This window comes from Lagopus muta, chromosome 3 (assembly GCF_023343835.1).
Source record: "Lagopus muta isolate bLagMut1 chromosome 3, bLagMut1 primary, whole genome shotgun sequence".
Taxonomy (NCBI): Eukaryota; Metazoa; Chordata; class Aves; order Galliformes; family Phasianidae; genus Lagopus; species Lagopus muta.
Genome location: NC_064435.1, coordinates 8,190,156 through 8,419,429, shown reverse-complemented (window position 1 = coordinate 8,419,429; position 229,274 = coordinate 8,190,156). Strand labels below are relative to the sequence as shown.

Here is a 229,274-nt window from a genome sequence, read left to right as displayed (position 1 = left end):
CAAAACCACAAAGTTTGTTTGTAACAAGGTTAATAGAACCAGAAAGCATATGGCGTGTCAGTCTTTACAGGCTGGTTTTTTTCTCCTTTGAATGTTGCCTTAAAGTTGTCTCTTTAATGAAACTCTTCTTAATATGTATTTAGCTTTCAAAGACTGGAGTGTGATAGCAACTTTAAAGGCTGTGTGGCTGTTTGTCTGTGTTGTTCATGTGGTAAGATGAAGTGTCTTACCTTGCTTTTTAGAAATAATTCCTATTGAAGGGAAGAGTTGCCTGCCTGTAACATCTTGAAGATGATTATTTTGCGAATGAAATGAAGCAGTTGACTTTTAAACTTAATGGGGTTGGTTCACTATTAAAGATTGAACTTTTTTCTGAACGTAGGGAGTGTGTGCTTCAATTCCTTTGATTGGTTTCCTTGTAAGTCAAGTAAAATGAAGATGATGGATTTTGAAAGAGTTATTTTCGTAATCTTTTGGTTTGCTTTTTCTACTGTTTCTTTGTAGAGGTGTCAAAAAGAAAACGCAAAAAAAACGACTCCTCTTTTCCCGTTGCAAAGAGAAGAAGGTCTTTTCAATTCAATAAAGAACAGAGGCACACGAGTGCTGAAAAAGCAATGGACATTATGACAGAGTCAGCTGTTGTAGTGCTGGTGGATTACTTTGAGCTCAAAGTACGTCTAAGTTCAACTTTGTTTAAATTGTGAAATAGGACATATTTTTGCTTTATGTACAGTTATCAATTGAGGCAGTTGTTAACCAGTGCCAATTTACACAGTTAACGGCAGGGATATATAGCACAAATCAACCTACCATGGGCTGTGATTGATGTGTTTCCACACCCACAGCAGCTGTAGGTTTCTGTAGGTTGCTGTTTTTACTTCTGGTAAGCATTGTCTTAGGAGGCAGTTTCTCCACCTCAGTGTTAAAATTCAACCAGCCCTTTTACCTTAAAGCAGCCCACTGACAACCTGCTAGTACTGTTACTTATTAATGTTACTGCTAAACTTCCAAAAACAAAAGAGCCAAGGATCTTTTGCTATTCTAAACTTGTATTTTTCCCATTTTTTTTTCCTCAGCAACTGCTGGATATGGTCACTGATCTAACAAAGGAGGCTGATATATTCTATTTTGAAAAATTATACGCTAAAATTTGTCAGTGTATTTATCAACATCAAGACGATTATGACAAAACCAAATTACTGAAGGTAATTTTTGTCTTATAGCATGTTCTATCACTGGTATGCAGTGTATGTGCATTCTGGAGATCGTGCTGCTTTAGCATTACTCTTCACTGTTTTGTTGTCTGTGCAAAGACAAAAACCAAAGTAAGACTTTGTCATTTCAGTCTGGGAGGCACTTCTCCATATTGCAAAACCATTGTTAGATTTGGCATAATTGGTGGTTTCAGCAGGAAAAAGCTTGAACTTGAAGACAACGAGTCACCCACACGGCCCTTTCCAAGCAGTTAGCATTAATCTGTCAGTAGTTTTTCTTGAGAACTGACTTAAGGGTGGGGGGCTGTGAAGGGGTGCTTTTCTCAGTGTTCTGCTTCCTCTTTCACCCCTGCAGGCAGGAAGACACGGTGATATTTGGTAGACGTTCCACCCTTAAGAGCAATTAAAGTATGAAACATTAACAGGAGAGATTCTAGTGAGACTAGAGAAAAGTCTCAATTTCTAACCAGTGTGCTTGAGCATCTGTAATTGGACGTAAAGGGAGATTTCTGCCTGTGCCAGTTGTACACTAACGGGTCCAGCTCTCTGATCTCTTCCTGTAAGAGAGGATTTTGGAGTTGTCAGAACTCAACAGAAATCTTCCTGAGGCACCGTGGTCCAAGTCAGGCATTCCCAGTATTGCATCAATTTGGATGTGATGGTTGTTCAGTCTTTAGACTTAGGATCCTTGAACCCATTTGTCTTTGAGTTGCTTGTGCCTGAGAACAGATAAAATTCTTGATGCCTCTCAGTCTGCCTTGGAAAGAGGAAGCCTCTTTGTTTAGGCACCAACCATCTCTATCTCTTCTTCCACATCTGATGAAGAGTTATAACAGATGCTCTGTTCTGACTGGGAGAGTCAACAGTGTTTGGATTAAGGGAAGCCACCCTTGGAAAAGCTGCACCCTTCTCGCAGCTGGGATAACAATATGTTTTAGCTTGAGAAGGGATTTATTTAAGGGATTTATTTTATTTCAAGGCTGGAGAGCCTTTGTTACTTAACTTGTAATACTTCAAGCAAGCCATTTTCTTTTAATGTATTTTCTACCTTTTCCTTGTTGATGTATTTCAGCCTGGAGAAGAGAAAGCTGTAGGATGACCTCATTGCAGCCTTTCTGTACCTAAAGGGAGCCTACAAATGGGGGTGGAGAGGGGTCAACTCTTGGAAAGGGTAGTGTATGGGAACTGCTGAGTCACGGCCTGAACCTCTGATTAATCACCTGAGGTGAGCCATGAGTCAGCCAGAGGAGCACAGCTGAAGGCAATTCACCTGTGCTGCCGGAAGGGGTGGAGCCGGGCTCCACCCCTCCTGGACCTATTTAAGAGCTGGCTACCAGAGGGGAAGGATCTCTTCTGGAGATCCTCCTCTTTTGGTATCTTCTAGTGAGCTCAACCCAAGGGTAAGCTCTTCTACTTATTCTCTTTTGTGATCCTTGTTTGCTTTGCCTTACTCTTTTGATTATATTGCAATTATAACATCTTGATATCTATTGATTATACACAATTGTATTGTGATTATAACATCTTGGTTATACACTTGGCGAGCCAGGCAGGCTGAATATACTGAAATTAACATCATGTCTTTCCTGTGGAATTTCTATAAATGGGTCAAGGGGGAGAACAATACTCCTCTAGAGAAAATGATTCCAGGGCAGATCCCAGGATTTGAGGGATCACCCTATTATGAGTTAGCTGCCATCATTGAAAAATGGGGTCCCTTACGCGTTATGGGCAATCTCTCCCCATATCGCATGGCGGACTATTTTCAAGGACTTGGCAAGGATATTCTCATTACCAAAGAAAGACAATTGGCTGCCTCCATGGTGGCATGGCCACTATTAACCGCTTTAAATCACGCGGACTTAAGAAATAATACTTTAGAAACCGAAAATCAGCTTTTGAAAGACCGCTTTGAAAAGCTGGAGCACGAACTTGGCGTTTTAACGGGGAAGAAGCCAATTCTACATCTTCCTGTAAGCCAAATTCGTAATATTTCAATAAATGATGACCAGGTCTTGAATCAACAGATTTCGTTGATCAGGACAACAAGAAATCCAAATCAGACCTTGAATGTCCAATTCAAACTGATCCATTGGAAGTCCGTCCTGTGGTAACCCAGAAAACAAAAAAAGTACAGGACAGACCGGCAGGGGTGCCGCCTGATCAATGGCCCCCTGCCCAGACTCATTTACATGTTACAGCTCGGCCATACATGGCAACAGAATTAATGGACTTAGTACAACGATTTCGGCAGAAGCCTAGAGAAAGTGTGCCGGCTTGGTTATTGAGATTGTGGGATTCTGGGGCAGAAAGTGTCGTGGTGAATGGCCCAGAAATATCTAAGTTGGCCACCATGACTGTCCATCCTGCTCTCAGGCAAAGGTTATATGTAGGCAATCAATATCGTGATGAAAACCATTCCATACTAGAATGGTTAATGGCGGCCTGCCGTATGGTATGGCCGAATAAATCAGACATACCGTTACATACAGGTATGTGGTCCTCCATGGAGGACCTTCAAAACTATATCCGTGAACTGGGTGTAAGAGAGGCCATCTATGAAGATACATTTGATGGCCCTGATATGGTTAAATTTTCAGCAGGGATGAGAGATTTAATTCTACAGCAAGCTCCCTCCCATCTGTACGGCACCCTAGTTTCGATATTAAATCCCCTTGTAGCATCAGAAGCCGTAGTCCAGCAGGCTGCCCAGTTAGTTGCCGATTTGGGAGAAACAGAACGCCTGCGGACTAGGCGCAATATTCGGTTTTTGGAGGAAGCAGAGGTCCTGCCGGTAAATAAAACCAAAACGCCGGCTACTCGAGCTCCTCCATCGGGACCCATAACGGTATCCCGAAAACAAATGTTTAATGATTTAATTCGGGCTGGGGTCCAATTTGCTAAGATCGACCGCCAGCCCAACCACGTCCTTCTCCAGCTCTGGAGACAACTAAAGGACAATCAAAAATTCCAGAGCTACCCTAAGAAATCAAGGGTAAGAGCTATAGAGAGGGTTCCAACAACAACATGGAACCTAGAAGATTTTATTATTCCAAACAGGAAAAAGAAGCCACCTCAGGTGTCTCGGGCCACAATGCCTGAGCCGTCAGAAGCAAAAGAACTGGCCCTAGCACAATTCATGCAGTGACAAGGGATGTTAGTCCCCGTAGGGCCTCCAGACGGGACCGGAGGCCCTATGTAGAATTAACGATTTATTGGTCCCGAAAAAATATTCAGAGAGTTATGGCATTAGTGGATACTGGAGCAGAGACATCAATTATCTATGGAGATCCAGGAAAATTTCATGGCGACAGAGTGATGATTGGTGGTTTTGGGGGACAGACTATTCCTGTCACCCAAACATGGTTAAAATTGGGGGTTGGGCGTCTCCCACCCCGGGAGTACAAGGTGTCTATTGCCCCAGTCCAAGAATACATCCTGGGCATAGACATTCTATGGGGTCTGGCTCTCCAAACAACTGTGGGAGAGTTCAGACTTCGACAAAGATGTATCAGTATCCGGGCGGTGCAGGCAATGTTAAGAGGCCATGCGAAACATGAGCCTGTTTGCCTGCCGAAACCGCGCCGGATTACTAATGTTAGACAGTATAGACTCCCGGGTGGGCAAGATGAAATATCGAGAACGGTGCAGGAATTAGAAAAAGTGGGCATTATAAGACCTGCACACAGCCCGTATAACTCCCCCATATGGCCGGTGCGAAAGTCGGATGGCACATGGAGGATGACAGTAGATTACAGAGAATTAAATAAGGTCACGCCGCCTATTCATGCGGCCGTACCCAATATTGCCTCCCTAATGGACACATTGAGTAGGGAGATAAAAACCTATCATTGTGTCCTAGATCTAGCAAATGCATTCTTCAGTATCCCAATTGCTGAGGAATCGCAAGATCAGTTTGCGTTTACGTGGGGAGGCAGGCAGTGGACCTTTCAGGTCCTGCCACAGGGGTACGTGCATTCACCAACGTATTGTCACAATCTAGTGGCGCATGACCTGGCTGACTGGAGAAAACCTGATGATGTTAACCTATATCATTATATTGATGATCTCCTGTTGACATCCGACTCACTGGAGGCAGTAGGACAGGCAGCAGATTCATTAACTGCCTATTTGCAACAAAGGGGATGGGCTATAAATCCCCAAAAGGTGCAAGGTCCAGGCCTGTCCGTAAAATTCCTGGGGGTGGTTTGGTCAGGAAAGACCAAAGTGCTACCCAGTGCTGTTATAGATAAGGTTCAGGCATTCCCAGTCCCTACAACATCAAAGCAGCTGCAAGAGTTTCTAGGTATATTGGGTTATTGGTGTTCCTTTATACCTCACCTAGCGCAGCTGCTAAGGCCACTATACAGACTCACAAAAAAGGGGCAGCTATGGGACTGGGGGAAAACCGAACAGGATGCTTTCCAACAAGCAAAACTGGCAGTTAAACAAGCTCAGGCATTGGGTATATTCGATCCTACCCTCCCAGCCGAGTTGGACGTTCATGTTACTCAAGACGGCTTCGGTTGGGGCCTGTGGCAACGCCAGAGTTCTGTTCGGACCCCCATTGGTTTCTGGTCTCAGGTTTGGCACGGAGCAGAAGAAAGATACAGTATGATTGAAAAACAGTTATTGGCTGCCTATTCGGCATTACAGGCAGTAGAGCCAATAACTCAAACAGCTGCAGTTATAGTCAAGACCACTCTGCCAATTCAGGGGTGGGTGAAAGATCTGACCCACCTTCCTAAGACAGGGGTGGCCCAAGCACAAACAGTGGCACGATGGGTCGCCTATCTCAGCCAAAGGAGCAGTCTGTCTTCATCCCCCTTGAAAGAAGAACTCCAGAAGATCCTAGGCCCAGTTACGTATCACAGTGATGCACCAAAAGAAATACTGGTCGCTCCACCAGAGAAGAGTCCCGTTCAGGAGGGAAAATATCCTATCCCTGAAGATGCCTGGTACACAGATGGGTCCAGCAAGGGCAACCCGAGCAAGTGGAGAGCAATAGCATACCATCCTTCCACCGAGACAATCTGGTTCGATGAGGGGGATGGTCAGAGCAGCCAATGGGCAGAACTGCGAGCCGTGTGGATGGTTATAACCAAGGAACCCGGTGATGGTATCCTGAACATCTGCACAGATAGTTGGGCTGTGTACCGGGGGCTCACTCTTTGGATTGCACAGTGGGCCACCCAGGAATGGACTATCCACGCCCGACCGATCTGGGGCAAAGACATGTGGTTAGATATATGGAATACGGTCAAACACAGGACTGTACGTGTCTACCATGTTTCTGGTCATCAGCCCCTACAGTCACCGGGAAACGATGAAGCCGACACATTGGCCCGAGTTCGATGGATTGAGAATTCACCATCTGAGAACATCGCCCGCTGGTTACATCAGAAGCTACGGCATGCTGGACAAAAGACAATGTGGGCAGCTGCTAAAGCATGGGGACTGCCCATACAACTATCTGATATCGTCCAGGCATGCCAGGATTGCGACGCCTGCTCCAAGATGAGACCGAGATCGTTGCCCGAAACAACAGCCCATCTTGCTAGGGGACACAATCCTCTCCAGCGATGGCAGGTCGATTACATCGGGCCCATTCCTCGTTCTGAAGGGGCAAGATATGCCCTGACCTGTGTCGACACTGCAAGTGGGCTACTGCAGGCCTATCCAGTACCGAAAGCAAACCAGGCATATACCATCAAGGCACTCACTAAACTGATGTCTGCCTACGGGACACCTCAAGTCATCGAGAGCGACCAAGGGACTCATTTTACTGGTGCAACGATACAGCGCTGGGCAGAAGAAAATAACATCGAATGGCGATTCCACCTGCCATATAATCCAACGGGGGCAGGCCTCATCGAACGTTATAATGGTATTCTTAAGGCTGCCCTGAAGACAGACTCCCAGTCCTTGCAGGGGTGGACAAAAAGACTGTATGAAACCCTGCGGGACCTGAATGAAAGACCTCGAGATGGCAGACCCAGTGCCCTGAGAATGTTGCAGACGACATGGGCCACCCCGCTTAGGATTCAAATTACGGGCACTGATCATCAGGTAAGACCCCAGATTGGTAATGAAAATAATCTTCTGCTCCCTGCCCCTGAAAACTTAGAGCCAGGTACCCATAAAATAAAATGGCCCTGGAAGGTGCAGGTAGGACCCAAGTGGTGTGGCCTACTTGCACCTTGGGGGAGACTATTGGAGGTGGGAGGCTCAGTAGTCCCTCCAGTAATAGGTACATGGCCTACTGATATTGTGGTCAACACTCCGATCTTTATTGCTAAAGGGACCCCCATCATGTCCCTATGGCAGATCAGGAAACCTCCTTTGGTGCCTGATATCGTTATGCAGCCGCAGATATCCGGCCAAAAGGTGTGGTACAGGCGGCCAGGACGTGCCCCAGTACAAGCGGAAGTGTTGACCCAAGACAGAAATACGGCCTGTATCTTGCCCTGGAGAGCAGACCTTCCCCTCCTGGTACCTGTAAAACATCTGTATTACTCCCCGTGAGTCTGTGAGCCTTCAGGACCACCGGAAGGAACAAAATGCCATCAAGCGTTCCAGTGTTGCTGTCAGATCACGTACAACACCCGGTGATGGTCTGCATGGGACTGATGGAACATAGAATGGACTTGCACCTCAGGACCTCATGCCTCCAGGCACATCATCGAGCACTGGCCCATAGAAGAGTATGGACATCCACTAATCATCACTTGTCTTGAACTGTACCAACATACGTCGCGATAAAATTGTATAAGCATCGCGATATACCGGATCTCTGTATTAGGGAAAGCTTACCCTTTTGTTAACCTGACCATTGGTTCACGCCGTGAAGGGGTGGAGTGTATGGGAACTGCTGAGTCACGGCCTGAACCTCTGATTAATCACCTGAGGTGAGCCATGAGTCAGCCAGAGGAGCACAGGTGAAGGCAATTCACCTGTGCTGCCGGAAGGGGTGGAGCCAGGCTTATTTAAGAGCTGGCTACCAGAGGGGAAGGATCTCTTCTGGAGATCCTCCTCTTTTGGTATCTTCTAGTGAGCTCAACCCAAGGGTAAGCTCTTCTACTTATTCTCTTTTGTGATCCTTGTTTGCTTTGCCTTACTCTTTGATTATATTGCAATTATAACATCTTGATATCTATTGATTATACACAATTGTATTGTGATTATAACATCTTGGTTATACAGGTAGATAATAGCAGGTCAAGGGGAAATGGTTTCAAGTTGAGGGGGGGAAAGATTGAGGTAGGATGTCAGGGGTAAGTCCTTTACCAAAAGAGTGGTGAGGTGCTGGAACAGGCTGCCCAGAGAAGCTGTGGATGCCCCGTCCCTGGAGGTGTTCAAGGCCAGATTGGATGGGGCCCTGGGCGGCCTGGTCTAGTATTGAATGGGGAGGTTGGTGGCCCTGCCTGTGCAAGGGGGGTGGGGATTCATGATCCCTGAGGTCCCTTCTAACCCTGGCCATTCTGTGATTCTATGGTATAGATCCATAGAGTCTCTACGTGGTAATCTCCAGTTTGGATGCATGAGGATGTATCTGAAGCTAAAGGGGATAATAAGGCATTGTGAGAGAGGCAGCACACTGTTTATTAGCTGTGACTAACAATTGGGTGTCATGTTTATCAGTTTTATTTCTGCTTACTGATATTTTTGTTGTTTTTTTTCTTATTAGGTTTTGAAGAAAGAATTTAAAGCCTTAGCACGAATGTGATCTGTGACATCCTTGATTGCTGTTCTGCAAAGTTGTTTTCGTTGGATGTTCTTCTGTTATTGTTGCATGTAATTCAGTACTTTATGTAGATAAAAACAAGTTTATCTTAACGTAAATTTTTAATGTTCAGAAACTCTTTTTAAGTGTTTTTATTTTGTATTCTTTCCCTGTATGTGTTGATATTTTGTGATGAATAGCGAACTCAGACAGAAGGAGTACGGTCTTCTGAGATCAGTGCGTTCAGCTGTCCTCTGCAATGCACAGCACCTTAACCTCGTGTTGTGTGGTTTGTGAAGTACTGCAGTCAGTGCCTTTGTCACAATGTAGATGTGAATGTCTTCCAGATGCTCCCAGTGCCTCTTCTTAAAAGAAAAGGATGGATAAATGGATAAGCCTATATCATCCTTTCTCAGATACATATTTTTTTCTGCAGAAATCTCTGGTGATGTCTATTGTACAGCACGGTATGTGAGGGTTTTAAAACAAGTCTGATTCTGACAGATGTTACTGTAAGCGGTTCCCACAAGCCACTTTCTGCTTTTTCTCTTTTGGGAATCAATCACATGTAGGGTCTGAGCCAAAGCTGCAAATAGTGATGGAGGAAATGGAAAGGCTGCTCCGAAAGTCATGCCTCCTATGTTATAACATTGGCCAACACGGTCAGAGGTGGTACAGCAGTTGAACCTGCCCACCACTGCTGTGTTACGTTTTGTCGTGTGGCAGATGGCAGCAGAGGGGCAATCCGATAAAATGGTGTCTGATACGGAAGTCTGTATGAAGTAAAGGTGTGGAATTGAATTCCCGCATGTGGAAGAAATGGCACTGACATGCATGGATGCTTGCTGAATGCTTATGGACACCAAAATGGGATGTGAGCACAGGGAGGTGGTGGCTGGTGAAACGCTGAGAAACAGCAGGTGAGCTCCAGTAGTGCACATCTCTGTGAGCGCAGCGTGCAGCCGTTCACTGCTGGCAAAAATACAATAGCTGATGGTGTGGCTGTTGAAAAATAGCATTTCTTAGCTGAGAATTTGCTCTGTCCTCCGGTGTTACTGTGCTCTTTGCGTTTGTTGTCGGTTCCAAGGAAAGCAGCAGGCGGCATGACTTTCGGAGCAGCCTACATACTATGTAATGACGGTGCGTTGCAAAGCGTTGCAAAGTATCTCGGTGGCAGCTAACAGCGACGTGTCCGAGACGGCTGGAGAAAGATGCCCAAGTTCCACCTCTAGCCAGAGCACGGGGCTGTGAGGGTCGTCTCTTCCCCCGCCCGCGGCACGGCGGCTCGGGACCGCGCCGCGCTGCCGTCGCTCAGGGCCGGGCACGTGCGGAAAGCCGCGGGTGGAAGAAGCTGACGGTCGGACGCTAACTTAGCGGGCACCGCCGCGGGCCCGGACCGGCCTCCGCCGGGTGTCCGCCGCCGACGGGCGGGGCGGCGGTGAGCGGCTCCGCCTCCGCTCCCTGCGAGGGAGGCAGAGGCACGGCCGCCGCTGCCCGTCCTCCCCGCGCGGCCGCCCCGGGGCAGCGAGGCGCCGGGAGGATGCGAGTGCGCGCCGCGGGCGGCGGCGAGGCGAGGGCCCGGGCGGCGTTGGGAGTTCCCGGCTCGGCCGCCGCCCCCCCCGCCCTAAAAGTAGTGCAGTAGTTTGTGAGACGCAAGATGGCGGCGCGGCCGTAAGCGGAGGAGGGGGGTGGGCGGCGCGGGCTTGCACTGAAGAAGGACCAGATCCACCCGAGAGTGCTGAGGGAACTGGCGGAGGTGATAGCCGAGCCGCTTTCCATCATCTGTCAGCGCTCCTTGTTGACTGGTGACCACATTTGACCACATTCAAATGGTTTTTAAACACGTTCAGGGATGGAGACTCAGCACCTCCCTAGGGAGCCTATTCCAGCGCTTTACAACCCTTTCAGTAAAGATATCCAACCTAAACCTCCCCTGGTGCAACTCGAGGCCATTTCCCCTCATCCTGTCACCTGCCACCAGTGAGAAGAGACCAACCCCACTCACTGCAATCACCTTCGGATATTTGAGAAGAGCCATAAGGTCTCCACTCCACCTCCTCTTCCCCAGGCTAAATGCCCCCAGTTTCTTTAACTAGCTTCTCATAGGCCATATTCTCCAAGTCCTTCACAAGCCTAGTTGGCTTTCTTTAGACCTGTTTCACCAAGCTCAGGGTCCTTTCTGTATTGAGGTGCCCAGAGCTGAACACAACACTAAGTCATGTGGAGTGTATCAAAACTTACTGAACCGGGGAATAAAAATTGTATTTTTTCCATCAGCTCCATCGTATCAACGCTTCTGGCACTCATGGATGGGTTAGACAGCAGAGGGGAGGTGGTTGTCATTGGTGCGACCAACCGACTGGATGCCATCTATCCAGCGTTACGAAGACCTGGACGCTTTGACCGAGAATTCTTCTTTGGCCTCCCAAATAAAGAGGTCAGAAAGTAAATACAACCTTAATGCTAATGTGACAAAGTCCGATTTCATAGCAAAAAGTTGTGCAGATTGGATGAAAGACTGATATCTGGAGACACCTACCCGCACAGAGGTGTGCTGCCTTCCTGGGGCACGGGTCAGGGACATTTCAAAGAAAATTCCTGGGTTGATTCGGCCTTCAGATTATTACCCACTTTTAATAATTCAGGCTGGCGGCGAGGAAGTTGATAAGGAAAGCCTGAGGTCTATCAAGAAAGACTTCAGGGGAATGGGGCGAATACTTGAAGGTGCTGGGGTGCAGGTGGTCTTTTCTTCTATGCCCGTGGTGTCAGGGAAAGGTACAGAGAGGATCCAAAATACCCAACTCTTCAATAGATGGCTTAAGAGCTGGTGCAGACGCAAGAATTTCGGCTTTTTTGACCATGGGGCAATTTACACTGCACCTGGCATGATGGCTGCTGATGCATGCAGCCTGTCCCTGAGGGGTAAGAGAATCTTAGCTGAAGAATTAGCGGGACTCATTGACAGGTCTTTAAACTAGGAATGAAGGGGGAAGGGGACAAAATAAGGGCTATTGGGGTTGAACGGGTCATTCGAGGGCTTGTACCAAACTCCATGGGCAATGACGGCAGAGTGCATAGGGAAGGAGTAGGGCAGGGTGATGCTGGGGATGCTGCTGTTCTAGGGGATCCTAGATCCCTTATAAAGGTGGCGAGACGGATAGCCCGGCTGAAGTGACTTTATACCAATGCACACAGCTTGAGTAACAAGCAGGAGGAACTGGAAACTGTGATACATTCGGAAAGTTATGACCTTGTTGCTATCACAGAAACATGGTGGGATGACTCCCACAATTGGGATACTGCCATCAATGGCTATAGACTCTTTAGGAGAGATAGGTGAGGTAGGAGGGTTGGGGGAGTTGCTCTCTATGTCAGAGATTGGATAAACTGTGAGGAGCTCCCTACGAGAAGCAGTCAGGAACAGGTTGAAAGCCTGTGGGTTAGGATTAGAGATGGGACTAATATAGGTCAGCTGGTGTTAGGGGTATACCACAGACCACCTGATCAAGGGGAGGCTGTTGACGAGGCTTTCTTGCTCCAGATGCATGAGATGTCTGGCTCACGGGCTCTTGTCCTGGTGGGGGACTTCAACCATCCGGACATCTGCTGGGAAAACCACATGGCGAGCTGCAAGAGCTCCAGAAGGCTCTTGGAATCCATTGATGATAGCTTTCTGGTTCAGGTATTGGACAGACCGACCAGAGGTGAAGCGTTGCTGGACCTGCTGCTCACCAACGCCGAGGAGATCATCAAAGGCGTCAAGGTTGGAGGCTGCCTGGGCTCCAGCGACCACGCCCTGGTTGAGTTTGTGATCTCAAGCGATGTGGGCCTGGCAAAGAGCAGGACCAGGACATTGAACTTCAGAAGAGCAGACTTCAAGCTACTCAATGGATTGCTGGCCAAGATCCCCTGGCGCGCTGCCCTCAAAGACAAGGATGTTGAGGAGAGCTGGCTGCTCTTCAAGGATGCCCTCCTAGAAGCACAAGAGGTCTCCATTCCTCTGAATAAGAAAGTGGGCAGGCGAGGTAGGAAACCGGCATGGCTCAGCAAGGACCTGCTGAGAGAACTGAGGGCGAAGAAAGGGGTGTACAAGCTCTGGAAACAAGGCTGTGTCACCTGGGAAGAGTACAGGGATGCCGTCCGGACTTGCAGACGTGGGATCAGGGAAGCCAAGGCGCAGGCAGAACTGAACTTGGCAAGGGACGTGAAAAACAATAAGAAAACCTTCTACAGGTACATTGCCCAGAAGAGACAGGCCAAAATGGGCGTACCTACTTTGGTAAATTTAAAAGGAGAACTGGCTTCAACAGATGAAGAGAAAGCTGAGGTGCTGAATGAGTTCTTCACCTCGGTCTTCACTGATGGCCAGGATTCTAGTCTTTTTCACGTCCCTGAGCCCTGCATCCCCAAACCTCTATGTGGGGACCAAGGAGGTAAATCCCTCCCCACTGTAAGGGCAGAGCAAGTCCGAGAGTGCCTCCTTAGACTGAATGAATACAAGTCTATGGGGCCGGATGGCGTGCATCCCAGGGTTCTGAAGGAGCTGGCCGAGGTGGTTGCCGAGCCGCTCTCCATCATATTTGAGAAGTCATGGCTGTCAGGTGAGGTCCCGGACGACTGGAGGAAGGGTCATGTCACTCCCATATACAAGAAGGGGAGCAGGGAGGACCCGGGGAATTACAGGCCGGTGAGTCTCACCTCCGTGCCTGGGAAGATCATGGAACAGATCCTCCTGGACAATATGCTCGGTCACATAAAGAATGAGCATGTGATCCGAGACAGCCAGCACGGCTTCACCAAAGGAAGGTCATGCCTCACTAATCTTGTGGCCTTCTATGATGGAGTGACGGCATTAGTGGAGGAAGGGAAGGCGACCGATGTCATTTACCTGGACCTGAGCAAGGCCTTTGACATGGTCCCCCACCACATCCTCATCTCCAAATTGGAGGGAAGTGGATTTGATGGGTGGACGACCCGATGGATAAGCAATTGGTTGAAAGGCCGCAGACAGAGGGTGGTGGTCAATGGCTCTATGTCCAGGTGGAGGCCGGTAACAAGTGGTGTCCCCCAAGGGTCTGTCTTGGGACCGGTGCTCTTTAACATCTTTATTAATGACATCGATGAGGGAATTGAGTGCACCCTCAGCAAGTTTGCTGACGACACCAAGCTGAGTGGTGCGGTTGATACGATGGAAGCAAGGGATGCCATTCAGAGGGACCTCGACAGGCTGGAGGGCTGGGCTCGGGTGAACCTGATGAGGTTCAACACGGCAAAGTGCAAGGTTTTGCATTTGGGCCGGAAGAACCCCAGGCACCTGTACAGGCTGGGAGGAGTGGTCCTTGAGAGCAGCTCGGCAGAGAAGGACCTGGGGGTCCTGATGGACGAGAGACTGAACATGAGCCAGCAGTGCGCTCTGGCAGCTCGGAAGGTAAATGGGATCCTGGGCTCCATCAGGAGAGGGGTGGTCAGCAGGGACAGGGAGGTGATTGTCCCTCTCTACTCGGCTCTTGTGAGGCCCCACCTGGAGTACTGTGTCCAGGTGTGGAGCCTTCAGTACAAGAAAGACATTGAGATTTTGGAAAGGGTCCAGAGGAGGGCAACTAAGATGATCAGGGGGCTGGAGCACCTCCCCTATGAGGACAGGCTGAGGGAGTTGGGCTTGTTCAACCTGGAGAAGAGAAGGCTGCGGGGTGACCTCATTGCAGCCTATCAGTACCTGAAGGGAACCTACACCCAGGAGGGGAGTAAACTCTTCAAAAGGGCTGACAACAGCAGGACTAGGGGAAATGGTTTTAAGTTGAAGGAGGGAAGATTTAGGTTGGATGTTAGGGGGAAGTTCTTTACTAGGAGAGTGGTTAGGCCCTGGAACGGGCTGCCCAGGGAGGTTGTGGATGCCCCGTCCTTGGACGTGTTTAAGGCCAGGTTGGACGGGGTCCTGGGCAACCTGATCTGAATATGTATGTTTGGTGGCCCTGCTAGGCAGGGGGGTTGGAACTACATGATCCTTGAGGTCCCTTCCAACCCGGGTGATTCTGTGATTCTGTGATTTTCTGTGAACTGTTACAATACTTATTGCACATCATTAAAACTCAGTTTTTCAAAGTAAATAGAAAGTTTCTATGAATACAAATCAGTAACACAAAAAGCCAAATCTGCATCAATAATTTCAGATTATGCCTTCTATCTTTTGCCATGAAAACAACAGAAGGAGGCTCTCCTTTCTCTCAGTATAAAATTTCTAAATTACATTATTCATCACATTAGTGCTACTTACCAAAGTTAGTTGTTTTGAAAGATGTAACAAGACTGAAGAAAGATGACAGAGCAGCATCTTGGGATACAAGAACTGTGAAGTTTAAATGCAAAATCCTGTAATTGATTGAAGGCTACATTCTGTCCCCATATGCCCACATATTGATCTTATCAGGATCAATAAGAGCCATGGATTTTTATATAAGGAAAGATTTTTGTCCACAGACATCACTCAGCAAAAGATGTATTGAATGTAAAGACATAGAGATTTTGGAAAGGGTCCAGAGGAGGGCGACTAAGATGATCAAGGGGCTGGAGCACCTCCCCTATGAGGACAGGCTGAGGGAGTTGGGCTTGTTCAGCCTGGAGAAGAGAAGGCTGCGGGGTGACCTCATTGCAGCCTATCAATACCTGAAGGGAACCTACACCCAGGAGGGGAGTAAACTCTTCAAAAGGGCTGACAACAGCAGGACTAGGGGAAATGGTTTTAAGTTGAAGGAGGGAAGATTTAGGTTAGATGTTAGGGGGAAGTTCTTTACTAGGAGAGTGGTTAGGCCCTGGAACGGGCTGCCCAGGGAGGTTGTGGATGCCCCGTCCTTGGACGTGTTTAAGGCCAGGTTGGACGGGGTCCTGGGCAACCTGATCTGAATATGTATGTTGGTGGCCCTGCTAGGCAGGGGGGTTGGAACTACATGATCCTTGGGGTCCCTTCCAACCCGGGTGATTCTGTGATTCTGTGATTCTGTGTGTGTAAAGAAGGTCTGTACTTACAGGCTAAAATTATCAACAACAAAATGGCAGAAAATCCTCCCAGAAAATACCTGTGAACATAACAATAAAGTTTAGAGAAAAGCAGGGGATGCATAAACAGATGACTGGGTGAAGGAGGACGCTTTTGCAGATAACCAACTGACCTCTTCTAGGTGAACAGCAGTGTGAAACCTTAAGTTACTTGAGCTATTGAGGAAAACCACCTAGAAATAAGGATATCAACATTGCCAGCCTGAGAGAAACACTCCTATTAGTCACCTGGAAAGATACAGATCTATTCTGATTCTCCTCAGGCTTCCACAACTCTTGTCAAAAACATGCTTGACAAAGTAGGCATCTGCAACATATTTCTTATTTTTGTTCGTACTCATACAGCTGAGATATTTGCCTGCACTGACAATTGTGAAAGTATGATAACATAAGATATATCTCTTTGCAAAATTGACTAATTTGTGTTTTGTTCACCAGGTGAAACACAATGAGCATTAATATAAAAAGCAACAAAGTTAAAAAGGATTACCTTGTACATACTGAAATGATTAAACACACCATCAGTGCAGCAATCTGAGCCAGAAAATTTGGCACTGAATTGGATTCTGAAAGAAAAATAAGGAAAACAATTCTCATGAATTTTCAAGAATACAGTAAATACATGACAGAAGGTGTTAGTAAAGACTACCCTTAGCCCATGAGGCTAGCAGTTTCTCTCTGTTTTCATGAGGATTCACCTAGACTGGCTTAAAGCAGAAACCTAATTTTCATGCTCTGGGTGTCTCCCAGGAGTCTTTTTCCCCCACAGCCATAGAGACTCTGTGCCCTTCACCGCTTGCAGAAAACAAGCACTTCTGAATAATTGCCTTTTTCATGTTTTGTTCTCATGCCCTTTCCTCCATTTTCCTCTTCTCTCTGCATTTTTCTTTTTATGTTTATTGCTGAAAATAGGAGAGAAAAAGGAAGTAGGGAGAAATGAACGAGTAAATACCAATCTTAAGATTTCATTATTTTTAAGTAGTCATTTAATTTATTTTTTAATGTACATTTGCATTTTTATGATGTACATCAGCATTTTTAATGTGAATATTTCTGCTTCACTCTAAAAATGAAGTTTATCAGGATAAGAATCTAACATACCTGCTTTGTTCAGTGTATCTTTATTTCCATTTATTATAAATGGAGAGCAGGATGGTGAGGCACACAGTGATTTCCCAGGCTCAATAAACTCCTCATCTTTGGTAAGAGAGGCTCCAATAGATGCTGGAATTTGCCCTTGTGGCACTAAGATGTTATATTCACAAGAAAGGTCTGAGTTGTCTATAAAAAGTGGATATATAAATGAGACTTCACAAAGGATGAGCTTTGAGAATTTGTGGTAATAGATTTTATGAAACAAACAAACAAAACCAAACCAAAACAGCAACAATTGTAGGAAGGTTTTCAAATTGTTAGGGGCAGGAACGGCAAATTCAATGTATGCAGGAGAGAGTAAGCAGAGCAAAGACAGAACTACATAGAGCATAACACAATGATATTAAAATAACCAGGTGAAAGCAGCCTTAGCCAGATATTAATGACTGCAGGGCAAATGTCACTGGTGATGTCTTTGTGTTCAAACTCAGTCTATAAATGCCCTTTTGCCACAAAAGTCCTTATGGAATCACAGTCTCTGAATTTTAATGCCAGGAGCTCAGTTCACCATAATTTGATTGCTCATGTATCCTTTACCTGCACATTTTGGCAGACAATCCAAATAAAAAGTAGAGGAGATATAACTTCCTGCTAAATACAGATTGTAATGTGGCTAGATTACTTTGTACATGGTCAGAGCTTACCAGTGTCAGTCTGACTGGGCTGTAGTTCACTGCATTTGTCAAGCCAAGGATCGTCTACATGGGAGGAATCCATAGTGTTGAGAATGGTGCTGCTGAGCCACTGGCTGGAAGCACTGAAACTGAACAAGCTGGCAAGAGAGCCTCGCATTTTCTTCCTGCGACGGAATATCCTAGAAAGAAAAGGCTCATTGCCGAGGGATAGACTTACTTCTTCTTAAGAAGCAGGAGCAGAGCTCAAAAGCTTGTAGAACTGAAATGGAAGAACCAGATTCTCGGTACTGTTCCCAGCTCTGCTGTGGACCTGGCTATACCACCACGGTTCACTGCTGCACACTGCAGTAATGTCAGGGGATGTAATAACAGCACAGTAATGCATCAGGATATTGTCATGCTTCATATTGTGGTACCAAATGATACCTCATTTGACAGACTTTAATACTGCTCTGAGTATTGGGTCTTACGCTCCCCACAATTTTCACCCTACCATATACTAAAGTGATATAGCCTGGATCCACTGTTCTTATACTTTTTTGAACAATATCTTATATCCCATCCTAAACCAATGCTTTTTCTGAATCAAGGAGAAAGTTTTCCCCAACAAAGAATGGCAGGTCCAGACTTTTCTTTTAACACTTATATTTTTATTCCTTATCTTGATAACATCCCATTGGCAAAATGAGTTGTAGCTCTCATTTTCAACTCTAGTTATAGCAACTGTGTACTGTACAGTTTTGGGTTAGTATGACTGCAAATCAAGAGATTTTAATTAAAAATTAAATCAGTTTAGATATTCTTACGAAGAGACAACTCCCTGAACACAGGAAGAATGTGCAACTGTTGGGATGGGACCAGAAGAAAGATGATTAGAAGATGGAGCACCTCTTCTATAAAGAAAGGTTGAGGGAGACGAGCATGTTTAGCTTGGAGAAGAGAAGGCTCTCGGGAGACCTCATTGCAACCTTCCAGTATTTGAAGGGAACTTACAAGCAGGAGGGAGACCTATTTTTCACATGATCTGATAGTGATAGGACAAGGGGAAATGGCTTTAAACTAAAAGAGGGGACATCTAGCTAGATGGTAGGAAGAAATTATTTACTCAGAGAGTGGTGAGGCACTGGAACAGGTTGCCCAAAAAAAGTTCTGTATGCCCCATTGCTGGAGGCGTTTCAGTGCCAGGTTGAATGGGGCCTTGGGCAGCCTGGTCTGGTGGGTGGCAACCCTGCCCATGGCAGGAGGTTAAAAACAAGTTATCTATAAGTTCTCTTCCAACCTATGCCATTATATGTTTTTATGATATACACAAATAAAGAAAAAATAAGAAATTATCTTAAGCCAAATAAGAAATTATCTTAAGCCAAGCAAAATGCAGGCAGCCATGAAAGTATCTTCCGATAAGTCCAGAGATATTGAGCCTATCACCAGCATGGAGTAAAATCTGCATGTAGTTTGCTTACCGAACTGAGTTCTCTTTATAGGTAACGCTTGTCTGGGATGGTGACAGTGTTATGTTGCCATCTTCATCAGACAGAAAGCTGTCTTCTGTCAGAATGTAATAACCATTGGAAAGCAGCCGAGGGCTGCGGCGACATGTGAAGAGGGAGCCTCTCGAAGGGCTTGTGGAGCAGCACCTGTGGGCAGTGCCATCATCGAGAAACGTGCAAGCATAACTGAGGAGGAGAGAAGGAAAAACCTCTGATTCAGAGAATGTCTAGACAGTACAAGACCATGATTTCATGATAATAAATGTACATATGTCATTGACTCAGTTAACGGGAGCTGGCAGTGACATGGATTTAAAATATGCAGATAATGCCTAGGAGGTATTCAGCCAACCACAGTGTGTCTGCATCACACTTTCCAGAGCATCAGACTACAGGAGGGTTTCACAACAGGTGCAGCATTTTCATGAATGCACTATGGCAGCTTGGCTTGAGAAGTGCATGGTGCATTTCTGCGGCAGTGCCTTTCACCAAGGAGATCTGCCACACCTACCCCAGCATGGTGTCCTCACAAGTATTCCAGTATTTTGCTCTGGAGCTACTGTTACAATCAAGTAATCACTTCTGATGTCTTCTTTCTTCTCAACAGCTTTGAGTTCAGTGATATTCACAAAAAAACTAGGAAGACTGTGGATTGATACAGTGTTTGAAATTGGGTTTCAGTAGCAGGTTTCAGAATCCCATACAACATCTCATGAAAGGGTACCATGATTTCAGTAAGGGGGAGGGAACGTGGAAGAGAGATATTCCAAAACCTCATAATTGCAAAGCTAGTGCTTTTAACTCTCCATGGAAGTACTTCATAAACTAGTTTCATCTCTAGAAATTCTATAAAACCTCAACTGAAATAAAAGTAATATTAAACAAGTATAATTTTCATCAATACCTCTGATAAATATGTTCTGAGAGGCTGTGCTTGTGTTCTCCATCAAGCACTGTTGAACCTACAGAGGCCAAATAAGAAAGAGTCATTATCATATTCACTGACAACTTCCCCAGTTGACAGGTCTTCATTGACAGGCACCTTGTGGAAATCAAAAGACCATGAATAAGCTAAACAAAAACATAGGAAGAGAAAAATAAAAGGATGGAGGAAAGGCACACTGACTCTGGCAGGACTGTTTAGCATCACCTCAATCAGGACAGCACAGAATCAGAGCTGGCTATAGTCAAATATCCGTGCAGGTTATTACCTTGGGGTATATAATTATTGGTACAAAAGCAATAGCTACAGTAATTTTAATGGTGTTTGCCCAGAAGTCTGGTTCATGCTGAAAATAGTGCACATACTTGTTATAGCTACAGAGAGGAATGGAAGGACCACCATTATCATTAAGGTATTTCATTTTGTCATTTTTTCAGACAAAATTTGCTGACATGCCACAATAGGCATAGGGATAGAGACAGTGACAAAAATTGACACTAACTTTGTGGCAGGAAACTAAGGAAATAAATAGGATTTGTCTGGATTACCACGGCTCAAGTTTGCAAAATGCTGCCAGATGTTCAGCAGCTGTCAGAGTCAATCTTACAAAATATGAGCAATGGCTAAGCAGAGGGATATATCTATATATATTTATAACAGATTCATACCTGTTGCTACATAAAATTATAGACGATACAATCTTTCCTTATCTCTCTGGTATCTTTAGAGCATCATGCTATTAGTAAATGCCTGTCATTCCCCTGTGAGAGAAGATAGATGAATGACAGGATTTTTTTTTAATGTTGAAGTACGAGCTGAGGCAAAGAAAATGCATAAAGGTCAGCATTCCCCCTTTGGTAGTCCCAGTATGCTATTCCCATGCATACTGTTTCTCTAACATTCTAAAAGTACATATTTCACTTTCCAGTGGGAAAAAAAACCAACACGCTCTATGTTTTTCTCTAGGCAAAAACAATCTGGAGTGGAGGTACAAGATGTCAAGCAGCATCAGCCAGAATGTCACACAACAAACTGCCCAAAAGATAGGCATTGCATGTTTCCCTGACTGACATGTTGTAGACCTATGTTTCATACACAATTAGCTCCTGAAAGATTTTTTCTTACTGTAGGCAAAATCATGCATACAATCATGACTTTCAATTATGCAAAGTATTACACTCAAAAAAAGAGGTTTATCTGAACACTAAGTGAGAATGCAGGAAAAACTCAACAGGTGGTTAGGTTAGCAGATCTAACCCCAAGTTTTGTCAGCCACCCACAATCCTTCCACACCAAAGTGTTTTTATCAAAAGCCCAGACAAATGTGCACAAATTTACTTCCTCGTGGTGTTGCTGTAACATGTGACATTCCATACATCTTGAAAAGGACTGGTTCATACACTCGGGAACAATAGGCAGTGTGGATTGCCTGTGAAAGAGTTTAAAAACAAGAGGGAGTTATGATTGATTTTGCAACTCTTTAAAATCAGGAAGTGTCAAGTATTAACATGAATATATAACACAGTATTAGTTACAATACACCACTGAATGTTACAGGTTAGACAGAAGTGATTGGCTCTAGGGCAGATTTGTTTGAAAAGGAGTGGGAAGGAATACCTCTGCATCAATCAAATCTATTTCAGTTCTTTAACAATCTGGGAGTTAAACTTCTTTCTAGCTATTGAAACTTGTGTCGTCACTGTATTGCACTTTACTCCTCTGGTTATGTTATTGCAAAGCAGCAACCACTAACAAAGACCAACTCTTCAGAATAGTGGCTTACATATGGACAGTGCTGTCATTAAAAAGTATTGAACAAAGTGCCAGAACAAACTACAGTCCATCTGCTGCTAGTACAAGTGCCTCATGAAGTCGTGAGGTACGTCAGGTCTGTCTCCACAGGGCTCTTGTTTATCTGAAGTAATACTTCAGGTAAAACAGAGTATGTACATATGTTAAAATGGGAAGTGAGATCTCCACATATATATTATTGGAGAGATGATGAATTTCTCTCTTTCTAAGAAGTTTCTGAGCTGTTGTAATTTGCTTTTAAGCTATTTTAAGTAACTGTAAGGCCAGGCTTCTATAAACAGGCATGTAACAGGCAGTCCAACGGATTGCTCCTCCAAACTCTCTAACGACAATTCTTGGCGTATGCATTAATGAAGAGGGTTCTTGGCAGTCTTAATTCAGTGCTGGAGAAGACTTATAAACATCATGTTGCAGACAATGCTGCACAGTGTTCCTGTTGCATTTAAGATTCAGCTCCATTTGCCAGCTATTAATAGTGTGAGTAGCAATAGTAACAATAATAAGGAAGCCAAAACAAGACTTCTGAACCACCACTGTACATTTAATCGGATGTATATGTAAACCACAAAATGAGCATCAATACAGAATTCTAACTATGGCATGAGAGAAGTCCAACCACTCTCAGAAATCTCAATAAAATTGAATTTAAGATGAACATGGCACTGTTTTACAACAAGAATTCAATTCAAAGTTTAACGCAGCCTCTCCTTCATATCAGACCACCTGGAAACCTGTGTCATAACAAAAAGTCATTGTGCAAACCGGAACTTTCCCTCCCCAAATTAAGTTAATCCTTAACACAATGACAACCTCAATTGATAGCTAACAGTAACTTGTGCATGTAAAAATCGTAAATATTTACATTAGTAATAAAATACAGGTCTAACTATTACAATAGTTGAACCTCAGGCAACCAGATTTATTCTATAGTATCTACCAAATAAAAGTGTCTACAAAAATATTTTTATTTATTCACACATATCAGTCATTATTGAAGAGTTTTCATATCTTTTCTCCTTTCAGGTAATAACTATAACAACATCCAGAAAAAATGCAAACCTTCCTGAAGAGCAGAATATCAATAATTCAAAGGTTAATCATTTCTCAACTAAGAGATAAATATATGTAAAATCTTCCAAACCTGGAAAATCCATTTCACAATGAAAAAATGTATGCCAAAAAGTTTCTCATCGACACCAGAGCCTTTGAGACGTGTGTGTAGGGTGTTCTTTCTGCAGCTTCCTGGCGCAGAACTGCACTGAGTTTTTGGAAGGGCAGGGCTGTGAAGTCCCTTGTTTCCTTTTGAAAACAGCCCATGCAATCAGAAGCACAGAGGCAGAATGAGGTCATGCTTCCTGTCAAGAAGCCTCACATCAGAAGCATTCAGTTGAAAGAGTAAACTGAAGATTAAGATTAGCCCAGGGAACGAACGTTCCTGCAGACTGTTGCGATAAAGTAGCACACTGACTATAAATAACGGATAAACATTTGTTTCAAATACAATGCTGAGAAGAAAGACCTTTTTCTTATAAAGAAAAGTGGTCAGAATTTTGTTTCAGCTTCACTTTTCTACCTTACTCAGAAAACTTTGAAGTGCTATAACCAAGTCACCCTGTGTATTCAGCGAAACCGCCAGTGAGCTGGTCTGGGAGCCTGACAGGCTTCCATTTAGGAATGCAAGACAGCTACCACAAAATCCACACACAGCAGCAAGATATCTTGCAAAAGATATTAAAGATAACAAGATATTATTCAAAAGAAGTCTTTGTCAAGAGTACACAGTTGTTTATGTTCCATGGTCAAAACATTATTGCTAATATATATCATGCAGAGTTAAGATCAATTCATTTGAACAGAGAAAATTTCTGAGTCCTGTCAATCAAAATGATTGAGCAGTTCTACAGAACTACTACATATACAAAAATAATTTAAACTAACTAATTGACATCTAAGAATCATACAGCTGTGGGAGCAAAACTTTCTCCAGAAAAACAGGTACAATATGCTACATCTCTCTTGTAGTCTGCTTGCATCACTGACAAAAATAAAACATGAGCCTTTAGTTTGATGACAGTTTTCTCCTTGGAGAAGGAAAAACAATTCCACTGATAACAAAGGAACGGAAAATTCTCACCTCACAGAAAAGCAGACAAAATAGGAACTAGACAATATTACAAAAAAATTTCTGCATGATAGCCAATCTAAAATGAGTATTTTAAGGTCTTTTTGTTCAGAACTGTAACCATAGGGCATATTCCTTCTTTGTATAACTTCTTTTAATTTAGTAGGATAATGCCAGTGAGAAAATGTAGTGCAACACTATTTCCATGCATGTTTTCTACAGCCTTCCCTGTTGTTCCTCAAACTTCCTAGCCCAACCCAGGCTCCACCTCAGCCTTATGAGTTTAAATTATAAGAAACTAATACACTAGCAGTCTTGCTGTGCAGTAAGTAGTTTTAGGTCAGTTGCATAAATTGCAAGTTCAACCGACGGAAGGAAATGAGAAATTACAGCAGTGAGCCCCACATGTATTTCTGCTCTTCTCCTAGGCTTTCTATACCAGCCGGTCCAGCTTGATCTTCACCAGTCGTCACTTACTGTGTGACTCTGCGGTCCCATCCCAATGGCTGCTGCTTTGTTTTTCTCTCTTCTGTCTATCGTCTCTCCAGTTGCTGCTTCACAAACGCACAGGACCTCTGACTCATGGTCTGACTCCAGTTGCTGTACTCACACCCTGCATACCTTCTGTACTCACCACTTGAGAGGTCAGACCTTGAGAACTGTGTTCCATTTTGGGCCCTTCTCTACAGGAAAGATATCGAGGCCCTGGAGCATGCCAGAGAAGGGCAACAAAGCTGTGAAGGGTCTGGAGCACAAGTCTTATGAGGAGCAGCTGAGGGAACTGGGATTGTTTAGATTAATTATAAAAGGTCACAAACTGGGACTTCAGGAATATCTGCAGGTGGTCAAAACAGACAGAGCTGTTGGCCAAAAATCTTTAGCTGCATCTTCTATCAAGAATTGCAGTAGAAACACTGATGCACTGACTGCTGGTATGAACTGGGATTGAATGGGAATGGAGTTTGGGGTGGCAGGGGAGGCACTATATGAATGACATGTGCTGACAGCATGTTGACCAGCTGATCATCAAGCTCCCAGAGCACATCTACATCCATCACCTCAGGACATGCAAACAGAAATGGAAGGGACAGTGAGTAAGCCAAGAAGGACACTATGAGGAGATGGACCACTGTCAGCTCTGCAGAGTACAAAGGGCACATACAAACCCAAGGACAATGTGGTCAACCTTGAAAGAAACCACCAGACATGGTGAAGACTCAGTTGCCTATATTCCATGTCAGCTCAGGTAAAGCTGGGCAGCCCACACGCACAGCGGTACTCGAAAGTTGAGCAGGTGACCTACATACACATCTTTAGTGTACTAGCCAGGTGCTCTATCTAGACAGATCTGAAATTTTGCTAGGGTGATGCCTTGATTCTTTACAAATCCCCTAATTCAAATCAGTGCTTCTCTGGAAGTGATGTACTGCTTATCAGCGTACCTGAGACCATGGCTGATGTCTGTGATGGTTTTGATGTGATCTTCACGAAACAATAGTGGAAGGTCTAGTACTGCTGTGCAGTGAAGGTTTCTAGATATTATATAATGCTAAAAGATAATATATACTGAAAAGGTATAGTTGAGAAAGTTAATGGTGCCTGAGTCATGGAAAACTACAGATAGTATTGATGCCATGGTCATTTCCATAGCAAATTATACTGTTGAGTGTGTAAATGAAGACAGATATCAATTGGAAGTAATACTCTAATGATGTTCTTTAAAATGTCTGCCTTGCATGCTGTTTTATGCAGCATCCTTAGGAGCCATCTCTCATTTTGTATGTAAATAACTACTGCAGACTGACAGTGACTGAATCTCTTTCTGTCTATATGCCAGTATTTAAACAAAATCCAAAATTGTGAAGTTTGTACAGAAAGTCTGCAGGCTTTTCTGGAACTTTTTCTGGAACAGTTTTTCCAGCTGTTCCTATGTCATACTTCTCACATTTCCAGCTGAACTGAAGGTGCTTTCCTGGACTAACTCAACTGCTAGGGAGAGGAAAAGGCACATGCAGCCTTCATATACCATAGACGATCATGATATACTGGAGGCAGAGTGGGTTTACAGAATGGAAGCTATCCAGCACTGTATAATGATCAAGGATTTGAGTGTGACCTAGCAAGAAATTGAGAACTTAGACCAAAACTTGTAGAAAACTGTCAATGGGATGTCAGCACAGACCTAAAGGACAAATATCAATAAACAAGAAACATCCCATAAACAAATGTTTTGCAAGACCACAAGCAGAGTTGGACACTCAGAGCTAGTCTGTGTTGACAATCATCCTACAGCCCTACAGACACACCAGGACTACAAAGGAGATAGGAAAATGTATCACTGATGATGCAAAATGATTGGCATTTCCTGCTGGCAGGTGTGACATCTGTTTTCATTCTCAGTGCTGGATGGCAAGAGGTTGAACAGATTTGAGTTTTGGAGTTACACTCTCCTTCACTTGAAGTTGCAAATTCTCTCAGCACATTTGTACTGGTAACTTCATGGCAAAACTTTCTTGCTAGACTGCAAGTTTTGTAGTGATTTATCCATTAGACTCACCCTTTCTCTTACAGAATTATCCCTCAATATCTCCATGTTTGAGATAAACATTCAGAGCACCCAAACAGCGACTCCAATACAGTTGTCATCTTGGCAAAACTTTCCTTCCATCCCTTTCCCTCATCCACCATGAGATCAGCCCTTAAAAATGGCAGACTATGAAAAACTTACCCATGGGATATGGGATGCTTGTGAGTGAAGTACTCTGCTTAAGCACCACAAGTTAGAAGTTGAATTTCAGTCTCAAAGGGAAATAAACTAGGAAACCAATGAACAATCAGAGCAGGCATAAGCAATTTTTTCCATTCAGTACAGTTCTTAACAAGGCTCTTCAATAAATTCAGTAAAATGTTTATTGACATGTTCAGACCTCTCCAAAACCAAAACACATCCCAAAACATATGGCTGCAATATGTAAGGCAGAAGTAAGCAACACATTGCACAGCACTGCTTCCAAGACACAAACACAATGAAATCTCAGGAGGTCTAACATTCACTGGGAAACAATATTCATAGCACAGTGAATATTGAGTGTGCCCACAAGAAATATCAAATGCCTGCGCTGGAAGTACTTTAGTATATGCAGCATGGCCCAGCAAAGCTGCCTTTGTCCAGAGTTGCTGCATCAGGGGGTAACAACCTGGTAACCTATAACTTTACCTGCCTCTCAGGATCTTTCTTCTTTCTTTGGATTTGGACTCTTTCACTGATGTCAGCATTACCTGTATAAAAGCACACTTTACTACTAACCTGGCTTTAGCAGTCCTCACTCCTTAGCATCCTCATCATACTTCACTTACAATACTGCGACAAGGGAACCTAACTCCTGGTTTATAGCTTCATGTCACCTCCCCAACATGCATTAAAACACAGTGATGTGGCTGCAATACCTGTACAGCAAATGGCCAGCTCACTGGGAGAAGTCATTTCTTGAGTTATGTGCATCCTGCAAAGAACTAGAGAGAAACTGAGTAAAAAACATTAAAGGTGTCTTTAAAATGTGGAAAAGACCAGGGCTGGTGTAACTGATGCCAAGCAGGGTATCAAAATGGACAAAGGAAGTGGCAGGAAAAGCATAGATGATGACAGAGCAGAGCCAGACTACAGCTAAGCTCAGTACACAAACAAATTGACTGGAGCAGAGGTTCTGATGCTTGTTTGCTAGATGGAGACCACACAGTCACTATTTAAATACAAGCCTCAGCGGTCACTTTAAATGCCCTGCTACAATAACAAGTGTAAAAACAAAGATGGAGGTTTAGTCCACGACTGTCACCTTGTGACTATAATATCTGACATTTACAGAAGTTTTTTATAGAGCAATTGGAATACAACTGCTCACAATTAAAATAAATCACAAAATAAGCAAACCGATGGCTGGGTGTCACACCATAACACATTTTTTTCCAATTGTTTGGTCATTTTCCCAAATCTTTTCCAAACCCTTCCAGTTTTTGGACGGCTCTCCTGAGCAGTTGGTTATTTTAATAACAATGTACTGGTGACAAGTACAGAGATTATGTCACCTCCCCACTCCCACTCAGTATTTCTATGTGCATGTGCTTTGCAAAGACTGCAGTAGCCTTTTTAGCATCAACAACATACCGTGAGCTCATGCTCAGCTGATAATGAAATCCTCCTTCCCCTCCAAGTCTGTGAGTCACTGACTAGCAAGATAAAATCTCCTATCTAGTTTGGTTTCCAATTAATGGTCTGTATAATATTCACAATGCTGGCAATGTGCTTTGTAAAAAATTCAGCACCAAATTTTGCGTGGAGCAGAAATAATGAGATCTGCTCTTGTGCATCTGCCTGCCTGTGCTGTGTCTGGAGGGGTGGAGGCACAGAGTTTCTGTCAACTAGGTTGCCCTTCCCTGCCCACCTGAGCACTTTAACAAAACAGGCTGGGGTAATACTGTAAGGCCTCTATCCCTCTGCCAAACCTGGAGTGAGACAGAAGTTTCATAAGTAAAAGGAGAAAGGAAAAGGCAAAGCAGATAGGAACACAGCCATACATACTATGTTTTCCCAAGAGATTAGATTAAATATCTGAGATGTTCTTCTGCTAAAAATTAGAAAAAGCTCTTGGATACTTTTCCTCTCTCTGGCTGAGCAGGATGGACTCCATGAGTGAGCGTATAAATATATATATGTATATAGGGTTGATCCTTCCAGCAGCTGGGCTCTACTCAGTGAAAATGGGACTATGATTGCTGCTGGCTTATTGGAGGGTGCTGCTGGGGGATTTCCCTGCTGCCATTGCCTCTCTGTGCTCCTCTGTGGGTGTGTGGATGAGCTTTTATCAGTTAACTAAATACCCTAGTCCTGGTGCCTCTGAAGCTTGCCACCAGCCTGGCCTCCACCTCCCGCAGTGAGTTGAGGTGATGGTACCACACATCACCCTGAGGCTTTCTTATACCAAAGAAGACAATCTCTGTCATTCAACCCCTGGCTTGACTCAACCACCCACCTGTGTTCAGCCACATCTCCTGTAGCTCTTTTATCTATCCCCCATATTATTCTCCTCAGGCAGAAGCATTTAACAGTATCCTGATGCTGCATGTTCATTGCTGCTGGAGGGGTTTCATCTCCAGCACAACAAACCTCACTGTTCTGTAATATATCTTCTGAGGAAAAGCACATTGAAACTGCACTTCTTACAATAGGAGGAAGTCTCACAGGGATTAAGCAAAGCTCTTCCACGGTTCATAGGCACCTGAGGTTCCAAATCAGTGCAGTTCAAGATTGACACTACCCACCTTCTCTACGTACTGCATGATGTGCAGAGGGAACCTGTCCTATGAAAACCCAGTGGAGCACAGATAATGACAGTGCCAAGAGCTGCACTTCTGTACCAATTACGTCTGAAGGAGCTCAACTTCAAAACCGAGTGGGGCAGACTGAGCCCCACTCAAATATATATATATTTTAATTTGGTTTACTTAATAGCTCTCTGCCATTAAGTCTGCTCAAAAACTGACTGTAACCCAGATTATGCATTCTCCAGAAACACAGCATACAGTGGGAAGCTTGTGTTTCTTCTTTGCGAGGTTGTGGGAACATGACTGCTATGTGAACATCACACCAGTAGGAGTGCGATGATGCTGTTCTTGCCATTGCAACAAAGCTGGAAGCATCTATCCCTGCAAAATCAAGCATTAAACATGGAAGCTGGCTGCCTTGCCTGTGGCAGGGGTTTGGAGCTCCATGATCCTTGAGCTCCCTTCCAACCCCGGCCATTCTGTGATTCTCTGAAAATCCTGAACCCAGAGAAGACCGACTTCAGGCACCAGGATGCACAGGAGGCCATGCAACTGGAAAGCACATTTGCTGGAAAGGACGTGGGCTTCCTGGTGGACTCTTAAGTTGAGCATGAGCCAGCAGCATGCTCTTACTACAAAGCTTAGCAGTATTCTCAGCTGTATTAAGCAATGGGAAGGTGGAATCGCCGATTTGTCTCCGTGAGATGGTTCCCAGAGAAGCAGCACAGAACCCAAGCGCCAGGCCTGAGCTGTTATCTCTCAGTCAACGCAAAGCAAGGCGATAAGCCCCACACCAACCACCGCCAACGGCCTCCACAAAGCTCCGAGCCTGCTTCCACCGCAGCTGTCAATCACGGCCGGGCACGCGCGCGGCAGCTTCTCTTTGTCTCCCTCCCTTCTCCTGTCTCCGCCCGCGTCACCGGCTCCGCAGTCACGTGCCGGGGGCGGCGGCGGCATGGCGGCGCCCTATCGCGCTTCGCGGAGCCGTCGCAGAGCGGTGACGCGGCGGCGGGGCGCGGGGAGGATGGGGCTCTGAGGGCGGCCACCGCGCCGGACACCCCGCGCCGCGCCGAGCGGGAGCAGCGGGTGCCGCGCCGGGGCTGCGGGCCGTCAAGGGCCCCGCCGCCGTCTTGAGAGTCGGAGGAGGCGGTAAGGAGCGCGCGGAGCGCGCGGGCAGCGGGGCGGGTGGCCCCGGTCTCCGGCACCCTCCGGGAGGGCCCGGCCTGGCTCGGGGCTCCCGCGGCCCCTCACGGTCTCCGGGCCTGGCCGGGCCGCTCCCGCAGCCTTTCCTGCAGCCTTTCCCGTGCCGGGATCCGGCGGGCCGCGCCTGTACTGGTTCTCCGGCGGGGCCCCGGCCGGTGGGGGCCCACCCGTGCTCGGCGCCCCTTTGTGCCCGCCGTCCTTGGCAAGCGGCGGCGAGCCCCTCGGCCCGCTCCCTCTCTGAGGCGGCTGCCTGGGGTCGCGCTGCCGGTTCGGGCACTTGAGCCCGGCTGAAAAACTGGGGTTCTGGTGCTGCTTCGCTGGTGGTCTGGGCGAGGAAGGCTTTGGCCGTGCAGCCTGGCACCCTTCAGTGGGCGTGCGGCGGGAGCCTGCGGCCTCCTCAGCTGCTGTGTGCTCGGCGGCGGTGGCCGCTCGCGGTCATAAGGGTAGTAGGGCAGGAAAATCATTTTCTGACAGTGACTGAATTACTGAAAAAAATAAGACAGTCTTCAATGAAGCATACTTAGTGGTAAGAATGAGATTCAACACTGCACGGAAAGGCTGAAGATGCCTCCCCCCACTCCTTTTTTTTTTCCCCGTTTGTTTTTGGTAGTTTCATTTAACTTGCCTTTTAGGCTATGTTTGTCTTTTCATTTGTGTTATTTGTAGTGGTTGGTTTTCCAACTTGTTTTTTATCACTTATTCGGGGTTTACTCTAAGTCTCTCTGATAAGTATGTCCCAAAAACACATCAAGGATCTACAGCATACCATCTCAGACGTAAGCACAAGTTTTGTCTTTCTGAATTAGGCTTCAGGTTGATGACTGTTGTTTGCTTGTTTGTTAGTTTTTCTGAAAGGAAGGCGCAGAGAAATCAAAAACAGGTTTTTTGAATGCCTTGTTCAGATCTTAAGTACACTACCAAAGGCAAAGCATCTAATAGCAATAAAATGAAAATTTGGAGAGAAACTTCGTAATGTTTCCAACTTCTGGTATGTGTTTGCTGTCAGTGGCACCTTTTAGACACCGTTATGTGCTTTAATATGATCTTTCTTTTTTTCCTCCAAAGGTAGTGAAAAAGAATATCAAGATGAGTAAAAAGCCTCCAAATCGTCCTGGAATCACATTTGAGATTGGTGCTCGTTTGGAGGCACTGGACTATTTACAAAAATGGTATGGAAGACCCTGTGTAGTGTTTGCCAGCAAAAAAAATTATTCTGTGTGTATTGTATGGTTTGATGCTCAACTGAAAGTATAGTATATCTACTAATTGTCTGTTTTATGTAAGAACTTCATAACTTTATGGATGCTTTTTTAAAAAGACTTTCAAGGTGTAAGTAAATACTCTCTCTTCAGAAATCAAACAGCACTTTTCTGTGGGATCTGTGATTTTAGTTGCTTGTGAAACCATAGTAATTGAAAAACTTTTCTAGAGTACATCAGTGTGATGTGCAAGATAACCAGATGTGTTAATGTGGCAGACTTCTGTGACTGAAGACTAATTTTGTTTTTAGTTTGAAAGTATGCGAGTAGGTTTTTCTATTCTACTGTTATACCTCCTAGGATTGTAAAACTAGTTTAAGAAAGGAAAACATCCTTAATCAGAGTACATGGAGCAGGTAAGGTATGTTTGCATCAAACAGCTGGAGGAGCAGAGTGCTTAGAACTGTGACTACCACCAGGTGTTCTGTAATAGCTGTTAGTATAAAATGGGAACCTGTTGGGCACAAGGATGCTGCTACACTGCATATATGTTGTGAAAAGAGTTCTTTGAAAGATAAATTCTTAGTCAAAATTTAATTAATGCGAGTAGTTTCATGGCATATGCTGACCATGATGTTTCAGTTTGGAGAAGGTCTGGTTAGTAGCTGGGGCATCTATCCAGAAGCTTTTTCTTAGCTGCCAAGCATGACTGGTTAACTGGTTAGTACTAGGGAAGCGTAAAGGCCTGTACCTACTGCTCTGATGGGTTTTTGGAGAACGGAGCATCCTAATGTTCATGTAAATATTTGATCCTGTTAACTCCAAATTATGTGATGAGAAGACTATTATTTCCATGATTACTCCGTGTCTGTATAAAAAAGCTTAACTTTTTTTTCATTTAAGGCTTTAAATACAGCCAAACAATTTGTCTTAATAAAGACTCTCTGAAGGAAAAATAGGCTTTAAAAAACAGTTCTTATTTGTTGCTGTAGAAAGATTTCCAAATTACTCATTTTTTAACTGAATGCCCAGCAGCAACTGTAGCTGAGTGCTTGGTATTTTCAGGCAGAATAGGGTTTATTCTAAATTTTCTAGGAACTGATTCACCATCTGGACTATTGGATAGAATAGGTCAAGTTTTACGTGTGTGAACAGTGATGCCATATATAGGAATAGGAAGTTAATATTCAAATTTTGCATTTGTGTCGGATACTGGGAACAAGGCTCTTTTTCAAACAAAATAATATTCATGCACATAACCAAAAAGCTTTTTAGGTAAGAGCTACTGTTATGTTCTTAGGATAACAGTCTCTTAGCTGTGTAACTGTTGCATAAGGTGGTGGTGGATGCTTTTTAAATCCTTGCTATATATGTACACTATAGGCATTCCCCTCATATGCCTGCAGAAATAGAACATATCTCAAAAAAAAAAAAAAAAAAAAAAAAAGTTGCTTAGCATATATGGAATCTGTTTTTTTAGTAAAGCTAAAAATGAAGAGCAGTATTACTACAAGAACCAGAGTGAAGAAAAGCATTTGCTCAAAAATAACATTGTTATCATTATAATGTAAAAGGGGGTTTGCTTTTGTTTTTTAAGAAAGTCTCCTGTTATATAGAGATCCAATGCTCACAAAACAATAAATTTTAAATGATAATCTTTTCTTGATTAAAGAAGAGCATAATTATTAAAATTCTGCATGAATTTTGCGTTTGGAGATGTTTCTACAGCATGTAAATTTTCAGCAGTTGCTGAAATTTACCTAATGGAAATTGATACATTGTTTGAATTTCTTAAATTTTGGAGATATTGTGGGTCTTCACTGTTAATTGCTTTTAAAAATAAGTTTTTTGCAGACAGTGTTTGGGTTATGATGTTTGTTGTGTGTGAGAACTGAGCAGTGGAAAGCACAGACAAACTCATCAGTAAAGGCAGGCTGTCAGTGAGACTGTTTATTTTTCATGTTGTTTTGCTTTATTTTGGAGGTGATCCCAGTTGCTTCATTATGAACTGAAAAACATTGAGTTACAGGGGAGATGACCTGAGACAATGAATTTGTTTCACTTGTTAAATTTTAACTTGCAGAGGTGAATTCATTATGAAATGCAGCTCTAAACAAAGTCCACGTGATCATCTGTCAGCAAGTAGTGAAGGAGGTGGGATTGACTGATAATAGAAAATTAGTCAGTAGTCAGGGACCTGGAGCATGAGACCCATGAGGGTGAGGTGAGTAAACTAGGTTTGTTCAGCTTGTAGGATAGAAGACTTCAGGAGACCAACCAGCGATGCCAATGATGAAGATTAGACAAGCTCTAGTGTGTAGTGGGAGGATAGAGACGACAGTAGAATCTGAAAGAAGGGTTTCAGGCTGGGTAGGTACAAGGAGAATGGTTTTCCTCATGAGGACAGGCAGTGGAGCAGGCTGCCCAAAGAGGTTTGTGGCGTCTCCAAGGCTGGAGCTTCTAAGACTGGACTGGATAAAGCTTTAGGCAACCTGCTGTGATTCTGCCAGTGACCCTGCCTTGAGTGAGTGGAAGCTTTCTGAGGTTTCTTATAATTTTATAAACACTGATACCTGATATCTTACAATCTCATAAACAGTGATACATGTGGGCAGCTACTTATACCTCTCACTGACAAAACAAATGAAACAGTGATAGAACTGTGTATTGTAACTATGTGCCCATTTGTAAGAATGGTTCTTAGGCTGATAGCTCCCATGAAGTGGTACACAGTCTGTGTAAAGTTAATATATTTAATAGTAGGTATTTTTTCTTCCGTTTTCTTGTGACTTCAGCTCACTATTGATTGTCCCATAAGTTGCAGGTATTGCCTTCAAGACAGTTATTTTTCTGAGACGTAATGTTTGTTAATTGTGTGTGGAAAAATCTAAGCTGTGAATTATATACCATTGGAAATACAGGCATATGGCTCTTAAAGCTCTGGAATGGAAGAAGTCATTCAAATAAGTTAATTGTCAGAATAATAGCACTTTGAGTTGGCATGTTTTGTTTTACTTATTTTTTTCTAGTGCCATAAAATCATAAATTCTTTTGAGTTGGAAAGGACCATTAAAGGTCATGTGGTCCAACTCCTCTCAGTGAAGAAGGATGTCTTACAGCAGTAGTTCTTAATGAAGTATTGCTTAAAGCCTAGTCCAGTCTGACCTTGAATGTCACTAAGGGTGGGGCGTCCACCGCCTCTCAGGACAACCAGTTCCTTACCACCCTTAGTGTTAACAAGTTTTTCCTTATGTCCAATCAAGCTTGGTGTCATCCACAGACTTGCTGAGGTGAGCTCAACTGCGCTGTCGATGTTGCTGATGAAGATATTAAAGAGCATCAGTCTGAGTACTGACCCCTGAAGGGCACCACTTGTCACTGTTCTTCACCTGGACATCAAGCCATTGACCCCTGGGTACCAATCTTGTAACCAGTTCCTTGTCCTTTGAACAGTCCACCCATCAAATCCATATATTTCCAATTTAAGGAAAGGATGTTTTAGGGGAGGGGTCCATGTAAAAAGGCCTTTCCGAAGTCTGGATAGATGATATCAGTGGCTCTTCCTTGTCCATTGATGCAGTTACACCATCATGAGAAGAGACAAGTTTCATCAGGTGTGATCTGTCCTTGTTGAAACCATGCTGATTATCCCGTTTACTTTCCTCTCTTCCATATGTGTTTCTGTAACTTCCAGTAGGATCTACTACATGATGTTCTCTAGCACTGAGGTGAGGCTGATGGGCTGGTAGTTTTGAGATATCCTTTCTACCCTTCTTAAAAATGGGTGTGACACTGTCTTTCTTCAGTCACCAGGGACTTGACCTGATTGTTGTGACTTTTTAAATATCATAGAGAGTGGGATGCATCTCATCAGGACCAGTAGGCTTATGGGTGTTCAGATTCTTCAGGTGGTCACTAACCTGATCTTTGCTTACAGCAAGAGGAGCAATGCTACCCCAGTTCCCCTGAATGGGGAAGGATGTGTGAAGGAAGAACGTGTGAAGGGAAGGTTCTTCCTTGTAATGCTTTGGGTAAAGTTAGTTTTTAGACCTCGCTTTAGATTTCAGTTGACTGGATTACCTGATAGTTGGTTATTTGAAGGAGCACAAGACTATTGCCAAAACGTAGGGTAGAAGGTAGGGAGGTAGGAATAGGTTTTGCAGACTATTTAAATACAGGAAGACTATTTGCTGATAGGTCGGAATGGAGCACACTTACTGTTTTATCCTCTATGAGGCAGAAGGAAACATTTTTTTAATACATTATTGTGAAAACAGGAAGTATGTGTCTATTTCATGTCTTTCTTAGCTGCAAACTGGGAAATTGCATAGTGTTTTTGCACACATATTTACAGTTTGAAATCTCTATTTTCCCACCTCACATGGTAATTTACTGGCTGTTGTGACTTTTGAAGGGACAAATGTAAGGCAATATGAAAATGAAGAACATTGCAGTTGTGGCTATTTATTGGTTGACTGGAAAAAAAAAAAAATATTTTCTGGAAATGAGAACTGGAAATTTTCACATTATTTTTTCCTATTTGAGTGTTGGAGCAATTTTGTTTCATGATGTAAGTTTTGTAAGCCATACACATTTTGCAGGTTCACTGTAATGTTGCAGAACTCCTAAAAGTTGGTATCTCTGGAACTTGAGAACAGAGAACGTGGAATATTTAAGCTATCAACTATCAGTAGTTCCCCTATTCTCTCAAAAAACAACAACTGGACAAGACTTCTTTTGTGATAATTCAATACAGTTTCATGTATGCTTGCACACTAGTGAAAATAAAAGCAGCCAACAAGTGTTGCAGGTTATTATTCCTTGCCACAGGAAAAACACTTTCCTTATTGAACTGGAGTGTGGCTTTTTTTTTTTCCTGCACAAGTTCCTCAATATTTTAGAGGATAATTTACTGTTCGTTTGCACAGATGGCTTCTGTGCAACATTTCCAATAGCAAATTCTGCAATGTGTGCTCTTGTCTTTTCCACTGTGGGATTGGTGCTGTGAAATGTTGCTGTTTATGCACAATTGTTTATACAGTTGTGGCACATTATGTGGCTAATTTTAAAGGATATTGAGGGCAACATCTTGTTGCTAAATCCATACAATGTTATCTTTGGTTTGCCTAATGATAGTGGCATGAAGCTTGATTGGTAGGGAGATCTCTGAAAACATGCATCCCTGAGGTCTGGACTTCAGTGCAGGTTTTGGCTTTATTGAGCTTGTCATCACTGTCTTAACACACATTGAAGAAGCAGAGATTACTGGAATAAAGACACTGTGATGTTGTTGTTGTAGGTTTTAGCTGTCTGAAAGCAGTATCATGGGCTTTGTTAGCACTACCTGTATTCCTCAAAGGAAAATGAACTTTGAGTTGGATTTACCCTAGTGAGACTTCATGTTTTGCATCCTTAATTTTATTAATTACTTCTAGCTTTGCTCTCTTTTTATTTTTATTCTCCAAATATGTTAGTCTCGAATCTTGACTAGCTGAATTCTACTTAAAACTATCTTCACTTCGTACGCTTGCCTCAAGCTATCTCTTGTATTTCATTTCTTACTCTGTTTTCTTTTTCCAGGATTGTACAATCTTCTCATTTTTCTTTTCTGTTTTACTTCAAAGTACAGTTCTCAAAATGGTGATTGTGCTGCTGATGAGCAGTTAAACCTACTTTAGCAAGAGAAATGCTGTAGGACAGTGTCATAACAACTAAAATATTACTGTGGAAATGCCTAGAAAAATAATTCAATTTTCATAAAGCAGCCATAGTTTTGTATCACCTTCTTTCTCATATTTCGTTAAACAGTTTTTTGATGTCATGAGAGAATACCTTTGCTTTTGTTTTTCATTTCACTACTGCAGCTTCAGTGCTTCTCATTTTTGTGCTTCAGCTCTCATTTTTGATTGCTTCGAAGTCCTTCTTCAGGGTTTTTCCTTCCTTCGATCTGTTAAGTACTTGTATAGTCTTTTGCTTCTGTTTGGAACTCTTTCAGGTAATGTTGCTACCCATATGTTTCCTGTAATAACTATAAATTTACTAAAAAAAAAAAAAAAAAAAAAAAAAAAAAGGAGCAAGGCTTTTTTCAGTGGTGTTCAGCCAAGACAAGAATCAGTGGGCACAAAAGGAAGTTATAGCTGACCATAAGGAAGCACTTCTATGCTGTGCAGGCGTTTGAACTATGCTACAGGTTGCCCAGAGGCTATAAAGTCTGTTTGGAGAACTCCAAAAGCTGCCTGGATGTGGTTCTTGGCACCCTGCTCTGCATATCCCTGCTTGAGCAGGGGATGGACCCACATGTCCCTGCTGCTTTTTGCTGCTTTTTCCTTTGCTACTCTTCCTGCTTATTCTGACACATCCTGACTAGTTACTTGTCAAAGGACTTTGGGAAGCAAAGAAAGTAATGGAATGGAATTAGGGTGGAAGTCTGTAGACTTGAGTAGAAATGATGGTCAGAGACAGGGAAAACGAATTCTTGTCTGCCTTTATGTTCTTAAAACTCTCTTTTTCAGAGTTAAACCAGTATATTTACCAAGGTGAGATTTCTTAAACCAAAATGACATGATTTTATGACCTATGAATTTTGCTTTCTGTCTTGGTAGAACATATTAGTTTCACTCTTCTTTTTTTACTGTTATCAACCTATTTTAGAAGTGAAAGGAGGCTGATCATATTGCTCCTCTGGAAAAGTTCAGTGGAATTCTTATCAATGAAAACATTTTTTAGTAGGGTGGAAAACTCATCTGGAGTGTGGGGTTGAAATGTTGGCTTGTGAAGTTGAATGGAACTAAGTTAGGAACTTATGGAATTGGCTATGAAGATGCTTTACATTTCTGAAATACATGGATGATTGAAATGAAATAAGACAGTTGATTCTTCACATGTTCTGGTGCAAGAATGAGATGTGGCTGAAGTTGATGCAGTAATAACCTAGAAAATCAAAGAGAATTTTTCTGTCCCTGGTTCTGAAAAGTTTAGACATTGGGAAGCTGCTGTATGTGGGGAAGCAACTGAGGAAGTAAGTCTGGAGAAATTATCAGGGTGAAGGAACAAGTTGGGTTTGATGTTTTTTTATTTTAATGCCCTTTGCCTTATAGTTGCCAGAAAATTTAATATATTCAATTGGAACATAGTGTTAAAGATTTTTTTCATCATCCTCAGTATTTTAAGAGAAAATGTACGATAACTGTGTTTTTCATTTTAAATGTTGAATGCATTTCTGACTATTCAGGTGTGCATTAGGACTGAAAATTGATTGCTCAGACTCTGCACTTTTATTATTCCTCAGCAGGGACATTTTGTTTGAGGAACAGGTTATCTCTTAACAAAAGTGGAAGACAGCTGTCTTTTTGTGGTGACCTTTCTTTTAATGCATTTTTTATTACCTTTAGGCCATCCATATTTTCCTCTGTTCTTCTATTATGTTAGCTGTTTGGACGTGAGAAATTGTTTCTAGTTCAGTTGTGTTACCCAGATCATAAACTCTGGAGAAAATATGATATTCTAATTCAGAGATTCAGAATTTGTTTCAGTATTCTTGTTACATGTAGGAAGAACTGATTTCTGCTTCATTCCAATTTTCTCTGCATTTCATATAGTAGAAGGGTATCTAATGAGTTTTGTTTGGGAAAGTGTGTTTGTGACTTGCTGCCCTGCTTCAATTTTGTGCAATACATCACTTTGTTAAAGCAGAGAGATTCAGTAGTTATTGCTGAAGTTAAAGAAATTTGCCATTTTTTCCTTAAAACGTTACCAAATTTTTATGGTTCCTGAAATACAAATTTGTCAGAATCTGTTGCATCTGCCACAGCCAAATGATGCCTAGGACTCAGTGTGGTTGTCCTGATTAGTCCTGCAGATTGCATACTACTGCGTTTGCTGTGAGGAAAACCCATAGATTAAGTGGCAGACATATTTCAGTGCATGCGTGCTTACAAAATGGTGATTGTCAAAAAAAAGGTCTCTGTGAATCAAATTTAATGTCAGTGAAATCCACAAATTAAAAAGTGACTTAGACTAAGAGTGTTCTGTTGACCTCTGGATTTGATTAGTTGCTCAGATTTGTCTGCAATGCATGAAATGGCTTAATGAAGTATTTCATTTACTAAAAGTAATGGATGTCTTTTATGTTCTACTTATTTTATGTTCTACTTATCCTCATATGACAAAAATTGTTACAGGCTTTTGCTTCAAATAAGCACAGGTTTTAAAGCTGTTAGAACACAAACTTCTAATGCCCATTTCAGGCAGCTTTAGTCTGGCAGTTTCAGACTTGCATCCTTTGATAAAGCTGATGGCATCACTGATGTGTATAGATCACTCTTAAACTAATAGTAGGATAACATGTAGCATGTAGCATCTTGATTTTTTTTTTTTTTTTTTTAGACTTGGAGATTTCTCAATACAAAATGTTAGTGTAACTTGTTAGTATAAATTTTCCAGTAGTCATGTAAGTGCTGTTATATGCAAAACAAACCCAGAGCACCAAAACTCTTGAATATCAGTTTGCGTTTATTGTTCAAGGTATCCATCTCGTATTGAGAAGATAGATTATGAGGAGGGGAAGATGCTGGTCCATTTTGAACGTTGGAGTCATCGCTATGATGAGTGGATTTACTGGGACAGCAACAGGTTGCGACCCTTGGAGCGACCAGCATTAAGGAAAGAAGGGCTGAAAGACGATGAAGAATTTGTTGTAAGTGGCATGTCGTGGGTTTTGGTTATCACTGCTTTTGGAAAACTGTCCTACTTGGTTTCCTGCATCAAATCTCCCTAGTATGTAATGTTTAAGTCTTTGTAGGAAAAAGTTTAAGTGCTTAAAATATTAATAACTTTTTTTTTAATAGGATTTTAAGCCTGGTGAAGAAGTCCTAGCTCGTTGGACAGATTGTCGATATTACCCCGCAAAGATTGAAGCAATTAATAAGGAGGGTATGTATTCATGTATGGTTCATCAGTAAGGACTTTGTGCTTATACTAAGCTATTGCTGTAGTCAACTTAGAACAACAACAAAAAAACCCAAGATCCACAAAACAAAAACCCATACAAACAAACACATACATATAAAGTTTTCCTTATTGCCTCAATGTGTTGAAAATGTTTATTCTGTCAAATAGTAAGGGTCTTTTATCTGTCTGAAATTAGAGTACTGAAATTTATCCTCAAGGATAAAACGCTGAATGTTTGCTCAGCAATGGAAGGATATTGCTTGTACAGTTAGAAATATAGTGCTCTTATTGTTGACTGGGCTACCACCACTGGTTTTAAGTTCTCTTAGTTGTTTCAGGAAGTGATCTTTTAAAAATACAAATGATTGAAGAAAAAATAATGAAAGCACAAAAGTAAAAGAGCAGTGTAATTTAGCACCTCTTAAAGGAGCAGTATTTCTACTGAGCTCAAGTAGAATAAAAAAAGAAAACAAATACCTTCCTGTATTTTAAAGCAAATAGGAATTTGATTGTGAACTGTTTCCTTATTGTGTTAGTCTAAATACCTGTATTACTTTCAGTGAATTATGAATGAAAGTGTAGTGACATACAAATGTGGTTCAAACTATCAAAGTGGACAAAGATTGACAAATATAAAAGCAAGGTCTTATTAGGATTTTCTTTTACATAAAAGTTTTTGATTCTGCTTGTAGATAACATCTTTTTACTTCGTTCATATTGCCTACAAAATATTTTGATAAAACTTTCATTATAAGGAGTTTGTTTCTTAACTACCTTGTAGTAATTACATAAATCTTATTCTAGGAACATTCACAGTACAGTTCTATGATGGTGTCATTCGATGTCTTAAGAGAATGCATATCAAATCTATGCCTGAGGATGCAAAAGGGCAGGTAATAATATTAGATATCTTTTATGTTTCATATTGATTATTTTTTTTTTGTCTTGGATTAGTAGAAATGTTATCTAGGACAACTAGTTCTAGATTGCAGTCTTTATTCTAGGACTTGCACTGCCTTGCTTCACTAGTTTTATGGATGATACTTCAGTTTGTGTTGCTCAAGTAGTCCTGCCTTTATTTGAAATGCCTAGCTGCTGTATACTCCATTGCTGGCTTATCTGTTCCAGAGTTTTGTCTAATAGACTTGATAGAAGCAGAAATATCCAGAGACTTTTTCCTTTGTCTTGTGGCCCTTCAGGAAAAACCTATAGCTTGTTGGTAGTTTGTGCTGGTGATTTTCCATTTATTTATTTTTACCCTCTTGTTTGCTGCACTGGTAGATTTTTTGCCACAGTACGTTCTTATTAACAGCATTGTTCAGTGGGGTTTTCTCCCCTCTGTCAGAACTTACGGAGACAGATAAATATTTATCTCTGAACAGTTCTATTTCACTGATGAAATAGAGGTGCTGAGTAGAAGTGGAGGAAGGCTGTGAAGTAGAGGATATGTTTTAATCAGTAGGCATATCTTTACTGGCAAAAGAAAAGCAACACTTAACACTGTTGCATGCTTTCAGTGGAAATGCTATTGTGTTTGTCTTGCATGGTAACTGTAATTAGTGAAGAAATCACTGAAATAATTTGAGACTAGGATGCACAAGAAGTTTAAAAAATTATTCCTATTTGTTCCCAATGTCTCCAGAATATTTTAACTTAATGAACAAAATTCATTATTTCATAATTTCTGTTGTCTGTCTGTATTTTGTTCATGTGATAAAGCAGATGGACTGGCCTGAGAACATTTCTGTGTTTCTGGCCTCTGTGTTGCAGTTGGTTGTATATTTGCATTGATCATCTGCAGAAAGAACATCAAACTGTTGTGCAGGCAACACCCACAGTATTTAAACTACCTTTCCATAAGGATTAAACTTAAGTCATAGTTGCACTACTAGTGTTTTCTCGCTGTGGTGTTACAGTAACTCTGTTGACCCCCTTGAGTAATAATCAGAACAATATTTTCAGTTTAACGTTCAGGTAGGAAGTTGGAATATTTCCTTTTCCTTCATAAAAAGGCAAACTTGGGTAGTGTGGTTGTAACTAAACTAAAATACTCCTGAGACAACGTCATCAAGTCCTTTACTCTGTCTGACACTTCATCCTGGGAGCTCAGAGTTAACTACTTTGAGCCAAGACATATGTGTCAGTTTCATCTCAGTGGCTGAATACAGGTAGGTTCAATTAAGATTTAAATGGGCTAAATTTACACTTGAGATGAATTTAAAGTTTTTAAGGCTGTCTTGCAGAAAAAACACAAAGAAAAAAGCACAAGCAAGCTTTCTACAACGCTGATTGATCCTAGTCTCGGTGTTTTGTTCTGTAAAACTATAGGAAGGTACGAAGCTGTAGCTTTCAAAGGCAAAATTAATGTTTTTATGTTCAGTGCATCTTTATGCTATGGCAAAAATGTTCCTTTTAAAGTACTTCCATAGTTTTTTAAGAAGGTAAATGTAATCTAAGATTTTGTTTCCGAGTCAGTTATTTGAAATGGAGTTCTAACAAGGCCTGGAACTCACATGAATGTTTCTGATTTTTTCCATTGCTTACTCTGAGGTACCATTTACTGGAAATAAGTTTTAAAAAAAAAAAAAAAAAAAAAAAAAGATATTTAAAAAGATCGCAGTAAAATAATGTGATTTGGTAGGTCCAGCACTTATGCTATGGCTTTTTTTGTGTTTTTTTTTTTCCCAAAGAAAAATTTTGCTTCAATAGATGAGTGTATGTTTAAAATACTACTTTGAGATCTTGCATGTGAGCAAATTGGACACATGCAAGATTTTTTTTTTTAATGGTTGTACTGAGACCATACAGAATTTAAATTGGACAGAGAAAAAATAGGGACTAGTTAATTCCTTGCAAAGCAATAAAGGCCTTTTTTTTTTTTTTTTTTTTTTTTTTTTTGTAACCTAGCTCTTAAATAGTTTGATTCGTTATCCAGCTAAAAGAAGTGTGTGACAAAATTTATCTGATCAGAACAGGAGCAGTGATTGTCCTCTCCAGAGGCAAATGCTTATTTGAATACATGTATTTTTTTTTCAGTAACTTTAAGGCTGTTGGCAATAACAGCAGTGGACTACTTCCAAAAGCAAGTAAAATAGCCATATTTGAGTCCAGTATGTTTGTAAGAGATTTCAAACACTGATGCTTGACTACCATTTCTGAGTTTGTGTTCGTACAAGACTTAGCTGTGAGGGTGGAAATACGATTCTAAGAAGAGTGCATAATACTTGTGTAGCTCAATGCAATGGGACGATGAATGAGGTTCCTCTGCAGAGCAACTCAGATTTATTGAAATCAACCAGAAATGCGGGGAAAGTAGTAAAGAAAGAAAATAAAGATGGGGATATTTAGACTACCCTTTTGAGAGCACATGTGAAGTATTCAGATAACTTACTTTTTCTGTTTCATGTTTTTTTGTTTTATCTTTGATGTAATCAGGCGCGCGAGAGGGAGCAGATAGCGCCGGAGCTGAGATTAGTGACGGAAGTCGAACCAAAAGAAGTGAGTTTTGAGGAGGGTTTTGAAGGAGAGGGAGGGGACTTGGCACGCAGGAAGAGGAAGCTGAGGAAAAAGCGTGGATTTACACTTGGCACACAGGAAAAAAGAAGATGGCAGGAGACAATGTGAGCGGAGATGTAGGTGGGACAGACTGTTTAGTATTTGAAAGGTGAGGGTAAGGAGTCCAGTCTTGCCTTGGAATCAGCCAGCCAATAGGTTGATGGTGTTTTATGTATGTGTATGTATGAACGTGTGGGAATTTGGAATTGTGATGTGTCAGGGGAGAGAAAACAGCTGAATCTGTAGGGCTGTGGAGAAGCATAGAGATTCTGGTTGTAGGTAGGTGAAGGAAGAATGATGTGTATGAATTGTTCTTGGCACAAGGGTCGGGTTTTAGGAATAATCCTTTTCTTGTATTCCTGCTTCTGTGGGCTTAAAGGTTATGCAAGGGAGTACTTCAAAATGTATTTTAACTAATTGGTGTGCAAGGCTGTTGGGTAATTTCTACTAACATATTTATTGATTGTACAATTTCCTGTGCTTTGATTTAGTGGATCTAATTGGTGAAACATCATTTTTTTTCTCAGTAGTGATTAAATACTGTTTTGTCTTCTAAATACAGCTTCCCATTACTTCTGCCAATCTCTCAGCTTATTTGAAAGATTAATCTTGAAATGGAAGGCAACGTAGCTTCTTAAAACAGTAAATGAATGAGAAATACTGTTGTGAGTGGTACCCTGTGGGGAAACGGAAAATTGACTGCATGTGAAATTGGTGCAGTTACAAAACCTTAGCCATTAAAGTGACGAAGTCAGAACACTAGGGATAAGAAAACTTATCTTAAAAGGAGTGCTTTCTTTCTTCATTTTTAGTGTATTTATATCTGGATTCTTGATTTATGCATACAGAATGCACCAGTAAAAAGTCCTGCTGTTAAGATTTACTGGCTAGTTTATCTGATATCTGTGATATGTAATGTTCTACTTTTGTGATTGGTAGAGTAGGTACTTTCCAGCAGCCCAGAGGCAGATTTCAGAATTCATCCTGCTATAGATTCCCACCACGATTAATCTCTCTGCTTTGGCTTCTGAAAGTTTAACCTTTGTCTGCTTTGTAGTTATGTGGTCTGCCACTCTTTGTAAGCTCTGTGCTTTAAAGAAAATAACAAAAAAATGAAATAAACAAAAATCCTTTGTGTTGCACTAGAACAGCTACTGTTAAAACTTGTTGTTTAGTACAGTGTCATCCTGGAAGCTTGGAATCTTCTTTGGGAAATTTCTGATTTCAGGGTGCTTCAGCTTGACTGGAAATGAAAAGGCTGTTTAGAAGCTGTTTTAGTGCAGGCTGTGCTTTCTTTGCTTCCCACTTGCTTCATAAGATCAAAGCTCCAGCTGTTTTACTGATCCTCTTCATCCCTTGGCCAGAATGTAGGACTATCCTCAGGTCTCGTAACTCCTCACCAGGACAAATAGCTCATTTATTTTTGGTTTGTTTTTTTTTTTGTCCTGTTGGATTGACAAGTCTCTGAGTGGACTTGCGCTAATGTGCGTGCTCTTTTTGACTGGCCAAAAAAAAAACCTGCTGTATGTGTTTTTGTTGCTCTGGCTGCCATGTCACCACATGGCTGTGGTAGCTGCTTCTTGTGCAAGCATTGCCAAAGCACTTCCAAACTTTTCTGCTGCGAGCTAGACTTGAGTGTTTGCATTGATGGTTGGGATGCAAAACACTATTTGAGTGGCATCAAGCTGCTGATATTTGAGTGCATAGCTTGACACAGCATACATAACGTGCAGAGCAGTGGTTTAAACATACTTAGCTATGGAGAAGGAAAAACATAGCACAGTTAATACTTTTTGTGTTATGCTCTCGTACATCAAAGTAGACAAAAATCTCAATAAAAAATTTTGGGATTTAATTTGTGATGAATGGGGAAAAAAGTTGTGTTTAAACAACTTACGATTTATAAAAGTAAAGGCATTTTAGGTACCACACGTTAACAAGGAAATACTCAGGCTAAAATACAGTTTGTTTACAGTTTAAAAAAAAAAAAAAAGTTTTGCTATTTGTAAAACACTTGGGAAATTTTTTTATGTTAGCTAGTGCAAATCTGAAAATGCTTTTGTAGCCACACAGTGAATTATTACTGCTCAAAATGCATTCAGGTGCATGATTCTTAAGGGTGGAGGGGGAACATTGCTACTGAGTTTTGTATCCCCTGCTATTTATCTACAAAAAATTCTTTACCTTAATAATGGAATATTTGGGGAAAAACAAAACAAAACAGAAAACTTAAGAAGGATAAACACAAATTTTTCAGATCTGATTCCCTGACACTCAGGGGACATAAGGCAGGAATGTAATCACTTTGAACCAATGGAAAGTGCTTTGCTCTGCCTTGCAGTTCTCTCTATGGACTGTAAGATGACTTTACTTCATCTGCATGCTGAAAAGTATATGAATTTGAACTGTAGATTCTGCTGTTCACTCACTGGATGTTTTTGCGTGATCAAATATGACATTATCTAAAACAGTATGTTTCATTACCTTTAAACATGGGTCCTAATGTTCAGCTGTGATATAGAGCACTTCACTGAAATTATTGAATGAGACTTATGGACTGTAAACAGTGCTCTGTGTTACTCTAGAAACTCAGGTACAATTAGAAAAGATTTTTTTGCTTTACCAATTTAATGTGGGAGGAACTCTGTCCAGTCATGCAGCTGGCTGGACTCTGTTTTGACTTGATTTTGGTTTTGAGTAACGGGTACATTTGAGCAACTGCAGAATTGGTGTATTTCATACCCAGAGGGATAAGAGAAAGGTCAGTGTTCTACATTGCTGAAGCTCTGATACACAAAATAGGTAGCAGAGAATGCCTACAGCCAATATTCTATATTAAATGTTTTTTTTTTTTTTTTTGAAGGTGTTTTGCTTTTTACATTTGTGGTGTACTGAAAATATTTCAGATTTATTAAGGCAAGTTGGGAAACTCTTTACCACTCTCGGAATATTAGCCATAAAAGTATATTCATATGTTGATGAATCCTTCAAAATGAAGCTTCATTGGGTTTATAAGTACTTTCTAAGTAGCAGATGCTTTTTAATACTTACTTACCATATTTTCCTTTTTGGAGGATTGGATAGCTTTGGTCAAAGCTGCTGCTGCTGCAGCAGCCAAGAACAAAGCAGGAACTAAACCTAGAACCAGCGCAAACAGCAATAAGGATAAGGAGGAGAGAAAATGGCTGAAAGTTCCTTCAAAAAAGGAAGAAACATCAACCTCTACAATCATGCAGGAGGTCCAAAAAAAGGAAGAGGAGCCTACATCTAGTGACACATTTGGTAAAAACAGATTATTTAAAAGTTGATTTATTTTTGTTGAGTTAGAATTCACATAGTTAATTTTGCAATTGATTACTAGGATTTCCAGAGAAGTATATTTCATTTGCTAACGTTTATCAGCTGGGAAACATCTCCTAGCAGTAGATACTTAGTTGTATAAGAACTTACTACTTATGCTGTAACGAGAATGTAGTGTGAGTTCTTAAATGGCTTCACTGTGTACTCTGGTTCTTGTTCCTGAATCTGCTGTCACTTGTGAGATAATCAACAGTATTGTGTATTAAGGAGAAAAATATTTCCAATCTGAAAGCTATATTCTTATTTTGGAATAGTTGAAACAATTTCTGGGTTGATGCAAATATGTTCTAGTATTTTTTGACAACTGCGTTTCTCATACCTACGCTGGAAGGGGGTAGATTCAGACTAGATATCAGGAAGAAATTATTTATTGTGAGAGTGGTGAGACACTGGAACAGGTTCCCCAGTGTGGCTGTGGATGCCCCCTACCTGGAAGTGTTCAAGGCCAGGTTGTTTGAGCAACCTGATCTAGAGGGAGGTGTTCTTGTCTATAGCAGGGGGGTTGGAACTAGATGACTTTCAAGGTCCCTTCCAGCCCAGATCATTTTATGATAACAACGAATAAAAATTACAAATTCTGAGTCATCTAATAAGTTAATATATAATACTAAATCTTTAGATTGTCTCAATTTCATTTTTAATATCTGTAAAGATTTTTTTAACTCTGATATGCAAATATCAGTTTTGAAATATTACAGTATTTTATTTTGTTATATGTTTATGAAATGTGAGTTTGAGATTTTTCTTTCTGTTTGAAGTAGGATTTCCTATAGTGGATGTTCCAAAGATGGCCTTTGTGCAGGCAGAGAGCACGTTATCACACAAGAGGAAAAGTAATCTAGGCAACTCATTTCAGGCAAAGAGAGCTCGCCTTAACAAGATCACTGGTAAAATTTCTTTGTTGGTTGTTCTGTTGTTCTTATGCTTATGTACATTATTCTAAAGAAGATGCACAAAATTACTTTCATCTGGCAGGTGTTCTTTACAGTCTCTTGTTTGGAGTTTTAAAGGAATATATACTAAAAAATATATGTGTTTAGCTTGATCACGGATTGGAGTCAAATTGTTATTATTATTGATAGTTCTTACTAAAAGTTGAAAAATGTATTTTGTTATAAAATTCAAGAGAAATTAACTTAAACATGGAAAAAAAGTACTAAATTATGTACCTCTTTCTCTAAACCTTCTGATGAGCAAAGTGTGTTTTCAGTATTGATCCTGTTACTACTTAGGATAAAGTAGTATCTTTGTGGGAAAGTAGAACATTCACAAACAAAGTGAAAAAATATTGTGAAGCTCTCTTTAATAGAGAGCCCTTGGGGCAGATAGCAAGATCAAAATGCATTCCACTCCTTGTTCTAGCGAATAGTGTGAAATCTGATAACTGTATTAGGCTACAGTAGTATTTTTTTCTAGTAGTTCAGGCAAATTATTTATATGAAAAGAGTCCTACTTGGAGAAATAAGGCAAAAATATACTGATTTATTAAACTGAGTTATTTTTCAGATTTCTTTTGGTTCATGGGCTTTTCACAGGTCGGTTGCTGAGGACAGTCAGTTTTCTTATGAGTGTGGTTCTGCTTCAGTATAAAGCACTGAATAAGTGTCTCAGTATTATGTATCATGTGAAGAATGTGATCTTTCTTGGAAGGCCTCCTATTTACTGCTGAATTTTGTTAATGGATGCTTGATTGATCAGCCTCATTTCTACTCTCATGACTATACTGTGTGTATACTTGTGTACACTGAGTGAAGTCCCAGTGTAATTTCTGCCCTGAGCAATAAAAGGCTGGGCTATCAGGGCTTTGTAGATCTGTATCGATAATATGAATTGCTTCTTGATAGCCTTTGAAATGTTACTGGCAGGAGATGGCAAAGCACGCTGAAAAACCAGTATCTCTGGAAATGATATTTTTCAGTGTCAGTGGATTTTTCTTTCTGAGGGAACGTTATGAGAAAAATGGAACTGGAATGGATTCCTGCAGACTGAACTAAATAACTAAAATGCATGATGTTGCTGACAGTGACTTTATTACTGTTCTAAAAACCAGCTTCTGTTTGTCTCCAAGAAATCTTGCTCTCTTAGTTGAAGATGTTGCTGTTCAGTGAAAGTGAATTAATTCTTTAATTACAAGATGAAATTGTCATGCTTTGTAGTTACTCTTTGTAACAGTTGTCTAATTAGCACTTCTGCAGCTCACAATTGTTTTTTATATTGCTGCATACAACAGAGCATTTTGAATGTGTAACTGGTGATCAAATGTTCTTTTCCCTACATGCTTCTTTCTTTTGCCTGTATATTGTCATTTGCCTGCCTTTAGTTTCTGATTTGAAGGAGGGTGGAGGGTTATACTTCTGTGTATCCATAAAAATGGCTACAAAAGAATCATAAAACAATGTAGCTGTTAGGAAAACTTTGATTTATGCAGTGGCTTATGACTGCATTGATGAAATAGAGTGAGTGATTTGGTTGTAGACAGCTGTTTGAAGGGAACTCTTCTGAACTGAAATTCTGTAATCAGTGTTTGTTGCAGAAAGTTCTCTTGCCTGCCACTAGGGCTGCATCTGGTGTTCTTTGTTCACCATTTAACAAGACAAAGTTGCTCTCTACACTTTCTCTTCCACTGCTGGGGGAAGTTACATTTCCTAGAAATGAAGAATATGTTCTGCTAAGCACGTATTAGTGTTCTTTTTCTGTTTTTTTTTTTTTTTTTCTTCTGTTGGATTGCTTGCTTCCATGTATCCTGCTACCTAGAAGTTGATACCTAGAAGAGCATCAGCAGTAAATCTGTAGAGCAGAACTCTCCAATTTCACTATGCCAACCTGTACTTCATTTGTTGTATGCACTGTCACTGATCAGAGAAGTTGAATCTGTAGTTTTCTTGCTCTTGAAGTTGGTGGAGTTATCTTTGTAAAGGCATGGTGATTGGTTAGAAAGATGCCTAATGGTGTTGGGAAGAATGAAGTAAGAAAGGTTATTTACTCATAGCACAAGTCTGACAGTTTAAGTTAGTTCCATGGCTTTACTTGCTGGGTACTGAGCATCTGGCTAGAAATAAAAAGTGAACTCAGATGTTAGGGTTTTTGGTTTTTTGTTTTTTGTTTTTTTTTTTTTTTACAAATAATTTTCATTGAAATTCAGATCACTGTTCATTATTTTAAATTCTATTCCACTTTTGAAGATTGTTTCGTGCTTTGTGTTCTAGGTCAACAGTTATCAATTTGATGAACACTTTTAATTCTGTAATTTGGCTTAAATAAGGTTTATTGAAGTTCATGAAATTTAATTTTTTATGAAGACTAATACAGAATTAAAATCACACTTACTGGTATTCGAAGCATATCTTAATCAAATAGAAATCCCAAAAGTGCCTAGTATTCATATGGAACACAGGAAAAAAACAAAAAAAACAAAACACCTCACATGACCAGAGAAACTACTGAGCATTTCGTGTTTCAGTGCCCTAATGTTTCCTGAGAGCCCTGGCTTCACAAATATATAATTTCTTGGCCACTGTATGTTGTCAATTATTTTTGAGCATATCTGTTTGGTTGTATTTTTTTTTTTTTTTCATGGAGTGCAATAGGAATTTTCTCTGGATCTTTCAGCTCAAGTATGAGAACTTAAACTTTCCAATCACAATATTGATGATGATGCTAGGGATTATAATAACAAATTCTATTTAATTGTGGGTTGGGTTTTTTCTTTTTTTTTTTTTTTTTTTTTTTTTTAGGTTTTATCATTTCTACTTTATCATAGAATCACTAAGGTTGGAAAAGACCTACAAGATCATCCAGTCCAAAGTGTCTTAAGTCCAGTCTTATGACATACCTGGGTTCTTCTTATATTTACATAATTGAAGTTACCTCATAAAGAAGAACAGCTGCTACTGCTGTATTCTAAATCACCAATCAGATATATTTCTAAGAATTTTTCTCACATATGTTACCTTCACTTCTACAGTTTTTGTTCTGTGAATGGAGTATCGTAGTCTGACTTATTTGTTTCCATTATGGTCATTTGAGAACTCTGCAGCTGAGAATTCATTTTGAAACTGAATCTCTTCTATTTTATCTTAAAAAGGTTCTTATGCATTTATTAGAGTTAAGAAGATGTAATAAAATTTTGATGAAATTCTTAAGTATTGATAAGGAGAGAGATAGAGGAGAATCATAAATTATTTTTATGATTAAATTTTTATGGTTTTTATAATTTATGCTTTAAGTCACATAGGTTTGGTTTTTAAGTCTGAGCACTTGGGCTTTAAAGGGATGGTGAGGCGTTATTTTACAATTGATTGCTTGCTTCTCAGCTTGTTAATGAAAGTGCCAGAGAATTATCTCTTGAAAAGATCAACGCTGTGGGAGTGTCCCTTTGCTGTTTTCTTCTAATTGAAAGTGTTTAGCTTTGTCTTGAACTGTTTCAAGAGAATTATGTTGTTGATACAAGCAGAATATGATTCTTGACTCATAATTTTGCTGTTTTCCACAAACTGTTACTGTAAGGTTCTAACTAAAATCTCTGCAATCTTTCTCCTAAGGTTTATTGGCATCCAAAGCTGTTGTTGCAGATGGTGCTGAAAAAAAGGAAGGCAACAAAGAAACAGCTCCAGTCCTGGAGCAGGTATGAAATGGTAGAGTTTGATTCTTTTGCAAGGTTCCCACTGAAGTGTGCCATGGAGATATGGTACCTACAACATAAAATGTGCCCCTTCAGATATAATAGGGAACTGAAAACTTACCTTATGTTTACATGTCTGGCAGAGCCAGAAGTATGGAATTCAGTTGTCTCAAAATGCAGCGTTACCTTGAATTCTAGTAATGACATTTTTGTTGCGGAAAAATGAAAGAAAGAAATGAAGTCTCCATGCAGGAAATGCTAGGAGACTAGCACCCCAAGGTCCAGTTTTCAACTGGAACCATGTCTGGCTTAGGAGAAGGCCCTTACACGAACTTAATTTGTGTTTGAAGCAGGGTTTTTGACATCAAGTAGAACTTCTTATATGAGAAGTTGATTTTGTATTGTAGGAATTTGATGTTGTAGGCTTGTATGTGTTTTATGAACTGCTCAATGAGCCATACATTTTGCAAGGGTGTGTATTTTAATAAATACAAAAAAGAAACTTTTAAATAATATTAAGGGTCTGATTTTGAAGCCTGCATAGTTGCAGGATCTGAAAGCTGCCTTTTTATCTTTGGCTTTTTCCATTCTGCTCAGGCATTGCTTGACTCTAAGTTGTGTGTTATCTTGCGTATTAAAAGGGCTGAATGCCTAAACATGGTAAAACAAGCTAAGGATGAATGGTAGTATTGATTCAGGAGATCTTTGCTTCCCAGTCATTTAAATCAGAGCCTTAATGTAGTTTTAATACAACTTTTTTGTATTCATTTTCATTCTTTACAAGGACTATTTGAGTAAAATAGCTTTGCTGCCCGCACTTCCTGAAAGAGCACTTCTGTTCTTTAAGCTCTGGCACATTCTGATTAGTCCCTGGCCAAACCTTTACATGATATTTTGGTTGTACTGGTTCCTTAGAGCTGATACATAATTGCAATGCTATGTTTTGTGGTTTTTTTCCATTGATACTGCTTTGGATGCGAGTTCTGGCAATGGCACATGATTTTCTGTTTTTAATGCTGTCGCTGTAATGGCTGTATAAGCTACTACAGTGCCAATGCATTGATTGATATTTTGCATAAAGGTTTACAGTGTATTGACCTGACATTCCATTTCTCAAATTTTTGCATATTAAAATGCTATGATTTTTTTTTTTTGCTACTGTGTGTGATATTTTCAATGTGCAAAAAACTGTGAAATGGCTTACAGCATGTGGTTTTCGGAAGAAGCATTACAATGTAAATCTTACCATGCAGAAATCCCACCGTATGAGTGGGACTTTGTGGTTTACATAGACTGTGTATGCAACAGTATAAACTACAATGCATATTTACAAAAAAAAAATTTCTTTGACATGGTAACACGACTGTTTTTATTTCACTGATTAGATAAAAGGAAAAAAAGATGTCTCTTTCATTGTTTACATGCAAATGGTCTGAAAAAATTCTTTTTGGGGAAATACTGTTTGAACTCTTTAAAAGAGGCATCGAAAATCCCAAATTCTCATTGTTCCTTCCCTTCTAACTAAAAACAGAAACCTGACAAGCTTTTAAATGATCGAAGGGAGGGAAATTGGAGCTTAAAGCTTTTTTTGCTAAGATCCTGCCCAAATTCAAATTAAAATGGCCAATTTATAAACCTCCCCAAAAGGTTTTTGGATGGCAAAGCTGACACTCCTTAATTAGAGGTGTGTTTTCTGCTACTGCTATAAAACTGAATGGATCAAATATCTTGTAGGTTTTTTTAATACTGTAACACAGATCATGGTAGAAGTATTCAGGCTGATAGCTGGAATCTTACTTTGTTGAAAGTATATTTTATTTATATTTATATATATATTTTTAGTTTACAGTTGTCTTAAGCCCAAAACCTCAGACAATTAGTTGCAGATACAGTAGTTTATTTAACTGTATTAGGGTGACATGTTATATTTCCTTTTGACCAAGACATGCTTAGATGAATAACATTAATTCATTAAGATTTTTAATGTTAATTTGTCCTGTTAAGAGGTTAAGCACCTTATCAAAATATTAATTTAATTTTTTTAATCTTGTTTAAATAACTTTGTAATTTGAAAATAATGGATGCTGTAGTAATGTCTTTCACATCTGTGAAGATGAACAATAAAATTGTTTATTTACAAGTTATGACTCTAATTAATTTCTGGTAATACCTCTCATAACCAGCATAGGTATACTCTTCAGCTCATGCAATTTTTTATTTAAATGAATAAACAGCACTTAATACATGTGTATTATGGTATTATTCAAGATAGAACTGTTATCTTCTGTGTGGGATGCTTTGCACTGGATCTTTACATGGTAATTCCAGCAAGTTATTCATGTAGCATGCAGGGGTGCCCTTTTACATGCATAGAATGTGCACATACATTTATTGCCGCTGGAATTCTCTGTGTTCCAGTGGAAAATAAGATTGTTATTTATTTAAAAAAAAAAAAAAAATCAACCTCCAAGTCCTTAAATATTCAGGAGTCTGACATCTCTTTTTTAGCTTGGATAAAATGATGCAAAAGTTCTAGAAGTATATACTTATGCTTTTACTAGATGATGCCATGCTGATTGTTGTAACTGGAACAAGATGGGACAGATATAAGACATTATGTTCAGATATTGTGATTTGTTAATATTGGGCCAGTTGTAACACATGCACAGTTTTTTTTAGTCAAGCAGAAAGAACTTTCTTCCTGCTAAAAATCTAAGATGCTAAATCTGCTAACATGTGTGAATGCCAAAAAATAATACCTTTGGGTGTGTGTGTTAAAGTTGAAAATTGATGTTATTAGAAAGCTGCATCATATACTGTTTTTTTTTTTCCAAAACTTTTCTAACTCTATCTGCGCATTTCTTTCCTCCCACAGTAAGCAATCTATTTAACCCTCTTGTGCTAGAAGTTGTGATTTCTTCATGTGTTTGCACAAGCATATAACGTGGTGAAATCCAGACTCCCAGCACTTGAAGGGGTTGTGTGAGAGTGTGTTCAGTATTTGGAAACTTTTTATTGTTTTCAGACATTCTGCAAAGGAGCATTATTGACTTTTTCAGGTTCTTTCCTAGAAGTGAAATTTAAGTTAAACAAAGCTTTCTCAAGTAACTTAAAAATTTGCTGCTCCCATCATAGCTGAGTGCCTGTATGCCATGTAACAAGAATTCCCCAAGTTACACTTTGATACAACATTTGATGATCCTGGTGTACTGAAGAAGGAAAAGACAAGCTAAAATGACTTTGGTGGATTTTTAATTGGGAATAAAGGGAAATAGTTTTGTTCTGAGGCTTTTTGCAGCTATTTCAAATAGAAATAAGAGTGTTCTGAATACTGAAAATAATTGATAGTGCTCCTTTAAAAAAATGAATTTAATGTGATGCATTTAAAATATTTTTTTATTTGTACTGAAAGTAATGTTGCTTAAAATGTATTTGAATACTAACATTGCTTTTAAAAATTCAAAATAGAATACACGAACTACAGTGAAGAAACTGAAATAAAAGTATCAATTTTTTATTATTTATTCAGGAGATTTCACCTAAACCACAAATTCAGAAAAAAAATGAAGCTGATATTAGCAGTTCTGCCAACATTCAGAAACCTGCACTGTTATCCTCAACTTTGTCTTCAGGAAAGGCTCGCAGCAAGAAATGCAAACAAGAATCTGGAGATTCTTCTGGGTGTATAAAGCCCCCTAAATCACCACTTTGCCCAGAATTAATACAAGTCGAGGATTTGACGCTGGTCTCTCAGCTTCCTTCTTCTGTGATAAATAAAACTAGTGAGCACAGACATTTTAAAGAACATATTGTAATTACTTATGAGAGATATACAGAAAATAATTTTTTTGGTTATAAATGAATATTGCATTTAAAAATGAATCTGCTTTTAAAACAGTAACAAAAAATAAAGCCCAAATGGGAGAATTAGGGGAAGCTTAGTACTTCTAAAAAGATAAGTCACACAGTAAGACATATGAATTACTCTACCATAAATAATACATTTGTTTGAGTCATGGCTTTTAATGGTTGACTTCCTTGCTAGCTTAAATCTCTACATTAGTATCAGGAGTGATGCAAAATAAGTCAAACCTCTCTTCTGAAGGGGCCTGATTCATTAAAAATAAAAAACATACACTTGGGTTGTGGATCTTTCCTTCTCTGGGAAATTCTGTCTTCAGCAGACTGATGGTACACCTGTTGGCTGTGACATTTTTCACCTTAATGTGGTATTCCCATAAATACCATGTGAAAGAGAAGTTACGTTCAAGATCTGTAGGGGGAAATGCATAAATCAGTCTTTACTGTCCCATAAAGTATATCGTAGGCGTTCAGCCTCTTAGTGCGTGTAACTGATTTGGAAAGTACCAAAATACTGGTCATCAAGATCAGGGAAAGTTTTACCATGCCTTCTTGAATATACTATTTATTTTTGTAGGTACTGGAATATTTCTGTGATTTGTTTTGAAAGTTTGTTAGATTTTTTTTTTCTTTCTTTCTTAGGGTCAGACCTTGTTTAAAAAAGGCTATTTGTTGCTTGAGAACGCTAGATGATTAGGCCAAGAGTTTAAACAAGTATTGGCTACGTTAAGTCAAAAGCTCAGTTTGTTTCACTTTTAGAATAGTTATTTAAGAGTGGAAGAATACACCTACATCGTACGTTGTCCTTAACCTTCACTTGATATTTTCCCTTTCAACATAAGTTTCTGCTAGTCTCTTCTCACTGATATTTTTAAAGGAATGGGAGAGGGAGGTGTGTAAGCCATCTTTATTTAATTGGGAAATGTTGATTTAAATTGCCCTAGTTGCCCCCTAAAAATGTTTGTAGTATGTCTTCCCTCCCACCCCAAGATGGTAAGGAGTTTTCTTTGAGGAATTTTTCATTTTACTTTAAGTTAGGCTTTCTGTAGCAGTGCACTTAAAAATAGCTAATTTACAAGTTTGTTAATTAATAGCTTAGATCTTGCTAAAGTTGTATTTTAATCTTTGGATTCCAAGTAATTACCACACCTGGTAGAAATTCTTACTCTTTATTTGTTAGATCTCTGCTTTTAAACTTGTGAACCTTTTACTCTAAAGGTTCATAAAGAGAAAGAACAGTGATTTATAGCGTATAGGCTTAAATGAATTTTTCCAAGGCAAATGTGTGTGGAACTACAGAAACAGAAAGGATTAGGGGAGTGTTTTCTTTGTTTTTAATGAATCAGGCCTGTATTATCCTATATCAATCACCCCACTTTTGTTTAAGTGAGACATTCTTGAGTCTTTTTGCTATGCCATGCATTGGTAGCAGACATTTAAGTGTAGTTGGGGTATTGATATCAGGTCAGGAGATGAGATCTAAAATGAACCACTGCTTTTTCTTATTTATTTAATATGTATGTTACTACTATCAGTGACTTTTTAGATCTTTAACTATGGTCATTTGTTTTGTTAACTATACAGACCTGTTGCTGAGTTCCATTATAAATGACCTATTCTTATGTTTTCTGTGGGGTGGGGGGAGGGTTGCTTCTGATAAATACACTGTTTGCTCTAAAAAAAATAGTGTTTTATCAGTGGAGAATTAGATGCCCTATTAATGTATAATAAGTAAAAAGCAGAATTATGTCTTGAACGTAACTTTTCCTTTCTGGTAGTCACAGTTTCTAATTACTTTACCAGTCCTGCTGTGATTACCAGCTCTGCAGATAAGAGCTATTTAGAGCACTTCCCGTCTTTAGATCTCTAAAATACTGCGGTAAGATTATCATATCTCTCTCTGCTTCATGAACATTGAAAGATCTCTTTTTAGGTCCATCACAGCCACTGAATTCCCCTAGATCCTACAAACATAGCCAGCGGAGAAGAAGATCACAGCGTTTAGCCACTTGCTCGTTGCCTGATGATTCTGTAGAAAAAGTTTCTTCTCCCTCTCCAGTTACTGATGGAAAAGTGTTCTCCATCAGTGCTCAAAATCAACAGTCATCAAAATTGGAGGGTAATGTATCTTAATCTAATAAAGAACTGCCCAAGGGAAATTGAATCATAAAAATGAGATCTTTTGTGGTTTTCATCTAATGGGACATTTTGATTTACTGTAGCTAAAGCTGAATGCTGTTCCCTTGTTATGTAACACTGCAAGCCAAGATGTTATTTGTTGGGCCTTTGTATCTTTTTTTAATATGACATTCTTTCTTTTATGTAGTACCTGATGTTGCTCATGTGTCACTTGAGAAGCGTGGACCCTGTCTCCCTCTTGATTTAAGCCGTAGTTCGGAAGTCACAGCACCACTGTCCACAGAATCCACTTTCCGTAATGAGTATCCCAGTAAAGACAAGGAAGATATTCAGATGATTACATATCTTTCTTCCAAAGCAGTAACTGATGGAAGAATAGCTACAACAGCGTCAGGTAAAGAGATCCAGCGTACAATCAGTTAGGCTTACAGTTGTAGGATTAAAACATGCATGTAGTCAGTCACATGAAAAGGGGAGATAAGCTTTTTGCTTTCTGCAGGCTTGCAAACCTACATCTCTTCAAGTGGTCCATCCCTCTGGATATTCTTTGCCTTCCGCTAGCTTCAAGCTGTATTAGCACTTTCTCTAACATGCCTTAAGACAGAATTGATCTAATCATACAGAGAGAGTGTGGAATGTAAGATGCAGTATTGCGTTCAAAAATATTTTCTGTTGTTAAAACTTGTTAAAGAAAAAAAATTGTTAAAAAAAAATCATAGCTGTTTACTAACATACTAATACTAAGTCTAGACATACTCATTTATCTTGTAGCTTTAGCTTTAAATTTAGTAGAGTTTTCAGAGGCAGTCAGCGTTCTTTCACCCTTCTGTTTGCAGTACAAATTTTGTCATTTTCCTGCTAGGAAATGTTATTTGAAAATATTGCTGAAATCCTCTGAATTTTATATGGATTTGGTTCACCCTCATCGTGCAAGCGTAGAGCCCAGTACGGGAACTTGGGGCTATATCTATCTCACTTCTTAATAGTTTTCTAGCTTCTGTCATTTAAGTGAATCACTTGGATAGAAACAATTAGATTCAGAGAAGAGGTCGTGTTATGATTTGCAGACCCTAAAAAAAAAAAATTCTTTTTAGTCTAGTGTATGCTAGATGTCCATATGCCCTTTTATTTTTCATAAATAAGGCTCCTATATGTGTATCATACCATTTTTTAAAAATTGACTTTAATAGGAAAATGATTCAATGAAGTAGGAGAAGAACAGTGAAATTATTAATTATACAGTTATTGGGAAGCTTTTTGATAAATGCGTTTTATAACAAGGGGCAGGTACTGTTACCATAAAGTATGTAATTCTGCCATTCTGAAAATAGAACTTAGACCTATTCAGAAGAAAAATGTGATTGAGTTTGCACCGAGCTGCCTGTGTAGTTGCAGTGTTCTAGGTCAGTGAAAGATTTGTTGAGTGTGTGTGTGGTTGCCTTGTGTATCTGCCCGCACACGCTCACGTTGGCTCTGTGTAAGCAGTGATTGATTGCTTTACTGAGTTCCAGCATTGCTACTCCAATGTGGTGCAGAAAAGACTAAGTAGGATTTTTGGATCGATATCGTGTAGGTTAAATGAGATGACTTTAAACATCCCTTGTGTCCCTCTCTTTCTCTCTTCCCCTCTCTCTTTCTCTCTCTCTTCCTCAAAAGAAAAAAAAAAAAACACGTATATATTAATCTCTTAAAATGATTTGTCAAAATGAAGGCTATAGAGATTTATAATAACTTATGTAAGCTTTTAAAAATACTACGTAATTTCTCAAGTCAAACCATGTGACAATCTCAGCTTACTTCTGGTATGCTGTATAGTAATAGAATCATGGATTACTGGAAAAGTTAGTTATGTAAATGTCTTTTTATTTCATGTCTTTGGCCAGTAGAATTGATTTGAGGAGGCGTATAATTGGCCACTCAGAACAGTATCATAATGGAAATCAACAACTTCTAGTTGCTGTCTTTTATTTTCATTTATTAGAACTCGTTTTGGTTAACAGGGATTTAACTTTTTTTTTCTAGCATGTTTGGAGGATCATTTAAAATGTCACTGGTAATAGTGACGGGCGTTTTCTTTGTTGCCTGCTTCTATAATGGGACTGGCTTGACATTGAGTAAACTCTTTCTTCTGCATCCGTAACTATCCTTGCACATCTTGATTCATCCAGTCCTGGCTACAGCTGTGTCTGTGAAGAGAAATAACATTTTATTTGTGATTCAAAAACTTTTGATACGTCCAGAATATTCTGAATTTTTTTTTACTTTTTAAAATCTGAAGTACATTAAATCCATGTCCTTTTATTGGTGTTTCTACTGGCAGATTTTACTGAAGTAGTCTGGACTGACTTGGTGATCTAGACTTCAGTGATAGTGTGGATAGAGTTAGCTAAGTATGTTTAAGTTGAATATGCTTTCTTTTGTAATCAATGAAGCAACTAACCATAGTTTCAGAAATTATGGAGGTAAGTATTTAGGCTGAAATAACCTATTATGATCACTCACCCTTCTGAGGTACTTCTGAGGTTAAGAGATACTTTATATTAGACCTAGAGATGTAGGTTGTGATTTCAGAAGTTTAGAATTCTGATGAGGCCACCTGTTGAGCAAATTGAAAAAATAAATTTACTTCATAAAAAATCCTGCATTTTAATCACTTTTCTATTTAAAAAATACTAAATGGTATCCTTCAAAGACAAGGAATGAGGTGTGCTGAAGTATTGAAGCATAAATGGAAACTGTTAGTATTATCACAGATCATTCACTAAATCACTGCACAAAATGGACCTCTTGTTGTTCTATAAAGGCAACACAAAAGCACTGTGATCAGTTCCTTCTCTGTAGTCTACTTGGAAATTCTGCGTACTTCAGTAGACACTGGTGTGCTTCTGTTTAATTGTTGAATTGAGTACTGCATTGACTGTGGTGTTATGCACTGAGTAAATAACATTTGAGCAAGCAGTCTGGAGTTTAAATTTCAAAGGAAAATATTGCTTGCAAGTAAACTAATATTACTAGTAGTTGAAGTAAAACCATGAATTATGGTGATTGAACCCTGAATTATAGTGATTGTTACACTTAAATGTTTATATTTTTGTTGCTAGGAAAGTTGAAACATCAAAAGCTCTGGAAAAGAATGTCGTGCAACAAAATAAATAATTTGAACATCATATAATTTGATTTGCTGAACTGACAAAAGCAGTGCCACAAAGTGATAAATGTGTTTGTAGCACAGCATTCTGTTGTCTGCCTGTTCTCATGCTAGTGAGGTTTCTGCCACCTGAACCATGCCAGCTCTGGAAAAGCAGTACTAGAGACATGCTGATAGGGAAACTGTAAATAGCCATGATTTGCATTTGTTTTTAATGTGAACTCAGTCTTTTTTTGTGCTAGAAACACAAAATAGATTTTGTGGTAATGGAACAATGACATAATCATCAGTTTGGCAAATCCAATCTTGAAATATCTTTCTCTGCTTTTAATTGCAGACTTCTCACATTCACTGTGTGGGAGGTGGTTGGGTAGATTCCTGAGTAGGAATAAAATGGGAATTTAAAAAAACAACATTAGTATTGTAACATCTCCATAATGGGCATATTTTTAAAATGCATATTTGCCCTTTTGCTTTTGTTACTTGCCCTTCAGACTGTGATTGTCATCTTTGTCTAATTTTGTAGTTATTTGTAAGGTGTAATAATTACACAGTTGAAAACTGGTTTCTAAACCTTAATTTTTCACTTAAGATTTGAGAATTGTGGATTTTTGATCTATAATGTTCTGATTCTGTACTATTACAGTAGGTATAGGTTGAGCTATGTTAGTATAAGTAAAAAACGAGAGTATTAGTTTGTATGAATAGTGACAAGAATATAGCAGTATGTGCAGGCATAACAGTAATTTCTCTTCTTGGGTAGCTATACCAAGGCAGTTTAGAGAGCTCTGTCATTGAGATGGGTGTTTGTGTGCCCATAGCAGTTCTCTGCCTACAGTAAATATTCCCTCAAACAGTTACCTAATTACTACTTGCCTACTTTTATCAGACATTCTTGTCCTGAATTTTGAGATACTCAAATTTGTGTTGTGATTAGCAAACTTGGAATGTGTCTGACTGCTTCAGATCAGGGTTTCTTTTGAACAATGAAAGTGAAATACTGAATTCTTCTAAATGTACAGACTGGAACTGAATTATTCTAGTCACTGTTTAAAGAGAGAATAAGTGAAATTTTCATCAAAATAGCAAACCAAATTAGGTGTGTTTGGGTGATTCTTTTATGTTCTCTTTAGAAACGAGACAAGACAGCATCAAGATATGGAGAAGAGCCACTGTTTTACTGAGGTGCTAAAATATATTCACTGGGTGGCAGGTGGCAAAACAGGTTGTTCTTTAACAGAGCCAAATGTTAACAAGGAAACCAAAGAAAGGAATACTTGATACAGTGTTTCATGTTGATAAGTATCCCAAGCTAATTCTCCTTGAAATAGAGAAAAGCAAAGCCTATATGGTTCACCAGAGTCAATAGGATTAGCTTCTTATGTGTGATGTTTGACTCAAGCTTCTGGAAAGGCTCAGGAATGCACAGCTCATGAATTAGAAGGTCTCATGCAATTGAGCAGTTGCATTTGACTGCTTGCTTGATTGCATAGTATTGTGAAGTCTTGTATTGTAGAGCTGGGGACATTTGGCATTTGAGAATGCTGTGTGGTGTGATAAATGAAGCAGCTCCTGCAGCTTTCTCACACTAGCTTTTTTTACTGCTTTCCAGAGAAGGTTGTGTAGGAGCTGGAGTGAGTTTCATGTAAAATGTGCATTGCATCATAATAGAATTGGGTTGATCTGTCCAAGCCTGGAAAGCAGCCCTATAGAGCCACCAACAAGCTGTTAGTGCCTTTCCTCCAGAGTTACAACTGATGAATTTACTAAGTTATTTTAACATTGCCTATTCCAAATCAGCTTTGTGTTTTTTCCCTATCTTGACTTCTAGCAAATCTCCTTCAGGCTTTTTATTTTTTATTGTGAAGGGAGCTGATGAAGATTAGGCTTTCGTAATTATGGTTGAACAGCTTCCACAATAGCAGTGAACACAGGAACATAGAGCTTATAACAATATCAGTAATTTTCTTTACCAGTACTTCTTTCTGTTTTTATTTGAGAATTACATTGTCCTGTTGGAGTATAAATACCAGCAATAAAATTGTAATTTTAGGTATTAATTATGCTAAGTTATTTCCTCATTTATATCAATTAAAGGTAGAGAAATTTCTAAGTGTAGCAAGCTTTACTGAATAGTGCAAAATAATTGTCGGTAAATGTTCGATCTCTGTGACAAATTATTACAGTAGCTTGCATGTAATTCAAATATGGATCAAATACATAGAATCAATGAAAACGCAGTAAACTGAAATATAAACACATAGCACTGAGAATTATGTATGAGAACTGTTCTCTGTTCACATACTGGAATGAGATAACTTGAATGATGTTAACAGTATCAGCACTTCTGCTGTTGGCATTGATTTCCATTACAGTGGAATGAAAAGGAAACAAAAAGGCTTAAAGTAGAAGCAAAAATAGGCTTTAAGCAGAAACATAATTTAGAAATGAATGCAAATTCCAAAACAGACAAGAAACTTGTGGCATGTATTGTTTTGTATGTAAAACTAAGATCTAGGCATTCATGTGCAGTAATTATATATGAAGTGTGATAATGTTGTTACCACTATGTGATGTTTCAGTGATCTTACTCAGCCAGTGATCTGGCTGCAATTCTTACTGAATGCCTAGTAAATCTGTCTTCTTGTTTTCAGCACCCTCGCCTCATGTACATGCCTTACATCTGGAATTGCCTTTAACCAATAGTCTAAAGTTACCAAAAGGGAGTAGTAAAAAAAAGAGGTCTTCCACATCAGTGAGCTCTGAAGGGACAGAGGTACAGTACTCTGTGCCCATAAAGGAGAAATGTTTTGAGAGTCTGAAGGAGAAAATATTAAAGAACGTGATTGAGAAGGACAAGCATTCAGAAGTTGGTAAACTACAATGCTTTTTGTTTCCAGTGCTTTAGAGAATAAAATTAACTGTAAATTGACATTAAAATCATCATTGTATTGCTTGTATGTATTATGTTATATACCAATAGACATTTTTGCATTCTAATGGTTTTTACAAGAAAGTGGGGTCATTAGTCAGACATTACACTTAAATCTCACATTCTTAAATTTTCAGGAGCAGTGAGAGTGGAAAGAAAAGGAAAACTGGAAGAGAAGAGTTCCACAACATATGGTATGTAGAGCAATGATATTTTTAGGAAAAAGTTAAAAGTCTCTTAACATTTACTTGATGCCTCTAAAGCACAGATATAGGAGTGTAAAATATCTCCAGAGTTCAGCTGTATTTCCTTAGTTCGGGATCTTAAAAACTTTTAACGTATATGGCAAATTGATAGTAAAGGAATAACTGTGTAAGAAAAGTAATGTTCTCAGAAGAAGGATTTGTGTAGTGCCTGTGAGGGGCCGAAGCCAAAGGTGGGTGTTTTTGGTTGTTGGATTGTTGTGGTGGGTTTTTTGGTTGTTTTTTCCAGTTCAATTAGTGATCACAGAATCACAGGATTGTAGGGACTGGAAGGGACCTGTAGAGATCATCGAGTCCAACCTCCCCTGAAAAGCAGGCTTCCTAGACAAGGTTTCACAGGTGGGTTTTGAGTACCACCAGAGAAGGATAATCCACAACCTCCATGGGCAGCCTGTTCCAGAGCTCTGACACTCTCACCGTGAAGAAGCTCTTACGTGCATTTGTATGGAATTTCTTATGCTCCAGTATGTGGCCGTTTCCCCTTGCCCTGTTGCCACACACTGCTAAAAAGTCTGGCCTCATTCCTTTGCCTCCCACAGTGGGTCAGATCCCCTCTGTCATCCTTTCTTAAATGGACCCTAAATAGACTAAATAAACACTAAATAGACCCAGCCTTTCCTCGTAAGAGAGCTTCTCCAGGCCCTTTATCATCTTAGTGGCCCTCCACTATACTCTTTCCAAGATACTACAGTGGTACTGCATTTATTTTGATGTGGTGGCCTATGAGAACAAGAGGAGAAAAAGGATAAGTTTGTGTTAGTAACAAAACATTTGGTAATTTGTGAAGTAAGAGGCCTTTGGTTTTCCCCAGCGTAAATATTGCAGTTAAAGATGGAATGAGAACTCATATATGAATTGGCCTGTTTTTTTCTGTGAGGGAAGAGTTATGCTTCTGAACAGCACAAGAAGATACTAAGATTCAATATGTATTTATATACAAGAAATAATCCTTGAACACTGGCATTAATGATTTCCTTTCTGTAACAATTCAGTTTCCTTAACTTGCTGTTGATTACTTAGAAAATGACCATGGAGTGACTGTGCTGTGAGATATATTCTGTCTGGGAGAACTAATAAATAGAATTTCTCTAAGCTAAAGTGCTTGTTCTTATGCATATATCAACAGTGCTGCTTATAAGTGAACTGTGAAGCAAGAGATGCACCGTAAATTTTAGTCAGAATCATTTTTTATGAAGATATTGCTTGAAAGTGCTGACAGCATGAGCAGTCTTGTGACAAAGAAATTTCCTTTAAAGCCTTTAAACTTTCTGTAAGTGTGAAATGTGTTATTATCACATCTTTGTGTTTGGATTTTGCGCTATTGAAGGCTTTTTTCTAATAAACCACAAGTTAAATAGCCGTTAGAAACTACTTAATTAACATTGCTTACCCCACCAGAATAGTTTGAAATTAAAATGTTGAGCTAAAAAAAAAAAGCAGTTTAGAGTGATGTTGTTTTAAAATGATCAAGTTTTCTTTCAGGTAAAAAGAAAGAAAAGGAAAAGGAGAAAAAAGAGAAAAAAGAAAAAGATCATAAATCAAAACAGAAAAAGAAGAAGAAAAAGAAGAAGAAATCTAAACAGCATGGTAAGATAAATGCAATTTTTGAAAGTGAGCCAAACCATTTGGTGCTTTTCTGACATTAGATATTAAAATTTGTTTCCCAACAACGTAAATACAAAAATTAGAAATTTCAGAGAACAGCTTGTGGCCTTAATGTTATAACTAAACTTGGGTCTGTGACCTTTGTTCCTATTTATAAGCTTGTCTCTACATGGTAGATAGAGGTATTTCATAAACCTTTTCTGTCAAAGTATTATAAACAGGTAATAATGGTTTTACTTCTTGTCTCTTTAGACTTGTCATTTTAAGCTCTTCAAATGTATCTACCTCTTATGTTGTTTGGACATTACAATAATTCTACTGTTCAATCTGTTGCTAAATTTCAGAGGTTTGTTATATGAGATGGGGCCCTTTGGTGCCCTGGGAGAGACTCAAACAAGGTGTGTTCTCCTGCCATTGAGTTCTTGGGAATGAGCCACTGGGGGGCGGAGTTCCTGTGAGGGTCCAGCAGAGCCCTGGAGTTGTTTTTGTACTTCTTTGTGGGTGTGTAGGTGTGCATTTATTGCTTAACTTGTTAGGATAATCTGCAATTACTTCTAGAAAGCGTTGTTGAAATGCTGCAGATAGATCTAAGGAAAAGAGATCTACCAGTAGGATCTCTAAGGATAACAGATGATAAAGGATGAACTCAGGACAAAAAGAAGATACTGTGCGAGTTGTTTCTTACCCATACAGATAAAAGGTTGTATGAAAAAGTATTCCTCTATACGTTCTGAGGCTGATAGATATGGGGGGGAGTATTAAATGTGTTTTTTTTTAATACTTAGCTACTGAACTTCATTGTGTCTCATATTGGAAATTTCTGGAAAAATTGTAACAATGGGTATTTGCTACTTCATGTTCACAGCTTCATCGTTCCTAAAATCTCAATGTCAGTGTTTTTTATTTCTCCTATTAATTTTTTTCGAACGCTTTTTTGAGACTTCTCACAAATTTTACTTACTGTAACATTAACTTAATCTTATTAACTTTGCAGATTATTCAGATTATGAAGATAGTTCCGTTGAATTCTTGGACAGGTGCTCTTCTCCATTGACGCGGTCCTCGGGAAGCTCTCTGACTTTGCGCAGCATGTTCTCAGAGAAGAATACATCATACCAGTATCCAAGAGCTATCTTGTCTGTTGACCTTAGTGGAGAAAGTAAGTTGACTGGCGCAGAGGTTTCAATTTGTAGGTTTAGTTGCTTAGGAAATATAATTTTAAAGAAAATGTTTCGTATAAATTCTCAATGTAGGTATGAGTTGTGACTGACTTCGAGTTAAGTAGATGAAGCAGCCCTGCAAAGAAGGCCTTGGGGGTCCTGGTGGACGAGAAGCTGGACATGAGCCAGAAGTGTGCTTGCAGCCTGGAAGGCCAACTGTGTTCTAGGCTGCATTAAAAAAGGGGTGGCCAGCAAGGAGAGGGAGGTGATTGTCCCCCTCTACTCGGCTCTTGTGAGGCCCCATCTGCAGTACTGCGTCCAGGCCTGGGGCCCACAGTACAGGAAGGACGTGGAGCTCTTGGAATGGGTCCAGAGGAGGGGCTCTAAGGTGATCAGAGGACTGGAGCACCTCTCCTATAAAGAAGGGTTGAGGGAACTGGGCTTGTTTAGCTTGGAGAAGAAAAGGCTCTGGGGAGACCTCATTGTGGCCTTCCAGTACTTGAAGGCAGCATATAAACAGGAGGTAAAACGGCTGTTTATGAGGGTTTTTCACACAGAGGGTGGTGATGCACTGGAACAGGTTGCCCAAGGAGGTTGTGGATGCCCCATCCCTGGAGGCATTCAAGGCCAGGCTGGATGTGGCTCTGGGCAGCCTGGTCTGGTGGTTGGCGACCCTGACTGTGGCAGGGGGGTTTCTACTAGATGATCATTGTGGTCCTTTTCAAACCAGGCCACTCTATGATTCTGTGAAGCATAAGTGTTTAGACTCCTCAAGCTTTCTACATTGAACTTGTGTATGACATTACATTAAAAGCATTTGAGGGGACCATCAAGAAATCTTAATGTACCAGCAGTGCATTTGAGTGTGTTTTTTTTTTTTTTTTTTTTTGACATATGCAAGTTAAGACTTCCAAATGATAGAAAAATTGTTTTGATTTTTTTTAAGTATTGAGTTTCTTTACACACAATCTCATGACTTTTTACTAGACCTTTCAGATATGGAGTTCCTGGATGATTCCTCTACAGAGAGTTTGTTGCTCAGTGGTGATGAATACAATCAGGATTTTGATTCAACTAACTTTGAAGAGTCTCAGGATGAAGATGATGCTCTCAATGAAATTGTTAGATGCATTTGTGAACTGGATGAAGAAAATGGCTTTATGATTCAGGTAAAGGAATTAGGGGGGTGTACTTTCCACATAAATTTTGTGCTTTTGAAGATTCTCTTCTAAGGTGTTGGAGACTGAATTTACATTGAGAGTTGTAAATAGAAGTGATCGGTAATAATAAAATATTTTATGCTTGATGTGATTCTCCAGCATATGCTGAACACTTTCTCTTGGATGGGTTTCTTCTAACCATTTAATATACAGAACAGGTTTGTAAGGAAGAGTGAACTTTTTTCTTATAGTTGGGGAAAAAATGCTTTTCCACACACAAATCATTCTCTCTGTCTGCAGACCATTGTAGTTATACCAGCATTTCTGGTTTAGTCCTTACTTTTGACAGTACCTGCTATAGACACCTCAACTCTACTCCACTCACTAAATTCACTGCAGCTGTATACAAGATGAATGAATCTCTGTGTAAGATCTCTGCCATACAGATGTTAATATCAGCATCTTTGTGTTGCAAAGTTTATGCTTCATTTTTAAAACAGTAATTCTCAAACAAGAGACTACTTGCTCATTTTAGAAACTACTAAAATTGTTAGCCTTAGTATAAAAATGTAACTATCGTTTAAAGAGTGTGTGATGTCTGTGTGGCATCCAGCCATTGACAGGTTGCAACTACTGCTTCGTATGCATTTGTATTGCAATGAAGGGTTGCTTTTTCCATCTAGTAATGAATAATTCAAAGTCTTTGTGTCAAGGAATTTGTAATAGAGTGATTAGATCAGATGCAGTGAAAAGTGAGGAAGAACTTGGTTGTCAGTAGCTTTAAGAAGTTCATGAATTTCTTCTTTTTTTTGCACTTAAATGAAAGGTATGTATTCCACTATCAATGTGGTATTGTTTCTATTGAAAAATACTTTATAATAAGCCTTTAATTGAGTTCTGAAGGAAGCAAGAATGGTTGTCCTGTTAATAGACTTGCAAGTGAGTCTTTGGAAATTAAAGGAAGTTCTGAAAAAGAAGTACACAGACTGTCCCTGGAAATGCATACTAAAATGCAGTGGTATGATGGAGGAATTGAGCAGCAGTTCAGCAGTGGTGATAACAACACAGGAAAAAATGGACCAGTGTAGAAGTTTTTGGAGAGAGGAGAGGAATTTGTAACCATAGTGGTATGACAAGAGGAAAGGTGTTTTGAACATGCTGATGCTCGACATACATGTCACCAGAGGAGTGAGTTTCAACAATGAAACAGCAGATATTTAGAAATCAAGCAAAACACTGACCTAAGAAAAGGAAATAGAAGTGGTAGTTTCCTGCCCACTTCTTATACCCCGTGACAGCCTAATATTGACCACTTGTCTCCTTTCCATACTTTGTGTCATTGAGAGCAACCAGTTCACTGTTTCTAAGCCTTCATGTCTTACCACTTCTGTTTTGCTCTCCTATTCTCTTATTTCTCCTCTTTCATTTTCTCTTCATTTTCTTTTTCTTTTAGATTTTCCATTGGCGCGATATTAAAAACACATCTTTCTAGCGCACTGCAGAGATGCTTTGTAAATATAAATAATTAAACTGAAGAGTTTTCTACTTTTCACTGTTATGCTGTAATGTATTACATTATCTTTCTACTTTACTGTAATGTATTTTTCTGTCTTATGTTGCACTACTAAATGTCTAGGTGCTAACTGTTGAGTGTTGTAATAAAATGCTATTAAATATTGCGTCTTCATTTTTTTTCTCCAGTTTGGAATTTGTGGGTGAGAAAACTAAAGCTACCTTTTAGCTTTATGTCTTTGCCTACCCAAACACAGATGACCCAAATATAACTATTATGCTCAAACATGCTGTTTAAGTTAAACTGTTGTTCATTGAATTTTGATGATACAAGTAATAGTTTCTGATTTTTAAATCTGCTTAGTTTTAGTTTTTGCTTTTGTGTTTGTTTTTTTTTTTTATGTCAGTGTGAAGAATGCTTGTGTTGGCAGCACAGTGTATGCATGGGATTGTTGGAGGACAGCATTCCAGAGCAGTACATCTGTTATATCTGCAGAGATCCACCAGGTATGAGTAAACCACCTTTATCTGCAGTTGTCTGCTTGGGTTTTCTAAGCAGAAGTGTTATACCTCGCTTAAAATGTTAAAGCTTTGTCCGTTTTATGTTTGTTTCACTTCTTTGAGGTTAGGTCTTCTAAGTCTTACTGTATTAGAGATTTACTTTTCTTTCAGTAATGTCTTGTTAAACTTGGCTAAATCTTCCTCATGACTTGAGTTACCATAGCTTTGTTTTTTGAACTGAATTCTTTCAAACCTCTAGGTCTTCTTAATTTCATTGTACTCCGAAAAGACTTTGCAAATGAAACTTTCTTGTTCAAAAGTTTGCCTTGCTTATACTTGAAATTGGATCTATTTGTTTAAATATATTTTTTAGATAAAAGGACTCATTACCACAGTACACATATATATGCTATGGCTGTTGTTTAATATTAGGATTTTGTAATGTTTGTGTTTGCCTGGAATTGTGTAAATAAGTTGAATATGTTATATATATGCAGAAGTCTGGCACTCATGTTAAACATTAGCATGCAAAATGCATCTTTAAGTTTTTAATGTTTCTTCTAACAATTGTTACAAATGTCCTCTAGTGATTTATCCAACAGGGTATCTGAAGCCCATTTGCAGAAGTGTTAAATAACAGTTTTCATTAGCTCTTCTTGAGAAGAACATTTAGAAATCAGAGCTGGATGGATGTGATTTTTTTCCATTTGCCCAAAACTGATTGTCGGTTGATAATATAAAGTCATGTCTCGTAGTTCCTTATGTGGTGTACTCTGAGCAGTCAACCCTTTTCTTATAAATAACAACTAATTTGTCTTGTGTTCTTTCCCTGCGCTGTACTAGGTACTTCGTTATCCCCTGCTATACGGAGACTGTGTCCCTAAATTTTATCTTCTCTCCCTTCCTAACCATTACTTCTTTTCTTTCTATGTCAGGAGAAAAAGGTCATTCACAATGTCAGTATTTTAAAGTGTATTGGGATAATGGGCAGAAAGGAGATAGACAGGGTATTCTCCTGAAAGGTATGAAGGGCTTCCATCAACCCGTTCTTTGTTATGTATATGATGATAGTGTGATATGACATTGAGTGTAAGATAATGCAATCTTAGTCAGTTTGTTTGTCTGGGTTCCTCTCTGTAAACAAAAATAATTAGCATTATATATTGCTCTTGCTTTTTTTTTTTTTTAATAATTAAGTTACCTTAGAAGCATTAGCTAAGTACTCATTAATGCCTGTTGGGTTAAAATTGTAGATGATATTGTAGCATGGGATACATAGAGGCTGCTTATATTGTTATCCTGTCTAGCAGTGTTTGGCTAAACACCTCTCGAAGAAGAGTGTAAGAATTCTGCTGTCACATTTTTGAGTTTTCTCTTTTCATGAAGCCATTTTCTGGCTTCTTGTAAGTAGATATTAAATACATTGTTGAAGGAAAATATTTGTTAGTTTTTCCCAAATAACCTAGATGTTTTGGCCATAAGCATATAAAATCCACTCTCCAACACTTCCATCAGTAATTTAATTACTTTTTAACTTTTGCAGCTTTTGTAAAAAGAAATGTTAAGCGCCAATTATTTAAAAAGATTTTTTTTTGCAGTTAGATTGACGTACACTTGTACTTTAATCACAAAGGTAATTAGATTTTTCATTTCCAAGTGTCGTTTAGAGAGAGTGAGTTTCCAGCTTTGCTTTGAAAGTAAAGTAGCAAGTGTTCCCTTTATATATCCTAGAAAATTGAGTTTTAGATAATCAGTAAAATAATAAGGTCTTGAATCATTCTGTCATGGATATTAGGAGACATTTAGGAGATAAAACAAATAATTTTAGCACTTTAGTTTTAAATGCAGTTCTGTGGCTTTAGATGTGCCTGAATTTGTGAATTGCTTACTCCAGGTCAGAGGTGGAGTGCCAAATATCTTTACGATAAAGACTGGCTAAACAATGGGCACATGTGTGGCTTATCATTTTTGAAAGAAAACTACTCTCATCTTAATGCCAAAAAGATTGTGTCAACACATCACCTACTGGCAGATGTATATGGTGTAACAGAAATATTGCATGGACTGCAGTTGAAGATTGGGATATTAAAGTAAGTATCAGTCCAGATTTATCAGGATTTATTGTCATCTTTTAACATATATTTAAGTAGCAGAAGCTACCATTTCCATGCACGTTATTTTATCACGTTAAAGTTGTTCCTTATAAAATAGTTGAAATAGTTCCAGTGCAACATGTACCTTCATCTTCTTCAGCAGAGTTGGTTTATAGTTTGTAGTATGTTTTTCTTTTTTGCTGTTGCTTGATTTTTTTTTTTTTATTTTTTAATTTTTTTAATTGCTGACTTGGTGCTAATGGGGCAGTGTGGATTTATTCTGAATTGATAAGTGACCTAGCAGCGCTTTCTTATTTTTTATAATGGCACTTATCTTAGCTGTTATCTATCAGAAGTGGATTTATAGTAGTACAGCATTGTAGGAGGAACTTCTGTATAACATTTTTCTCATCTTTGTTGTAGAAATAAACATCACCCAGACCTTCATCTCTGGGCTTATTCAGGAAAGCGAAAAGAACAAGAACAAATAACTCTTGGGGTAGAGAAAAAGATGACTTTTCCACATACTGTTAATCCAACTGAAAGGACATATCACAGTCAAAACCATAAAGAACCACCTAGTTTACCCCAGAAAATGGAAGACACATATATCACGAGTGAGCACAGTTACCAAAAGCCACAGAGTTTTGGTCAAGATTGCAAAGCAGTCGCTGAACCTATGAGCTCAGATGATGAAGATACAAGTAGTTTTGAGGAAGACCAGGAATTTTGTTCAGAGAACAAAAACTGTTTACAGTATTCTTTTAAAGATGACGGCATGAATGAGCAGGTAAGTACCATCTTTCATCTGGGAAGTTTCTTAATTAGGCAAATATATTTAATCTGATAAAGGTCAAGTACATAAGTATTCAGAAATGTTTGTTAGAACTCAACATACTCTATCAGCACCAATCAGTGGAATCAAAGTAAGATTGCTGAAATTCTTTCAGCAAAGTAGACGTATTGGTGAAGTGCAAAATGAAGTATTGCCTGTGCTAAAACTGTTTATATTTGTTCTTTTCCAATGTTACAAAAAGAATAAAAAACAGAACTTAAGTGTTTCTGAGAGCTGAGGAAAACAGAACAAGCTTTCTTTTTTCTCTCAGTTCTATTTTCTACTTGCACTTTTAACTGAGATTTGCATTAGTGTTTATTATCATACCATACTCTCCTTTCAACAGTGATATTACCTAGAAGTCCACAAATAATTATACCAATTTAAAAATTGTGTACAATTTCTTTTGAGTTCTTAATACTGCGTATTTCTTCTAATTAAAATTTTCAGACTTTTAGTCAGGATTACATTTGGTAATGTAATATGTCTTTCTCAGCTTTGCATTACGTGTTTGAATCCATTGCGTTATGGAAAAGAGCTGATACTTTGTAGTTTGGTCTTAGTCAAAAATTCTCTTTAAGGAAAAAAAAAACAACGCAAAACAACAACAAAAAGCAACAACAAAAAAAAAACCTTTCTGTTTTCTACAATATGAACTGTGAGAATAAATCGCTCAGCTCATCCACTTTTCGAAGTACAGTTTCTGGTGTGGAGGAAATGAGTAAGATGCATCTTTTTTCTTCTAATTCTAGTTTTAAATGGGGCATGTAAGCTGTATGATCTGAATGGGAAAATTTTGGCTCATTCTAGTTAGAATTGACTGCTAAATTGCGTGTTTGTGTAGTAAATAGACATGCAGCAGTATCAGATAGGCTTTCTTTCCAACAGTAGGTTATATATTTATAATGACAATTTTCTTAGGATTAAGTGGAAAATGTGAGCAGCGAAAAAATGTTTCTGGTAGAGACTAAGTCATATACCTGAAGAGCTGGGTGCTCTCTCTGCCAAACTGGGAGGAGATCCTTTGGGACAGTATCAGAATACTCCTTTTGGGATGCCTTAGTTCATCTTCCTGTCAGCAGTTAGCCCTGGTAGTACAAAAAGGCTTACTGTCTAGTCTTAGATGTGTTGAAGAGCACTCTTGATTTCTCCATGAGCTACTCAAGAGCATGCTGACACTCAAGTGACGTTTTGTCATGAAGTGGCTTCAGTGTAAAGAGCTCTCTCCACTTCTCCTTGTCAAACTTCTGGTTTGGATTTTACGTTCTCCTTTCTAGCTTCCTGTCTTTTCCAAGTCATGGAATCTTAATGTCACAGAATGGCTTAAATTAGAATCTACAGATCTGTTGCAGATCTTCTTTTCTTTTACAAGTCATGATCAGATTATTTTATTCAGATCCCTTTTTGGACTGTACATTTACTTTTTCCTTCTGAAAGCGTGATCTTGCCCCACCTGACTCTCCTACTTATTTCTTCTTCAGAAGTTGTTGTGTATTCTACTTCCTACCACCTCTTTCAGCACTTCTTGATCGTCTGTGTTGGTCTGGCTTCTTGGTCTCGTAGCTTAGAAGAGGGCCTATTTGGTTTTAAGTTATGTCTTATGAACTGACCAGTTCAGTGAAACAGAGGTCATATAAAGAAAGTATATGGTAGAAAAAAAGAAAAAAACAACTTTGTTACTTAATCTGTAATTGTCTCTGTGTCAAGATTTTTTTCTTGTTGCCGCAGGCATCTGAAAAATACACACAACAGAGGATCTAGATGTTAGGATTGTGTAAATGAAGCCTCATCCAGCAAGGAAAAAACAGCATTCTTCTGTTGTAGGTGTACAGAAAAGTCTGAAAAGTATCAGAAATGGGGCGTTTAATCTATATATAGAATATTTCCAGTGTAATTATGAGAGATATAGTGAAAGCATTCTGAGGTATCTGAGAGATGGAAGATATTATCTAGTTTGAGAGTTTAGAAGCATTTATGACGTTCAAAAATGTTCTTTGGTAAACTTTGTGAATATTGTGAATATTAACAGCTTGTCCTCTAGGACTTGCTTACAAAGCTGCCAGCAGGATGGTCTAAGTTGGACTGATTTTTTTTTTTTAAAGTAAGACTTAGATGAAATAGTTAATTTTGGCTTATGAAGTGACTGAAGATCTGTCACCATTTCCTGATTTTCATACTGTTTATGACTGGGAGAAGACATGCAAAGTCTGTGCTGATGTGACATGGAAAGAACTTTGGCACTTTTTTGTACAAGTGTATTAAAATGATTAAATTCACTACTTGCTGTCACGTGAAAGCCATTCCTTGCCTTGAACTGATTCTTTGTGAGCACGTATCTTGAGTTTTCCTTGAATTAAGTCCCTAAAACAGAACTGTTAATAGTGAAAGAACTTCCATCAGAAATGAAGTCATAATGAGCATGAAATTGAAACTTCAAATCCTTCGAAGTAGCGGAGATTCTGAACACTTTGATTAATGTGTTTTTTTCAATCTGGTGTACTTTCTTTGGTCACAGCCAGTGACTGAAACATCAGATAAGATGAGAAATTTGTTTGCTGTCATCTTAGAAATAATTAGTTTCTTCAAAGCAAGCTAATCTTCCATGTACAGCACATTTGCGTAACATGGCTGCACAGCTCCCCATGTTACCGTCCCTGTACCTGTCCCTGCTCATGTTTAATTCTGGCTAAAGCTTGTGGTGGCAAGTTACAGAGAATCACAGGGTAGGCAGCAAAGACTTCTGTTTGAAACAACAGATGAATGGCCAATTTTGCAAAATAATGACTTCCGACATCTTGGATGTTGTTGTATTTTGTGCAGTTTTCATTTATTCTTTGCCTATACTTGGAGCAATCCTTTGGGTTTTGTATATTTCTGTCGATGTTACACTGATGCAGTTCAGCACTTCATGAATTGAGTCATGATTTTTATAAACATGAAGCACAGAAATAAACAGAGCACAGAAATACAATGTGTCTACTGCATTAAACAAAACTTGACCTGCCCTCACTCCTACCTGCTCTCCCATTTAAAAAAAACATGCTCATTTCTATGGAATTTGCATTTTGCTTGTTTTAGTCTACTGAAGTGTTATGATACATGGTGGCCGAGTATGCTTTTTGTCAAGGAGGCAGAAGTACAGTTCTAAAACAGTGTAGTGTATCATGATATTCAAGGGTCAAAATGAACCCTAGCAATTAAATAGATGCTCTTAAATGGCATTTTTTTCTTTCTGTTGCCCCTATGAAGAAGAATTCTGCTGAAGGAAACACTGTGTTTGTTTGTAATGAAAGAAAAGGCTCAGAGGAACAAGTGGATACACATCTTCAATGGCAGCTAAATCTCCTTACCCATATAGAGAATGTACAGAATGAAGTCACCAGCAGGATGGACCTGATTGAAAAGGAAGTTGATGGTAACTGCATTTACAGATGCTTATTAATGTACCTAAAATAGCTTATATCATAGCCACTTGTTAAAGGCAATATCAGACTGAGGATTTTTTTTTAAGTATTGTATTCAAAACTGGATACTCAAAATTATATTCTGAGCTTGCACTTCTGGTTTCACCCTCTTCCACAAGGTTTTACTGTTTATTAAAGTAACTTAAATTGGTCAGGACGCTTGAGCTCAGGTCTGTAGTATCAGATAGATTTTTAGAAACTTTAGATGATTTGTCTGGTCTTTGTCCAGATGTGGATTATAAAGTTGACAGCCTTTTTCTGCAGCTGGCTTGTTTGTTCTGTTGATTGACAGTATTTAGGAAAAGTTTGTTCATTCTGCTGTCATTTTCAATTTGCTATATTAGCGTGTAAATGGATTCAGGAAAACAAACCAGGCTTCCTGGGAAGACATGCATGAGATTGTACTGCAGAAGTAAACATTGCAGCACATGAATTTACTCACTAGTTGTAGAAAGTTAGGAATGAGGGGAACTTGAGTGCAGTGTTTTCATGAGAGTCCTTCATAATTATTTGACAAATGGTCATTTGATTCTTATTTGTGGTCTTATTACTGCTTCATATGAGGCATTATTTCTAGAAATACAAGGTTTGTCTATTTCCTTCTTTTATCTCTACAAGCATAGAAGTTAATTTAAAAACACTGAAGATTGGAAAACTGTTCCGTAGTCTGATTCTTATAACTAGGAGCTTGATGAAGAGACAGGAGTGAACCTAGAATTTCACTGATTATGACATTCCCAGACTGCTTCTTCTGTTGCAGATCTGTCATAGGTAGAAGGCTCTGGGCTGAAGTTTCTTTTTTGTGTATAGGACAATAAATCATTAGCCAAGGCTGTACTTTGCTCTCAGGTATCTGTAGTAACAATCAAATCAGAAGATATGCTTGAATTGTTGAAAAATCACAGCCTCAATATTTTTTCCCTTCTCATTAAGGATAAAATATTAAAGAAAGGTTTAATTGTTCTGAAAATTGTTTCTCAGAGACTCATTCTGATTAATTTCTTCTTCATTTTCCTTTGTAGTTTTAGAAAGCTGGCTTGATTTCACTGGAGAACTGGAGCCACCAGATCCTTTAGCAAGATTGCCTCAGCTGAAGCGACGTATTAAACAGCTTTTACTTGACATGGGGAAAGTACAGCAAATAGCAACACTTTGCTCTGTATGACAAAAGGAAGAATAAAGAAATAAAAATAGGTTCTCTACGGTGAATTTTCTTACTAGCCACAAGACTGATAGGAAGACAGCAAAAAGCTGAGCATTTATATTGTTCTTCGATTATTACATTAATAGCCTAAAGTTTTAGGGAGTGGAGAGGAAACCTAGAGTAAGCAATCTGTTATACTGAAAATCGACATTTTCACATCCAAACCTCAAAATATGATGTATTACATACTGAGAAATGTTTGTATCTCAGTATGATAAACGAGGAAACTTCTGCATACAGGAAAGCTGAACAAAATCTGCAAAGAATGGTTCTGCTATTTTGAAACATGTAGTGGAAAATTCTAAATCCGTGGAATTCAGCTGACTAAAACTTTTTGAACTGCATTTTTACAAAATTCTTATCAGTAAAAGACACAAAGAGATCTGCATCCTCTCTACAAGAAAAGTTTTTAGATTATTTTCTTTTCTCGTGAATGTTCAGGAAAGTGAGCATATTAGCTTTGATTTTGAAAGAAGCTACTTGTCACGGTCTCCTTTTCAAAGTATTTTTTTAAATAGAAAATTTTATTACAGCACCCTTAGGCTCCTTTAAAACGTAAGTGGCAAACAGTGGTCACATGTGCCAAATAACGTTTCAACCACTGGATTGAGATTTTCATTATGGCTTACATGAAGGTTTTTTCCGTATTCCTACTTGGTGCCAGCAATCCATCCAGAATTATATCTAGTTTATATTTTTTATGTTCTGTGGGGAGTATTCAGGATTCAAAGTACAATTTTTGTCCTGGGTAGTTCTGTTCTGGTGTTACTTCACCATCCTCAGCTGGGATGAGGAAATGACAAGAGCAGTGAAACTCTCTGTGGCTGTCAGTGTACTCAACCACTAGAATAAATATTGCAATATACATTATACAAGATTTATTTTTTTGGAGAAAAAAAAAAAAAAGACAAAAAAAAAAAAAAAAAAACAAGAAAACTTCCAGCTTCAGTAAATGCAACATCATGAAACCAAAGGCAACCTAGCTGCTCTGTTAGCTTCTGCTGGTTTTTGAGCCCAGGACTTTCCCTGTGCTTATAAGTTGCCGCTGTACCCAGTGCTACATACATACTTGTATGTGTATGTGTATACATACACAAATACATTTATACATAGTATATACATTTATATCTACACATCTATTTTTTTCAATAGATTATAAGAACTGGTGGTTAACATAAAACGTTACCTTTTAACAAACAGTTTCTAAAATTGAAAATAATGTATGTACAGGTTTTGAAATTTGTAAAATATGACTGTTAGAAGGAGGCTATTTAACTGATGACAAAGATACTTGAACATTTTATGCCTCACATCTGTTTATCAGTTCTAGTTATCTGTATAAATGCATTTTAGAACCGATAGACAGTGAACTTGAATTTACCTTTTGATAAGAGTACAAGCCACTGTACATTCAAAAATTATTTAAATTTGCAAACACACTGTTCTATATGTAAGGTACTGTATGTAAAACTGTTTATTAAAACTATTCTGCGTACTCTACATTTTCAATTTTTTTTCCTGATCTACATACAACTGTTGTTATAATGTACAGACATCAGAAATTCTTGGAATGCCTTCTGAGGATTCATAAAATTGAAAAACGTGCCAAAGATGGTTTAACTGGGAAAGACACTGCAACCTGTGCACTGAACTTTTATGATAAAAGCATTATTGAGTAGCGTGGCTGCTAAAAAACAAAAACAAAAACCTTCCCTGATATTTCTTGTCTGTCTCTCTTGTTTGAATTTACCACTTTCGATGTGCAAAACAAAGTGTAAGCCCATGTTACTGAGTGGTTGCTATTCAAAACTTGCCACATCAAGCTTGTAAGAGGTATTGAAGAGCTATGATAACATGGAAGGTGACTGTAGAATCACAATTAGCAACTTTGCAATACATCAGGAGGAGTTGTTGACATTTTTATAGCTGTTAATAAAGAAAGTATTCTGATGTGTATCATAGTCGGATTAGTTGAGTGACCTACTTGCTTTTGGTATGTGGGACTTCAATATATTATTCACTTGCTGCATATCCTTGAATGTGTTGCTGTGTGAACTATATAAGAGAAATGGAAATCCAGTTAACTTACTTTGAAGGAAAGTGGAGTGTACTTAACAAACTTTCATACAGCATACACTGTAGTGATGTTATGCAGTGTGTGTGATATAATAAACTATAGACGCTATGGAAGGTGGAGGTGAACTAAGAAATTCCAGGTGAGAGAAATGAGATGACCTTCGTAGTGCAGAGATGGAGAAATGGTATCTGAAAAGGAAGTCGTAAGGTCAGAGCTGAAGTTGCCTGTGCAGCTTTCACTTGTCTTCCATTGGTGTATGCAGCAGCCTAAATTTACATGAATACTCAACTTTATCTCTGAGGATCCTGCCTGATTCAGGATGGACTCCGCTTACTGAAACAAGAAGTCTGATTAACATTTATGTTTGTCTTCATTTCTTGTGTAGTCGGTCATTATTAATAGATACATTCCTTGCAAGCATTCACATCTTGTGAGAAAATATAAGTGCTTATGGGCTATGATACATTGTGTATTGCTTGAGTGCTTCACAAACTCTTCTTACTTCTCTTTCAAATTGCAGTGTTAGTCTGTGACACCTGAACATTAGTTCTGGCCCAGGTTTCTCCATTACTGAAGTCAATGGGATGCTTTTGAAACATCCCATGCTGTTTTAAACACAAGTCAGGTGCCACAAAATGGCTGAATGTTATGCACAGAATGTAACCTACAGTTGATTGCTTTACTCAGTTGCCAGTCAAACCTGATGTGGTCTGGTTCATATACACATGTCTTCTAATTGGCCTTATCAAGAGAATAATTTTTCTCTATGTGTTATTTTCCATCTGTCTTCCTGCTTCCTCACTAATTAATCCAAGTATCTATACATAATCTATTTACAGCATCAGTTACCTGGACATGAATTTCAGTTTCTTGTGATGGTTGATGAAGGAGGCAGACTGCTCTGAGGAGAAAGTAATAGTTTGTGGTGTTGTGCTGATTGTTTGTGATACTTCTGTGCAGATAAGTAAAATACAATTTTTAAGTTTTGGTCCTTTTTAAGTAATCAAAAAAAGAGAAATACCCCATTACCTTTTGTGAGGTACGATAATAAATGGCAAATTTGTGGAGCCTTTAGATGCTGTACTCTTTGTCTGAAATCTGCCCACCTGTTTTCTGTCATGGAGGTTTTGGGAGTGATTCATTTCAAACCCTCCTTCCTGTGACAATATTGAAGGCATCCACATCAGGATTCCTAAGTTGCAGTGATGGATGCCAGTGTTACAGTCACAAATGAAGCACAGACCTGGTGACATACGTAGCCCTAGTACATGTTTTCTGATGATGTTGCAGTTATAAAACGGAGATACTTCAAATCACATGGTGGGAGATGGAAGATAGTTCCTAAAACGTTTTTTCTGGGTAACTGCAGGGAAGCTAATTCCCTGTTTTAGATATTCTGAATTTCAGTGCATATATATTTATTGAGATATTGAGTGATTAACAGCTGCAGAACCTTGTTATTTTTCTTAGGTGGTGAATTGCACTTTTCTAATAGATTCCTTTGCTGGCTTGCAAAGAACTGAAGCTGTTTTTTCCATGGGTGAAGTCTTACAGAGTAGCTACCACCTGCTGATTCACTGAATATCTGTGTTTCTCCTTGCTCTTTAGATCCTTGTTTTTTTTCCTAGTAATATAGAGATGCTGATGTGTGATGGGGTGGGTGTAACTATGCCATCTATTTGCAAATTGATACCCGCTTTTGCCATGTCAGTTTAGAAGACTGGAATCTTGTGTTTTCTCTCTACTGCTTAATAATGTTGCAGTGTCAGCTTTAATTTCACAGTGCTTATTAAGATCAAAGTTTAATCACTCTCAAAATGTCTGTTGCTGTCTTTGTGTTTGATTGGTTGCTACTTTTTTTTCTCTTACACTGTATCTGTATTGTTATAAGTGATCATTTTACAAAGTTTTTATTATGCTGTTATGTCCTTGGTGCTGGGTGTAGGGGCCTGTCTTTAGCCATTAGAATTATACACTATGTGTATATCTGTTACATATGAAAAATATGACAGAGCATGTGACGACTGAAAATACACTGCACAAAGAGCAGATTGAGCAGTTGGCAGCCGTTTTGCACCAACCTGAACAACTCAAAGGAAAAATTAGAAGCCACGTGGAGAAAATATGAACTGGCATGAAAAGTCTTTCAGGAGTGAATCTCCCTTTTCGTACACTGGGCTGTGTGTAAACTGTAGGTGAGCCAGGGACTGAGTAACTACAGTTAGCTCAACTGCTGTTTACTTCAACCAGCAACTTCCTTTGCTGTGCAGCTGGCAAGAGCTGTCTTGTTCAGCTGCAGCTGTGGGCATCGGTGTATTGGTACCAAACGCTCAGAGAGGCAGCAGTACACTACTATAAAATCCTCTATGAGATACACAGAGCACCTTTTCTGTGTTTTTTATAATAGCTGTAATGTTGGACGCGTTCTAAAATGATAAACATCTTTGAGATCATTATGTGCCTGGACTCCCATTCAGTGGACTTCAGTTTTAGTGAGTTAGTAAATGTTTGTATACATTTAAAAACACTAGGGAATTTTTAGTGGTGTGCTTAGCCTATAGTAAATAAACTACACAGGGTCGTGGATATTCTTATTTGTATGGATCTGAAAACCTTAGAGAATCTTCAGTTGTATCTTAGCCCATAGCCAAATTATGTAATCAGTAAATTATTCACAGTTCTGAATGCTCTTTGAAAGGGTGGATAAATAATAGCAAGATGGGGAAATGGTTTTAAGTTGAAGGATGGAAGATTTAGGTGGATGTCAGGGGGAAGTTCTTTACCAAGAGAGTGGTGAGGTGCTGGAACAGGCTGCCCAGAGAGGTTGTGGATGCCCCGTTCCTGGAGGTGTTCAAGGCCAGGTTGGATGGGGCCCTGGGCAGCCTGGTCTAGTATTAAATGGGGAGGTTGGTGGCCCTGCCTGCGGTGTGTGGGTTGGGGCTTTGTGATCCTTGAGGTCTCTTCCAACCCTGGCCATTCTATGATTCTATGATGATGATTCTCTTACCATCAAAGTAATTGCAACATTTTAATGTTCCTGAGTTACTTCAGTGTCCGACAGTTTCAAGGTTTGAGTTTTGCAGTGCATTGTCTTGAAATACCTTGTCTTTTAACAACTTCAGAGAGACAGTGGCACTCTTGTTTCTCTGAATATTATTACAAAAGAATGTGTTGTACTGATTTCTTGTATTGCCTATGACTGTTCAGGACTTTACTGTTGTAAGAAACTAATACACAAACAGTATCGAGGAAGTTCCTGTCCTAGGTGTGTTGTGGACTGGGGCATAAGTGGTAAGCAGGAGGTGAACCAAATCAGGCAGAATCTGAGTGAGATACTAATACACACAAATTGTTGAGTTGTTCACATGGCAAAAAATGTTATAATCTTGAACATTTAAAAAACAAACCACTAGATGTATCATTAGTGAAGGCACCATCTCAAAGCAGTCTCTCAAACAGTACAAAGACAAATTCAGATCTTGGAGTAATATCTAAATTGCTGTTTTCTTGTTCTGAATCAGATCAAGGATCCAGAAGGTCAATGCAAGCCTTTGTAGAAATATATTGACTGTAAAAGCTCTGTGCAAGTTGATCTTTCCCTTATGATATCTTTCATTTCTGGATAACAAGAGTTCCCTCGATCAAAGTATGAAGTTTTATCAGTTTTATCAGTCACTGCTGTAGATCTGTTCTCCATGAGTTTCCTTAATCCACTGCTCTCCATTTGAGAGAGTTCTTTTTTCATCTCCATAACAATCAGGAGACATAAAAAAAAAAAAAGTATGTAGCTTTTTGTATGCAGGACTTGGATCTCTCCTTTAATTTGCTTTCTCCATTGACTGTATTATCAGGGAGAAAAAAAAATGAGAATTTTGTACTATCAGAAATTCAGCACCTTGTTAGTGACTAATGACTAGGGAAGCTTTTTGTTTTCTCATGGTTTAGTTTTCATTTGCCAAATATTGAATCTTAGTGTACAAATCTGTCCATTACTTGGTTGTACTGGATGATCTTGGAGGCCTTTTTCAACCTTGATCGTTCTGTGATTCTAGCGGGGAAATGGAAATACAACATGACAGGAAAAAAAATGAGAAGTCCTTTGCCTGCTTTTCTTACCTACAGTTTAGTGTTTGGGTACTTCCCCATCATACTTTCAATTTAAAGAATGTGTAAAGTGACTCAAATGTCTGGTATCTGATGAAGCTGTGCTTCATTTTTCTTCTCATCTTCTGATTTTGCATCACTTTATGCATTTTTTGCCCCTTTTTGAGGGTGAAGAAATCATGTGAAGATGTTTGAAATAAGATCATTATACTTGGGAAGAAATGTACTTGTGCTTACAAATATAGGAGAAGTTGTTAAAGAGTGGCATGATTTCTATATCATGTTCTTGAAACATAGGAGAAGATGGGCCAATATTTTATGCCAGTTCAACACAGTCCATTATTTGAAAATAAATGAGATACACGATACGAGCATCATCTGACAAAGTTTTCAGTTCTTAAAATCGCTACTTCCAATTTACTGCCTTGTTCAGAAGTCTTCTTTAATCCCATTTCTGAATATAAGATTGGTTTCTTAGGCTTCATTTTGAGTGAAAGTAACTTTTATGTATGTACAGATGTTTGTATATTCATTTATTGGAAGCATTTACCCTTTGGCATTTTAATATATAAATACAGCACTTGCAAAAGCCCTTTTTGGGCTACAATCTTTCTATTAAGAAAGTGTGTACAAAACTGGAACACTGGATAACTGATCTGTTTCTTAAGATTTTGTGATTGCAATAAAATGTTTCATCACATTGAAGTTTTTTCTTTCCCCTAACAATTCTAGTCTAGAGTTGCTTTTTGCTAACATCTACAACAAACGAAACTTCATTTCCAGCACTAAAGCAATGATTTTGAAGACGAACTAATTTTAAAACCACATTAGCAGCAGGGACCTTTTCCATTTGCTCCTTTTTCACACTTCAGTGCTGAGCAAATTTGAGATGTTCTTCCATCTTGTCTCAGGTGCTAAAAATAGAGCTTAATACAGTTGTCCCTGCACTGAAGGGAGTGTTATGCACTGAGGATTTTCTTAATTAGAATTTGACCAACCATAGATCACAGGTGCCTTTTTTTCCTCTGAAGACTGTCGATTGTATACATTGTTGTATAAACTCCCATTTTATTTTTTGAATCCATGGACCACTGAATCCCACTGAACTTGCACGTGATGCACATCTAAAAGTGGTTCTAAGGACACCATTTGCCAGAACACTATCTCCCACTTGAACTTTGAAGAGATTTTTAAGTCTTGGCTGTTCTCCCTAGCACAGCACAGAGGTTGTTTTCTGTTTTTTAAAGAAATAAAAGCAGTCATGAGAATCGATGCTGTGTAGATATTGTCAGTTTCTAGATGCGTAGATATTTGCACACTGCTTTTTTCTATAAATAATAGTTCTTAGAGGTCTCCTGAGTTTCCTGACTGCCTTAGCTCATTACCAACTAATGACCTTTGGTAGTCAACAAAGAAAGAGGAAGAAAGTGAATTTTCTATACAGAGAGCTTTAGAAAACTGGATTAGATGAATGTGCGTTGGTTTGCCATCTGCATAGTATTCTTCATCATCTCCCAGCTTGATCTTTCTGCTGACTACTGACTTCACTCGGGTCCAGAGTGGGTTTCTTGAAAGTCAGGTCCAAATATAGTTCCACTCATTTTAAAACTGCTAGCCATGTTAAAGTAAGCCTGTGCTGCAGACTGAGGTCACATTTACCACATACATCTGATGCTGTAGCTCAGGTACGTTCAGTCTGCGGGATGCATGTGGCCTGGCCCAGGGTGTCATGTGTGGCTCTTCTCCACTGAGCAGCCCAGAGTGGCCCCAGGTCCACCCCCATTGTGCACAACACTCATTGCTCAAAACAACCAAACGTTGGAGTGAGATTCGTACTGTCTCAGCTGAACCCAAGTCCTGGGGAATCAATCATACAGCGGTTTGGGTTGAAAGAGACTTTTAAGGTCATCTACTTCCAGCCCCCTGCTACAGGCAGGGACACCTCCCCAGAGGAAGGAGCAGTGCAGGGCTCGTTCAAGTTATGGCAAATAATTGTATGCATTTTGTTTCATTGGCTAAACACAGTCGTGTGAACAGCAAAAAAAAATCTGCAGCTGTGTTTTCTGTTTTGATCGTCTGGTCCTACCACCAACCCATCACCATTGTGCTCGCTAAAGTGTATCCCTGCGAGTGCCACATCTACACATTCCTTGAACGCAAGGACAGCATCTTGCAGGTACAGTGACTCCCTGTGGTTCTTCACACAATATAGCCCAGGCAAGCCAAAGGTTGGATACCTGTGCTGTAGGACTTAAAGAGGTTTACAGCCCAATCTCAAAGGTACTTAAGTCACCGCTACCACAGGTGCTGTCTTGGTTGGTAAGAAGGTATTGGACTTGTTGCTGGACTATTCCATACCCAGAAATCACAAATAAGAGTGCTGATGTCACTTTTTTTACTGAAATCAGACCAAGTCCAACCTCAGAGGTGTACTTCTGTTAGTATTAAGCTAATTCTTCTGGGCCTGGTTGTCCAGCTAGCTTTTCATAAATGAAAGCAAGTTCTGGTACTTCTTGGTGCAGGTAAATGCTGTCAGTCATTAGTGGTGGATCGGTAAGACATGATACTCTGCAGTCAAGTAAATAATATTTCTGAAGTGTTTTAGGTTCAGCATCCTGGTTGTAATAAGTACTCTCCAAAATTGACTTCTGTTAACCAGCTTAATTGTTACACACGTATATTTCTTGGAGGATGAGGCCTCTGAAGCTAAGCTACTTCCAACCAATTCCAGCAAATACTTGCAGCTCAGCACAGGTGGCAACTGACATGGGGCCATGTCAGCGTACTTAATGTGTGTGCTGATGTGACTAAGTCCAAAGCCAGCCTCTGTGACTGCTGTTTGTTCTCCTTTCCGATGACTGGTCCTTGTAGTGCTCCTTGGAGAGCAGTGACAACTTGCTGACGGAAACCATGAGGGCAGTTCCAGGTGAATGGACCTCTTGTAGTTATCTCAGAAACATCGTATGCGTCACTCACCCAATTCTATGCCCAGTGTACCAGCACACAAGTGAACCTGTCTGAGCTATGGTTGCTATAAAAAGGCAGTTGAAGGCTGCATGCAATGTGCAGGATGCTTCAGTGACACAGAGGGATGGAGCTGTCCTACTGCATGATGGGCTCCATCCCAGCTTGCACCCTTCTGTGCTTTATTAGTATAGCAGCAGCCAACATATTTGGTGAGTATGTCCTTTTACTTTGCTCATGTACAGTAGTGTCTGCTCCAGTGATCTTCGTGCATTATTCCAACCAACTGAATAGTGAACTTGAGTCTTGCACATTGCAAATGTAAATGGTGGTTGTGTGATGTGCAGGCAGGCTGAATTTAGGCTCCAGGTTAAATCCTAAACTGTGAGGATGTCTACACTATCAAGATTGTCTGAATTTGTAAAATCTGAAATTTGGGTGGAAAAACAAAGTTTTCTGGAAAATATGATGGTCTAGAGAAGAAGCATGTACAGAAAAGGGTGGGATGAAAGTCTTCTATTTCTGTGTCTTATCACTGAATTTAGGCTTTATTCTCAATTTAAGATATTGGATAGTCTGAATGTTATCATCAGTTCTCTTTGATCTGTTTAAAGATCTTGAGTTTGATAGTCCTGAAGGCAGCAGTGTAAGTCATCCACTAATGTTTTAATTCAAGTACCTTAACAAGCTGTACAAAGCGCTGCACAAAGGGACCTCCACACACCTCAGACCAACTGTCTCACTCATAGTTGAGATGGAAAGGATGTGAGGATTGTCTACGTGTGGACAGCTGTAGTTGAGTTAACATAAAATCCCTTACAGTCTTGTGGCAATTTCACATGGGCTTAAAGGGACACTGTAGAACTCACAGAAAAAGTGATTGACAGTTCTCAGGTGCACAGAAAGCACCTGTGGCTCAAATCATTTAAATCACTGAAAATTGGAAAGAATTCAGAACTTATGATGTGTTTGCACTACTATAAATTCAGACCAACTTAATCTGTTCTGTAAAAGAGAACCTACAAAATTTCACTGTTCTCTTAAAGCAGCAGACAAATTTGGTTTGCATTAAGAACAGACTGGAACAAGTGGTGGCTTCAGCAGCTAACCACGTGTACTGGTAGAGATTGAGAAGCTCCTAATATGAGCCAGTCTGATGCTAGCTGCTAGATACTGATTCTTTTTAGGTCTTCCTTTGGTTAAGAAGAAATGCCTTTCCTTTTTATTGAATAGTGCCTGTTATTTAACTTTATTTATAACTTTATTGGGTTTCAATAAAGAACAAATACTCAGAAACGCAAATAGTGATGTCCCTCTTGCTGAGGAACGGACTTGGCTGAGGAAAGCGCTGTTTTGTGGAGGTAACTACAACAAACGATGTAAACTGTCATCGCTCAGTCGAGTTAGAGAGCTCTCACAGTTTCTTGCAGCATCAGTATAGTTCTCAGAATAGTTCTCCCTTATTGTGTTCAACATACATCTTATATACCATTCACTTACAAGCCAGGAATTCCTGTCCCTCTAATCAGTTGATTGGTCTAGCTTCTCCCAAAACACAGTGATAAAGGATGAAAGGTTTCTTAAGTGTGATAAGATTAACAATGCATACAAACAGAACCTCCTGTTTACCCTTAGACACAAACAGATACCATTTGCTCTCTGTCCTACACTCCAGACTCCCAAGGTTTCACACTGATAGGATCTATCAAGGAGTCTGATAAACTCTTTGCTGACTTGCTCACAGATACATCTTCCCCCACAGTACTTCCCACTCGGGTACCAGAAAATGGTACCACGTTGGTATAGAACAGAGATGAATCTAATTAAATACAGGCATGGGAAAAGGCCTCATGAGCACCTCCATCACATACTTATCCTGCACCTGGCAGCATTGCTTGTTTGCTTTGTGCCTTTCTCTGCTGTCCCATACAGAAGGCACAGTGTGGAAATAACCAGGGAGGACTCATAAACTTGGGCTTCCACTGTGCTTCAGTGGTGCTAACAGGGTGTTGATAAGAACAGGCTAATCGTGACATCACACTTAACGTTTACCTTCTTGATGTTTTCAGAGTACCAGACAGATTCTCAGCCATTGCGTCCATGCGAACTTCAGAGGGAAAAGGCTTTTACTGGAGGAGAAACCTACATCCCTCAATGCTCAGAAAATGGCCAGTTCAGGTAGCTCATCCTTGCTGTAGTTCTGCTGTTTTACTACATAACTTTTCATTGCTATAGAAATCTTTAGATTCAGTTTTGAAGAGCCACCCTATCAGTGGCTGGAGGGCTAAGAACTCAGAGGCTAAAGAGACTTCATAGAGCCGTGTTGCAGATCCAGCCTCTCCTGAATGACTTCCCTGTTGCTGGAATTAATCTGTAGGCTAATAGGTGAATCCAAGAGTAACCACCTAATCTTGCTGCAGATTACTGTGTAATGCAGCTGATGTCTTCCCATTCATACCAGTGAACACAAAACCTGTGACCAACGTCCCTGCTGGCATATATGTGCTAAGTTGACGTGAGGAGTTATCCACACTTCTTAAAGACGTGTGGTTGGGTTTCTTCTCAAGATAGCAAAAGAACTAATCATAGAATCAGAGGATCCTTAGGGTTGGAAAAGACTCCAAGATCACCCAGTCCAACCATCCACAAATATTGCCCCCTAAACTGTGTCCCTGAGTACCACAACTACATGTTTCTTGAACACCTCCAGGGACAGTGACTCCACCAGCCTGTTCCAATGCTTCACCATTCTTTCAGAGAAGAAAAGCTTTCCAATATCCAACCTGAACCACCTCTGGTGCAACTTAAGGCCATTCCCTCTTGTGCTATTGCTGTTACCTGAGAGAAGATGTTGACCCCCACCTCACCACAACCTCCTTTCAGGGAGTTGTAGAGGGTGATAAGGTCTCTCCTGAGCCTCCACTTCTCCAGACTGAACTATTAGGTAGATCCGGAGGATTTAGCAATACAGTCCTTTCTGATTCTATTATTTGTAGCAAGTACTTGAGCCTGTTAGCCATGGCTTGTGCCCCACACTGACTGAGGACTTCAGAGTTAGCAGAATAAATCTGTTACTCATGTTCTCCTTCAGGGCAGTTCAGTGCAGCAGGAATGGGCTTTCCTGTTGGTGTGTAGATGAGAATGGCATCGAGGTACCTGGCAGCAAACAGAATGGATATCCTTTATCTTGTAAGTCAAAGCTTTTTATTTTTGTTCAAAATGTTGGTTTTTTTTTTTAAAGTGTTTTAAGACTACATTTAAACTGTTGAAGCGAAGAGCATTTAGACTTAGATGGACTCTATTTTGTTGTTTTCACTGAATCCTTCTAGTGGAGGTTCTAGTCTTACTTTAGGGATGGTCATGGAAACTTGATATTCCTGTATCAGGTGGTCTGTATTCATGAAGATCAAAATAACATCAAATATAAACTTTAACTCATCATATTCACTTATGAATGAATTGGAGAGCTTCAACCTATCTGTGGTGGGTTTCTGGATACCAATTTCCATGACATCAACTCCATCAGTGTCTTGATGCCTCCTGGGTGACAAAATCAGAAGTTTTCCCTCTCAGAAAATTCAGTTGTTGTTTAAAAATAAATGATTCTGAATCCAACAAATAACTTCCTCTAACAGTGTCCCTCTCTGGTGCTGCAGGCTTATCCTTCTGCCAGCTGCAAAAACAAAGAGTCTTGGTGAGTGGCTACATCAACAGCAGTAGCATCTCCTACATCCCTCAGTGCCTGGACTCAGGGGCATTTGATGTGGTGCAGTGTGACGTGGAGCTGGGTCAGTGCTGGTGTGTAGACCAAGAAGGAATGGAGATTTATGGCACCAGGCAGAGAGGAAAGCCAACACAATGTAAGTACTATTCAACAGAACAGTGAGTTTAGTATGGATGGAAGGTTTGGTGTGAATGAAAGATGGTAAATAAGTACTTTGGGCACTGTAGCCTACACTTATCCTATGGAAGATTGGATGGAGAAATTTCAATTAAGTCCTTTTCCTTTGGCTATAGAGAGAACAAGAGACACCTATGTTAGTGTGTTCAGCGTAATGAATCTAGGCCACTTCCAATTCCAATGGGATTGTCTGTAGGACATTCAGCACTAATAAACATTACTGTTTTTCCTGTTAGGTCCAGGGGCCTGTGAGATCCGAGACCGCCGCATTCTGCATGGGGTTGGGGAGAAGAGCCCACCACAGTGCTCAGAAGATGGAGAGTTTCTGCCTGTCCAATGCAAGTTTGTCAACACGACAGACATGATGGTTTTCGATCTCATTCATAATTATAACAGGTAAGAGCATAGGCTTCCAAAACAGGGAGGCAGTGCTGCACAGCTCTTAAAGGAAGGATATTATTGCATTTTTTCCCCAGCCCTTTTGCTGTGATTATGTTTGATATTATTTCCCGCTAATGAATAGTCCAAGTAAAAAGCATTTTCCTGTGAATTAAATTTGTTCTTCTGCAGAAGTTTTGTATTCCATCCCTGTAGTGTATTCAGTGTGACTTTGCACAGTAGTGATTACCACTGGGATCTGCATTTGGGAAAGTAGCCATGGAGACCTTTCAGACAAGCAGAAAACAGTAGATGAGACAGATGCAACAGAAAGAGTGAAATTCAGATGTATAGATGAAAGATAATTCCGTACGGAAGGACAGAGAGATAAGTGGCAACACATAAAGAACAAGTTACTCATGACATTGGGAAGACATTTGTCCATTTACACAGTGCTGGAGTTACTCATACAGGTGAGCAAGCAAGCGATAAACAGGGGTGTGACATACAGACCAGCTTCAGTGACTGGAGCAAGCTGGGGGAGATTTCAAAATGCTGGACCAAATGCTTGTCAGTGGGAGCAGGAAGCCTTTGTCCTTTGGAGGAATAGGGAATTAATGATCATAAACAGAAATAAGGGCTGGGAAAAGGGAACTGCAGAGGGAAGAGGTCTTGAGAAGTGCCCTTGTCTGGGCATCGCAATCAGCACGTTTCTCCAGAGGAGGGCAGTGGAGTAAATGTAATGTCTTGTTCTGCCTTGACTCAGTTTGCAGAGAATGAAGCAGTGCCTTAAATTAATATATTTTGAATCTCTTTTACATTTTTCCTTTATTATACTTTTTTAGTATTTGCTCCCATTGGGAGGTTTGTCTGGAAAAGGACTGTGCAGGACTGTGCACTTCTGTGTCCGTATAAATAATCATACCAGAACCATTTCACTTCCAGCTGTCTCTTTTTCTAATTATGGCACAGACTTAATCCTTTACTGTCTAATTGGAGTACCTTATGTTGTTAATATATTTATTTTTCACCATATTCGTGCGTGGAATATAACTATTCTGCTCTATAAGCAGCCAGCAAGAATATAGAGGTGAAGCGACAAGTTCCAAAGCAAAGAACTGTGGCAAATGCAGAGATTAAACCCCTGTTTTAACACGTTCACGTTCCAATAACTGAATAACTTTGGTTCCAGTAATTCATTTTTGAAATCTATGTGTCACTTAATTCCCTTTGTAAATGGCTTCCCCACACTTTTCCAACTATTCCAGAATAAAGGAATGTGTCATATAAAATAATGGAGAATTCTGAAAAGAGTAAGGAAAAAAGATTTTCCTAAGAGGAAGACTTCTGGGAAGAAAGATAAACCCAAATTTTCTACCTTACACCTGTAGTTCCTACTGTTGCTTCTTTTATACGGACTCTGCTCAGGCCCAACTAGGATAGGTATCTGTATAGTACAACCTGTGGCAATTACTTTGGGAAGAGATCAAGAATCCAAAAATCAATAATTTTTACTTTATTGTTATAACTTTCATCAGGTTAAAGACCTTGATCACTGTCTTACCCCAGTTCAGTGGAGGTTCTGCCCTATTATAGTCTTAGAACAGAATCACAGTATATCCTGAGTTGGAGGGGACCCAAAAGTTCAACTGCTGGCTCTGCATAGGACCACCCAAAATTCAAACCCTGTGTCTCAGAGTGTTGTCCAAGTACTTCTTGAACTCTGGCAATTTGATGCCATGGCCACTGCCACAGTGTTTCTCAGGTGCATTGCAGACTGCAGACATTAGAGCAGCCCTGAGGCTGCAGTAGAGTGGCACTGAGATAGAAACTAGTTCTGATCTCTTTAAGATTATGGAAGATTATGGGTTTGCTGTAAAATTCTTGTGCTTGTCAACCTTTCTTTTTCTTGATCACGGTGCCAAAGTGTCCTTCCTTGCTAAAACCTACTCTGACTCCATCATTCTATGAATGCCTTGAGCAGAATATTCCATTTCCTTTTACTGTTTTTTTTCCAAATAAGCCACATGTGGCTGGGACATGAGGCCTTTATCATATTTCAGTGCTAAGATATGTCTCTGTAAAATAAAACAGTTGTTTTGGAATGTAGTGAGAATGTCCCACTGGCCATATTGCCTCAGTCCAGCAAATAGTCTGGTAGGTTGCAGAAACCCCAAAGTGTCTGTTGGTTAAGATCACATTTATTATGTTTCTTCCAACTCTGACCTTATTAAGTTTCCTTCCTAAACCACTACTATACTGGAATCTGGCTGTTGTCACTCCTAGAGTATTCTACTGGGAAATATCATTTCTTTGATCTCCAAAAGTAGGAGTTAGTCTCACTTGTAATGCATTAGAAACCTTTCCTCTTTAATCCATGGAATCATTCTCTCTGAATGAAAAACGTTAGTGATGTTTTTATCAGCTTTTATGCTTAGTTCAGCGCAGAAAGCCTATATGGCATGGAGGTAAAGGGAGCAACCTGTTTGTTTAGGCCCTCAGCCACGCTGTGCGCATTTGTGGAAGGAGCTAATGAACGGCTGTAGTAATAACATTAGGCCAACATGTGCCTATTCAACTCTCTTTGACAGGCTTTTGATGGTGAGAACAGAATTGGAAATGAATACTGGAGGCTGGGTATGTGCATAGGAAGGATAAGGAATCTTCTGAAGGGAGATCTTACTGTAGTGTGCTTGGTTAAAAAGCGCAGGAGACTTGTTAGTCTACTGGAGTGCTGATTTGGATCATGTTGGAGTCTGGGCGACACACGCAGATCAAAGGATTGTCCCATGGTTTTGAGCCAATCAGCAGATGCTTTGTTGCTGTTGTCAGTGGGCCTCCCTGGGCACTTCACAAGAGGCTGCTTTTCCTTCCAGGCTCCCAGCGGCTTTCCAAACCTTCAGCTCCTTCCGGGAGACATTCCCAGAGGTCTCTGGGTACTGCTACTGTGTGGACAGCCTGGGGAGGGAGCTCGCAGACACCGGTGAGTGCCTCCCAACACCTCAGCTTCACCGTGTTAATTCCCAAGTAAAGCACAAATAATAAGTATCAGACTTCAGTTTCGTTTGACATCCGAGTGCATTCTTGCAAACACACAGACCAGTTGATATGACTTTCATAACATTCTTTCACTCAAGGTGAACCCATTCTTTGGAGACTCCAGCCAGCAGCAAACAGAGTCAACCCTGCCCTCCTTAAGGTGCTGGAACAGGATTTTTGCATCCCACCCTCTGTCTATCTTAGAAGGCTGGATTCTATTCAGTGTCCAATGGCCAATGTGGAGGAATATAAAAAAGACATGGAAGTTGAACTATTTTCTTCTTGCTCTGATGATCTTTTCCTGTTTTCTTATAGGCTCGGGTTACCTTTCAGGCATATTAGTAGTTGATGGGAGATTTTACGGAGCAAAGTTTTATTTTCCAATGTAAATAAATGAGGAGGTTGAACGCTCCTAAATCCACTTCCTTAGATATTTCTGTTAAAAAAATTGAAGCAAAAAAATAAAATAAAAATTAAAAAAATTAAAAAATGACAACAAAAACCCTTGGGAAAAATGCAGAACGTGATGGATTAAAATTTACATGGTAGATGAGAACTTCAGTATTTAATTCCCATGAGTATAAGTTCTCCTAAAATCTGCACTAAACTAAGCTAATCTAAACTCAGAAGAGCTACTGCATATCTTTTCATTTGCTTAATTTAGTCAACCAAAATGGTCAGGAATTGTTTTTTGGAATCATCAGTGATATAATTGCATAGTTTCAATGTCTCTACTGCAAAGTGAACCACAACCACAGCCCAGTGCTGGTTACTGGATGTTCCTTGTTGATGGAGATGAGTGATGACTGGGCACTCAGCATCGTCTTGTGTGGTGCATTGCATTAGAGTAATGAAGCCTAAGTTCACATTTGGGCCAGTTTATAGGCCTGGTTTTCTTTTTCCTAATACATTTCCAGTTCTGCTCCTCTAGTGCAAAGCAGATGACCGCTGTCTTAAAATGAGACCTCTATTTCCCAGGCCTGGAGCTGCTACTCGATGAAGTTTATGACACTATTTTCTCTGCACTGGAGCCTGCCCGTACGTTCACAGAGACCAGCATGTATCGGATCCTGCAGCGGCGCTTCCTGGGAGTCCAGCTGGCCACCTCTGGCCGCTTCAGATGTAAGTAGTGCCCAGCTGACTCCCTCAAGACAGAATTTTGGGGTTTATATATGACAGCTGCCACTGTGGAGAGTTGTTCTGATGGCCTCTTGCACTTAAGCATATAGTAAGAATCAAGATCCTTCCATTGAAGCTGACTTTTAATCTCTAGGCTGTAGATCCTTAGCATCAGATTGTTTTTAACCTATGAAGAAAGCTTTTTTGAGGTTTGCGTTAATTGAAAGCCAGTGAACTCTGTAAAGGTCTTTCTTCAAGATTCTGGAGGTAGATCTGATGTTTTATTACACTTAAAAGACTGAGGAAATGCTTCTTAACTTACTATCCTACAGTCAGAAGTAGGAAGGATCTTACACTGGCCACAACGTTCTCCATCCCCATGAGACTATACATGAGGTTGCAGTGCCTGAGCCAGCAAAGCTGAGCTTCTGGATCTGCCCTTGGGGACGATCTTTGCGCTGGGGCGGGCAGGCAAATGAGGAGAGCTTCCCTGCTGGTGGGCAATGAGCTCTGCAGGGCAAGCAGTAAGGTGCCTCCTTCCTTGCACCAGAGCCTTGCAGAACTGCCTTGTCGGGGAGAGTTTGTATCTCCTGGTGTGGTTCTTCATCCTCCAATCCAAACTCCTCTGATGTTGGCATCTGACCCTCACTAAGGAGTCACTGGTCAGATACCAATGGAGGTCTTCCAGCCACGTGGGTCATACAGTTTTTCTATTTCTGCAACAAGCTATCATTCTGGGAAGTCTGGAAAGCATCTTCCCCCTCTCAATGCTCAGTGCTGGGAAGCAGACTGTGCCTGTAGATGGAGGTGGTTCAGTAGGAATGAAGCTGTAACAGCCACCAGATGGAGATGTGACCACACTCGTTAGCCACTGACTGTGGTGCTCTGGTGAATTACCCAGGATTTACACCACTACCTGAAGCCAAACACATTATGTGCTGCCAGGAAAGCTGTCGGACTCCATGGATGAAGGGTTTGTTCTGTTGTGATGCTGTAACTACCTCAGCCTGATAGTTGAGCAAAGTGGAAATGCTCTGGAAAGTGAGAAATGTTTAGGCTTTGGGATTATATCTTTATAGAAAAGAGCAAAGCTTCTGTTGGAAGCTGAGGCTGGTGTTAGAAGACCGTAAGTCATATCAGAAAGTGTGCTTCACTGCCATTCTGCCCAGTTTGGCAGGAACAGAGGCTTCTGTTCCCTGCACAGAGGTATGAAAGAAATTGATGGTCTCAGCACAAATCCCTGCGATTAGATATGGAGCTTGTTGCAGGAGCAGTACCTCATTCTCACTGGAAGCACTGGACATGCTTGTGTCTCTGCCTCCCATGCTGCACATTTGTTTCTGCTGACCACCTTTTCTTTTGCATTAATGGCCAAAACTCTCTGAGTGAGTGATGCTACTCCACCATCTTCCTTTGATAATGGCTGAAAAATGAGTTGAGGTTCATGTAGTTTTCAGAAATTAATATCTACAGAAGAAAGCCATGGAATTGATTCACTTGGGTGAAAGAGGATGGAGAATTTCTGTCTTGAGCTGGTACTTGAAGTTTCAAGAAATTAAACCTTTTTTTTTTTTCTCCAGGCTTGATAAAAATAAGCAAATGATTGAATCAAGCATAGATGGCTCTGAAACCTTAAGCTTTTCCTCCTCTTTTCTTCTAGGCCCCTCAAAATGTGAAGTTGAACGTTATGCAGCCCAGCGCTACCAGCATGCCTACATCCCATCGTGTGACAGTGATGGGGGATACACAGCAATGCAGTGCCAGCAGGGGGGACAGTGCTGGTGCGTGGACACCAAAGGGCAGGAGGTGCAGGGCACGAAGAGACGAGGACAGCCCCCAGCCTGTGGTATGTGCAAGGTTTGGAAAAGGGGAAAATGCTAGCAGGCAGCACTGCCTCACTTATCCATGTATGCTTTCAGTTCAAACTGGTCCCATTCACCTTCATCCTCTAAACTCTTCATCTACTGTGGGAATTTTGTGTATGATTAAAAAAATGAAGGAGCAATTCCCTTCTTAGGTCTTGACAGATTGTGGTGCTCATAAACTGGTATCCAAATACATCAGTGCTGTTAAGAAACAGATTTGAATGAATTATTAAATACCGTATTAGTTTAATTTTCTTTTATGATCTGCCTTCAGCCTTTTAGTTTTTCATACATTGAGATAACCTATCCCTTGACTCTAGGAGATTCTAGGCTCAATATCATAGAATCATTAAGGTCAGAAAGACAGTATAAGATCATCTAGTCCAACCATCAATATCTGTCATAGTGTAAGCAAAGGTGATGTTTTGGGCTACCCTGTTGCTTTGGTGATATGCTACTGAACTTCTGTCTCTCTCATTTGAATTTTTTCTTTCCTATATTTCTTTCATACTTGACCATGAAAATTGTCAAAAATTATTTAGAGAAGGTGTCTGAATTTGTGCTTTGAGAGGTATTTCATTAAGAATCCATCATCAAATCAGTGCTCCAAATGGAAATGACAGCAGAAATGTTGAATGGCCGGAGGGGAGGAGGAAAGCTAAAAAACCTTCGCTCCAAAGTGTGCTACCTCAGTGTTCAGGATTGTGCCAGAGGGCTGGGGCACAATGTCTTTGGGGAAGCTCATTTCTCTGCCTACAAGACGCAGTGGTACCACGCAGATAAAGAAAGCAGGAATCTACCCTGGGTGGAATGATTGCAAGTTACTCAGCATGCTCCAGGCACAGACAGGCTTACAATAAAATGAAAATGTTCTCATGCCTCCAAGGCTGATCACCAAGGATATTGCAAGGAAGCCTCCGAGAGGCCTCACCATATGTTGGGGCTGGTTGTTTTCTCTTCACATGTGCTTTGCTGAGCTTTCCTGATAATTTTTCGGGGGGCATCACTTGGGGCTGCTTGCAGCTTTTATTGGCAGACTCAGGAAATTTAAGCAGGGAATATTTCTGTGGAGGTTTTTTAGGCTAACCCCGAGAAGGTACTTCATGAGAATATAGTTGGAGTCTCTGGCCAGCCAGCTACATGCCATGTGCGTATCTCCTCTGCTCTGTTTTATTTCTTTGTGATTTCTTTGCTGTTATTCCCAGCACTGCTCACATTGGAGGAAGCAGAAATGTAGGTATGGGGAGCACCTCAGGTCACACAGGTAACAGGAAGTTCGGATAGGAACATACTCCTTTTCAGACCCTGCAGTAAATTCACCCCAGCAGTGCTGTTCTGTTTATTCCTCATCATTTTACTTTGATTCAACAGTGAGTAGGAGGGCAGAGCATTTAACAACTGTGTTCCTACATTTGCTTTCAATTAGCATACTTGGGGATTGTGGCTTACACTAACTTATTGGTCCCTAGAGGAGTGTTCTTCATCCCTGTTACCAAGAGCTAGCACTGAACGCAGGAGGGGTCCATCCTACAGAAAATGCCTTTACAAAGGAAGCACTGTGATGGACTCTAAGCCCATGCCAAGAACTACGGCACAGAGCAAAGGTTCTAAAAGGAGGAGTGAGAAAGATGCTGGTCACAGAGCCTCGGATTACTTGCTAACTTATTTGAGCAGCTTTAGGATTTCTAGCTTCTGTCCTCACTGATAGCACTGTTAGTTTTATAATATTGCCTGAAAATGAAATGCATGAGGAATGGGGATGGGGGTGCAGAATAGAGATGGAAATGCAGGTGGAGGTGGAGGCATCCTAAGAAATGTTATATCATACAAAATCTCTTTGTTCACTGTCTTGTCTCCAATGGTGTCTGCAGTCGTTTTTAGGGACAAAGAGTAAGAAGGAGTCACCTTCCAAGTATTTGTCTTGTTCCTCTTTAAACTTTTATCCTTCCTAGAATCCTCTAGTAATATGTTTCATAATCATAGTTATGTGCTCTACTTCTTGCTTGAGTCTTTATAACTACAAAGTCTTTCATTTTTCTTCTTTCTTTTGAGCGTTAAGTGATTTTTTTTTTCAGAGATCCTTCATCAGGGATGTGTGCAGAGTGACTTATTGCCATTACTGTCTGCGTATGAATGTACAGAGACTTGACTGGATAGAGGCACCTGTGACATAGCTCACTTGAGATGTGGGTAGCCAGCAATGCTAGGATCTGTTGGTACCCTCAGATCCCTGATGTTTACTTTTGTTGAAGTTTTATGTTTTATTCTCTCATTTAGAGCCCAATTTTGAATGCCATCTGGTCGTTGGCACTCCATTACTGCCAATTTTAACAATTCATTTTCTAAACTCATGTACTGAATTCTTCACTATGAAACTATAAAGATCCAGGTAGGAAACATCCATACATTTCTCATTAGTGAGCACTCATTAAAACGACTCTTTCCTTCTTTACTGTAATCTATTTCCCTTTCTCTTGTCCACATATTGCATCTGAATCAAGTGTAATTTTTATTAGAAGTAGACCTCCTGTCAAAGTATTAATGTATTTGAAAAGGACTACTTATAGTTTCAGCCATAAAGGTTGGAGTGAGGATTTGCACTGGAAAATAATATAACACAAAAAAAAAAAAAAAAAGACCAAGAACAGTAAATTCAGACACAATGAAAGATGTTTGTCTTGAATGGAAAAGTTCATTTCTACATTACGCTTAGCAACATTTTAAATTTCTTTATCAGTATGACTGATGCTTATTTGGGGATCTAGAGGCAAGTTAAAGTATGCTCAGAAGCATTTACTGGGACTACTTAAAAGGCATCTATAGAGTAGTAAGTTTTGGAGTTTCATGAATTTGTACTTTCTACCTTTTTTTTTTTAGGTGAAGAACAAACGTGCATCTCTGAGAGACAGCGGGCCTTGTCAAGGATCTTTTATGGCCCTGCTGGGTACTTCAGCCAGTCCGATTTATTTTCCACACCAGATGTACAGTCAGAGAAAAGAGCTGGCTTCTCAAGACCCTGCCCTCCCTCCTTCAAAGAGCTGTTTCTGGACTCTGGATTGTCATCTCCAATCGTGCAAAGTCCATATGCCAGCCAGATTCCTGGGCTAGAATCCATCCTTAGTGAAGCCATCTCAGGAATGTTCCCATCAAGGGAACTGGCTCAAGTGGCATTGCGATTTACTGCCAATCCAAAACGCTTCCAAGAAAACCTCTTTGGAGGAAAGTTCTTGAAGAATATGATCCAGTTTAACTTCACTGGGGCACTTGGCACTAGTGGCAAATACAGCATTGGGCAGTTTTTCACGCAGGAAGATGCAACTGAGAGGAATAGTAGCCAAGGCCTTCTGCAGTCAGCTGTGGCCTTTCCATTGGAAATATCAAAGGAGAGCTCCATTTTGAGTCAAGCTCTTGTAGACAGCTTTGGCCGCACAGTAACTCTTCAGGACAATCAGAATATGATTAAATTCCTTTCCTCTGTCCTGGAACTTCCAGAGTTCTTTACTTTCCTTCAACAAGTGATTTCTGTCCCCAGAAGCATTGCTGAAGATTTAGGTGAAGTGGTGAAACTAGCACTGGGATCCAAAGACTGTGGTGAGGAGACAAGGGACCTGTTTGTTCCAACGTGCACCAAGGAGGGGAGGTATGAGGAAGTTCAGTGCTATGCAGGAGAGTGCTGGTGCTTGGACACTTCAGGTAAAGAAGTACCAGGCTCAAGAGTTCAAGGTGAACGTCCAAGGTGTCCCTCTGATTGTGAGAAGCAAAGGAGAAACTTGCAGAACCTGAAACAAAGCCTGTCTGCAGGATCAGATCTTTTTATTCCCTCTTGTACCAAGAATGGCGACTTTCTGCCACTTCAGTGTTACGGGACAAATTGCTTCTGTGTTGATTTGAATGGAAAGACTATTCCAGGAATAAGAGGAAATATTGGAAAACCCATAAAATGTAAGTTCTGGGAATTGGGAATTTTAAAAGTATCTATTTAGAATATCTATTTAAAGATAGTTCTTTACTTTGTTGGAATTTCATGATTTATTTCTTCATATTTGGTTGTTTCTGAAAATGTATAAATGATTGTCCCCTAACACAAAAGAATGTTATCCCTACAGTTGAAGGGGAATTAAGGGAAATAAAGTGTATTTAAACTTGGTATCCTAAGTCTAAGGGAGACAGTCCCTTTTTCTTTCAGTATGTAAGACAGGTATACTCACAGCAGATAGCCTGAGATCTTGTTATGTGCCACTGACATCTGTCTCTACTTAAATATGTAGTATAGTGTGCATAACATCTCCAATACCCATGAGACACAGAGCATCTGTATGCCCCTAGCCAAGTGAAAACCTCTTCTGCTTTCAGGACAAAGTAACTTGTGTAGCACTGCCTCATTCTTGTCCTGAGAGCTGAAGTGATTTAATGCTTTAAACCATGAGCTTCTTTTGGCTTAGGAGTGTATCTTTAACTTGGTAGACCATCATAGGAGACCAAACATAAAAGATATATACAAAAGCTAATTGATTTCTCATAATGACTGTATAGACAGATCAGAAATGAGTGAGTCAGAAATGACTTGTCAGGCACACTTTGGTATTGTGCCTTGCTTACAGACTATCAAGTGCCTCTTTTAATCTTCTATTAATGTAATACAAAGGAAAAAGGAAGCACACAGAATCATGGAATGGCTTAGGTTGGAAGGGACATTAAAGATCATAAAGTTCCAGCCCCGTAGGCCAGGGTTGTTTGTCTTTCATGGTTCTGTGAACTGAAAACAGCACATCAACAAGAGGAACAGCCCAAGAGAAGATCCTGTTTCTTGCATTGGGAGGAATAGTAGAGTAACCAGCGTATGATACAATATAGACACAAAAGGAGCTCTTTTGAATAGCAGTTTGTAGAAGTACTGGCCAATTCATCACCATGTTCTAGGTTGGTAGGAGATTGATTTGTAGCAGTGCATCTGGAGTGCAGCTAAAAATAAACAGTTTTATAATGCTGTGGTGTGCAAGGGGTGAGCTCCTGTGTTCTGCCATGTTTGTAGAACTGCTGGATGGCAAAATGAGATTTGGCTCTGGAGGTGGCAGAAAAATGTTCCAAAAGAAAACTCATTCACACCTGCATTCTGAAGGATGGCATTTTTACATTCAGCTATGACATTCATTGCAGAGTAGAAACACAGGACAATGTGACTGAAAATTCTGGTAAAGTTCAAGAGGAAATAAAGTCAGTATTACCCTACTATTCACATCATTTATCTTGCAATGACTGGCTGAAGAAAGATCGACTACCAGATTTTCTAGTGCATCTGAAAATGCTTACTTGATGTGATCAGATTCAGGAAGCTGTTTAGGGCATGAAACTCCTGTCTCCCTGGTAAGAACTACAAGCATCTAATCAGATTTTGTTTAAATTTCTGAATACACCTTTAAAGGTTCATACGCCTTTAAAAATCTTATTCTGGCCCAACATAGCAGAAATGGTTGCCCTTAATAATGGGCCAAAAATGTTGTTTTGGGGACAAATGAGAAGCATCAGTAATAGTGTTCATGGCATAACAGTGAGAATGTTCAGGTTGCAGGTATTGTATGTCCTCTCTGCATTCATAAGATGTGCTATGCATGTTTTTCATTTCCTCAGGCCCCAGTGCTTGTCAAATCACAGCTGGACAGGAGTTTCTAAAGACTCTGAAGCTCCTGTTGTCAGACCCAAGTTCTCTGACTCAACTCTCCAGCATTTACCTACCCCAGTGTGATACTGATGGTGCCTGGAGGCAAGTGCAGTGCAATGGTCCTCCTGAGCAAGCTTTTGAGTGGTACGAAAGGTGGATTACAGAGAACAATGAAGGCAAAACTCTGCCCATTGCCAATCTGTTGAACATTCTAACTGGATATAAAAATGCATCTTCCAAAGGTTATTCAGGTTTTATTGAAGCTTTGTATGAGACTGGGCACCAGAATGTCTTCCCAGCTTTCACCTCATACTCATCCTTTGCTGATCTTCCACCTGAAGTACTGGAGGGAAATTTGACCTCTGCATCTGAGAACATTTTATTGGATCCATACACATTCTGGCAGCTTCTGAATGAGGAGTTTACCTATTACCCAGGAGCCTATGCTGATTTCAGTGCTCCATTAAGCCACTTTGAGCTTCGTGATTGTTGGTGTGTTAACAGCAATGGGGAAGAACTGCAAGGAACAAGGGCAGAAGCGAACCAGGTACCGACATGTAAGTAACAGAATTGCTGGCATACAAATAGACGTTTTTCTGGTCTTTGATTTTATACCACAAGAGAAAAATTCCTTTCATGCGCAGTGAAGTAGGAGATAATGGGCTAGGGAAAGATTATTGATAGTGCCATTATCACTGACCACCTGAGGAGAGAAAACTCATTTTTGGAAAATAAATGGTCTCTCTTCTTTGGCAATATGGATAAATGAAGTCCTATATCAGGGAGTGTAGTTATATACTGCAAGGTGCTTATCCAGATACCAAAGGATACTGCAAACCTAGAAGCACTCTGTGAAGACTCGTAGGGAAAATTGACTGTTAAACTAACTGATGTAAAGGACTTCCAAGAATGCCTTAACACTATAGAGGAGGAATTTTATTCACTGTTTCCTGTTATTCAGTCAAGAGTAACAGGTATGCCCTAGAAGTCCAACAGGATAAGAGTGAGGCCATCACTGATATTTGGTAAGCCCTCTGTTTAGAGCATCTCCACCAGAGCTGTTGATCCTTCATTGGAGTTATTTCCAGCAGACTAGATTATAAATGGAGTTGTTGAAACCATAAACCATTCATATCACGTAGTAATTTTCCAGCTGGAAGAAAGAGTGGGCAAGGAGTGGTGAAGAAACCAGTTCTGTGGGCAGAAGAGAAATATAATAAAAGAGATTAGCAGAGTTATTTTAGCAGAAAAGCTTCCACTAAACTGTTTCATTGTTTCAGTGTGTTTAACTGCCAACTATCCAAGTCTGTAGATGTCTGGAAAGAACAGCTCAACTTCCCTCTGCTTTCTACAGGTCCTGGTATATGTCAAAGTATTCAGCAAGAAACTGTGAAATTTATAGAGGAGACAGAGCAACTAATTCGAGCCTCAAACACTTCCCACTTCCCTTTTGGAGAGAGCTTCTTGATGGCAAAGGGAATGCAGCTCATGGACAGTGACCTCCTACGTTCTACTCGGCCCTACGAATCAGAGATGATGATCTCTGAGAAGTTGTTATCAGGCAGTGACTATGCTCTCCAGCTGGCTGCACTATCAGGTGGGGGGAGAGGGAGATGAGGACTTTGAATTAAAAGGATTAAGTCTAGGATCTGTGCAAGAGTGCTGTATGGCAAATTCAACTTTGCTGAAAGACGAGAGCAACTCAGCAAATGTTGCCTAATGGTCAATTAACCTAACCCAAGAGCTGATTTCAATTGTCTTGTATGAAGAAAAGTTGAGGGAGTTGGGCTTGCTTAGCTTGGAGAAGAGAAGGCTCCAAGGAGACCTCATTGCAGCCTTCCAGTACTTGAAGGGAACTTACAAGCAGGAGGGGGACCAACTCTTTACACAGTCTGCTAGTGATAAGACAAGAGAGATTGGCTTTAAACTAAAAGTGAGGGATTTAGGTTGTATATTAGGAACACATTTTTTACTGAGAGGGTGATATGGCATTGGAACAGGCTGTCTGGAAAAGCTGTGGATGCCCCATCCATGGAGGTGTTCAGGGCCAGGTTGGTTGGAGCCCAAGGCAACCTGGTCTAGTGGGTGGCAACTGGCCCATGGCGGGATGTTACAAATAAATGGTCTGTAAGGTCCCCTCCAACCTAAGCCATTTAATGATTCTTTGATATGTATGACACCTTGCATAGTTAAGATATGGGTACTCTATCTAGCTTCAGTGTTTGCAAATACGTACTTTTAAAATATCTTTTCTTGTTTTGGCCACCAATGTCTTTCTCTTACTCATATTTTACAGTCTTGCATTTCTACTGGCAGAATCACTTTACATTGAAAGGTTTTGCTGGAGAAGCTACGCAGCTGGGATTTCATCCCTACATCCCACAGTGTGATGGCCTGGGAAACTGGGAGCCAACTCAATGCTATGAGAGCACAGGTGAGCTGCCCCTCACAAAATACTCTAATTTAAAAAGTAGAAAACCTGTATTCTTGTAGCCAAACCAGAAGGAGGTGGATAGGTGAGCTATATGATGGGTGAAAAATTGATTGGAATGAGTGACTCAAGTGACAGTTCATCAGGTTTCAAAAATCAATGTTCAGTTGCTCGCTGCTAGAAGTGTTCCTCAGAGGTAAACTCAAGAATCAGCAATTGTTTAATGCTTCTGCTAATGATTTGTTAATGATCAAGGCAACAAGATGGAGTACACGCTCAGCAAATCTATGCATTACAGGAAATTGCTGGGAACAGATGTTATACTGTACAATTTGCAATAGAAGGTTCTTACCAGAGGTGCTAAGTTTCCATTCTCAGTGCTGCTCAGAAGTATGGTCTATTTTTCTCTGGAAATCAGAATTAACTGTGTCTGCAGCTTAGTGACCACTTCCTGTGGTGATGCAGTGAGTCAAAATCCTCCAGGAATGCAACAAATTTAAACAGGAATACTGCAATACAGTGTCCACAGTAAATCTGTTTTTCTTCCCTGGGCAGGTCATTGCTGGTGTGTGGATGAAAGAGGACGCTATGTTATGGATTCCTTGGTTTCACGCTCAGCGGAACGTCCCAAATGTCAGTTGGCTTTTCTTCTTAAGTGTCTGTGCTTACCTATTCTTAAAAGTTTTAATTTTTATTGAAAATTCTAGCATGCTATGTATGAAGAGAGGCTTGTTTTTAACCAGTGTAAGAGAAAGGAGACCTTTGTGTTTGATTTTGCTCATGTCTTTTATTTCATTATGTATGAATTTGGCTCTCATGATTTGGGAATTGACCCCCTACTGTTGTTACCTGACAGTGATCAGATGTCCCCTGCCTGACACTGCAGCAAAGCCTCATGTAGATAAGCAAAGGAGATGGAGGCGTGCCCCTTTCTCTATGTTGGGTCTGAGAACTTCATTTTACTTTAGCATGCATATGTATGTTCTCCCTCTTGCAGGTCAGACGTCATGCCAGAGATCTCGAGCCAATGCCTTAATCTCCAACTGGAGACAGAGTGGCTCAAAGCTGGATGCCTCTGCAACTGATCTGTTTGTCCCCTACTGCCTTGAGGTAATTTAGTGTGGCTGAGGAAAGGTGTATCAAAATCTTCCTGGTTTTGCTACAACCATGCTAAGTACCCACAGAGATTCAGTAGAAGCTCACTAAGTGTCCCTTTGTGCATTCTTATTAAGCTGAATGAAAAGGGTTCAACAAAACAAAAGGGAGGTTTTCCCTCCATAAATCAGTCCACGATGCTCTTGAAATTTGCCAGCGAGTGATGTAGAGCCCTGAGCTGGGGAAGGAAAGAAATTTCAAACCAAGGTCATACCAGAAGTTAATCCCAGTGAGCTTTCAGTCTACGTACTGCTCCTCTCAGGACCTGATATGAGTATTTTAGTATTTTGTTTTTCTTCTTAACATGCATTAAAGGACAAAAGTAAATATAACCAAATATTTTAACCAGGCTTTTGGGATATGAATGCTAGTGTGTCTGTGTTAGTATACGTTGCTCTGCAATGACATGTAATTGGTATTTCTTAGACAGGAGAATACACCGTGCTACAGAGATCTTCTGCAAATACTTGGTGTGTAGATCCTGAGTCAGGAGAAGTATTTCAGCCTGGCAACAAAGATTCAGATGGCAATCCTGAGTGTGAGTAATGTTTTACCCACAGGCTGTGATGGCACTGGTAATGTCTCATGCTTTGCTGCATGTGTACTTCTGTACTTTCCTTTTTGGAATGATTCCCATGGAAATACAGAGGTCTTATGGTTGGACTCCTCAATGATAAGTTCATGCAAGTACAGTCTTTGAGAGGATAGCTGAAAATAGTTACCATTTACTTTCATAACAGGAAACAAACCAGTGTTCAAAAACTGATTAATAACCTATGTTCTCTTTATATTCATGCCACTGCAGAAAAGTTTGCAGGCTCATGAGTTTTCAGGATGAATTCTGAGCTGTAGGAGCTGAACGACATGCAGTAGGAGAGCAACAGAATCACAGCTTTGAGTCCATTTAACATGGTCCTTGACTGCTCTGTGCAGAGTGATTAAATCTATATTATCTTTATGTTGTCTCCAAATAGAGATAGAGGTTGTTCTTCAAATAAGGGTAGAACTGTTGAGCTCTCATCAGAGATGGGAGATCTTATCCTAGGATTCTGTGATTCTGTGAAAATTCCTCCAAAAGGCTGGAGAAACCCTGCGCAGAGAAATTGAGATGCCCAGTAGGAGTTAATCCCCTGGCTCTGCTCTGTGTTTCTTTCTTCAGTTCCCCAGCTAGTGATTTTCTGATTTCCATCTCCCATAGAAAATTTGGGAGAATAATCTTCAGGCTTCAAGCAAAATTTCTACCAGAACATCCATGTCAAGAGCAGATAATTGCTGAGGATGGGATAGCAAATTAGTGCCTTGGTCTGACCCAGCAAGTCTGCTCAGCTCTTCTTATAGATAACCTACTGATAGAAGTCTGGTTGTAGATGTGCAGCATACCAGATGGGAGATAAGTAACTGTGTTGCCTGAAGAAATAGTAGTTGAATATTTGTTACCTGAATCACTACCCAAATTTACTCCAACACTTGTGGATTAACAAAATTAGTGAATATCAATTTTATTGGGGTGAATGTTTTGGATCTTCTTGGGTTTGGACTGTTCCTCAAGCACACATCACTGTTTTGTTTATTTGTGAGAAATAATAACAATTGCTGTTTATAAAAGCATATGTGTGAGGTTATGTTGTAACATTATTAAATATTCTTATCATATCTTTTACTTTTTTTCCACCAGTTTCGTGGTACAAATTCATACAACATGCACTACAATCTTTAGGAAAAAAGTGTATGTTGTCTAGTGCATCTAAAATTACACATATTTCTAAATAAGTTATTGCTGTATTCTATTTTTCAGATGATCAGTTTGTCTTCTGTTCTGCATCTTGCAACAATCTTTCTCTCTTTAAAGGTCCTAGTTTCTGTAATATGTTGGAGTTGAGAACTAGTTTACGAGAAGCTGGGAAGGGTTACATTCCAAAATGTGAAGAGCCCAGTGGGATATTCTCACCTGTGCAGTGCACCCAGGATGAAGAAAGCTGCTGGTGTGTGTTTGACAATGGAGAAGAGGTACCTGGGACACGAGTAAGCGGAGGAAGACCTGCATGTGAAAGTGAGTTGCTGCTCTGCAAGTTCGACTCTGGAACCTGAGCCAAAACTACATTTTACTAGTATTTTGTTATGTTTAAGCTTCTTTTTTCAGACTGTTAGAGAGATTTTTGCTCAGGTGGTATGATCATCTTTGTGTTATAGTAGACTTCTGAGCTACCTGGACATAGTGTCCCATTTTCCTCAAGTGCTTTGTCAGGAGAAAGAAGAAGGGAACGAATCTTTGACTCCTCCTAATTCATAAAATTGGTTAAATCTAAGAGCTGTTAAGCTAAGCTAAGAAGTCAATCTGAATAGGCTGCTGCAAACTTGAACCAGTTCCAGTCTGAGCTGCCTCTGGGATTAAAAACCATCCAACTGACTAAAATAAAATTTAAAAAATGTATGCTTCTGCCATTCCTACTGCTGGCTAGTAATCAGAATTGTGGAAAGGATGTGCCAAAACACTACATATTTGCAGAGTATTTCTGACATTATTAGAGCTGTGAAGTACTGGATTTCATTCATGGTTTCCAGTGAGATGTCCAAGTGGGAGACATTTGGATAAATTCTATTACCTATTGTCTTCAAACATCTTCCCAACACTGAAATAAGCTAAACAAATTAAGATTTCTATAAGGCCATTATCCAAAGTGCAATGATTAGTTGAAATTAGAGATGAAAAAAGAAAACCTTCAACTTCAGAGCCAGCGCCTGCAGGACACCACAGTTTCCATAGTTCATTCATTGTTTGTTTTTTTTAATGAGAGCTGTTGGTAGGTTTTAGAAAATTAGTCCCCATAACAATAAATTGCTTAGGTATCCTTTAGAGATTCTGCTATATAACGAGAAAAAATGTGCCCACCATGCTGTGTCAGCCCAACTAGCTGTAAAGCATTTTCATAATTGATACAATAATCAATCAGGTAACTTCTCTGCCAATTTGGAAACCAGCTACATCATTTCATTTGGAATCTCTTATACCAGCAGACAGCTTTGAGAATAGGATCATTTGAGAAGACACGAGGAAATCACGGGGCTTTTTCTGCCCCAAGCAGTGTGGTGCTATCTAGAGATGCTTAACTAGGCTCTGAAGAAATGAATTCCAGAGCTAGTGTGCTATAGTTATGTGCATCTTTATAGCTACTCAGAGAAGCAGAGCTTATTGGTCTAATAAATATATTGCTGCCATCTTGCTTTCAGGTTATGGGCTAGGATTTCTGACACTGGACTGCATAATATTTGTTTATTGTTTTGTTTGGACCAGCTGGAGGAACTCAACATGGTGCACAGCACTCAGTAGTGCAAACTGATTTTCTGATAGACTCTGAAGGTGAACATAAAAAGTGGAGGAGCTTGCAGTAGGCCAGAGAAGTCAGAATTAGTTGTAAATGCAAAGTCCTTTATATCTCTTTATCTTCACATAAGATCATTTTCTGGATTTCCTGCTAAGTTCTGAAGGATACGATAAAGAATGTTTAAATGTACCCTGGGATATGGCTCTGATTTTCTGGATTTTGGTTGCACATTTGATATTTCTTGGAATCCTGAAATACTGTAGTTTTCATAGAGGAAACAGTGACTGAATGATTAATGATCTTCCATTTTTGAAAGACTGAGCTGAGAAATAATTGCTTAAAGAATATATTGGAAACCTGGGGAACTGTTTGTTATTTTCTATGTAAAAATACCATTGAAATAAACTTCAGTAATTTTCCTGGATTTTGAAAAATCAATAGAATTTTTCATGCTAGACAACTTAGTAATGGTATAAAATTAAGAACAAATTATTTTCCCCCTCAACCTACTCAGTTTGGAATCCACTAATAACTATTCTGTGAAATGGAAAGAGTATTCTTTCACCATCTTGGAGATCTTCTCAATCAGTGAAAGAAGCTGTTGTGGTGGGAGAATACAATCAATGTCTCCTCCAGCATCAGAACAGACGGCTGTAAACACCAAGTAATAACTTTTGAGTGCCCAGTTCTTACAATGTAGTTTTCATTAGATTAATCATTTCCATCAGCAACAGAATTCAACAACTTCTATTTGACATGCAAGAGAGCTGATGCCAAGTATCCTGGCAGTCCCCACGTACACCTCCCATCCCTATGCCTGCCATCCACAGCTCTGGCTGGAGATAGAGAAGACAGAGCCATTTTTGGAGAAGATACTTTCCTTCTGGAAATGTTTAGAAACACCTGTGAAACCAGCATCAGTATTCAATTTGATTCTGGCTCATTCCTCCTGGACCAAGAAATTGAGGTAGAAACAGAGGAATGACAAAATGGTGAAGGCTTGATAATCATAATATAGGGAGCTACATCTATAGAGAGAGATAAATGAGCAAATTGCTGATCATCTTGGCTGGTTGATGGGGTCTTGGATGGAAACTGTGAACTAAATCAGGAAACCATTCATCCTCTTTATTTTTTGCATGCTGTCTGTTTTTCTAGTTTATACACAAGCTCCCATTGGGACAGACAGTACAAGACTGTAGGAGCATATGGCTGAGGCTGGATTTGACTTGATGGGTAAAAAAAAGTTTTAGAGAAATAAAGGGAACACAGAACTGGCTTTTAATGTTTATTAACTTTGAATAAAGGGTTATTAATAGAATTTGCATGTAACAGTGGATGTAGTTTGCACTGATCATGATAAATGCTACTATCCATTGCAGAATGATATCTTATAGTCCTATTATCTCTAGTGGTTTCATAAAACAAGGACACCAGCTTTCTATCTTTACTTAAAGAGAGATATGAAAGAGGAAGAGTGTAGTGTCTCCATTTACAGAATTGTTAAAAAAAAGATGTTTTAAAGGAATCTTGGAAGGAAAAGGATAAATTTTGTAAGTCAGAAAGACCAATTTAAAACCCTTATATTTCAGAATTACAATGTCCATGGCTGGAAAACAAAGAAGTACTGTAGCACATTGGATCCCAGATTCATCCTGCAAAGTTGTGAACATTAAATTAAATTAATTTCCATAACTCCATCAGCAGGGAAGGCAGAAACTGCTCAGATGTGAGCCATCAGCAGAGCCCGTCTTCCTCCAGCAGTAGGGAGATTGGGACTGATCTGGGTGTTGTTGTTTGGAGAATGACATACAGCAAGCAGATGAATTGTAGGATATGAGACCTTTTCTTAATATTTTCTAACTTAGGTAGCTGTTATTTTTTTTCTTTCCATTTTGTAGATCTGGAACTCAGAAGTGTGTATAAACATTAGTAAAATATATAATATACATATGATGTATAAGAAATAGTTGGGAAGTAGGTTGGGATTTGGCTAGTATTGAACAAACCTGTTCATCTGTACACATTAGTAGAAGTTAAAAATCATCGTAGTTAGCTTGTTATATTAGTCTGTTGTAGTAGGCAAGAAGGTCTGAAAATACTGTATTGATAAAGAGTGAGTTGAAAGGTAGATCTTGCACTGTAATTCGAAAGCCATGTCTCACAGCTAGGGACCTACTGTGTCACCAAGGAACATCCTGGTGTGTTTCAGTTCTTGGTTGTAAAGTTTTTGAACTCCATTCTAAATCAAACTGAGATGTTTTTGGCCCTGTCTATTTCCACTGGATATCTTCCATGAAAGTCGATGGTAAGAAACCTTCTTCTCATTTCCTGCTTAAATTTATTCATGACTGTTTTAAACCTATCTGTTCTCATACACCATGCATGCATCTTTCTGTACCCAGTGTGTTACCCTTTAAAGTCAGTAGGAATCTTTTAGTGAACTGGTTAGCGAACTGAACCAGGCTGACATCCAACCAGTTTTAAGTTGGTACGAGGGGGAAATGCACAACGTGCTGTCCATGTTATGTGAGGACTGTGAGGACATTTTAATAGGAATGTACCACTCTATGTACTAATCTGTCCCCTTCCTCTCCCGTTTAAAGGTCCCCAGTGTGCTGTGCCATTTGGTACCTCTTCTATCCTCAATGGAGCTGTGTTCTGTGCCAATGATTCTGGGCAGATGCTGGGCGTTCAGCAGTGCCGGCTGGTGTGCCGCCAGGGCTATAAGAGCGCTGCTTCCAACACGCTGTTCCAGTGTGATGTGCAGAAACATCTATGGATCTCAGCTGTCCCACTCTACCACGCCTGCCAGAGTACGTCTAATTACCATGGGTTGGGAAGGGCACAGAGCAATGTAAAAATATCTTCAAAAATCCTGTTTCATTCATCATGAAGTTACAGTGTGAGTTGAAATTACAGGATGCAGTTATGTGGGAGTTTCTGAACTAAGGTGCAGTAGATCAATCCTGTCTTCTGCTGTCTTCATCTCTGTACCTTGCTGCCTATGCCTGAAATAGTCCAGCTTTTCTGCAACATCTTACTATAAATAGTTATTCAATCTATATGCAGATTTTCCTTTGCAAGGAAGATGCTGGCACCATGAAATGATTCTGATGGAAACACTTAGTTCTGGAAGAACAGATGAGCACCAGATGTTTGAATTTGGCAGAACTTGAATATTTATTTGCACAATCAAGTCAATGTTACTTCTGCATCTTTTGTAGCAGTCTGCTTTTTTGGATTATGGCTTTCACAGGCTGACACAGTATTTTTCAAATCATTTTTCTTTCAAGAGAAAAGAAACAAACCCTTTAAATCTAGGAATAATAAATTCTCTCTTCGGTGCTCATGTAATTGAGTATTAATATTGGCTTTTCATTTATTTCAAATAAGTGAAATAAATGAATGCTGAACTTTGACAAACTTCAGATCCTGATGCCAAGTTTGCAGCTATTCCTCATTTCCAGAACGGATGAGTCTTGAAACTCCTGTGTTACCAGAGCTCTATTCCAAATGTAAACAATGTTAAGCTTTGAATTTTGGATTGAGATTTTTGTTTGCCCTTAATCATGTTTGTGACGTTTTTATGCTATATAATGAGGTAACTTTTGAGTTTGTCTAATGACAGTTGAATAGCTGTTTATGGGGAGTATCCAATAATCTAATACAAGTTTCTACTTAACGTAGGCTAAGGGATTTTGCTCAGCAATTTTGTGTTTGAAACAGAATGGTTTTAGGGAGAGAGGAAAAAAAATTCTAACGTGTCTGATGGTCACTGAACAAACTTCACAATAATGGACAATTCACCACATCATTTTACACACCACGTTATCCATTTGTTCCAATGGATAATTACCCACACCCTCAAAAATTTTATTTCCTGTCCCTAATGTGTACACTTACAGCTTGTGGTTAAATCAGCTCTTATCTACTGTCCAATAAACTAAACAGACAGAGGGCTTTGTGCCTTTCAGGAAGAAGCAGGTTTCCATGCCCCTTGGTCCTTCCCATTGCTCTCTTTGAACTCTTTCGAGGTTTTTTTTACATTTGTTTAGGGAGCAAGCAACTGGGAATTGTGCTCCATGAAGTGACCCTTGTACACAGTGCAGTGAGGATCTATAGAGGAGCACAACGAGAGAGAGCTCTGCCACTTCTCCATGCTGAAGGGACAAGAGCCAACTCCATTTGGAGGTTATGTGATCATATCACCCCTATACTGAACCTGAGAGAATGAAGTCCTCAAGAACCCTGTGATCAGAATAAGCCCAGTGGAGACAAGAAATTTTCACCTTTCTGATTTTTCCTGACTAAGAACTGTCCAAATAGATTTTCATTTTGAGATGGATGAGGCCATCATTTTCTCAATGGTTTGTGTGATTTGGCTTGCTGCTGAAAGACCAGAAGGCACTTGAAATGTCCATGTCAGAGCTATTATTATGCAATCAAATTTTTTGTCTCTCAAAGCTTGATCTCAAGTTAATTTGACAAGCTAGGCTTCTGAAGGGCCATTTGAATTAGTATTAATCATTATAATGATTTTATCTCAGAAAAGTGAAGGTTTATAGGTCAATAATTTCTTTTTTTTCTGTTTCTTTCTTGGTTGTTGGCATAACATTAGCAGTTCTCTGGAAATTTGTATCTGCCAAGTCTTATAATTTCCCTTATCATTCTGTGGGTTAGCAATCTCTTTATTGTTTAACTATTACACCTGGCCTTCTCTATCATGCACAGCATACATATTTACCAAACACACTCTACTGACAGCTCTATTATTTCCACCATGTTTTTACAGGGAGATGCTATTGATGAAGATCAAAATGAAATTCAATGATGTCATCTTTTTGAAGTAACTTTGAAAATCAGTTTCTACATTGTATAGTGAAGCTAATAAATGCCCTTCTATTTATTTTTAGAACTCCAATTATTTCAGACAGTCCAAGCTCAAACACACTTTCAGCTCCTGCTACCTCCTCAGAAGACCTGTAGTTCTGACTACTCTGGTTTACTCCAGGCATTCCAGATATTTATTTTAGATGAGCTGAAGGCTCGTGGTTTTTGTCACCTCCAGGTAATTTCAGTTCCTTATTCTTTGTTGCTTAAATAATAAAATTTATATATATATATAAAAAAGAGAACTGTATGAAAGAGAGTAGAATTTTGCATCTGTAAAATAGAGGGAAGAGCAGAAAATACTATGAGGTCTGCCAGGGCTGACAGCATATGGAGAACAAGGAAACCAGGATATTTAGACTCACTGTCCCCATGTTGGGCAGATCAGATTAATGGTAGCCATAGAAGTCTTTAGTCCAATATTCATTAAAATGTGTTGTGATGGAAGTGAACCTTTTTAATCTTGTTTTATGCTTGTTTTTACAAGCCCTTTTGAAAATATTGCCTTGAGCATATCACAGTGCAAATGAGCAGAGAAAGACTAAGAACCAGGAGATTCTAAGGCCGACTAACTTTAATTTCATTTAATTTTGAATTCAAGGTAAATGCTTTTGGAAACACTGGCTCAGTTTCTGTCTGTGACGATTCCTCTGTCTATGTTGAATGCCTGAGTGTGGACCGCCTGGGGGTGAATGTCACATGGAGGGCTCTGCTGGAAAACATCCCAGCAGCTTCTCTCCCTGACTTACACAATATTGGTAAGTTTTTCCTCTGATGTTTCTGTTAATCAAACCTTCTTTGCTTCCTAATGGTTTTGTTTTCCTCTGTCTGCTCTTAGGAGGCAATAAAAAGGCAGTGTACACAAATGCTCACTGAAAGAGTCCTTGTAACACTGGAGTTTTTTCTGAGCCTTTGGTGTTATATTTCTCTTTTCAGCCTGTGACTACAGAATGAAAAGAGGATATAATTGAGTACTGCTTTCAGATAGTGCTGCCTCTCCCAGCTCCTTTAACAGGAAAATTAGATTACTTGCTATGAGCTGAACTGATCTAGAGATTAATTTCCATTGGGCAGGTCCTCCATAGTGGAAAACATTGTGTTCTTTATCAGATTGGACTTGGCGAAACAAAATTCACGCATTGCCGAAAAAGAGAACCAATTCCTCCAAAGTATGTGGGTTTTTTTTTTTCCTTTTATTTTTATTGCCTTACATTGGACAGTCAAGAATGATCCTTACCTCAGAAGTCCTAAAGCAAGTATGCAGTCCATTGACTGGTGGATCTTCACTGCGGTTTAAAAGTGAGCTTGAGATGGTGTAAGGGGCTTCTTTCAAAGCAGTCAGCATTTCCTCTTAAAATAAAAGAAGAAAAAGACACATTCCAAGTTCAAATGCCCTCTGTGCCAGCATTTTTCTAGTTTCCTGGCTTTGCAATAATGTTCCCAGAACTAAATATAAAAAACTCTGCCTGCACATGTTCTCTCTAATTCTGAGACATAGAGACGTGACATACAGGCTGATCAGAACCAAGTTCAAAAGCCTTTGGGACTTGAGTGCACTGATCATGTGTGGTTCCTGGCTATACTGAGTGTTTATGTTTGCATTCATTCAGTTGTACGAGATTATAAAGGAAACATAAATATTACGTGGTTTGTAGAAGGTGGATCAAAGTATGGTTTAGTTTGGGTTTATACAGAAGTTTACATCTGAAAGCATTCTGCTTTGAAGACGTTACATTTTTTTACCCTCTCAATGCTATTATTTCCCCATAGTACTAAAACTGCTCTTCAGAGAATTACTGTAGAGTTTCAGAAGAGGCAGCAGTCTGGTCTAGGGAGGTCAGACAACCTGCTGCCCATATACTCTTGGTACAATCAATTTCCATTATATTTTAAAGCGGCTTTGAATCTTTCTGTTTGAACAGTTTTATGCATCATCACAGGTCGTTTATACACATTGAGTGGGTAAATTGACTCTGATTTGAAAATCTATATTATTAAAATAGTTTTGATCTTTTCTTAGCTTCTTTATGGACAAGGGAGAAGTTTTGCTTTCCTTTTTTCCTACTGTGATGAAATTGAGAAAAAAAATGCTAAACAGAGGCATAGAACATGCATGTGTTCTCAGTGAAGAACCTCAGTTCTAAATCATCAGTTGTGAACATTTCATTACATTTTTTCTTACATACATTTTCATGTATTAAATTCTCAGACTGTGCAAATCTCTTTCTGAGATGATGCCATTTGACTTGGCGTCTTAAATTTTAGTTCTAAAATACTGAGGAAATACACAGAAATTTCTCTCTATTCAACAAGCAAAACCAGAAATGATTATAAAAATTAACTTTTGTTGGATGGGAATATAGTAGACTGTTCCCATCAGTGACACTGGAGGAAATCAGTCACAACACTGAGACATTCCACGGCTTACCTGTCTATTTGCCATGTATGAACACGTACATTATAGTTCAATGTCTGTTCATACATTCTGCCCATAAAATACACCATACAGACATAGATCCATGCACCCTCACAGGAACTTCATATTTATTGATAGTGTTATGAATGATTCAACACAGAAGGATTTTTTAAGTGAAGGAAATTCAGCAGACCTATATGGGTTCTTACTGGTTTGACTCTTTGCTTCTTTTCTATGTGTGAATTCCCTCCAGCTGTCATTTCTAGGTTATTTTGAATTCTTCTACAGCTAGTTACAAGAAAATTCAGAAAGATATTTGCTTGAATATTAGACTAATCTGCTTGTTTCTGCTTTCAGTTATGAGATAATTTCTGGCAAAACCTTTGCAAATTGTTATTGGTTGTGTGGCAATCTCCAATTATTTTCTCACAAGCTAAGTATCAATTTGGCTTGAGGTTGATCACAATTGTATGCTATTTTTTTGTTCTATTATGTGTCGGCATAACAGAAGAATAAGTTGCTCAAAGCTGGAAGAAACAGAAAACTGAGAATATGAACAGCATAGCTGGAGGCTTGTACCTACCTGTGAAATTCTCTCTTCACTCTCAGAGTGAGACCTGCCCATAGGCTACAGTGCAATGTAGGGAAAGTCACCATGTGAGAGGGCAGCAGTACCTTCATCTATTTCCCTTAAACACGTCAGACACAACATCTTTGTGCAGTGTGTGAGGTGTAACATTCCTCACTCTCTCTTTACGCAGATAACATCCTCCCTGTGAAAATTCAATGTCCAAGGTCATTGGTGTGCTTACAAACCTGAAGTACACAGTGTGCAGGACTTCCCATTTGCTGGATTACAGGGCTGTACACCACCTGTAGCTATGAGAGGTCTTCATAACCTGTACCAACATTTAGGTCAGGGCCTGCTGAGATGAAAAGAACACGGAAGCTCAAAAAATTCTCTGGGAACACTGTTCCTTGGAGTGCTTCTGGTGCAGCCAACTGGGGAACTCACTCCTTCTCTTATGCTGAAAACTGTCCTGAAGCAAGTAATCAGAAAAAGAAGTTACCTGGAAGACTATGAATATGGGAAGCATGGGTAGATGCTCACTATTTTCCAGCTTTAAACACCAGCTTCAGGAGCTGTGAGGGGAGTGCTTATTGGATCAGTAGTGTGACAGAACCTGATTATTATATAGTTATGAATGTCTTCAAAACCAAATAAATAAAATGCTACAGAAGAACCAAATATAGCCATTGAAACAAGAGAAACAAATCACATTTTGTTTTCTGGTACTTCAACTTTTGTGCTTGCTATTTTTTCTTTTGCCCTGCCATTACCTGAAGGTGGACTAGATAATCTTTAAAAACACCTTCCAACCCAAACCATTCTCTAATTCTATAAGCCTGCAGGAGTTCAAGAGATGTTTGGACAATGCTCTCAGAAATATGGTTTAATTTTTGTGTAATCCTATGTGGAGCCAGAAACTGGACTTGATGATACTTGTGGCTACATTCTAACTGAGGATTCTAACTGATTCTATGATTATTGCATTAGCACCTCTACATATACTAAATTTAGGACTTTAATACTGTAAACAATACACACATTCATTCTTTTCTGCTGTTTGCTAGCATGCTTGTATTTTTTATTTGAATCTGCTGATGCTGTTAGTTAATACAATGTTTATCACTCTTTATTTTGTTATCCATTTCCCCATGAGGGATCTCCTTCATATTATTTTCTTATATTATTTCCTTTAGAAAATGCACTTGTTGGAGAAAAACTCATTGGAGCGTTTATTAAAGAGATTGAGGATGGTCGTTTTCTGCTGTATTTAGACTCCAAGCAGTTCCCAGCAGATTCATTCATTGATTTTCCCCAAGATGAAGAGTTTGATTTGTCTCCAAGAGTGCAGCTGGGATGTAGAAGAGGGTTTCGAAGAATTTCATCTCCTGAGAAAATCGTCCCAAATGCACAAGGATGTGGTATGCCTCAGTTTAGCTTTCCCTTCTTTGATTATGTTAGGGATTGATATAAAGGTACAGTCCATAAGTCATCAGCAAGATTGTGTTTATGGTTAATAGGTCAAAGGCATAAAGAGTCACTTTCAGTGGCAAATCTGAGGAGGGACAGGAATTATTACTTTGGTTGCTCTTTAGTCCTTGCATTGTAGATGGATTTGAGCCACTTATTTAGAAGTAGACTTCCTGGCACTGGCACCGTATGGAAGGTTTCACTAACATTTATTGGGACGTTTTCAGATCTGTCTGGTATTAAAAGGTCTTTCTGTATTACGCATGATCCTTACTAAGAAGCAAAGATAATATAGTTAGTGCTTTGTATGATTATACACTACCCAGAATAGAAACCTAGCTATAGAAATGGCAGAAATCTTGAGTCTGAGAATTCTTGGGCCAAGTCCCAGCCAGCTCACATGGAAGCTTTCTCTGCGTTGGCCAACACCCAGACCTGATTGCAATGCTGCACTTTTTTTCATCTTCTTCTGTTTAGTCTACTTCCCTGGAATGGGCTGTCTTTCTGTCAACATCCTGCTTGGGGCTGCCAAGCCTACCTCTTCACAGGATCCCTGTGTATCACCAAAAACCCTCTGCCTTAACAGCACTGCTCGTATTTCCATTTTCATCAACCATCCTACAGTGCAACCCTCACTGTTCTTGTTGACCCAGTTAGCCTCAGTGATTCTGTGCCTTTCTGATGTCAGTTTAGGATACATTAATTTTGTCTAACTCTTTTGGAAACTGAGTAGGGATAGGTATAAGAGCAACAACAGAAAGTATGGGATAAATTTTCCCAATTGTGGAGTTTTTTTAATGGCTGAACTTCTATGCTATGTAACCTAAGTTAGAGATCCTAAGGACAAATCCAGGCATATGAAAAGAACTGAGCTCTGTGCTTGGTTTGGTGGTTCTCTACAAATTAGGAGTGCTTTCTAATGCTCAGCTGATTACAAGAACAAGAACAAATGTCTTTCAGGGATCTGCTGTCAAGGGATCTGAATAATAATGAAAAAGGGAAATACCTGTGCTCTTGTGTCTGTAAACTTAAAACCAGATGGATTAAGTGCTGGCAGCAAGCTAGGGAAGCTCAGCTTGAGTTTATGCATGTTTGTGAATTCTGCAGCTGCATTCAGGTACACATTGTTGTAGATAATAGGAAGAGAGCATAAAAACTGCTCATGTGTTTTGAACCCAAAGTGCAGTCACTGTGGCTGAAACACTGATGTACCTGAAGTTAAATGATCACTTTGTGCATAAGCCTTGCATGCTGCCTGTTTTCTGTTTGGTTTGGAGTCTCCTGCTTTAGAGCAAAGAGGTTGCAGGGGAGAACTATCATGTAGGAATCTTCTAAGCTCAGGAGCATTTTACTTTAGCTGCCATTTCTGTTACCTTTTAGGAATGATCTCAGAGCAAACAAAAAAATGAAAGACACTGTATTTTTTCACACAGAAAATACTGCTGGAAATCTCTGAAGTTATTGTCACCATCATATTTTTCTTTCTCATATAATTAAAAATGAAAATGTAGCTTGTTATGTCCTTAACTTGGTAACTTGAATGAAAATAAGTTGGATGTAAATATTTTCATTTCTTGAATTCCTGCCAAATTAATCACTCTTGATTTTTATATGTTAAAAAAGAGAAAAAAAAGCAGTGTAATAGTAATAGTGCAATGGTGGATGTGAAGCACTGGAGGTGTTAGCTTGCTAATAGTTAGGATATTGGCAGATTTTTTTATTATTTTAAATGTTATGTGACTTGAATCCTGACAAAAAAATGCTGAGAGGGAAGCCTTCAAGTCTATGAACATATTTGTGCTTGACCTCTGCCTTTTCTCTCTACTCAGGAGAGTGTGATACCTTCTGTGGGTTCAACTGTATAATTAGCATCAAAGATGGTAGTCCATAAGAGAAAGAGTATTGCTATGGAGTTGTATACCATCTTCCCCTACATCACATGTCTGAATTTTACTGGCCTCTTTCTGAAGGTCTCCCTCTGACAGCATCTCTGTGTGAGGTTTGCCAGGCTGTAAAGCCGATATGGGACTCCACACTGTCCTGCTCCCTACAGAAATGGGCACCTTCTGGGCCAGTCTTGTGCAGAGGGTAGACCTGAGTTGGATGGATCGTGCATTTCTGCATGAAAGGAGTACAGCAGACCTATGTAGCAGCTTTCTCTTGAGAATTCACTAGCATAATAATTTATTTGATGTGTAATTAAATTATGTAATTATATAATTTGTGACTAAAGTGAGTTTACTAGAATTGAAAAATAGTAGTACGTATGAAGGGCGGTGTGTGCTGTGCTCCATAATTTAGAGACAAGTTAAGCCAGTTTCAAAGATGAGCTGCTTTGCCTTGTATTAAGCATGGCTTTTTGGACAGGCAAGGCTGAACACCAGGTAGCGGATTTTGTCAGTGTATCTGGTCACTTTCCTACCTTCAGCATTGCACACGTCCTTTTAAGGAAAGGACTTCAAAGCATCGAGGCACGAATCAGCTCTGAGCTACTGCTGTTCTTAGCTTGGACCTGTAAGGGTAAATTGACTGCAGTTTCAGTTCACCTCTGTGGTCTGCAACACTTTGAATTTTGGTTATTTAAACACACCATGCAGAAAAAGATTAATTCTTACAGAGAATCCAGAGTAAGTAACAACTCTCTGTTACTTAACAAGATGTACTGCTGTACCGACTAAAGGTATCATTATTTATTAAGTGAAATCCATCCCAAAAGAACTTGCAGTGAACTGTATCTTTAAGCCAAATTTTTCCTACAGGGATAGAGGCCTTCAGGAAGCGCTGAATTAATTTGCCTTGTGAGTCAGATCATGTGTATTTGTACCAACTAGATGTAGGGAAAGGCACTCAGTAAAGCCAACATCAGAGAAATATGGGAAGGAGATGATTTATCTTCCAGATATTGGCAGAAATTTCTTATTCTAAGATGTCATAGGACATGCTGGACCATTTTATGTTGTAGGGCTGAACATTTTATTTAAATGTTGGAGTTAGGAATTCTGTTTGTTCTCCAATGATGCAGTATTTTATTTTTTGTTTGGTTTAGTTTTATTATGCACATTATGGATAAGTAATCTGGTCATTTATCCTGTTGGGATCTATTTCTCTTCTTCTCCTCTCTCACTGTTTATTTCAGGAGGAAATCTTAAAGCTCATTGTGATTTACCTTTGTTTTACTGTACATTTTTATGCTCACTCCTTTTGTTATTTAGAAAGCTTGTTAAATTCTATCAGAACTGCTTTGACCAGAGCATAACCCAAATCAAAAACAGCACTGGTTTTATAGCCAAGTTAGCAGCTCAAGGCTTCATTAGTAATTGATGGATCCAAGAATCTGGAATCCCACAAATCGCCTCCTGGAGGAAGGAGAGAGCAGTGCAAGCATTGAGTAACAATCTCTTGTAACAATTTTTAAGTATACTCAGTGTGGGGAGAGCTGATCTTAAGCAAAATGAGGCTTCTGTGGAGAGCATTATTCCATTGCTTTGGAGCTGCTTTGCCATTCTCCAATTAGTTGCCCTTTAGCCTGTAAATGGCTACTCAGTATGTTGTTCCCCTGGTATGCAGAGGCCTTAGTCGGCTTAAAAGCAAGGCCAGCTTAAAGACCTCATGTGCTGCATTCAGGGATTTAATTTGGGACCATTTTAATTTTTTATTTTATTAGTTTTGTTTTATTTTCATATTTAGGGAAATTGAGTTTGAGTCCACTGGTAACACTTAGCTCTGAGATAACCTCAAGATTATCCTCTAGTTTCTTATCTTGTTAAAACATGTGTACATTAAAGCTTGCAAGAGTTGAGTTTGATGGTTTGTCCAACTTTCAGAGTTACACACTCAACATGAGCACAGGGAGATTAACCTACAGCTGATGCCACACATGCTTTCAAGAGCTGTGGATTCTAGAAAACATCAGTCTCTGCACCAATGTTTTGCTCTTTTTTTGCTGTTCTTCATGTCTTTTTGTCAATCTAACGTGAGACAAAAAGTTGTTCTACTTTCTTAAAATGTGATTAGACACAGATGTTACATCTGCATCATGACCATAACTACAGTAAGAGGAAGATGCTTGGAAAGCTTGATTTCTTCTTTTATAAAATTCAATTGCTTAATTAGTCACTCCTATCCTTTGCGTTTTGCCTTGGATTTAGGCATGGATTACTCATTTCATTTTATTTTCTTCTATTGCTGTTCATTTGAAATGCTTATGATTCTTTTTGCATGTGTTAGAAAATGTCATTAAAATGTATCAGGCACACTTGTATATTAAGCAATATGCATTAGAAAGTGGAAAACTGTTTCATCCAGGATTTTTTTGTTCTTTAGTGGGTTTCAGATATGTATTATAACTACTTGAGAGGAAGAAAAAGTCAGCCTCTCTGTTGTCTCATCCTGGAATTTCCCATTGGACCACTTAGAGGAAGTGAAGGAAGATATGATCATTTTGACTCTAGCTGTCTTTTTCATCTGTTATAATTTAGGTGCTTCAGCAAGTTAAATTAGCTCCCATGTGCTGGTGGAAATTCATCATATGAGTTGTAGTGGAGATGGCCAATTTTCCATCATGGTTTCTCTCTAATACAAGCTTAAACTGCTGTCAAAATGCAGGGCAAGAACAGAAATGAAGTTTTGCACCTTGCCAAAGTCCCAAAATATACATTTGATAGTGTTTTGAAGGAAAAGTGCATCTGGAAAGCAGCTGTGAAATAACAAGTGAAGGTATTGTCCTGCAAATATATCTGTGAGTCTTCTGCTTTAATGATCATCTGAATGATCTGGAGGGAAAGATGGTATTGCATGACCTCCCAGAAGAAAAAGAGTTTTCTTTGGAATATGCAACAGTTCAGCTGGAAATATTACTTCTGAAAACATAATTTTCAGAACAATCCTATTTTCGGCCTAGTTTGTTTTGTATTGGGGTTGTCATGTGCACAACTAACTAGTGACTTTTAATCCAGCCATTTCTATTTAGCTTGGAAACTTCTTTACTAGGAATTCTGAATGAAATTGTTACCAGATGGTGAATTTCTGTGCAAAGTTTTTGGAATTTTTACTCACTGGAGTCTTCCTCTTTCTGCCTGTAGTTTTTGAGGAAGTGACTCTGTAGCTCCAGTTCCTTTCTTTCACACAGTGCATTATCTTATTACAAATGGGTTTGACAGTATTCAGCTGAAATCAAGCCTGCACTTGGTGTTTCCAAAGAGTGTGTAGTGCAATATTTCAGGTGTGTTTTTAGGATGATCTGAAAATAAGAAGCCATAGTATATATTCCAAGCAATTGCAAGTGTAATGAATATTTAAGGAGTGCTTTTGTTTTGTATTTTTTCCTGTATTTTGTATTATTCCACTTAGAATTACATATATTAAAGGCTTGAAACCTTAGAAAGTCTACCAGCATGATAAATATACAATCATTCATGGGTGTGCAAATGTCTGAAATGGTTGAATTCCATAAGAGTAACAATGTTGTTCTCTTTGCAGTTGTTTGTCCTCCAGGCACTAATTTCCAGAACGGTGAATGCATTCCCTGCCCTCTTGGCTACTATCAACATCAGACAGGGCGTTTATCTTGCATCAAGTGTCCTGTGGGCAAAACTACCAACTCTTATGGGGCATTCAGTGCTGATGACTGTAAGTTGAGCCCATTTTTCCCTTTGTATTTTGACTTCAAATAACTGATGAGTATTATTTTCATCTGTCAGGTTGAAAATAAATCCTTTCTGACTTTTTTTTGAAACATTTTTTTAAATGGATGTAATCCTTTCTGCATATATTAAAAAATGTTTTTCAAGGACAAAATGAACTGTCTGGTGTTTACATCAAATATGTGTGAGAAATGAGTGGTCAGTCTCATCCAGGATGTTGTGGTTCTTTGAGACATGTTCACTGTCCTGCGGAAAGACATCTGGATATTCAGTCAGCAAGAAACATCTGATACGGTCAATTTATTGGCATTTTCTTGAATATTAAAGAATCTTTGCCTAGCTCTTTTAAGACCCAACTTTGATACAAACACTTCCCAAAGTTGATATATTCAGTAAAGTTAGTGTATACGTTTTAAATGACTTATTTTTGGAAGCAGTTCTATAAAGAATACCATTTGTTAAGCTCGTGGATAAAACTAAAAGCAAGTAGTCACACTAAAGACTTGGTATTATGGATGAGTACAGGAACTGCTTTGTTTTGTTCCAGTCTATGTATTCTCTTGGGTGAGATAAAACAGAAGGTTTATAATCACTCTAACATCAATTTATTTTTGCCTAAAGAAGACATCAACCTGATTTGTCACCTTCATTTCTATATCTGTGTTCTCAGTGTAGGTATTGATCTCATGTGCTTTGTTGTTTACACAATAGGGATTGAAAAGTAGTTAGGAAGATGCTGCTAATTTAAATCAAAGTCATTAATCTTTAAGAAAAGAGAGTTAGCACCATATTTTCCACCAACAGTGGATTATTTTTTTTTTTATGTAACAAAAAAATTGTTGTGATAGCTCTTGTGGTGTTCTTTGTAACATTTCATGGGTCCATTGCAATAGGCACTGAACAAGCCTGTGTGAAAATACAGTTCCTTCTCTGTACTGCTCTGCTTTACAGCACTTATTACAAGGGAGGTTGTAGTCATATAGAAAATCCCAGAAATGTTCTAAATGTGATTTACAGAGAAAACAAAGAAGTGAGATAAGCATATCTTAAAGAATAAAACATCACATATTTATATGATGAGATTAATATTCAGAAAAGTTTCTGTTGTACTTAAAGTTTTTTGTCCTGTTGATGCTTCAAAGCCCAGGAAAAACATTTTCAAACCTCTCCTTTTTTCACCCTGCTTACAGGTATTACTTACTGTCAAGGCAATGAGCAGGGTTTGCAGTGCAATGAGGATGGCCAGTATAGGCCTTCCCAACAAGACCCTGACACTAAAAAATCCTTCTGTGTTGATGACTTTGGAGCAGCTCTGGATTGGACTGAAACAGATGATCTCCTTACAGACTATGAGTGCTCAGGTAAGAATGATATTTGGATATGTTTTTATCCAATGTAAGTAAGTGTAACTGCCTTATGAAATGACCCAGTGCTCCACAGCTGGTTTGCCAGCATACTCATTTTCCCATACTTGTGGCCTCTGCCTTCAGTCACATTGCTCCTTGCTTCTGTCTTTTCATGACTGGATTGACAAAGTCATTTCCTGTGAGCGGAGAGAGAAGATTTCTTTCACTCTCCAATGGCTGACAGTGTTTTATGTATGCTGATCTCCTGAGCTGAAGAATAACGAGTGGGCTAAGGGGAACAAAGCAGAATGATGAATTTTGCTGTAAAATTATCACACATCCATGTGATCCTGTAAAACAGACTATGTTTTACAATGACTTCATAGCTGTGGCATAACATCACTGTCTGGGCTTGTGCTTTATGGTATTCGACTTAGTGAACATGTCCTTGCAAACTGGGGAAACTTCCTTCTGCTTGAACACAATTGTGAAATTGCAGTTCTCAAACAATTTTGGAAAACAAAGTTAAACAAACAGTAAAACAAAACAAAATGGGGAAAAAAATTCCAATACTATCGCCCCACAAAAAACAAAACAAAACAAAAAAACAAACAACAACCAGCCATGATATTCCAAACATTTACCTAATTCTCCACCACTTCTGGAGGAGCCTTTGGAACAGTTGAAGTGGAATTCAGAAAAAATGAAATAGAAGAGATGACAGAAAGACAAAGTAGAAAGTAATTTGTTGGAAGTCCAACGGAAAAGATGCAAAATGAGGGCTTCATCAAGCTGGATGTTGTACATGTAAGCATCTGCTAGAGATCTATACTGAAGTCATCCATCAAACAGTCCCCAGACTGCTTGCAATAAGGTTTAACTATGACCCTCAAACCCAAAACTTTTCCCTTTCCCAAAAATTAGTCTTCCAGCATATTTTATACTTATTATATAACTAGCATCAAATTTAATGGAATATTCGCTTCAGAAATTGATGTTATGTTAAGCTCTGAATTGGAGACTTTTTATCTTTTCTCTACTTTTCTTCCATATTACTGAAGTAGAGAAAATGGAGGAATGGAATATCAGAATTAAAAAATTAAACACAAAAGCAAAAGAAGCAAACCAAAAAGAAAAATAATAGAGAAGCATTCAAAGTGCTTCCAACTTCAAATTAGAAATGAGGGCAGCAAACAATTGAAAACAACATAAAAATAAAGAATTCTTTTCATTTTTATGAAAATATGTACATTCTGTTTTCAGCTGGGCATCACTGAAAGTTGTAGATGTAAAAAGAATTCAGTTTACTGTAGAATTAGGCTAATGCTTATGTTGTGTTCTCCTGTATTCCTTGGAAGGAAAAAACCTTCCAGCTCTGTTTATGCCTCTCCTCAGTTGCACTGGAGTGCAAGAACTTTTTTTTTGTTTGGTTTGGGTTTTTTTTTTTTTTTTTTTTGAGTTTTTGGCTAGCCCTTATGTTTTTTCTGAGCAGAAATGATGGTTTTATCAAAAGCACCTGCTCACTCAGCCCTGACAACACTGGACATTTGCTTCTGATTTAGCCTGACTATTTTGCTGCAGGAGTACAAATGATTGTTTTAAGAACTTATCCCTGAATTTTATTTTGTGGTTTATGCAGTTGTTGCAGAGAGAAAGGCTTGGGATCTTCCAGCTGAACCTCTGTGCCTAAGTGCGCAGGGAAGTGAAGGGCTGAACCTCCAGCTCTTCTACTGGCAGATATCTCACGCTGGCTGAGATTGAACCAGGACTCCTGCTTTTTAGCTCTGTAAGATCTAGGTCTGGTGTTCATTGCAATGAGCTGAAGGTCTGAATTGGCTCGATGAGACTGCAGAAGAGGAGGCTGAAGGGAAAGCTTGTTTTACTCTACAACTACAATAAAGACAGCTGTACTGAGGATGTTGGTCTCTTTTCTCAGATGACAAATGTCAGGATGTGAGGAAATGGGCTCATGATGCGCTAGAGAAAGTTTAGACTGGATATCAGGAATAATTTCTTCACAGAGAGGATGGTCAAGCATTGGAATAGGCTTTCCAGGAAAGCGATGGAGTCTGCATCCCTGGAAGTATTAAAGAGACATGTAGATATGGCAGTAAGGGACATGGTTTAGTAGTGGGACTCAGTAGATCAGATTGGTGGTTGGACTTGGTGATCTCTAAGATCTTTGGCAACCTAGATGATTCTGTGGTTAGAATGTATGGAATTTTGAGCAAAAGCCTGACAAGACAGGGGTGAAGTCACCACATTCTTCCGTTCTCCTTAGCATGTTGTGCTCACTGAAAGATATTAGTTTATCAGCTGATGAATGCACTGTATCAAAAAATCTGTATAAGTAATAGAAACCTGAGCAGAGTGGTTGCAATGTCTCTCCGTGTGCCTTCACTGTCTATAAAATTCTTCAAGGCGTAGCCAGGGCCAAACCTGAGCTTAAATGGATACTTGTCTGCATTTGGTGACCTTTCGATTTTGCATCACAGAATCATAGAATTGCTCGGTTGGAAAAGACCTTAAAGATCATCAAGTCCAACTGCAGCCTGACCATAATACCCAAACTCTAACAACCCACTGCTAGGCCCTTTCTCCAGACCCCATGAGCTTTTCCTAATTTGTGAATAGTCTTGCTTGATGGGCTTCCTTACACACATGTGCAATGTGAAGATTGGAGAGAGCAGATTTAAATCAAGTGACAGTCTGTAGTTAACTGTGAGGGTGTCAAAAAGGAGCATGCTGACTGCGCCACCTACAACAAATCCCTGAGCTTTAAGTTAGTGGACAACAATTGTTTTACGCTCCTAAACATGAGAATTAAGCTCCTAGATTTCCTTTGTAGCCAAGTTCTGTTGGAGCTGACTTTTATTTCAGTGATTGTTTTTCAGAAGATTGGTTCCCCTGTTGACTCAGTAGTTCATTCTGTACCATGAGCAAGTAATAGGAGACAATCAGTCTGCTGCTGGCAGGAAGTCCCACCCGAATATGAACTGCCAGACCACCTCTTGCTAACTGCTTTTGAAAGATATTGTTGTGCTGTTTTTGCAGAACAGAAATACACGCCCTTATGAAAGTACCTCCTCAGCTTTCCTGTAGGCCCCCTTTGTTCCTCGTCTCCTTTGTTACCTGTTGAGTCAGAATACGTCATGTAGTGAGTTATTTCCCTGTAAAAGTCCTTAATTTTTTGCTTCTAGCCAAAGTCTCCTTGTCTCTCTGCAGCATGGGAACTGATACTTGTGTCTTTGGTTTTTAGTGCTCAGAAAATTTGAGAGAGTTCCTGCTTCTACATTCGTTTACGGGTCAGACAAAGTTCAAATACTCCAATCTCAGTCATTTGGGAGAGACCTACAAAGTCTAACTTTTCAATGCATTTCAGGTAAGGAAAACTGTCAGAAAATCTGCGCAGACAATAGAAACCATCTTGGAGAACTCTGAATCCTTTTGTATGATGAGCTTATGGATAAGGTCCTAGATGAACTATGTCTCATGCAATTCAGTGCTAGCTTACTGCTAACTTTGGTTCAGAGAAGAGATTGCTCTTTCTTTTAGAAAGAAATCTTATGACCTTATGTTCCATTTTAGGCAAGTCATCTGAGTTTAAGTCCATTTTGCAATATGAATGAGAGCGAAGATTCAAACCAGGAAAAATTAATTAGGCTTTCCAGGTACTTAGACAAAAAGGAAGAATTAGATGTTCAGCCTATGTGAAAATCAGGTTCTTTGTCTCTTCCCAGATTGTGATTGGTGTATTAAAGAGGAATAGAAACCCTTGCTTACATCAGAAGGATACTATAAGGAGTGCAGATCTATTCCTCTGCTGGGTCTTACAGTGTACATATTGTATTGTCTTTGGACACATCACATTTGGTGGTTTATGTCAATTCAAAGTTATCTAAAACTACAGTTGCCTGCTTTAAAGGTACCTCGCCCTGTGTCTCCTAATGCAGACTTGTGAACAGAGGTAGAGGTGTAGCATTCAAAATAAATACACCCTGGCTCTAATAACAAGGATAACCTGTGACAAGGGCTAATATTAAGCATTAGTCAAGCTTTGGAGCAAGCTGCCCAGGGAAGCAATGGAGTTATCATCCCTGGAGGCGTTCATGTATTGTATAGATGTAGCAATTAGGGACATGGTTTAGTGATTAGAAGTATTCTGGAGTACACACAGGGCTTCACAGATTCAGTTAGTATAAGATTTTTTGCACCTAGCCTTGAAACTGGAGATACTTAAAAGCAAGGCATTTCAGTCATGAACTTAGGAAGGTATAGATGCCACAGAGTCACAGAATGGCCCGGGTTGGAAGGGACCTCAAGGATCATGAATCTCCAACCCCCTGCCATTTTGGCAAGCTATGTATTCAATGCATGTAATTTGTATTTTTATTATAAAAGAGAAGGTTGCATTTTCTTTTTTTGGATCAACAAAGTGAAGAAACAGCATATGAGCTTATATTCACTGCCAAATGGCAATGCCAGTCTAAAATATTACTGTATAGGATAGGAATAGCCTTCCCTCTCTACTCCTGTGCAGTTGTATAGTTTAGTTTATATTCTGATGGTGTTCTGGTCTAAACTGTTTTATTTTATGCAAGAAATATTTGGAAACAATTTTGCCTCCTGTTTTAGGAGCAAAGCTGTGGGAGCCTATTAGTGGTGGTAGCATATAGGCAAAAGGATCTTCCGCCACTCATAACTTTGGAAGGGGATGGCTGCTCACTGCCTTACACTAATCAGTAGGCATGATTTCAGAATTTCATGTTTCATTACCTTCAATCATGCTGATTTTGACCACAACCTGTTTGCTGTGGAGTTACTGTCTTGTGCGGATACGCTAAGTGGTTTGTGTGAGTCATCCCTACCTTCCACAGGCAAAATTATCCAGCAGACCTTAAATATTTAGTTAAGTGGTTAGACTTAATTCATCTGTTGGTGAAGGGTGCCCAAATACATTTTATATCATCTAATTACTTAAAAACTTAAATAAACTTAATAACTCAACTTAAGAAAACTTAATGCTATACTAAATGGTTGAAAGCCAAAGTTCATCTGGCATGTGAAACTCTGCAGTCTCATAGAGGTATGAAAAAATAGGTAAATGGCAGAAGACAGAGGAATTGGTAGCAAAAATTGTAGATACGAAATACTACGAAACTTCAGGTTTCCTCTTTGTTTTTCAGACTGTGATAAGGAAGAAGCTTGCAGTTTTGCTGCTGTAACCCCTGCTGATGCCGAAATACTGTGTGATTTATACAGTGCTGCTGAAGTCAACTTCAACTGCACCACCTCTGGATTGGTAAAAACTGCCGTATTTAAAAATCTGTTTACTGTAATACTGTAGGTGAAATATAAGTAGAAGCTATCACAAAAGAAGAGCAGGAAATTATCTGATTCCTTTGACACTGTGTTATAAATTCCTTCAAGCTGGCAGAGAAACTACAACCAGTCATTGCCAAAAGTGGCACTGAATGCCTCAAAGTTTCCATGAAACACCACACAGCACTTCTCAAAACATATTGAACTCCTGCAGTCTGAATATCAAGTGAACTTAAAAAGTGCTTTCATCTGAATAGTCAGAATTAGGAGCATCTGGGTCAGTAACTATGTCACCTGAATGGTCATCATTTCTCAGTCCCTTCCTCCTGTCCAAGCTTTGAGTCCAAAGGCTTTTAGAGGGTGATGACACACTGGAACAAGTTGCCCAAGGAGGTTGGTGGATGCCCCATCTCTGGAGGCATTCGAGGCCAGGCTAGATGTGGCTCTGGCAACTCTGCACATAGCAGGAGGGGTGAAACTAGGTGATCATTATCGTCCCTTTCAACCCAGGCTATTCTATGATTCTATGTCTTTAACAGTTTCCTACTTGTAACTTTCTAAACACAGCACAGTGGCATTGAAGATCCGCTGAGATTTCTGTTTGACAAGATAAAAAGCATCTCCAGTGGGCCACAGCAAGCTGTCGTGGTTATAAACTGTGTGTGATAATTCTTCCCTCTGTTTATGGCTAAGGAAAAGATGTTTTAACAGAGGAAGTTGGTTAGGTTACATTTATTTCATGCATATTTTCTGTCTCAGGTGCAAGGTGCTCTGGGGAATCCTGCTACCACTAGCATTGGTCGTCTCAGCTGCTTGCTTTACATCAGGAATCCAGAGGGAGATGCTGTGATGGTCTATTTGAAGAAAGGTACCAGATGCAACTCAGAGATCTGTTAGATTGCTGTGCCTGAAACTGTGGATACTTCTGAATAGGATCTCAGTGATGTAGGGGAACATATTTGTTCAAGAAGACATAATTCTGTTCAGGGCTTAATGCTGAATGGTCGCCCACATACCTCACTAAATCTTCCTTTCAAAGCTTGTTCCCCACAAATAAGAAATATGGCTGTTGATGTTTGCTTTGATGACTTTTTCCATCAGTTAATACAAAAAACTGAATATCCAAAGTATTATACTTTCCTAAATGGCAATATATTCTGGCTCTCTACTCATCTCTAAATGAACCAAACCATTTGGTAATCTCATCTTGTTTTTGAAACCCAAAGGCCAAGAAATGATTTTTAAATCTTAGCTTTTACCATAAAACTTTAAACCAGCTCCAGCCTGCAGGCATTCTGAAATCATCACTTCTCTGCTTGAGTTCTTCTGAACATTTTTTTTCTGTTCTGTCTGCCCAGCACAAGAATTTAACTCATCTGGACTCAAGACCTTTGAAAGGACCAGTTTTCAGAATGTGCTTTCTGGTGTGTATCGTTCCATGGCTCTCTCAGCAGCTAGCACATCTTTGACAGATGCTCAGCTCTTCTGCAGACAGACTTGCAGCAGGGACTCTTGCTGTGATGGCTTCATCTTCAGTCAGATTGCACTTGATGGAGGTATTGTCTAAACACTGCAAAATGAAATATTTCTTTGGTAAACATACATAAGAGGTTAAAAAAAACAAAACAAAACAAAAAAAAAAACAAACAGCAACAAACCAGCACTCAGTAGAGCTCATTTGTGGATGCTCTACACTTATCTCTGCACCACTGACATTTTCTGGCATAGGCAGATTTTGAGTAAGGCCTGAGATTTGACCTGATGCATTAAAGACCTGAAGTAGAAAATTTTTCCTGTGGAGAAGTGGACATTTTACTGAGAACCCTGTTGGGCACTGTCAGATAATAATAATATTTTATTAGGTGATAACAGTATGAGCTCGAACTGAGGCTACAAATGTTTGAGATTGGTGTGAATGTCTAACGTGAGAAGTCCAAACTGAAAGTATTGTTCTGATTTTCATATTTTTTAGTTGGCAATACAAATAAGTAGCTATCTCAGTAACACAAGTTCAATTGGCAGTTAGAGAAAGTATTGAGATGCTTGGATGTAAATCTCTATGTACGTGAATGGCATTATGGCAGTGATGCAATTCTCACTTCCTGTGAACCTAGGTACCATCTTGTGTAGCTTGATGACATCCCCAGATGTGCTGATCTGCAATGCAAATGGTTGGAGTCCAACACAAACATCAGTCATAAATGAAATATGCAGAGGTCTGAGCTATGACGAAGGAGAGAAAATCTTCTCCTTCACCCTGGGAGGGCAAGTGTTCAGTGCAAGTATGCCAGTGAATTAACTTAATTTACATTACTTCTCTTTAATTTGTCTACAGAATCTGCCTTTTCTTCCAGCCTGCTCTTGTGCCTTCAATGTTGGTTTTTTTTTTTCTCAAGAAAGTCCATACCTGTACAAGCGTAAGAGAATTAAACCTCCCAAATCAAATGTATTGTTAGATGGACTTACCTTTCTTTGAGAACATTAGGGAAAGTCAAGAATGTATTACTTCTACTGTGTTATCCTTTAATACTTCTAGCCTTTAATTAAGGCAGAATCAAGTCAATAATCTTAAAGAAGTGTAAACTGTGGAAAAAAAAAAAAAAAAACAAAAAAAAACAGAAAGGGATTTATTCAGATTAGCACAGAACAGTGACAGAAAATAAAATAAAACCTTGGTACCTGTGACCTAGACTAGAACCAGGGCATCTGTGCCATCCTTCCCAGGGTCTTGTGATGTAAATAAGGGAAAACATACTCTAAAGATGTGTTTTTAATTTAATTTCCATGCATTTCAGTGCTATCTATTTGCTTAATTTTAACAGCTGTTCTAACACACACTTTCTTCTTTACAAGTGTCTAAGCTGTCAGAAGAGGCAGAAAGAAATTTTACCACTTTTCAACAAGTGTTTCTGTGGAGAGGTAAGTTATCTCACAGGGCCTGTTATAAAATTTTATGGTGAAATACAGGCAGTGGCAGCTGTGTTATATGAGTACCACTTGTTTAAACTGGAAGCATCTTTCTCAATTCGTTTGGTAATGTCCAACATGAGACATATACCGTGAAAAATTACACTGTGGAAACACTTGCCTTTGACCTATCAGTGTTCAAGGTACCACAAATAATTTGGACATTTGTAAGTAACTATAAGTAACTAGATGAATTGCTGAATTTTGGATTCAGTTTTTCCATTACTAATTTTTGATTCATGAGCTGGAGAAACTACATAACGAGTTTTCCTAACTGGTACAGATTACTCCAAAATGTTTGCTTAAGTTAGGGAACTGAGGATGAGTTTATATTGTGGAAGAAAAGTAAACTGATAAAATGAATTAATGTGTTCTTTGATTCTTCTTGGGTTCTAGGCTCTGATATGGTCACCCGACCTGAAAGCTCTGAGTGTGATTCTACTGCTTTGAAGACAGAGGACAATATCATGTTATCAGGTACAGTAAAGGCAGACAGAGGAGACAGCAGAGGGAGGTGCTTAATTTAACCAGAGATTTTCATAGCACTTATTTTCATATATGTACTGTGAGGATGTAGGTATTGTCAAGTACAAAAGGTTTCTCTTAAGCAGGAAATATGATGCAGATTTTGAGAAAGATGTTCAAAATGTAGTCCTCCTGGAAGGCACCACTGTCTGCAATTTTTTACCTGAGAAAATGTGGAAAGCTGCTGAGAGAACTTCCTCTTTTATACTTAATGAACTGTAAAGACTCAGGAAATATCATTCATCTGAGAAAACATTTTACATAAACCCAGGGATTGAATTCTTAGTGTGGGCACATGGGCATGTGCTACTGACAATATGGAGTAACAATGAAACAGCAAACACAAATGTTTCTTCCAAGTAGTTCTCCTCTTTTATTCCAGTGTCTGCTAAGTTATACTAACTAATTTGTATATCCCAAATCATTTATAATATGTGTTCCTCCAGACCTTCAAGCATCCAATTACCCTGAGCAACCTGATCTAGTGGTTGGCAACCTTGCCCACAGCATGGGGCTTGGAACTCGAGGATCTTTAAGGTCCCTTCCAATCAAAGCCATTCCATCATTCTATGAATCCATGAATTCTAAAAGTGGAAGAGCAATGAAGCCTCACGACAGCATTTTGCTACCTCTCTGATGAGCTAAAATCTTTTCTGAGTAACCTTATTGGATGTCTGAGCATGCGTTTTATTCCATGTAAAATCTTAACACAAAGTACATTGCTGATTTTGTTTCTGTAATGTGAATGGAAGATGAATTAAAATGTCTGTTTACCTAATGGCACTTCTATGCAATTAGTGGTCTTTTAAAGTCTAGACTTGAAAATAAGGAAGAGCTGCACTTAATATGGTGGATAAACTTCTCTTTGCATTTGCCTGCCAGGGCATGAGATTAGCCCTCAGGGCTCCCCTTTTTCCTTGCTGTGGCTGATAATGTCATTAAAACCGGTAGTTATGCAAAGAATGCAGCTTCTTCCTTCATGCTTTAATCTTAGCTATGGCAAAAATGGTTTCAAGAGAAGCAGAGGTTGAAACTATGTGGTAACAAGACTTACAAATCACCTTCTCAGAAACATTATGGATAAGTTAGGGAAAATGTTTACAGAGCTTTTATTATTCATGATCATGTTTAGAGCATGTTTTAGCATATATTTTCTATTTTCTGATGGAAATCTGATGATTTCTGATTATAGAAAATACTTGTGGGCACTTGTGATTGTGGATTTAGTGGGAATGATGATGATGGATCAGTAGTTGGATGATCTTGGAGGTCTTTTCCAACATTAATGATTCTATAATTCTATCCCAGTGCACTTCCCAGCATGTTATTAGATGCATTTAGATGCTTCAGCATTTCAGCTGCAGTTATGTGTCTTTGGTTTTCTGTTTTCATATTTTTGTCTGGCTGTCTTAGTGCATCCAGTTTTAAATAAAAAGAAACTCACAATGCAGGAGTAGCTGGTTGTGAGAGCTGCTGATGATGTTCAATAAATAGAAAGGTGTTTGTGGAGGAATTTGTAAGACAGCAAAGAAGAGTATTTCTCTGAATATTGTTGTTGGACCCTTATTTAAAGGCACTGATTTTAAAACATCCTTAGCTACCTGTGATTGTTTCAGAGAGATATGAGGAGCATATGAGGGCAGTGTATGCATGTCTAAGTATCACAGGCTATAGACAGAAGGAATTATTTAAATAGGTCTGTGGGAGCCTAAACTAGGAGAAATACGTTAAATAACTGAAAGAGATATTAAGCCTGTTAAGAAAACATTTAACAAATAGGTGTAAATGCTTCCCAAGTGAATATAAGGAAACAGCTGTATTTTGGATCAATAAAACTAGATTGGTCAAGGTATCCCCTAGAGCAGTATCATTCACTGTAAAACAGATCTTTTGCATGGCAGAGTAGAGACATCTTATTTCTAGGAGCTGTGATTCTTTCTTCTGTTTTTTTGTTTGTTTTTTGTTGTTGTTTATCTACTTGGTTGCTTTGGTGTCCAAATACTCTTGCAGTGCTGTGTTGTTCAGTGCAGTTCAGCAAGGAACTGACTTGAGCAAGGCCTTTGACATGGTCCCCCACCACATCCTTATCTCCAAACTGGAGGGATGTGGATTTGATGGATAAGAAGTTGGTTGAAAGGCTGCAGACAGAGGGTGGTCATCAATGGCTCTGTGTCCAGATGGAGGCTGGTAACAAGAGGCATCCCCAAGGGGTCTGTCTTGGGACTGGTGCTCTTTAACATCTTATCAATGACATCAAGGGAATTGAGTGCACCTTCAGCTAGTTTGCTAATGACACCAAGCTGAGTGGTGCGGTTGACATGGTAGAAGGAAGGGATGCTATTCACAGGGACCTTGAGAGACTAGAAAGGTGGGCCCAGGTGAACCTGATGAGGTTCAACATGGAAAAGTGCGGAGTTTTGCACCTTGGCCAGAGGAATCCCAGGCATCCATACAGACTGGAAGGAGCAGTCCTTGAGAGCAGCCCTGTGGAGAAGGACCTGGGGGTCTTGATAGATGAAAAGCTTAACATGAGCCAGCAGTGTGCTCTTGCAGCTTGGAAGGCAAATGGTGTCCTGGGCTCCATCCAAGAAGGGGTGGCCAACAGGGACGGGGAGGTGATTGTCTCCCTCTACTCTGTTCTTGTGAGGCCCCATCTGGAGTACTGCGTCCATGTGTGGAGCCTCCAGTACAAGAAAGATAGGGAGCTGTTGGAGAGGGTCCAGAGGAGGGCCATGAAAATGATCAGGGGACTGGAGCACCTCCCCCATGAAGACAGGCTGAGGGAGCTGGGCTTGTTCAGCCTGGAGAAAAGAAGGCTGCAGGGTGACCTCATTGCAGCCTTTCAATACCTAAAGGGAGCTATAGAGGGGAGGGGAATCAACTCTTTGAAAGGGTTAATAACTGCAGGATGAGGGAGAGGTTATGGATGCCCCGTGCCTGGAGGTGTTCAGGGCCAGATTGAATGGGGTCCTGGGCAGCCTGATCTAGCGTTGAATGGGAAGGTTGGTGGCCCTGCTTGTGGCAGGGGGGTTGGAGATTCATGATCCATGAGGTCCCTTCCAACCCTGGCCACTCTGTGATTCTGTAATTCTGTGAAGGAGGCATCGCCTACACAAACATCACTTAGTTGATAGTTGAACTGTTCTGTTACTGAAAGCAACTTTTGGCAATGCTAACTTTACATGGTTACAGTTGCTTTGATATGAAAGGAAGAATTTTACACGTAAGTTTGAGGGCTTCTCTGAAAAGAATGCTTCCTATTTTACTATGTTGGTCCATGAAGTTAGAAGTGGATGTTGGTGATATGGCAATAGAGGTTGAACCTTCCCACCGATATTCCATTACATTTCATTTCTGTGTGATGGAGGGCAGAAGAGGGGCAGTCTGGCAGAGTGGCATCTGGTATGGAAGTGGATATGAAACAAAGATGTGTTGCTGAATTTCTCCATGAGGAAAAAATGGCATCTATTGACATTCATTGATGCTTGTTGAACATTTATGTAGACCAAACTGTGGATGTGAGCACAGTGAGGTGGTGGGTCATGCATTTCAGCACTGGCCATCAGCTCTACTGGTGCAGATTTTTATGAGCACAGCATGCAGGCTCTTGTTCACTACTGTGAAAAATGCACAGCTAATGATAGTGACTATGTTGAAAAACAGTATTTTGTAGCTGAGAATTTGCTCTATCAAATTGTGATATTGTTCTTTTAATATCTGTTGTAGTTTCCATGGAAAAAAAAAAAAAGAGGCAGTACTATCAGCGCTACCTACCTTAAAATGATTTATTTCAGACCCTAATTAAGTTATTCTTGTGGGCTTGAGCTCTTTGTTTGTTTGTTTGAATCTTAGATTCCACAAAGGATCTTTTCTATTTAATGGATGACAGTCAGATACGAAGCAACCCAAACTCCTCTATTCCTTACCAGCAGTACTGGGTCTTCAGGCAGAAGTACTCAGCGGAAGAAGCTATGCTTTGGTGTCTCACACGTAAGATATCTCGTAGACAGTTATTCTGCAAGATAGTAAGGAGAGAAAAATTAACTGAAATCTTTCTGCAGAAATGCTGGACTTAGAGATTTTTCAGGGCAAAATTTTCATGGAATTCAGCTACACTGAATTTGCTAATGGGAGAGGACATCTATTTCTTCCTTACAAACTTTGTCTACTGTGACAGAAAGGATACTCATCATTCATAAGCAGGGTATCCCTATTATGGATACAGCTTATGCTACTAGGAAATACACTGCCTACAGTGGTAAAATGAGAAGGTAAAACAAGGTATTTCAAGAATAAAGCATGCTTTGGATATGATAAACAGAGAAGAATGTCTAGCTCTGACTAGCAGGTATTCTGAAGTGAGAGCACTATACGTACAGTGCATAAATGTTACTGTAAAAATTCCTTGGAGATGTGCATGTTTAAGCATTTACATTTGTCTTTAGAGAAGTCATTGCCACTGTATTTGTGAATTAAATTTGCATAAGATTTGACTACTCTGTTTTTTTCTGAAAGTGACTTATTACTCTGAAGGAAAATTTCAGAACACATTTCTGCAAGCAAATGACTTGAACGGTTAATTGTAGGAAAGTGATGTCTATTTTTGTGTCCTGTGATAATAATTCAGAAACTGATTGCAAAAGCTTGCTAAAATATTTATAAATATTCCTAAAATATTTAACTTCATTGTCCATTACTTAATGTAAGAGGTGAATAAGTGACAGAGTTTTTCTGATTGCATGCTTTGTGTGCCAAACTTAATGCAAAGTGAAAAATAGAGATTTTTAAGTTACTGTGTTTGTGACACAAACAACCTGAGCCTGTGCTTGTCACACCTGGAGAACATATCTATCCAAAGAGCTGTGGTGTAGCTCCTTTTCTGTGCTGTCCAAGTAAACCTGCTCTTCAGCATAACTAGAAACAGAATCTGTCCCTATTTAACTTGCACTGTGATAGAATAATATCTTTTTTATTTGTTTGCTGATCAATGCCATTAAGTACTCTGAAGAGAGAGGAACAAACCCTAGTGTGGCTAACTTCTAGTGGCTTTGCCTCCTAGGCTGTGCACAGGAAGATGAGTTTTGTCAAATGGCAGATCTCCAAAATACTGCAGACACATACTTTGTGTGTACCCTGTATCCAGAGGCACAGATTTGTGATGGTAACATTGAACAAATGCTGGAAAACTGTCGTACTGAACTACCCTGGCAGCCACAGGCATTGTACCGTAAAATAGGTAAGTGATGGATCTTGAATTTGTAATGCATACATTATTATTGAATTGGAAATTCAAGCCAAAATAATTTCAATTTTCCATTTTGAATCTGAGATAAAAAGCCTGAATGAGTACTGGGATATGATGATTGGATGCCTACCTGTGCGACCTACTGTAGGGAACCTGCTTTGGCAGGGGGGTTGGACTCAATGATCTCTGGAGGTCCCTTCCAACCCCTACAATTCTGTGATTCTGTGATTCTGTGATATGATACAAGGGAAGACTGTGTTGAGGTAACGGAGCTGGAGGTGTTGGTCAATGCTTGGCTGAGTATGATTCAGCAGTGTACCCAAGTAGCCAATAAGGTGAATGGCATCCTGGCTTATATGAGAGATAGTGCTGCCAGCAGGAGCAGGGAGGTGATTGTCCCGCTGTTGAGGCCACACCTCTAGTGCTGTTTCAGTTTTGGGTCCCTCTCTACAAGAAAGACACTGAGGACCTGGAGTATGTTCAGAGAAGGGCAGCAAAGCTGTGAAAGGGACTGGAGCACAAGACTTACAGGCAGTGACAGAGGGAACTGAGATTATTCAGTCTGGAGAGGGGCAGGCTAAGGGGAGACCTTAACATTCTTTACAACTCCCTGAAGAGGAGTTGTAGAAGTGCTGGTACCACATTTCAATGTCTAGTGGAAAGATATTAACCACAAATTCCATTCTCTGCTTTAGTGTTCTCAATTCAAAGAGGCCAAGGGTAGTTCAGATAATCTGTGTACCAATCTTAGGCTTCTTTATAATATAGATGGATTCAGACCATCATAGGGATGTCAATACTTTCATTTTCTATTAAAATTTCCATGATAGTTAAGCAGTACAAAAATTGGAAGAACATGAATGCATTCTTGTTGAATATATGTATAAATAAAACAAATTTAGAGTTACAGACTTAAGGATTTTAACCTCTGCATTTTGAATGCATGAGGAGTTTGAATTCTTGGTTTTCTCCCAGAGCTCACATGAGGAAAGTGAGACAAACAAGCCTGTTCTCACTCCATGGGAATCTGTAGTTTTTCTGCAAAAAATATAGATATCCACAGAACTAAATGATTAATTCATGTCTTGCTGGGGAGCCCCACTACAGCACAGAATTATACATGAGCATACACAAAGGATTCCTCAAACGTATAACTATTATCCAGTTTTCGGACCAAGATGATTGAGTCATGTCAGTACAGATAAAAAACTGAAGCCCTTAGAAGTTTTTCCTTGGCAATGTGCTTTCTTCAACCTTTAAAACCTTGTTGGATTTTTGTTCATCTTTAGACATAACTACCAGTTGTCTACTAATAGTATAAAAAATGCTTTTTAATTGACAAAGGCATAGAAACATAAGCTTTACACTTACAATGTCATTCCTTGACAAATATGTATAAATTAGAAAGAAAAAGTGATCTTTTCCCCAATTTTATTTCCCTTTTCTGTACCAGTCACTCTGAGAAGTACTGTGAAGAGCTTCTACACACGTGTACCATTCCAGAAAGCAACAGGAATCTCAGTGAGGAATGTGACTGACATGAGCAGAAAAGCAGTTTCAAATGGGTAGGACATCACTGAATCTTTGTTTTTACTGAAATTTTAACTATGTTTTGAGTACCAAGGCCATGTTCTATAGCTGAGGGGGATCAGGTGCTACAAAAATAGCATTATTTATTCGAGAGAATGTTTAACAAAGAAAAATGGCATACAAAGGAAATTTATAATTGAGATAAAAATAACAAAGTATCTAATTCATTATGAATTTTATGTCTTGGTAATAACACATAAAAATAATTGATGCAGATATTTTTAGGGCAGATAGCAAAGTATTCAGAAAGTTGAATCAAAATATCAAAATATTCTAGAAAATAGAAAATGTGCAGAAATGTCTATACAGCAGAAAGAGCCATGAGGCATCACTACAGGTTCTTGGTGTCTCCTCTATATGCAATATTCCATCATCCCTTCTCTAGGACAGAAGCAGACAACTAATGATATTAAAATAATGATGTTTTTCTGTTTTCAGCTTTTTTGAGTGTGAGCGTTGGTGTGATGCTGACCCCTGTTGCACAGGATTTGGATTTTTAAATGTCAATCAGCTGTCAGGTATTTTTTTAATATTAAAAAAATGTTTTCAATCTTCGTATTCCAAACTTTACTACTCTTTTCCTACAAAAGGCACCCTTAAAAGCCCTTGCTGATCTTAACTCTTATTAACACCTTTTTGAGTGATGATGACCCTTTCTACGAGTTCACCCCAATGAACATGCTCAAATTATCAGAAATTATTATGAAAACCTTAGGAAAAGGATTTCTGGAGAGGCCACAGTTCCAATAGTGTGATATTCAAGCATATAAAACTGTAGGAAGCTGTTATTTCTTATTTATTGGCTTCTCTTCCAATATGTTTGACTTCTTTTTGTGATTTTTGTTGTTTCACTTTTTTTTTCAAAAGCTTATCAGAAACCTAAGTATTTCTGAAATTAAGTGCAGGTTAAGAACACAATGTCTGTGGTTACTCTGGGATAGCTTAGATTTTTTTGTTCTGATTTTTTTGTTGTATATCTGAATTTTCCTGCTCCCGAATGTAGGTCATTTACTTGAGGAAGCATAGTTGGAGAGAGATGGAGGTTGCTTACCCTCTCACACTTAGTATTTTAGCAAGTATGTGTTACCGGAAAGCATTTAAAAAGTCAAACAAGCATATTTTACTGACCTGAGATGGCTAAGTTAAGGGTATTGTCACACTATGCTCTCTATATAATCAGCAGAAATCTTCATAGGAACAAGCTACAGTGTCCCTAGGAGCTTTGGTTGACTGAGTCACTGAGTACTATTCTGGAAATATTTTTCTTTCTCTCCAGGGACTGTAAAGTAAGTGCTGTGTTTAAAGGAAAGTCTTTAGTAGGTATTTAAAATTGGATACTATCCAGGTCAATGCCAATGAAGAAATTGTTAATGTTTTATTCTAAATTTTGATTTAAGGACCTAAAATGGCAAACCTTGTTTTTTAGAAATGGGTGCTAACCAGCTCTGCCTGAGGCTTTATGTCTTTAAGATTCACTGAAGAAAAATCTAATTTTTTTTTTTTTTTTTGGCAAGCAGGAAAGGCTTTCACACAGTCAAAAAAGAATAGACCAAAAAATAAATCCATTGTTTTTCGGATTTGAATGTGGAAATCAAAAGCAGTAGACAATCTTCATATTTCCATAAAATTATATGAAATTCAAAATGTTAATTGATTATGAATTTAAGTTTCTTTTAAGTATAACAAATTACAGATTTTAAAACATCAAACATAGGAAATTATATTTATTGCCTATAGTATTTCTGACATCCAGTACTGGCAGTACTGTAGTCAAGATGAATTTCAGAAGTGATTTTAATATGAACCAAAATAAATCTTAAATAACACTTCTGTTTCAAATCCTACAATACTTCCTAGATACTGAAATATTCACCCTACCTCCTTGAAAGGCAGAATTTTTGTTTTGATGTTAAGTAAATGCTGTGTTTCAATATACATGAAGGTTTTTAATTTCCAGGATTGAATTAATTTGAAAGGGCTCCTTGCTCAAAGACACTGACCTTGCGGCAGGATTTCAAAATTTTTGCTTAGCAGAAATGCCCCTAGTGGCCTTAGTTGGGTTATAACTTTGGTATCTCCCTCCCTCACATTGACTTCAGTCTGATTATTTTTTTTTACACTATTTTCACCCATAGTAAAACTTTGTATGTTTAAGGTATTTTCATCTGATTTCCAATTCAGTGAGATCTGTTTTAATGTGCAATGGAATCACATCGTTTTCAATTTCCTTAAGATACTGTCTGGAAGAGGAAATTCTTCCTCATCACTGCTATAACCACATATTTCCTTGGCAGGAGGAAAAATCATGTGCCTGACTTTGAACAGCCTAGGAATTCAGACATGTGCTGAGGAATCAAGAAGTGCTTGGCAAATTTCAAATTGTAGTTTGCCAGACACTGAAGTCAGAATACATCCATTTGGCTGGTATCAGAAGCCTGGTGAGTGTTCCAGGGCACGTGTACTTTCCAACTGGTATCTGCACATTCAGTCTTCTTAATAACCTTCATAGAATCATAGAACTCTTCAATGCATAAAAGGCTTAACTTTTAGGCATATGGGCAATTAACAAGAATAGCAATAGACAAGGAAGACAATAATGCCTGAAGTAAAGAAAAGTGTATTTTAATCTGAATTTTTAAGGAATAGAAATATCTTAGAGGTTTAATTGAATTTCTTAAACTGGTGAGACTTGTGATCTATGAGGGAACCCAAACATACTGAATTCCTCTGCACAGCCGTGGTCAAGACATCATTCTTTGTTTCTCACTGCTTGCCTTAATAATATTCGTAGATGAGTGACTTCAAAGATTTGGGTTTGTTACAGAATTTAAAATTCACTTTTGGCTGCTTTGGTGAAGAAAGTGTCAAGACCAAATTCCAAGGTAACGTGGTATTATTCAGGCAATAAACTGAACAAAAGTTATGAGAGGTTAGCATGTTTCCTTAAGAGAAATTAAAAAAAATCAATTTAGTCAAAGTGAACGTTCTTTCCCATAGTGAAATAAAAGTCTCCATTACTTTTTGAAAGATTATCATTAAAACAAAAGAAAAACATAGAAAACTCCCCCCTAAAGTACTGCTGGTTGTGAAAACCAAGAAAAAATGAAAAAAAAAATTTTTTTTTGATTTATTGACTTTTTGTTTTGTTTTGTTAAAAGCTTTTTTGTTTGTTTGTTTAAGAGCTTAAAACATGCTGATTAAATATGAGTAATCTTGGGAAAAATTTGGTAACCCAAGAAGTTGTTTTGTCAAAGAAAATGAAAACACATTTTAGTTGGTAATAGAAGAGGTCAAAACCACAAGCTAACGTAAAACCTCAAGATATCCAGAGAATTTGTCATTTTAAAACCATTCTATTAAAAAGCTACTATTTCAGTTGTGTTAAGATAGCTAACCACACAAAAAAGTATAAAATTCCATGATAGAAGTGTGTATACACGCAACCTAAAGACCTCCTGTACTTGTAATCATGGTATTACAGAATGAAAGTTGGATAAAGTGCGAATTTGATGGTCTTATCCCCACAAGCTAGCACTTCCGTGCACAACATGCAGTGAAACAGCTTTAAGTTACATCTCAGTCATCCTTGTGGAGTACAGCCTCAAACCCCTTGCTAAGTCTATGTGGACAGAAAATTGTTGAACCCCACTTTAAGCAGGAAGGTCTCGCAGGAGCAAGTCTGGCAACAGTGAAAGAGTCTGGGAAACAATTTGAGCCAAATAACAGGAATCAGGAGCACTTTTCACTACTTTTAAATTCCTTGCTGTCTTGTAGGAAGGACTGATTTTTGAGTAGAGAAGGGAGGCACAATGTCAATACATAATTCTCAGTGCACATGACATAAAAATAATCCATTCAAATTGTGTAGAGCTAAGTCAGATATCCTTGCAGTGCATTGCATTTTATAGTGTTGGTAAAATGCATTCACACTGAATGTCCCTGAAATAAGAACTTACTGTGCAACCTTTCAAGCTCTTCGGTAGTACTCTGCCCACTAGAACATCTCCTCTTATTGGTGCCACCTCTGTTCAAGGAGACACAGCACAGACTTGAGGGTCCATCGCTGAAATTGCAGAGTTTGCTAAATCCACAGTGTGTGGGCTTGGGGAGAGGAAGTCTGAGCATAACAAGAGAGATAACAACAGCCTATTGACAATACAGAAAATATCAGGGACCTGTGGACAGAGGGAGCAGAGATGCAACTAGAGGAAAAGTAGATGAAAAGAGTGAGGAGCAGTAAGAAGGCAAAGTGAAGAGAAGGAGATATCAGAGGTATAGATACACTTTGTGGAATAATTTTTCCTCTCATTGATAAAGAAACAACTAAAAAGAAAGTATACTGATTGCTTCACGGACAGAGGAATGAAGTAGAGGAGTATATGCAAAAGGGGGAGTGTTAGAAGAAAAGATGATGTTTCTGCAATGAAAAAGCTTCAGATGTTTTTCCACCATAACAGATAGCAAGGCACAGATGTGTATGCAAATAAAGATATTTGCAGACAAAAATTTGTATCAGTTTTGCTGGTGTGTTGGGTGTCTGGGAACCAGGAAGAGGAACAAGAAGACTTTGACACTGAAGGGTAAAAAGAGTGAAATCTGAGGGAAGAATTTACTGTAGATAGCAGGAGTTTAATATGAGGTGGGTCTTTGGTTTTAGTCCACAGCCTGCTGTTGAAGAAAAGTACTCTGTGTTTCACAATATGTTAAGTCACCATGTGGAGCTGACAGGTGCCGCTCAGCACACTAGCAATTTGGCTAAGTATGTATATGTAGTCATGTATATGTAGTCATGTAGCCGTTGGTGAACATACTATTTAAAAAGATAGGGTCCTGGATACAGCCCTAATTTTTCACAGATGTCATCGAATGTGGTAAACCCACGACTTTTCGGAAATATTTATTGGCTGCATGCATGTGCAGTACAAAGTGAAAGAAACAAAAAATCTGATCCATCTTTGGCACCTTTGGATAGTAGTAGAGGGCTTATAACTGGTTTGAATAGTTGAAGTACTTTACGAAATATGAGTGCCTGAGGGAAGATATTATTCGCTATTTATGTTAAAGGAAAATGCTAGCAACTGAGAAGCTTCATGAGTGGAAAATATGAATTAGTATTTGAATTTTAATTTGAAGCCTTTCCTTCTGGAAACTGTCTTGTTCCTAATTTTCTCTTTTGAGAAAATCCAGTTTCCTAATCAGGAAACAGAAAATCTGATGTCTCTTCTGATGCATGAAACTGAGTACAGAGTGGGTCATGGAAAAAAACCAACAAAGAACTACTGAAATGAGTTATTCATAAAAAGAGCTGCAGTCTGCAAACTGTTTGTAGGAATGCTTACAAATACATAAATTGAGGAATGTCTGTTTCATGAATAAGCCAAAAAGGGTTAAATAGCAAAGTAGGCTCAGATCCTTGTTCTTGGTGTTAGTGATGAGAAGATGCAGTGTTCACATTCCACAAGTGATATGGGAATCACTATAGCATTGACTTTATTTTGTGTTTTCTACTTTCAGCTGATTTGATGAACACTGTGCCTAACCTGTGTCCAACCGTTAGTTTGCCCTTCAGGCCAGAAAGTGGTAAGTGCATTCATGTGTTAAGACCAAAAGAAAAAAAGAAAAATAAATAAATAAATAGATAGATAGATAAAAAAAACATCCTTTATTTTGCTTTCCTAAAGGCCACGCTGTAATGAAGTGGTGTTCCTCATGAGTTTATTTATTCAGATGCAACATGTATGCTTTTTGTTAGTCATGCATCATTTAAATGGAAGAAGCTTGGTCAGCCAGAGTGCTAATCTAATCTGAGCCAAAATATTTTGCAAATAGCAATGTATCATTTGTAAGTGCAGATGTACCAGGAGTTTCAACATATATGTGTTCACATGTTAGTGCAGTGATCAGCAGAGAGGATCTCTGTCAAGGGAAGCCTCCAAGAAGTCTGGTTATTACTTTAGGGTCTGCTGTTTTGGGGTTTCTAGCACTTTTTTGAAGCAGCTGAGAGTGACAGTGAGTTTCCTGATCAATGCAAATAAATATAATAAAAATGCGGAGTCAATATCAGTAAACCTAGTTTGTCCCTTTAAAGACTTGTGCCTAAAAACGGAGAGAATGGGAGGGTAAATACCCCTAGAAGTGAAGGCAGATTTATACAACTTTAGAATTGATGTAGAAAAACAATAAATTGTACTGCCTCTAGTCCTTGTTTACAGCTTTCCTCAAGTTTGGGAATATTCTCTCAAAGTTTATTCAGAATTGAGCCCCAAAAAACTGTTTTTCTTTATTTATTTCATTCCCGTAGTAAATCAATATTATGGCTCTTTCATGAGTGGTTCCTCTTAATAAATGAAACTTGAACTTTCAGGGCAGTGTGTTTATTACACCCTAAAAACATACAAATTTTAAAGAGGTTTTCCTGATGCATTCTTTCAAAAAATACATAGAATGTCTGCTATGCTATGTGTAACAGCAAGAAAACAGGTTGACTAGCCATTCTGTAACTCAATTTAGCCTTTGGGTTAGACTGAAATTGAAGAGTCTCATCCATCTCTACCCTTGACTATCTGTTTGATCGTAAACAGACCTTTTAATTTGCTTCCGTTTGCCATTTAACTTAAACCGGCTGCAACAGGACTTGCAAGAGATTGTTAATCATGGCATTTTCAACACTGAGTTCAGGATTTATTATTAGCTGTTTTATCTTCTTATCATCTTTGACTTCCAGTTATGTTCATGTTCAGGCAATGTGTATTTGCTGGTATAAATTGTGCTTTTCTAGTGTTCTAATATAGTGAAAGGAAAATTCCTATTTTATGAGTAGGCAGAAATTATTTTTCATGAGAAATGCTGGAAAAAGCTAAGCAGGTAATTTGTAAGGTGGGCAATTCTATTCCTTCACAAACTGTAGGATAAACAGAATCCTGCTTTACAGAGTGTCAGGACTGGGGAAATGTTTTCAAACTTGAAGACAGTAGATTTAGACTATATATGAGGAAGAAATTCTTTCCTGAGAGGGTGGCGAGTCACTGGAATACGTTGCACAGTGAGGTTGTGGATTTCCCCTCCCAGGAAGCATTCAAGGCCAGGCTGGATGGGGCTGTGAGCAACCTGGTCTAGAGGGAGGTGTCCCTGCCTATAGCAGGGGGTTGGAACTAGACGATCATAATGATCCCTTCCAACCCAAACCATTCTATAATTCTATGATTCCATGATTTATTAAAGCTTTCTTCTAACCAGTGTGGTTAGTACATATTCTGTGACTTTCCTTTTATGTTCTTCTTGCATTCTTAAGTAGGAAGATAGTGACCTAAACAATACTTAGGGTAATTAAACCTGTTTGTCTGATTTTTGCTCTGAGGCTGCACAGAAGTTATCCATAGCAAGTGAGATATTCATTTTACCCTTAAAATCTTCTATCATACCCATCTCTAGATAGTCTTTCCAATGCAAAGTATCATTCTTTAGTGATAAAACGTTAAAATTCTCTATTTCCCCCCCACCAAATAGCTAGTCTAGAGAACACTCTTCAAAAGAAATGTTAATGACCCAAAAGCTGTTTTGTGTTTTGATCTACAACAGTGCCAGTTCTCCCAGTGCTAGATAGACTTTGTCTCACTTTGTATGTTATTTAAACTCAGAATCTCTTTTATTTGTTGATTTTGTTTTATTTGCATATTGAGTTTTTAATGGGCCAAAGTCAGCAAGGGACAGCTAGAACAATTTAATATATCCTAAAATCTGCCTGAAGGTAGAACTCCTTGGAGACAAGGGATTGCGAGGCACCATCCATCCATCCCCTCCGTACACAGAGGGGAATTCTACTGCAGTCACTATAGGATTAAGGGATCGTAGAATCAATAGCTTACACTGATGAAAGTCAAGACCAAATTGCTCTCTCTCATCCAAATAATTTCTTAGAGTTCTTCACTGAAACTTTTCCTAAACAAATTGAGCAAAGTCATATATTTGTTTTCCTTCTGTTTCTCAATCTGGGCTTTTGAAAATGTTGATTCATAGTGATTAACAGAAATTTTCATAAAAACTCTAGACCTTTGAATCTGTAACAGCAAGAATAATATCCAATTGCAGTTTCTTTCTCTATCTTGTCATAGAACAGCATACAAAAAACCCTTCCCAATGCAAGATTAGCCTCTGGAAAGGGACACCAAGCGGAAGGCATGCAGTACTCCCTTTACCAGAATTACTCACCCAGCAGCCCGCTATAGCCCTGTGACTCCTCTCTCCGTACAGAGCTCCCATTCATACTCCCCACATTGCACACCCAAAGCAGCAATGCTGGGCATTTCTAACTTTCATTCAAAGCCCCGTTAGTCTGCAATAACATAATGCTTGCTGTCTGCCTGGTGAGGTGCATGCTGCTGTTTGGTTTGTGCCTTTTGCCTGATTTTTTTTGTTGTTTTGTTGTTATTTCATCAACCTTTGTCTGTTTGCCCTTTTGTGATACACTTTCTGATATTAGAATGAACTCTCCAAGTCATTTTCATCATTAATCTGTAGGAGATTTAATGGAATGTGCGGTTTTCATCTTTAACCCAAGTAATACTTCTATTTGTTTTCTCTGCTTTGATTTCTGTATCACATGGAGCAGACCATATTCCTGCTGTCATGTTGTGAGTATGGCCCAGTTTCTGTTAGCTGAGAAATAATACTCAAAAAGTAGTTAATTTGAACAGATTGGGAAAGTCCTACTTGTGGCATTTGGAGCATTTTTTCCCCTGAAGAAGAGCATGTGCTGTGACAAGACTGAGTATGGAACCATCTGTGGCTAGTTTTAGATATGATGTGTGACCTTTAACTATGGGAGGACAGCTGGTATTTTAAAATCGCCCATGCTGAAAATGCTAATATAGTCATTCTGCAGTTTTGGTTTACTGATGATAGTATTTAAAAAAGAAATCTGCTGATTTCTGTGAATGTGGAGGGATGTTACTTTGAAAGACAAAATAGACCAGTCTTATAATTAGGTGGAACTTCCTGCAGGCAGCTGAAGATACAGGATGATTAAAAAAAAAACACATATGATATATATATTATACAGTGCTGTCATTGAATGCAGCTTACCTAGAGGTGTTTGGCAGGGATTTTTATGTCTTTATAACTAAGACTGAAAGAAGTAAAAAGGTCTATGAAGCATCTTACCTGGCTTTGTCTTATTTATACTGAAAGCAAAATGAAGATCCTGTAAGTATTCCTGAATATATGGAAAGGAGGAGCAAGACTGTTATTTAATTTCTGCTTTTTTAAATTTATCATCATAGTTATGAGTTGTGTATAGTAATTATCCAAACTTTAATGAGCATTAGTGTCTTCAAGTTCCTCAGTTTTAGATTGGGTACATCTACATGTCTAAGATTTGGCAGCTGCTGGTGGTGATCTCTGCATGTGACTGCAGATTACATACAGAAATGTGGGGAGGGATCATATGGGCTCAGTTCCCATTCCTCTCAAATTAAATAATTCCTTGGGAAACTGCCAAGGCATGTGGATGTAATGATCAGTTAGATACTTTGTGTTTCTATCTTCTGTATTCCTTCATGTTTATCATCCTTCCTATGATGCAGCACTGAGCAGTAGCCACAGGATTGTCTCCCATGGCAATCCTGTTTCCCATCAGGATACTCAGCACTGGAGATATTTCCAGTCTCAATGGAGATGCTCGTGATAGTAGAGGTGCCACAGAATGTACTCAGCTGAGGAGACCCTCCATGTCATCAATCCAGTGAGGTCATGGAAGGCTTGGAGGGCGTTAGGACATCTGATGTCTTTTATCTTGCTTTCCCCTTGGCTTTCTTGAGACTGCAAGCACACTTGTAGCCTACTGCTACTTAGTGAAGCAAAGCACTAAAACAGAGTCTGAAGGCTTCACAAAGTGAATATTATCCTTTGGAGTAACATCTAAAAATGACTTGACACTTGGGTGGACTATCTTGAAAACAAACTCATGTCTTGCCTACAAGACTCTGAGAAATCTTTCTTGTTTCCAAGTGTTCCTGATTGTTGGTGATTAATAGCATCCATTCCCCCCTTCCCCCCCCCCCCCCCCCCTCCCCTCCCATAATACTGGGAATGTTTCAGAGGGAGTTTTGGTATTAAAATAGAGACAGCCTTTTTCATCCATTCCTAAGAAGTGGTCTGCTATGCCCCATACAGCACAATGGACCTCCTTGCTAGAATTACTCTGTCTTTGTAGCCAAGAGGATTTTACCCTACTGAGAAACAACTTATTTTAAACTAAATAAATGCCTAGTACAGTTACATTATTATATTGCTGTTCTATGCCATTTACTATAATTGGAAGTACTGAAGGAGGAAGAAAGCTTGCATTTCACATCAAAATAGCATTATTGCTTGCTGCTGAAGGCCAAAAGTAACACATTTGATCGTCTGGGACATGTTTGTCTGAAGTTTGATTATAGTTATTACGCAGGAGTTTTAAGAAAATTTCTCATTTTGGGTAATTCAAATCTCAGAAGTCTGACAAAAATGGGAGGCAACTCTATTTTAGAATCATATTTTCTGCTGGTCTACTGTGAGTTGACAGTGCACTGTTTCCAGAGATTATTGGTACAGACAGCCTAGCAGCCTTCACTGAACAAAGAAACAAGACAAACAAACAAAAAACGCTAAACACATGCACACAGAACAAAAACCTCTGAAGCCTAAGAATATAAAACACTGAGTTCTGTGCAAGCTTTTTTGGCTTGAGTCTGGACTATTAGATATGGTTTACAATCTTCATAATCAAGATCCGAATTAGGCACAGTAGACCCAAATGTTTGATTTATGTACCTCCTTAACCTCATGTTCACCTCGTCTGATTTACGTATCTCCTCAAGATCATGAATTTTCTTCTACATTTAACTTGTTATATTAGTGTACTTCTGTATCTCTAGTTCCTTGTACTTAATGTCAGATTTTCCAGCAAACTCAGAACTGACCCTTATTTGCCTTCACTGAAGTCAGTTATGAAGATTTTGCTGACTTTATGAAGAGGATTTTACAGTGAAATCAAGTGTGATAGTGGGAGGCTGGACTGCATGCCCTGAGGAAATCTATTTCAGCCTTGTGATCTCCTGACTTGAGTAGAAAGACCGGTGGGGACCCTTTTGCAAATCCATTCTTAAAATCTTGCCTACCCAAACAAGAACATTTGGAAGAAAGAAGCTCTCCTTGTGGGACATCTATAATTTTGCAATAAAAGTTACAGGGCTGGCTGGATTCAGTGCACTGTAATTATCCAATTAAAGTAATTTCCAAAATGTGGTTTAGAAGGGCAGAGCCTAAGCTATATATAAGCCAGGATGTGTTCCAGCCCCTCAGGTGTATTATGCATTTTCAGTAAGGCAATGCCAGGCTGATGCTGTGTGCCCTATGAGAGCAGATTCTAGATGAGGCAAGTTTATGTCAGCTATAGTAAGTTCTGTTTTGCCCCCATAATGACACAGATGTGCATGGCCTCTGGGCATTGCTGCATCTGCAGCTGGGTGGGAGAAAGGGAAGAAGGAAATAACCAATGGGTGAAATCTTTTCTTCCAACAAATATCTGCCAGCAGTGGTGCCATGAATAGCTCTGGGTCTAAGGGCCATGCTCTGTCATCAAAACAAGCCTTAGTGTTTCTGCATTTGGGGTCAGCTGGGCAGAATAATGGAAAGAAGAAAGCACTACAAGTTATCGGTATAAATCTGGTATGAAAATATGAATGCTCCCTCCAGGAGTGAAAATGCAAAGGAACATAAAACCCACCTGGGTAGTGGGAGTTTGAAAGGGCCCCCTGTGGGATTCAGAGTGAAGAATAAGCAAAGGAAATGATATTTTAGATATGAGCTGTTAGTTCTTGCAACGTGAATGGTCACTGTTCTGTGTTTCAGCATGGGCTAGAAAGCGACCATTGTGCCTTTATGTGTTATTCACTTTGCTCTATCCCACATAAAGGGATAAAATAAAAAGTCTTTTAACATAGGGGTCTTTAATCTTTAATGAAATGAACCAAATGAATCATAACTTTTGCATCTGTGTTCTGTGTGGTAAATGAACTGAAGCAACAGGACAAGAACTGCTCGCCAAGAATAGCAGGGCAGCAGCTGACTAAGATCAGTCCCCATCCTACAATTAGGCAGAAAGGGTAACACCAATTTCCTGTTTAGGATTCAGCTGTACACATTAAGGCCACTTTGTTTTTAAAACATATTGATTTGTGGGATGGAACTAAGCTAATCAATGGCATGTCCTTTTCTGAGCTTTCTTTTATTTTTTATCTGCGTATGTAAAATTGATAGCCTATAGCTATTATCAATGTATGAGAAAATGTTCATGGGTTTTTATTTTTATTTTAAATTAATTGTGAGAAGAATATGATGAAATTGTCAGAGTTTGTTGCATATTAGAATTAATCTGTATCGCACATACCCATGTACGTGTAGAAAAATGCAGGCAACACACATGTCTGTTTCGGCTAATAACATGAGGGTGGTCAGGCACTGTAATGGACTGCCCAGGGAGGTGGTGGAGTCACCGAGCCTGGGGGTGTTCAAGGAAAGGCTGGATGTTGTGTTGAGGGACATGGTTTAGTGGGAGCTATTGGGAATAGGTGAACAGTTGGACTGGGTGATCTTGAAGGTCTTTTCCAACCTTGGTGATTCTATGATTCTATGATTCTATGAGACAATATGTACATCCAGATCTTGTATTCAGTGAAGTCCATGTGATGATTTTCCTCATCCCAAAGTAAACATCTAAATCAGGATGGAGATCTTGCATCCTAAAACTGTCTGTTCCTCCTGATAATGAAAGGATTCCTGTGTAATTAATTCAGATGTAGACACCTACCCTGTCTGACTAGGGCTGAGGTGAAGCGTACCCTAGAACAGCAGCCCTGTCATATATAGAGATTTATATTTCTGTCTGGAAGTGCTTGGTCATATGTAGGATGCTTACTTGCCTTCAATGGAGTTTGTTGCTGTGCTGCTCAGGCATGTGTGTGGAAGTAATAGGATCCACGTCCTTCAATGTAAGTAGGCCTGTAGGTTTTGATGCGTAAGACCTGAACAGAGCTGCTCTCAATTTCTTCTTTAATAAATGAATACCTTTGTAAACTAAACTGTGCATGACCTCTGCAGATAGGACTGATCCCCCCAGCCAATCAAATCCTTTGAATGTTGTACGTCATTAATTCTGAGTTGATGTAGAGGACTGTGAAAGCCTCTCATTGGATAACTGTTTAGTGTTTTTACTTCTATATGATATTCCTCTGGTGGTTTTGTTGTTGTTTGTTTATTTCTTTGTTGCTGTTTTGTGCATGTTTGTTTGTTCTACTGTTTTCTCTACTATTTTATATGATTCATTTTACAGAGTATTTGGATACATGGCAACCCTTAAATGTGTCCTCTGTTCTTGTGGATTCAACCATCTCAAACTTCGAAGCTGTGCATGTTAGCAGGGAAATATCCAATGGTTTTGCCGCTGCCAAAGACTATTGTCTATCTGGTAGGAAATGTTTCTCCATAACTTTTCAGAGTACGTTGGCTTATGAGAATGAAACATCAGGAACAGTTCCTTCCCTATCCCCACAACCAATATAGATACACTTATTTACATATTTAAAAAAATCTGTTCTTCAGCCATTTTGAGAATACAGTAGCAAATAATGGAAGGCCTGATGTAATTATTTTCTAAAGAGCAATTAAGAAGTGCTCTTATGTAACTGGATCCATATGAAAGATGTGGTAGAACTACGTGCCATTACATAAAGTAACAGGTAGCTGTAGTGTGCAAGGACAGATAACCTGTGAATGGGATGAAGCACGAGTTGGGCTGTAGTAACAAGAAGTGAATTTCTCTGATCAGGAGTCTGACCTGGGGACTGTGTGAATTCAGTTGAGGTCCTCAGTGATTTATTAGAAGATTTATTTCTCTTAAAATCTGTGAGAGCAGCTCTCTTGCTGTAATGCTCCATTTTAAGCCTGTTATAACCTTTGTTTAGTTTGGAGAGCACTTGGGAAATATAAGGACATTTTATTCCAGTTACTCTGCCTTAGAATTAAGTAATGTTGTTTGACCTGCTGTGAAGCATTTCTTTCAAGCATTTCATAACAATTTAATACAACACACTTTAAGAACAAATTTGATTGTTCTTTTTCTTCGTGTTTCACCTCACAGCATGTTCAAGGAACCAGACGTGCGCAGTAGTTACCCTGGAAATCCAGGCTTCAGCAATAAGATGCCTTTTTTACCCCGATACACAGATATGCTCACATGGTCTAGAAGGGCACAGCTGTCAGGTTCTACTCAAAGAGCCAGCTACGTACATCTACAGGAGACAAGGTGAGAGCTGTAAGGTTATGAATGGAGGAACTCAACTCTGGTGGCCTGGGTGCAATTCTCATTTATGAGAGAGTGAGGAAATAGTTGACACAAGCATTACAGAAGTTTTCTAGGTAGGTATCCATTATTATTTTAGTGTAACTAAGACTGAGTAGTATGGGAAAATGTCCCCTAAAAAACACACACAAAATCGTAACATTAACCGCTGAAGGAAATAAAATAATGGAAGCCTGGCCTATAAAATAAGTTCTGGAAAGTACAGAATGGTACAACAACAAACAAACAAACAAACAGTAACAAAAGTCCAGCTCCTTCCTCTTAATCTGCAGTCATTATTTCTTTCTCCTTCCTTCTAAATTCTATGAATAACACAAAGAATGGTGAAACCTCATTATCAATCAAAAGTCTTAAGTAATATTTCTTAAAGAAAACAACAAAAACAAAGAACAGCCACAAAAAAACCCAAACACCTGAGGTCAACTTTTAAAAGAAGTGAAAGTGGTTTCAGACAGAAATAGAGGTGTCTAGAGATAAAGATTTTATTGTTTTGCTCTGTGCTTATTTGAAGCTTTAAGTTCTGTTGTTTCGTTCTTTGATAATACTTTCTTTTGACACTGATTATATCTTTTATTAGGAACCAGGTAGCAATAAGAGGAGAGGGGAAAAATATTTCCTTTTCTGTTCACTGAAGTTACTGTAAAAAAAATGGCAGTTAATGAGAAGCTTCTAGGTTCAAACTCACTGAGAGATAAATGGATTTATCATTATCAAATGAACTGAAATCACTGGCTGATGCAAAAGCTAGTCTTGGGTGTATTTATAAACTGCTTTGGTTTTAGTCACATGCCTTAGAATTTAGTTCCCACCTATGTTATAGATTGTTTTATAAGTGGAATAGTACTTGATATCTCTTAGTTCTGTTTGAGTAAAAAAATTACTTAAGATTATTGAAAGAATTTTCTTTTGTATATGTGACCAATAGTCCAGGTAATCCTTATATTAAAACAAAATAAAGCAAAAGTGTAACATGTTGAGGAACATTTCAAAATTTTCTACAATCAAAAAATAAGGAGATTGAGATGTAAATCTGTCCGGGTGGCAGCCTAAACCAATGAGATGTGTTGTTATCTTTCTTATTTCTGACCTGCTTAAATATTTAAAGGTTTAATATCTTGGTTTTTAGAGTTGGGAGAGGAGGAGAATCTGAAAATCTTCTTATAAAAATTCTCAAATATAGATGTTAATGCAATGTCTTAATGGAAAAAAAATGTTTGAGAAAGAGCTTTGAGAGCACATTAGATAAATGTCTGTACCTATTAGCTAACATCTTGCACAACATGACGTATTTCAAGTGGAGAAACAACATAATTTTATCCATGTCCCGTTTATGGAAGCAGATTACACAGTCCCATTTGCCTGAATTTCAAATGAATATTTTTCATTTCTGAAATGGTCCTAACTTAAAAGAGAAAATTATTTTTTCTTTCTCTCCACCCCATTAGATTTAGTACTGCCTACTTCTGAATCAGATTTGGCCCCATCTGTGTACATTCCATCCCATGGGGATTTGATCGGCAAACCCCAGGCAGTACGGATCGGCACAGAGTGGAAAAATATCAGCCAGTTCCTTGGGATTCCCTACGCTGCACCTCCTCTTGCAGAGAGACGATTTAATCCTCCAGAACCATTTGCTTGGGAGAAAACCTGGAATGCTACTGTGACTCGGTAAGGAACACCTGTGATCATCCACAGAAACACTTGTTTCACCCAGTTGTATGAGAATAGCTATGGCAAAATTATTTACATCTTTTCTTGCAAAGGAGCCCATAGCATAAAAATAAGTATGGGACTTAAGTTTAAACTTAAGTTTAGTAAAAGGAATAATTTCTCCATCTATTTGTGAATGCATGCAAGCAGCTCAAGGAAAAAGGAAGTTTTAGGTACACTGACTTGAATCTATGCTTAAGTTCACATATAGTATCTACTATCAATCCATTTTACTTCTGAGTATCTACAGTTTTTACAGAAAAAAAATAAATAAATAAAATTGGTCCTGTTAAGCCACAAATCTGTGGAGTATTGAATCAAACAAGGGCCATTTTAATGCTGGTTTGACCAGAATCTAACCAGCCAAGTTTCATCTAGGTCAGGACCCAACTGGCCTTTACTATACAAAAATTCTTAGAAGGAAAATATTTGTTAAATTCCTTGGTCATAGGACTGAAGCACTATGCATTTTAAGTAATGTATTAAGAAGATTCAAAAGATAGGAATCGTGTTAGCAAATGGGTTACATTCTTCCAAAGTCTCTGTATCTAGTGTTCCCTTGTGGGTAGTCCTGTCTCTTCAGTGCTGTATAGACGCCACTGCTCAGTCGGTTCACAGAGTTTAGGTTGGAGGTACTTGACAGATACACGCTTTGTGTGCATGTCTGTGTTTCATCTAGCCCTAAGACATGACTTGAGCTTTTCATTTGGGAGACCAAAATGACCACTTTTAAACGTGTATTTCTTAATGAAAGAAAGCAAGGATTGGGTGACACTCCTAGAAGTGTATAAAGCAGCAGGTAGAATTTCAGCAAATAGAAATGCAGCAGTAAATGAAGTTTCTTTCTCGTAGGGCATCTAATAGCAAAATACAGAGCATACAAAGTGAAGGGCTGTGAGGAAAAATGTTAAAAAAAACACCACAAAATTGAAGATGCAAAACAGTGAAAAGGTGAGAAGCTGGTGGAAGGATTTCATAGGCCTTCTTCATAGGGATTTCCAGAAGTCAGGACTGAGAGATGAAGTTTAGTGTCTTGAGTGCTTCCAAGGCAGCTAATATTAACCTAAGGTCTACTGAGATCCTGTGTTATTCTGTCCTGAGACTACAGATTTAAAGACGTGTCAGCTGTGTGAAAGCTGTTTGGCCCCTCCATTACTCAGGATCTGTCACCAGAAGTTCCTAGCAAAGCCCATGAATAACTGAGTGAAGAGTATGACATTGTGAGAGTTTGAAGAGTCTTTGTTCTTTAGTGATCTCATCAGGTTGCACCTGAATTGTAGGGGTGTTAAAGCGTAACCACATGTGGCACTGAGCCTTAACTAGGTACACTGGAGGAATCTGGTGAGACACGACCTTTTGTTTCTTCAGGTGAACAATGTTGTTAGGTTAGCATACACACCATCAGCTCTTGGAATATGCAGAAACACTGTGGTGTCTGCTGGGACTTATGTAAGGCTCAGCTACCTGCATGGTCTCCCACTGAAGACAATGTCTAGTATTGCAGTGACAAGAAGTTTACGGACCTTAGTTAATCTGCTCCTATCTGTTGAATTCTCAGTGCCAGTGAAACATTTGGCATCTATTTTCTGTTATTCATTTAAGTTCAAAAACATTTTTTGAGCTTAGCACTGTGGAGGTTCACTGGAGAATCAGAAACACCTCAACCTCTGTGTATAAAAAATGTTGACAAGTAGATTTCTGAGTATACTGGGATTGTACAACTTTTTTATCCAAGAAATTCACATTAGACTAATTCCATTAATGAAAAAAGATAAATATTTATAGATCATAGAATCATTAAGGTTGGAAAAAAACTCTTAGACCATCTATTCCAACCATCAACCCGTCACCACCATGCCCACTAAATCATGTCCTTAAACTGCTCTTCCTGAGAAGAAATTTTTCTTAACACCAACATGGATCTGAACAGAGACTTCTGGCAAAAAAAAAAAAAAAAAAAAGAAAAAAAGAAAAAATAAAGTATATCAATATCCAACTGTTGGAGGAGCTGTGGACTTGCCTCAGCAGGTGGCAGCCTTTCCTCAGAGTCAGTCCTGGCAAAACGAGATCCTAGGAAATGGAGGTGCTGGTGCTATTCATGAGATACCACAAAAACAAACAAACAAACAACAAAAACAACAACAACAACAAAAAAAAAAACACAATGAAATACAGCCATCTTTTTAAAATGGTGCTGGTTTTTGCAGGGAAGAATTAGAGTTATAAAAATACAAAATGTTTGGGTTTTTTTGCATTCGTATGGGTGCATACAACCTACCTATTTCTTAACTGACTTGCAGAAGGCAATAATGTTAAATGATATTGAGATCCACAGAACTAAAGATCTTACAAACTCAAACAGGTCATCAAGATACGAACAAATAGCAGTGGAGGAAAAAGAGTACAAGTTTTCATTGCAATTTTCTTGATTTCCATAGGTCAACTTGTTGGCAGCCAGGAGACAGAGAGACCTCATTATACTCTGTCAGTGAAGACTGCTTATATATGAATGTCTTTGTTCCTGTCACCGCAGTAAGTAGGAGATGAGCAGAATTTTTTGTAGCTAAGCATTGTCTCTTTTCAAAGCATTTTAATGGGTGCAAATTACTGTTTTCCATGTAGTGTTCACAAAGGCTGCGAGGTTAAATTAAGCACTCAGTTGTTTTTCCTGGTGCAAACTTACTCCCTGCAGACTTTGTTGGCTAACTTGGAGGGTAGAAAATTAAAAGGCTGGACATGAAAGAGACAAAAAGAGAAACAGAACACAAGCGGAAGGTGGCAGCAAAGGAGGAGAGTCTGGGCACAGAAATGGTAACGTCTCTGAAGTGATATGATGTGTCCAGTTGACCAAATACCACCAGCAGTTGTGTGGCAGCGCACGCTGACTTTTTCCCTGTTGACCTCCACGGAGGCAAAGTTGAGGAATGAGGGTAGAAAGCAATGCTAAATTTGTGCCCTGCCAACAGTGCATTAAAATAGGGCTTTCAAAGATGACTGAGCCAGTGGTGCAACCTGAGAAACTGTCATGTGAAAACTCCTGAATTTCTTACTGCAATCAGATAGAAAATAAAGCTTTGTGTTAGAATGCTGAGATGGTTGGCCAAGCCCCTGGGGGCTGGGGAGGAAGACACTGTATAATATGCCAGTCTCATTGATGAGTGGACACACAGTAAAGGAACAAGACTTTTATTTCCACCATAATTTTTAGAAGGTGACACCAAGAGATGTCTTTGTCACACTGCATGCCTTGAAAGAGCTGGCCTGGCTACCTCAGAGCTACTTCTGGCAGCAGAGCGTACAGCCCCATGCAGGGCCCTTTTAATCACTAGGAAGACTTTTCTCCCTGCTGTCCCAGACTGTCATTTTGTTTTCAGTATAGGCATCACTTACTGAAAACACCAGGTTGCTCTCCCAGGCAGTTTGCCATCTCCGCTTAAGTGCTGCTTTCAAGATAACTCATTCAAATGCACTGCATTTTCTGCCACCTGGTAGAATAAACAGGCTTGGCTTTTCTCCTTGTAGTACTGTACTTTATGCCTCTTGTCTTTTGGTACAGGTATGAGTTAGGAGCATGCCTGGTCAAGTCACTGCGTCATATGTGCCAGCCAAAGAAAACCAAAACTTCTGTTTTTGCAGAAGTATCTGGGAGCAGATGGCATGGCATTTTCCTGTTTCTTCTTGTGGCGAGTTCTATTTTTCACTCGCATACTGAGAGCTATGGTTTTACATTTTTTTTCCCGCGGAAAGTTAAACTAGCTAAGTAAATTTCAAGTGTAGAATCCCCTGGAGAGCAGCAAATACAGAGGTTGTTCAGTAGCATCTTAAGCATGAACTAGTGTATTGTCTGGGTACTACTCCCTGCCACCAAAGGACTCGTAGCACTGAAAAAGACAAATGACATCACCTCATTTTGCTTCCATAGCTACGGGTACCACATAACCCTCCAAATAAAATTGGTACTCCTGAGATACTCTTTTCTGCCTATAACCATTACCACTTGAGGCATTACTAGAGCATTTCAGCTTGACTTGAAGAGGCTTCAAAGGCAAGATTAAGGCTTGAAACTCTCCACGAAATTAGACCAGAAAACATAACCTCTCTCCTTTTGCTGATACCTGCACGTGTTATTCCCATTCTTATAGAATCATAAGGTCATAAAATCATAGAATAGCTTAAGTTGGAAGGGACCACAAGGATCGTCAAGTTCCCACCCCCTTGCCACAGCAGGGCCACCACTCTACAGATCTGGTACTAGGCCAGGCTGCTCAGGTCCCCATCCAACGTGGACTTAAACACCTCCTGCAAACTCAGCATCACGTTTCCTGTGGTCTTAACTGCCATGGTTCAACATAGCCATATTTTAGAATGAATTTCCATGGGAAAACAAGTTCTTTCTTCTTTTTTTCCCCTCATCTTTCTGTCCATGCCTCATGCTGTGCAGAAGTGAGAACCAGTGACAAGGGACAGTGAGTTAAGTTATTTTTTCCACAGAATCAGAAGTTCCTTAAAGCTGTGTGTTTCAGTTTGTGCACTCTCTGGGTTTTCCTTGGTAACCGTATGGTGGTCATAAGAAGCTTCTGAAATAATTGAGAGGGAGAGACAGGAGGTAGTTGTGCCGTATCAGTGCATATATTTGTGACCAGAAAGTAGGATGTGTGTGTGTGTGTGTGTGTGTGTGTGTGTGTGCATGTGCGACACTCTACTGAACAGAAGAGCCTCTTTCTGCATGGTCCCAAGGATAGAGATAGAGATATGATAGAGATTGAGCATGCTAAATGTAAAACTGAGGTTGCATTCTAAAATAAACCTTTCTAGCTTGAGAACAGGCTACACTGCTCTTTGCAAGGGGGATAAAAAAAACAATAAAACACACACTAAACGCCATGTTTCAGTGGAAGCTCTTAAATGATGTGAAGTTCATTATGGACAGTTTAGGCCTAGTCTTGTAAACAGAGGTCCTGTCATCATGCTCACTGTTAAAGAGCTATGAACAGCTTAGATAATTTTAATTGGGAAGATTGTATTCTCACCGGTGAGTTGGCTACAGGAATACTAACTGAGTTGTTTGTCGCTGCAGGTCAAAAACCTGTCAGTGTTGCTGTTCTTCCACAATGGAGGGAGTGGTAATGCTGAGGCAGGAAAGACCATCATAGACGGCTCATACCTCGCTGCAATCAGTAACACAATTGTTGTAACAGCAAACTACAGGGTTGGTGTTTTTGGCTTCCTTAGTGTTGGTAAGTTGTGGATTTCTAGAATAAATGTAACTGTGGACTTAATTGCATTTTGTACCAGTTATGCTTAAAAACAAACAAAAATGTTAGTTAGGACTTCTTAGAAGCCTGTATCTCTGCCTGTATTATGGAGAAGGAGTGGAAATGGCCAAGAAATAACTGCAAGTGGAGTTCTGGCTCTCTCTACCTGGTGGATAATCCTTATTCTCTCCAGTGGACACATTAGTAACTGTATATCCTTTATATCCTTTTATTTTTTTCCACGCTTGCAAATACTAGACAAATGTAGTTTGCTACATAACTCTTTTGAATATTCATTGTTGGCAACACTGTGTATTTTGCCTAATTTGGGGTTACTGCTGCAGATATTCGCCATTGTTTTCCTTTTGTCTTCTTTTGTTTAAAGCTCACTCTCAGCAAAGCCTATTCTTCAACTAGAGAGTTCACACCACAGACTCCTTGCTTATTTTTAGACATGAAGTTGGTGATAGGTGTATCTGAGGAAAGAATCACTGTTTTCAGTTTGTGAAAGCGATACTGTGGCTGCATTCTGGCTAGAGTCAAAGGGTGTGTGGATAATTGTTGAGCAATGTTCCATTACGCAGCACTGCTCACACATTACCCACTAACGTTCAGCCCTGCGAATCTCACCTAGGTTTCTTGCTAAGTGGAAACTGCTCTCTGGACTGAATATTACATAGCAGTATTTATATTAAAGCCCATAGTTGAGGGATCGGGATGAATTTTCTAACAGCTTTTTCATGTGGATAGTTCCTCTTGCTGAAAGTCTTGGATGAATCCTGGTCCATTGGAAGTTGTCCATCATTTTCAAACAGGAAAGATCCTGTCTGGATAATCCTCTTAGGATTTTGGGGGCATTAGGAGCAAGGTTGTTAGCAAGTCACTCTGAATAGTTCACTTTTTAAGCAATATCATTTTCATTGTCCAACTAAGCAAAGTGAAATGTCCTGTTGACTTGCCATGAATTGCAAAGGGAGGAAGGACAGAGAGGAAAACAACAGATTTCCTTTGTTGTTGTTGTTGTTGTTAGTTCTGCTGTTGATTTGGCATCCTACTGAAAGATCTTTTGCAGGAGTTAAAACTCACTTGTACTTTTGAATACACTGAAAGTTTTATTTGATTTGCTGTCTACCACTAATGCTGTAAGTGTGACGCATTCTTACCAGCGATCTCATCTCTGTTTCTGCACTCAGAAACGTGAAGTTGAATTGCCAGTGATTTAGATGGCAAGGGATGATGGTCAAGAAGATGGTCATGTCTTTTAGGCCTGATTCTTCTAAAACAGGCCGTGAAGTTATATGAAACAGGATCTTTATTTTTAAATTTAGCACCATTGTTTTTCTCCACTTTAGTAATAACAGAAATGCATATGTTTGACATTGTCTACTTCCTCCTGAACACCAGTTTCTTTTCATTCTCCTGTGGTCCCAAAAGTGTAACACTTTTTTTTTGTAAAAATACTGCCCATGAGATTTATACCATAGGCTATGATTCAAGGACTGAAAAAGATTCACTCAAGAAGTCAAAGGACACATTTCTTTTAAGCTAAGTGCTGTGGATACCAGTGCATGTCCCAGTTCCCCAGCACAGTACATTTCACAACCTGGTTGTGGTTTTTACCAGAGCAGAAGGAACTGTATGTATTTCCCTCCTTGGTTTTCCTCTTTAGCATACTAACGTAGCAAGGCACATTGTGTGGCTGTAACATTTACATGGATTTCACTTCCTCTGGGGAGCTTTCAGGATGCTTGCAACAAGCTCTTAGAATTAGGTTTCTTAAAACAGTCCAGAGAGTATTTATTGCCATTGCTTCACTCTAGTGGCTTGACCTGATCAGCTGAAGCTATGGCTATAGGAGAAGTTTGTAATTTCCAGAGCCATATATTTAGTTATTTGCTGTACTTCTGAAAGGAGAATTACAGTGATGGCTGTTGTGCTGTGAGTATCTTTATGATCAGCAAGGCTATCAGTAATCTGGCCTCCACTACATTCTGTTCTGCTACTTAAACCAGCTGTGGTATCTCAGTACTTCATTACGGAAGGCATGCAGATATCTACTACACAGTGTATGCATTCAATCGCTCTTTGCCTGAGACAGGTCACAGAGTGACAGCTTTTTATTCCACTGCCTGTTCATTTCCTTCCCTAGTTTCCAAGTTTGCTCTTTAAAAGTAGACTATTTCATCTTGGCAATGGAATAAACAGATAATTTCAGCTATGTTTGTATTCCTGGCTTTTCTTTCGTTGAATTTTTTTCTAGTTTTCAATGTGGAGAATTTTAAATCATTAAAAATAAATGGCTCATTGTGAAATAAAATGAAGTAGATAGTGAATTATTAATTTTTTTATTATTTTTTATTATTATTATTATTTTTTTTTTTTTTTTGAGACTGTGAAGGAATTACTTATTTTTGCTTTTGTTGTTATAAACATAAGCTGGCCTTGGGATTTGCATCATTAGAAGTTTTCAGTGCTATTTTCCTATTAGTTGAAAGATTGGGTTTCCACTGGCTGGTGTGGAAGATAAAGTCTTTCCAGTGATGATACCTAAATATTGGGAATACATGATTATTTTTTTTCATTTATTTTCATGGAAACAAAGTCATTAATACTTAAAATTCATATCTCTATCAGCTGTACATCAGTGAATCTCAAAGTATTCATATGGAAATATTATAAATTAGAATACCCTTAAGTATGGTTGAAGAAATCAAAGATGATGTGACATATATAATTGGTTAAACAAGGAAGGTGAAAAACGGATACGGGAAGCAGAAGGATGCAGTGAGATATGCTCCAGTCAAATACTGATTTTTTCTTGATTTTAATTTAAGTTCAAGCTGCTTAGAATGTCATGGTTTTAACCTCAACCTGGATTCATGTCTCCCACCATCAGGCATCTAAATCATCATCTAAATCAACACAGAGCCAAAGAATCATTTGAGTTGGAAAGGACCTTTAAAGGTCATCTAGTCCAACTCCTCTGCAATGAACAAGGATGCCTACAGCTAGAGCAGGTGCTCAGAGCCCCGTCCATCCTGATCTTGAATGTCTCCAGGGATGGGGCACCCACTGCCTCTCTGGGCAACCAGTGCGTCAAAGGAATGAAGCTTGGAAAATGGAGTGATAATTATTTCAAGCACTTAACGAATAAAGATGCATGGTAATGGTTTGGCAGATGAGTTCAGATTTTAGGTTTGCAGTTTTGGCAAACTATCTGTTGTCTCTTGCTTTCACCAGAAAAAGTGGTAATGTGAATTGTTGATACCTGGGCTGTAGCAGTTAACAAAAATTCAAATGTTTTTAGTTGTTGGTTTTTTTTTTCCATTTTATTATTATTATTTTTTTTCCCAATTGATTTATTTATTTCCCACGACAGGCTCTTCTGAGGCAAGTGGAAATGCAGGCCTTTTGGATCAGCTGGCAGCTCTGAAGTGGGTGCAGCAGAACATTGGTAGCTTTGGTGGAGATCCAAGCCAGGTGACTGTAGGAGCTGATCGTGGTGGTGCAGACATTGCTAGCATTCACCTGCTGACAGAGGCAATCAATATGGGTCTCTTCAGGAGGGTGTTATTGATGGTAAGTCACATTCCTGCTGTTTCAGATTCATTTTGAAACAATTTTGTGACGTGTGTGTGGGTGCTGGTTTTATTTCATCCATGTCTTTTGCAGTACAAATATAACTGTTATTGCTGTAGTTATTTTTCTTCTCACCTGTGATTGCTATCTCCAGAGTTAGGTGTTTCACAAGGATGTACAAGAGATGTAATTTGGTGATTGATTTAGTCATACTAAGAATCTTTTTCTCGTCACTGTGGTTTTTTTTGTGTTATATAAATAGTTTTCTTTCATAATTTATAAGGACAACAGGTTAGTTTCCATTCCATAAATACAGTTATTGATCAGCAGTTTTTAGACTCTAGAAATGATGAGCCAAACATCCGCATGTTTGAAGAATCCGGTCTTTATCTGATCTCGTGACAGATTAACAATTTCACTTAAAAGAAAATCAAGTTTCAAAGCCTCCAAAATGTTTGCTTGTCAGCTTGGATTTTTTTTGCCATCACCTCAGCTGTTCTCTGTGCTTACTGCCCTTCCTATGCTGAATTTCAGGACTTTAGTCCAGTTTTGTCAGCCTCAATACTACCACTGATCTTCACAGCCTCAAATAAGAGTACTGTGCTGTGAAATGAGGCTTAATCTTCAGTGGACTTTTATATGCTTGGAAATGTGAGCAGAGGAACTTAGTCTAGGAAACCCGGGGCCCAATTTATTAAAAACTTGCCTTGAAAATAATGAAGTCTCTATTTGTTATTTGATTTCTCTTCTTTTTTGCCAAAAAGTATAACTTGCCTTGTGCATCTCCATATCTCAGTAAGACCATTTTAATTGTATAACCCTAGCACAGAAGACAAGGGAAATTGTTGAAAATTACTGTTCATGAGCTGTATTTTTTTAAGGACATTCTCAGATAATTCCTAACACAATTCACAGTTTTTTACTCGTCTTTTGACATAGAAGGTAATTTGCCAGTAGAGTCCTCTTCTCCCACAATACAGTTCCATCCTACTCTTTCTCTGAAGTCAAACACACTTTTCTGAAACAGGATAGGATGTGGCCCTGTTGAGAGCTGTAACAGGATACAGTGCAATTTACCAGTTGAGCAACTGATGAAAGGGAAGTGAAAGTGCATCTTGGTTTATCGCTGTTGCTGGAGTCTGTTTCCACACTGCATCTTTTTGGTCTTTTATAAAATGAATATTGAACTGCTTGTTGAAATATTGAAAAGTGGATAATTGAAAAGTGGAAAGCAGTGGAAAATGCAATGAGCAGCAGATGTGTCAATTCTTCCCACTGATTTAATGTCTGTAACAGCAATTTTCTTCCCAAGACCATGAACACCTTACTTTTGCCTCAGCAAAAGCAGGATAATTCATTTATTTCAAAATAGTATTGTGAAATACTTCATACAGTGCCATGGTGGACTTAATTTTAATTTTGTTAAAGCAAAAAATCAACATTAATAGCAGTGGCTCAAAATTCTACTGCATCTTTTTTGTTGTTTTTTTTTTTGTTTTTTTTTTTTTTGTAAAGTAGGTATGCAACATAAAACTTTTGATTTCTTCAAATTTCTCTGATATATCTCCTGTAAAGGAATGTGTCTTGTTTTTTTCTATAAGATGACAAAATTTTCTAATTTCATTATAAAAAAAAGGGAGCTGCACACAGACAACGAACCATGACACTGATTATATATAACAGATTTCCAGAGGGAAATCCCATTAAGCAATACTATTTTTCTATGGGTGTGCAAAGTGCTTTTGAGTTTCTTCTATCTGTCCTGTAATAGGTTTTGTTTTGAAGCAATTGGAAAACAGACTGTACAAAATTAATGCAAAACTGTCAGGGTGACTCTTTCTTATAACTCATTTCATCTTTCACTAGTATGATATTAAAAAAAATATATTAAATCTTAATGATTAGTGTTCTATTTTAAAACAAATTAAGTGCATTAATACTTTTTGATGTCATCTTTTGATTAATTGAGTTATATATCAATGCAATTTTATGTAAGAGGCCTGTTGACTTAACTGTAGGACTTGGAAGCATTTGGAAGCATATGTCATGTCTGAAAATAGGGAGAAGCTGCCTGATTCCCAAAGATCCATCTACTACCAGGCTCCAGTTAACACAGTCTTTTCCACTCACGTGCTCTCAATTCATAGCTTCTGTCACCCTCTCACTTTATGTGTTATTTAAACCCAGCAGTTTCCCATGCCACATGCCATATTTAATCATGTTACTTATAGATATGTTAATGCGTGGCCAGGGCAGAAGCCCAGTAATCTGCCTGTAACTCCAGTTTAGCTTACAGCTGCTGAAGCCATGGAGTGATGCCACCGTGTTTGTAATTGATTAAAAGTGGGTGACTAGAGACTTTCTTCTGACTTTCCAACCAGTTGCTGGCTGCAAGATTCCACTGTGCAGCCAGGAGGGTTTGGAATTGCCTGAAGCAGGGGAAAGCTGTGTATTTTTGGTGGCTTTTAGAAACAAACTAAAAGTGTCAGGATTGTGCTAAGTGACATTAGTCCTTTCTAGAGTAGGAGAGTAGAGAAACTTCAGGGTGCCTTCCATTTCTTTTTAATTATTTCTTAGTACACAGATGACTTACCTGCTAGGAAAATTCATCCAAGTTCCATCCTTCCTGCAACTTTACTCATGTATACCTCAAACCATAGTCTGGAGAGGAAGGTAACAAAAGTGTACTGTCCTAGCAGCCTGGAGATTGTTTTTTCCCCAACACTGTCTATCCTGTACAATGTGATGGTATAAATAGTCATCATGGAGAAATTGCAAATGTGCAACTAGACATATATCTAGGTTGTGTGCATAACACCAAGGATTACACAATTAATCTACTTACTTCTAGCCAGAAAATCTAGTTAATATCGATGGAGTGCTGCATCTAGTTTGGGGCCCACAGTATCAGAGAACTACTGGAGAGATTTCAGTTGAAAGGCCACAAAAATTATTAAGGGACCGGATCATCTCTGCCAAGACAAGACACAATGGCCACAAACTGGAGCACAGGAGGTTCCTTCTGAACACAAGGAAGCACTTCTATGAGTGTCCCTGCTTGAGCAGGATTGGGCCAGATGGACCCAGAGGACCTCCAACCTCAGCCATTCTGTGAGTTTGTGTGCCTGTCCTCATCAGAGCATGTCTTAGCCCTTTCTGCAGAGTGGAGACTGAAGTGTTTTCCAGGTTGCATGAACTCTTGGATTTCTTGTTGTGCTGTGTCAAAGATAACATCTAGACATATCACTGTAAGACTAGGTGCTTGTAATAGTTGTTTGCCAGCTTTTCAATCTTTTAAAGCAATACAAAGTTACTCCTGGGTGTTATTTTAATGAATGTGAGTCACAACTTAGAAATCTGTAATGCTCCCCATATACATTTCACTGGTTACAATACAGTTGACACAATAAAAATATAATATCACTATATTACTAACAGTAATGATGAGAATATATAAACATCTAAAGTACATGAGTTCATTTTGCTTTTTGTTCAAAGCTTTTATTCAAGGTTTATCAGCCAAACTACATTCACCTTAAAAGTTCTGAAGTATGTTTACACTATTTTTTTCTCAGACTTTCTCTTGCTCTCTAGTGCAAATGATCTACTATAATATAGTAGATGTATATATAGATATAGTAGATGTATAGTAGATATAGACTATAGTAGATATAGTATATGTGCCAAGAGATATTTACAGAGGAAATGCATTTAATTCCCTCTGTCTCTAAACTCAAATCTGCACCCCACTTCACACCCCCCCAAAAAAAAGAAAAAAGAAAAAAGAGTACAGCAGCGGATTAGATTGAAAAGATGCCCACTCAAGTACATAAATTGCAGCATCTTACGTCCCCAGATGTGACTACATAATTTACACAGTAAACACAAGTCAAGTTCCAAGGTAATCTGATTGGATCATAGAGTGGCTTAGGTTGGAAGGGACCTCAAAGATCACCCAGTTCCAACTCCCTGCTGTAGGCAGGATTGCCATCCACCAGCTCAGGCTGCCCAGGGCCCCACTCAACCTGGCCCTGAGTGCCTTCAGGAATGGGGCATCTACAGCGTCTCTGGGTAGCCTGTGCCAGTGCCTCACCATCCTTGGAATAAAGAATTTTTTCCTAATATCTAAACTAAATCTACCATCTTTTATTTTAAATCCATTCCCCCTTGATCTGTCACTATCAGGCTTCTTTTTAATTTGGCAAGGGTACATATACATTGAAAAATTCTCTGGTCTGTGATATTTAAAACAACCCAGTTGCTTAATGAAATTGTAAAGCAATTTTACATAATACTTCAGACAAGACGTTCAGAAAACTTTTCAACATCCACTGTTTCTGATTTTTTCTATTAGTTTAATTATTTAAAAGCTGATATTAATATAAATATTATACATAAATATGGTGTGCCTTCAGGAGATGAGGTTCAAGTTCTGTCCTTTACTTAAAGGTCACTCGTTTGCCAGCCTGCAGTTAGGCATTATATTACAGTATTTTACTTTTCATTTTAAAAAACACCCACTTGGTTCTCTGATGAATATCCGCTGGATTAAGAGTAGTTAGGTTCTGCTTTTGGATATGCCTGTTCTTCCATCTCAGGCCTTAGCAAGAACTTCTCATTGAGTTAAGCCTGGTCTTCGTTTTGTGATCTTTCAGTGACACTACAGGCCATTGCACCCAAGTGAATTAAAAGCCTCTTGGAAAGTCAATGACATTATTTTTTTTTCCCCGAAGGTAGAATTAACAGATGTGTACAGTTAATATAACGAGGTGTCTCTTGGATGACAATTACTTGATATTTTCTTGGAGGCTTTCCAACTCACCGGTAATGATGAGTATGTACGGAGAATAAAAAAGGCTCTTTCTCTCAGAGTAGGCAGATTCTGTAAACATGATTTTCAGCCTTGTGGAGAGTACTAGACTAAGACTTTAATTTACAGTCTCAAGCTGGAGTTAGTCTTTTCATATCCAGTCACCTTTGTATAATGGTGGGCATCATCCTTACTGAAGAATCCTCTGCCTCACTTAATTCTTGGCTTAGAGTGCCTCAGTTTATCTTGTTAGTGAGCAGTTTCTAATTTCAGGTGCACACAGCACAATTCCAGAATATGGCAGGAGATAGTACCCTCACAAAGGTCTGTGGTTAACCTTCAGATGAGGAAATGCAGAAGCACAGTCAGAGTTTTATCACCAGCTGGTGTGCATTGTCTCTCAGCTGCTGAAGTACTGCAGGACCACAGGATGGTCTGTAATTTTTTCTAAGCACTCAGCTTCCATTTTTCCCTTTGCTGTCTCATGGTCAGTCTTCATAATATGTAGGTGGCAAATGAAGGGTACTCTTATGCTTGCTCCCTGTGTATATAAGAGACTGTGCTTTCTTCTTTCTGGCACTCACAAAAGAAGAGCTGTCATCCCCTGTCAAGGAAAGGTAGGAAGCAATGCTTTCCCTCAGGCCATAGCTGAGACAGGAGTCATCTATTGCTGCCAGTGTGCCTTCCTTATCTCCAGTCATCTCCAGCCTTTAAAAAAATGAAGTGTTGTTACCATTCCAACTACTTAAACTGAGTCTAGTATTAACAGTCATTAAGCCAAACAATGTTAATTTTATTTCACAAAAAAATTCCATCTTATTAATCACCAAATGTTTCTGTCTTGTAGTGATTTTCTATGACAGTAAAATAGTAGTATTTTTTTTTGAGCATTTTAAAAGGAAATAACCTTCCTATATATTCTCTCCTTATCTGTAAGAAAAAAGTGGGCTTCAATATAGCACAAAATTATCTTGTATTTGTAAGCAAATGAAAGTACTTTGTGAAGGAAGGGTATTGTTGGAAAGTTTATCCCTGAGAAATAAGAGGCAGTTTTGTTTATGAAGGTGGTTGCTTCACCAGCTTCTGAAACCCAGCCTACTTTCTCTATGTGCAGTCAAGGCATTCAAAATCTTACGGACCTTCAGCTGGACTATATATTGAATGAGAGGAAACAGGACCTAAGATTTAAGCTGGGACAGTGTGTACACTATACTTGTGTACATTGCTTTGTGGTGACTGCCGTGAACAAGGTGTAACCATTTCTGATTACAGGGGCTCATATGCTACTAGCGTTGGGCCTGAGCATGGGTTATGCCCTGTCTCTTACTTCTTCCCCCATGGCAGAGAGGGCTCATGAGTCCCAGTGGACATATGCAACTGTGCTGCTGGCTGGGTAGAAGAAATGATTTAATGCTGTAACTATATTTTTGCAGGTTAAAGTACTAAGATTAGCAGTTAGAGAGCTGGACATCTAGTTCTCCTGGGTTCACATGCTGTCAGCAGCTTAGAAGATTTAAAACTAGCCTCAGGAGAAGCAAATGGCTGCTTCTCCTGTATTGTAAGTGAGAGTACATGTAAGACTGGAAAAATGATTTGTTATTTGTGGCAGCTTGTGTTGCTTGTGGTACCTGTGAATGCTTCTCCAGTTGAAGTTTTTATTTCGCATCACCACAGGAGGAACTTGATTCATTACGCTGTGGTTGTTAGTGCACTGGGTAAGGCAGGGTGTTGTAAGGACACAGCAGAGACCATCAGCAACTTCTGAACACGGGAATGAAGACACATGAAGTTAATCCATCCCTGTTTTCTCAGCAAGGACACAATGACACAGGCTTATCTTCTTTTCCTTGTATGTTTGCTTTTTAATTTATCAAGCGGTATATCTCCCATAGTATGAGTGAGGAACTAAGAAATAGAGAAAGTGATTTTCCAAAAATCTAGAAGGAATTTTATGGCAGATCAGAGACTTAAAGGCAAGTTTTCTGAGTCTCTAGTGAGTTCTGCTTTTGCTTTCCATCCTCTCAGCCATGCAAACTTAGTAAAAAATAGATACAAGACACAACCACTCAGACTGGATTGTGTTTGCACCTATTCTGCTTGGAATGACTCAAGATTTGCATGTTCATATTGCATTCAGATAGCTTTCATCTCTTTTTCTTTTTCTCCATTGCCTCCTCTTTGCTCCCCTACAAACATGGCATATGTTCTTTTGTCATTGATAATGTTGATGTTTTAGACCTCTGAGCTTTATTTCAGCAAAGCCTATCTGTACTTATCTTGAATTCTTGGGTTGATTTCAGTTGCACTGTTAGGGATAACCTGTTTTTCTTCAGAGTGAGATACTAAAATATCTCATGTAGGGGGCAAGGAGAGGAGCTAAATTGCATTATGTCCACTCTTACGTCTATAACTCAAGTTGTTATAATTATTTTTCAGAATGTTTGGGTTTGATTGTTTTCTTCTTTCTAAACAGAGAAAGATGCCAGATAACTAAAATGTAAAGAAAAATATTACCCTGTTTAAATTCTCACTCACGTATATCATTGGACTTGAATGTTTTGAAAGTGAGGTGGTTTTTTTTCCAGTTTATCAGAATACCCTTTTTCATTTACCCATGAAATATGCAAATACTGTGGCTTTATACTTCGTACCCGTTACTAATTAAAGCCCAGAACCTGTCATTTTCTTGTAACTTTTATGCAACTATTTTATTTCAATTCTCCTTTCTCTTTCACTTTAAAACTTATGTTAATGCACCATAACTGCAGTCACTTAATTGTGCTGCTTGTCATGTCATCTCTTCAACACAGGTTAAATTGCCATAAATCTGGAAAATTGTGGTTAAAGCAGGTTCTGTATCTGTATCTTGTTGTGTTCTCAGGTTGATTTCCATTGTACTGTCAGCAGTAGCTAACTTATCTTCAGGATCAAAAATAAGGTGGAAGATATAAACCAATCATTTTTCTGCTAGTTGTTCTGTGGTAGCAGTTTCAAGTCTTGGACGTAGGGAAAACCTCTTGTTCTGGACCTTTGATACAGAGTTTTACAGTTGCTAGTGGAAAGTAGGTTTATTCTGCTGTTGCTATTGTATTTACCTGAGTAGTGATTCACAAGGTCTTCGAGGCACTGAAAGGTTTGCCGTGGAGAGATGTAATACCAGTTATTTGGAAGGCGGAAGATCCTGTAATGTTTCACCTCCCTGTGCCGCACTGACAAGGAATATAATCCTGGAGAAACAAGAGGACTAATTACAATTTCGAGTCCTAATTCTGCAGGGATAGCTGAGACCCCAATGGTAGAGTGTTTGAAAAGGTCCCACAAAGTTCTTATAAAACTGATTGTCTGTCCTAATTTTCTTTATTTTAAGTATAACAAATGGAATAAAGTGCCCAGAATTCAGGACTTGGATTTTGATTGATTCTAAATTTCTGATGTGTTTTTCTTTTACATTTACTGATGAAGTATTTTTTGAATTGATGTGAGGGAAACAGGCCTTCGCAGAAGTTGTTTGCCTTTCCCTGAACACAAGGACCAGACTCATTTGCTGGGCTCCTGATTTTGATCACCTGGTTTAATTAGCTTCCAGCAATGCAGTAGCTAGTACCTGTTAATGTGGTCCTGGCAGGAGATTACAACTGGATTTTTCTGTTTGTTTAAAACTATTATGTTGCATTTAGTTCATATGGACTTAACATATATCCTGAATTTCTTTGAAATTTGTGTTGGTGTTACATGAAACTAATTCACTTGTGGTATACAAGTGGTCAGAACTGATGATTTAGTGTTCCTTTCTAACTGTAGTATTATTAAATTTGGGTGTGTTTCAGTGCCTTATAAAAGTGGAAGATATCACAGTGGACAATGGCAGATGTATTCCCATTGAAAAAAATAGTGAAATGTGAACATTATAATTCCTATATAGCAACACAGTTAAAATTCTGTTGGCTTATGCTGAAAATTGATATATTAGCAAAGAAAAAGTGTGATGAGAGGTGGGAAATCAATTTAATAAATTTCTTAGGAAGATGGAATAGTTTCAAATCAGTAGTTCTAATAATCAGTAGTTTAAAAAAACGAATGGAATAATGGTAAAGAAAATGAAGACATAATTTTTGGGAAGTATATGAAAGAGCTACCTGCTTACATGGGGAACCTAATTATCCATCATCCTTTCTGCTTTGTATGTATTTTATGACTTCCTCAGCCACTTGTTTGCAGACCAGGGCAAAGCTACAGCATTTCCTCTGCTTGAAAATTCTCACTGCCTAATAAGTTTTACATGTGACCAAAGTGAATAATAATGTTTAAACAACTGTGTCTTGTTTATGCTGGTGCCTGTGGGACCTTCCAAGGCCATGGTTAACCTTGTTTTCAGCAGTGTTTAGTGTAGGTGACCAGTGAAGACTGGAATGCTGCACTGGGTGCCTTTCTCTTCTCATTACATACATTTTCAGGTTTTGAGGTTATCCACATGGAGCGGGATAGGGAGAGAATTAAGGCTTGTTAAACTGTTCATGCCTGAGATCAAAGGGGAAAAAATATTCCTCACCTTTCCTAGTCTCACTCTCTCTGATCATGAAGGAGCCGACCTTGGTGTTGGGGAGCTGTAGAAGTTCCTCTGCTTTCTCTCTCCCCAGCCCTTCAAATAGCCAGCTGTGAAGGATGAAAAAACAAATTCTGAAATTTGGACACCAGTGAAACAGAGCAGCATGTGGTCGTGAAAGTACAGCATTAGCCAGGAAAGTGACTGCAAAAACAACTGCAGTTATTCTCTAAACTGCGTCCAGGCATATTTTTCAGTTTATGGAGAAAATCTTGTTCTCCATTTTCACACACTGAGTTAAAATAGCTTTTGTGAGATGAAGAGAAGAACAAAGAAGTCTTGGACTTACTAGGGCAAACAAAACTTTTCAAGCTACCATTATCTGGATTCCCAAGGACATATCCATGTGGCATTTGAGATGCTTTAGTTAGTCCCCCCTTCTTTGTTTAAGCAACTTTTGTTAACACAGATTGTATTTTACTGTACAGGGAATACATCCCAAATGAAATGATTCACCTTATGCTAGGGAACAGTCCAGTCTTTTAGATTAATTGCTTTTTTGAATAAGGGAAAGCGTCATCACCAATTCTCCTGATAACCTGACACAGTACTTTTCTACAGTCAGTAATGATACAGCTGAGCTTGCTGTACTAGTGTAGGAGTCACTGGTACTTTAAAGTAATGTTATTCTTATGTGTTTGATCCTGTCTTGGGGAAACTTCAAACATGGTAATGGAAAGTGCCTGTCTGTGCCTCGCATTTTGAAAAGCATCTCTGTTTCAAGAGGGTATAGAAGATATTAAAATTTAAGCACTTGCATAAATCCCAATTAAGTTCACAGTTCATATGCTTAAGATTAAACAGGTGTTAAAACCCTTTTCTAGAAAAACCTTAAGTGTATCCTTCAATGTTTTCTTCCTGACTGTTGTCTAGGGCAACAAGAGAGCTCTGAATATTCCTTAGCTGTTTCATTGAATGACTTATTCGTCTTTCTTATTTGTTTGTGGGTTGTTTGTTTTTGTTTTTTTTTTTCATGAACTAATAGGACTTCCATTTTACTCTTTGTAAAAAGTTATTTCTCAACCAGATCACTTTCTTGAGATCTTAGAATTAAAAATCAGTCCTCACAATGCAAGTATTTTAATTATCTCATGTGAAATCAAATGTTTTTTGACCCTTGCAATTATTTAAAACTGTTTTTCATTTTAATATATTCTAAACTTAGATGTCAATTGATGTCAGATTTCAAGGGAACTGAGGAATTATATCAGGATATCAATAAATAAAATTTCTTTCTAGTTATTCTTGGTGTTGTTAATTATGACACTGAATAACTTTAATCAGTGTAGTAAACGTACAAAAATTGGTGTTGAGTTGTTATGGGAAATGCATTTACTTACCCATGATAAACCTTTGCTACGTATTTCCCTGGAATATAATTTTCTCGTCCTGTTGTAAGTGAATGGACTCTCCACCAGCCTCCTTCACTGTGTGAAAGCAAGACAAGGGATATTTTCAGATACATTTTCAGAGCTTGTCCTCCTTTTAGAAGTGAGTTAAGATGTACAGGCTAGCCTATAACCTTCTGTGTTCTTGAATTCTCACACTCAGAAATGGACCCAAGTTTGCTTCATTTAGAGCAGTTTCTTTGAGATTAAATTTGGACGCAGAAATAAGCTGCATTTTTTCCATCTCAATTGCGTAAGTAATAAAACATTTTTTCTGTAGTTAAAAGAAGAAGGGTAAATATGCAGTGGTTAAACCATGCTGTGTTCTGTCTTCCCACAGCTAGACTTCTCTTGGTATGCAAGACACTCAGCTTATGGCTGAGCATGCTGTGTCTAGACAGCCTTGTAGTTCCTCCTGCAGCATTAGGGAAGAGAAGCTCAGCATATGGTCTCTGTCTGCAATGAAACAAGTTTTCAATCTAACAGAACTGCTTCATGGTTTGTTCTTTCTCTTTTCTTCCATGAATTACTCCAAAAGGCTCCCCCCCCCCCCCCCCCCCCAAAAAAAAAAAAAAGAAAGAAAGAAAAAAGACCTTCTAGCCAAATGTGTGTGACCAGGCATATGTTTCTTCATTGATCTGACATAGATTATTGATGAAGCTTTAGCTTTTGAGTCCCTTTGGAGGGCAGTAATAAAAATTTTCACAGGGATGCTACAGTGTTTTAGAGACTAATGAAAGGAATTATGTCAATGCTGAGTTAGGATGATTTATGCTTTTTTCTCCACCTTTTCCTTTAAGGATTTGAATCTAAATAACAGTGTTTGAATACTCTTTTTGTGGCAGTTCCAAAATAATGCTTCCAAATAATTCCCAGACAGCAGATCCAATACTCAGTCTAGGTCAAGACAGCTGAGTTGCAAACACTAAGTTAAACCTCCTGGCTTATAATGACTGGCATCATGGTCCAGAAAGTATGAACTGGAGGAAAAAGAGAAGTCTGCTATTTAGAGTTGGAAGTTTCAGGGCTCTGCAAGTTTTGTTTGTGGCTGTGTTGTGAAATAGTTTAAAAGTTCAGGAACTTTTGTTTGTGTGTTTGTTTTCCCACAGAACTCTCAGAACCCATTATTGTGAGAATAAAAAAAATTGGAGACACTCAGCATATACCTCCCTACAAACTATAGCATTACTAATGCTGTAAAATTCCAGTGGTGGTTAAAAGTCCAAGAGCAGCATGTCCTCCCTGGGGCAGGAGCCACAGAAATCATATACGCTGGGGTATTTCTCTGGAGGACAGCTGGTCCTACTAGCACAGACTAGGTAATGAACAGTTCCTGGATGAGTGTGGAGAGTGTAGAATGCTGTCAGTGGTCTTGATCTAATTGTGCCAACCTAGAGCAGTCATCAGTATCTGTGAGGAGTTGTAGTTTCCTGGTACGATTCACAGAGCTGATTGCCAATACACTTAATTGCTTTGGTTGAAGGTTGAAAAGCAGTTATTATAAGAGCAGTATGTGCTGCCTTCTAATGCTTCTCCATGGTAACTCCTTCTCACTTGTGTTCTGATCATGCCTGCCATTCTGCTTTTCTTTTCCATTGTGTTTGGCTTCTTTGAATGACTTGAGAGAATGATTATACCTAAAGGTTATGTACACAGAGCAAGAACCTGTATACAAATAGTTCCTGTTAACATCATCCCAGTTGGGAAGAACAGGGTCCTTCATTAGGACACAGTGCTTTGCATAGAGCATTGCTTTTTGTCTGCACAAGCTGATCCAAATCAGGAAGAGTAAAGTTCTTATCAGGGCTTACTTTGGCTCTTGTTTATTGCAGGAAATGTTCTTGATGGTTGCACAACAGATAAACATGATAAAAACTTCTACAGTACTAGCCTAGAACTTTCAGATGTTTTATGTCTAGCAGATCATATTATACAACACATGCATATACATATGACAAATGATACATACAGTTCCCACTGTTATAGGTATATGTAGTTTTGTTTGTAGTTGGGAGTGAAACTTTCAGCTGGGATTTCCAGGCTAAGGCAATCATAGGTTCATAGAGAGTGACACTGATTTATGGAAGCTCTCTATCAGAAAAAAAATTACCTTGTGGTAGTGTCTGAACCTTTTGATCTCCATGTTTAGGGAAACCACTGTGTCAACAGAACATGGCAGCAGCCATTCTGGGTCTGTATACAGCTGTGACAGAAGTCTCTGAGAATTCATGAAGCATCTGTGATACTTCTCTTGAGTACTTCTGTCCTCTAACTATTTCATGTTTTGGCTTCTCCAGTTAGAGTTTGCCATGAATTTAGAGATCCTCAAAGGATTTCTCTGATATGAATGTCTTTTATCTCCTCTTAAATCCATCTGCTCCTCCAGTTGTGAAAATGAAATCTCTCATTTCTATTTAAGCTGTGAAAACAGGGGCTGAATAACTCCTAGGAGGTCATAGTGTGCAGATACAAGTTGTGCAAAAAGGAATAACAGATCTATTGCTGCCCATTTTTCAGGAAGTGCACTTATACTGGTATGTGACCATATTTGCACTATATTTAAGATCAGCCTAAATTAGTGTAATTGTTTTTCTTGAGCCTGCTTCCTTGTGAGGTTTGTAAATTTTTGAGTACAAATAGCAAGGAAATCTTTGACTTTTTTTTCTTTTTTCTATCCAAAAAATGCAGACTGAATTTTAAAAATAAAGAGAAAAGCAGTTATTTTATTTCTGTTATAGTTGCCTTAAATGCAGGATGAAATTCAAAGTCCTAACCAAGAAGGAGTTGTTAGATTAAAAGGAGTGAAAGAGATGCTTGAAATTCAGAATCATTTTCCTTTTGTACCTAATTCAAACTACTTTTGCTCACTCTGTTTTCCACAAGTATGAGTGCTTTCTGAAAATCATCTTTTAAAGCAGAATTCACTTCTGACTCCTTTTTAAAATCATGCTCTGAATCTATCTTCAGAAGCCATTTCAGAGGATCTAAAAAAGCCCTGACATACCTAATCTTTAAAATCTAGGGAAATTTACACTGTGGCTAAGAATCCTTCCTTGCTGATTCTAAACACAGTCCATTTTGCTGAACTGCATCCACTTGGAGTCATCTACACAAAGACTATGACAAAATGACAGTTGATGATTAACATCATCAATTGTAACAAAACATTAAAAAAAAAAAAAAGTATCTACTTACTCTGATAGCACACGTAGTTTTTCTCCTACATGAAATATAGGTTGGCTTATGTCTGCTGAGGGATAGTCATAGAGGACAGCAAGGAAATCACTCTCCTGACCTGTTAAAAAAGACAGAAGATGTGATAGAGTTCTGAAGAAGAATGGAAGAAATGTGTATGTTCTGTTTTATAGAAAGTCATAAAAAGCCTATAGCTTTGGAGAAGAATGTGAAGATACTAGAAATGAAAAAAAGGCCACTTAGTTAATTATAACTAGCTAATTTTAGGCCACTTCTAGTAATTATCATTTTTAAGGGACATGCTCAGTTTTGAAACTATCAAAATGAGTATTTATAATATTATGAGGTAACCTAGATTTGATGAATGCCTTTGTCTCTAAGTGCCTCCAGCTACAACTCTGAGCCATATTTTCCTTCAAGGAGATGAAGATGTGTGTTGAATTGTTCCAGTGTTTAGCACCACTGGTACATTTTGAAATCATGAAATTAGTTCAGGTAAAGGGCAGTGTGAGTGTAGCTATAATTGCCCATTTCCCATCACCTTTGTGAGTCATTTTAATGAACAGCCAGAGGCTCTCGTTCTCTTTCTTATGTTGAATCTGTCCTAGGGGTGGCACATGATGCTCCTTATTTTCCATAAACGAAGAGAGACAAAATGCATGTTTATAATTAAATCACTGTGTAACTGCAAGTCCCAGAACTGAGGTCAGAAAAGAGATGAGAAGGCTTTTACATCAGTCAGGATGAGTCTGGGTCTTGCAGCACTGTAAGGACATGTGTTGAGCCCTTGGATTCCTGAGGGGGATGGAGCCTTGCACTTTGAGCAAAACTGACTACCAAGCATTAAAAAGCTTCTCATCCAGCAGGAACACCCAGCAAACACTGACAGGTGGGAGATTTGCAAATGAATGATGGTGGGTTTTATGAGCATAGTGGTGGTGGGTTGATAGATGATCTTAGTTTAACACTTCTAATTGTCTTTACAGCAGTGATAGTAAAAAACGTGATAAGAAAAATGTTCCATATCCATCATTTAAAAGAAAGTAACATTTTCTCAGTTAATTTTGAGTAGCTCGATGATACAGAGGCGAGCATTACGCAACGTGGAAAGTCCTTTCACATTCATATTCCAAGTGGTTGTAAGTTTGTTTAGTTTTCTTATCTGTTGCCGAATGAAATAGTCCTATGATACAAACATTAAGCATTCTTACAGATATATATAGGTGTCTAGAGTCTAGAGTAGACACAAATTAATTTGTCAGTACATGTTGTGTTATTATTACATGGTTTTCTTAGTTGATAAGTGTCCCTGAATTGAAAAGACCTAGTCCAGCACTTTTGTATCACCCAATTGCCATGATTAGTGAACTGTATCCTATGTAATTCACTGAGCTATACATTTTGTGCCAAACATGCCTTGCATCACTTTCCTGTTATGCACTAAAAGTGAAGAAATATCTTCTCTATGAAACTGCATTTAGCGATGCTTTTTTAAAACCTTATTTCTAAGTGTTCTTTCTCCACGCTGAAAGAGTAGAAAGTCCTTTTCTGCCCTCTTTTCTATTGTATGTGGTGGTCTCCATTTTGTTATGCACTGCAGAGAACATGATTTTTTCTCTGCTCTAGAAAGATCTGCATTATTTTGATTATGCTTTCATCTTTATATCTGTTTTAGTTTCATTTTTGCTTGTGAATTTGGAGGTCTGAAAAGGAAGGAATTAATCATGGTGTCGGCTGCTGCATCCATGCAACCACTTAAAATGTGTGTACTTATATTATGCAAAACCTTTCAAGTTTCCCACTCCACTAACAAGCCCTCATTTTAATTTGCATTTAAATCAAACCTCACTGGGTTTTTTGGTTATATGAAATACCCCACCGCACTCTACAGTGTTTCACAAAACCCATATGAGCTCTTTTCAAAGACAAAAGCCATGAAACGGGGTTGAAGAGATTACCCTGTTTCTCCACACCCAAATTTCAGCTATATTGACTGAGTTTCCCTCTATCACAACCTCTCCTTCACAGTTTAAGTGTGTAGGTGACAAGTGAAATGGAACAACTCAAAAACTAGAGTGGAAAGATCAAAGTGCTGAATCCTTTCCATTCAGTAAGGTGTAGTGGGTATTATTTGTTTTGTTTGTTTGTTTTGCTGTTGTTGTGTGTTGTTTTTTGTTGTTTTTTTTTTTTAAGGAGAGAAAGATGAGTATGAAATACAAGCTAGTTTTAGATGCTTGCATGGCTAGATGTCTTTAAAGGTGTGAGGCTGAATCCTGCATGGCCCAAAGTACTCATTCAGAGGCCAGCTGTGAATGCGCTACCAAATTGTTCAAGAGAGGAGGGAGAGCACAGGCTGTGCATCCAAATCCTAATTCCTGTATGGTCCCATGGTTTAATGTCTGACAAGAATACTGTGATTTATGGCATATCAAATCCCAGAGGTGTTAAAGGAGAGCAGTGGTGTGGCGGGGCGATGCGCTGTTCTTCTGCCACGAGGTGTGGCTGCAGAACCAACATTGACGTGTACTCAAATTAGATCTAAACCTGCCAGCTTCTTGGCCTGAGGGAAAACTTCTCTTTAATAACATGATTTAAAGTTTGATCTGCTCAGGAAACTAAATAGAAACATACTCACTGGATTACCACAATATCTGCTTTTAGTTCTGTGTTCCATTTAAAAAAAAATGTTGTTTCCATTGGGTTTGAATGACAGTGCTGATGCTTGTGTGCCTGACTTTAACTAGCAACTTCTAAGCCGTTACAAAAGTTACTGGCCTGATCAAAATTGAGAGAGATCAAAAGACCTATGCAGGCATTTGAAATGTGCATTTCTGTTTTGATAGTTTGGTTTTTATGGTGGCAGTTGCTGAGAAGATCAGCATAGGCACTCTTCATAAATAAATAAATAAATGGATGGTTCGTATTGTGTGCCCCTGGTTTGCCACTAAGTGTTTGGTCTATGCTTTATCAGGACCTAGGGCTATACTGCTTCTTGGCAATGCTAAAAGCAGGCTGTATTTCATTTGAACCATCAGGAAACCAGTTTGGTTCTCCATCGTTACAAAGCCAAGCAGTACAAGTGGACAATCCTTGTTGGAGAGCCCCAGTATTTTGATTAACACCCTCCTCCCACCCCTTAAAAACAACAATAATGCTTTTTTTCTCTTCTGCATCTCTGAGGAACAATTTACTGCTGCACTTGTTTGGCACAGTGCAGCATGATGAGAGCTAGGGCTGTGCATAGTCTCTACCCACTCATTTGCAGTTTGAGAGTGGGAGGTCAATGGAGATCTCCCGCTTTCTATCTCAGACACACAATGTCTATCAGCCTATGGAGGGTTTTGCAATTTGAATTCAATTTTTTCATTTGTGCACGCTTGGAGTAGGTGCATTAGATTCGCCTTTTTCAAGCTTGACCTGTGAAACATCTGTTTTCATATACCCTTAGTTGATAAACTTAGTGACATGGAAAGATGGCCATGTGCTACTTTTAATACAATTGTGCAAGATTAAATTTCAGGTTCAGTTTTGATGTAATAGCATTATGATTTTTAACCTTTAAAAAGATCAGAACTAAAGCTCAAGAGAAAAATTGTGTGAAACATCACATGGAAGTTTGTCAAAATGCGATATTTCTCTTTTCCAGTGCATCAGTTCTATCTGAATTGGAACGAACATCTTTCAGGAGAACCAGAGTATAAAAGTATTAAAGTACTATATCTTTTTAATTAAAGTAATTCTGGGAACTTCGGGCTAGGACATACCTAAAAATAAACACTGTCTACAGATGCCTTCCTCATCCCACAGGAAAACTTCACACTTGCCTGATTTTTCTATCAGACAGATTAAGGAATAGATGCATGAATGAAGGTATCAAATATTTTGAACACCTTTTTGCTCTTGAAAGAAATTAAATGAGTCCTTACCCGTCTGGCTTGCCCCATTTGTTTCTTCTCCTCCTTCTGCGGAGGCTCTCGGTGTTTTCATAGTGTTTCCCATTGCGCTCTCTAATTCCGTAAAGGCAATTCAGAACTAAATCAAAGGAAACATTGCATTTAAACTGCAGAATAACACCTGCTGTGCCAACACATGAAAAATAACCCAGTTTTGATGTCTCCGATGTTACACGGCTTTACTTTTGAGAATGAGTCTCAAATTCATGTGAGAGTTTTACATATTTGCTAAGCTCTCACCACTCTGATGCTTTTATCAGGGGAATAGCAGAAAACCACAGCTAGGGAAGTTGCTCAGAAGAACGTAATGTAGTAAAAGTTTCCATTACCAGTACCTCAGCACAATAGGAAGTCACTGCAAAGCCATGCCTGTACAGTCATTTATGTATAAAAATGTTCTTTGCAGCACTTGGAGTTCTCAAGCTACAAAGAAGTTAGTTAATTAGATTGTCGTATCTGTTTTCAGCTCTGTGTACTGTGTTGCTTTATTGCCGAACACCAAGAGTGTTGCTCGGTGGTTTTCTTCTGATGCAGTTGTGATCTCAGCAAATGGGGGCAATGCTTTTTTCCTCTTTTTTTTTCCTTCTTTTTTTCCCTTTTTTTTTCCTTCTCTTTTTTTTCTTAAAAGTAACACACTGCCCCCAAACATTTGATCTTAGAGCACTCCTCTTGCAGTTGCGCAAATTCTTCAAAATTTTATCCATTGGGTGAATGTATGAGAAACGCTTTGTCAGACAGTACTGGAACTAAAATAACCACAGGGAGAATCCATTCGCAGGTACCCATTCTGATTCTCCATAACAGTGAGCAGACAGACTTACCCTTTGGATTGGAAGTTTTCATTTGCTATCGTACATTTCCAGAGCAGAGTGAGCTGTATTTGTTCAAAATTGTACATTAAAATAACTAAGCACTACTAGCTAATAACCAATGATTTAAAAAAACTACTTTTGTAATTTTCTCCATGAAAATATGATCCTGCAGCACCCGGTGCATTTATCCTAAAGTGAGGTGCAATCTGTATCTTTCAGTTTTCTCTATTACAGATATTTTGAAATTGATTACTGCCTCTGGGATGCTTTTCTTATGACAGGCAAGTGCCTGACAGTGATAGCTGGAGGGGTGTCTAGCTTGAGAAGCAGTACTGCTGAAGGCAGTGAGTGATATGTTATTATTAACTGTCTTGGAATTTGAAGATATTGCTTAATACAATGCACATTTGACATCTTAGAGAAAATTAGACACCCTTAAGAATAAAGTACTATTTAAAGGAAAATACTTTGCCTCTAATCAAGGGAAAGCAGATCAGTGCTGAAACAGAATGGTAGTGCGCAGTCCGATTCCATCTGCTTTTCAAACTTCTTAGCTCTGTTCCCAAAGGCTTTTGGTAGATGCTTCTATTTCACCAAGCAAGTGGCACATTGTCCTTTTTGCTGTCTGCATTTAGGATCTAGCTTGTGACACATCTGCAGGATGCAGCTGCACCAGTGTCTTTCTGACAAGTGACTCAAATCTACTTCACAAGAACTTCTTCCATTGCCTGATATAAGGAATCTACAGGCTGAATAGTAACGATAAAAAAGTAACCTTAAATTTAAATATGCTATATTGATACTTATATTTGAACAAAAAGTCATTCTTGATAGAATGTTCTAGATTATTCTCCATTACAACACACCTGAGTTTCTATAACTAAACCCAGAATTCATTTTCCCAGGCACTTTCAACTTGCAAAATTATAATTTTCCAAACTAACTTTGAATGTTTTTTCTTCAAGACCTAAGTTTAATTACTTCAGTATTTTTTCTCATTTATATACCATCAAGAATAACAGGTATAGGCAAAGTAATAGGGCAGACAATGCTTTGGTACAGATATTATAGACTTTCCTGATGCATTTTCAAATCAGCCAGCAAAATTTCCTAGACAACGATAATAGAGAGCTCTACAGGGCTGAAAAGATCATCCAGAAAGGTGGGATAAATACCCAGACAGAATCTTCAGTGTGATGCGGTAATCATATTTGTCTAGTACTTAAAAAGGCAGTTCATCTCTAGCTAAGCTGATGCCGAGCTGCACTTACCAGAAGCTTGTGCAATTCTGGATAGGTGCCAAACGTGGCAACATGGTTGTGCCCATTTAGAATTTTAACATATGCGACCATCAGTTAGATGAGAATAGCATTCGAATTTTGTGTCACAAAGAAACACACAAATGTGATACAGTCCTACCTCTGTTGCCCCTTTGTTCTGGATTTTCCGGTATTTGAGGGCCAGAAAAGCAAGTCATCCTACTAGTGAGCAGACTTGTGGCACACTGCTTTCAAGACCATTTCTCACACTCTTAAGATTCATTGATAGAGTGGACCCCATTGTCAGGGATGCCTGAGTCACTTGGAAAAGTAGTGTGGAGCATGTGAATATTATGGAAAAACTTCTGCAAGTTTTACCCTGCACTTGCAAACTTTCTAAAAACACGGCACTTTTAGAATTGTAGAATCACCAAAGTTGGAAAGGACCTCCAAGATGATCCAGTCCAACTGTCCGCCTACAACTAATATTTCCCCATTAAACCATGTCCCATAGTACAATATCTAAACGTTTCTTGAACACCTCCAGGGACAATGACTCAACCACCACCCTGGGCAGCCCATTCCAGATTCTGACTGCTCTTTTGGCAATGAAATTTTCCCTAATATCCAATCTGAGCCTTACCTGGTGCAGATAAAGGGCCATTCCATCTTGTCTTATCAATGGCTGTGTGGGAGAAGAGACCTTTTGAGCAAGGCACCTTTGTTTTCCTAGATGGTGTATAGGAGTCAAAACTCTAAGCACTGTTTTAAAAACACCTGATATGTTCTTGAAGGCTTGCTGATACACAGCTGGGAATTGAACTGCTATCTAGTCCAGAAGGATCGAGTATGCGTAACACCATGTGCCTGCTTTGTTGTATCTCTGTAGACCACATGGAAAACTAGCTTGGCTCACTTCTACCGTACAAGATGCCACTTTATATGACCTTGTTTCTGTCAACAGGATGGAGGAGCATACAGCTTAGTGCTGTTCATTTAGAAGAATCTGACTTACGGAAAATAAAAGTGTTACGAAGTACTTTCAGTAACAATGAAACGCAGTGGCATTTTGGACTTTGATGTCACTAGCATGACAGTTTGCTCTGCTTCATTACATTTTCCAGGCTAAGTTTCACTGTCGCTAATTACTACTGGTGGCAGCATAAAATCTCGAAGATGGCAGAGACATCAAGATATGCTCTAAATTCAAAGCAGAAGTGTTCAATTAAAAAAAAAAAAAAAAAAAATGAATGGAATGGTTGGGCTTCTGCGATTGATTTGCTAATCCAAAGTGGTTAAATGGAAAATGACATTTCAGGCCTGGGTTTCCCACCAAGGATACTTGTCATTGTGTATTTGGGCAGAGTGAAGGTGTTTGCTGTTCCATTAAAGGTGGTGGAGTGAATGTCCCAGGCTATAGCTCAACTCTCAGACATTATAAAATAGGATAGAAATGGAAGAAATGGGAATTTGGACAGGGAGAAGGTTGTTTCTACTTGCATGCTGGTAGTGACACATCACTGTTTTCAGGGTAGCAGCGTATTAATTTGTGTTCTAAGTATTTCTAAAGCAACACTGCACAGAACTCTTAAGTACATGGTAGGTCTTTATGCTTTAAGTAGTGTGTGCTTGTACTGAATATTAACAACTTAACCTAAATTCATTGTATCACGTTATGATAAATTGTATGATGGTTTCCTCAAATTTTGAGGTTCTCTGCAAAAATAGACTTAACACAAAACTGTAGAGCATCTTGCAGCTGAACTCATTCATCATTTAAGTAAACAATGGAACAAGTTTTATAAATGACATTCTTTTGAAATAGAGAATCTGTTCCAGGGCTTGTCAAGTTTGGTATACAAGTAGAGGCTGCATCCTTCAGTTGTACAAGCAGATAATTGTGCCAGACCCACACAAAATTGCCCACAGACAGCTGTTTGGGAAGAACTGAGGTGAGGTGATTGGTTCCAAACTTACCTTGTTGTAGCACTCCCAAATCCTGCACTGAGAAGTGCAGCTGTTGGGAGGCAAATCAAGCCCACCTCTACTGCAGGTGGAGGGTTGGCTCTGCCTGTTCTCTGGCCACCTCCTCTGGCTTGTATGAAAACCTTATTTTAACCATTAAGACTACATTTTCAGTCTCCCCAGCTTTTGGCCCTTTCAACTTGTGCACCTATTGCTTAGTGAAAGCAGGTTGCTGCAGCCACGGCAGTTTGCAAACCCACTACTAGTGCAACCTAATGGGCTTTACTGCTTTATTTTTGTAACCAAATGGAATGCAAAGAAACATCAGCCAGTTCTATGTCCTATTTGTTAAGGGCAGAGCTCTTGGCAAGTGTGAAACCATTCAAGGCTGAAATCGTACTGACCTAAATCATGCGTCCCAAAAACCTGCTCTACAATTTGCACCTTCCGTTCCTGCAAGCAGCACATGTAGTAATAATTTCCTCTCACATAATCTGTTCTCTGAGAAAATGTGGCTTGGTAGCACTTAAATGACAGAGCATGGAGGAAAATTCCATTGCTTCGTAAGGATTTTTTCAAAGTTATATTTAAAATGATCAAAGATTAGGAAACGTAAATAAACAGAAATAATAAGAGAAGTAAAAAAACAAAATGTAAGGGCTCAAGAAAAGCTGTTCCATGGGTAATACTGCAGACAAGTAAAATGAGGAAATATATAATTCTTGATATGTTATGCCTTATTTTATTTTTGTTACCTGATTTTGACATTTGTACCTTCAAGGTCTTAGAATGCAATTCTCAATAATGTCCACACGTAAAATCTGAATTTCGTTTAGTTTGGAAATGAAGATAACAGTAACCTGTTGGAGTTTTGTTTGTTTGTTTTCAGAGGAAAAAAAAAAAAAGCTTTAATTTAACAAATTGAATTTTCTGTGTGAATTTCCCTTAATTCACCATTAATCAAAATTAGCATCCTTTCAATTTTTAGACACTTGTATCTTTGTCGTAAGAAAGATCAAGGTAATATCGTAACCAAGGTAATTCGTATGCAAAAATCTAAGTACTCTGAAACAACACAGTAATACCACATCATGCAAACTTCTAACCCTTTGAGGAAAAAGCCCACTAGTCTGTCCATGACATTTCTCATATTTTGTGTTTCAGTTAGCTATGTTTTGCTGCAGCATGAGGTCCTATGCATCTCTATTAATGCCAGCTTTCAGTAGAAACAGAATTGTAGAAATGAAAAATCATTAAGGTTGGAAAAGACCTCTAAGATCATCTAGTCCACCTACCAAACACTTCTTGTCCCTTTCATGTTTACTACCAGTCCTTATGAAAAGTAGTAAGGCAGGCTTTTCTACTTCTACCTTAGGTGGTACTTGAAATCCATGGTCTGAATGCTGTAATTACTAAAAAAATAAAGTTCCACGTTGTATAGAGAACAACAAAAAAAAAAAGGCAGACTAGATCCTGTCTGCAGATAATCTAAAATGCATCAGATTAATTTTTACCTTCAAATGCTAGGCATGATACTCCAGGTTGCAGTATTTCTCAAACAAGTCGTAGTCACAACACTGCTCTCATGCTGCCAGCAAGGGTGAGCTGATCAAGCCAAGGAGCAGCCAGGCGAATGAGTGTGTTGTGGAGTTCACGCTGTCATGTAGAGCAGCATTTGCCAAACAGGCCACATACTTCCTCTCTGAGAAACAAGGAAGGCACAAAGTGTTTGCAACAGATGAGGTTTCTGATGCAAGTCACTACCTAAGAAACTTTTATCTATGGGTTGAGAGAAATAGGGAGGTTTTCAACACATTGCATCAGAGCTGGTTGAGAACACATTAAACAAAATAGCAAAATAACCTTTTATAAATTAATTGCACAGAAATATTTTTTTTCCCTTTTTCTTTTCCAAAATATATTTGTTCGGTAAAGTTCAGTCCCCAATTGCTCTTTTTCCTATGTTGGCTTTTTTTTTTTTTTTTTTTTTTGGACAGAGTGGTAAAGGCACTAAAGTTTGTCTCTCACTCTTATTGAGCCTGAATGGGAATTCAAGGTTTGCTCTGCTCTTTACTTTGATCTTGAAGTGCCTCTGTCTGCGAATACATGAAACTCAGCATTGGACACACACTAAAAGCCTGTATGTGAAACACACTTTCACATCAGTGTTGTGTAAAGCCGGACCTTTTTCATCTCAGTGACTTAGATGGGGGAACCAGGATCCTTACCTGTTCATTGATCTATCTAAAGCCACTCAGGCACATAGTACTGCAGGAATGGATGAAAAAGTCAGAGCGACAGTATTGCTTTTATGGTCTAGATATGTTTTCAAAAACTCATAGAAGTTATTTTCTGTGGTAAATTAGAACAAACACAAACCCAAGAAACCCAACATACACACCCAAGATGAGTTCTTGCTTCACCCAAGAAGCTCTGAGTAGATGCATATTGTAATGCTCATCTGTTTGATGATGAAGACTAAAAGTGGACAAGTGAGGGAACTGTTGTGTAAGGAGTTACTGGAACGAGGAGACAGTGATTAAATTCTCAGGTCTGTGCCAGAATTAGAGGTTTGGCAATTACAGGAGAATGTCTGTTCTTTTTGATTGGCTGTGCTAGCAGTCCTCACCTTGGACAGGAAAGTGTTAGAGAACTTGATAAACAATTCAATTACAGAATTATAGAATCTTGAATGTTGGAAAAGACCGCAGAGATCATAGAAACATGGCATGCACTTTCCCCAGTAGCACTCCCCAAATGGATATATAATATCTCTGGAATTACCAATAGAGCAGAGTTTGGGCAATGTCTGTGCTGGAGATGGGAAAAGGCTGGGCAGAACTCTGCCTTTTCCTAATGCTTCTCACCTACACATGCCTTAGGCTGGCTCTGATTGTCTTTGTGCTTTTACAAGAGATGAACTTACATCTCAAGCTGCATTGACAAGTGTTGGTCTCAGAAGAAAAGAGCAGAAAAAAAGAGTGGAAACTGGATTTGCTTGATAGAACATGCTCCATTGGAAACACTGGAAATCACATCCATGGTTTGTATCGTGCTCATACAAGAACAGAGGAGTTTATAGTGAAGGGAGATAAAAAAAATTTATCCATTTCCACATTACTTTCTGTTTCTGGTAGCTTTTTACCCTTGTGTGATATTGGGAGCCACTTTATCTTTTAAGTGCGTTCAGCTGCCTTATTTTAAATTGTACTGATGAAATTATATTTATAACTAAATGGAATAAATTTTTGAGCTTAGTGGTGCATTACATATTATCTCAGAAGTACTTATATCCTGTCATTCAAGTCTCTAGCCTGAAGCAGGCACTCAGTGAGTCACATGAGAGAATAGTGTTGCCCTTGCAGGGCTGCTCCTATCACAGGGATGAGGGATTTGGCAAGAACCATGTCTAAACAAGAAAATCTTAAAAAAGATATTTTTGATGGAAGACAGACTCTCTCCCTGCTCCCCTTCCTCCCTTTTAATCTGAAAATCACAGTTGTAGTAGATGGGTAAGAAGGAAAAAATATTTATTTCCTCTTTCCTATTTCCTCAAAGCGAACCTGCTGATCTCCCATCACAATTTGTGCACTATTTCCCACCAATCTGTCAGAACTTTTTCCTAAATAATTATTTAACTTTGATAGTGGTTCTCTGAGTTGGTCCCAAAGTTTTATGCTCCACCAAGTTCTTTAAGACAGACTCTGAAAGCCTGGAAAAATAGCATTAATGTCTTCACACACAGCCCTGCAGTCTGCCTGTGTTATGAGCCTCTTGCCATCACACAGAATTAGATGTATAAGAAAAGAAAAATCCAGGATCCAAAAATACAGCCCTGCAAGAAAAGAAGTAAAAAGAAGACCCTAAATTGAAAACCACTTTTGAGAATATTATAAGTCTTATGTAGAGAAATTATTAAGTTCATCTTTGAAAGAGGAGTCAGTGGTCAGTTTGTTGTAGATCACTTTAGTTTTGCAGAAGAAAAACAGGATATAGAAAGCCTCTTTAATCTGGTATTGAAAGCAACAGAAGCCATTAACTGAAACTGAAAACATCCTCCAACAGAAATAAAGGTGCCATTTTCTGTCCAGGGGGTGATTATTTCCAGGACAAGCTGCAGAGGAGAAGATTGTGATGTCCATTTCTTGGTGGTTCTGAAGTCAGCTTAGATGCTTTGCACTTTTAGCCAAATATGAGCCTCATTTTAAGTGATAGGAAGCACTGGAGATCAGCAGTCAGGAAATGGAAGAGCCCAGCCATCCCAGAGGTCAAAACAGGTGACCGATACACCTGGCTGGAAAGTGCGTGCCTGCAGAGCCCCTAGCTCTGTGGGGACACTATCTTTAACAAATGAATACTGGGAAAAGTAGAAGCTTCAGGACAATTCATCTGTTGTAACGTGTACATGACTATTACTATTAGATATATTTCAGCCTCACTTTCAGTGATGTTACTGGCACTGCATCGTCCATAATCTGTAGGCATATAGAAAGCCTGCTCCAAAGGGACTTTGCAGCCTTACAACCATCAGAACTGCATTAATTTGAAGGCAGTATGTGTGTCAAATAGATCAACCTCAGTCAAGCAGGGTTTGCAGTTTTGAGTCAGGCTGGAAAAATAAGAAATGATAATGTGAAGAGAGGAGAGAGGTCTGGAGTTTACCGTGCTGATGGTATCTAATTGCAGCAAAGTTTCTAATCATTAGATCCGCTGTGAATCAGTTTTGAAAAACTTTGCGTGAGTTTCCAGAATAAATGAGGAATTGAAATGCTGCCTTGCGATGTGTATGGCAAATTGTCCTTTCTGTTTAAGCTGGAGACAGAGGTATAGCTTTACAGTAAGTCTTTATATTCTTATTTATTAATTCATTGGAGATAATAACAGCAAGGGATGCTGTTTGTCTGAGGGTTCTAAACTGTGAGATAGCTGAAGCAGGCACAAATGGTTAGAAGTGCTCAGCAATTGGTAGGAGGATTGGGGCAGACGGGATAGCATCTGTATGGATCTGTGTACTATGATGACCCAAGAGAGCAATCTGTGAGATGGACCGGCCTCAGTTCAGCTGATCACAACCTGACATCAAAACAAGAACTCATCTTCATGTAATACTGATTTGATTCATCAGCACTGTGAGCTGCAACATTTCTTAGCATCTGAATGTCTACCATCCAACATAACCTCTAAATATGAAACAAAACAAAAGAAATGCTTGGAAATCTGATGGACCCTGACCTAAATAGCACTGAAAACTTTACCTTCTGTTTGCAACACTGTCACTTGTTGCACGAGGCATTACTGTCCAACACTTCCCAATGCTCGCTCTAATCCTGTGAATGTAGAGGGACTGTGTAATATTGCTGTTTGGGGTTGCACAACATAGCTGCAGCTACTTTGCAGAAGTTCAGTACTGAATGCTTTCGTCTGGTTGTTGTCAAAAATATCATTAGAATTTCCTCTGATCACAGTGGGTCAGTCCATATGGACAACTGCAAAAAGAAGTGATGCTGAGATAGGAAATACCCCATGGCATCAGGATGACAAATTTTCATGATCCAATAGCATATCATATTCTTCAGAGGTTTGCTTACAAGAACTGTACTGTGGGTGTATCTGAAGATCTCAGCTGTTTCACTTAAATGTAAATTTTTAGTTCTTGTGTTTATAGATAGATGAGAATTCCTAAGAGTTAAAAATCAGAGAATTAACAATGACAACAGTGTTTATTATTTTTGAGGTGATCTCATGAGTTTTGTTTTCCTGATTCATGATTCTGTCATGCTGGTGGAAATATGGGTGAAAGCTCACAACTCCTTTATTACTGGACTAATCTCAGAAAGAAATTGTGGCTTTATAGGAAAAGAAATGCTGAGTGCAACCATTATTTTATGTGTCTTTAGCCTGCCTCTAAAGTGGTTACAGTGTTTAGAAAATATTTCTGTTTAATGTGAAAACTGCTGGCTGAAAATGAAGAAATTTAATTCTGGGCAGTCTCCAGCTTCTGCTGTCACTCCTTTGCTCATGATTGGTTTATTTTTTGGTGAGGATACAATGAGCCTAAGTTGTGGTACAAATTTGAAAAACGGAGAATTTGAATGGTTTTGGTTGCTTAAATTCTGTGGTGAGACGAACCTTGTTTTCAGAGCCTGAAGTGCATTTCAGATGCAAGTGGAGGAAGATGTAATGCTATCGCTTCCAAATACTGCTTGAATAATGTCCCAAGGTCCTCCATGTCCAGTCCCAATAAAAATTAAATATGAATAGCAGTAGTTGGACACCATATCTATTTCAAATACCAAATGCAAGACATGCTTCCTGAATACAAACAGCGAAGTGGACATTACCATGTGAAATAGAAGAAAAACATAAGTGGAACTTAAAGGCTGCTCTAACCAGTGAGGCAAAGAAGGGAAAACTTCCTCTAAACAAGTTGTCTTCCCCTTGAACTCCCTCACCCTGTAAACACATTGACAGACATTTGGGCATTTTCTCTTACCTGTAAAGCTTGGACCATGTGTAGTGCTAGCCTGTACGCATCCAGTCCTATGAGATGACGATTGACCTACTCAGGCTTTTAGTTCTCCCTCCACAGAGAGAACAGGTTGGATAGAGCTTTTGGAAATCTGGTCTATTGGGTGACCACCTATCTCTGGTAAGGGTGTAGGAACAAGATGATTTTTAGGGTCCCTTTTTACCCAAGTTGTTCCATGATTCTTTGTTTCTATTATCTCTGGGAAATTTCTATCAATCACCATTTGGCTCAATACTTGGCCTAATGGCAGCCACCTAATTTGTAGAGATCAGAGAGGAGGGGAATTTTGCACAGCTTTTAAAGTCCTTGAGATGTATTCAAAACCAAGCACTTACTAGAAATCTTTGCTTAGTCACTGAGTTTGGACTCTGTCTGTTACCTGTACTCAGTGCTCAATTTACCATCAAATTCAGCCTTTGAATAAGTAATTTCTTTCACCCTCAGAATATGGGAAAACTAAGCCCTTTTTTAATTTTAATTCGAGACTTTTTTCCTGAATGCTTTAGATGCATTGGATACTTGATAAAGTATGCTGAGCACTTTCAGAAATTGATGTTGAGACCTATGCTTGAAAAGTTCATGCATGAATTTTGTGCAAACCTAGTTCTAATTTCATTGCTCTGCCAAGGAGGCATGTGATTCCTTGCTACACATGAAAATCAAGCAAACTACTCTTCTGGGAGAATCCAACATGAGAAGAATATTGTCCCTTTTCTAGTCTCAGCCATCCCAGTTGTGGTGAATGTGCTCTTCTGAAGGCAGGCAAAAACTCTGCATCCTAGGGACATACCCACATACACAGATGCTGTCATCAAGGATAGATTTCTTTCTCTCTCATGATCAATTGAGTCAGTGCACCTAGTCAGCAGATGGCTAATATCATGCCTTGCAAATACAAAATAGGCCACAAGTCCCCTGTGAGGTTAAAGCCCATGGCTGACTCACGTTCTCACCTGAATTGTGGTCAGAAGGAAGGAATAAGGCCAAGTAGTGTTTTTTCTCTTCATTTTCAGTCCTGCCCTAATTGGGGACAGACATGACACTTCCAGTGCCCTAAGACATAAAGTCATAGCTTTCTCCTTTACTAATCTGCAACCACCTGAAACTCAGGTATTAAGCTAATAAATAACTGTGCTTGCTTGTATGATTGCTTAAAAAGAAAGGGGAACCTTTCAGAAAGTCAGTAACACTAGAAATATTACATTCTGTGAAATAAAACCACTGTCTCTATATGCAAACAATAACCTCTTTTTTGGAAACCAGTTACTCCAGTTGTGAGCAATGATGTCCTATTAGTACCAGTGGATCTGCTTGTTCAAAGTGTAAAACATTCTGGCTGAAAGATTTGAGACAGTTTCTAATTGAGGATTTATTGTTTGCTTTCTGTTTCTTTTTAACAAGTCCTCATTTTTATGCTTTTTTTCTCTCATGTAGTTATGCTTTGAGCAAATTCAGTAAACAGTAACTTAATCTGTTCAATAGATCAAGGTCTTTCACATCACACAGCTCTTGGCTTTTTTTAGAAGACAGAAGCTCTTCTTAGCAGTTGTTACAGTAAATCTCTGGAAATTAGTCATTTGAACCATTTCAGAGCTATTCCATTTCCATTCTAGGTCAAATCTTATCAGATTAATGCTAATCTATTTGCATTTTAAATAAATAGTTTTTGTTACTCAACGGTGTTGTGACAATATATTATTTCCCTTAATGGCATAGCTATAGGAAAGATCAGAAAAGACTCCAGGATAAAGCCTGGACTAGCCGTGTGCTCTGATTTTGATGTGTTCTGGATCTGGTTAATCTTATGTAGCTTGAATTTAAGAATTATTTTTAAATTGACAGCTAGTGTTTTTCCACCATTAATCATTAGTCCTGGAAGATAAGGCTAAGATGTAAAGATGTTTAGGTTGGATATTAGGAGGAAGTTTCTCACTCAGAGGGTGGTAACACACTGGAACAGGTTGCCCAAGGAGGCTGTGGATGCCCCATCCCTGGAGGCATTCAAAGCCAGGCTGGATGTGGCTCTGGGCAGCCTGGTCTGGTGGCTGGCGACCTGCACATAGCAGGGGATTGAAACAAGATGATCATTGAGGTCCTTTTCAGCTGAGGCTGTTCTATGATTCCCAGAGCGTAAGTAAAGAACATAAGCTCATTTTCCCTTTACATAGCTTACTCTGGAATGCTGAGAGACAGAAAACACTCAATAGAATTAAAAACTAAGTGTAAGGTCTGAAAGCATATTTGATGACCACATGAGAAATTTACACTGCACATCACCACAATAATCAGCACGTTTCATAGTCAGTGAAAGCTATGGTCATAATCTAGAGTAAATAATAAATTCATGCAAGCATGGAACTAGAAAGGCTTTGGGTCCAAGTTTTGGTAATGATGCTACTGCACCAAATACTGACTTTACTGCAATATTCAAATCACAGTGTAAAATTGCTTAGGCTTTTGTTCCTGCTACCTCTGTTTACAGCTCTGCTATATCCTCACCCCTTCTTGGATTAGTGATCATAGAGTTTCTAGCTGAAATTTATTTATGGTCAATACAAGTATTCAGTGACCATTTGGTTTTGTACTAGCATTGTCTTAAGGTGTAAGTAGCTCTTCTTCACTGGTTCATTTATAAAGATCATGCACCATCCCAGTCCTTGTTTTTAAAATTTAAGCAAGCCAAATTCTTTAGTGTCTTCTTGACAGATGAGCTCTCCACTTCCTGACATGCCTCACAGCAAATTCTTTTTATCTGTTCCTGTTTGAATGTGTCTCCTTCGAGCAAAATTTTCAGAGTTATTGCATAGATGTGACTCAGATGTAGACATACTGTAGAGACTTTTCAGAGGTCTTCTGAAATTACTCTGACAGAGCTGAGAAACAGCCAGACCTCTCTTTCTCCTTGCTTTGGTCATCAGAACCTGCACCTTATTTTTAAATACTAGTGTTCTACATTCTGCAACTATGTAGATTGTGCTTCTCACCTTAGTTACCTGCACCAGGGGATCAGGTGTTTTGTTAGGATGTCTTGACTGATGCTGTCATTCTTTTCCAGGGAGGTTCAGCTTTTTCTCCAGCGTCCATCATCACAAAGAGGAGAGCTCAAGCCCAAGCAGCAGTCCTGGCTGATGATGTGGGATGCCCCTCATCCACCAGTGAGGAAATCGTAGCCTGCCTCCGCCAGTTGCCTGCTCATGTGCTCAACAATGCACAGACTAAGGTACACTGTAGTAATGTGTATGGCATTATGCCATTATGCATGCCAGGAATCAACAAGAATTTTCTATTTAAATAAAGTTATGAGGAAGCATAAAAAATAAATTGGGCTGACTCCCTGTGAGAGAGGAACTGGTTTTGTGGAGTGGCATCCACCTCTTATCTTTGAATTCTTCTTTAGGTTGAAATACTTTTACACTATTTTGACTATGTCTTTCAATATTAATTCCAGTATAGTTTTTGCCCTCTTTCACTCTTATTTCATCTGCACCTGATTGTTACTCTAGAGGAGAAACATTTCTCTGTAAAAAAAACGAAAAAGGAAATGGGGATGGATATCCACAGTCTCTTAAATGGGAATCTTGTGAAAGTTGCAGTACAGTTCTAGAGATAGATCCTTTACCCACAGCTAAAAACATTCCCTGGCAATACATTATCCAATCAGGACTGGCAGAGAACCAATCTCTGATTAAAGATAGCATTTCTTTGACTTTAAGACCATCAGTTTTCTTAACCAGTTCAGCTCACTTCACCTATTAAGACTGTCAGTAAAAGCATTGCTTCTTGCAGTGGTGAGTTTGCACTTATATCAGCAGATCACTTGTTCACTATGAATCTGCCAGTTCAGTTCTCTAAAGCATAAGTAAAATGGAAAAGGTAAACTATTTAACTGCACTATTCTTGTTTTGTTTTGTTTTTTGGTAGCTCCTAGCGATAAGTGGCCCATTCCAGTACTGGGGTCCAGTGGTAGATGAAGTTTACCTTCAGGAACCTTTAGCTAAAGCCCTGCAGCGCCCTCAACTTCAGAAAGTAGATCTGCTCATTGGAAGTGCTCAGCAAGATGGATTGATCAGCAGAGCTAAGGCAATTAAGGTAGGAAGAATAAAGCAATCTTTTCTTATTAGGTTTATCACTGCAGAACATGGTTAATTCAGTCTTTTTCACGCCAACCCTTTTCTGTGACCTTTTTTTCTGTTACCCATAGGAAATAAATGCTCCTGAACAGGTGTTTCTGAATAAGAACTAGGTATGGCTAACAACAACAATTCCCTGATTTTTATAGCTCAGATTTTGAGCTATAACCTGGTGAAATAAAAAAATAATTGGGTCCATGAAATACTTTGGACGTAAGTCCACAAAGCCGTGAAGGTCTTCCTGAACGATTGTACTTCTTGTAACCCTTTGGCACTTCTGCTCTTGAAGCAGTATATTAACCTCCTCTAGTTCAGCTGCACACCTCTACAGTGGGAGCCACAGCACTTCCCATTTAGCACTGCTAAAATTAAACACTGCAAAATGCTAAGAAATCAACAGGATTATTTTAAACAATGTCTAAGAGAACTATGCTGCAATCTTTCTGTAACATTGGGGATTTCACGAAAGGTCAATCCTAGCTTCCCTTTTCAGGCAGTCCACAGCACACAGACCTGTTTGCTTAAGAACTGATGATAAAATAATCCCTTTGGATGAAGACTTTTTGATCCACTTGAAGAAAGCTGATATTGCTTCTTTAGTCTTTGTCAGAAGTTTTCTGCTGTTATTTTATGTGCCCTTCTCTTTTGAAATTAATTAAAAGTGGAAGTCAGGCACAGTAAGAGGGTTGTGATCCTGGAGGCTGCAGATACTGATCTGGATCCTGTCAAAAGGGAATAACCCTCAGTAACCCAAGTACAATCATGTGATAGATTAGGAAATTCTAATTAGGAAGTGAAATTCTTTCCTTTACCACTACTTCCACATATGACAGTTGCCTGCAAAACAGAAATGAATTTCCATGCTGAATTGAAAATGATGCACCAAATCAATCATGGTGTTAATGAAACCCACAAGTATGAACAGCCAGCACTGTCAGGTTGAAATGAAAAGAAAAAAAAGGTTTTACTCACAACTTGATAATAAAATGTTGCCTTTAAAAAAGAAAATCTGGGATATCTTTGGTATTTTTTTTTTACAAAGACTTGCTTAAAATAAGCTTGGAAGGAACTCAGTAAGCTGGTGCAACTATACCCTAAGAAGTGGTTGTTTCTACCTTAATCCAAGAGACCTGTTTTAAAATCCCCTACTACTGAAGTTCAGAGGAACAAAAGGGTTTAACTGTCTTTACTTTGGAGGATAAATAACTTCCTTATTAGTTATTATGATAGTATCTATCTCACTTAAGTTAGATTTCATCTCAGCTCCAGAAAACTCACAATATTCATTGTAACTGGTTATGTTTTGATTTCTCCTTTTGACTTTCTTGAGCTGTTTTCTTGTTTTTACTGAGATTTTTCTTTTAATCCACATTTTCCTATTTCTGCCTTCATATGTCAACAGGTTTTGAGGGGTTGAGTCAGTATAACTGCTCTGAGTAGTCTGTTTTCCTATCTATCTTCAGATTGTGTACTTAAAGTCATGCTGTGATGTTAAAGCTACCTCATTTTTCCCTTATCCACACACTTCATTAATTTCTAGCAAATGCTAACACTGCCTCCATCACTGAGCAATTTAAGGACCTAAAGGGTTGCAACCAAAGTCAGATGATAAAATCCTGAGTAGGCCACAGACACATTTAACCACAGTGAAAGAAACTAATGCAGGTGGTGGTTGTTACTGTTGGTGCTTTGTTTCCTCTGTCCTAATGACATGGTGATCCTTGATCTCTGCTAGCTCTCCTCTAATCTTCCCACAACAAAAGGAGAAGGATTTGAGACACAACACAACAGCAACTACTGTTCTGTAATTTGAAAGCTTCCCTTGAGGTATTTTTGACTTAGATCTCTCTGGGAAGACTTAATTTTTTTTTTTACTGATATATGCTAAGGAAGGTGGATAGGCTTGGCTGGTGGGTAGAGCACTGAACTCAGTGTATACAAACAAGGCATTGTTGTAGTCAAACTAGGAACTAAGTTATTTCAACTATTCTACAGAGGGGACAGAACCTCCTAGGGTAAAGTAACCCTCTCTTATCAATCAATATTGTAACAGTGAGAAAATCCACCCGTGATTGTGAATGTGCTCCAACTCTGTAATGAAAAAAACAATGTATTAATTTGTGCAGATGAATAGCACAGCTAAAGGGTACTGTAGCAATATACAAAATGGGAAAAGTCCTCCCTTTACACTGATGTCTTCAATGCTGTAGCTGGTGAGGAGAAACTTCTAGCCATTTTAGATATAAAGAAGACAAGTTTATCACCTCACACTGAAGCTTCATATAAAAGTTTTAGAAACTCTAAGCAGTCAACAAGTGAGACCAAAGCCTCTAGACTACGACTAGACCTGAAGATGGTAAACACAGTTTGTACTATGTTGTTCTGTGAGGGCTTACTGAAATTTGGCTGTTGATCGTCTCTGTACTTCTATAAGACTGTACTTACAACTGTTCAGACCTTTACTATTAAAAATGAAGGAGAATGACAGAAAGCACACAAGAAACCAGTTCTGTGCTAGCAAAACATTTCTGTTTGTTTACCATTAAAAGCTGAAGTCTCTTGGTGATGTCTATATCAGACATTCATGCTCAGTGTCTTGCCCGTGGTAGTGACGGTTTTATGGCATTCACCTGAATGCTTATTCATGTGAACTCAGACAGATTTACCACTTCCTGGAGCACTGCGTACTCATCTCCAGTGTAGCCATCTGATGGTTGAGACTAAGTGAGAAACAAAGCAGGATTTGTTTAGGGAACAGCAAGTGGCACCATAATGCACTATGATGTGGCATATGGAGCAGTTAACTCTGAATCCGTTATCACAATTCCCATGACAGACCTTCAGGGATATTAGCTGCAAACAATCATAGATTAGAGCAGCTGAGCAGAAACCTCTAAAAATGTTTATTTCAATTCCCATATGGGCAGAATTGTTTCCCTATGCTATATGAGATGCTCAGGTGACAGGATCCAACAGTTCCTATTGGCATTAAATGTACTCATGCTGATGTGTCTCTGTGGTTAGTCTGCCTATTGTGTGCAAGTCAGTACAGCCCTGTTGATGTCCTCCGTATGTTCTGTGCCTGCTGCTTAATCTCCTCTCTGCAAGGACTGTCAACTTTCTTTTTATTTGGAAGACTAAGAATGCACTTTGCATGTTTTCTTCCCTTCTCTTTCCTCCCCATTTATTTGGCTACCCATTCTCTGAACCAGGACATAGGAGAGTGAATAAATAGAAATATAGTCTATTTACCCCATGTAAGCAACGGAATCTAAGCAGAGCAGATCTTGTATCATACAGTATAATACAGTCAGTTAATTTCTTCTAATTGGGTGGGTAAGACATCCAGCTACATGCAACAGATGGCCGATAAGTGTACATTAGCTGCAATGACCTGGTGAGCAGTTGTATGGGAACTGCTGAGTCACGGCCTGAACCTCTGATTGATCACCTGAGGTGAGCCATGAGTCAGCCAGAGGAGCACAGGTGAAGGCAATTCACCTGTGCTGCCGGAAGGGGTGGAGCCAGGCTCCATCTCTCCTGGACCTATTTAAGAGCTGGCTACCAGAGGGGAAGGATCTCTTCTGGAGATCCTCTTCTTTGGTATCTTCTAGTGAGCTCAACCCAAGGGTAAGCTCTTCTATTTATTCTCTTTTGTGATCCTTGTTTGCTTTGCCTTACTCTTTTGATTATATTGCAATTATAACATCTTGATATCTATTGATTATACACAATTGTATTGTGATTATAACATCTTGGTTATACAGCAGTGTTCTGATAAATGCCATCAGTGAGGAGAATGGGCTGATATAAGCTGTTTACTTCATCTTGCAGTTATCTGGAATAACTGAAACACTGCTGAATAGCTGGCAAGGTCTTTCAGCATTTTGTGATTAAGTTTATCAGAAGACATTTAAACTGAGTATCTCTGTACAGTCTGTTAGCATTATCACTACTCCAGTTTCTCAGAAAATTACATTTTGCCTCATGGAAGATGTAAATATTTGTTTACCAACTGCAACACTTTCTTTTTAAATGAAATACCGGACCAGGATCGCTCAAATGCTCTAGAAGCCCATACTGCAGCAAGAACAGTTAGTATTTTTTAGTGCATTATTTAGGCAATGTTTATGACTGCTCTGCATCACCGGAGCAGTGGAAAGCAATGCGCCTGCTGTCCTTCATTTTCTTACCTATTTATTAAAAAAAAATATTGAAAACCTCACAACAGCTCAGTAGTCAATTTATACCTCTTTAGAGGTTGACAGTGTAAATTGTTTTACATAACATGCAGCTGTTTCTTCTAATCAAGTAGCAGCTGTTGTATCTACTGCTACTTGAAAATTGTTCTTTGGCCATATAATTTCTAAAGGGGAATATTTTTTGGACATGGAAAACTGGTCAAACAAATTTTGAATGATTAAGATACTTTGTCTTTTTAATGTTTTATGGGTTTTGACTGTATTGTTTTGATTGGTGTTATCATGTTAAAGTCAGATGTTTAAATTACGTTTTATAAGTGGCCAAATCAACTCTTGAAACATCGCATTTCAAAATGTGCAGTGTTAGATGGAAATATCAAAATGTTTTACAGATGCCAGTTATGTTTTTATTTGGTTCTGCCTCTGCCAGCTCACCACATCTCATGGATGCCACTCAGTTAGCAATGATTGCTGAGAAAGGTCAACAGAAATTTCTAGGGCATTTTGAATATCACAGAAACTAGTACGCAAGCACAGTAAAAACCTAAAAGCAACCACACTGAGTCAGATTTAAGGCCCAGTTAGTCCAGAACACTGTTTTCAGCAGTGGCTAAGACTGGGATGTTTGTAAGAGTATATAAGCAAATACGATACTTTTGCTAAATGTTCTGAACCCAGAGTACTTCGTAGCTTAGAAGCATCTTAACCGGAATTGGTCTGTGTATTTTGTAACCATGAACTGATGTTTTACTTTTCCATTCACTTCTTCATGAGATTTCATCTTCACCAGTTCTGATATCCACAGCATCTCGTGGCAAGTTGATTCTCAGCTTAACCATGCATTGCGTGATGATCCAACTCATTCTCTGTGTTTTTGAACCATGACATTTGAGGCCTAATAGTTGATGAGGCAGTGAATGATCAGTTCCCAGAACAAATGGTTTCAAACTAAGAGGGGAGATTTAGATTGGATATAAGGAAAATGTTCCTAGGATAAGGGTGGTGAGGCACTGGAACAAGTTGCTCAGAGGATGGATGCCCAATCCTTGGAGATGTTCAAGGTCAGTCTGGACAGGGCTTTGAGCAACTTGATCAAGCTGGAGATGTCCCTGTTCATTGCAGGGGAGCTGGCCTACATGACTTTTAAGGTTCCTTTCAACTCAAATGGTTCTGTTATTCTATGATTCTATGGAATAAAATAGAAGCAGGAAAGTTGATTAAATTTACTTTACACTTAAGAGCTTTGACTCTGCATCAACACAGGAAAGTATGTTTTTTACCACAGTTGTTAGCCAAATCCTGCAATCTCAGTCACCAAATGAGAGATTCCTATTTAGACAGCAGCAGTGTTTCCACTGAATATTACAGACTTGTATTCTACCAAAGCCTTGCAAAAGCTTGATTCTGAATTCTGTGGATTTGCCGTCAGCTCTTTAGTGATAATTTCCATTTCTTGCAGAAAAAATATATGTGTCCATGCTGTATGCAAAGTCAGTGATTTTGCAGACAAGTGCACTACACAGTTTCATATGCGGCGTTCATGCAGACGAAATGACGTGTCATCTGTCAGTCGCTGATCTTTTTTGGATTACAGCCATGTTACTAAAACTGGCACCACACGACTCTTTTCAGTTTGCATGGGCCAAAGTCTAGCAAAAGAAGAATTTATTACAAATACAAGGAGAATTGCCAAGATCTTTTTAGGCCTTGGAATATTTGCTAGTGTTTTGAAATCCCTTGTCAAGTCATTTAATCAAACTGCACAAAGCTTTAAAGCACGTCAGTAAAGACAGGCCTAGGCCTCAGCAGTGGGAGACTAGTTTTCCATCTTTCATTTCTGTGAATCTGTTGAAAAGTAATTATTCCTTACGTACTTTCTGTGTAGGGTTGTGGAAAGAGCTTCTAGCTGCATGATGAAAACCAGCTGCAGGCCATCGAAATAATATATTCAATAAACCATCTCTGGTAACTGGACTGGGCAGACACCCTTATATTTTGCTTCAGACTAGCTGCCCAAAATAATATAGGTGGTTTATTAGATCTTTTTCTCTGGCACTCTAGTACTAAATTTCAGCAAGCACGCACCTGCAAGGTGTTCTTTTTAGAAAGGAGTTGTGGTTTTGATTTTTTTTTCAGGAACTTTAAGCTGAAATAAGTTCTACCAAAAAAGGGGGAAAAAAAAGAAGGAACAAAAAAAGGTGAAAAGTCTAAATTAATACAACAAAAACTTCCTCAAAGAAAGATGTGTTGAAAAATTCCAGCAGTCTTTAGCTTTGTTAAAAATAGGATCAGCTGAACAGTTTGGCGTAGGAGACAATCCCTGCTATCAATAATTCTGCAGAGACGTGCTCACTGCTCTGGGGAAAATGGCATTATGTTAGGCAAGGTTTCAGTCTCTCAAACTCATATATAGGGCATTTCACTCTCTGAAAGGAATAGGAGTTATGAATTTTGGAGATAATGACTGCTACTCCCATTGAGTTTTGGAGAAGAGTGATTTCTCTTCCAAGGCGAAGGCAGGTATTATTCCAATAGTGACTCAAATAAAGGCTTTATAGCAGACTTATTTCTTTGTAAGCACTTGCTGAAGAGTCAGAGTGACGTAGCCATGTGTCAGTGTTCTCTAATGTCCGAAAGTGAGGAGCAATCTCTCTCTCTCTCTCCCCTTTAGTTTTCTCACTCAAACTCATCAGTAAGACAACACTTGGCACATGCACTCTAAGGAAACATCTCTGTTGACTATTTTTCTGTAAGAGCCAGCTGAGTTTTGCAGTATTATAGCTACACCTCACCAAAACTATTTCTACAACTTGGATCAACCAGCTTAGTGATTCAGTCCTATGTTATTTACTGAGGAAGTCAATTTTGCTGCTTGGTGACTGTCTTGGGAAAGTAAAAGTAGGACTGTTCCTTATTTCGTCCTCTAAACCAGAGGTCATGGTAAAGAGAACTCATTCCATCAGAGGGATATCTAAGCCTGTATTGTTCCATTAAAAAACAAAAAAACAAAAAACAAAAACAAAACAAAAAAAAAACTGTTTTGATTTTGTTTGCAAATTCCATTTGTTTTGTTCTCAGAAATTTGAAGAAAGTCAAGGAAGAACCAACAGCAAAACAGCCTTTTATCAAGCTCTGCAAAATTCTCTGGGAGGAGAAGACTCCAACTTGTTCATTGAAGATGCAGCTGTATGGTATTACTCCCTTGAACATTCAGCTGATGATTATTCATCATTTTCCAGGGCTTTGGAAAATGCCACCCGGTAAGAAACTCATCCTATGATAATTATATAACTGTGGTTATGGAAGGTTTGTTTTGCTTATCTCCAGTATACATTTATATTCTGAATAACATGATGAATTCTTATGCAAATGAATAGAAAATGTGCTATATTATTTTGTTTTCCACAAAGCTTCCAATAACAATAATAAAAAGAAATGTAAGGGGCTTTTATCCTTTGTGAAAAGGTTGAGAAAGTTTTCCAGAACTGTACATGGATTCAAATTACTAATGTTTCTAATATACATTTTTATATCAAAGATGTCTTGTTATCTGCAAACTCTTCATCAGTTACTCTTCGAGTCTTCTCATCCCTGCAACAGGGAATATAAATAAATCAGATTGTATTAAAAAGCACTCACCTTTATTATACAGTTATATGCTATTTTTATTCTTCAGAAGTTTGGAGACATTGCAGTGTTGTAGGTTGTAGAAATATATAAATGTTGAAAATCAGTACTTTTTATTATTTTAAGTGGTTGTTTAGGTGAGTGCAATATTTTTAGGTGATCAAGTTTGAAAACTTTGATTTCAGCAATTGCATGAAGTTTTATATTATGAAACCAATATCTTCACCAAGACAGGCTTTCTACAGGTAAAACAGTTTGTGAATGTTCATAAAAGTGGCTCTCAACATAATTCTGTTCATAGCTAATCTTCATTTTATCCATGGCAGAAGAATTCCCTTTGGCTTATTCATATGTTTCTTTGACTTGTGCAGTCACTTGTGCCAGTGTACAGTGGTTGCTTAACTTCTAAAACCAGGATTTACTCCATTTACATATGATTTCCCATGGTGAAAGAATTACAAGACTATGTATGAACACAAGATCTTTTTGCAGAGGTGAAAGGAGAAAACATGATTTCAGGCTCTCACCCTATTGGTGTATCCATCAGGATACACCATAGACCCAAAGTGCCTCCCAGCCTCTTTGATGGAAATAGTTGTAATGTGATTGAGTATCAGCAGAGACATTGCAGGCAGGGGCCACCTCGTAAATATGAAGAGCTTCAACATCGTGATCTGTTTATCCAGTTATTGTGCGTAGCTCCAGGGTCCAGCAGCTCTGGAAAACAATCAGTTTGAACAACTCATTTCTCAGTTGTGTTAAGACTCTAAGGCAGTCATGACAGTAAAGCTGGGCACCTATAAACCTATAAAGCTGGGCAGGCCATAAACCAGTAGGAGTCTTCAGACTGGGACACATGGCAGTTTGATATGCTGCTTGATCTGCAGAAAAGACTGGAATTTTCTCTCTTGGGAGCCAATTTGCTTTTGCTGGTAGCGGATCTTGAGCTGTGGGGTCTCAACTCATTTCTCTGAAAGGAGGCAAACAGAGAGGAAATCTTACCTATTTTCCTGCCAATGAGCAGACACTGAGGCAAAATTTTTAAGTGGAACAGATCTTCAGGAAAAAAAAGCCTATTTCCAAGTTCCTTTTCCTTCTTCAAGTGCAGTTTAGTTATGAAAATACTTTCCATTTCTAAGGTGATGTGTTTTATAACATGGTGATCGAATACGTCAGTCTAAGCTGCTTCACTCCTCTGTTCTCTTTTGAGATATCATAGCTACAAGCTCCTGGTGTCTGGCTTCTCGGCACTAAAGCTTTCTGTCACACCATGGGTATTTCTATGAGACTTTAGAGGCAAGACTTTGCTTTCAGTAGATCTTTGGCCTCCATTAGGATGGCAGGCTGTTGCTCCAGGGGAGCCTCAGGGAGCGGAGGGTGAACAGGAGCCAAGATTCACTTGGAAACATCTGATCCAAGATAGCAGTGGCTACATCTGTTTGGGGAAGGCTTCTGGGTGGTCCAGGTGTGCCAGTGCATTGAGGTCATAGCATAAACAAGCCAGAGGGCTGTGGGTTGAGCTGTGTGCCATTTCTCCAGTCTTGTGCTGTGCAGCATTTGCTCAAGAAGAGGACAGCAATCACTGCCTTGTGATCTTCCTGTCCAGAGATTACCTCCATACAGAGGTCTTAAGGGCTGTCACATTTAGTCATCCATGTTCAGCCTACATGCTCAGCATGGTGCAGACATTGACCATAGCAAAGCTGTAGCAGCTAGCACGCTTGTTTGCAGCAGGGATGTGCTATACAGAGAGCAATTCCAGCTCTCAGCCTCGTCAACACAGGAATTACCTGCTAATTTACAACATGAAGCAAATGGCTTTGTTAGGAAAAGAAGTGATTGGCTTAGAGAGCAAGCATGAGAATCAGAAGGGAAACCAGGACATCTGATGATAAACACTTCTTTTTTTTTTTTACAGAATTATAGTCAGCTACATCAGTATTGCATATAGAACATAGAAAATCTTCTTGATTTGTTTTTAACAAAAAGCTTACCACCAGCATTATTCTCAGAAAAAATCTGTACCAGGAAATTATTACTTCTAGATTTAACAAGTTTCTGAAGTGCAAAAAGGAAACCAAAGTGTTTTTTGTGAATTATATATGTTGTGCATATCTGATGACTTTAAAACATTTCCACTTTTAAAATTGTTTTAGCTACAATTCTCTGATTTTTTTTTTCTCTTCTATAAAATAACTTTCACTTCCTTTTTCTTTTCCTTTCCCTTTCTTTTTTTTTTCTTTTTTCTTTTTTTTTCTTTCTTTTTTTCTTTTTTTTTTAACTCTGGTATCCTATGCCTGTAAGAAATAAACATCTCCTTTTTGTGGTAGTTTGTTTTTTAATTTGCCCAGAATAGCTGGCTTATTCTTTCCTCCATAACACCAAATTAGAAACAGTTTAAAATGTCATTTGCTTCATGTTGTAATTAAGCAGGTCATTCCTATGTATTTCAAAGCATTTCTTGAGAGCTAATGCTCTCCACAATTTTCAAAGGCTGTTTTCTCATGTACAAACTTGTGCTGATAGGTATGTGAAGAATGGTAACTTTCATTTCATATGGGTGTTGTCAACCATAACTGTCAAAGAACATTGTGGTCAGCCAGCCCATAGCTTGTGGTCTCAGAGTTCAGCTTAAAATAAACTGCTGAACCAAAATAGCTACCCAACTCGTGGCTTGCAGAATTGTATTAGTTAAATATAGCAGTGTGTTTTTATGCTTCTCTGGCACTGTTGTTTCTTGCCACCAGTCATTTTTTTTTAATCCACCAAGTCTGAAGGAACAACTAGTGCTTCAGAGTCACTAGGCTGTGATTGGTAACCTCTCACTTCTGCAGCAGATACATTTGTGTGTGCTCATATAGTTATGGATATATAAATATGTCCTTGAGCATCCTCGAGTCTGTGTGCTTTTTAAATGAGAAATGATGATATACTTCTGTATGTATGATATTGCCTTGAGGAATCACAATGAAATATCATGCAGTAAGGTGTCTGGCTCTCTCTGCCTACCTCTTAAAGCTCTTTCCAGCTACCATTCACTCCACATCACAGACTTCCAGCCTCTCTTCTGGGGATGATGGAAGCTAGGAAGGTTTACATATATTTGCATTCACTCATACCTTCATATTGCATGCCCAGATGGATCATTTCACTGTCTCATTGCACTCTTCATGTTTAACCTTTCTCTCCCAGATATGCAGCTGCACCAGCTATTGCTGAGCCCTGCAGTACATCTTCAATAGGGACCTCTTACCTATGCCAGCTCTGGAAATTCTATGCAAAAAATCACACAGATTCAAATACTGAAGCAATATCAGTGATCCTTAACCTGGGAAATGTCTGTTTACTAGACAAGACTACAACATATTCATGCTACATGGAAACTTTTAGTGTTGCCAGCCTGAGTCCCCATAAACTGGACTAAAAAAGGAAAGTTTTTTGTTTCATTTCATGATTGATTCAGTGTATTTATTATCATCATTATTGTTCAGCACTCCATAAAAGTGCAAGTGCAGATAAACTAAATCCTAGTTTCCGTGGAGTAAACAGAGTAAATGTGTTTTGTTTCAATACAGCTGAAGGTAGAGATATGAGCTACTTTGAAAGATTTAAAGGAGGGTATAAATTTTTGTTATGTGACTATGTCTGTTCCCCACTCCTCCTTTTTAAACAGTGACCAGTTTATCACATGTCCCATCATAAGCATGGCCAATCACTGGGCTGCTAACTCCAGAGGAAATGTCTTCATGTACCACGTGCCTGCAAGCTCAGAGAGCAGGTAAGGAGAAAAGTTTTTTTGTTTTCATCAGATTTAGAGATTGCCAAAACATGGCTGTCTGTTTGAGCACTCTGTGGAGTAGAAGGACAGATGTAGATAACTCAAATGAACAATTTGGATTAAGAAAAGAGGATTGGGATTGGGCTTTTATAGGTTATTCCTCTGTTGACTCTTTAGGACTCATGTTTCTGAACTCAGGCACTTCATGTTAGATGTCTAAGTTAGGTTTTGCTTTTCCAGCTTACCTATCCTAAGGGATGGTGTACCTCCCCTACAAGGAGGTACAGGCTGGGGCTGCTCAGCCTGAAGAAGAAAAGGCTCCAGGGAGATGCAAGAGCGACCTTTCCATATCTAAAGGGAAGATTTAGATTGGATATAAGGAAAATGCTTTTAGGATAAGGGTGGTGAGGCACTGGAACAGGTTGCCCAGAGGGTAGGGGGATGCCCCATCCCTGGAGACATTCAAGATCAGGTTGGAAGGAGCTCTGAGCAAGCTGATCTAGCTGTTGGTGTCCCTGGTCAGTGCAGGGAGTTGGACTTGATAACCTTCAAGGATCTTTTCCAACTGAAATGATCCTATGGTTCTATTATTTTAGTGTTGGCAATTCCAGATAGTATTTCAGATTTCTTCTTTGTACCTGATAAATCTTCCACAAAAAAAGCAGAATGTGTTCTAAGTCACCTGGAGTTCACAGATCTCAAGATAAATGGGGTACACATTTTTAAGAACTGAACACCAATTAAACACTGCCCCCTTTTGAAGTCAGTGCAGCTGCACCACAACTATACTGGATGGCCTTCACTGTGGTCAGGCTCTGGCATTTGTTCCTTCCTGCTCTAGCACTGTAACTTCTAATCAGCCAGCAGACTGTCTCATGGGAGAGAAAATATTTTTGATGACAAGCATTTGCAGACAGAAGCTCTATGTCAGCCTTCATGTTGCAGCTTGTTTGAAAATTTTTTGGAAGTTGCATCATATGATATGATATATATTTTTGATATGAAAGATCTAAGTGGTAACTTTATTCAAACCTAGACCCTTCCAGAAGTCAGGATGAGACACTGATGTCTGTGGGCAGTGGTTAGCACTCTGGGTGCTGTGTAGCACACTGTGGTACCTCCTGGTACCCCACTTTCACAGTCCTCCTGCCCCCCACATCAGAGCAGCAAAGCCCACAGGGCTGCTTAACAAAAGGGATCTGCTAAGTGTCCTTATGGAGGAGCAGTATTCACCCCCTGCACTCCATATTGTCCCGTTCATTTATCTAAATAAGGTTTTTGAGACCCTTTCTGTTTTCTGAGGCTTTCTCTAAAGAGATGAGAAGCCACAATTGTTTGGAAGGGCTCAGGGGAGTGGACAGTGCATTCCTACTGGCACCATTTGATACTGAGAAGTTGCCTATAAACTATGCATTTCTTTCCTTTCCTGATAGCATAGTGAAAAAGCACTTGAAAGAAGCCAGCCAAGATCCAGGTTACAGATGAAGGCCATTATGTTGTGGTAACAGACTCGCTTTCTTTTTAGCAGAAAAGAACTTAATCCTTGGGGAGTCATTACTTTTCTGGCAGCTCCAGTGGGAATGTTCACAGTACTCTGTTTGGCTACCGAGAGGCTCAGATAAGTGGCTTTCACAAGGCTGCAAATAGAGCTGAGCTATGGTATGCCAAAAATCCAGCCACACAGAAAGAAAAGTTGTGTTTGCAAATAAGCTAGCAAGTTCCCTCTTGGTTTGGAGAATGATAGTGATGCAGTCATCAGACATAAATAAGATGTTTGAACAGAGATGAAATAGTCATTTTGCAACTGAAAGTCACTGGTTTTAAGGCAGGGATTTTGAATGGATAAGGATTTCCTCTTCTAACTAGTCCTATGAAAAACGTCTCATGGGCTCCTGTTACCTCTCTGGGAAAATAATGGTTTATGTAGGACTTAGCTATGCATTTCAGTAATATCTACATTGTTAGTGATCTTTTAAGCTAATTATTTTAAATTTTAGCACTAAATTTGTTAGTTTACTTTTTCATAACTCTCTTTAAAAATATTTATTATTACTTATTTAAAAATATTATTTATTTTTCATGCTTAATTTTGTTGAAATAAACATCATCTTAGTTTTAAATCCAAGCATTTAAAAATAAATGGTAGAATTTATCTTGTTTATATACCAACAGGCCTCTTTTGATAGTACAACCTGACAGCTTATGAATTGATACCCTTGTTTTCCATAGGGCTTCTGCTTTGCACATGACAGATTTCCCAAAGACAACTCACTAGGTCTGCTGCTGAATATGCTCCAAGTTTTTTGTTTAAACATTATTGACATTCATTCCTAAATGACTCCTTTATTCTCTATCCCATTTTCATCATGTGACTGACCTCTTTCCTTCTCCCTGTGGCATCCTTCCCTCTATATTGCAAACACGCATTGCATGCTTTCCAGCAGCCTCACTGCATGCCAGTGTAGCAGTGCTGTGGAGGCTAGTTGCTTCTCATGAGAGAGAGGCTAAAAACTGTGAGAAACCCTCAGTAATCTGAAACTGACAAAATGCAGTGTATGGGAACATAATGGGTGATATTCCTATGGGATTACAATGATGATGTACATGAAACAATCTTCAAGTGGAATTTACTAGACAAAGATATGTCAACCATGTTATTGACTCCCAAGAGACATCCATAACCACCTGAATCCTGCCAGTTCTCAGGTTCTTCCTTGAAAATCAGGACTCTCCTTAAGAGGAGGAACAGAGGCAGAGTAACAACATCAGCTTAAGCTAGAAGATAGGTTGTGTGGTTTGAACCTCCTCAGGAGAGGTGAGAACTGAATCTGAGACCCTGGCAACATTCAGACTACTACATTTGTCAAGAGGAGAACACTAATACAGCCATTTCTTTCTGTTAATGAATGCAAAAACTGAATGTTTTGCCTGTAGTAGGTATATCTGGGTTTTTCTGTGAGTGCACATACTGAATCAGTTCTCCTCAGTGAATGTAGATGGAGGAATACCTTATTAGATATTCTGGTCACTCAGGCATTTGATAGAAAAATATTTTCTCAGCCTGTTTGATATTGGATCACATCTAGGTTTGCTCTGACTTCTGTTTGTAAAAATGTAAATTTCTACAGCATTATGTCCACAGGACAGCATAACAGATGAAATGTTTTTTGAGTCTTGGATGTCTAAATTCTACCTGTGATCTCAGTTTACACAAGATATAGATGTTTCTCTCATTGCCTATAATATTAAGATGATAATGATAATAATACAAATTATCTATGACTAGTGACTACCTCGCAGAGGTATTGGAATGGGTTCAGATAATTGTAGCAACAGAAAACTATTTACTCTCAGATAAAATATTTTGACTGTGGAAATTACCATTCACTTATTAGGCTCCTGCACAGATAGAACATGTATATTGCACATTCTTCAATTTCGGCTCTGTCACCTCTCTACTATTTTATGTGTGTCCTCCTGATGTGTAACAGAGGAAAGAGTTAAAATGGAGAGATGAAAAATACTGATATTTCTTCTCATTTCACATAGAACAGTCTCTTAATAATTCACAGCAAGATAAACAAAAGGGACAAGAAGTCATCCAGTGAAGACAAACCCAACTGGAATGATGAGAAATAGGCCAAAAGTTATTAAACAGGGAGGAAAGTTTTAGCAGTAGAAATCCATTAGTGAAAGTTCATGTGACAAATGGATGTTTCTAGAACTTACAGATGCACACTCAGACACACAAGGTCAGGACTAAACATCACACTCCCACTGATGTCTCTGACATATGTAGAAAATCAAGTACGGCCATAAACTGACAGTTGTCATATAGATAAACTGATCTTCCAGGGGGCAAAATATCTCCTTCCATGCAGTAATATTCTCCCAAGCTTGGCATGACACCATTTCTGCTTTAGTCTTCAGTTCCTATTTGAATAAAGCAGGATGTGTAGCCAGCTCCTGCACTAATGATCTGTGGTGAAAATATATGTAACCCAGATGCCATTTTCTTGCACTCTTCTTGAAAACATTTAGGCCTTGGAGTAAACAGTTATTCTAAACTGCAGGAGGAATGTGGCTGCTCAGCACTGCCTAAGATTAGTGGGGAAAGCTGAATTTTTAGTTAAAGTAAGGAAATGTGTGATAGGAGAAGTATGTTTTGACAGAGATAATATTATTAACTGTACAAAGACTTGCCTTGTTAACCCTTGAAGAGATTTCTGGGTGATTGTTGCATTTTACTGGGATATGAAGCAGCACTGCTTTCCAGAACAGCATAGTTTCCTAGTCACACTGTAGTGCCAAATGTACAGTCTTAAAGAAGATGGACAGATTTTAGTACTCTGCTCACTAAGGAGTCAAGATCATCAGCAAAACATCATCGTTATCACTGGAGGGATCTAAACTGAGACTTCAAGAGGCTCTGTCTTTTTTGTAGTCATTAACTTTACCATAATAATTGTCACACGTGCTTTTGTTAACTTGTGCACTGGACATATAAGCTGCTGTCTACTTTGAGTCATTTCAGTTGGGGCTGTCTCCACCTCCTGACTATACGCTCTTTTATATGTTGATGTGAACTGTTAAAAGACTGCTCCATGCCAAGGTGAACATAGCTGGCTGGATTTCTGTGGCACTTAATGTGATTCCCATAATCCTGAAGATGGGAACTCCTGACTGATTAATATATACATACATACAGACAGACAGACATATATATATATATATATATATATGTATTTCACTCCGTTAAAACTTAACACGGTTTATGTTTCCCATACTTAATACTTCACACAGTTAATGGATTTGAACCAATTAGCTATGTGAAGTACTTTCATTTTCTTCTTAATATGCATGCTGTTCTAACTCTCGCTGGTTTTAATATCACTTTAAATAAAGGAGATTTTCTACTCTTTCGCTTCTGTGATAGCTATATCTCTGGCAGTATGTGAGTATCCCATGCTCTGCGATGCTTTAATCTGGCCTCTATGCATTATCCACTAGAGGCTTTACCCATGACAATAGCTATTAGTCCACGAGTAGCAACATCCTATAGTACGGAGTGCCACAGCTGAACAGTGCTATGGAGGCAAGCAGAAATGTGCATCTCTGGACTTCAAAGTACTTCACCTAAACACAGAAATGGTAAAAAGAGTAAATACAACGCCTGCTGCTTCCATAGCTGGGCAGGTGCCACTGTGACTTTAGGTAGTACACTGCTGCCACGACAGCTTGTCACTGCTCGCTATAAATTTGTCCTCCTTCTTATCTCCTAAAAGTTATTGTTTTGCTGTTCTTGTTGGAACTGCTTCTTTTCCCTCTTGCCTTTTCTGTTGCGTTTTGCTTGTAACAGCTATGAAAATACTCTTTTACTGATTCAGCCACATCATTCTCAAGTCTTTATACAGAGTCTGTGCTGCTGAAGGGTTGAGGTCTAGACAACTTGTTTTTTCTTCCCACAGAGTGGCTTAGGGACCTTTATCATTCAGCAGATTTTTCAGAACTTGGATCTAATCTTGGTGTTTAGCCATAGATATACAAAGGCAAAGCACCAAGCTCAGATGCATCAAAAATTACTTTCAGGTTAAGCAAAATTCAGCTAAGAGACTCAGAAAAGTACAGAACTATTTCAGCAACGCCTGTGCTGCAATAGCATGTGATGTTCCCAGAAAATGTAATCTAGCAGATTAACCCATAGTCCATATAGCTGGAGAGACCTTTCTTGATGTTCTGGGCTTTGGATGAACACATACACTTTTTAAGGAAATCCATCCATTCATTTAGCATACTGATCCCCCAAAATGCACAAAAGTGTCAACATGCTTATTGCTGACTTTTTAATACAGAAGTTTCCAGGCAAAATTCTATAATCTGTTATTTAAGACATCTGAGATGGTAACAGTGCTTCCTTCCTTTACTAATATTAATGACTTTTAGCTTTTTTGTTGTTTGTTTCTGTGAGATTTCAGGTTCTTGAATTTATTGTCTGCTATTTCAGTTTTACATTCTTCCATTGGCGCAACCTTATAGTGCAAAGTAGAACACTGTGTGTACTGGGAGTAAACCAAGTGGAAAAGACACAGCAAACTCCAGGATACTTTCACAAATCACATGTATCCATAGGGCCTTTTTGGTACAAAGGAGGATAAACTTGGCAGTTAAATCCTGGTAGGAATTAAGCTTTTTCCATATGTCCTGATTTTCCTGAAAAGAAGAAAGAAATAAAAGTATTAATCTGTTTTTCACATGCTCTTAGTTTGGCAGTACTTTGTAATGTGAGGAGACACAAAGAAAGAAATGCATCTCCAGAACTGCAGAGGTCACACCAGTACTTACGCTGCCTCATTATATTTCTGTTAACATACATCTATCCTTTGTTATGCATATATATATATATATATTTGCCCTGCAAACGTGTGCTATTGAGGATCAGGATTGTTGAAGGTGTGGCTTAAGAAATGCGGCTATCATTCCATATTTGCCTAAAGCCTATCAATCTTTTGATTGCAGCCTTAGTAGAAAAAGGTTGCTTATATCATAAGACAGGCAGTGTGTAGAGTACATAAATTTTATATAAAGGAGTATGAAGAAAATTGTCCAAAAGCATTGATATGAATAAAGATAGAATCAGTCATAGAATCCTAGAATATACTGAGTTGAAAGGGACCCATAAGGATCATCGAGTCCAACTCCTGGCTCCGCGTAGGACCACCCAAATACCAAACCCTGTGTCTGAGACTACTATCCAGAAATTTGGAGTGTAAACATTAGCTAAATTCCTATTACATAGTAGCACTGTGTAATGTTCTCCAGTGGAGTTCTGTATCCATTTCTGTGGTTCTGTTGTGTAGGTATCAGTCAGAAATAAATAAAATAAATAAATAAAGCAAAAAGCCACATTGAAAAACATGGCGACATATGCATTTCTTTTTCTTAACCATATATATTAACCATATATATATAGAACCATATATATTGGAAAATTATTCTGATAATAGTTATCTATGCTTTATGAGGGCTAAAATATCTATTTTTATTGGTCACTACAGCTAGAAAGACTGAAAAATAAATAATGCCAGACTTATTAATCTTCAACTTGTTTTCTTTTAGCCTGACTAATTTACTGACAATTCTAGCCAAACTCTAGCTAGAGCTATGTTTATATTACATATATATATATTAGTTTTTCTTCCTTAAAAGCAGTTTTAAAACCCATTTTTTTAAATTGTCTGTGCAGTCCTCCCTTTCAGCTACATGTCCTTTACCAGCTGTTGGACTCTGCATTTTTCCAATTAGAGTTGATGCTGATAAGTCACCTGTGTGGAACCCTGGGGTGTCAGAAGTGCAGTTGGGGACAACGTCTATGCAGAGCTAGCAGCAAAGCTATACATGCTTATCTGTCACTGCCCACTCTGTCCCACTCTAGTAAAAATATTTTAACTACTTGCTGCTACATTGAGATCTTTATCAGCTCAAAAATACTACATCCTACTCCAGAATCCCTATTTGGGTATTTCTAGCTGCTCACTTCTGACAATAATGAATGGTGATCAGAGTCTGAAGAAACATTTGGATTTTGTGTCGAGGGACATGGTTTAGTGAGTACTATTGGTGATAGGTGGATGGTTGGACTGGATGATCTTGAAGGTCTTTTCCAACCTTGGTGATTATGTGATTCTGTGAAGAGTAAAAACTGTCCTTGATATTTTCCATTTAATGACCATTTAGATCTTTCACAGTTGTCTTAAATCTACTGCAGACCTGTACAGACATATTTGTTCCTCCTTTCACTTTTAAGATTATGTTTTCTTCTTCATCCTCTTACTACTGATACTCACAGGTGAGGATGTAGTACCTCCAGTCAGAAAGCAGCCCACGAAATGGTAGAGTTTTGTACCACTTTTTGCTCTGTACTAAACCCCTAGACTTTTATTGTATCTTAGAATCATAGAATCATCTCAGTGGGAAGAGACCCTTAAAGATCATCTGGTCCAACTCCTCTGCAATGATCAGGGGCACCTACAGCTAGAGCAGGTTGCTCAGAGCTCTGTCCAGCCTGACCTTGAATGCCTCCAGGGACGGGGCATCCACCTCCTCTCTGGACAACCTGTTCCAGTGCCTCACCACTCTTACTGTAAAAAAAAACCACTCTTATTGTAAAAAATTTATCCCCTATATCCAATCTAAACCTCTCCTCTTTTAGTTTGAAACCATTCCCCCTTGTCTCATCACAACAGACCCTGCTAAATAATCTGTCCCCTTCTCTCTTATAACCACTCTTTAGATACTGAGAGGCTCCTATCAGGTCACTCTGGACCTTTCTTTTCTCCAGGCTTAACAGCCTCAGTTCTCTCAGCCTGTCCTTGTAGTGGAGGCGTTTCATCCCTTGGATCATTTTTGTGGCCCTAATGAATATGAAAATAATATAAACAAACAAACATTAAATAAATAAATATTAATAATAAATAAATAGTAAATAAATATTTTCAATCCTAATAAAGTAATTCTTTAGGAGCTTTCTGTTTTTTAATCTGGGCTATGATTTTAACAGATGTTACTTTAGAAACAAGGGCTGATAACATTTGTTTTTGTGTAAACTTTCACTACTAACTCAGTCATTTTAGATTTTGAGCTAAATTTGCTCCTGCTACAACTTCCTTAGAAGTGTAAGCTTGTCTCTTCGTTCCATCTACACTAATTTTATGTCATCTGTTCTATTAAAAAGTGACTTTTTAATCAAAAAGATAATAGCTCCTTCAAGTATGTAGTTGCAGCAGTACTGACACTAAATATTGCTGTAATGTATTGAGCCAAGCAAATTATTTTTAAAGTAAAATTATTAAACTATGATCTTGCTTAATCCTTCAGTAAACATTTGGGGAAGAAAAATATGCTTTAATCTTGTTTCAGTTCTGCATTTTTTTGGTGAATAATCTGTGAATAATTTGCTTTCCAGATGCAAAGTATTACTGAGGTATTATGATAAGACTAAGGAAAATACAGCCAAAGATGTATTTCATTTAGAGGGTTGTGTGCTTGTTTTTCAAAATAGAGAGAGGGTAGTGCCACCACTCATAAAAAGTGAACAAGTCATCTTGCTTGCAGTCCACCTGCCCATGATGGTTTGAAATACAAGCCTTGTTCTATGAGAGACATTATCTGGGTCAGATCAGTGCTGCATTTCACGTCCAAATATAAAATAGTTTCAGTTGTGCCACCTTTCAACAACAACCTCTGCAGCCACTGCAGATGAAATTCTTTTGAGTGGATCTGGGATTTGTTTGTCTCTGCTCACAGACATCTGTTCCTTCTCTCAGGTCCCCTGATGCTGTCTGTCTTCATGCAGCATTTAACCAAGTCAATAGGATATTTGTTTAAATTCATGATACAAAAAATGCAAATGGCCTCCAGACCAGAAATATCCTGTTCAGATCTGTGATGTAAAGCTATAGATTGAGACTAATGTAGTTGTAATGTTATTAATGAAAGCTGCCTGCTGTTTTTTCCTCAAGGCTTGATAATATTGAGTTGTATAAAATTTGCTACTAAGTCCTGCAAGGGTCTTTCATGGGCAATCTTGCCTCCGAATTGTTAAAAAATTACCTATTATATGTGTTAATTATTACATGGAAGTAAACAATGATTCTTTCTTAAATTTGATCTAGGTGATTATTTCAAGCTGTTTTGACTTGACTGCCATATAAAACTTGGAGGGAACAGATTGTATGATCCAAAACCACCCAGCCAGCCCAGAAATTAGATTAAAACTATATATAAGAGAAATCTTCATAAACATCTCCTATTACATCTTTCTTTATCCAAAGACTTGGACCAGAATCCTGGCCTCAATGAAGTCAATGGAAAATCTCCAATTGCCAGTTAGAAGGCCAAGATTTTATTTCAAGTTTGTGAAATAAAATATAATTAACCTTCCAAACTGGCTGCCAGATTCCATGTCACCATTTGCTTCTGCTTTCTGAATTTAATGTTAGTGAAAATCTGTACAAAAACTAATAGGCATTTAAGCAATATCCAAATGACATTCTATTACATGCCTAGTTAACTTTGCAAATGTGCCCTGCTGTCCACAATTTCCCCTACAAACAAGCTGAAGACCTTTAATTGCAAATTCTCCTTGTTATCACTTACACTTTACATTCTGAATTGAAGAAATCTCACAGCTCAGAAAATTATTATTAATGGTCATTAATTATTTTAAAAATTGCTTTATTTTCTGAATTAAATTAGCTCCCTTTCTCCTCCAAATAAATAAATGATGGTTTTAATTATCTTCATGCAATATTTTTTTAGTTCAGGTCTGGAGCTCTTGCTGGATGTTCAATATGCATTTGGACTGCCATTCTACCCCAAGTATGAAGACCAATTTACTCTGGAAGAAAAGAGCCTTTCCTTACAAATTATGCAGTATATCTCCAATTTTGTGAACTCTGGGTAAATACATGACATTTAAGAGATTCTGTGGGTGGGGAGAGTGCAAAGAGTAGAGTGAATGTAAGTCAACTCCTGCCATCACTTAGGTAAGCTCCATTTCCTCTAACAATTTGTATTCCTACCAATGGTTCTTTGGTCAAAAAGTATTGGAAAGACATAGCCATATTTTCAAGTAGATATTGAAGATTTGTAGTATGATTCATAGTTAGAAGTAGTAAGAAATTTATTTTCATGGAGCATCTGCAAAATCTACTTAAATATAAGGGGCTAGATGTTGTTTCAGAGCCTTCTAGGATTCCAGATATGAAGCTTAGGCTTCCCTTATTACCACCAGAAGGGGGAAAGCACATAAAGACAGACTGAACACGTTTTCCAACTACCATGAGAATGACCCTCAGCTTTACTGTGTTCCGGCCATAATTGAGAACGAGGAGTATCTCTAGAAAGCTAGTGTGGGAACAACAGCTTCACAAGCTCTTTACATTATATTGTATTGCTCTGGGACTGAGAGCTGCTGAGGATGCTGATGAGCCTGTGTCCACACGAGCTCTGTGTACCTGTTCCCTAGGAAATGAACCAGACTAACAAGGGACTATCCGATGAGGTACCATGAACTATTCAACAATCTGGGCTGGATTTGAATCCTACTGGTCAAAAAGACTGGATATGCATTTCCTTGACCCAGCTGATCTAGTGTTCTGATTCTACTGCTCATGTCATTATTTTCTAAAAATCATTTCTCTCATTCCCTTTAGAAATCCAAACTATCCTCATAGTTTCTCAAGAAAAATGTCACGGTTGCTGCCACTCTGGCCAATGTTTCTGCCAAATGATGATGGAGATAACTACAAAGAATTCACCATTTCAATGCCTACTCTTAAAGGATTGAAAAAAGCAGACTGTTCCTTTTGGTCTGATTATATTAGAAGACTGAAAGCATCCACAGGTGAGCCGAATGTTTCCTGACGTTAAATAAGGCTAACTTATTTGTTTAGCATTTTCACTCGTCTGTAGTACTGTTCACATGTGTGGAAAAATACTTTCCACAGATTAAACATCTTGCACTGTCCAGGGTACATGTTTTGGACTATCCTAAAACTGAAAGATGCCACACAGAACATACTTCTTTCAGAGCAATTAGTCCATAGTGAAGTTTAATTGTCCTGTTCATTGAGCTAGAGAAGTCCTCCTGCAATAATTATAAAGATGATGAAGCTAAATCTTCTAATGATTTGCTCCTTATTTGAATATAGATTGCAATATAGATTTTACCTTAACTGGAAGGCTGGCCTCTTTTGTATATCAGCAGCAGGTAAAATGAAAGCATTGAGATTTCTATAAAGAGAGGGACCCTAACTTCTAATCACTGTTACTGCGGCCTTAGCTGTATCTTATTATATCTTATTGATATGGATATATCTTATGGATTCTTCATGCTTTGGTTTCAGACTAGATAAGTTCATTTCACTTTTTTTTTATAGCTGTGTTCATTACACCCCTTGTAGTTTTCCCTTGTAACCATCAATTTCCGTGCAGATCTGGGTTTCTTCTGACTCTTTTTCATATTTCTGAGCACATTTAGACCAATTTCAGTCTGCTGCTCTGTACTGAATGCTCAATTTATTTGAGTAAATAAATACCTCTTTTTGTGTGTGCTGGTAGTAAATTTGGATAGCCTCAAGAAAAGCAAACAAAAAACATCCGTTTTTGGCAGGCTGAGATTTTTAAATTATTCTTGGAGGTCTGCACAATATTTTTACGTCCCAAGTGGTATTTTAGGTCCCAAGGACTCATCTTCACAACACTTTCTGCTTTGGGAGCCAGCTGCATTTCTGTGAACAAAATGCACTGTCCAAAACACCAAGCTACCCAGGACATCTCTAATGTTTGACAGAGTACCTCAAAAGGACTGAGCCATCAAACTGATGGTTCCAATACAAACACAAAGAACTAATGTTCCTTTTGAAGAAACAGGCTACATCACTACTTTTCTTCAAAAGGGGACTAAACATTTTTCCTGCAGGCCTTTTCATCTGTTCCTTGGTATCTCTTTGTGTCTTTCAGTCTGTCAGATGGTTTTCTGCTGGTCAAAACACTCCTAGTTTGAAAACATTGATTAATATAATATTATATATATAATATAATATAATATTTAAACTGTCCTGGGTGTAGCTTTTAGAACTCCTGAGACTTTAATTTTGCAGCATTCTGACCATGTAATGCCAGCCTGAGCTGAAGTTACAGCTCAAGCTGTTGACTGAGCACCACGGACAGAGGTTACTTCCAGCCTTCATAAGAAATTCCTTAAAAAATGGGAAAATACACAACAGGGCAGATTGCTTTTAAGATGTAGGGGGTTTTAAGCTGTCCAAACTGAAAACATAACACAACATTCATGTATGGGTCAATCCAAAGGTCTGTCTAGTTCAATATCTTCTCCTTGTCAATGGCTAAAGCCAAATGTTGAATCTCTATAAAAATTGAGAGATGAAGATAAAAAGCACTGTAAGAGCTCACCAAGATGAGTCAAATTTTGAAAAAGAAGTCATACAGTATGAGGTTTACAGAGAAAGGTTTAAAGGAAGGTTTAAAAAATACATGTCATCACCCTGCCTTCTCTTCAAGCCAGTGTTTGCTTGGCCTCAGCACCATGGTAATGCAATCACATGGTTCATTTCTATTAAATTCCATCTCATGGCAATGCTGGCTTGTCACTTTGATTCTATAGTCATCTTCAATCTTTTCTCACCCTGGAATACTGAAACTTCTCATACAATTTCTGCTTAAATAGACATCACATCAAACCCATTTTGACTCCAGAAATCAGCAGAGAATGGTGACTGCAGTGGCTCTCTCAATAACAGCTTGAGCCCAATGTCCTATGGAAAAAAAAAAAATGCTTAATGCTCATCAGCTCAGCTAGCAGAATTGTAAGAACTTCAGATGCTGACTGCTGAACACCCTCAACTTCTTTTTTAGAGAAAGTTGTGCTGAAATTCATGCCAAAACTCTGTCAGCCCATCAGTACAAGTCTGTCATTTGCACTGATCCCATAGACCACTTTCAGCATGAATGGACAAGTGAATCTGTAAAATGTGTCCACGTCAGTTCAGTCAAGAGAATGATGGTCTTCAGATATACATTGCCATTATTTTTTAATCAATATTCATCATTTCCCAGCACCAGGGTTACTTGCTGTACTTCCCTTCTTGAGCTGAACCCTTGCAGCTCTATTGTTACATGACTACTCCAAACTTTCTGTTCCTGGAGTGCTTCCTGCCCATCATATGCTTTATTGGGAATGGTAGATTTGAGACAGCAATGCTGCAAATCATTTTTGGCTGATGCACCTGGCACTGTGTCTGGAGAGGGGACTATTCGGCAGTCAGCTACCATGAGAAACAATCCAAAACATACTTAACAGTAAAAAAGAGCAGTTTTTTGCTCTTGCGTAATTATAAACCTTTGTGATAGGACTTTGGATTGCACGATACACGTTCCAGTCCAATTGTTGAGTTTTGGTTGTCACGGTTTGCAATTTGCGCCTCATGCCAAGTTGATGGATTTCACAAGCATGGCAGCAAAAGGCATGGCTAATAAAACAGACCAGTTTTCACATGCAAGTGCAAAGCTGTAGAGGGTCTCTTCTGATGTTCTGATGCATTCTCAAACAACTTTGATGAATCATGTTTTTTCCATTTCACCACTTTCTTGGAATCAGTACCTTTCTTGCTTCATATAGACTACAACTGATGTTTCAGAAACTCTCTATTTACTACCATGTGAAATGCCCAGACTTAAAGATGTCAAATTAGAGATAAAGGCTCAAAGCTCCATAGGTCTCAGTCCTACAGAAAATGAAGTGACTCCTAAACTCCTAAATTCCAGTATCTGGAATAAAGCCTATAATATTTAGAACCTCTATGAAGTTACATATCTTTTAGGTTATTCACAACTCAATATAGAATCTGTTGTGTACATATATCCAACTTGACTGTCGTGTAATTTTCTTTCCATAATGTAAATACATTGTCCAAAGTCAAATAGGTGTTTCATTATGTGATCAGACTGTATTACTTAATGATGGGATGTGTCATTTGTTCCTGGCTTATAACTGAAATGAATTTCAGTGAAACTGAAGATAGTTTACCAAAAGTAATTTTATAAATGCAATGATTCTTCATTGTATTTATTGGCAGTGACTTTTCTAGTAACAGACAGTTGTTTAATATGTTTCATTGCAGGTGTTCTAAAAATCTGTAGAAATTGTCTGAAGCCAGTTTGCACAGTTGGTATTTTGGAGGGCAGTGCACCTGGTGAAATTTGAAAGTGATGGTGCATGAAGAGGTTTGGATGTTGTAAATAGAATTCCCTTGGTTCCATTTCAGTGTGAATCCAAAGTGGTTTATATACTAAATCATGATGGTTTCCATGGGGATAATCAAAACCAGAAACAAGAAGAGTGGCCATTGTGGAAAAAAAAAAAAAAAAAAAAAAAAAAGCTGTGGATGGCTTTTTCCAGGGAATGTGTTAACAACTTGAAATTCAACTGAAAACAGGAACTCCAGAGTGTTTATGGATACTCAGACAGTATGTCTAAATGTAAAAATTCCCCTTACATAGCGTGGTGACTGCACTGCATAACAGTGAGTCACTTTAAAAGGGGCCTTTAACTGCATCCCAAACAGGTTAACTGGGATTCACTCCACATCCCTTACTCATCTCACTGGCATCTAGCAAAATGAGTCCTTCTCAAATAAGTGCCTGTGTAAGCAATGGGCAGAATGAGATACCTTTAGGGCCTCCCAAGTAAAATCTTGTCTGTCTAATTCATATGCTTAAACACAGATATTTAGACATGCTTTTCACATCTAAATTAGCCAAACTTGACCCCACCTGTAGGCTCAGAAAAGTTGAATGTTAACAAAGCTGAAGACTTACCCATTAGCTTTGAGACACAGTGTGTAAACAAGCAAAAGTCCAAGCACAGCAACATTATTCATAGTTCAGACTTCAGACAAGGCAGAATCAGGAATGTTGTGGTTAGCATTCATCTTTTACTCATTTTATTCACACCTTCTTTTTGGAAATCTCCTTGAGAAAACAGATTCCTTCAGCATGAGGGACATCTGTGCAGCACTGAGAGCACTCTGGGTAGGATACATTAAATAAACATCATTAGTACACATTCTTGACACAGTTTGGTCATGTAGAGACCAACTGCACTTCTGAAATAGGGCAGAAGACTAAAATCACTGAAGGTGAAAAAATGGGAGAGCTAATAGAGGTGACTTTTGGGTGTTTTCTGTATTCCAGACAGACAAAACCATAATGCTCCCCACACTTCCTGCGTGATAGGTGAGTATTAGAAGATCAAACAAAAAGGATAACAAGTCTTGCACAGGTGTAGTGCAAACTATTATGCTTTTCAGTGGCAGTTATTTAAAGAATGCTGGAAGCATGATAATTAATCACCATTAGGTGAACTGCTGTTACCCTAGAGCATTTTGCAAATAGATTGCAACTGAGAAAAATAGCTTCCTGAACCCTTACAGCTGCATAAAAGGCTCTTATTAAAGTATCATTAACAAAGGATGTACCTTCTATCTTGCTACATCAAAGATATTACATATATTTTAATTTTAATTATAATGTTTTTGCAGGAAGTGAAAGTAATGGAGAGCAATCTGCAGAATTCAACTCTACTGAAGCTCCTAACAAAGGACTTGCCTCCAGTGGGACACAGCCAGTGGGAGACAAGGTGGCCTACAGCAGATAGAATGTGCTGTTGGATGGGTTAGCCACATAACTGTGCACCCGTGCAACTGAGTCGCGCCAGATAAAACAGCTACTTCCTTTGCTAACCTAAACAACTAAAGTAGATGGTTCAGAAAACTTTTGAATATAGCACAAAGTAAGCCCAACAGCTATTATTCAGAAGAAACTGTAATTTGAAAAATGAAATATCAATAAAAACAGCAAAAATGAAACAAAAGTAGTTGGACTTATTTCTTGTGACCCAAACGCCTACGCATTATAGTACCTCCAGTCAGAAATACATAAGCTTTAAAACTGAGAAATCCCTCATTCATAAAAAAAAAATGTATAAGACTGTTTGGGTCTTATAATATAACATAAAGGAGACAATGCAAAACATAATTAAAGCTTAGAATATCCTGCCTTGAAACATGTATCTTTTGCAAGGGGACTTGTAATACACAATAGTTTTGGAAGCATATGGTAAAGTGCATTGTAGGTTAGCTCTAAAAGGCTCTGCAAGTAGTTTGAATTGGGTAGTTAATCCACTGCTGGGATCATTTGGAAACAGATACAGGCTGTATATCACACACTTGTTCTTGGTAACTGAGAAGTGAAATCAGGATTGCCCTGAACCTAGTAGCAAAGTTTTCATAAATTTCAGTAGGACCATTTTTTTTTTTTTCAGTGTTGAAAGGATTTAATAAAAGAACCCGTAAGGCATTGTTTGCTGCTTGGGACATCTGCCAGTACATGAACAGTTACTGCTGTCTGTCACTTAGCCAGGTTTCCAAGGATTATACCTAGCTAGAAGAAAAACTATGTAACTTATACTTACATCCTGTTTGATAGACAATAAAAACAAAAGAATCAAGGAGCCTGTTAACTTCATAAAATGAAAGAGAACTTAAAGTATGTTTTCTCTTCCTATATGATAGATAACTGGTAATTAAAAAAAAAAAAAAAAAGACTTTAAAAATCCCAGATGTTAATCATATTGCTCAACAGAGAATGCTTTCTTTGCAGTAACTGCAGAGGCAGTAATTGTGATTCCTTGGCCAAAGCAGGGTCCACTCTTTCTTCTTCTGAGACTGTTCTTGGAAAATCAATGCCTGACAGATTCTATTTAAAACTTACTGTAACCTGCCCAAACCTCTTATATTAGTAACAGGTATGATTTCACATGTGTTCACTTATGCAGTCAAGCACATACCTCCAGCCCTGGGAAGACCGTGGCTGAGTTACAACTTTTCATATTCATTTAATAGTAACATGGGTTAAAGAACTGTGGGTCTCTCCAGCACTATTAGCTAATTTGCACAATGTCAGCAACTGTTCCCCCTTAGCTTAACCCTAACAGTCCTGTGAATATTTACTGAATTTGATGAATCAACCCAATCTGCCATAACTCCTGCTGAAGAGACATTAAAAGGCTATTGTATAAACACTGGAGTACTAAATATAATACTGCAATAATTTAGATTCCAGTAAATTGTAACTCTATATAAATTCAAGTAACTTGTAACTGTATATATATGTGTGTGTGTGCGTGTGTGTGTATGTGAATATTTACAAATATAAATTAAGAAGTTTTTTTTTTTTCCCTCTCTGTATATAAATGCTGGTCAAGTAATTCC

General features: G+C 39.0%; 4 protein-coding genes across 16 annotated transcripts; 2 read left to right on the top strand and 2 right to left on the bottom strand.

The window, feature by feature from the left end:
* Positions 1-493: 493 nt before the first annotated feature.
* Positions 494-23,242, bottom strand: TMEM71 (transmembrane protein 71). 5 transcript variants are annotated; one of them, XM_048940335.1, is made up of 11 exons: positions 23,167-23,242; positions 21,471-21,642; positions 20,175-20,232; positions 19,418-19,456; positions 19,244-19,328; positions 17,790-17,959; positions 17,092-17,271; positions 16,481-16,556; positions 15,961-16,010; positions 15,212-15,283; positions 9,181-9,302 (listed from the first exon to the last, which is right to left on the bottom strand). In XM_048940335.1, the coding sequence occupies exons 2-11, from the start codon at positions 21,609-21,611 to the stop codon at positions 9,181-9,183; spliced, it is 993 nt and encodes a 330-aa protein (XP_048796292.1). In that variant the 5' UTR covers positions 21,612-21,642; positions 23,167-23,242. The 5 variants fall into 5 exon arrangements, with proteins under 5 accessions (XP_048796290.1, XP_048796292.1, XP_048796288.1 ...); XM_048940333.1 differs by lacking the exon at positions 9,181-9,302 and adding an exon at positions 494-603 and having other exon boundaries at positions 19,244-19,456; positions 20,175-21,642; XM_048940331.1 differs by having other exon boundaries at positions 19,244-19,456; positions 20,175-21,642.
* Positions 23,243-30,460: 7,218 nt separating this feature from the next.
* Positions 30,461-80,184, top strand: PHF20L1 (PHD finger protein 20 like 1). Of its 8 annotated transcripts, none has more exons than XM_048939104.1 (23): positions 30,464-30,615; positions 31,735-31,838; positions 40,392-40,563; positions 40,715-40,799; positions 41,622-41,710; positions 44,253-44,315; positions 47,447-47,654; positions 48,491-48,619; positions 52,274-52,356; positions 55,883-56,135; positions 58,148-58,333; positions 58,541-58,747; positions 64,156-64,374; positions 64,571-64,627; positions 66,179-66,283; positions 67,296-67,460; positions 68,449-68,630; positions 70,541-70,640; positions 71,570-71,656; positions 72,529-72,724; positions 73,151-73,517; positions 76,812-76,977; positions 78,049-80,184. In XM_048939104.1, the coding sequence occupies exons 2-23, from the start codon at positions 31,756-31,758 to the stop codon at positions 78,189-78,191; spliced, it is 3,345 nt and encodes a 1,114-aa protein (XP_048795061.1). In that variant the 5' UTR covers positions 30,464-30,615; positions 31,735-31,755; the 3' UTR covers positions 78,192-80,184. The 8 variants fall into 8 exon arrangements, with proteins under 8 accessions (XP_048795069.1, XP_048795061.1, XP_048795062.1 ...); XM_048939105.1 differs by having other exon boundaries at positions 30,465-30,615; positions 48,494-48,619; XM_048939106.1 differs by lacking the exon at positions 44,253-44,315 and having other exon boundaries at positions 30,465-30,615.
* A 7,771-nt stretch (positions 80,185-87,955) lies between these two features.
* TG (thyroglobulin) lies at positions 87,956-227,854 on the top strand. Its single transcript, XM_048939555.1, has 49 exons — positions 87,956-88,021; positions 89,011-89,164; positions 89,445-89,553; positions 90,467-90,564; positions 91,032-91,235; positions 91,513-91,672; positions 94,531-94,637; positions 95,672-95,815; positions 97,473-97,658; positions 100,555-101,619; positions 103,306-103,893; positions 104,691-104,933; positions 105,633-105,770; positions 106,323-106,400; positions 106,765-106,877; positions 107,349-107,460; positions 108,772-108,972; positions 112,852-113,061; positions 115,162-115,316; positions 115,740-115,896; positions 119,319-119,543; positions 125,071-125,220; positions 126,425-126,595; positions 129,840-129,962; positions 131,767-131,882; positions 132,662-132,770; positions 133,261-133,458; positions 134,017-134,184; positions 134,756-134,821; positions 135,266-135,346; positions 139,247-139,384; positions 140,454-140,630; positions 142,093-142,204; positions 142,668-142,747; positions 144,524-144,667; positions 147,744-147,809; positions 155,599-155,733; positions 156,406-156,570; positions 158,073-158,295; positions 160,776-160,869; positions 163,415-163,574; positions 166,972-167,171; positions 198,741-198,905; positions 199,607-199,774; positions 207,096-207,277; positions 211,318-211,422; positions 221,740-221,880; positions 222,636-222,826; positions 227,544-227,854. The coding sequence occupies exons 1-49, from the start codon at positions 87,956-87,958 to the stop codon at positions 227,657-227,659; spliced, it is 8,457 nt and encodes a 2,818-aa protein (XP_048795512.1). The 3' UTR covers positions 227,660-227,854.
* SLA (Src like adaptor) lies at positions 167,245-190,806 on the bottom strand. Of its 2 annotated transcripts, XM_048939553.1 has the most exons (8): positions 190,671-190,806; positions 185,094-185,199; positions 181,168-181,267; positions 177,925-178,011; positions 176,531-176,634; positions 175,077-175,208; positions 173,610-173,742; positions 167,245-172,689 (listed from the first exon to the last, which is right to left on the bottom strand). In XM_048939553.1, the coding sequence occupies exons 2-8, from the start codon at positions 185,164-185,166 to the stop codon at positions 172,470-172,472; spliced, it is 849 nt and encodes a 282-aa protein (XP_048795510.1). In that variant the 5' UTR covers positions 185,167-185,199; positions 190,671-190,806; the 3' UTR covers positions 167,245-172,469. The 2 variants fall into 2 exon arrangements, with proteins under 2 accessions (XP_048795510.1, XP_048795511.1); XM_048939554.1 differs by lacking the exons at positions 167,245-172,689; positions 173,610-173,742 and adding an exon at positions 173,760-173,886.
* Positions 227,855-229,274: the final 1,420 nt, after the last annotated feature.

What these genes read in the sequence shown, in the direction of transcription:
- PHF20L1 (XM_048939104.1), top strand. Translation starts at nt 31,756, where the DNA reads ATGAGTAAAAAGCCTCCAAATCGTCCTGGAATCACATTTGAGATTGGT. An exon ending in AAAATGGCTTTATGATTCAG is followed by an intron (nt 68,631 to 70,540) that starts GTAAAGGAATTA and finishes TTTTTATGTCAG; the next exon opens with TGTGAAGAATGCTTGTGTTG. An exon ending in TATCTGCAGAGATCCACCAG is followed by an intron (nt 70,641 to 71,569) that starts GTATGAGTAAAC and finishes TTTCTATGTCAG; the next exon opens with GAGAAAAAGGTCATTCACAA.
- TMEM71 (XM_048940331.1), bottom strand. Translation starts at nt 20,302, where the DNA reads ATGAAGACCTGTCAACTGGGGAAGTTGTCAGTGAATATGATAATGACT. An exon ending in TATAAAGAGAACTCAGTTCG is followed by an intron (nt 17,960 to 19,243) that starts GTAAGCAAACTA and finishes TTTTCTTTCTAG; the next exon opens with GATATTCCGTCGCAGGAAGA. An exon ending in ATCATTTCAGTATGTACAAG is followed by an intron (nt 16,011 to 16,480) that starts GTAATCCTTTTT and finishes TTATGTTCACAG; the next exon opens with GTATTTTCTGGGAGGATTTT.
- SLA (XM_048939553.1), bottom strand. Translation starts at nt 185,166, where the DNA reads ATGGGAAACACTATGAAAACACCGAGAGCCTCCGCAGAAGGAGGAGAA. An exon ending in AGAGAGTGAGACTAGGAAAG is followed by an intron (nt 175,209 to 176,530) that starts GTGAGGAATATT and finishes TTGTTTCTCCAG; the next exon opens with GATTATATTCCTTGTCAGTG. An exon ending in CCTTGTGAATCACTACTCAG is followed by an intron (nt 173,743 to 175,076) that starts GTAAATACAATA and finishes TCCCGTGTTCAG; the next exon opens with AAGTTGCTGATGGTCTCTGC.
- TG (XM_048939555.1), top strand. Translation starts at nt 87,956, where the DNA reads ATGTTATCATCAGTTCTCTTTGATCTGTTTAAAGATCTTGAGTTTGAT. An exon ending in AGGAAGACCTGCATGTGAAA is followed by an intron (nt 108,973 to 112,851) that starts GTGAGTTGCTGC and finishes TCCCGTTTAAAG; the next exon opens with GTCCCCAGTGTGCTGTGCCA. An exon ending in CCCTGACTTACACAATATTG is followed by an intron (nt 115,897 to 119,318) that starts GTAAGTTTTTCC and finishes TATTTCCTTTAG; the next exon opens with AAAATGCACTTGTTGGAGAA.